This window comes from Myripristis murdjan, chromosome 24 (genome assembly GCF_902150065.1).
Source record: "Myripristis murdjan chromosome 24, fMyrMur1.1, whole genome shotgun sequence".
In the NCBI taxonomy this organism is placed as follows: domain Eukaryota; kingdom Metazoa; phylum Chordata; class Actinopteri; order Holocentriformes; family Holocentridae; genus Myripristis; species Myripristis murdjan.
This window is the reverse complement of record NC_044003.1, coordinates 12,730,182-13,018,539: the sequence shown is the minus strand read 5'-3', so window position 1 is coordinate 13,018,539 and position 288,358 is coordinate 12,730,182. Positions and strand designations below refer to the sequence as shown.

Sequence of the window (288,358 nt, the reverse complement as noted above, 5' to 3'; positions counted from 1 at the left end):
AACCCTCTGAAGAATTAAACTCTCAAGAGAAACCCCGGGGTAGGCTAGGCAGGATGGTGTTTGATACAAGGGTTACTAATGCCTCTCTTTCTCTCTCTTTCTCTCTCTCTCTCTCTCTCTCTCTCACACACACACACACACACACATACATATAAATGAAGACACTCGTGAGCAGCTGAAAGGATCAATACGCCAGTTACCCAGTAATATCTTATGATATCCTAAAAATAGCTATTGTAGATAACCATGTTGTTATTTCCAGATAAACCACAGATATATACAGAAATACTGTGCAGGCCATTGCTTGCATGCATTCCATGGAAATCATTTGCAAACATCCAGCGGCATGAAGCATGTGAAATGGAAATCTCAGTGCATGTACTCAGCAGTGGCTCAGTGGAGCATGGGGATGTTGAAATAAACCCTGCCGATTACTCCCTGTCATCCCTCTGATACCAGATACAGTGCAGCTAGAAGACACACACAAACACACACACGCATACACAACAAAGCTAAGACAAACCACCCTCTCCAATTAACTCCTTCCTCAAATCAACAGTCAGGGAAACATGAGCAATTACCATAAGACAGAGAAATCCTCGCATCGATTTCTAAGACAACTTTATACTGCACCAAAACAATCAATCGTTGCTGTCTTCTTTAAGTGTGTATTAATTGCGCAAGGTGGTGGAAATCACCAGATGTGTGAACATGGGGGTGCACAAGGATGGCTGTGGTGTGACTTATTGACCAGTTCATCCGCTTCCAAGTGCTGCCATTTTAGATTTCAGTGTAATTACAGCCTCGCCAGGCAATCTGTGCCATCGACCGGCTCTTTCCAAACAAACAACTCCCTCCAGGCTGGGGACTGGGGAATGGTGGTGTTGGATGCTGCGAGGAGAAAGGCTAGGGCATGAAACAGGCTCAAACTGTGAGAGACTGGAGACAAAGGCCTCTGCATCCACACACACACACACACACACACACACACACACACACACACACATATACTTAGGCAATCACACGTAGACACATGCATGCACTATACTCAAGAGGGAAAACACACTCTATAAGACTCTAGGCTCTAAGACTCGTATTTAGAGCAGATGCAAGAATGTGTTCTTGTATGTCCAGACTTGGATACAAGGATAAAATAAGAAAAAAAAAATTATCCAAGAAAAATGTTTGGCATCTGAGCTTGGAAAGTGCAGCGACATTTTGCTTCCTTCAAGTTCACTTCTCCAGTCCAATCTGTACCTCAATATTCCAGGTGTGCATTTGCTCTTTTCCCCAGGTTTTACAGTTACTATTAAAGTCTAGCTTTGTGCTGCGTAACGGGGCATTGAATATCCGGTTCTCTAAGGCTTGTGTGTTCAGATTTTTGCTTGACGTGAACGTGCAAGAATTCTCTTATAATGCACAAACCCACAATAAAATTCACATTCCCATGTTTACACTGTCAAAGAAGGCCAACTAATGTCCAAAAAATGTCCAAGCAGTGCATTTTAGAGGAGAGACAACTATGGTGTGAACTGCTTTGCTATTCAAGGCTGTAGTGCAGAATATGCTGTACAAGCTGTGCAGAGTAATTTTGTTGTCATTGTTTGCCCTTTTTTTTTTTGGACAAAGTGGTACCCACTGACTTCATTTGTTTTGGAGAGAGCTGCTGTGTAGCGGTGCTAGTTACCTCCCTGTGTGCTGTGCGGACAAAGACACCTCATCTGGGTTTCCACCGTCATGAGCATAAGCAGAGAAAATTCTCATTTGGGGTTTTAATCTGTTCCTTTAATGCACAACTAGCTTTCTTTTTACAATCCAAAATCTCAAATGTTTCTGATGAGATCTACACTGTAATGCTATATCTGAAAACAAATGTAAATGTAAAGAACAGGATGAAGCTTAATGAAAACCTGTCTTGCACAATATGTCGATTTAGGACCAGAAAATTTAATTACTGTATTGTTTGCTTGGGCTTTCTCCGTGATATAACAAATGAGCGGAACTATGACTTCAGTATTTTTTTTTTTTTTACATCTCATATCCTTGCACACGTTCAAATGTGTATGGAATGTGCAGTGCATGGAGTAAATAATGGCTTCTCTATGCTTAACATTAAATCCAGTGGGTAAACTGGAATTTTGTCATGTAAAATATATGCATTTGGAAACACAGTTGCATGTAGCTAAATCCACAACCTTTATATGTAAGGGACATACAGTATTTCCTACCATTAAACATGACACATACAAGACAAAATGACTTCACCACAGTAATAATACCTCAAGGACCTTACTGATAAATCGCCCCCACTTCAAAATGTGCTCATTAAGGGTGGAAAAGTGAGACCCCAGCTCAGTATGCAGTCTGGGAATAACTGATGGGACCCTGACTGGGGATTTTTACTGCTCAGTATTCCTCCGGTGAAACAAGGACTTCCTGCTTGTCTAGGTGGCTTGGTCAGGTCTTTCTCACTGTATTTTCCTCTCAGTGCACAGACACACAGATAGATCCCTCTTTCTCTCACAATTCAATTCTGCTGTCCTGTTTCCCTCATCTCTCCATCTCTCTCTGACAGTGTGTCTCCCTCACCCCTCTCCATTTCCTCTCCCCTCCATCCCTGTCCCTTACTGGGGCCTCCACTGATCTCTGGCTCGATCAATATTTCTGGGAGCGTGGCTTTCCAGGGCAGACAGGAGCAGAATACATCTACATGTAAAATGTCAGGAAGGTCGACTTAGAGCTATAGAGGTATGGGTTTTAATAGGAGCTAAGGGGCTCTGCGATGGCTAATGGGGCCGCTGCTCATTTATTCCTGCTGTCACCCAGGCTACGGCATGGATGACAGCACATATGTCAGCTATTCATTTGTACGAGGGTATGTGAGGTAGGTTGTGCCACTCAGTTTTGGTGGCGGAGGAATTGTGGCATGTGTGTTGCATGATTCAACAGGCTGAATCCAGACAGATAAATGAAGAATTAAACTACCAAAGAATGTTGACTGCACAAAATAATAAACAAATAATGGTACTTTTAATGGATTGTGAGAGACTGACATACAAGATGATCATACAGTTTGGATTCCCTACACGTTTTAGGGTAGGTATATTGAAGGCTATGCTTTGATGTGATGAGATACTTTTTTGATTCCCTCAGAAGAAATTGTCTTTTCTGCAAGCCAGCAAATATGTTGAAATCTCAACATTTCTTAACCCAAAATATGTTGCTTATCAACATTAAAACTTACAAATCTAGCCAGTGTGGTGGAGTCTGTGTCACTGTTTATGTGGCGGCAGAGGTCCTGCTGATTGTGCCGTCCTCCACCCCAACTACCTCCTAATGCAGCATTTTTTACTTGCTTTATACTACATCACAAAACCTGAAAATGTGACATTTCAGTGATCCTTGGTTTGCAGAAACGTAAAATGCAAACATTTTTTTCCCTTGTGACTGTGCTCTGGTCACAGCAGCAGCCCTGAAGCCAGTAGGGATTACAGGTTTTGCTCAAGGACTCTTCAACTTTATGGATACTTGCTAACACAGAGGCTTAAACCAGGTCCTCCAGCTGAACAATGCTGACACTATCCTGCTACACCCCACAAAACGGTGACTTTCTTCTAAAAATGGATATCTTTGTGAAGTGGATCAGTTATTATTTTCCATGTTTCACTATTTCTTTCTCTTTCTCTCTCTGACACACACATAAAACCACAATGCTCAAACTTTCTAGGTAGTTTCTGCCGAGTTTCCAGTCTGTTCCTTTCTCAGAGGGGATGAACATCTTACCTTGGCAGAGTGAGGCTGACAGGGCACCTCACAGAGCTATCCTAATGAGCTGAGCTCAGGGCTGTTTGGCTTCTCTCTCTCTGTCAGCAGGTACAACAGGAAAGAACAGACCTGACAGCACAAAGCCACACTGTAAATGTTTGATGTACCCGCTACTTTCAGACTATAGCATATGGCCTTGGCTGAGGTTTTGGTAAAATGCCCAACAAGGATGACTTGGGGCAACTTGGAGACAACTTATCACTCTTCATTTTGCTGTTAGACATAGTAATTCACTTGCATTTGCAAATTAACAAAATTATGTGGACCCCTCAAGAATAGAAGAGGCAAATAAAGGCTACTAAAATTTCCAACCCAGCATCTATTCAGAAGGAAACACTCCACATTGTGAAACACTCCACATTATCAAATTTGCAGTATATATGCCTGTATAGAATGTAACATTGAATTGGCACATTTTTTGTTCATTATATCCATTTAGTAAAATGATCGTTTCAGGTTCTACTGTAAAATTTATGACCCTCTTGAGTTTAAGAGTGAACTGGGCAGCAACTGGTTCAGTAGCTAAATTCCCAGTGGATTGCTTTTTTTATGATGTCGGGACCACAACTTATGTAGACCCTTATAAATACACCAGGCTGGGAGTAGCAGACAGAACATGTTCTTAAATAGACTGTCTCCATCTAATCAAACTGAATAGAGGGCCGCAACCCAAAATAGATGCACTCTAATAAAACCCACGGCGCATTTGTACCAGAGATGTTTAAACTACTTGAATGTGGATTGAATATTCTCTTTTAAAAAAAAAAGGCCAACATAACCTTGGCTGTCATCTATTATGTTTTAGTAAAAAGTGGAACACAATAAAAAAAAAAAAAAAAGAATTCATTTACTATTGAATCAGAGAATGAAAAAATCCTCGTGTGTCTTCTCCATTATACGCTATTGTTGTGCAATAAATGGATTTGACAAGATTTCCCAAAGCCTCTCTTTGTGCTCACCAGTGGAAACGCTCACATTATTGGGAGCTGTGATAACTGCCTCTGTCAGCACATTGCGGGCTGGGGGGGGGGAGAATAAGGATTTCCGAAAAAAGAAAAACTTGTTTCCGAGAAAATCGACAGCAGAGGATTTAGAAGAAAAAAGTCTCTGTGTGCTTTGTTGCGCTTCTCCAAGTCAAACGATCACTATCAGTATGCTGGGCTGGAAAAGTTGGATTTCCACACCTCGAGTAAATTGAATCTCTCTTCTGTTACAAATGGCTTTAAGAGGGAGAGAGAAGGTCTGGGGAGAACCACATAATAACACGGTGGCCTGCTTGTCAGAGGGATGCCCACGTCTGTCTGGACCACGATGATGATGTCACTGGTGAAATGCTCCCAAGAGCCTCTGCCGCACATCTGGGAAGCGTTACTGTGGCGAAAAGACAGGATATTAGGACTCCATACCTTGTCAGTGAGCCTCATCGTTTCCCTGCATCTGTACAGTGCGCATGTACATCATACTGGCACCAATTTAATGCTCATCATTACAGCATCAATGAACTTCATCACTCCCTTCTGAGACAAAGAGATATAACCTCATACATCCCATGTGGATGCATTGATATAGGCATAAAATGGATTATAAAATGGATTACTTAGCCTGTAAAATTACCTGCTCGCTCACAGCCACATATTCCGCAATAGGGTGGCTGTTTTATAATGGCCATTAACCAGACAAGGCAGCGAGGGGACAGAGGGGTTTGTGTGACAGCAGGGATCTGAGAGATGAGGATCTCTGGCTGGGAGAAACATGACTTCAAAGCAGTCAGGATCAATGATGCTGTTGCCTATCGATCCCCTTTACCTCTCCAGAGAGAGAGATCCATCAATAGAGCTCAGCTATGGCCTGGAGAGGGATTAAGCAGTCAGCTTTAATCTAAGTCTCCTTACTAAATTTAGTCTAAATCCCTCTTGTAATGAGATGTATAGTATTCGTTTAGGGGTTCTGTGGAATCCCTCTGCACATGGAAATTGTAAAGTCATGAACTAAAACAAAGGTTTACTGGGTTCCATTCATAAAAAAAAACAATATTGTTATATATGTGAGTCAAATGGAGAATAAAAAGCAAAAGCAAAAGGTCACTGTTACAAACTGCTACAAACTAACTATATAGAGGGAGTAAATAAGAACTATTAAGAACTGTGATTTTTTATTTTTATTTTTATTTTTTCTGTGCTGCATAAGCATGCCAACTCTAAATCTCTCAATGTAATGGGCTGAGTGACTGCCTGCCTGACTCCAGCTTGTTGAAAAAGGTGCGGTATGCAGTTTGACCACTGGATTGTGTCCTCAGTACAAACTCTGTAAACTCTGTAACCCTACTGAGCCAGTGTCAGTGTCAGCCATCAGATGAAATGCTGCATCACTGTGTCACTGACTCATAAGGCTTTTTGTTTGCTCGGGGCTTGGTCAAGTGATTTCAACATCGTTACAAACAGCTTATTTTGCTTACATGAATGACAAATTTAAAATCCGTTCATTAGTTCAATAATGTGGTTAGTTTGCTATGATAATGTTATTCCAGACTCAGAGAACAAGTCTGGGCCTTCAATAGCTTGAGATGTGTGTGTGTTTGTCTTCTAACACCAGACTCACTATCCCACAAAGCCAGTATCAGCCTGGCTATGTGTGTGCTGGGGAACAAGGGGAAGGGGATTTACCTCAAAACAAATCAAAGCAGCCGGATTGGCTTTTCTATGTTCAGAGCTCAAAATCTCAGCAGCCATGGCAGTAACAGCTGAGTAACTGTAACAACACTCATGAACCCAGGTGCTGTGTTAAGGTAATTTGCACATATGAACATGGAAGTTATTATATTTTGCACCTAGCCAGAAAAGCTTCTCATGCTGTACCACCCTACAACAAACAATATTAACAAAAGCACATGTAATTACTTAAAATATTTGCATAAAGAACATACACCCGTTTTTTTTTTCTTTTTTTCTCTACAAATTAACCTCTGAAGCGTCACAGGCTGTGACAGGCTGTGGGCAGAGCTAAAATTTGGGTTGGCAATGTGCACCTCCGCCCACTTCTAGATCCTGGCCCAGAAAATCTAATCTACTGGCTATAGCAGCTTAGTCCAGCCACAACTAAAAAAGGAGTAAAGCAAGTGGGATGAAGATGGACTGCGTTCCTAAAAATGTCCACTCATTCTGAACTTAGCAACAGCAAAGCAACAGCAAAATGCCAAGCAGAAATGTACCAAATTTGGGTCAAGATAGATTTAAAAAATCCATATAAATATTTTTAAGAGCAAAATCTCTACCTCGTGATTAAAAAAAGAAGGAAAGAAAGAAAGAGGAAAAAAACTACTGCTTCTTTTCCTCAGGCATGTATGAGTAGCTAAGCCCTTTATGTTAATTTAATCCCATTTCTAAGGTGTACAAAGAAGTCACTGCATCTCCCAGCTATGTATACACCAAGCCATTAAAAGGTCATATTCCTGCATATGAAGCTATCTGGCATACCATTTTATCCTTTGCCCCTGAGCATGAAAATCCTGGACATTTCTATGGCTGTTCTTGGGGTATAAAAATGATAAAAGCTAATTGCTGACCCCTTTTCACACAGACATCTTCTCCTCTGTCCTTGCTGAACTGTGCACAGATTATGTAACAGAGGTCAAAAGAAATGCCTGGCAAAGAAGCACCAGTCAGATACTTTATAGGGTAACACTTTATTGTGCTGTCAATTTACTGTTTTTTTTTTTTTTTGTTTTTTTTTTTGCTTTTTTTCTCATGAGGAAGCAGTTCCAGTTGGCACTCCATCTGTTAGCCAGTGGGTTTCAGTAAGCAAAGCTTCGTCTGTATATCAGTGTGCTGTATTGGCTTCAGCGACGAGGCATATGTTATAGATTACAATGGAAATGGCAGCTGTCACTACAGTGTGGATAACAGCAGTAGCAGGCATTCTAAATATTTTGTTCATTTCCCACAATTTGAGGCAAGAGACAAAGCCTCCACGCTTGCACAAAAACTGGTGGAAGACAACAATTTCAGCATTCATAGGAAAATTCCCCTGAACTGCAGTGATTGATTAAAATCAATTGTCCGACCTTGATCCCCTCTTGAGAAAAAACAAACAAACTTCAATTTAAGCCTCATAATCATGGCTCTATTAGTGGTCCATCAGTGGTATATGGGAGGAACAGACCACAGAGGAATAGTATGTGGATCTGGTGTTAGTGGCTAAGGGGACTCTAATAGCAGCTATCAGGGCCAGGCTGGACGGCAGCCTGCTGCCTCTGTCTCTCCTATTGATCAGACTTGGGGTCTGTGATTGCCGGGAATAGCAGTTGATTCCAGAAGTTATTAGCGATGCTGGCCTCCCACCGAATCAGGATGGAAACACCCCACTGTCTTCAGCGTAGAGGATGAAAGAGAAGGAATCACATGGGCAGGAGAGGAAGATAAAGAAGAAGGAAGGTTTAGAGCAACATAAAATAGAGTACTGATATATCAGTACTCTATTTTATGGTGGTGACCAATGGGCATGTAACGTATTACACTCCGTTATAACTTGTTTTAACATACAGTATATGTCTATCTGTATTGTTATGAACATTTTTCTGCTTAATTTCTTCTTTTCTTTTCTTTTTTTATCCACATTTTCTGGTGTGCATCCCCTACCCACCTGACATGTGCAGGTGGTTAGGAGACGATAATGTCAAGGCTGTACTTTTTTTTTTTTTTTTTTTAATGAAAGATTTCCTTTGAAATGCTGCTTGATTTACAGGACAGGTATTCATACACTAAAAAAGAATACACTGCTTGGCAAGCTGTCTGAAATGTTTTTTATCTTTATATAAAAATTACAGCTGTGTTCAGTCATCTCTGTGATTTATGTGATTTATGGGGCACATGTAGCGAACATACTGCACACTTGAACACGACTGCGCTCACACACAGGCATACAGGCGCACGCTCTACTACATGCATGTTCAAATGTACATTTATGAACAAATTTCAGCTAAATCACTTAATGGATTCCTCAAGTCAGAAGGACGCACGGAAAATGAGCTCTCAGGAACTGTTCCTGTATAGCAGCTGTGTGGAGGTGATAGGTGCATTTGCAGACATAGATAATTAAGTAAACACACACAGGGGTGGAATGACAGAGTATGCAGCTACATTTGACAAATGAATACACACCAAATCCCAGAGAACCAAACCAACCAACTCCCCCCCACCCCTGAGATTAACCATTTGACATTCAGTGGAAGCAGACACTAAATATAGCACACACCCATTACTTAGCACAAGTTTAATAGAAAGCATATTATATGCAGTGCTAAACCCTGAAAAATCCAGGATCAATCCAGAAATAACATTCAAAAACTGATGATCCCAGTGTGAATGAGGCACTGATAATGGAGCCCATTTCTCCTCAGGAAATTTAGTAGTGTTCACAAGGCCATTTTGCACACAACCACATCTCTCTCTTCTTTCAAACTGGCTGGCAAAATGAGTCCATATAAAATGTGTTTCAGGGCCCAGTGCCTCTTCTAGGCTTCCATGTCTTTATGGGCTTTCCAGCTGCCAGCCGCTGATAACAAAAGCCATTGGCTCCTGAAGAGCACTCTTCACTGCCACAGCCAATGGCTGTCATCCACCGCGTCATCTAATTACCATAAGAAAGGATGTTTATCTGCAAGATTTTCATCACATTACAAATAACTCTTTCTCTCTCCTGTCCTCTTCATCTAAAGAATGCCTCAAGGTCCTCTCGTATTTAATATTTACATTCCAACACCGGGGTACATCGTTTGATCATGAAAATTTTGTCAGTTTGGACAGGTGTGGGATATGCAAAATAGAAATGTTGTTATGGTGGTTTCCCTTAAGTCACATCAAATCCTGTTCTTCCCAAGATATTCCTTCAAAATGAATGGTTACCAGGTTATTTTTAGTGCTGCATAACAAGTAGCCCATCTCAAACCATATTATTTAGCGCTTGTGTATGAAAAATGGCACTCAATCTTTCCTGTGTCACTAGCAGTTGTAATGATAAGTTTAAGGGACTGCGGCACAACATTTATTAGTTATTATGACACGAGTTCCTCAACTGGACACTCATAACATTTAACACAGCAGGGTAACAATGAATCAATTGACTGTGGGCCTGTGGGGAAATCACAGTGCCAACCCAGCCTCACCACCACTGCAAAGATAAAAAAAAAAAAAGGATGCCAAACCATGATTGGGAAAACGTTGACGGATCGCACAGTCAATGGCTGCCGTGGTTTTCTGCCTTTCTGTCTCCCTGTATGAGGTTTGACTACATTCCCTGGTTAAAGGAAAAGCTGCCTAGACAGTCCTGTGTGCCAGAGCAAATCCAAGCCATCTGTGACTAAAGTGAGTGGCTGTGGTCTTAGCATGGGCCAGTGGATGTGGACATGTGCATCACATGCAGATAGAAACACAAGTGCGCACACACACACACACACACACACACACACACACAAACACACACACACACACACACACACGAGGGCAAACACCTGTGCCATTTCTAACGTAGAGGACACAGACACCAAAACTTTAGCAGGCAAGCTGCAAACCTTGGACCAGTAATAATATCCTCAGAATAAGTACCACAATAAGAAATTTCTATTGAATTAGGTCTGTGTATTAAAGTATAAAAAATTAAATCAATAAACAATGGGGACAAAGGGGAGGAATTAAAAATGGCTTTAACAATAAACTTTTGTTTTTATTTTTGCTGGTGTCGCTGGGATCTTTTTGCTCCCAGTTGCCTGACCAGTCCATGCATCTTCTAAAGAAGTGAATTTGTGCCAGACCACCTACTGTATCAGGATAAAGACTTACAGCAGTTGCTGATTTGCTTAATGCAAATTTTTTCAACGTATTTGATGTCATCGGCCAAGTCTAGTGAGGCCGGTGTTGTGTTAAGTTTCAAGTTTCTGAATGACACTGGCTACAGCCAGTGGAAACTTAGTTCAATGGGGAATTCAATGGACTTGGAGCAATAAATCTCATTGAAAAATGGAAGCATGACTTGATCATTAATACAATTACAAATTAAGTGAAGAAAGTAATACAAAATCCAACTTCAGAGTTATGAATGATGTCACTTCAAAATACATTTGTAATATCACTGTAGCTTCTGCAGTATTCCTATTTTGGAATTGCGTTTATAGTGAAACATTATGGACAAATGGGCAAACATTTTGGGATTTTTTTGAGGAAAAAAAAAAAAACTAAAGAAATGCTATGACGTATGTTTAGTTTGCTTGCTTTTGTTTTTATCTTGTGGCGATAATGCTTTACAGATCTTTTTATTTACCTTTACCATACCATCACACCTTGAGTCAAAGTCTGAGCAGCTTGGCAGCTTCACAACATCCAGACAGTCACACTGCAGAGCTCCAACAGCCTTGTCTGACAACCGCTCTCTCTTTACCTCTCTATCTCTCTCACCATGCAACCTCAGGTCACGTCTCGTATGCTTTTGACTCTGTGTCATCTCTCAAATACGTCCTTCTTGCCTTCATACAAAGTTATACCCCTTCAGCCTTTTTCATGTGTGTGGGTTTTTTTTTATGTCTCATGAACTTCTTTTATCACCTGTCTTTCCAGAGAGATCACAGCAAGCTTTGATGTCTCCCTCACTCAGGTAAACACTGTCGGGAAAAATGAGACTCTCCATGTTATATTTCCCCCCCTGTCTCTTTTAGAACCAACTGTATGTTTAAAATGAACCTATAGGGGCTTTAAGCTGCACAGCTGCTCAAGGAGAAGCTTGAGGGTTATTATTGCCTATTATTTCTCCTCAAATCTCCCGTGATGCTTTTTCTTCTTTCCATTATTCCCTCTTTCAGTCATTCCCGGCGCAGCTAGCTTTCTAAAACCTTCAATACATGCTCAACCCTTATGAGTGTGACATATCTTTAGAACAAGTGTCCTCCAACAAAACATGTTCCAAATCCAGCATTATCACTCTTGGATGATGAGTGATTTAATGTGACTGGAAGTCTAGAGGAGGGAGTGATTGTTTTGCAGTGTGTTGCAGGAGTCTTATGAAGGTTAGCGGAACAAAAATGCCTACGATGCATTGTGATGCTTTCTTAAAATACTCTGCATTGATGTAGAAAAGCTCAATAACTGAGTTTTAAGTTGCTGGGGGAAAAAGAGCAAACATTTGATGATTTGTAAGAATTTTTATGCCAAGATAGGCCCACGGCAAAAAAGATACGTGTTTACAATTTATTTTTGTGTATACATAGTGCTATGTTGAAGGACATTCATTTTATTTGAACAGGGACAGCTTTTTATTTAAAAGGTGCACAATGCATAAATTCGGGTTGATTAAAGTGGGGACCATTGAGACCGAATAGACGAAAAACATGGAATAAGCATGTACTGCATCAGTCATGAACAACAATAAGAACCATGTAGATTCACGTAACAAATTTCACACTTATTCCACATTTTTGTCAACTGAGTTTGAGTGATCCTCAAACTCAGTTGAGGATCAGATTGTTTAAATAAAAGGGAGAAACCATAGCAAGTACAATTAAGATGCACCAAGAATCATTTTGTAATTGAGATGCAGCCCTCTGAATCGCAATCAAATTAAATAATGAGGCAAGCGAAGATTCCCATTCTGAATGCTTACACAATGTCAACACAACACTCTTATGGTGTAGGGTTGACTTAAGAAGCTTACCAAACTGTCATGTCAGCTACAGGCCATCTGAACATGACACGCACTCTGACACACACTCCTCACCGCCGTGCTGTGAGATTTCAAGGGGTTTGCTGTCATTCATGCGAGCCTTGTCCTTAAATCCTGATAGGGTTTTCCTTCAAGACAGCTTTTGAGTGGTACACTCCAGCAATTTAAAACTGGAATTCCTCCCCAAATTGACACCAAATTTAATCAAAATGAGATGATGGAACTGTTTATAGGAACCTCTGAGTCAAGATAAAGGTATTAAACTTCATTGCTTAAAAAAAATACCTTTAACTGCTTTTGCACAGTAACAAAGAGATTTGGTGTATTGGTAAACAGGCCTAATAGGGTTAAGATTAACATTACAGGGGCTTGGAGAGACATCTGATACACTGCATGCATGTACACTATGTTTGAAGGAGAGTGTTTTCAGTTGGAATGCCAGTGACTCTGCAAGGTCTAATTTGGGACACATGGCCTCTCAGTAGTGTGTTTGTGTTCTGCACACTGAACTAACTGACTCGCAATCCTCCAGCCATGCCATGTATCATGTGTGAAAGTGTGTGTGTGTGTGCGTGTGTTTTACACCAAACAAGATTACTGAGAGGGGATCACTGACAAGTGATTAAAAATCTGGATTGGCTTCTCTTCTGGAACAAATTCTGCGAGAGGGAAACAGAGAGACACTGAGCGCTAATGTTGTGTGGATATTTCTGACTGGGGTTTTGGAGCACAGAAACTGATTATTAACTGTCCCAGATCTGGGTTTAACTTTGGATGATCTGTGCTACTTCTCGGTGATAACTTCGACATGCAGCATTTCGTGTGGTTTATTTATGAGTTATTCTGACAGCAAAAACAATGAGTCAAATGTATGCACACCCACAAGCCAAACATAATAATTAATAAGACAACTAGTTTACCTTCATTTTCATTCAATTAAAACTGTTGGTGTATAAGAGGATGCTACATTGCCAAATTGGACTAAAACAAGAATGGTGCAATTCCAACTCACGACATATGAGCTACTTTTCAATCTATGAAGCCGACTAAAATATGTAAATCACTTTGCATGAAGGTTAATTGTTTCCCGGAACATCTTGATATTTACAACACCTGTGTAAGTAGAAGACGAAATCAATTCAATAAGGTCAATCGCTAAAATGAAATGCCACTCACTGATGCTCCAACTGAAATGCTCTTTTTGTGCCACTGAATTAGCCCCACTCTCAAGTCAGAAAAGCAAGTTATTTCCCTGTAGCTGTTCTCCTGACCTTCATTAACAAACATCTGATATGCTGGAGATCATCAGTTCAAAACAGCATCATGCAAAATGTATGAATGCAGCTCCAACTTTTTGCTTTAATTTTTCTATAGACCATCAAGACTTGTTGGATAATTGATGACTGACGGCTCTTTGGGAGAACAGTCAAACAGTGGGAGATCAAACTCTAGCTGAAATATTCACTGATATCACCAGCATTCTCAATCTTGTGATGCACAAAGCTGTCCAATATTCAGTGCTCCTTTTGAAAATCAATCCTAAACTCATCAGAGAGTGTGTAGCTACAATGATTTGACCACTGGCCTTTCAGACATTCCATAACTCCACTTTTCATGCCCTCTATGCGTCTCGATTGCCTCTGTCAGGATGTGGTTTGAGATCATGAGCGACTCCATGATCCCACTGGTGTGGCCTGTCACCTCCTTGCATCTGCATGACTTGGCTGAAGACCAGAGATCAATACATGCACACTAAACAACATCCATTCCTTGTGGCAAACCAACCAAGACATATTCATGGTTAGCCACAAGAGATATTGAACTGGGAAAAAGAGCAAAAATAAAGTGCTGTAAAACCCCTTTCTTAGCATGATACAAGACATAATTAATTCCATATATCTCCAGTCCCCTGCTGTCCTTAATCAAATATGTATTGGAGCGTTTAGGTATAGCACATGTGTGTCTATGTGTGTGCTTGTGTGTGTTGTATAGAGGCCAGGCAAGGTGAGGTGGCTGGCTGAAACTAACAGATGCAAGGCCATGCACATGTGGAGACATGTCCACAATGTGACCTTTTCAAATTTTCAGACTGAGTGTGTTTTTCATTCTGCTCTCTCCTCATCTGCTCTACTTGTACCTTGGTTTTGCCGTTCTTTCTTTTTTCTTGTTATGTGCGGATGCTCTGAATAGCAAAGGAGTCCCTGGATAGCACAGGAAGCGTATTTCTATTGAATAAACACCACCTTTCACTTGGATCAAATTCCATTCATCTTACTACTATGGCTGACACTGAATGCCAAATCTGCTGCGTTTAATTTCAGTTAAATGGCAAGAGATGGCATATATATACACCACTCCAGATAGGTTCTGTGAAGAACACTGGTAAACTGTATCTATCCACCCCTAGTGAGTACACATTTTGAGGTGGGTAGATACAGTTTGCTTACAAAATAGTTCAACCCAAAATGTCCTTGGATTGTGTCCACATCATTGATTTTAGAAAGAGCTGTTGCTGGTGAGTTTTTTCATGAACAATTCTGACAATTTGATCTTCACAAAACAACACCCATCCAGCCTCACTGCACTGGGGTGCCATAAGATCAGGAAGATCGCAGCAGACTGGAAACCTTGCCAAATTACACCATCTGGGTGAACTGTCCCTTTAACCTGATGGGCTATGCTGTAAAGTGTGCTGTCTTCGTTTCAATATGTGGTTCATTCAAAGGTCTTTGGTGCATGGTAAGGTTGTACTCCTGTACATACACTGGTATAGTATTATACCAATTAGGCAGTGGGTCAGAATGTTCATATTAAGCCTTATGGGAAAAAAATCATCTGTTTTGTGGAAAAGGTAAATTCACATCCTGTATGGCTGAAACAGCTGTCATTTCCATGGAAGAAAAACTCCCCTTTTATTTCACTGCTAGATGTCATTATCCTCCACCATCCCATTACCTTAGCTGTCCCATTGCCCCTGTTACAGTTTTGGCACAGATACCCCTACAATCATTGCGAGAGGGACAAATCTAATCTGACAAAAGCTTACCGCACTGGCCACTCACTGAGACTGATCTAATGACTACCCACAATGCACCGTGAGATGGAAGGAGAACTGCTTTGCATAATCAAGGGGAAGAGGCCTTATTTGTATCATTTATGGCTTCATCTTGGTTGTCACGATGTCCGTTAAACAAAGACTTCCCAGTTACTTTGAGGTGTGCTTTCCCCCCTATGTCAATCACTGAATGGAGATGCTGACAGCAGAGTTACTTAGCTTTGTTCGGCCTCTCAGTTCAGGGTTTTAAGAGTGCTTTTAGTGGACAGAGGTTGATCCTAAGAGAGAAGGCTTAATAGCAAGAGAATGAGTAATGACAGACTTTTATGTGTATTGAGGGAGAGCAGTGTGAACACATTATTGAATATAAAATGTCCATTTTCATATTACTGTTATTTTATAATAAAGATACACCCCAAATGTCCCAATGAGGGTCTTTATAATGGTGTGGTTGCCCTTCAGTTCTAGGCTCATAAGTATAGTCAAAGTCTCCATTGCCTTCCTTCAAGCTATATAGACTATAGAATAACCTTTGACAGAATCATTTTTATGCAGCTCCTTCATTAGTGACAAATCATTGGAAAACTGACAACTATATGAACATTGATGGATGCTACTGACAAGCAGTATAATCCATTAGCTGCATATATTGCATTGATTTCAGGTAAAGTGAAGGCCCCTTAATCAATTCTATATATTTCACCTTTTCACCTAAACACTGTATACAGTATATGGTATGTATCGGGGCTAAAGTTATCCACCAGACGAGGCAAACTGAAAACAATCTATGGTCTATAGCAGCAGTCCATTCAGCATGTCGGGGTATAAGGAGGGAAGGGACCATGTTCTGAGTTGAAAAATGACTCTGTGTTCAAAATGATTCCACACTTACCACCCCACAGCCTCTCAGACCCCTCACGGCAAAACACATCCACTTACCTGCAAGAGAGGGAAGACAAGAAAATCAATGACTGCACACTCAATTATATCACAACTTGCCAAGCAAGTGCTCCTTTGTTTCCCCTCCCTGCATTTCCATGGCGGACAAGGAACACCACTTTATATCTTCTGAACTGCAGCTTGTTGAGATATGCACTCTTGAGACTTAAGCTACAAAAGCAGTACATTATAAAACTGAACAAAAGAAAAAAACCCGACATGGTTCATTACAATAGAGCAAGGCAAATTTGGGTTGAGGCTGAGTTTCCTCCATTTCATGCACTAGATATATATATCCGTCACTCGCTAATGAGTAGTTTCTGCTTCTGTTATACTATAAATGACAATGGTAATGTCATGGGTGCATATAACCTTGACTCTGGTCCTTCAATCCAGATGCCATATAACTAGATATGAATGTCGTATTGTTAAATGTACAGTGGCAGTATAACACGGGGAACAAAAGGCAGGAAAAAAAGGCACAGTACATTGGACGACCTTTAGTAGCATTGAATTCATCATGTCCCGTATCTTGTTATCTGTCTGCCCCACCAAGAATGGAGAGTTAATGAGCCAAGACCCTGACCTGGTCACACCATTAGCACCTGTATATGTGCACTTTCATGCAGCATCAAACATAAGAGAGGATACAGTTTGTGTCAAAGTTTCTACTGGCCGTCACAATCAAGAGTGATTTGCTTAATGGTGGACAAAAAAAGGTCACCGGGTGGATTTAATCTCAGGATGTTGCACAGCATGCACTTTAGCCAGCTGAGACACCAATACACTTCCAGATACATTTGATGTTGCATCATCTCATAAAAAACTGAGCTCTGAATAGCCTGGCTTTATTGGCATCTTGTTACTCCATGCTTCGGCCCATGGGAGAGCTGAACATTGACATAAAAAAGCCTTGATGGTGACAGGTATGGACAAAGCAATGTTTCCTCATATTCCACTGCTAAACATTTTAACAGGAAACATGTCCATTCCTGCACAATTCCAGGACGTAGGTAATTCCAGGGATTATTCACTAAACACCGGCATGGGACAGAATAGAAATCATAGTAATCGGAAAACAGCAACTATTGTCTGTTGATATATGGTTTACAGGTCCAGGAGGTCGACAATAGGGAGGGAAAAAAACTTCAAAGGAGAAGAGGAAAATTTCCTTTTCCTCTCTTGGATTTTCCATTTCCCACCCTTGCTGCCGCGCAGGTTGTGGAGTGGCTACCACAGTGTCAGCAAAAAAAAAAAAAAAAAAAGGAAGGGAGGCACCTTCCATAACAATTTTGACGTTAGCAGCCGTTAATGTGCTATTAAACAACATAGCCTCTGCACTGTAGCACTCCACTGAACTGCACTGTAGACAAGGAGACTCATTGGGAATGTTAAGTATACATTAACACTGGGACTCACACATACTGGTGTGAGAGTAAACATTGATTAACAGTTGACTGTAAGTATTGTCTGGGATCTTAAGCGTGTGTGTGTGTGTGTGTGTGTGCCTGTGTGTGTGCATGCGTGTGAGTGTGAGTGTGAGTGTGTGAGTGTGTGTATGTGTGCGCACATGTGTCAGTGCCCAGCAGGGCACTGCCTCAAAGCCCAGCATGAGGCCTTCCTTCGCTCTCTGAGTGACTTATCTGTGCATAGCTGATCAATAATTAAGCATGGGACAAGCTCTAATGAAGACAGTAATACCCTGCTACAAAGATAAGACCTCAGTGAGTGGTAGTGGGCCACTTCTCTTCATTTAGAGCCACTCATCACCCTATTAGTGTTTGTCACTTGGTTGATTAACATACTTCTCTGCCTCATTGAATTTAGTGGCTGTTGGTCTTCCTCCTCCATTCTTATTTGCCTCTCTCTGAAGATGAATTTCTGAATTTAAATCTCCCCCTCTCTCCTTTGAGATGTCACCTATCCACAGTAGTCTCTCTCCCTCCTCCTCTGCTCTATTCTCTTCTTTGTCTATCCTCTTGATGCAAGCTGCTGGATAGTGCGGGCAACCCTCCCCAGCAGCACATCAATACATCTCCAGATGCCGTATGACACGTGCGGTAAGGACCATTTCTGAGCCCATCCATCAGAGGTGGGATGAGCCATCGCCCATCCCCACTCCTTCTCTCCTCCTCCCCCAATCCACATCCAGCCGACAGGGTTTAATAGGGCCTATTAATCAGTGAACTCGTCTAGAGAAGGCCAGACTGTAATTCACCTAGGAGTGACTGATCCTTCAGGACGTCTACATCTCTGGCAATGAGAAAGAGCTGCATCAGCACAGCACACGTGCATCAGCACATAGTAACATGGAAAAATGTTGGATGGCACAAATTGTCATAGCACGCAGAACAATAAAGAGTATGACTGTAAAAAGTCTGGTCTTTTTGTGTTTCTGATAATGTGAACATTGATCATTTGGCTGACAGAGGCTCGTGATAAATGTATGTATGTTAATGATGGCTAGCAGAAGGTGCAAACTGATAACTGCCGTAGACTGGCCTGTCTGTTTATGTCTTCTTATGTCTTTCAATACGAACTCTCCAAGGGCCCATTAGAAGAGAGGACAAAGGAATCGCTCATTCAGAGCAGCTCCAGCTCTAACTAGATAGGCTATTGGGTTGTGTGGAGAGAACACGTAGTACACACACACATCCAGACATGCAAAAACACACAAACACACAGGTGCACAAGCATAAAAACACTCCATAAAGAGACACAGACACACACTGGAGTTTATCTTGAGTAAAAATAAGCTATCTCTGACTTGCAGTAAAGCCAGGACCTCTGTTTTCTGAAGATACCTCAGGCTTTTCCAGTGCCATCTGGTACACCCATACCTTCTCACAATGGAGCTTACTAAGGGCCAGTTGGCAAAGCATCTGAGTACAGCAAGACTCCCAAGATGAATAGCAAAAGAAAAACGCAGAAACTCGATAGCCAAGTTACAACTAACCTAAAATCTGCCAAAGTAAAGACTTTCTTTTTAAGGAAAACTGAGCTTAGACTTTTTTTTTTTCCCCTTGTCTGTGAATGCACACAGCTTGCTTCTCAAAAGATTGATTCTGCCAGACTGCGTGCGTTTTTCACCACGCTAAATACTCCGAGCGGCATCATTTTGCCTGTGTGACTGAGTACAGCACGATCGTCTCAAATACTTCTCCTTCCACCCAGATAATGCATATCACGTTATAATGGAGACAGAGCATCAGTCAGTAAACACGAAGGCACCGCTGATTGAAACGCAGAGGCTGATTCTCTTTTCATCGCTGTGACATTGTTCTGAGTCAGGAAACTGATTTAGTGGCCATCACCTCCAACCAAATATTATCATTTGGCTGAGTGGAGCGCTGCAAACCAATCCACATATGCACCCATATTGTACACAAACAACAACAATGGAATACATCTTCCAGGCAGCCCAATTCTCCGAGGAGTTGCTCATAAAGACAGCCGGTTAGGCCATCAATAATTAAAACAGATGTAATTCCCATTAGCCAGGGGAGTAGGCCCATAAATAGTTAATGTGTTCCTTGTGTCCCTCCCCCTTCTCCTCATATCTCCTCTCACTGCCTTTACTCTCTCCTCATGGCTCCTCTCCTCCTCTCATCTTTAATCTCTATCTTTCTCTTCTCCCCTTTCTCTCCCTCCCCGTGGTTTCTCTTCTTCAGGCCTCTGCCTTTAGCGGACAGCGTGGAGGCCATGGTCTCTGGGACAGCATGCCATCTTACTGATTATAATCGTCCCTGTGGGGAGGCTGGATGGGATGAGGAGGGATCAAGAGGCCAATGAGGGAGACCCGGAGAGATTTACAGCCCTGTATCACGGGACTGGTTAGCCTGAGTGGGGAGGCACGCATCTCTGCTTACACTTCAGCGTGACAACAATGAAAAACAGCTTACACTCATGCTTGCAACCAGTTGTTAACAGCCAAAACAAAAACTGCTTTTAACTGAAAATGTATGTTATTTACAACTAGGCTTGGGCAATATCCAAAATGTTATATTGCAAAATTTTGACACGGCAATATTGCAATATAATCATATATTGTTGGGAGAAGGTTGATTCACCCAACCCAACAGAAAAAAATCTATTTTATTTTATTTTATTTTTTGTAAATAAATTGCATATTATTCAATATTGTAATGTGCAATCAAAATTATGCACATTTTTACATTCGTTCATCTATTCGACTGTAATTTACATCAAATAGAAGTTAAACAAAACAATACTTCTAAAGCAAAAATTATTTAAAAACAGCACTTTTGTGTAAGACTGCAAAAATAACAGTTATCATATTATTATATTATAATGTGGGAATGGCAACCACAACTTCAAACATCTGTCATAAAGCCATCAAAATCACTCAATACTATAGCACTCAATGCTAAAGAGCTGTCTTGCATAATCAGTCTGCTTTGGTCTGGCCATGGTCCTGTGACTTCAAGCACAGGTTGATATTGCATATAGTCACAAATATCATGATATTAAGTATTATCAGATATCGGTCCAAGCCTATTTACAACATCATTCAACTGATGGAGGGTAAAAGGCCACATGGCGAGAAGAATGTATCCCTTGGCTGTTGTGGAGCTGAAGAGAAAAAACAAACATAAAAAAGAAGAGAGGCTTGTGTGGAGGAGTTGAAGAGTTTCTCCATTTCTCTCTGATGAATAACATGGCTGGGATGTAGAGTGGGAGGCTGAAATTGAAACAGCCCTCCACTGATGTTGCCCCATCAGTCACCAGACGCCCCTCATTAATCCAGACTCTCCTGCTTTACCCCCCTCCATCCAGCCTCCTTCCTGCTGGCGTCTCCCCCCTGTTGGAACAGTCGCCTGTGTGACTGCAGCGCTATTGGAGCGCCAGCCGCACAGCCACTGTCCATCCATCTCTAAGATGACATGGGGCCTAATGCACTGTTTCTACACCAGCCATACAGACAGGCCTCAGGCAACGAGGACTGGAGAGGGGGCAGAGGAGGTTTGGAGAGTAGAAAGAAAACTCTCTTACAAAGAAAAAATGAGACTATTGCCGCTGGCCGCATGCACAAATTGCACTGACAGCCATTACAAATCTCATCAAAGCCACTTTGTCTTCCAACAAGATCAGACTCTCCTCAATACGTCAAACAGCCTGATCAACAGTAGTCAGGCGCTTAAATTCCTCAGATGGTCATTTCTCAGTGCTTTTAATGCTTTATTCAGCAGCCACATTCACAGGTGGAGGATTATTCTATTAGTAACATCCCACGACGTGTTGACATGCCACATACTGTGAGAGCAGTGTACTGCCTCTTCCACATCAGAGCAAAAAAGTCAGCATTTAATTTGTCTTGACCAGGGCTCTTGTCTTAGGCGTGTGCTCAAGACAAGAGGTCCCGTGAGTCATAATCCCCAGTCCAATTGCTTTCTGGTTTTATGTGGTGTTTGTACAAGTACTGCATCGAAACATACGGAGAGGGAAAAGAAAATAAAGTGTACTTAGACTGAATGCTAAATTGGAAGCTAGGGTTGTAAAGTGGAGCTGCGGACGAGTATGACCACTGAGAGGCAAACAGAGGCAAGCAAGCCATTGCTGCCAGCAGTTGATGGATGAAGCTATACAAGAACAAATTGGACTAGCTTACTTTATCTTATTTATTTACACATAAAATACACAGAAAGGAGATAAAAGTAAAACACATAAGAAAAGCCATAAGATTTTACAGGTTAGGAACAAACAGGTTTGTAAGTTCATCTTGCTTCAAAAGAAACAAAAGAACTCTAGATTGCCAAAAACGAACAAAATGAAATATCTTGTAATGTTTGACACCTAAAGAAGAAGGAACACAAATCATTTCAGTCTCTGTGAATCCAGATGGTCTTCGCCTACTCATATTGGACTCGTCTCAATCTGCGTGTGTCCATCAGTCTCATACAGTAAGTGGGAACGATAACTTAAAATGCTCCCTAGTGTTTCCAGATGTAGGCTAACAAATGTAACTTGGAAAAACTTGAAGGATGTGATGACAACTCTATGCAACACCATGCGGAATAATAAGGCAGTGAATATGTGAGGCGCACCAGAAGGGGACCATTCGTTTTGTGCCATGAATTCTACAAAGTGATTTTCCAGTTTTGTGTTAAGATGAGGATTTCATAAGCTGATCAGCAGTGCAACCTGAACCATCTCCAAAGGCTGCTTGTACAGTTCCTCCAGTCTTCCGCTTTTCCCACCACAAGGCCTATTCTGGTCTCTGTGGCCAAAATGTATCCCGCTGGAAGGCAGTTGGCAACTCTCTAAACAACACAGAAGGCCATCCATCATTTCTCAAAGGAGCGAGCACTACATCAATCTGTCTGTCAGCAGCCCTCCAGACCAATACACCTCCGCCGGTCTCTGTGCATTCCACACCGGATCTCAGCACTCCATGGCTTCGACTCCCAGTCTACAGCTGCGCTCGTATCACCAAGCAGCTTTGAAATATAAACATCACAAGCTTTACCTGGGTTCTAGGGAACAGCAGTGAAGGTGAGTACGCATCCAGACTCAGCTGCCCCCTAGACGCAGCTCTTGTATTCAACTTGGGAGCCACTAATCATGTGTTTCTTAATATTTCTTGCCAAAATTTGCCGTGTTGCATTTTTTTTTACCACTTACACACTGATGGAGAAAAGGTTACTTTTTCATCTCTCTTTTTATAATTCTCTGATGTTCAATTTAGATAAAATGATAAAGTATACTCCGATAGACGGAGGGTGAAAAATGACTTCAAAGCAAAAACCTATAAGATATAGGCTGTAATAGAAATGCTGATCTTTGTTTTTTTGCTGGTTACTCCCCTGCAGGACAGTTAGTATCAAGGCTGCAGATTAGGGGTTCAATGAACCGGTGAAAGGGAAGAAAGGAACAGGAGTGGGGATTGGTAATCCCAGTGGTATTAGGTTTGTGTGAGAGTGAAAGGAGGTTTGGGGGGAAGGAGTGTCTACAGGGCCTCTACTTACTGAGTATCAGCAATTTGCCAACTCAGCATCCTCCTCTGATTAGGAGTCTAATGGGGTCTATATCCCTGCTCACACTCCCACACACATCCACACACACACACACAAACCATTTGGCTTGACGTATAGAGGCAGGCTGAAAATGCCCTATTGGCCAGGCTAGGATAGGAGGGAGAGAAAATCAGTGGACAGCTCCATTGTCAGAAAGACCTACTAGCTCACCTCCAGTCTGACTGACAGACACTGACAGCTGTCATCGACAAGCTGTCATGATGGGTAATGTCTTTTATCTACCTGATGCCACATATCTTACTCATAGTGAAAGAGGGCAATGTCACACTTCTAATCAAAAATTATTGTGCATATTCTGTGAGCAATCTTGGATCAAAGCATGATCTGTACACGAGGATAGTCACATCTCAAAGTCATATCATCCGAGACTATATTGCTCACCCACTTCACAATACTGATGCAAAACAGGGGTTCTTTCAGCAATACGATTACACTTCGCTGCATGTCCTCTGATAGTTTCAGGGTGTCATTTGTCACAAGTGCCATCAGACTTTGGAGCAAACACGCTGGTAGTGTAGCTACCTGACCCATCTTCTCAGTGTGGCTTCACAGTTAGGCTTGGGCCTAAATATTTAGAAATCCCAGAGGTATCATTTTCAATACTCTCAAAAATACAGACAGTGGTCTTTCTACTAAACAGATACAGAGATGCTGTGTTGAGGTGATGTTTTATAGTGCACAGCACACGCCATCAGAGACTCGGCTCTATTGGTGGAACAGGCAGCTGAGCTGAGAAAGATGGCGACTGCGAATGAAGGGGCATAAAATTACAGGACCCATAAAAAAGGAGGAGTTGGGGTTTTGTCCTGATGATTACTACATGCAACTTTACCCTGATATGACTTCTTCCAGATACAAAAGCAGTTTCTTAGCCACATGATTTTATTCAACTGCCAGTCTGCCACCACTGCCCGCATATCATCTCCAATCAACCCACTGATGCGTCATACTGCAAATGCTACAATGACCTCCATCATCAGCAGCTCAGCTTTTACTTTTTTCACACAAATACCATCATATACCATATAAGGTGTGAAGGTATGAAAAAACAGATACTGCCCAAACCTATTTGCAGAGAATGTTATCTACTCATGTTAAAACTCAATTCAGCACCCCCAAGGGTACTTTATGGGTTTCCAGGAGATCCTCAGCAAAATGAATGAGTCTAATTTCACGATAATTTATTGCTAGAAAACTGTTGTGATAGAAAAATGAATGAGTAATTATTTTATCATTATGTTTTTGTCATAATCAAGATCACTTCAAAGAAATCACTACAGTCACTTCAAATGGGTATCTGTGGCTTAATGAAAGTCAAGTTGTTGGTCTGAAACAGTCTAAAGGGGTCTAAATTTTTTGTAATTTGAATGAAATATTCCATGGATGATACAATGTGTACAATATTAATAGTGTATACAGTAATGTATGTACTGTTATGTAACATAATAGTGTGTGTAATAGTGCATACAGTAGGCTAATGCCAGTTTGATAAGAGGAAAACCCTATACACAACCCTGCCTCCCCGAGTGCAGTGTGTGTGTGGCCTCACAATGTTAAATCCCCTTGTTCCATCCACTCTGTGCAGCTGCAAAGGCATCAACTCTTACTTTCGTGCTGTAGCTGTGCACCAGCAATCAGATCAATTACAGCTTTGCATTTTAAAGGCAGCGAATTAAGGGGTGGGCAGCCACAGACCTCCACCCACCTCCCCATCTTTCACTTTCTCATTCCCCTGCTTCAACCGTCTGACAGAGTGCCACTGACAGCCCTAGCCCTCCAGCGACAGATGATTTGTGCAACGAGTTGATTCGGGCCCCTACTCCCCTCACCTCCTTTATAAAACCCTTGTCAGAGCGATGAGCGCTTTATGTTTTTGAGGCGGCGATAAGCCACAGGTTTATCACACGGGGTGCTCAGCACAAGGGAGCAGCCTAGAAAAGGACTTCTTTTGGTATCAGTGCCTTCTCCGTACATTCTGATACACCCATACAAAAGGAGGCAGAAACACACAAGTGGATACAAATACACAGACATGCATAATAGGGCTGAAAAATAAATCATAACAATATTTATCGCAATGTATTTTTCCTCAATATCACCACAAAAATGTTGAGTGTGTAGAGGGTTGATACATATCAACCTAATTATCTTCCATGATTGATGCACAAATAGCCAATCAAGTGGCAACTGGCAAGAATAGACAGTGTGCACACAAATTACACAAACAGCCAATCAATTGGCAGGAATAGAGAAATTTCCAGTTGCATGCCCAATTACAAGCAAGGAGACACAAATCCTACACAGAGGCTGCAGGCTGTGTTGTTAGGTAGTCTAAAGGACATTAGTGTAATGAGCCAGAACAGTCTGGTTTCGTGAGACGTTACTCAGAAGTAAAAAATGGCCTTTAAATGTGACATAATAATTACCTAATCTATTTAAGCTATATCACATGAGATAAAGTGCTGCTTTACTGTATATCAGCATCTCTGTTATTCCGCGGTGATAATAACAGCACCACCTTGAGTGTGATATTGCTTTCATATAACAGTTCTACAAACAATGCCATTTAATGGTAAAAAGCAACAACAGATTATGACTTATTTATATAAATAATTTTCTGGCTCCATCAGCACAAATAGTTCCATCAGAATTCAAGCAAATTAAATAAACATAGGTTTCCTGACTATAGGCTATCTTTACTGGAGGTTTGCACCACAGTATCTACTCATGGTACTTTTGTTGACCAGTAGGTTGATACTGACTGCTAAAATTTATCGTGATCACATTTTTGGCCCTATCCCCTAGCCCTAATGCATATACAGCACATGTGCACACAAGCCCTCACACACAGCAGATGTAAAAACAATGTTCTCGATGGAGAATCACCCTGCCACCCCTCACCTCATCTGTGTTCCTACTATGTACCCTCCTACTAACACCCATTCCTATTCCTAAGTTCATTTATTTCTCCATGATTAGTTGAGTTAATAGGCCATTAAAATACTACACCATCAAAGTAAGAGTTTTATTCCCTGCCCAGTCTGGCTTTTCATTTTACAGGAAAAGAATGTAGCTGTGAGAATATAACAGGGGGCTAATCCAATGAGATACTCCCAACAATAAAATACCTTACTAGCAAAGCCTGGCGGAATGACCCATTTTAATTGTGCGTGCTCTAATCTATTCCACAGCAAAAAGTGCTGTGGTTATATCCAACTCTCTTCCTCTGTGGCTCAGTGGTGTATTGTGTGGGTGTGTGAGGTCTAGAGGATCAGCAGTATTGTTTCTGTGGGGCCAGGAAGGGCTTACAGAGAGGTTTGTGCCCTATGGGCTGCACTAAATTTAATCCTGTATCAGTAACTGTGCATTGGGTGTTTATAGAAGGATTTGATTATTTTAATCCAAGATCCTTGCTCTTGGACTTTGACAGCACACACTAGAATGTAAAATACAAACACTGAAGAATCTGAACTCAAAAACAGTTTCAGACATGCTCAGTTGCAGGCTGATGGGTCTATGTTATTTTTGTCTAATCTCTGAAACTTGCTGGCCCGGTTTGATTAAATAGAGTGCCTTTTCCTACTCGCAGGTACCTGACTTAGCAAACCTGTTCTAACCTGGGTTAATGCAGGACAGCCATTAGCCTGTATGGATTCCTATAAACATCCTGTCAGGCAATAAAACAACAGCATCTCTAGGCAGTCGACATATTAATAACTTACTCCTGACATACACCTCTGTTTGAAAATACACCAAGTCCATAAAATATCAGGACTAGCTGTGCTCCCTGTGAAATAGACCTTTGAATCCAGGGGAACAGTATGATCTGTTATTGATTTCCCCTATTAAATGTTCTTCAGTCATGCAGGAAGGATTTAGTATGGATGAGAGGGGGCGGTGACAGGTTAATGGTGTATAAGCCTTGAGAGAATGAGACTTGCATTGATAGGGCACAAATCACTTTTAGGTAAGTGATCCTACAATTTTGCAGACTCACTATAGATGTTCACTGTATCACCCTTGAGTTTAGAATCTGTGCTGTCGTCCTGTAGACTGATAGTGTGGATTGTGCATGACATTTTGCAAAGGCTTAGGCTATACTAAACTCAATATATGTGTCACTGTCACAATGCAGAATAGTCTATATAACATACATGCATGCTGTGCATTCCCTTAGGTGAAATACATTAACAAATCAGCATCCATCCTGTTAAACAGGGTAAATAAGACCTTTGACCTATTTGTTAATAGAAATCTCACAGCCTATGCACAGTATTGCCACAGGCTGGTACTGACATTTGGCACCCCCCATTTATCTTGCTCCAACAAAAGGTCATGAATTGTAGCAGGTCCTATAATGAGTCATGCACAGAATGAATCAAAGTTCACACCAATACTTGAAAGGTCAACTGGCAGGGCATGTTGTCCTGCAGGGTGTTTGCTGCTGGTCAATCATCAATAAACAATGACAGAGCTATTGATGAGAGCTTTAGCACATCTACTTGGTGGTTGCTGAAAAATGATCGAACACACACTACAAGTATACACCTCTAGTTTTCGTCATTCTTTAGAGGTAGGAGGTCATCATGTAATGGGTGCGAATAACGCTAAGGACTGCAAGAGGCTATGAGTTTTCACATGCCAAAGGCGAGAGAAGGCACGATGGTGTTGTAACATGCAACCAAGTTCAGTGAGGCATACGTAAGGGTTTTGTTCATCCCCCTGGCAGGAAGGCTTTCTTCTGATTTTGTTTAAATGCTTGGCATGGTCTTCCTTCGCTGACACGTGCTAATCCTGCTTGTCATAACAAACACATTTGGCGGTCATCATTTGCCAAGCCCCTGGGGAGCTGACAGGGACACCCCATAGAGCTACTGTCAGAGTGTGCGAGGGAGATCTTTCTAAGTGGTATTCATGACACCAAATACATGATCATTCTAAGAGTAAGTGAAGGAATAGATGTAAAAACTGTACACAAAGGGTAAGTTACAGTAATTAAATGACAAAAATGGCACAGCAGGGCAATTAGGAGTCTGACTGACCTTATTCACTGCAACCCTGACTTTATCTTGACATTACCTGGAGGAGCTGCATGTGAGGTCACACATGTCCAAATCAGTTGGACCGGACATTAAACAGACTTTATCCTGCCAGCTTCCAAAGTTCATGTAATGTCCATGTAATTGAGGAATGGCAAAAGACATGTTTTTTGACCAAATTACAAACTGGTAATTTCCGCAGCATACTTTTTCCATCATGTCCTGCCTCCTGCATGCTCTACCCAGGTGCCACCCCTCGCCTAAATCTAAACAAACTATTTCCAGTAGCTGAGAATGTGTCTCACTTAGACAATCCCCTGTTGTGTGCTAGTTGTGTGAAAGGGCAACTCCAAACATTGTCTGGGATTTATTTGAGAAAAACCGCTTGAATGTTACAATCCCTTTCCAGATTGACAGCTATTATTGTAATAGCTGATACTCAGAGGACAATTCTGATTTTCAACCTTATTTTACTGGGTTTTGCCATTTGCCCTTGATTGTGTTCATAAATGCACTCCTCATTCCTCTCCAGTACATACTCAGAGGGCCAAAATTCAACATAATAGTACTCACACTGCAGCTGCACATGCTTGAGTAGCTGTGTTTGAAAAATCATTAAAATGTTTTCCATTGCATAAGTACTTTTCATACTTTGTAGTATTGCTGTGGGCAGGTCAATTTAGACACAGCTGAAGAACAGGTTTTTGTGTATTTATTTTTACATCATTTTGTATGTGTTTAGGCACTAGAATGCCCACATCAAAACATATATAGTAAAATAACTTCTGTGTCTGAATTTAAAATCAAGTATCAACAAACTATTATAGTAAGTATTTCTCACTTTCAGAAATGTGGTTGATTTATCTTAGCGTGAATATAAACGTTAACGGACTGGATTTTTAATACCTGGGACAGCTGACATCAGGGGATTCCTGGCTATGATTACATCTTGTTTTGACACACTAATGCAATCTGCAGGTGGAATCTAACACGGAGACCTCATAAACATCCCACATATCCTACTTGTAATTACCACTAGCGGGTTGATGTGAAACGAGTTTTTTTTTTTTTTTTTTTTTTCCCAGTCAGCAGTTCATACTCGCAGATCATCAAATATGACATAAATAGTGCAGAAGAGCACTTGTGCAATGTAAACATATATGTAGGCCTATGTATACTCATTTTTTTCCAATCAGGTTTTGTTGAGAATTGTCCCTTGCATGCACTGAGGGCTGGTGGAGCCATGCAGGCAGGCTAGGTTATGCATGACAGGTAGGCTGGCTATGTCCTGCTAGAACATGCTATTGTGTATTTTGTGCTTTGTTTCACTTCCTTGTGTTGGGCTTCATCATTCTGTTCAGTGACTGATTGCTGTTTTGTTAGATCAAGATATGGTTCACTTTTTTGTAAAGTCTTGCTTGTGATGAAGGACTATGCAAATTAATCAACTTGAACTTCATCCCCTTTTTGGATTTGAGGGTTAAAATTTGTTTTGGCATTAGCATTACTTTCAGTGAACTGGAGGTGTGTTGGAGGAAAGTGATGAAATATTGAGCATTGTCAAATGTCATGATGATAAAAACGAGGAAAATTACGCCCATGTTGCAATAACTGGTCCAACTGTCCAACTATCCTATCAGTTTCCCAGGGAACAAACTCACACACATATTACACACAAACCCACACACACACACACACACACACACCATCTAGTATTGTATAGCGTATTAATCTCTCTGCTATCTTTTCTGCAGAAAGCTGGCTAGCAAGTAATGTTTCTGATATCCTGCTTAGCTGCTGGTGAGCCAAGCAGTGTCTGGGTTGCTCTCCATCCACTGCTGGAGATAAGAGATAAAGGGCCATCCAGTTCAGTGCCACAGGTAGAGGCTGATAAGCGCCGCTAAAGACCTGGTAGACTGCCAGCAGATGATTGTCCACACCAGGCTACAACAAGAGATAAGCCATCATAACCTTGCAGGACCTTCGTGTGAAAAGACAGACAGGGCTAACAATAAAACAGAGTAGAGTACAGCAAAGTTTCCAAAGAACCGGCCCTGTTTTGACTTCTTGTCAACAGTCATGACACATCTTTTTGTCACAATTCTTTGGCTTAAGTGTGCACAGAATGTGATTTGGTAGCTTAGAAGTCAAGGCTAAACTTAGCCCAATTCACTCCCATTCATGTTAAAAACCGCTCTGTGAAACTTGAAAGTTGCTACACATAAGTAACTCCATCTTGTGAATACTTGTGCAAGTGCATTCACTAATATTAGACTATTTTACTCGAATCACATAAACCACTGAATATTCATGCATTAACAGAAAACGTGTGATGCATTCAAAGCTGAAGGAGGCCTTTGGGTCCACTTGTTAACTCCTGGGGGCTTGTTCAGGCATAAATGGCCTAGCTGGAGCTTGCTGCTTACTTAGGCATATGCCAGGCTGAATAACACACACCATCTCTGTTTGTAGTTTACATGTTGTTCTGTGGTGCAACTTTCAGCCAATCGTTGACCTCCACTATACTTGAGTTATGCCCTCCGAGCTGTCAGTCACAACCACTCAAGACACCCGTGTAGAAAAAAAGGTGCTTTTAAGTGTGAACGTTTTAATGGGTTTAAGGTATTTGAGTGAAAGTGCATGTCGGCAGCATATTCACTAGATGAAAGTACCTATGCATAGGAAATTTCATGTCTCAGAGACCAGTTTTTCACTTTTTTTTTTTACATAAATGGGGGTGAATTGGGGTAATTTAGCCTCACATGTTCTGTATACATTTATACAACTGATATTTGGGACGGATAGATACAAAAACAAATGTTGACAAGAAGTCCAAATTGGACAAGCATAGTCCTATATGATTCTATAAAAGTAGCTCACCCCTCGCATGTATTTAGTATCAGATCAGTGATGTGTTAGTGCAGTAAAAAAGCACTCTTCTGTCAAGCTGAAAAGCTCACAAAAAGAGATTTGTCAACAAGACGGGATATTGCTGCATAAGGGACATCTTCAAACCAGTGTTGTGCAGCACACTGTAGCCCAATCCTTGTAAAATACATATCACAGAGTTGTGTTCTGGTTCCTTCACTCTGCTGGTGTACCGCTCTGCATGAGTGTGGCTCACATACCTGTGTTATGTGTATTTAGTGTGAGTCCTTTTGGCAACTCCTTCCTGAAATTCTGTTGTGGGACTCTCTTACAGCAGTCAAACATCTGAGGTTCCTCTGACACCAAAGTCAAGTATTTCCTGTTTGAAACCTGTACACCCTCCTCTTGAGATTTGGCATATCGCCAGCTACAGACAAACCAGCCATGCAGCAAGACTACAGAGGGAGAGAGAGAACCTGTGAAAAAGAGAGCTCTGGCGAGTCATCCAGCAGGATTTTGACCACATCATTTTATATTTTTCTGTTCAGCGGAGAAACAGTTCTTTGCACTTATCAGCTCCTGTTTTGAAAACCATAATGTTCATAAGGTGGTGGATTTCAGAGTCTTTAAATCATACTGTAAATGGCTGACAAACCACAAGCTGCACTCATTACCCAGCCTGATTATATTCCCTTCATCAAAGTCCTGTGATTAAAACAAATCTAGCAGGAACTGAAGCCAATCTTTACCAAACCACAATCTATTTCCCAGCAGCAGTAGCAGCAGCTGTCCAGTGGTAAACCAATACACAGACCAATAATTGGGTGAATCTCATTGGAGGAGGGAAATTGGCTCATTGAGATTTAACAGCAGGCTATCAGATGAGGTGTGTTACTGCATCGCAGATAGACAGTAGTCAGAGTGATTGAGTGTGAGTGTGTATATCTATGTGTGTGTTGTCAGTGTAAATATTAGGACCGTAGTGTGAGAATGATATAAGACTATACAGCAGATGGCGCGTGGAGTCATTTTGGAGCTGAACTGAGGTAACACGGCATCAAATAATTGGAATTCTATTCAAATCTAGCGTGTGTAATGGCAGGCCCTCTTGTTCGGTAACAGCCTATTAGAGACAATTTACAGAAAATTGCTTGGAAATGCATGAAGAAGGTGCCAAACACACACACCCCAATGTTATCTACATTTAATATATAATTAAAGTGTTAGATATGATTATTACGTGTGATTTTCTGCATTCTTTGCTGCTCTTTGGTTACACCTTTTTATTCATGCCTTATTTCTTAGGGAGTGGCTGGTTTTGGGTTTGGCTATTATGTCTTTAAATAAACTTGTGTCTGTCAGCTTCCATCTCATATCAGCCACAGCTACAGCATGAATAACCTTTGGGGTAAACAGTCCACCATTAACTAATTCTCTTGTTATTCTCTGTGGGTTGGTGTTATTCCAGAGATATCCTCCGTTGTGCAGTAACTAATATTTAAAAACCATAGCGGTTAGTTGCCTGGTGGTGAATCCCCTGTTACAGCCTGACTAGATACATCAACCCCCCCTCGCTGCCCTCCATCTCTCCCTCTGTGCCTTTGCATCTGTTGCAGTCTTCGAGGCAGATGTTCCTATGAGGAGAGGCAGCAGGCAGATAGACCCCCTCCACTCTCCCTCCATTCCTCCCTCCCTCATCCATCCGATTACTCCTCTATCTATCCTGTCGTAACAATACCGCCCCACACCAGCCCCCTCTACCCCAGTCCTCCGTATCAGCTTCATCGACCCTCATCTCTGCACAATTAGGAAAGATAACAAGAGGTGGGGGGTCCACTTGCTTGCTCACATGACCCACTGATGGCAAACACAAAGAGAGCACTTGATTGTCTTGCAGGGGTGATGGAGCATACAAGTGTGTGGACTCAAGGGGCAACAGTCTACATCTGTTTCCATAGCGCCTTTTATAAAAATCACCCTGATGAATATCTGTTGGAGCTGTGATGTTGCACTCTTAGCAATTTATAATATGCATTAAACAAGCTCTCAAGTACCTTCTCGTTATGGGAGTGGGGCCAAGTTGCTGCTAGGCAATGAGCATTGCATATTTTACCTCAGTGGATTTTGGTGCCGGAGTTCTGGCCCACAGCCATATCTGACTGCTGTTAGGGAGAATAATGATGAATATCTGAGATGTCATTAATCTTGGTCAGGTATGTATAAGGCTGGCAGCGTGTGTCCTCTTTCACGCCACATTCCCCCTTGGAGCCAGGTGGTGACCAGACAGCACAAGGTCAGGAGGGAAGGTCAGAGAGCACCAACGGCCCCCCATTAGTGATGGAGTGACAATACAACACACATGCATACAGATGCATGTATAAGCATATTCATGTGCACACACAATCACACAATTATGAGGAGTATGAAAGTCCATTTTTCTTTCACATCAGCAATTATTCTGAAACACTGCCGCTCTTTTCAAATAGGGAATATTTCATTTGTAGTAAAACTCTAAATAGGAAAAAATTGCTTTCGATTCTACATCAGAAAATTGCAAAGACACCAGCAATATTAATAACTAGAAGATGACAAATCATATTTTGAGAAGGGTAAAATAGTGCCTGTGTAGAGACAGGCAGTACCTTGTGCAGTCTTACACAACAAGCTGGCATGGGCAGCCTGCAAAGATCCTGATCTGCCACTAATGACTGAAATTTTGGCTTCGGCTAGACTTGTCTAGTGCTCGGAGATAGAAAGATAGGGATGCACTGTGCCAGCAAGCCGAACCAGCAGCCTAATCCCAACCCTGTACAACCCCAGTGCAAAATGTGACAACAAACGCTACTTGGATAGGCCCTGTCATTTTGTATTGATCATAGTGAGGAATTGAAGTGGGAAAAAAAAGAACAGGCCTCCCTGCAAAAGCCGAAGATGTGCTGCTGTATTGATGTTGAATTCACAGCTGGAAGTGTCATGTATTGGGTGTCGCTGTGGGAAGCTCGACTTTCTCCCTGTGTCTGGTGCAAGCCCACAGGCATATGTAAGCATGCACACACACACACACACACACACACACACACACACACACACACACACACACACAAAAAGACACTGATACACACAGAACCACAAATATGCATGCACAAACACACACATGGCCTACACACACACACAAAGAGGCACATGCACCCAGGCTCACAAACATCTTGCCTTCTCAAAGATATCACGAGCAGCTTTGGTTCAGCTCAGTTCTTGTCTGATTAGCTGGGTAATTCGGGCATAGTGATCCTCACCAGCCATCCTGCTCTGTCTGCGTTTCACAGGATTCATAATTTTCTTTGTTAACACCCCAGCTCTGCCACAAGCCCTGCAGCGATTCCAGGCTAATCCTAAAATGAACTTTATATCACCTCCAATACAGCCACCGGGAACAAAGTAACACTAAGAAGTGCTGAGTTTTTCATGGTGAAGGCTGCCTCATGGGATTGGAGGAAGTGCCCATGGGCTTTAGCATACTGATACGCCCCCCATTTCAAGATATGCTATCGGCAACCAAGATGTCAACAACGTGTGCCAAAGCAAAATAATTGATAATGCACTGTGTAACAGAAGCTTACTGCTGTTGGAATAAAACTGTGTCTTCAAAAATAGGGATTTTGAAGTGCTCAGCCTGAATTTGACAACCATGCATACTTAAACCTAGATTATATGGGTTGCAGGGATGCTAAGGTCATGAAAAGTTCAGCAAATTTGTCATGACTGCCGAGCTGTGATGGGTTGTACTATTTAACGTTGTTATTCATGTCTCAGTGCAAGAAAGTACGTGAAGGTAGGCGTAGACAAACACAGATGTCTCCGCTTTTAAAGTGTCAAAACTGATTCTATTTCTAGCTTTGAGGATGTACGGCAGATTTAGCAACTAAAAGGAGTTGTACAAGCAGAAAGTGAGGCAGTGTCACTGATTTCTTCGTCATGACGCTCCAGATGGAATCTTAGCGAGGCTCAACTCCAATCTCACAGTTAACAAAAAGACAGCAAAAGAGAGAAAGAAAGGAAAGCATAAAGAGCAGAGAGAGAACTGAGCGAGCGAAGTTATGCGCAATTAGATAATGAAGAGGGGTTTTTAGCTGTCTCTCTCTCTCTCTCTCGACAGTACAATACCTGATAGTTGTTGCCTTTTTTCCTAAACCACACTCCCAGAGAGAAGAATTACAGCTCTGTGCCCCACAACCACCTGGTTCGATGCACTCTGCATGTTAACTATCCAGGAACGCCACAACTAGAATACACAATCTATGCAAACAGCAGGAACACTGGCATTACGTATTCCTGAAGCACAGGGGAGGATGAAGGGAGGGATGACAACAGGAATAGGGATGGCAAGATGAGGATTGAGCTGGGGCTTTCATCTGGAGGAGATGAGGATTTTCCCTCCTATCTTCTTGCCTGCGCCTCAGCCTTTCTATCATTTTGTCTCATTCTGAGCTATTTTGCAACTTGTATGCAACATATTCTCACTCTGATATTTTCCTTCTCCGGCTTTCTCTTTTCCTTTACACCCTTGCTCACTTCCGTTGGTCCATCTGGTGTATAATCTGGCCATAACATTTCCTCTGGATTACCTTCATTAATACACAGTCAGATTAGGCTTAGCTCTGACCTTTGGCCCGTCCACTTGATTGTAATGGATCGACTAATCCTATAGTACTTCAGCCACCACTACCATATGGGCTGATAAGTTCAAGGTGGCAAATTGAATGTGCTGTCAATCTCTAAAACAGATTTCTATTGTCTGTTTTTATTCTGTTTTGTCTCAGTCTTGACCGTGGAGGGCCGATGGGCAAAACCCATCTTGTAGTGCTTGTTGTCTTAAGTGCTTGAAGACACAATAACACCTGCAGAAGTGCTGCTTCGGTGTGTTTTTTATACTGTGTTAAGAGGTAATAAATGGCTGTGTTGACAAGTGTTTTCATAGGACAATATTTCCACAGACAATAGCAAGTTAATTCATTCAGTGCACAAAATTAGTTCATTCATTTACAAAAAAAAAAAAAAAAAAAAAACAAAAAAAAAAAAAAACACCTTGTTTTCAAACAATCACATACAGTTACATAACATTAAAAATCTTGGAATTTAAATGTCTTCCTTGACTTGTTCAGTTCTTGGTTTTGACTCAGATGTAATTTAAGTGGTTTTGAATGTAGCTCTACACACATGAACTGTAAATGTCCAAACAAACCTTCATTTAAAACAGTCATTCTTCTTGGAAGACTGATACCTTTTTACTGGAATGATTTAGAGGAGGCATGGTCATGCATTATTATTTTCCTTATGTTGGTCGTATTTGATTTGCTCAAAGGAAGGTACATGCAGATCTTAACATGCAGGCGCATGCCATTTCGACATAAACCCAAGGCTCAATTTGTATTTTATGGTTGGCTTGGTGGCAGCTGTTCTCAGACACTGCTGCAATCAAACCTGCCTCTGGAGAGGGGAAGAAGATGTAAATTGTCCCATAATGCCATCGTCCTCTCATGAACATTTGTTCACCGGTATTATGACAACATTCCTAATGCTGTAAATGAGGATTTATGCTTTCTTTTATTTGCAAAGGGGTATGAGTCATAATCAGAATATTTTGTTTTCTCTATTCAAATTTCAGTCCTGGCATCGTTGTGAATTCAGTGCTGTTTTTGCTGGACCAGAAGGCTCCTGAATGTTATTCCCTCGCTTTGGATTTCTCCCGTGAATCATGAAAGATATCATAGAGGATTTTTGTTGGCTGTTTTCAGATCTGAATAACATCTGGACTTGTTTCAGATCTAAGGTGATTCTAAAGGTGATTCTGTTTGTAGGACACTTTGTCACGCTGCAGTAAGGGCGCCCCTATTGTCAAGTGTCAGCCTGTTTCTGAAAGCCTGAGTCAGTGAATCCAACTCTCTCTCTCTCTCTCTGTCTCTCTCTCTGTATGTGTGTATGTGTGTTCCAGGTTTTGTTAATGTTGTGGGGATGTAAATCTGTTTACACAGTCATGTTGTGGACACTCGCCTCCCTTGTGGGAACAAAAAGCAAGTCCCCTTAACAAAAATCATTAAGGGTGAAGACGTAGGGTTAGGGTGAAGACTTGATTTAAAGGTAATCTAACTTTAAGGTTAGGTTAAGGTTAGGGTTAAGGTAAGGGTTAGGCAGGTAGTGGTTAGGGTTAAGGTTAGGATAAATGTCCAGGAAATGAATGTAAGTCAATGTAATGTTCTCTGAAGTGATGGAAACACGACTGTGGGTGTGTGTGTGTGTGTGTGTGTTTGAGTGTGTGTGTGTCTGAGCAGAGGGTATGGGGGGCCCATATGAAGGTATTGGACCAGGCAGCCACGGATTTGTCAGGAGGTGTGAAGTTTGACAGATGGGTGTGAGGAATTTGTCTCACTACAAGAAAGAGCAACAGAAAGAGGGATTCAAGTAGGGTAAGGAAAACAGAAAGTAAGAACAGAGAAAGAGTTAGTAGTGGTGTGAGAGCAAATTAGGGATGTGGAAAGATACATATGTGAGATAGGCCTAGTTACTAAACTTAAATAAAATGAAGGGCTCAAACTGGCCTGCTGGGAAGAGATTGATGCTTTGTGAGCAACCAGCCTGTGAAATTACCCCCTTAGGCAGAAAGAGCATGAAAAGTAAAAAAATAAATAAATAAATAAAGTCCCTTGTTCAAGCTGGATTGTTAAATTTGACTTTTAGCAGATCCCTTCTACAGAATACCTTTTTGCCAGTTGATTTAAACAGAAATCCACTACCACAAAGAATATTAGTGTTTGTTTGAGGTTAGTTTTTGTATTGCTTTGAAGTCTTAGCGTAACTTTGGAAATAAAGAAACACGTTCTATGTATCTATGTCCTAAGGAACTAAAATATTTATACATTTACATGCAGTAGTATGCTCAGGTCTTGTCACAGCATCCTAGAGCCTCAAAAACTAAAGATGCACTCAACTTACCACTGAATTTCTTGCTTATTCTGTGTTGTTTTGTCCTTTGATTCTAAACTGTCATTTTAATTGACCCTTGGCAATTTTGTACAGTGCACCTTTAAATCTGTCTATTTCAAACACTTATGAATCTGAACTGGATCTCTGATTTAAGTACAAAACATAACCATTCACTTAAAAGACCAGATCATCCCAGTTAGCTGTGGGTGCTCCTGCGCAGCCTACTGGCAACAGGATGGCAAATTGAGGGATGAGTTCCCATGAAGCCACCCCCCCTACAACAGTTACTCTCATTGAGCTCAAATATACTTTGTATCACACTGAACAGAAGCTGCCAGGCTGCAGTCAAAGCCCTGTGTGTGGAGGAGGGGTTTGCTGAATAAGACAGAAATAAATGAGTCTATAACCAGCTACTAGACTCTGTTGAAGGGAGCCCAACTTGCAGTACAGCCAGTGGAAGCAGGTTCAAGGCAGAAGTTAAGTGGCTCATCAATTGGCATCTATGGCCTCATCTATCAAATCTAGCTTCTCTATAAGCCAGATGTGTTGCGTGTGTGAGTATGTGATTGTGTGTGTGCGTGTGTGAGTGTGAGTGTGTGTGTGTGTGTGTGTGTGTGTGTGTGTGCGTGATTATGTCTGATCTGTGCACACATATTTCAGCAAGCCGGACAGTCTCACTTTACCCATTATTTTAACATCAACATCATTATTTCAACATAAACAGCGATTTAGCTGAACGGCTCCTGAATTTAAATTTTACATTAACAGTGCCAGCACTCACTCCGAGCAGCACTGCCTCTGCAGCTCATGTTACTGCCGAATGCAATCACATACCGCCTTGTCTAAACACATATGCGGAGGAAACTGATCGATTGGGATCAACATGTTAGCAATGCAGATGGCCATCACGTGTGAAAGATATCACGTGGGAATCAATTATGGCAGTGGCACTACAGCTTTGGAGATTCCACAGGGATAACTCTGCTCAAACCTGACAGGCTGGGATTTGGCACTCCAGAGCTTTGTCTGTCACAATATTGATTTAGAAATAATTACCCGGACTGCTTAGTGATTCCTCACATGTTCTCCTGTATCCTGCCTGTCTCGCTCTTGCATGCCACTGCTGCAAACCCACCCCTCATTTCACGTCCGATTAGAAATATACCAGGCATAATCTGCCAGGGAGCTGTCTGCTTTGCAACACCGCCAGAACATTCTCCCCCTCCTGCAGTGAAGGTTAAAGGAGAAGCAAGTAAGTAATTACCATCAAGCCTGGTCGGTTAGCATGCAGAGTATGATTGACAACTATAAGTCCTTTAACCTCTGATTGAACTCCCATCTTTACAGAGATACAAATTAATGAAAGGAATTCATACCAAGCCTGAACAAAAGCTCTCCAGTCAAGGGTTTTTGCAAGTTATTTCAAGTCACATATAATGACTGAGCAGGTAGGAGTCCAGTGTGTTGCTCGAGGTCACTTCAATGACACACATGCCTGTAGCTGGGATCAAACCTGAGACATTCCAGTTACAGGACAGCCTTTTTAAACACTATATTTCTCTGCCGCCCTTTCCTACAGGCTATACACAATGCCCTTCTTTGTCCTGACAGCCAGAAAGAGGTGGAGGTAAAAAGGCCCCTCTCAGTAAATAATTTCTGATTTTACTGAGCTTCACCTTGCCATGGCTGAAAGTTTTATGATGCCAAACAAGGACTGCGCTTACGGCAGTATCTGTAAGCGCAGCCCTGTGTCATTGAAGTCAGGGCAGCAGTAAAAATATCTTTTTCATGACTGAGAAATGAAGGATGCACGACACGACAAGACAAACATGAATAATGCATTTACACCATGGTGGTTTGTGGTGGATTGTTATTGGCACGTCTGTTATGTTCAGAGAATCTGATAGAGTGTCCATGCAACCCATCCAGTGTAATTGCTCAGCAGGGCTAAATGAGTGGGAGACATGCTGAGTTTAAGTGCTCTAATAGCCCTAGATCATATGACCCATCACTACGGCCCTGCTGTAATGGACTAATTATGGATCCATGCAATACAGAAGGTAGCAGCTGAGCACATTCTCTCTGCTGCAGCCACCCAATCCATTTCTCACGCTTTCTGCTGTGTTAGCGCTTCAATTAGAGATGGAGCACACTGTAATCCCCTTCAAACATCCCATAAACTAGGGACATGGGTACACGAAAGTGCCAATTTGAGATCTGTGTTGGCTGCCTGGCATCGAGGACTTCTGGAATGTAAGTAGAAATCAGGTGCCACTCAGATAACACCTCCAACTAATGGGACAGAATGTAACAAACGGATTAGTTGGTGTTCGTTTTCTTTTTGACACCAGCCTAAGTCTGACACATTACCATACAAATGGGTTCATAATCTCTCTTAATTCCACCAGTTGTCCTGAAAATGAATCCAAAACACTGTGTGATTATAGACAGACATTTGTTGCTAAACCAAGATTTCCCTGCAGATAACACTTAAGAAGAGCCATTTTCAAAGTTTATATTTGAAAGAGGTTGTTCAATTAAGCAATGAGGGGATTTTACTGGACAATTCAGATTATTATATTAACAAAGACTTACTAAATACTAAAGGATAATAAGCTTTGTTGGATTGCTTAGTTTAAAGTGTCCAAGGGCAATAGGGCAACACTCTATCCAACATAACACATATGCTCATAGACCATCTCACTCAACATCTTGCAGGTTACCTCACTATATAGCTCATTTCAAATGACCTTGTAATCAGAGAGAGCTCTTTCCATCAAATGCTCTACATTTTTTATTCACCACGCTCACTTCTAATAATCAGTGGTTGAAAGGGCCAAGGAATGTGTCCATGCTAGAAATAATTCAGACCATCAGAAAACTTTTTTTCTTCCACAGAAAGCCACAACTGAGACTGGTAAATACATAATAGTCAGTTATTTCATTAGTTATGCAAATGCATGGGTGGTAGTTTAATGGCATAATCTAATGCTTAAGTCAGAAAACACATACATTCTTGCCAAGTAATTTTGCATGCAAAATTGTTGCAATTGAGAACTGAAGCAGTGGGTCCTTCTTAACACAATAGAGTATTTATTCTTCTTTTAACCATTAAAGGATTGTAAGTTCCAGTTCCCCACAGGATCCTTCATTTATCTTGAAATTCTTATTATCCTTAATTACACCATATTTACCATAACTATCCAATAAAATGTGAGTGACTCTGTGTGAGTCAGCCAGCTTTGGCGAGAACAATAGCTGTGGTTCTTTAACCTCTGCCAACTTGTCTGGCTCAGCAGTTATAAGATCAAATCTACTTCTCACCAGTTTAGTTTGACTGAATCACCGGGCACCTGGAATGAGACCACCACTACTACTCTGTCCTCACAACACCTCTAGACTTAAAGCTATCAGAATGACAGAACCAGACTGAAGGCTATCAATCTGTCTTAACTAGCCTCACATTAGAGCAGCACCTCCACTGACCCCCTTACTCACACTTGCAGTGGTAATCCCCACAGCAGATTAAACAAACAGACACTGGATCACCACCCCAGAAGCTACAGGCTAATTCCCTTGACTCGATCCATCTATATTCACCATACTCTTTTTTTTCTGTGGTAATAAGACTTGGCTATGTTGGCTGGATGGTTGCCCATAATGACCTGGAGTAAACAGGAAACCTCAACCTTCCACTGTTCAGTGAGTAAATCAAGCTGGCCTTGAAAGTATAGACTCATGGTCCACTCAGCAGGGACTTACACTAAAACCCATCTATTACCCAGACAGGGAATTGATGCTAGAGTCTCCTTGAGTTTATACATGGAGAGTTATGGGTGCAACAGACAACAACACAGGGCCCAGCCAGTCAGGGGCCCCAGAAGCCAACAACCTTTCCTTGACCTAAATAATGGCAATCAATATTCAATTATTGGCTATCGAAAAGCATTTTGACATGTCATGGCCCTTGCTTGGCCCAGGGGAATACATGAGATGACCACCGTATGCCCTTGAGGATCATGCTTGCTCTTTAATCCCAAGGTGGTGGTTGTTTGTCTTTATGGTCTCTATAGACAAGCCCCTATTCACACTTGCTATTAAAATCTATGCCAGTGGACATCTGAGACAGATCACTAGTCACACTTGGTTTTATCTTGTGTCTTAAATGTGTCTTCAGTAAACACCAGTGATCAGACTTTATGACTACATACATGTATTCCAAGCTCCCCCACTGACCCCCATCCTATTTCCTAGCATTGGCCCTTTCACAAAGCAGTTGTGCCCAAACACTTTTTTGGATTACCCCAAAAAAGTCAAACTATTTCACTGCCAACAGGCCCCTCTATCTATCAAACATTCATTTATTCCATGACGCAACTCGGTGGTCCTTTGATGTTGTCAGGAATATATTGGGACCCATGAGTGTACACACTACAAATATTATGTTCCCCAATGCCTCCATGACCACTAACAAAGGTTTGTGATTGATTCACAACGCTTCTCCAAGATGCACTGAACGTTGTTCTCACCTCAGCATGTACTCCACCACCACCACCACATGCAATTTGATCACCCAACATGGATATTTAAACCAAGTATGAAAGGTGTCTATACTGTTATGATTTGGGAGGGACTCCTGCTATCAACCCACCTTAAGCAGCTCATAAAAGCTCACTGGTAAAGAACATGAGTGATTCATCAAATTCCTGACAGCTTCAGCAATTTTTCTTCTAAGATAGCATCAGCTCCTAAAGCTACCGGTCAATCTTTAACAGATCATAAAAGTGTATCTACTGACCCAGCCTAATCTGTTGAAACTATAACAGTATTTGGCTTATTTTAATATAACATTTTATATAAAATGGAAAAACTGAAGCACAAACACAGTGGATTTTAGATCACCAGCCTCTTTCTTGATCCACTGCTGCTCATCCATCATTATAGCAATTTCCTCTAATGATGGCCTGGCCTGATCGTTGCTGGACTGAAATAGATGGGGTATACAACAGCTAGCGAATGTATATGAGCATGTGGCTGATGCTGTCACTGAGGAAGCATTTGTGACTTTCCACAGAGAGGAGATGGGGCTAATGAAGAGCTCCGAGAGGAGTGTCTGGCTGTTTACACAAGATAATGATGATGGCATTTTAGTGCGTCTGGATATCATTACCTCTAAATGGGTGCAGCATCTGTATTAAGGAATTGTTCAAGGAAAATAAAATGAATGGACATGATCTACGTCTTTTACTAGCAATTTAATTATAATCATGTTTCTGATTTAACTTGTCACTGAGCCTGATATGAATCTCATGTTTTTTTACCAAAAGTCAAACACTGGATGGGATAGAATGACATTCACTATTGCAAAACATGCTATTATACAGGCTAAGTATCCGTTATCCTGGCATAATTTATTGTGCCAAGCCACACAAGTTAAAATGCTTCTGCAGCTTGCCACTCAATGGGCACATCAACATAGAGTAAAGAAGCTGTCCTGTGAGTTTTAGGATTAGGGTTGTCTGGTTTTTGCAATCAGTAAGTAAAAAAGGGGAGCAGACAGGAAGCAGACATTGAGCTGCAGTACTGCAGGGAATTTGCACAGTTCTACCATCACACCATGACTCATTTACTCTCAGTAGGGTCTTCAATTACCGATGATTAATACCTCCTTTGGTGGTCCATTTGAGAATGAGCAGAGACTGTCTTTATAAAGAGAATTAACTCCAACAGTATGGTGTATGGTTCTCGGTAAATGTAGAAGTTCTCTTTAAATGTAAAATTGAAATGCGTTAGGTAATATTGTGTTGGACAGCATACTGTGGATGTAGGAGCAGTAGAAAATGGCTACTGTGTTTCCAGGGCCACTGAGGCAGTATTAAGACCTTTCAGCATGACATTTCAGACACTTGGCTTATCTTGCAATATTAGATGTCAATATACAGTAGAAATGACCACATCAAAAATACAGAGAAAAAATAAAGGTATAGAAGCATGGAGTGTCGCTATACCTCAGTTTTGCCTAAATGTCTCACATTTGCATGAAAATCACTAGATGTGAATGTTTTTGAAAGTCTCAGTCAGTACAAAGTTATGACTATAGTTACCCTGACAACAAGCAATGCTAAAAAAGAGGAATTAACTGTACATATAGTTGAAGGCCCATTAAAGGGGCATTCATGCAAACCAGGTGACCCTGGGTTAGTGCTGCTCTCAGCAGCCTTGTAGATGAATAGAGACAGGAGTACAGTCGGAAATACAGCTACTCTATTAGACTGCATGACACAGCACTATTTTAACTGCCATCAAGATGAGGGGATACACACAAGTGCACATTTATGAGTGTAATCACACATCCAGACTCGCACATACTGTATGTGCACGCACGCATGCACACACACATATGCGCGCGCACACACACATGCGCGCACACACACACACACACACACACACACACACACACACACATACATACAGAAGCATCATTACTAAAGCTTGCATCCTAATATGACAGAATATTTGTCTCAGTCTTGTTTTCTCATCCCTTAGAGAAAACTGGCAAGGATGTAGCCATAGCCCGTAATTAAAATATTTAACGGCATCAAGCTCAGTAGTGCTGTGAGGATCTAATCTAATGATCTAAACTAATATCTAATACAACAAAGCCACAAAAACCCACAAAGGGCCGCAGTGAAATCCACAAAACTGATCTCCATCTTCACTGATTTAAATAAATCAACAGCAACTTTGAACAGCAGAGAGTTTTGTTTCTGTTCATTGACTATAAATGAGCAATGATGAATTAGGAATGGCAGCATGAGTAGCCTGATGGAATATCTTGCTGTCCTCGGAAATCCAACCCTATAAAGTTGACAAGCTCTCAAGTTATTGGTAAAGTTTGGTAAAGACACAACTGTGATTATCCTTCTATAAAACATTCACTTTCTTCTTGTAAGTAAATGTATTCGCTCATAAATCATTTCATAAGAAAAATCTGATACTCAGATCTTTGCTGTCACATGCTAATGTCTCCTCTTATGAATGTACTGAAATGCCCTCTTGCTGTCTGTTATTTAATATAGGATCTGTCTCATTTGCAAGGAAGCTTCCAAATACCTAAGGTTGCATTTTTAGGAAATAAGGCCGCTCAGAACCGTCTCATTGCAATAGCAAGCACAGGGCATATTGATCTTTAGGTTTCTTAATTTGGCCAAATTTTAAGGAAACATCAAGTGGTTCCTTTAGACTGGGTATTGAGTCGGAAACTTTGGTCATACCATAACATAATTCATCTAGCATTGCTGCTCATCATAACACCAGAAGAAACCGAACCCAGTGTTAACTTAGCTCGTACTGTAAGGCATCAAACATCACATTCACAGGATATTTTATTACCTTCTAGTTTTGCAAGAGGCTTGTTTACCAAGAAAATCAGTGACCCTGTGTTGTGTCGAATTCTATGTTTGAAATGTGGCCTTCCTTTGTTAGGTAGTCCAAATTTCTATAACGTTTTGGACAAATAGGGTCACAATAAGGAACATTCCTAACTTAGTACCATGGTGATAGGAAGCTTCCTTGCAAATGAAACATACCCAAAGTATAACTGATAACAAAGACAACTCTCCTTCTCTTTTTTCCCTACAACAGTATGAGACCAAGAATGTAAGACACAGGTAGTGAGACTGGCACTGCACAGATCTCGCTGGCCTCTCTTGCACCGTGGTTGTTTTTGTCATCTCTGTTGTCACCTCCTCCACCATGGACACTTTTGTGTACAGGTGCTCCATGCGAGCATTTACATTACTGCGCCTAACTGCAAACCGTGATAAATCAATGCTGTGATGTTCAGAGCCTCACCCCAAGAACTGCAGTAGTAATTCCACAAGCGACAACGCACCCTGTTGCTTTCCAAGCAGGGAATGTTGCTTCCACACTAATACCATATTCAATTCATCACGCTGCAAGCAAACAAATTAGACCAGACACTAGAGTGGCATTGCTCCTGTCAGAATTTTACGATGACTGATATGGAACAGAGAAAACCTGTCACGGTGCGATAGGGCTGTGCCGCGTAGCATTGCAAGCCTTGTTTACAGTGACCTGCAGCTGTGTGAGATAGATTCCTTCAGGTCCAATGAGATTAGTGGTGTTATTATGCATCAGGAGGTGGGGAGGATGATGGAGTTAAGGCTGGGGGGAGGTAGCGCTGAGCCACGTTAAAGCAAACTGCTGCTGGGAGTGAAGCCTCCACCATAACACAACCCTGACAAATCAAATATCTAAGTTTATTATATTATAACTTGTTTCAGGAAATCAAGGCACTGTTCATCAATGTACTGTTTAGTCTGATTCGCAAACATGAAGCATATGGATGTCACGATTGAGAAAGAGGCAGCTGTGCCAAGGGTATACTAATAGAAACCATGTGAACTTGCTTCACCTCTCTGCTCTCTCTGTACTCTCTGTTCTGCTCTGGCCATAATCTGGTTTGGGATGTAAATAATGTTTGTTTTCTATTTTGTTAAGGCTCCTGAGTGGACCGTGATAAAGCGGACAGATTTTGCGCTTGATTCACCCTGACAAAGCTGTTGACAGTGTCTGCCTAGTGGGGATCAAACCTGGTCCCACTCAACCATTCAGAAACAAATGGGACATTATGTGCAATTAACATTCATTGATTGCGGCAACACGCACAGTTTGCAGAGTGGAGGCACCTTGGAGACCAATATTTGGAAACACACAAAGAGATTTGATAAAACGGCATGCACGAGACACATCTGCAGCCTCTTCAGCCACAATAGTTGCCATGGTAAAGCTAAGTCTTGAACCAGGGATCTGACTCTCTCCCTCTTCCTCTTGATGGAAGATTGTAAAACCATGAAAGTATTATGTTCCTAGCTAGTCTCGAAATAAAATTATTGATTTCTTGTGATGGCAAAGTTTCTGTAGCAGGGGCTTATGCAATGTAGGAACAAAAAATCTATAGATTTGTAATGCCTGGTGGACTGTGGAATCCATGGTAAAGAAAATACCAATGTAGTCTATTCAGTGCACCTTAGAATAAACTTCACAGTTCTTCTTTGGAGCAGAGGAGTTTGCTGTTGCAGTGACATATCTCTTCACCACACTCATCAGATTAACTTTTCCAACTAACAAGATCGGCATTAAGTGATAGCAGGGTAAGCTGAAGTGCTTTTGTTCACAGCTTACTCACATTTGCCAATGAGGAGGGAGCAAGAAGACTGGATCTTTGTTGAAAAAAAAAAAAAAAGGAGGCTTAATAAGCATCTTTTCCACACAGCTCACATCTTTCCCAAAAGCCCAACACAGTGGCATTACTCATCTCTTCATTCTTAACCTCATTTTAGGGAAAATAACGATACCAGACGAGGTCCTGTCGTCAGTCTAGGCAGTCTGGTCTGAGACTCAGCTTCCACAGACAAGCTGTGCATTCATTCAAAGAAATGTGCTTGGGTCAGCCTGGGCTCCTTAACACAAACATCACAGAAGAGTGAAACTCAGTAACTAAGTAACCTCGGGTCAACTGAAAAACGGCCACCATCACAACGAGCTACAAATCAGCCGGTTACACTGCAGGGCCAGTCTCTTCCTAATCCCCATAGCCATAGCACATGAAAAGCATGCTCTGAGTGTGTTTCTAAAGTGTCAGGCTTGAGTAGAGGGTGTCAGGACTGTGAATGGGGTCACGAATGAGGTCACAAGTGGATTTAAACAGCACTATGTAAATGACCTTTCCTATAGGATTTCAATGAACACTAATCTGCCTGTATGACCTAGACTCATCTCTCTTTCCTCTATCTATTAACAAAGAGCCTCTGTCAGCGAGTTTTGACTGAGAGAAAGAAGGGAGAGTGAGTGAGTCAGAGAGAGAGAGGGAGAGAGAGAGAGAGGGAGAGAGAAAGAGCGCTTCCGCACAATAGATGAGGCAGCTCTGCCAGGAAATTGAGATAAATAAATAAGCCCAGTTTTCTCTGTTCCTACTTAGCTGTCCTGAAATTATAATGAAGAGACAGCCCTTCCTAAGTAAATGAATGGATGAATTAAAGACAAAAACAAAAAGCCCAGACGGGTATAATTGATGCAAATTATGCCTCAATTGCAAAGTAAAGTCTCTGAGGATGATACTAGACTGCATAAATTGACATTTAAAGAGGAATCCAGGGCGTTAAATATTGAGGTGTAATCTCTAAGTTATGACGCCATTTGATAGGATTTGAAATAGTCTATGTCCATTAAAAAATGTGTGTCTGTAATGGATGGCTTATGTGTTTCTCTGTGACCCACATTACATTTGGCTGCTAAAGCCAAACTCATCCTAAGGCTGAGGGGGTTATTTGTATATTCAGAGAGGAGGAGGAGGGATATCTGACTCAAAGCTGGCATCCCATCCCCAATATTGAGGCCATCTGAGTCTGGAACACTGGTTTCACTGGTGTACTTATTCAGTGTAAATCATGGGAGAGTGGGAGACAGGAAGGAGTACTGGCACCGTCGCCGATATGTCTGGTGAATGAAAGCTCTAGTCATGAAACGAACAAGTAGTGCCATGTCACCGAGAAGGAATGTCTCTTACCTTCGCGTGAAAATATGTTTCCCATCATGGTCCGCACCGAAAAGGGAAAAAAAGGATAAGCAAGATTAGTGTGTTTCCCAGAAGATGGCACGAAATGCAAACAAATGGCAACACATACACAAAAAAGCACAATGCATGGTTATCCTTAAGGGTTAATGCTATTTTCATACTAATCGCAATGCTGTCTTAAATATTTAGCTTTGTAGTATTGTCCTTATACTGTTGCAAATGTTAAAAATAATTTTGCAGGCTGTGCATGATAATTCAACAGGAAATGTTTGCACTTTGAGCTTTGATGTTGTGAATGCTCCTCCAAGCTTAGTGACAAATAATGAATCACACCCTCTCAGTGACCTCCCAGCTCTCCTGAACAAAAGATACAGGGGTAGGAAAAACATTTCTGCTTCACTCATACCCATTTCCCTCACATAAGCAATAGCTGTGTATTAATGATAACTTCCTGCATGTGTGGAAAAATGGGGCTTGGCATGATCTGGGTCCCTGGGCGGCTCTTGTCACACAGCACACGCCTCGCTTCCCCTTTGCTGCGGCCTTTTCCGCCTCTGTGAAGACCTGATGAACGATCCCTCTTGACCTCTGACCTTCAGCAGGGGGATACGTGACACACAGTTAGGAGCGCATTAGCAGCTGAGAGCCCTAAGGCATGCAAGGGATTGGCTGAGTCAGGATATTCCTAAAGGACATGCCTGAGTCCAGCCCCTCAGGATTGAATGACCAAGGGTCCTCATCTATAGTAATGCATTCCACCCACAGCTTGGTATTTACCAGAAAAGTGAGTAAAGACAAGGGTTACAGAAACTGTGATATAAACTCCACACTCACTCAATCACTCATTAACTTTCTCAATGTATGGCTAGTTTTTAGATGACATTACATCCTCTATGCAAACAGCAAATAGTGGCCAGGTAGACCCAGCAAATATTGGAGAGTGTAAATTAGATACCAAAGTGCCACTTTAGCATGGGCTAAAGTTGTTCAGAGACAGAAATCATAGACTCTATAGTGTTTTATGTTTTTAAACTCTTGTCTCTTCTTTTGCACAAATACAGCACTGTGTCCAAGACAAACTTCCCCATTGGGACAATGAAGAATATCGTATCGCATCATATTGTATCGTATTGTCTTTGACTCACCATAGCAATAAATAGTCCTTCAGCACCTTGATTCCCAAACCATCTATCCAGCAACACATCAAAAAGTTGGTCGGGTATTGTGTATAAGGCAAGGTTATCAAGATGATAGTTTGCTATGATAATTTCCTTAAAGAAATTGTACATTTTCATCAAGTATGGATCTCATACATTTGCTAAAATAATCTGATAAAGTTGTTTACCTCCATATCCTATGTCTGGTACTTCTTGACTACCATCTGGCTATGTCACATTCTGTATATGCTGTTCTTGGGAAACAGCATATAGAGGCCTACTGATTTGACCATACCTTAAATCCCTGTTTTTCAAATATGAAGTATGACATGTATGATGCCAAACAAATAAAGCAATGTGGGGAATTACACCACCTGGGCAAGCACGTGCTACAACCAGGCGCAACCGGGCCCAAAGCCATCCTCTTACAACCTGTCAATAAATGACATCCAGAGGGTCCTAAGTGAGAGAGAAGACCTGATGTCTGTCATTATGAGTACTCCTGTAGGCATGTCAGTGACGCCTGTCACAAGGCTCTTTGTGCATGGGATCACAGGGCAGCACGCCACCAAAAACCCTCTGCCGTGCTCCGACATGTTGCCTTGGTAACCCATTACAGTCGCACAACGCACTTCCAACGCTCTGAAAGGAGGACGGATGCCAGACTTGACATCCCATAATGAGCTGGCTGTGAATGGGGTGCAGTAGGGGGCTCCAGTGGGGGCTATGGCGACTGTCAACATAAATACCAGGGCTTCACGCTACTTTTCAACAAGGAGGCAATACCCAATAGAGCAGATGTCATTGGGGAACACAAAGCATCTCTTAGATGGGCGAATAGCAAGAAGCTTTACAGCATCAAACTATTGTATTCTTTTATGGGCTAAGTGTAGGGGCAGTGTCAGTGTAATGGATGTTCTGTGCAGATGAGTGTAGTTGTGATCACTGGTGACAGTGGGTGAAGGAGGGGATTCTGAGATGGCAGCAGAAATCACTGCTGAGCATTCTGAGGGTGATGAAGGTGAGCCTTCGGTTCTCAGCCACAGACAGGCTGAATAGCTCTCAGCACAGACAGTAACAGCTCTGACGGCTTCTCCACCTCGGCATTGTTTGGCACAAAATGGTTACAAACCATGCACAGCGTGATTTTCCTGGCAAGGTCAGGTAACCATTCTCAGTGCAGCAAAGCTAGTGGGATGGGTTTTTTGACATAGGCTTTCACTGATTGGTTTCACATCACTTTTGTGACTCCACACTGGCAGTAGCCACCCTTCCTTACTAATATCTTTGCTCATCCTTTTCTCAGTGATGTTCACATCCTGTGTAAGTGCAGCTGAAGGTCAAATTCTACAAGAACTTGCACACTCTTACACTACAGGCTGTATCTGACCAAACCTAAATGCAGACCAAGGCGGACAGATATGGTGAAACACAGAGGCTGATACACAGACTGGGAAGGTGAAGAAGGTGGCAAACTGGCTGAAGTGGCATGACTGACATGGCAAGGCTGGTTGGTATAGCTGAAGTCTTCATGGCAGAGCGGCAGTGATAAGGCAGGGACTGGTGGCTGGTGCAGGGTTTATGAGCAGGGTGGTGATGAGATGACTGTCAGGTGTGCAGGGAGACACATAGGGACACGCCCACATCACACACTGTGAGACAGAGGGAAACACTAGCAAACACTGGGCCAGACAGGGATCATTACAAGTACATGAAGCTTTAGATCCTCTGTTTTGTCAGAATGACACACGACAACAACTGTCGCATTTCATATATGGGATTCCACTGCTGACCAGCTGTGTCATTGCTGTCTTCACTGTAGTTTTTATTACCGACTCCTTAGTCCTAATTTAAGCAGCACGGCAGATGGGAAAAGAAATTTTGATCATTCACAAGTCCAAAATGGCTTGCAATGGCGCAATGCAGCCATGGTAACCATTCCTCTCAACCGTGGAAAAGAGGCTAAAGTAGCTCTGCGCACCCCACTTGCCTCTGACATGCAAGCCTTTTTACTATGTATGTAAGTGCTCATCCTAGCTCAATAGCACACTGGTTAGTTGTATCAGAAAGCTGGTATCAAGGCTGAATGGGACTACACTGAATGCTCTTCATTTTCAATTCTGTGATGTGAAGTGAATAGAAAAAAACAGCTCAAAAACTGAGGTGTCATTGTTTATCCTAACACCACCACCTCAGGTGAAATGTGACAGCTGTCCTACAGCCTTCGTCTGAACATTTCCTCTGCTCTCTCTCTCTCTCTCTCCCTCTCTCTCTCTCTCTCTCTCTCTCTCTCTCTCTCTCTCTCTCTCTCTCTCTCTCTCTCTCACACACACACACACACACACACACACACACACACACTCACCCACACAAGTACAAACCACATCTGCTCTGGGCCTCTATAAAAAGCTTTGTCACACTTCTGCCTGTGTTTAACATCCCAGGGCTGTTTCCATCTCTTGGGGGGGGGCAGATTGCTGACTCGATGGGAAATGTCCTTGGCAAGAGCCTGCATGGCATCTAATCAGCAGCTGGACTTCATAGGCAAGGAGAGGTCAAGCTGCTGAACATGGTCAGTATTTCACTGCTGGTTTTACAGGGAACGGTGGAGACAGGTATGTTGGACAAAACTGTGTGCTAATTTGGATTTACACCCTACTCATGCAAAATTACACGCAACAAATCCTGGAAACAAAATACACATCATTCCAAATTTGTCCAGTCAGATGCTTTCTGAAACCCCCTGGCCGTTGCGGATATTGGGAACATTATGAATCCACAGACCCCTGGGGCATAACAGGACACTAACTGGTACTGAGCTGCATGTCTGTATTATCACACAGCAGTCACAGTGATGTGCGGCTATAAAGTAAAGTCCTGTTCCACACTGCTAAGAGCAAGCATGATACAGAGGTGATGAGACAGCCATGACAGAGTGTTTGAATAGCAATGTGCTATATCCTCTGATAGGAGTCCGCAGAAGACAGGACATTTACTAAATAAGGTCTTGTAGAATCTTAAATATAATTAAAGCAATCTGCAACATGTTCAAATAAATGTCATGGAAATCTTTAGTTTGCTACTCTCAATTGCCAGCTGATACACTATAATAGTGATTCAACCTGAGCCCAGTTTATGAAAGGGGACCTACGCCTGTCCGACCTACCCAGCAGCCAACAATAAGTGTCTGGTAGGTCTTCTGGGAGCACAGGAAGTGATGCATTTTACATTTCCAAAAGTTCCAAACAACACTGGGGCCAAAATTTGACTTAAACCCTACAAAAAAAAAAAAAGGAAAAAAAAGTAGATTTGAAAATTTCACATGTGAAAATAATTACTTCCTGTGGAATAGTTAAAAGGCAGCAGAGGAATTGGAAAAGTGATATCAGTAGTTCACAGAGATTTACTTAAATTCATGTTATGATTTCATCTGTCAAAACTGCAATTAATATGTGCTAAAAAAAAAAACAAAAAAAAAACACATGAAATGAAATGATGTCCTTACATGGAAAAATAACACTTCACTGTGTCATCACATATGGAAATATGCCTAAATTCTTATGTAAACTCTAACCTGACATGTGGAATAACATCTTCCTGTGAAGAATAATGCATGTCAGTTTTAACATGTAAACTTTGAATGTCACACGTGAACTTTTTTTTTTTTTTCCTTGCATGGGGAAATATAATATACACAGTATATGTACTGTGTATCTCACAGGTGAAGCTTTGGAAGTAAAATTACACATACAGTGTAAGACATAAGTATTCCATTTTCACATAGTAAATGGAAATTATCTTGTTTACTCACTGTTGCACAAGGGCTCAGGAGTATTTAAAAAGATTGCAGAGGGATCTTTAGACCCACTGTCTTATTATGATGGAAAACAACACAAGTTTTCAGGCAAGGAGTTTATTGTTGAATGCATGCATGCGTGAAGGGCATGAAGCCACAGAGAGTGAGGCAGGAAGGGAAATCCTCTCAGTCCTCTCAGTTTGTGTAAGCAGCAGAGCTTCTGTGATTGGAATAAACACAACAGTCACCACTGAGTCTCAGCCTATGAGGACATAATGCCATTTCACAACAAAAGCCCTCTCAGCCTCTTCCCAAGTGAAGAGGGTTCATTATCAATATCCTGATTAGGATTACAGGAGGAGACTTGTGCTAATCAACAATAAGAACACTTGAGCTGCAAATGCATGCACTCTATTATGATTTTGCAGGATAATGATCACAGGATTGGGGAGAGGCTTTGATTTCTATCCAAATAAACATGTTTAAGAAATAAGCTGGTGCATCTGCCCTACATTTGTCTGGTGAAAAAGGAGGGTGCAGACTCCCCTGTTCAGCAAGCATATACTGTACAGCTGGTGAATTAATGAGAGAGGAATAGATGGTTTGCATATGTGTGTGTCCAGGTATATTGCACTCAAAGGAGGATTTAAAAAAAATGAGACAAGAGAAGAAATAAGACAACAACATATTTACAGCCAAATCTTCCTCTAACCTTTTCTATATCACATCCGCACAAAGCCCAAACCAGGAGCTTCATTCCAAGCAGATAGCAAAATATGAATGGCCACTTTACATAACAATACACATAAGCCTGGCTGTGGGATTCCTGCATGACAATGAGGATCGTCTTCACACATAATCGCTACCCTCAACTTCTACTGCTGCTTTGTACTGTACTTCCTAAACAAGCCTAAGTACTGCTGCCACTGCAGTCTAGTGTAAGCCTATTGACACCCTTAGGAAAATACTACCAAGGTAATGTGGGTTTCTGGCTGTGTTACTCAACTTGTTTCTTGTGGGGATCCTGAGATTGCAAGCTGCCTCTGGCATTTCAGGCCATCAACTGCACTTTTAGGACTTTGGCTTTGACTGGAGCGGGCGAGGAGGAGTTGGGAGTTGCTTGGTTTGGGGTTGGGTGGGCTGCAGTTGAGGAGGGGGCAGGTGGGCCTTCTTGCATGCAACTGTTCCATAAATGGAGCGGACAGGGATCAAGAGCTGCAGGGGCTGCTGGGAGGAGAGGCCTGAGCCTCACAGCCCATTGTTCTGGAATGACAGTGTGTTCTCATCTGGCGGAAAACAATTTCTCCTCCAGGCCACGGACAAGGCTAAGTGACCATAACAAAGACTCATATCACAATAAAGTCTGCCAGAGAGAGATTCAGTGCCAAGCTTTCCCATGCTGCTGTCCATGGCATTATCTCCTTATTGGTCACATTATCTGCCACATGGAGAATTACATGGATTGGAAGAAAGAATTGTGACTGAGCTTAATTGCTCTAGGTCGCATCCTCTTGTGTTCAGCACTTTTTATTCAGGCGAGATATCTTTAGTAGATGAAATCAAGTCAGCCATATAATTTTCATGCAATTTTATACGCACCGCAGATGAGCACTTCAGTCACAGTCACAACGTACAGTATATCCTCTATCCTCATGCAATCATTCTTACATGTTTTATGAATTGACCCATGATCTAATGGTCCTTAAATTATTCAACATTTAAATGCTTGGCAGCATATATCTATATATGAAAGTAATTGCCTCACATTCAAGGCGGCAAACATAACCTTGAATAGACAGATTAAAACAAAGCCATTAACAATATATCACGTGTAGGGAGCTGTAAGTGGTGTCTCCTTTAAGTGTGGCAACGGAGAGGAGATTTGCTAATGAAACTAAAACCTGTCTAAATATTCAGTTCATATATAGGCCTATTTCATCAATCAGTCACCACTGTGGTTGTTTCTGTCAGTATCTGGCTCTCTGTCTTTCAGTCAGTCAGGCCAACTGTCTGTCTTTATCTCTACCTGTCTTTCTCTGTATCTGCTGGTCTTCCTGTTCATCTATATCTATCTGTTTACCTGCCTGTCTGAACGACTGCCCATCTCTATCCCTCTCTCCGTTGGCCTGACACGTCTGCCAGTCTGTCTTTTTGTATTTCAGCCTGTCATCCCTGTCTGTTAGTAACCCAGAATGAGGTAAAACTGGGTGTGGATGTTTGGTGGAGCAGAGAGAGAATTCCTGATGCATGACCCCTCCACTCGGGCTGGACGGCAAGCTGTCAGTCTGCCAGATCATTGTTTTTCTGTTGTGTGTGTCAGCGGTGGATGACATCAGCTTTAATCTGTGTAGAGGCATAGTGAGGAGGTGATTTACTGGATTAATGACTCTTCCTGTGCCATCAAAGGCCGTGACAGTCGCACGTTATGGGCAGATTATCAGTCTGTTGTCACTTGACCGAGGGCACTCGCCCAAGAGTAAACAAATAATATTTGAAAGGGCAAGTATTGAGCGTCAGCGTGCTGAGCTGTGCTGAGTCGTATCGCGTGTATTAGATTTTCTCCCTGTTGGTTCAAAAAGTTTCCCATGAAATAATGGAGAAAATTCAAACTCAAATAATAAGCTTCTGTCGTTATAATATTTCCTTGAAAACCCTTGCATTGGTCTAAGCGTAATCCTCTTTAAACAAAGCAAAACAGTTTAAATCTGTCACTTGGATGGTTGCATAAAGGGGGCGGTTTCCAGTAGAAGTCATACAAGGTCAGTTGTAACAAAGACAAGCTTTCTGATGGCTGTGTTTACGAATGAGGCCAGGTTTAATTAAGGCAAGCTTTCTGATGACTTTATTCACACAGTCAACCAAGACTCTGAAAATGTGTAACTTGAAACCTGGGACTAAACTGAGGTTGGAACAATCGGAGACTCTTCGACTCGGTGCCAACCCCCACAGGCCAACCCCATCATGTAAAAAAAATGCACTGGGACCAGAGAAGTCACACTACTATGCATTTCCACATTAGGCTGAGAGAATTCCTCCCCTTCGCAAAGAAATCCCAAGGGCTATTATAATAAACAGGGGTTGGTTTGGCACAGCATCGCCTGTGAGATCTGCTGACATAAAAATTGTGGTTTTGTGGTTCACCCTCAGTAGATGAAGCTGCACCAAGAGTCCACATCTCAGGCATTAACACGGCCTGACCTCAGATGGCTACGCGACCATCCCTCATTTCTGAGCCAAGTCAACCATATATATGCCATGACATACTGGTTATTAACTAATCTAATGAGAAAAATGTGAAATGCAGTAACACAGTTAAACTGAGGCAAAAGCTTGATATAATTTGATTTATTTTGGTAAGTAAACATGCAACAGTACCCATAAACAAGAATAGCAATCCCTAGAGGATAAAGCACTGCAATATTAAAAACACTTGTTTGAATAGCTGGAGACTGGGAAAAATCCTTTTACTTTGTCATTTCCTCATAATTTTATCCCTGGAGCAAGACACCATTAAATACCAGGTCACAAATTAGTAAAAATAAAGTGCATCCATAAGTGTAATCACAGCGGAGTCCCTATTCATCGCTGTATGTCATAACACAAAGCACTGTGAGCGATTAACATTTAATGAATAGAACAATTAACTCACACATGTACAGAGGTCAAAAAGCGGCAATTAGCGCAGTGATCTCTCGCCTTTTACACTGAGCATGTCCAGACTGATCCGCTAATGAGGCTGACTAGCTGGTGGCAGCCCGTTTGGACAGAACTGCTCAAGTCTGCTTTAACCTTCTGTCATATAAACCTGGTAAACAGAAACGAAGAAAAAGCAGCCAATATCAAAATTACTTGCCCCTGTTTTTATTGTTGATTTCAGTGTTGTGTGTTTCCTATGTTGCTGATCTACTTGCAATGGCATGTTTGAAAAAAAGATGTAAATGTGTGAACCAAAAAGACAGATTAAAATATATTGCCACTTGTATACTATTGAAGTTTTCTTAGATAATGAAATTAGGAGTTTGACTGTGATGATTAGATGGTGATTTTATGATTTTATCTGATGGCTGGGTTCACTATGTGTTTATTTTATATGATTTATTCACACTTTGAATTTTGTGGTTTGTCTGCTGACCCATGGTATCCATCCATTGTGTGTTTTGGGTGTCAATCACTGTATATATAAATGCCATATGCTGCCATAGAGAAATTTCCATCATCATATTCTATTCTATTATACATATTCCATTACCTCTGAACAGGCTGTAATTGTCTGTTACTATACGTTGCAGTGAAATGCCTTCTCAGCATACGTCAAGCACCTGTTACCAGCACTTGTCTCACTTACTTTTAGCTCTGGAAGATAAATTCCTATACTGTGTGTGCACATGCAGGGAGGTATGCACAGTAAGTATATACACATACACACACACACACACACATTCACACCCTCCCACACAGATTGACATTTAGTGCTGGAATGTGGTGGAACCCATAAATGTTTCGTAAACGCTTAGATTATTAGAGGTGGCAAACCACACAAGACAAAAGCAGACCTATGAAATGCCTGTGGCGTATTTATAAAGCACCATGTGTAATACACTGTAAGTATGTGCGTGCATGTGTGTGTGTGTGTGTGTGTGTGTGTGTGTGTGTGTGTGCTTCTGGGTGTTTGTGTGGGTATGTTTGAAGAATGTACAAACTGCCAGGTAATTAGGGTTCAGATGCAGGTATGCAGAGCCGCAGGGAGGCCAGAGAGAGGCAGACAGACACTCAGTGGGTGTAGTATGGCTTAATCCCCTGCCAGACGCAGCCACTACAAAAGCACTCAGGTAGGGACATATCGACACTGGTGTGGTCTCCATGATCAAAGCTTTCAGCACAGCCCTGCCCTGATGCCTTGGAAATGGACCAATTAGGGATAAGGGGGGTTGAGAGGGGTGGTTGTGCTGCGTTCCATACACCTAGCTGGCAGCAGCTTCAGACAAGGTAATTATACACACTACCCCAGTCTGTCTCTCTAACACTCATACTCAGTGCCATCATGCCTCACTCATCTCTCTACACCCAACATTATATCCTTTAAACATAATTCAAGATACTATGGGTCACACAGTGAATGGGTTGTAGCATGAGCCAGACTGTCGCTGCATGTCGGACAATTATGTATTGTGGCAACTCGTGGTGGTTTCGCTCTCCCAAAGCTCCCTACTGTACCAAGAAATTGTCCACAAAGTTGCAGCCAACGCCATGCAAACCAGCATTCAGTTTTTGCCTCTACTTTCATCTGTCTGATTTATGGCGCTTGTCTCGGCCCCATGCACTCCAGGGAATAGAGTTACTGCTCCTTTTTAACAGCAGCTTCACAGGAAAGGGATTATTTCTTCCATTTGAGAAAGAGTGTGCGGAGCAGGACTTGACTGGAATGTGCTTTGTCAAGAGCAAACTTGTGGTGCACGGAAAGATCAATCTGGCATGAGGGACGAGTTCTGATTTTCTTGCGATTTGCTGAGAAATTTGAGTTATGAATCCACTTACTGAATGATAAAAGAGTGTTTCCAGTCACCCCCCACAAAACAAGTGCAGCGCCTTACGCAATACGAAATACATGTGTAGTTGCATCTAGCAGCTAGATGCAGCTGGCATTATTATTTCACACTTAACATTGTGGCACACATAGCAGACATTCAGTTTTTACATCGCAAGACAACAGATGCTCTTAGATATACAATGTTTTATACTTTTCTTAGATGGGAGTTCACAGAGCACACTCGCTCTACTCCACCATCTGCAGTTCACCCCCAGAGACCCACTGGCAGGGAAACTCCATTCAAGTCTGCAGCTATAATAGCACTCCGAGAGATGCTACACCCACACTGTTTGCATGTAATGTAATTTAAAGATTATGAAGGAAGGCAGCACACTCGGCAGTCATGTTTTACAAAGTGATTGTGTCTGACATGTATATTGTAATTATAGTGCAACTCTGTGAAAGGTTTTATAGCGCAAGTCTGTCATTTGTAGCCCATAGTCTGGTAGTAAAACAGATCAGTCTCCCGTCAAATGTGATAGCTCTCATCATGGATGTAAACTCAAAAAGATCAGAAGACCACTGTAGTTGAAAAAAAAAAAAAAAAAACACACAAGATATGAACGCAGTAGTCATTTCGTCTGACTAATTGGGTCACCTCTAATGTTTACAAGCCCATGAGAATCTGTCTCCATGGCTACAAAAATACGTTCATTATAGGGAGCGGGCATCATGTTGGAAGCACGAACAAAACAAACCAAAAAGAAAACAAAGCAAAGACACAATGTAATATACAATGACACAACAATCACTGGTCATCTACCACATAGAAGTCTAACAGGCTAAAACACATCAACGACGAAGTGTAAATTCAAACCTAAGATACAACAGTGTCATGGGACGTTGTCTTGACACAATAAGGTGGAGTCAGCCCTGTAATATCTTACCATGACAAGTTCAACAGACTCCGGCGACAATCTTTGCCCTGCTTTGGAAAAAAATAGTGTAGATCTAACTTAAACAAATAAAGGCAATTTGATTCTGAGCAGTCAAGGCGGCGAGATAATGACAAACAGACACAGAGACAGAGGCGAACACGTAACCGCTGCTTGCTCTTTGCACGGTGCAGGTGTAATGAAGGGGAAGACGAGCAGTCACGGCTAACCTTTTCATATCTGTGTGTAAGAGAGCCTTCTCCCCTGCTGAACATGCAGTCAGCTCACAGAGGCCACACAGACTTCCAGAGCAGCCTGGTATGCTGAGTTGGGAGAAGAACTGCAAGCGGTATCGTAATGGGAATACCCAATCCTTTTGACTTTAGTTTACAGTTCTCTTTTTGCAACTAATGAATGTGAACATGAGTACGTTAACAAGAGTTAGTGACACTCACACACTGTTTTACGGCACTTGAGGACAAAATAAATAACCGGCATTCTATTCTGAGTAAGCCATGGATCTTAACACCAATCAATCTTCAGTGCCAGCGACATGAATCAAGCATACCCACACTGGACCATTCTCCACAGAATTTACATAACCATTCCCATCAGCAGCACCAGTTACGAATGAGGTTTCAACCATCTGAGACTCATTACCAGCTGTTTGTGTTCGTGCATGGACGAGGCCAGACTGCCATCCAGCCCCACTTTTCTGTGTGCTGAACGGGACATGTAAACAGTGACAGAGTGATTGGCAGGTTTGTGATGTGTACAAAGTTTGGATTATTTTGCTCTGTGGAGGATGGGGGAAGACACAAATGGACCACACTAAACAGCAACAGGCTGAGCAGGGGGCAACATGTGGTGAGTGAAACATCCATAATTAGTCTTTATTAACTTAAATTTGGGTTATGAGGAAATCGGTCAGAATGTTAATCTAATCTGTTGTTTAACTCCATGCTTAGTACATCTCAGCACTTGTCTGTGGTTTGTAGACTGCCCTGCTATATGACACATTGTTTAAGTGGCAAAACAACAACTCACACTTTTTCTTCTTGGCTTTTAAATTTCTATTCTATTCTGATTCTACAGTAGCATACAGTATTTCATATAGATTGGGAAGTGGCCAGTGGTAATGATTGAAGGCTGGGCATGAATGGTAGGCAGAGGTTCTACTGAAAAATAATATCTCAAAGCGGCTCATTTAAAAGAAACAGGAGAAACGAATGTGAACTACTTCATTTTTGCGACTGTGTGAACTGAACTTTGAGCTAGTTTTTTTGTGAAATATGAACTTGCGCAACACTGTGCATGTGTGTGTGTCTGTGTGTGAGTGAGTGTGTGTGTATGATGCATATATGCATTTACCCCACATGTGTGATCACTAAAGTATCGCTGGACCTCCAAAAAATATTCCTCCTCACAGATGAGGACGATGTTTGAGCACGTTGTATGATCATTTTCACAGGTGAGATCTTATGAGAACGCTGCTTAACCTGAAAGGTGAATCACCATTTAAACTCTATGGAGCACACACAAACACACACAAACACAAACACACACAGACACACACACACACACTGCTCATAGAATTGCAGCGTTATGCAATCATCTCAACCTACAGCTCTGACACTACAGTCAGCAAAACCTTACCAGTCCAAAACCACAGGTCAAACATATGACTTCATCTTTAAATGTCTGTCTCCATGGCAACCTTTGCCAGCAACCCTTTAGCGTGTGACCTTCTCAACAGTAGATACGCAGGAGTAAGAACTAATCAGCCCACTTGGACAACACATCACCAGCAACATAAAACCAATCCAGATGAATGTAACTGCATGTATAAATATGTAGCTTGGTATGATCACAAACAAATCTGATATCTTATGTGGCAAACTTTCATGATCATCCCCAGAGTAATAACTGTGAGAGTGATAATGTGAGTATGTGAAAGAAAGAGAGAGAGAGAGAGAGAGAGAGAGAGAGAGAGAAAGCATGTGCTCAAGTGTTGACTTGCAAGTGTGTTTGCAATCTGGATCCTGACACAGACAGATGCTCAAGCCTGCTCTTTTGTCACTCTCCATCCTGTTGGGGCACTTGATTGCTTCATTTTCCTCCATCTCCACAGTTCAAAGAGGAAAACAGGTTCATTATTGCACAATCACACTAACTAGGGCGGAACAGTGTGATAAAAAAAAAAAAGGCTATGGCAATTCATTGCACAGATCTTGTGATTGTGACATGATTTTTTTTATTTTTTTTATTTCCAATTAAACAGCTATTAAAACGATGGTGGTGTGGTTTTTGCAGCGGTCTGTTTTCTTCCATCTGGAAAAAAAAACAATTTATAGGCCAGTGCACCTCTTAAGCATCATCAGTTTATTCTTATAACGATGTTTTGTCACACATGTTGCTTTTATCAAAAAATTGTCACTCCTGTGATTTGGATATTGCACTTGGCCACATTGTGATTTCAACAATATTTTGATTAATTGATTAGCCCTAACACAAACTATAGCAGTGGCCACTGTAGCTCACTAAACACTCAGTTATTGCATGAAGCATGGCCAGACGTGTATTGCATTTGACAACGCCACCACCGAGAAAGAGGTGGTGAAGAAATGTGCAAAAACAAATCTGCTTACGGTAGTGAAAGGATATCAGCCTTCTTCATTTGTTGTCGCGCTCAAGGAATCTGCCTCGTGTGCACTGAACCATAAAACACAGTCTGCAATTCAGAAGCTCTACCTCAAAAATGCTAAAACGGTAGGGGACCTTTTCTACCCCGCAAATATAACTTAGTATGGAAATAAAATGCCTGCCTGTCATTCTAACTGGATAATCCCTATTTATTTCTCTATGAAGCCCACTGAAAAAAATGATGCAGTGGTAGAAATTATGTGTTATGGCAAAACTTCTGTGACCTTTTCACTTTTTACTTGAAAACAGAGAGAATGGACTGTAATGTAATGGAAGTGACTTTATTAGGAGGGATGAATGTATGAGATAAGTAATTGTCCATTTAGTAAAACACTGGAAAACAAGTCACTTTGAATATACTTTGATATTGTTGATTCAGCCTATAGTGTCTATAGTCTTTCCCAATACTATGTGGTTATGTAGACAGGCTGTCTGGGAGCTGCTGAAACATTGGACCAAAATAGCTCTGATCATGTATCTGTCATGAATGTGTGTCATCAGGACCTCTTCCCGAGCACACTGTGGAAAATGAAATGGCCATGCTGACTGCCTAGCCTGCTTTATTTAAAGCCGTTACCATGACTGCATAACTGAAAGTGATACGCATATAGCTCACATATGTTGTTTAAATACAATATATCTCCAAAGGCTAGAGGTAGTGACATTTATAATACTGAGAGCAGAGATTCAATTTTTCAACATGAACTAAATGTCTAAATGTTGAGATTATTGTTGCTTGACAACTCATGCTAATGACTGGAAAGAACACTGAGCTCTGTGAAATGTCACCTTCTGCTAACAGAGGTTCACATGTCCACAGAATAAAAGCAGCTTAAAAGCCGGTTGATCATGTGAGAAACAGCAAAGTAGAGGTGAGCCCCTCTCACCCCTTGCCTCTGAAATGAGAAGCCCAGCTGCAAACGCTGTGTTAAATGCCGCTATCGTACATTTGCACATGCTCCCTGGAGAAGGGTGGTCAACTGTTTCTGCGGGAAGGGGACAAGCAGAAACTCCCACATTTACGGCGCACAGAGTGGAAAAGCATCCCGTAGAGGCATATCTTGTTGCAGTGATAACGCATCGATGGTCGTTTTCAAGGAAATATTCGACATGCCTCCTTTTGCAGACGTTGTTTTTGGATTAACAAGAGTGAGGATGTGCAATTTATCTCGTGAATTATTTTGCAGTCTCTCGGACAGCTGGGAAACAGCTCAAACTCCAAACTGAGCTCATGCACCGGAGGCAGTAGAATATCCAAAATGTAAATTTCACATCGTGATAGCATGGTCAGACACGCACTGAGACCCAGCGGGGTGTGCTGTCCATTTCCTTTTGTTGGTTGAGATCACTACCGCAGTCTTGTGTTTTAGTTTAGTGGGTCAAAGGCAGCTGGGTCAAAGGTCAGTGTGCTAGTAGTCAGACTTACCGCACCCATGTGTTCTCCAAAGACCTAAATACTGGTGCTTGAGCTCAACAACCATGGTTTAAAAAGGTCCTTACCCCAGGTCATTTACACAACAGCCAATGAAAGAGAGTGTCTGCAAAGTAATCTGCAAATTGTTCCGTCTGATGGGAATGTGCTCCATCCCTCTTCAGGGCTCTATACAACCATCTCTGCTTTATCTAAGATGTAAACAGCAACTTCACTTTGCTAATTCACTTTCCCTGGCCTCTCAGGACAATAACACTGGCCCTTGACTTCTTTATGACTTCCCCTTTACGGGTCCTCGGTTGATTATGCCTTTAAGGAGCCCCTAATAAGGACTAAGCAAACAGAGCTTTCAGCAGAAACCATGGAAAACTCCAAGACTGCTGTGAAAGGCTTCCTCTCTCTTTATGGCAAAATGCCAGCCCTATAGCTTGGGACAAGGAAAAAGAGGATATTGGTGGAAATATATAGTCTAAATGAAAAGCTTATGAAAAGCTTTTACTGAAGTATGCTGCCGAGGGGATGAAAAAGCTTCTCATTACTGAGAAATAGCCATGTGATGATCTGAAAAATGACTTGTGATGCACACATTTCTCATGTAGAAAAATATGCAGGTATATCATGCATGTACAATACAAAACAGAAATGTCTTATATATAGTGCAACAGATGGACACATTTGTTTCACTGCTATTTACAAAAAAAAAAAAAAAAATCCACCACTAGCCTGTGAATGTTTCCCTCTGCAGCACAGACTGGGGCAGTATTGCGGTGAGGAGACGAGACACTTCAGTGCCTTACATGACTTTGACTCTAATGTATGCATGTTTCTTCATTCAACAAATGAGGAACTGGTTGTCTTGTGGACAATGTATGTTTATCAGGAACCCTGGACCTTGAGTACCACTCAAGCCCCTTTTCACACCAAGTCTTGGCAGTTGTCCAGTTGAGTCTAAAGGGCCTCAGCAGCCGCACTGATTTTTTTTTTTTTTTTTGGGAGGGGGGGTAATCGTCTTGAGCTATATGCTATAGGCCAGCAAAGGGTCATCTTTAACAAAAAGCTCATTTCCTGCCAGGCGAGAGTACTGGGATATTAATCATGATTAGAGAACTAGAAAAGGAAGTGAGGTGAGTGTTTGGCATGTAAGGTGATGAACTTTTCCTTTTTCTGGAAAGGAAGCGAATAACTGTCAGTTAAAGCTGTCTTTTCTTCATTGTTTATCAAAATACCTCTGAACGTGCGCTGCATTTCTCACATATTCACAGGGTCAGTGAAGCCGGAGGCCTCTTGTAATTTGCCATCAGATTTGATCGGCTGTTCTGTGGGGTCAGAGAGAGGTCTTGAACACCGCAGCTCACTTGTCTCTCTGCCACTACCTGATCCCCTGTCCCTGAAACAGCCAAGCCCTGTTTCACCAGAAAAAAAAAAAAAAAAACAATGTGCCCATCTATTTACAACCCTTTCTCTCTCTGCATGACACCCGGGTTTTTATCACCCACCCATCAGCACAATGCTGGACACTTGCCTCCTCAGTCCGTTTCAATGGACGGAAATTGAGAATCCAAAACAGACCACCAGTGAAAGGACATGTGGCTCCATCAGCCTGCATACAAACAATGGAGAATCTCACAGTGTTTAACTTTTCCTTCCTCCTGACACACAGCACTAACAATGAGGCGCTATTATGACTGACAATATGTCTGCCTTTTGCAACACCCATCGCAAACATTTGTCTTCAAACTGACTGCACATCTTTACATAATTCGGGTACTAAATGGCTTTAAAGAGCAACTTTTCAAACCAAAACTTTTTTTTTTTTTTTTTTTTTTTCAGTGTTTGTGCTTATCATCATTCTAATTTAGTAATAGAGGGCTTCTCAGATAAGATGAAACTTTAATTATCACCCATGGGGAAATTAGGTCGTGGTAGCAGCAAAACTAATTGGATATGCAGGAATAGAAAAATAGCTTAAATTAAATTAATCTAACTAGAACCTATTGTCCTTTTCCCCTGCATCTTCTTCTGCGTTAACAACTACAAAACCCCTGTGAATATCAACAAAGCACAAATGTCTAGACCAGCTGAACTCTTTTGCTTCCCTTATGTAACTGTCTCTATCTAACCCAGTGTTTGTACTGTGGGCGACACAATCAAAATGTCAGAAGTCCATTTCTTTCCTACAGAACTGAGCAACCAAGAAAAGTCAGTCAATGTGTGGATGATGAACAAGCTTATCAGCTGAGAAAAAGTTGGCAACAGCTGCTTTATGCTGTTATCAGCTATAAAATGTCAGTCAGATTTGTGAGCTTCCTTGTTTCACCAGCAATGGGACTTTGTTTTATGAAATGAACGATAGCTCTGTCTGAGCCAAATCGGCCAAAAGTTAATTACAGCAATTCAAACTCCTTAGTTCTGCATCTCTTTTATTTGAAAGTCTACAAGAATTAATGTACATCTAAAAACGGTGCTGTGAGAAGAGTTTTGGTGTTGAGCTACTGTTTAGTTTTTGGGTGCTTTTTCTGTTCATTTTTGATTAGTGGTACCTATTAAGCTAGAGTTTCTTGCTTGATATCCAAACCCTAACATTATGAAAATGTAACATTATGAGAGACAATTCTGAAAAATACATGATTTGCATGTTTAAAACTTTGTACCTGCACCAGACCACTACATTAATGCAAGCAGAGGCTCATGCAGCACACACAAGTGGTCAGAATAGAGAGTAGAATAGAGCAACCCATCAGCCAAGTAGACCACAGTGTGAATGCAGAATAAGAGGAACACTCACTCCTCAAATGTCATCAGATAATAAACCGGAAAGATGGGATGATTGCATTTCACATTTTGGGATGACAAAAGTATGACCACAAGCCAGTGAAGGGACCATACAAATTGCTCCCAATCACTGTTTACACTACAGTGCCTCTCTGCTAAAGCAAAGCAGACATAATTAAAGGCCTGGAGGGCCACTGACAACTACTAACTAAAAGAAAATACCTGAATTCATTTTTTTTTTCTCTCAACAAGCTTTTCATTCTCATAATGTCAGCAATATGTAAGCCAGCATCAGAAATATTAAAGTATGAATATGACACTGGATCTATGGCATTTTACACAACAACAACCAAACAGACATCATCTTCTCTGGTTATATTGCTCCCCAATGAGAGATTCAGAAATGTGCAACCCGTAGCACAAGTGTTTGTTTACATCAGGAGAAATAATACTCTCTCTCAGACAAGGGGTCTCTATGGCCTAGATAAGGATCATCGGTATTTATTACACCCAGCAGAGTCCTTGCAGTGAAGCGTTGGATAATGGGTTGTCTCAGGAGAAGGAAGCATTCAAGAAAACACTACAGAGGATTTCTGAATCTTAGCACCGACGTTGCCTTCAGTTTTGCATAAGAAACCAACAATGGAGACAAAGCCGGTGACACAAAGCTGAACGCAGGGTTGTCAGATCGTGCCACATGAAAATCCCAGTGTGCTGAAAGAATACAGTGCAGTCTAGATTGGGGATGGAGAACGTGGCTGTGCTATACAAAGAGGATCCCCTGAGACTGACATTGTGTCTTCAGTCATTGCCCTGAGTCTGCCCTCTCTGGTCTCTGTGTCCGCTGGGGGTGAAATCTCGTCTCGCGGGCGGGGAGGAGAGAGAGAGGAGAGCGTCCTGTGGACCAATCAGAGGCCAGCGAGTCACAGCTCCATCATCTGGTCACAGCTCCATCTCTCACACCGCACTCACTCCTCCTGGAGAGAAAAGCACTGGGCTGGAGCCAATTCAAAACTACAGGGTTTCACCACACACACACACGCACATGCACACACAGACACACAGAAAAACCTTGACCTGCTCGTTCGCCTCCAAAGCCTCAATGCCAAAGCTTTGGCTCTAAATAAATACAGCCTTCAAAGGGGGAGATAGTTTAACCCTCTGGAACTAACACTTTGTTTCAGCCCTGGGTTGGCAGATAATCCCTCACAAATCCTAAATCTCTGTGGGATTCACATTTATGGAAACAACCAAAGTGGCAAAAATGCATAGACAGGCAATAAAGGTTGATAACACATAAAGCTAGAACTGAGGCTGCAATCAATTTGAAAAAATTTAAGTCAGAAGCAATGTGCCAATTTCATTCGGTAGGGGATGTCAAGGTTTTAATCTCACAAAATAGATGGTGTTAATATAGATAATCCTAGCTATAGGTCAATCATAGAAAGTACTGCTATCACTGTATTGAATTTTGATCTTTTTGGGAATGTTCTGTCAGAATGAAAAAAAAAAAAATCATGTGAGATTGCATGCAAACACAAGCGTGTGAGTGTGTATAGATGACCATATGCATACGCATACACAATCACCCCCTACCACACACACACAGACAAAACAAAAGCGGCCCTGTATGTAAACAGCAGGAGTCATTCAGTGGAAGCCCCTCTCAGATGGTAGGGCATATGATTCAGAGACACTTCTGAAGAAAGGTCACTATCAGCCCTGTGAAAACAAGAGGCCCTCTCAGTCTGGCCTCTCACAGGACGGCAACAGCCAACCCAGCTGGGCGCTCTTCATTTACAGCCCTTGCAATCGATAGCCCATTGGCCATTCATCACAGCAAACAGCCCGCGTTTATATGCTCGTGGGTCTGACTGATCCACCCACACTGAATGCTGAGGACTGAGTCAAGCACTGGACAGGTGAGGTCAGAGTAGATTAATAATCAGCGTGTAAATCTCCCCCCCTACAGGAAATCAGAGGCGGAGTAAACGCTCCTCAGGATCTCCTCTCCGCTTTCTGCCTATTGATTTACAGCAGTTTCATTCCCATCAGTCACCATGACAGCACCCAATCACACTTCCGCAGCAGGACTGGGAATGTCAAGGCCTCACACTGGCATTTACCTATGGCTCAGCTTCTTAATTTCTCTAGATGCTGAGCTCATCACTGCAGTGTGTCCGCTGCACAAAATGCACTCTATCTGAGCAACAGAGTGCTTTTATTTGTTGATGATGGATGACCTTGGGCAGATGACAGCTCCTTTGAGCCATTTAACCAACTTTCACTGCAAAAACACTAATCTTAACAAGTTGTTTTCAGTATTCAGTCAGATCTTAAGTGTTCTGAGAAGGAACGTGTGAAAGGGACAAAATAATTTATCTTGTTTTCAAAACACATGAGTGTTTTTTTTTTTTTTTTTTGGAGGAGCATTCCTTGGAGTATTGTAATTTGACTTAATTGTTTTATTAAAACGTACTTCCATAAAACCTTTGAAACAAGTGACACTGAAACAACTGCAATCATCTCACTTAAGTGGCAGAATTTTTCATTTTGATGAATAAAAATGACATTACAAAAGTAAATGAGTAACTTGTTACAGTGCATGACCAGTATGCTACGTATGCATATTGCACAAGATGCACTTTCATCCATTGCTTGTGATGGATGACTTTGGGCAGGTGACGGTCCCTTTCCCACCATGTGACCAGCTGCCATGAGCTGGCAATGTGTTGGGCATCATGTTCGTCTTACCTTATTAGAGTAGGGCGGCTTGGCGAGATTGATGCCATCTCTGATGAGTTTATCCCTGATCATGATCTTCAGCTTCAGCTTTGGGTAAATCACCAGCTCCCTCCGGTTGCCCAGCGTCAGGTTCCTCTGCGCGCCCATGTACCCACCGTTGCGCCCGACCCGGTCGCTGTTAGGCTCGGTCCAAGACTTGGATCCCCGCAGTTTGGACTCATACTGGTCCACCATGTGACTGGTGTAAACCTCGGACGCTGGGGGCATCGGCTCCAGGGTGAAGTACAGTCCACTGGCCGTCTCTTTATCTTCCTCTTTCAGCCTTCTAACCGCGTCGTGGATCCTCTGCCTGTGGTGCGGTATGTAGACGCCGATGGCATCCAGGTCCGGGTCGCCTATTTGTTTGCAAACCTCCAGATCGTCGTAGCCGTTGTCCACAAAAGACTCGACATACTGAGCAAGCTGGAGCGTCTTCAGCCACTCGTAGACGATGACAGGTCCGTTGCTTGTCATTTTGGCTACTCTTAGTATCGGCTCTTACTCGGAGGGAATAGGACACTTCAGTGGGGCTCACTTTCCCATTCAGCCTTTCAATCGCATTATAAGACACTTAATCACAAGTTGTGATTTCTTTGAGTAGTCGGAACAAGCGGACTATGCAATTTTTGGATCATCCATGATGAAAGGTTTGGTTACCATTCCTCACCTTGGTGTGAGTCCGAGATGGAGCAGCCGAAAGGATGTATCAACTGTGCCGAAAAAAGTCAATTAAAAGCTCAACCTAATGCAATCCGTTTGAGTGTGACACCTGTCAATATTTACAAATGAAGGAGATCACTTCAGTGTCACTTGAGGCAGCTTTAAAATCCCCAATGTCATGTGGGCATCAGTTTTACTCGCCCAGTGTTATTTACCATGCGCCGTCAGCTCCAACAATTACCTACAACAGAATGAAAAACAATTGCTTCAAACTAGTGTCATTCAGATAGCCACTGATGTGGATTTCGCCCGTTGCGCACAGCAGTCCTTGCGTACTTAAGCGCCTTTTGTCACGTTGTGCTCTTTTTGCAGAGTCTTCAGTATCATCAGACGTTAGCGAGTGGAATAAAACAATCCAGAGACTGTAAAATGGACTTGAAAATGAAACTAAGTCCTTTGGCAAAGACTGTATGGTTAGCGACCGCACAGTTCCTCCGCGTCCAGCAGCTCCGGCGTCTACGCGTTACACCAGTTCTCCAAACCGGCACATCACCACAGTGTGTTCACAGCCAGCATGCTCAGCGCTGCTCCTCCACCATCCACGCCCCCCAAATCCAAGTGTACCCTTTTAAAAATAGTGATGCAAGTCCCTTTTTTCTCTGCACAACTTGTCACGCAGCACAGTGGGTCACCAGGTTCCCGGCGACTTGTCCAAAGTTGGTTCTAAAGGAGAGCGCAAAAAACCTGCGGCGCACTTTAAATGAACAGCCTCGTTACTGGTTTGTTTCCCATTATTATTCCCTCTACTCCTAAACGGTGCGCTTTCGTCCACCGCGTCTCTCTCTCTCTCTCTCTCTCTCTCTCTCTCTCTCTCTCTCTCTCTCTCTCTCTCTCTCTCTCAGTCAAACACACTATCTCTCATTCAGCAGCATTTCCACGGGATCGTCTCTCAACACACAGCAGCTCCCTCTATGTGGTAACCGGGGTACTGAAAGACTGGCGGCACTGGAGCTGATGTAATAGGATAAATTGCGATGCTACACTATCTATCTATCTATCTATCTATCTATCTATCTATCTATCTTAACATTTTTCAACAAATAATTTTTATATCATATCCATATTGTCCCGTGATACATCTGTGAGAGGCAGAATAAGAGAGGCAAATACTATTCTGCATCATATTTGTATTTGTTTTGGAGAGATCAGGTATCTGAAACACCTCACCCACAAATGTATTTTGCAAACACAGGTTGTCTCATATTCTCTCAGTTCGTTCTGACTTTCAAGCTTTGCAGACCAAGTGGAGTTCTGCTGTCTGCATCAGCTTGTGGCACCACAGGATGCCATCATCATCAATAAAAGACAACCCTGAATCAAACAGGGAAACTGGCTGAGAAATCACACACACACACACACACACACACACACACACACACACACACACACACACACACACACTCACTCACTCACACAGAACTGAGGGAGTAACACTGCTTGAATAAGACCTGTCCGCTCTGTCCAAACGGATGCCAGGCTGGTCGTTGCTGATGCATGCTTTATCAAATGTGAGCTGACAGCTTGTTAGGGGTCAGTTTGATACAATCACCGTCTCAGCTCTAGCTGGAAGCGATTTGCCTTGGCCCATTATGACAAGAGGCAGGAGTAGAGAACTAACATACCAGTCAAGGAGGAGTGGGGAGGCACATCAAACAGCCTCCTTTTGGAAAGCAGCTTCAGAAACATGCCAGAAATGCACGTCAGGATGTGCGAGCAAGAGGTTTGTGCCAGCAAGGATCCTTCATCATATTCCTACAAAATAGCAAGCTCAAGTTAAGTGACACTTCCCATGATTTACCTGTCCGCTCCTGTCATTGCAACAACTTGGAAATGCTCTCCTGTGCCTTATCCTGTAAAAACTCTCATTTAAAGTGATGTGATGGACATGGGCAATATGAGTCAAACCTATGCAGAGCATGACATAGGACAAAGAGCACAAATGCTTACATTAGCACCTGGCTCTGAAATAATCCATCAACTGACTGCTGGTGATACAACACAACAAACCATACGTATCTCTGTTTACACAACTTCATGTTTGTTGGTACACTCGACATACTATGACCTTCAAGGAGAATCTTTTTATTTAGAGGCTATTACTCTATAGGTATACATTTCCCCTATTGATTTTTGCCATGAATACAGTATTTTACCTCTTCAGCCCTTTTGACTCCAACAGGCAGGTTTGTCACTGATGTACAGCAGAGCTTTCTTTAAATCCACAGAACTTTATTATAAATTCTAGCTGCGATCCCAAGGTTTCCAAAGATACCAAACATGTCCTTCACTGAATTAAACGGAAATTGTTAGACATGATGCACAAAGAATCTAGACATTTTCTATATAATGTAATATGGAAATGTAAGGAAAAAATTCAGGGGGTTATTTATATATTTATTAAAAAAAATCACATAACTTCTGTATTTATAAATACAGATTTTGTTTCAACTGCTGTCCTGGTTACCCTAGACACCTTAAATAGAATGACATGGATGTGACATTCAGTTTGGCAGGTGAAATGTTGTGTAGGGATTCATTCTTATAGGAGACTTCCATTTTTACCAGTGGGCGTCAGGTCAAAGAATGTAAACTGAGGGCATTGGACCATGTGCACTACTATGAAAAAAGTCAACTGAGGCACAATAACAGCTGAACAAAAACCTTTGGATTGGTTGAGGTGGTTTATTAAGAAATGTATCACTGTAATTATGTTGGTTTGGGACATACTGAACATAAAAATAAAGTCAAGATTGGGATTACCCTGCACATAGAGTTTGAGAATTTGAAAATGATGTTTTTCATATCCTTTTTACTGCTGTTCATTGAAGTTACCAATCAACTTCATGCTCCTGGCTACAGTTTTGGAGCCTTCCTTTCCCCATAAGGCATGCAATTAAAAACCTTTTTTTTTTTTTTTCCTCCCATCAGACATTCAGACATACTCGGGTTGATTATACATGATATTCAACAAAGATGGCTTTTGGTTGAAGTATTCCTTTAAGGCATGTTTACCTTGATGGGTGACCAAGCTCAGATGGTTTTCATGTCTTTGGGAGTTGTTTTTCATGCTGTACAAGAATGAATGGCAGCAAATGGGGTCTTGTAAACTTGGGAAAACTGATATCTCTATACTGACCAGCCATAATGTAAAGCAGAGGGTCAACCATGATGACACTGGTATTATCCTTTAACATTCATTCTGAATACCGACCTATTACACAGACTGTCCCTTCCCTGCCCACATGTATAGGATTAAAACTCACACTGCTATCGCTTCCCTTTTGTTCGAGAGCGAGACATGTCATTATATCTGTTACAGGAGCAGGGGATTATGGTAGGAGAGTGACAGATGGAACAGGAAGACTGGTGCGCTCTACAGCGTGTGGACTCACTGTGCCAGGAATGCCATGTTTCCACTCTGTTGCCCCGGCCTCTGTGAGCGATCACTGGGCACCAAGAGAGACAGGGGTGGTGGCCTCGAGCATCTTACTGGCTTTATAGAAGAACAGAGTACCGTTCATTTATAAGGTTCACCTGCAAGGCAATCATCTGAATCATATGCCGTCTGTCATCATAATTTGTATGTAACCTTTTTGCATGTATTTTAACTTATACTTCTTATTCAATTCACCATCATTGCTGTTAATGCCATTTAAATAAATATTGTTGAGCGGGAAGAATTGTGAAGCAATTTGAGCTCGATTCTGTGCAGTGCAGATATTATATACATAAAATCCAAGTTTAAGTACTACAGGCGCCCCTGCACATTGATAATAAATGACTTTTCATGCAAATGCACATATTCTGCAGGTTATTCTGTTTGAGAGCGTGTGATAAATATGAGGCACAAACTACAGCAAATATATGTAGCCTTCTCTTTTTACATGAATTCCAATAGCACAAATTACTTAACTTTATAATGTAAATGTTATTTCAGTATATGGCTTGATACTGCATACTATTGCTGAAGAGTTAGTGTTATTGCTTTGCAGTCACATAAACCAGATAGTCTATGCCCATTTCATGCAACGGTGCCATTTTTCAGAACACTAAGTGCAATTGTACTGCCCTAGGGGCCGGAGAGCTGTTTGCCACATCAGTAGCACCTCAATAACCGTCTCCATAATAAAATCAGAAACAGCAAGCCCAGAGCATTAGAGCTGGTAAATATGGATATGAGGTAGTGTGAGTCCATATAGTAGGACCAGAGCTGGTGAATATGTATAGGCTACTTTGACTGCGTTGATTGAGAAAGACAGTGACTGAGTCAGGTTGAGGGAAGAAAAGCTCCAGTAGACACAGCCAGAGGGGAGAGGAGATAGACACAGCCAGACAGACAATACCACCGCCACTGACAGCCAAGCCTTTTTATGCTAATACTCTTCTCCATGTGCCTCTTTTCTTATTGAAAAGGAAGAATTTGGTATTAGAAGGTAGGGTTTTTCGGGGTGAAATTTTAGGGTCTCTTTGGTTTCAGACCTGAAGGTTAAAACCTTCAAGACCTCAATTTTGAAACCCTTTGAAGCAGAGAATGGCTTCTGTCCGCCTAGATGCAGAGACACCATGAAGGTCATGGATGTTGGGCTCTGGGTCGAGGCTTTCACGTTTAGCTATCTGTCAGCCAGTGATAGATATGTAGGTGCTTCTGCTGGCGATACAAGCTGAGGTGAGTATAGAAAACGCAGCGCACAATTCATGGTTAGAATCAAACGAGGTAGGGACCGTAGGTATTTGAAAACATGCAAGTAACCGCCGAGCACCACCATTACAAATGCCCTGTTTCACTCTCTGTTCACTTTACTTCAACATACATAAATTTCATTGTTTTGAAGCACTTTTTTTCATGTTGCCAAAGCAAGACTGATAATTTTCCAAGCTAATTAAATAAGGAAAGGACATATAATCCCAACATTAGTGCATACAGCAACTTAAAGCAGTAACTAATGTTCATAATCTTCAAAACCGTGACTTTGAAAATGTATACTGGGCAGTCATAACAACTGCCTGGCCCTTATCCATTATAATTCCTTTTTTCTTTCTGTCTCTGTCGCTCTTTGAGTGTCTCATTCTCTTCCTCCTGTCTCCTTCCCATCACAGATTTTGGGCTTGGCTGGAGAAGAGTCTACAGGAAGAGCCCAGACCAGAGGAAACAATCCCAGAGTGAGCTGATGATTGTCTGTGATTACTGCATATCATATTTGGCTTCATCAGGGATGGCTGGCCATTTCCCAATGTTCTTGGCTAACATGGCTTTCTCAGAGAAAAAAGTACTCTTAAAACGAATCCTTAAGGCTGCATGCTAGAGCATACAAGCAAAAACAGATGGGAAAAGAGGAGATGCAAGAATCGAGGCAATTAATTTGGTGAAAATGCTCTAGTTTAATGGTGAAAGTGAATAAACTGGGTGCTAGATCCACATTTTTTATTGTCTAGGGATGCAATTAAGGGCAGAAAATGAACTATTTATTTTTGCAGAGTTAAAAAATGGAGGAGCTCTCCCCGGAGCTTGATGGTCCGGGGCATCTCGTGGATTCTTCCTCAGCCTTCAGGCATCTCAAATGGAGAGAGCAGGAAAGAGCTTGATCTGTCTTTATGTGCTTTTAATTACACACGGCTGGCTGGGCTTCATTCCCCAGGGAGCAGAGGTAAAGCACACGCATCAGGATCAACAGCCCCTCCACTGGCAGCTCAATATCAACCTAAACATCCCCCGAGGGAGAGGGAGGGTGGCAGCCTGGGGTTAATGCAAGGAGTGCATGTCTAAGCATATCAGCCGCAGACACCTGCCAATCTTGACAGAAGTTGTCAGCGAGGCAGCCTGTGGTGGTCAGTTGTCTGTGTTAGCATTCCCACTAGAATAATAAAAGTGATGCCATCAATCAAACTGCACAGAGATATTTCTTTGAGCTGCATTTTGACTTAAGTCCTGAACTTTTCCAGAAGATTGGTGGTTCAATCAGAGGCACGGGTTGTGATGGACAGATCTCCAATCAGACAGGAGTCGTAATTACCTTCAGCGGAACAGACAGGCTGATGGAGAGCAGACGTCTCTCCCAATCACCACCCATCGCCTGTAACTTGGACCACACCGTGTTTTCGGCTACCGATCAAGGCCAGCATACTGGAGCCATGAATACTTCAGGCACAGAAAATCAAAGAGCAGCATACAAGTGAGATTGCAGAACAGTGCCTCTCAGATCTCAGAATTTTCTTATTGACTGCACATACAATGTAAAGAAACATTCATCTTAACAAGTCATCATTTAGCCTCATTTTCAGACTTAGAATCTTGTTTTTTTCTTCAGACAAGTGAAAAAAAATCTGCCAGTGGGATGAGATAGTCCCTTGTTTCAACATGTTTATACTTGAAAAATTACTCAAACAAGTACAACTACATTGGAAACAAGACTAGCTGACTTGTTAAGTTGATTTTTTTTTTTTTTTTTTTTTTTTTTTTGTAGTGTGAAGCGGACTGTCTCTGGCATCCTGTTGTTTTTTTTTTTTTTTTTTTTCACAACCTGATTATACATGGTTAGCTGAGTGCCTCGCCAAAGGAACAGAACAGGACACACATTGTAAGAGGTGAGGTTTGGAAGTGTGGATACACAACAAAGTGAAGACATTGCTAATTTAAATTACTCACGATACACTTCAGCAGTTCAAATAAATAGTATTCATTGTACTGAGAACTATAAACTTGCAGGGCCGGATAATGAGCTGAAAACATTTATTAGGCAATACACAGAGGGAAACCGCTTTCATAACATTTTGTCTGTGAAAGTAACAAATGATTTTTCTTCAAATGGGTCAGAAGATCTTAAAACATTAAGTGTTTGTTTTTCTTTACAAAACTTGATGCGAACTCAGCTCATAGGAAACAGAATGGAAAAAAAATTCCACTACCCATCTATTAAAGAATCCAAGCTGCTGCTTTGTGGTTTCAAGCTGTTATCATTGAAACCAAGGCTTTATCCAAAGAGCGATGCGATCAGGCAATAGGGCCCCAGTTATTACCTTTGGCAGTGCTTTAATAAGACCCATCTGACCTGTGACCTGAGTTTGCAGCCGTGGAAGTAGAGTTGGAGTGATGTGGTGGCTCCCGAAGCATCGACATGCCCACAGGAACCTCCATTTAATTCCCAGTCAACACCGCTGATATGCCATCCCAGTGAACCTGTGTCCATGTAATTGGTATGGATGGGCATGCACAAGCCAAGCACATTAGCATAAGTGGATTATGTATATACTGTATATGCAAATCTGCAACACAATGGCTGCTGGCAATTGGGAACATACAACTGTAAGTAAGGATATGAAATAAATGTGTGATAGCCTGTATTCCTCTTTGCATTCGCGTATTTGTTTTGAACGTTTGGTAGCATGCCACAAAAATTAATCATTTTATGTGCCTATAAAAATACAGTGATGTATGCGTGCACAGGCATGACACTTTTTCTGACACATTTTCACTGTGAATGTTTACCACCGCTCCTCTCTCTCTCGTCATCTCTCACACACATACACACAAAGAGCAACCTTCACAAACACTACCCCCTTAGACACCTGTTGATCTAAGACTTGAGATAAAAACAGACCTGTAATTTGGTTGTCTGTCTGTAAGTCTGCTGGCTGATGAAATATGAATGCCTCCTCTCCCTTTTTCTCCCCCTTCCCTCTCCTCTCCATCCTCGGCTATCCTTGGCTGCCTTTAATTACAGATGCGGGGATAATCCAGAGGGGTCGGGGTCAGGCTAGAAGGCAGACTTAGGAGTCACTGACAGAAAATATGGAGCAAAAGCAATCCCAGCTAGCCACATCACCTTGTGATCTACGACCAACCTTAGAGCACAATGGCACCCAGCGGTATAAAGCTTAACCACGAGATCCAGCTGCAAGCTGAGGGATGAGCAACGAATGGAGTATTTAGAGAGAGAAACAATGAGAGGAATCATCATTTCATTGCTAAGGACGTAAGAATTGCAGCAGACTTGTATTCAAATCATGAGGCACTTTAGAAAAAGGTGATGGATAAAGGTGGGAAAATGTATACTAGCCCGAGACTTGTATGTGTGAACTCATTTCAGTTCAAAAGCCCCTTCTGTGTGTGTGTGTGTGTGTGTGTGTGTGTACAAATGCACGCGTGTGCGCTCCCACCCGTGTGTGCATGTCTCTTTATGTGCTAAAGGGAAGGTTTCCAGCTGATGATAAATGAACCGTCATGTGACTTCAGAGAACATTTTATAACAATCCCCTCAGCAAGCCAGTGGTGCAGAACGCCCAATTTATAAAGATTAGCTCTTTTTACAGACCTCATTTTCCTTCTTAATTAAAACAAGGTGATTGAAAAAAAAATGAATCATCATCCTGATATGTGAAGCTGTGTTTAGTCCAAAATGAGTTTATCCATGAAATAAATGACTCCTACTCCTAGAAAATGATTGATAACACATAATGAAAACAACTTATGTTACTTTTTAGAGAACAGTGGGTAATTTAAGCTCTTGGCTGATAGACTTGGTGCAAATTACACTCTATATCTTGGAGATATTAAATGTTAAACCTGAGGTGAGTGCATTTGGTGATCTTAGAAATAAGTAAAACTATACCACTCTCAGAGATTTGATTAGTATACAATAAAAATTAGACCGAATATAAACAGCCTCAACACAGGTTACTGCTGTCTAGCGCTAAGAAGAAATACTAAGCACAGAGAGGAGGATTTGTTACAAGCTCAGGCTGAGAGTCCACACTTTCCCGGTCTCTTTACCTCTGGAGGACTGAAGACAAAAGAGCAATTAGACACAGCCAGGCCACAGAGTCTCGCTGCAATAAATCTAGTCTCAAATGGAAGGGAAGATGATGGCTATGAGCCCAGATTTGTTAACATGTTATATTAATGAATAGGGCTCTAAGCATTTGACCCATCCTCCTGGAGTGTAGGGCCAATATAATAGTATGATGTCTCGTTTGGAAAAAAAAGAAAAAAAAGAAGAAGAAATAAAAGGAATCAGGGAAAAAATACACCGTACAGGACTGAGCTGTGAGCAGAAGATGACTATTGAATGAGGATAAATGTCAGATAATTTGTGCATTGTGCATCAGTGGCATTTCCTTTGCTGATTTCATGAAGTCACTCATCTCAGAACATTTCAAACGCACATCACTGTACAGATCCACGTCATGTGAACAGACAAGTAGTGTCAGTGAAATATGACAGACAGTAAATTGATTATCGAACACAAAGTTCAATGGCTATATTAATCTCTGAAGTATGACAGAAAAGACAGATGGAACCCATAAAGGCCCATTTTTCATTAGGGGTCGTTATGGGCGACAATGATGGGAGTGGATGAGTATTCCATCATAGCAAAAGCGATTTCCCAACAAGGGAATGACAAATCAATCAGAGACAAAGACTGACTGTGAGCATAGCCTTGAGGATCACCTGATCTTTTACGGCGCAGTGCCAGCCGTTTACTTCATCGTAAAGGCACAAAACAAATGATCTTTAAAAAAAAAATGAAAGAAAAGCTAAGAAAAGAGAAGAAAAGAAAAGATGTAATATTAGACAATCACTGCAGTCTTTTCAACGCAAACAAAAGTGAAATGTTCATTACCAAAAATGAGTGCATTGAGAATCCATTTCCATTCTTGCTTTCTCTCCTCACATATTTTTCTATTCTGTCAATCAAAGAGGTCACCATGATTACATAGGAAATCAATAGGTAGACAGAAATTTTCAATGTGTTGATTGACTTGTTCATTAAGATGATTTAAGAATGTTAATATTCTTCTATGCTGCAATGACTAATATTGATTAACGAACACAATCCAAGCACCCACCTGAAGGTATATTTGCATACATGCACTTGCATACATGATATCTCTGGATCTCTAACAGCTAACAGTTTCATTCACATGAAACTAACAGATGCGAAACTGCACATAAATATCAATTTAAATGTCCTTCACATCAATCATGCAAATTAATATCTGCTTCAAAAAGCCACTCACTCCAAGACAGAGTGACCAGATGAGAATGGGTGACTTTTGGGACGGGGGAATGTATTATTTTTGTTCATGAACATGTGAAGTCAGCCACCTGTCATTAGGGAAAAAAAACACCATTAATGTGTTGTATGTAGCCATGTGTATTACCTGTTACATACAATTCATTTTCATCAGTGCAGTGCCTGTCACATCTGTCTGTGCAACACACATGTCAGTCATAATTCATGTAGAATATGAACACAGTGTCTGTCTGTGGCCAACACCAAAATAATGCTTCACAGTTTATGTTTTATTAGGCTACAACTAATCAAAACTTGGTCTAATTTTCAGGGCAAACAGGATATTATTTAGGATTAGGGACAATTTCTCATATTTCAGGATCGTCCTGAATTTTTCAGTATGTCTGACACTCCAAAACCCCAAAATCCCAATGAAAAGCTTTATACTGCAGCACAATGTAAAAACAGAAAACACTCAGGCATGGCAGTCCCACATATTTTTTTTTTCTCTAGCTGTGACTTTGGCTCAGCATTTTTTCTGCTAAACGTAATACTAGAAAATAATGTTGCTTAAAAAGGGCCTTGCACAACATGTTCTTATGCTGGCCATCCTAAGACCATACGTTTTTGTTGCATAAGGAGCTCCTGGAGCCATCCAACAGTAGCTCTACCTATCAATCCATACTGAACTTACATCTGCAGACAGCACTCTGACATGACTGAGCCACTTCCCAACAAATCAAATCCTCTAATTGCCAACACAAGGGAAAGAAGCAGGCCTCTGTGCGGATGATTCCTCAGGTTTATTCTGCTGGAAGACCCACACTCTAATCTCACCTAATGCTTGTGCAGGCAGAGGATAATGATGTGCACACAATGAGAAACTTCATTGAAATAGATGGGATTCATCCTCCTGTACATCAGGTGACCTGAGACATTCTCGCTCTCACACCATCCGACATGGGACTTCATTGAAATTGTAAATGAGATGAGCTCATTCAGTATACATTACAGAGGAGAATGTCTGGCAGTGAAGGTGGGAGTTTGCATTAACGTCTCCGGCACTCAGAGCAAGGAGAAAATATTGAATTTTACGGGCAAGCGTATCCAAGAAATAGACCGCTGAAATGAAGCATAAATAAATATAAAGCCCACAGTGTGAAAGCAATATGAGATGTTATGATTAGGCATGAGGGATTTTGGTTAGATGTAATAGGACTCTTTTAAGCGGCAAGCATTCTAGTGAGCATTTTTATTAGATACATAGCAGGGGGGGAAAGTGGTGAAGACTGTGCGTGTGTGTGTTACACCCTATTCTTTAGCTGCTGGATGATTTAGAACATGTCAAGACTAAAACTGCCTTGGCCCATTGAAGATACTTTTACAACTTACAACCACCACTGTGCTGCCAACCCCCCTCTCTTCACAATAGATACTGCATGAGTCTGATGACTTAATGTTATTTATATCCAATTTTCTGCTCAAGTAAGCTCCTTCAAACATGCTTGCATGATTAAGCAAAGGAATGGTTCTACACTACACTTGACGTGCCGTGTGGAGCCTCAGGGACCCAAAAATCTTACCTCTGCAACACCTTCCTGCACACACACACACACACACACACACACACACACACACACACACATGCATACACAATCTGAATCCCTCTGTAGTTCTCACTGCTTACTTTCATGAAGAAGTTCATAGAAGTCTGGTTTTGGTGTCCCACTTTACTGATGCTGTTTGATCTCAGTCGAGCACAGCACTGCTGTACAGTTCATTTGAGAGCCATCTTTTGACCAGAAGCTGTGGATGACATATTTTTCTACTATAGTTTAAAGGAACACACCTACTTTTGAGAGAGCGGCATATACCTCATCTGTTTAGTGATGAAATGCATACACAAAAAAAATCCCAATTGTCTGTGGAAAATCATCCCTTTGGACCAGACACAATTGCGTAAGGCAGTTTCCCTTCATTCATTGTCTTTGAGAAGCAAGAAACCATATGATCATGATAAAACTTCATAGTGATATTGTAGCAGCGATGTGTCACTGTATGGAAGATGGAAGATGAATGTGCTGAGTTTTTCTAAATCCTTTGAGCCACCTCTTTCAACTCATGACAGGCCACAGATGATGGATAACATCAGCTAAAGTAGCTGCTATTTTCCCTCTTATATACAAAACAAGAGTGCTAACTTGAAAGACAATCACCCAAACAGTTGTAGCCATTTAGCTTACAGGCTTGCGAGTGTTAAATACAATTAAAGATTATTTTATATGGGTAAAATGAAAGCCATACACAGACATAATTGTGATAAACCTCTACCAGCATGTTGCTAAATTAACACACAGGATTAGAGTCCAGGATCTGTGGCAGGGCAAACACATATTTTAATAACTGACTAAACCTAAATGTGGCAGTTAGGCTCACTGAGTGTTATACAATGTCACATGACCATATTTTGGGGCCTGTCAAACCTGTCCAGTTACTGGCTGCTGATAAAAAAAAATAAATAAAAAATGAGTTTACCGAAAAAACATACTGTTAAATACTGTTATTGCCTGAGGCCAGAACCCCCCCAAGTGAAAGATCCACAAGAAAAGATAAAACAAAATGATGAAAAGCAAAGTGGTTTGCATGGACAGTACATTTTAGGAAGGGTTTTCAAACTCTTTCATGTTCTGGACCCATAAGTTGACTTTCATTAAGTCACACGCCATAATTTGAATAATTTGCACTTGGTACCCTGATATGAAAACGTATTTTATTTGATAGTAAAATTCAACTATATTGCTCATTTTGCTCAGGACCACTACTTTGGGGTCTACTTTTGAGAGATTACATGTAACTAGCATTAATCAAAGGAATTATACTCATCTTTAGGTCGTAAAAAGCTGTAGAGGTCTTCATTATATGGCTTGTTTCACAAATGTTATTAATGTTAAAATGTTACAACAAACTTATTTGTGCACAGTCTCCCTTCACCCATCATATTCATGCCCCATAGTCCTATGTCATGTCGCAATTTTACCAGTTCTCACAAAGTTACCATTCTTTATATTACTTAATAGCACAATGCTACACCACAACTTTCTTACTTTTGAGATAAGCAGCAATTGCCTTATCTAGGATTATTTTAATGTTCTAATGATTTAATGGGTAAGTTGATCAGCCAGAGAATCTCCTTAAAACTGTGTACATTACTTGAATTTTTTGTTGAGAAACCAGTAGTGCTTGGTATAGTCCTGACTAAACACTGAGTTTCATACAGACACAGCAAAAGCTTCCCATACAGAATAACACTAACCGGTCGTCTAGTAGCCCATATAAAATATACTTTTGCTCAGCAAGGTCATAAATGGCGGTTCCAGTTCGGCAGTTAGAAAAACTGCTCCACGATGTGTCTTCATCCCCTTAAAAACCCATCTAATTTAGAGGTCTGTTTCAATACCAACATAATGTGAAATCTCCTCTTCCTGACAGCTATAATGGTTTATCTGTATGAGTGCCTCCATGTAGGGAGGATTGATGGTGGAATCATCCAAAACTACCACTGAGAGTGAGTGGTGAGAGGTCAAATATTTGAGCTCATTTTCTCGACAGAGCCTTCAACACCCTCAAACCAATTACAGACTAATATTCAATGGCATTTGGAAGAGTTAACAGACTGGCAGAATATCAGAATCTATAAAGCGAACGTATCCATCATTATAATAATATTCCTATTTAAATGCATGAACAAATCCTTTGCTGCAGGGGTGTCACATGCATTTATATAAGAGTTTCGAGGTTACGTACTGATTGCTGTGCAGATATTGTCTTTGGTCACGGTCAAATCTAAACTATTGTGTGGTCCTTGGTAGAGACAAGATTGTTAAAATTTAAAGCGATGTTTAAGTTAACGCATCAACTAAAAACACAACTTCTCCTCTCACCGGGTGACGAAAAGTTAGAGGGTTCCCAGTTAATTCATTTAAAATCCATACACTGTGCTGAACATCTTTTTCATAAACAAGGTCACTTGCTGAAGGCAACATAATCCACGTGCCAGATAAGAAAACTCATTTTCTCGTCAAGAGTATTAGGAAATGTTTTCACACAAACAATTTCATACTTCTCTGCCTCACTGCCGCATTGTTGTGTTTTTCCCTTTGCATTAAAACTCAAAATGTTGGTTCCATTCCAGATGCTGAAACGTTGCCTGGGGCACCCACAAGTCTGTTTCATGTTTAAGCTTTCTACCTGCTGGGATTGCTTCTATTGCTTCTGCAGCTGTGTTTGTGAAATCGCTGGCTGTATTTGGTATCGAGCTGTGTAAATTTTGGGGGATGTGAACTGTGAGAAAAAGATTCTGTAACTGCTATTTTTTCCCCGCAAACACCACACATAACTACTGTAAGTCACATTAGAAAGAAGGTAATTACATTATAGTGGACATGCGGTGTGTGTGGCTGCATTTTATAGCTGGATAGTTAGCTACCCATTTTGTGTGGGACAGGGAAAAACAGAACGTGAATCATGAAATATCTGCCCAGTCAAATTATTTTAAGAGCTAAAGTGGTGAGTCATTTACAAGCGCCGGGTAGAAGTTGCACTTATGTCACCTCATGGCTGGTGATGCGAGCTAGCACTGATCCTGAGAACAATGTTTTCAACACGGCAGTGGCGCCAGATGTGCGGAGCATTGATAAAGCAACAGATTCCAACAGTTTTCCAGTTGGAGAACATACATGTGCAAATGATTACAATATAGCAAACGGCGTCACTGATGGCTTTTGTTGGAAGAGAAGAGGTTCTGATTGGTTGGGTGCTGGCAGACAACAGTGTCCCTCCTGAAATGCCTTGACTTGAGAGGGAGGCCAGGTGAAAATCTCACAGTGGTGACTCGCGAGGAGCAACAGAGTCAAGGAGTCATCGCAAAACTCCACGGGCTTATTGCTTATTTCATCCTACCATTTGTTCACAGGGCCTATGAAACTATGATCATTTTAAGCCATTCCTCAGCACTTCATTTTGGGTTTTTTTTTTTTTTGAAAGACTGCTGAGTAAAGACAGAGAAATGGTGCAGAGAATTTGAGTTCCCAAGCCCACACAGGAAACAGGAATGGGAGGTAGAACTGCAACTGGCTTTTCATCCACTTTTACTGTTAAAATCTATATTGAATTTGAAAACTGATTATGTAAAAACTTGTCAACATGTAATAAAAATTTCCCTTTGAATTAGTTTAAAATGTAATAGAAATTATTGATGAAAAACAATATGTATGCAAACAAACAAACAAAAACGGGTTGCATTGGCACACATTTACTTCCTACAATATGTATGAAGACATCACCATTTTTAATATGTAATGATACAATTCAAGTGACAGTGTTTAGCAGTGTATTGTTCTTTCCAGCACCTCTGCTGAGGTTACCTTCAGTGCTATTATCAAGCTGAGTATTTGAGAGCAAGGGAACATTTTGTGAGAGTGTGGATGGAATGAAAAGTGGACTCGTAGTCGACTGCAAAGTACAGCAGCCACCGTCGCTACTGTCACATGCCATGACAAACCATTCCCCGGGGAGATGCACAGCTATTTACAGCAAATCGCCGGCTTTATAGGGAGGTGGCTAAAATATGCAGAATCACACAGGAAGAAATCCCCTGTCTCTTGAGTCCAGATTAGATTAAAGAAATGGATATGTCCTGCAGATTTGGAGGAATGCGCTTAATACAAATACATGTTTTGTTATTCCAGCGATGCAAAAATTGGCTATGCAAACACTGGCAAATTAATGCAGAATACCTCATTTCAAAATACAGAGACCCTTATACATCTGAATCTAATACATATATTATGTTTTCTAACATTGCTGTATATGCAAGTCTCAGGCAATGATTGAAAACTGGAAGCAGGTCCCGCTGTGGTGTGAGTGTTGAAAGGACATGGTTTAATCATTTTGGGTCGGCATACTGGAAAGTGTGTTTGCCTTGTGGGTGTGTGTTGGATAGCAGCACACAAACTGAAGCTAAGCCAAGCTCTGCAGTGAAGTAAGTGATCGCATTTTGAACACAAACATTTGCTATGGCAAAAATAAGGCTTAGCATGCAGAGAGGGACTCGCACAGAGAAAAAATCAGGCACTACTTGACTTAATGAACATAATTGCAAAAAAGGTCTGCCATGATGGAATGATGTAAAAAATAACAAGACGATGTTGAAAATAACAAGAATTATCATTGAAATTTAGAACAGACATGATGGTGACAGGTCTTGGATATCTGCCAATATTTAGGTTTTATTAAGAAGTTTATTGAAGGCATATCCCAGTTATAATGAACACAGCTTTCGTTTAGATGACTCTCCATATGATCACATTTATATATATTTTGCAGACACAACTTAAATCTGTGGCATTTCTATAAGTCAGTAGCTCTTAACTGGTGGATCGCGGTCCAAAAGTGGGACACATGTTGATTCTGAGTGGACCACAGTCATGTGGGTGCACTTCATCAAAAACTTTTGAGGCACATATATGCAGTACAGTGCTTTCATTTTGGACTACCGTTTCCCAGTGCCCAGCCCTTTATCTAAAACCATTCATGAAAAAACTTAAATGTATGAAAAAACAAAATTTAAAGATACCTTCTCAGAGTACAAAGTAAGAAAAGTAAAAGAGATTAATAAAACATTTTCAAACTATGTGGGAAAAAATGTGTAATGTAAAAGGTCTTTTTTTCTGAAGAAATGAAGGGAATTTCATTTATCTTTCAGAGGGTTAACGGTGCATGAAAGCATTTTGGATTACTGCACTTCTCCTTTTGTAAAATCAAATTGAATGGCTCTTAAGTTTACCTATGTGTGGGCCGTGACTGAACGGCTAAAGACGAGTGTGGACCCTGCAGCAACACCCACTGAGAACCACTGCTATAAATTATATATCTTCGGGTGGCAACATTTCCTCCCTGGTTGCACATTTTGAGAGCCAAACTCACACTTACTGACTGTCATTGTTGCTGAGTGTAGATTCCCAACACTGTATGCCCAGTACTGTATGTTGTGATGATGTTACTGGATGATGTAAACTTGCTTCGTGTACAGTATAGCTATTTTTGATAGCCTGGTAGACGTCATACATTTACCCCTTGTTTGACTTATTTTGCATCATGTACATGTTGACTTCTTCTTGTCAAATCTTTGCTATTTCTATACAGAGAAGGAAAGAGGTGGGTGGATATCCCCCCACCTTTGAAGAAAAAGAGAGTCACTGATACTGCATAAGTCCAGATGGGCATTAAATTAAACTGCCAGTGATCTTATGCCCTTCAAGACCATAATTGCAACTGAATAGGTCCAACTCCTAATATTCCATTTAAAGGCATGACCACTCTACCAGTAAAGGCCAGTGTTTAATAGACAAAAATAAACAGCCTATCAATTGGGCCCAAAGAGACGTAGGCTTATATACAAACAAAATACAAAATTCAGTGCTGGGGTAAAGCCTAAAACTGACCTTGGTATTAAAAAAGCAATTTACATGCAAATGATACTGCTGGCATCTGCTGTAATTGTCATCCGTACTGCTCATTTGAAATGACCCACATGCTACAATGGCAACACCTTCAAACTGCATCGAGGAACATGGAGAAAAATTGACAATGGCATAAAAAATTTTTTTACGATGTTGTGGATTCAATACACTGGCCCCATTTCCAGTGTCAAATCCTGTTATTCAGCCTGGCAGTTTAGCCTTTTCTAGATTACTATATTATGCTTGTTTATCTTTAAGACTTGTACAATAATGATTCAAACACATGAAGTAAATAGCGTCCCATTATTTGAGCTATTTCGAGGGCGGATTTCATGTAGCAGCTGCACAGACTGAAAAGACAGCAAGATCTTGTGCCGGCACAGCCAAACTCATTTGAATCCAAATCATGCTGATCACAGGCTAGCCCAAAAGCACACTATTTGACACACCAAAAATAACATAATTATACTCAGTGCATACATCATAATTGTAGTGAGATGAAAGGTTTTGATATGTTTTTGGGGAGAAGCAATACAGTGTGCTTTACTTTCATCTTTCTGGAGAGAGAGAAAAAAAGATACAATAAACACATAACCAACACACACACACACACACACACACACACACACACACACACACACACACACGCACACACACACATGCACGCACAGACATGCTAGAGCAAGAGGGGATCATCACACTGCCTTGGCCAGTAATTTATGAAAATACATGCTAAGATAAAGTAGGCACCAAGCATTACTTTCGAAATAATTATTAATTATTCAACCCTAAGCTTATGCAGCTACTCATAGTTACTGTAATCTGTGTGTAGGGAAAAAGAGAGCTAGACTAGGGTTCATATGTGCTATTTTCTAACTTAAAGATTACAGTGTTTCAGCTCATGAAAATAGTAGTTGCTGGTAATTCCTCCCCATATAACAGACAAACATGGTTTACCATCTCAGGAGAATTAGTTTCAGGTGTCAGGTGAGATACCATTGAGAAAAATGCATATTTACCTGGTTTTCAAATACTATTTGGTATGGCATTTTCTTTTTCTTCTTCTTATTTTTTTTTGTCCATGGTAGCACATTCCTCCCATCTGGTACCTGAGAGGGTTAAAACAAATCAGAAAAGTTGTTCAGAAACATTATTTGAGCCAGGTCCTTGTTGCCTTTTTGGTGTGTTTGTGTTTTTAAAAAGAGTGATGTGCATGCAGAGGAATTTACAAAATGAAGACCTGTTGATGCTCTGAATATGCAATTGACTGCAGATGATCACACGGTGCATCTTAGACACACTAAACTCATCACCTGGTGCACGTTTGAATCGCAAACAGCATGCAGACGGAGCATTATTGATGACATTCCAGTTCTACAAACCAAGATTAAGTGAACAACAAAATTAAACCATGAGCTCTCTGGCTGTTTGATATTAGCTCACCTGTGTTGCTGCAAAGGCCATAACGTATGGCTGTGCGATATTGATTTCTAAATCGATTTAGCTGAGACATTGCTCAACTTTCTCATTATTTTCGGAGCCCGCTGTTTTCTGTATGGTCGGTGCTGTTGTGATCAGCCTTCGCTTCCTCTCTCTCGCTGTCCCTGGTGGGATGGTTAGCTGAGGGTTGTTCTGCCCGGCTGTGGGTAGGAGTGCTGTAACACCAGTGGGAAGAGAGGCCACTTCTAATGAGCGGGTATAAGGGATTATTCACCGGTGAAGATGAAACAGCAACAACAGATATTCTGCAGTGTACTGTATTTAAGGCCTAGGAGAAGGTTACTGTGTGCAATACATTGTGTATATGTGTGTATATGTGCAAGGTAATACTTGGAGCAGAGAGGAAGTTTTAAGTCCCATCACAATGATTTGTGTTTTCTCTGTCAGTGTGCATGACATACTAGTTTAAGTTAAAACATTGTATCTATCCAATAAGCCGTAAACACAGAGAAAGAATTTGTATATTTCAAGCGAACAGTGAGAAATAGCTTCCATCCATTACCTATTGATCGAACTTTCTCGTAAATTTACTCTGCAGCCCTACAGCACCCATTAACTGTGTTCTGCTTGTGTTTTCCATCAGTTCTTTGTCACTGCAGATCTTATGGAGAAGAAAATTTGCAGTGAGTAGAGTGGGCTTTTTTCTTTTTAAATGCACACTTAATTTTACCAAAATTAGCTTTGCAAACCACATTGTGCTGTCTGAAACAGTCTGACATGCATACAACACATCACTAAGTTGTACGAGAAAGGTGCAAGACGCCGCAGTAAACCAAAAGGATGCCTGCATTTTGAAGGTGTGCAACGACATACCTTTCTTCCTTCATTTCCATAACAAAGTAGAGGCTCCGAAGACGTAACCGAACAACTGACAGATGGAAGGAGCTGCTCCATGTTCCTTTACATCTCCGGGTTCCCACTCAGGTCCCACAGCGGCTTCTCTTTGAATTGAGGAGTTTGGCACAGGCGGAATGTCTTATGAGCCGTATGAATAATACATCTGTTTAGACCACTTTGTTTGCTTAGTTTGGCTTTTTGCTCCACGAGAACTTGTCAGTGACAAAGTTAGTTTTTACTCAAACAGTTTTGGAGGCAACAGGGGATGCATGCCAAATGCCCACACTGCTTAACATTGTTCTCTCTGAAAAGAAAACAAACAACTTTTAACTGGCAAAATTCCTTAATATATTCAAGAAAGTTAACTTATTATGACTTTTAACACCTTGGGATTGTGCTCAAGTAATAGTTGTTAATATCCAAATTCAAGCAAAATCTGAGGCAATCCAGCAGAGAGAGAAGGCAAAGTGATTGAGAGAAACGTACGTAGTGCAAACTTGAAAAGTGATGTAACCTAGATAATGTTATGTATATGAGAGTTGACAGAAGAAAGGAGTGAAATGACATGAAGAGAAGAAGCAAGGCCCTCCGGTGGGAAAAGCATCACAGTCATAGAGAGACAAGCTGATTTGTCTCATCAACTGTTGTTCCCTTAGATCAACCTGATCTCACAGAAATCCGTGACATGAGCACGACCTCTTAACAACGCATTGCGTGCTCCTGGCACATAACCTGTTATAATTACGTCTGGCCACCACAGAAACAGCGTCCACTGAAAGTCAATTAGGATCCGTGTCGTATGGCCACCACGCAAACGCTGTCCACTGAAAGTCAATTTCACGTGGGTGGTAGTTCATAGATCCCGGAAGTGCAAATTTAATCAAAATAAAATAATAAAATAAAAAATAAAAAATCGCCAGTTTTCTAGACTAGGCCTACCATATTGACCCGCATAAAAGACGACCCTGATTTTAAGATGACCCCTCTTTTTCAAGACCATTTTTTGGAAAATAGGCTACTTTTTATATGGACAAAATCTTGTTTGAATAAAAAAGCCACCGGCCTGCATCAGGCGGGTCGGCCGCGGCACCGACTGGTACCGCGCCCACCCGGTCAGGTCTGCGGGATCTGACAGGTGAGTGGTCAGTGCCGCGGTCGGCCCGCCTGGTGCCATGGCCGGTAGGAGTAGTATCTAACATGGAAGGGCGCAAGCCAGTAATTTCGCCTAGGGCGGCACATAGGCAGAACCGCCACTGTATAGTTTATAATGTCATCATTTTCATATTTTTCTAGTCCACAAAAATCACATTTTAAGCCATTTTGAAATCAATGAACGAAATTTTATTTTAATCTGAAAAACACCGGCGTTACCAAGGCAACGCGCTTCATGCTACCTGGTGACTCCCGGCTTCTCGGCTTCAAAGACGTCACGCCGTGGGTGGTGGTTCATAGATCCCGGAAGTGCAAATTTAATCGGTATTCTGAAAAAAAGGTCTGATTATTAGCCATAACGTTGTAACCACCCAAGGCAGACTTACCACGAGCTATGAGGATGTGTAACGATGGCATGTGTCCACAAGTCCCGTATAATATCAACTTTATTTTAAGAAAACACGTTTTATTTGCGATATCATATCACGGAGAAGCACTACATTACCCATAATCCTAGTGTTTATCAGCGACGTGTCTGAATCGACAGCTTTCATCAATAAAGTCAATAAAATCTAATAAAGTGCATGAAAGTTGATAATGTGCTGATATGTTACGCCATTGAACACAACCCTTTCAGTCAGCGAAACAGAGCGGGTGGACAAACCGTCGGAACACGTCAAAAATAGTACTAAAGATTTATATAGTCTATATATATATTTTTTTTCATAACACATCTTTACTCGTGGTATAAACATAGGCTACATGTTAAGGTTATGCTTTTGCTGTTGAAAAACTACCGTATGTATGGTTTTTAAACCTAAATTCACAATGTTTATCCTAACCCGGAAGAGGGGTACCAGAACTACAATTCGTGCAGAGTTGCAACACACAGAGCTGTCCTGCGCCATAGCTTTTGTAGTTCTAACATGTTATGTCTATTATATGAAGTGGTGATCACTAATTTTGCAATCTTAATCAAAGTTTTTGGGTGTGGGAAGAACGCCTGAATGGTCAGATTTAATTTTTTTTTTTCTTAAGATAGTGAAATCATGTTTTTTCCATGTTTTGACACTAGTCGGTGGCGCCCCCTATTGGTTTGCCATCGGACATGATAGTAGAGGTCAAGAGCTTTCCAGAAATGTTGACCCCATGTCTGTGCCATTTTTTGTTGCTGCACTGTAAGCCTTTAAAAGTGTCTCAGGTGCAAGGTTCTAAGGGCACTTGTGGGGAGCAGGAACTGCCCACTGGTCTCACACTGAGATATGTTACTCCATAGGTCAAGACCTTTCAAACGATGTCTTCATTGTTGTTCTGTGACAAAGTTTGATTTTCATCATGCTCCAAGTCAAGGCTGTCTCAGGTATACATCTGCAGACCTCTTTTAGGGCCAAGCTTGATAAAATCAGTCAAACTTCTTTAAGGGGGTATGTAATGGCCAAATTTATTTAGAATATTGATGTTAGTCATATACACAGTCATACTTTTCAATTTGGACCATTTCAAAGCTTTTTTTCCCCATAAAATACTCAATGTTTCATATTTCAGATTTTCCCATTAACTTAATATGGCCACCTGAGACACTTTTAAAGGCTTACAGTGCAGCAACAAAAAATGGCACAGACATGGGGTCAACATTTTTGGAAAGCTCTTGACCTCTACTATCATGTCCGATGGCAAACCAATAGGGGGCGCCACCGACTAGTGTCAAAACATGGAAAAAACATGATTTCACTATCTTAAGAAAAAAAAAATTTAAATCTGACCATTCAGGCGTTCTTCCCACACCCAAAAACTTTGATTAAGATTGCAAAATTAGTGATCACCACTTCATATAATAGACATAACATGTTAGAACTACAAAAGCTATGGCGCAGGACAGCTCTGTGTGTTGCAACTCTGCACGAATTGTAGTTCTGGTACCCCTCTTCCGGGTTAGGATAAACATTGTGAATTTAGGTTTAAAAACCATACATACGGTAGTTTTTCAACAGCAAAAGCATAACCTTAACATGTAGCCTATGTTTATACCACGAGTAAAGATGTGTTATGAAAAAAAAATATATATATATAGACTATATAAATCTTTAGTACTATTTTTGACGTGTTCCGACGGTTTGTCCACCCGCTCTGTTTCGCTGACTGAAAGGGTTGTGTTCAATGGCGTAACATATCAGCACATTATCAACTTTCATGCACTTTATTAGATTTTATTGACTTTATTGATGAAAGCTGTCGATTCAGACACGTCGCTGATAAACACTAGGATTATGGGTAATGTAGTGCTTCTCCGTGATATGATATCGCAAATAAAACGTGTTTTCTTAAAATAAAGTTGATATTATACGGGACTTGTGGACACATGCCATCGTTACACATCCTCATAGCTCGTGGTAAGTCTGCCTTGGGTGGTTACAACGTTATGGCTAATAATCAGACCTTTTTTTCAGAATACCGATTAAATTTGCACTTCCGGGATCTATGAACCACCACCCACGGCGTGACGTCTTTGAAGCCGAGAAGCCGGGAGTCACCAGGTAGCATGAAGCGCGTTGCCTTGGTAACGCCGGTGTTTTTCAGATTAAAATAAAATTTCGTTCATTGATTTCAAAATGGCTTAAAATGTGATTTTTGTGGACTAGAAAAATATGAAAATGATGACATTATAAACTATACAGTGGCGGTTCTGCCTATGTGCCGCCCTAGGCGAAATTACTGGCTTGCGCCCTTCCATGTTAGATACTACTCAGGCTACCGGCCATGGCACCAGGCGGGCCGACCGCGGCACTGACCGCTCATCTGTCAGATCCCGCAGACCTGACCGGGTGGGCGCGGTACCAGCCGGTGCCGCGACCGACCCGCCTGATGCAGGCCGGTGGCTTTTTTATTCAAACAAGATTTTGTCCATATAAAAAGTAGCCTATTTTCCAAAAAATGGTCTTGAAAAAGAGGGGTCATCTTAAAATCAGGGTCGTCTTTTATGCGGGTCAATATGGTAGGCCTAGTCTAGAAAACTGGCGATTTTTTATTTTTTATATTATTATTTTATTTTGATTAAATTTGCACTTCCGGGATCTATGAACTACCACCCACGTGAAATTGACTTTCAGTGGACAGCGTTTGCGTGGTGGCCATACGACACGGATCCTAATTGACTTTCAGTGGACGCTGTTTCTGTGGTGGCCAGACGTAATTATAACAGGTTATGTGCCAGGAGCACGCAATGCGTTGTTAAGAGGTCGTGCTCATTTCACGGATTTCTGTGAGATCAGGTTGCTTAGATCCATATCCTCTATACACAACAGAATTTGCCTCAGCACTTCAAAGGAACAATGCCACAGAGACATTTACTTGTTATTGATCGTCAGTGACAGTGAGATGAAACCCTCTATCCAGTCTAACGGATGTTATCACAACGCATTTTTACTTTTGGAGTTGTACCTGTATGAATACTATGAAGTCTGCATTCAGATTGACACAAGAAACTGGCAATCGTACACATACATGCAAAAACTCAAAATCTTACCAAGAATATTTGTCTTATTTCTAGTCAAAATATCCCATTACACTTAAAATAAGACATGATCACCTCAGAAGTAACTTGTTTTTAGACAATTTTCACTTGTTTCAAGTGAATTTTCACTTGAAAATTTGCTTGTTTCATTGGCAAAATTTGCCAGTGGAAAAAGTGAAAATTCACTTGAAACAAGTGAAAATTGTCTAAAAACAAGCTATTTCTTAGGTGATCATGTCTTATTTTAAGTGTAATGAGATATTTTGACTAGAAATAAGACAAATATTCTTGGTATGATTTTGAGTTTTTGCAGTGTAGCAAAAATTGACCTACAATTCAGTGTAGTGGTGGGTCTGAAAACAACATATTATTATATTATATTATATTTGATAGAATTCAGTGGCTCTTTACTGACTTCTTTTTCAATCAATTTACAATGATGTATGTATCTGGAGGAAAAAATATAACATCTATCCACCAGTGACACAGAAACCCTATATTCATCAGAGCTACATGTGAGGTATCACATTCAGCAATCTGACCTTTTGCTTTAATACAAACAATATGACATGAAAATGACTGGAATCCATTACAAAAGAGACATCAGCACATTCTTTATGCTGTGTATTAAACTGTAATCCATCACTGACCAATAGCGCATCTGGTGCAAACACTGTATTGTGTATCACTTGCTGGATCATGTAGACTTCTAACGGCTGAGTGGTGCTTTATGTAAGTGTCTGTGCTCTCATTAGAAAAGGTCAACTGCTCTACTGTGTCTGATCAGCAGTGCTACTTTCTCATTTCTTTTGCTGTTCGTCTTACTGTAGCAAGGCTTTGAAAAAAAAAATGTATTAACAACAAGCTTATGTTGTGACACAGCCTGTGCACACAGATGCACACAGGCAATGTGGGTGCTAGAATAACAGTTAAAGGCAGAATGAGTAGGATTTGTTGTTGTGGTTTGTGAACACAACATTCAAAGCCATCCTCCCTGCCACCCACCTGTCCAACAGAGAGCATGATTTTCATAGCTTCCTATTGGATGTCGTGCTGTCGATTTTGCTCCGCTGTGATTGGCTGGGAGAAACACAACCACTGCCCAAAGGCTGACACCCAGAAGAATCAGCAAAACAACAAAATCCAGGCTGAGTGCAGGGTTTCTGCAGATGCACACACTGCTACACACTTCTAGTGGCTCATAGGTCATAACTAAGAGGGATTATTTTGTAATGGAATTTTTTTTTTTTTTTTTTTTTTTTTTTGGAAAATCCCACTCATTCTGCCTTTAAAACACCAGGGCTACTATCAGCGCATCTTAATCCCCATTAGCATTACATATTTGCAAATGCCCTCCATTTCTCACTCTGTCAACTGCAGATGCATATCAAAAAGTTGGCAAGACTGGAATAAATGCAGCGCCAAACACAAAATAGAAGATTAGAGATGATATACGGTAATGTAATGTTCTCCAATGTTCTGACAATATTTTAAAAATGGATTAGATTCTCTAATGTTTGTCTTTGTATTTCTATATTTATCTCTGCACAATGTGCTGCCTCACATTAATAGCAAAGGTGGCACAAGGATGTCCTCCAGTATTAACAAATGACTAGGGAAATGTATAGACGTACCCTCCACCATTAGAGGGTAAGTGGAGTGATAATGCGAGGTGCTATCTTGCTAAGGGGGTGTCACCACCCTCGTTACAGCATGTCCTATAGTTCATTATTGATTAGCTTTGTAGAGATAAGTCAGTCAGCGAGTGAGGAGAGGCTTCATGCTGAGCTGGCTCTGCTTGCCACCTCATTGAGTCTCTTCAGTTCCACACTGATCTTCCCATAATTTGATCGTTAAAGAAAATGAAGCATGTCGTATGTAGAAAGAGCTCTCTGTCTGTTTTAATGTTATCTTTTTGCATAGCTGCAAGGAATCCAATTCTGATTCTTGATTTAAGCCTTTTGCTTTGATAGTTAATATGGAGTCTTTTGAGACAGCTGCAACATCTGAGTATTGTAAACACCACACTTTTTAGTGCCCATGTTATGAGAAAAAGAACTAAGATGTTGTGGCCCCATAGCTGAACTTTCATGCCGAGTTTAATCAGGGTAATTTTGTAGGGTCAAAGTTACCCTAACAGTCACAATTGAAGTGTGAAAACATAGTGACCTTTTAGGTCAATAGAAGCTATGGAAGGTTGGTTTTATCCTCCAACAGGCTGCCATCACCAAGGGTTAGAGAGCATAGCAGCAGGCTGAGGTTGGCAGTGTCAGCTGTCAGAGCCAGGCAGCAAGCTATAGTGCACAAAGTTGATTTTTAAAGGCTTTTTATTGTCCTCACAAGTGCTAACCTTACTGACCAGGAGCCAACACACATGACTAGAAATAAAAATTTGCTTTAAAACACCTATTTCAACACTTTGACCACCATTACTATTGTACAGTACATTTTGCTATTGCCATGTGGAAACCCTGTAAGTCCACATTTGATGATTGTTATGTTTTCACTTACAGTGAAGGATTGCATGCTCCTCTATGGGAAAATTCTATGACTTCATGGTCTTGTGAAACCCTTTTAAAAGCCACAGGATATTATGGCATTCATTGTCAAGAATGCATTGTCATCAAGCCAAAAAGGCAGCTTTTCTCAGTTCTTGAAAATCTGACATTTTGGGGATGCAAGGTTTTTACCCGACGGCAATGATGTTCTACACACATACTCCAGAAATAAATGTGTTCCTGCCATGCGACTGTAGATATAAGCCACATAAAGAATTCACGCCATCTGAAAACCTACGACTAAAAGCATCAAAGTGCAAAGGCCGCTGTCACTTGTCACAAGGCAAAGGGGACAACAAATGCAAAGGCGTGTAGTGATGCATGCAACACAATGCAGCACTATACTGCGGCTCCTCGCCTCCCTGTGACAGTTCATATCTGAGCAACACAAAATGTTTAAACACTAGCTTTGACGCTGAACTCCTATGACATGTGTAAGCTAGTCTGTCAAAACAAACATAATTTGGCATATCGCGGTGAAGTGGTGAGACACCACAGGAAACAGGGCTGTGATTTTTGTAACAGGGACAAACATTTGCTGTATTCTGTAGATGTTCTCAGACATTCAGCTGAAATGGTATTGGAGTAGTAAAGTGTCTGAATTAAAAATCTGATAGAGAACATGTTAAAATGTGAGAAAACTCCTCAGGCTACATAATTACTAATGCCGTATGGGAATTTATTAAAGCATTGGCCTGTACATTTATACTGTTTCACAGCATAAAGCCATAGAAAGTCGCTCATCCATCTCAGTTGTTTCTCTGCTCGCATTTTGAATTTGTGCGCTTTCTGTTTCAGTCATTTCCCCATTCACGTCAATGCGTTTCACAAACTGAGGGTCAAAAACAACATATGAGCAACTGAAACACACTTTAAAACATTATCTGAAAAGACATTTCAGTTTGTGTTTGTTTGAACATTTATCTCATTTAAGCCCTAATTTGAATATAAAAGCCCACTGATGAGTTCTGTGCAGGCAGTGTAGTCATTTGCCAGTAAGACAAGATCCTATTTCTCCAGATCATGCTGTGCTAAGAATATAAATAAAACAAACCACATAGCTTGCTATAACCTAGCCTCATTCTATTACACTGAGAATATAGACACAAAACAGATACAAACCTGCAACATATTTTTAATAACCCTTTAAAAGTGCATTTCAGCCTTACTCATGTTTTACTTGGAGCTTTGTCTCTAAGCCCTGGCTTGTGAAAATGGGGAGATGACTGAAACTTAAACTACCAGCATTCAAAATTCGAATGAGTGACTTTCTATGGATTTATAGTGTGAAAATAAACAAGCACAGGCCAATGTTTTTGCAAACTTCCATATTTCTTTGAGATGAACACCCACACAATCATATTTCTGGACTACAGCAAACAAAATCTGCACTATTATGTAAAAAAAAAAAAAAAAAAAAACACTCGTAACATACTGTAGTGCTTGTGTTAAGCACAGTATTGAGCACACTCATGGCTGTGCTGCAAGCCACTGAAGCACGGTGAGCTTTCACTCAACAGGCCTCCCACAGGGCAATATACCGCACAGTACACAGTACATGGCTGTCTCACCCCATTCCTCCTCCTCTTCCTCTCCCATGGCCCATTGTGTCTGGATCGACCACTGTTCAGACAGGCCTCTGGGTGGGCTGTCTCTCCAGAGCGTGGTTCAACAGTCAAATATCTCAACACAGATCCTCTGACACCAAAGTCAAATGTCTTCTGTTGGAATCTGCCCGTGGCTCTCTGGAGAGCCGGCCTGCCTGTCCCACTCCCACACACTCAATAGACTGAAGACAAGCACAGCCAAGCTGAACAAGGCGGAGGATGAAAGAAGGGAAGATAAAGCAAAGCACAGCGAGACGGGGGCTGTTAGGCAGAGAGGGGAGAGAAGCAGGATATGGAGGAAGAGGTGAGGAAGAGGAGGAGGAGGAGGAGGAGGCTGACACAGAAAGAGAGGATGCGGCGCTATCTGCAGTGCTTGAACCATGTAAGTCAGACTCGCCAAATAGAAAGCTGTTGTTTATCTTTGTGAAGTTTAACTCTGCTATGTTCATCTTTCTGTTTTCGACCCAGCTCTTGCACAGTACTGCAAGAGACTGGGAATAAAAACGAGAACAGAAATATCACACTGGGATTGGCCAATGGGTTGAAAGCCTCGCTGATAACCTTGTGTGTGATAAGTCATTTGGAAATGTCACTGTCTTTTTCATTTGACTACCAGAGCCTAGAATAGGCTTAGTCTCTCAAGCCCTTGAAATCTTTGGATTACCCCAATCGTTCTAATTTAGACGTAGCCTCAAGCACGGTATAGGCTAATTTCCTGGTGTGTCAAAATTAATGAAAAAGTTAATTTGCTACAATGGGAGAAAACGCACATTCTATCACATATGCACCTACGCTTGCACGACACACACACACACACACACACACACACACACACACACAGACACACACACACACACACACACGCTATCCTTTAACTGAACCCCAAATGGGGCCAGAGAGTGAAGAGAGCTCATTGCAGCTGAAACTGAAACTAGGTTAGATACATGGTGTGTATGTGAGGGAGGAAACATGTGGGATTTGAGACTCTTTACAAAAGGCACTGGATTTCAGCGTTCAAAAAGAGATCATAATCAGCTCATGGGAATTTAAGCAAATCAAGACATACAACTTGGCATCACAGTAAACAGTGTGTTCCTTTTTTGTCGGTCATCTATTTATATATTCAAATCGTTTTACTTCTTATCTAAGTTGCAGTGATATTGCATAATACTTGATAACACGATGTGGCAGTGTAACGCCTGCTGGATCGTGTAATAAATGTAAAACATGTCTATCCAGATACGCTGAAAATGTAATAAAACCTTTCAGTGTAATAAATTAATGGAAATTATAATAACTCCATATTCTTACATTAAATGTGCAGTATATAAAATTGACAAGGGATGATTTAAGTGAGGATCCTTCAGTTGACAAAAAAGAGGTTAATGAGATAATTTGTCATTATAACAATTTACGTTTACATTCACATCTACATTTGTGGGTTTACCTTACATTTAAACTAAGCTAGTACATTAGTAGAACTACTTTAAGAGGAGAATCCAAGGCGTCTCCCGTAAGCCAACTCATTTGTTATATAACCTTTAACATTTTACTTTGTATTCCCTGACCAATCACAACAAATCAAGTAGGCAGAGGATCTATACGCTAAGCAGCCACGATGTATTATCCGCTAGAAGCCTTTGGGGGGATAAACAAACAGACACACGATAATTAAAAGCATCTCTTACTGGTCAACAGGCCTTGGACTGTTCCAATTTAAACTGGTCATTAAAGGAGCTTCTTGTGTAGAGGAAGCATACAACAGTAAGTGTCTGAGTTATAGTGCACGGGATTGGAAATGGACCACTGAAATGGGTGCACTGACACACCCATCCACAAATATAGCACACACACACACACACACACACACTCACACACACACACACATATATATGTTGTGTAAAAAATGTGTTGAAACATGAAATCACAGCTAAATAATACAGATAACAGCTTAATTCATCAGGAAAATAGGAGTTGAGAAGAGACCTGGAGAGCCGTCAGACCTCCTCTCCCCCTCTGTGAATCTGCATCTGTTGCAGTCTGAGAGACAGCTGTTCCTATGGGGAGAGGCAGCAGGCAGACAGAGCTCCTGCACTCTCCCTCCATGCTTTTCTACACGCTCTGTTTTTCGATCCATCCACCATCACACCCCCTGGCATTCCCCCCTCCAGCATCACCTCCTTCCCCTTCAGTAATACTTGATACCACACCCGCGCTCTCAACAACCTTTTTTTTTTTACACCTCATTACTTCCTATTTACAATGTGAATAGATTCTGATAAGAGTGGGTTTCCTTTTGTTAGACTTTGAGCGAGGGTGGCAATGCGTGGTGGTGTAAGCAATACACGAGAGGTTCAGCTGCCTGTCAGTGGGAAACATGGAGACTGAGAAAGGGATGATTGTATTTACTAAGCGTACAGCACATCCGAATGTGCAAAATATTTATTTGCCTTGCTCTCTCCAAGCGTTGGAGTGACCCGATGAATCCATGTGAAAAGTCTGATCCCTTACTGATTTCTTTAACCCCTTGAACTCATATTTTTCCTCCTATTTCCCCTTAAGTAGATTCATAGTTAGAAAAGCCATTTTTCCCCATATTGCACGACAAAGCTGCATAAATATTCTGCTGGTTGCAACACTTCACTGAGGTTACATCATTCAAACTCAAAGACGCCATTGTTTTATGGCTGCACCATTACATCAAACAGAAAATATCTACATGTCTCGTGCATCATTTTATGCACATTTCCCTGCAATTCAGCTGGACATATTTAGTATCTTTGGAAACCTGGAGATCTCCACTGGGATTTTAAATAAGGTTCTGTGGGTTTGAACAAAGTGTGCAGCATACGTTTGTAATGATGAACTCACTGATGGCTCCAGCAGAGTTGAAGTTAACTGATCCTCCAGTTGTGGAAAAGGGGAGGAAATAAGGAGTAAATAAAGGGGAAGACACAGGGCAAGAGGAGATTAGTCGAGCCTTGGAAAGACTGAGACATGGACACGGTAAATAGGGATGCAAATTTTTGTTACCATAAATAAACAGAATGCTTTCAAATTTAGCATATTGAGCTGAATATGGTTCTAAATAAAGCGTGACAAAGCATCATCTGCTGTCTGGGAGTGCCTCGAACACGGCCGATGACACAGACAGGGCAGTCGGATGCAAGGTCAGATGATGTCGCTGGTGGTCAATGTGGTTTACATGCATCATTGAGCAAAGCCAAAGCAAACTGTGTTTAGGCTTTTGGCCATCTGGAAATGACCTCTAGCAAATAGGAAGGTACCTCTGCTGCATAAGATGTAACAGTCTTTATGGTCTCTCAATAATGCGTCAATGTGTTAGCTGAATGCAGCATCGAGGGATTATTTCCTTCCTGTTGACAGCCACACACACTGTATTACTATACTGTTGACAAATCACTGAAAACCAGCAACAAATGCACTCTCCCCCATCTCACTTCTTCCTTTCCTTATCTCTCGTCCGCATGAAGCATTTGAGGTGGGCGTAAGATGATGACATAAAGAGCGGATTTTCCTCAGTCACCAGCTGATTATCAGGTTAAATTGGTCAGGGTCACGATCATCCGGGCTGTCTGCACGGGGAATCACCTTCATAATTCTGTCTTTGTTAACAATCCAGGTCTGCCTTCAGCCCTGCAGTTATCTCAGGCGGAGGATGTAATCCTAAAATGAACTCTATATCACCTCCACCGCTGCTAGAGGGAAGCGCGAGGAGCCAGGAAGAGGTTAACTGCACTGGGAATTAGACACATATGCATATTTACAAGCATTTCGGTGTGCAAAACACATTCCCATACGCACGCACTCAACTTACCATTCTCTTTGGGACGGCTCTGTAGAGGCCAGAGAGAAAGAGATTGAGAGAGAGAGAGAAAGAGAGAGAGAGAGAGATCAAGTGGGTGAAACATGGAAAAGTGGATGAGAAAGAAAGACGAAGACAAAAAGAGACTGAGAGTCAGAGAGAGATAGTACAGTATGACACAGTTAATATACTGAACTGAAAGACACACAGAATTTGCTGGACTGTACAAAGCCTAAAGGAATAGTTCAAACAAATTCACAGAACAGATAGTTTCCACTTACCCCTAGTATGATTGATCCATCTGTGTGATATTTTTTGTACAAGCACCCTAATACAGCAGCACTTGACAGATTTGTGTTTTGTGGAGCTAAAACATCTCTTTCCAAAACCAATGACACAGATACCCAACATAATGCATCACCCTTGGGAATGAAGAGATTTGCTGGGAACTATTACCTGTCAAACAAATTGACAATCTATCTAATTAGTACTCATACCCCATTGTATTTGCTGTGCTGGGAGACAGGGAAGACCATAGGAAACTGGAAACCTTGCCAAATCACACAGAAACTCTCAAGAGTTGCATTTTCAGTGATCTGTTCCTTTAATATGAACCATTTGTCAAATTATGTGGAAATCCCTTTTTGGTGTGTTTAGACTTAAATCAGTGATTATCTGGTCTTTGAATAATGTAAATGCTGATGAGTTATTTTCTGACCATACATGCCTGTGGTAGGAATCAGATTAATTGCAAATGTCAACACTGCACAGTGTGAAAGGTGGGAATCATGTAGGAATCAATCACAGAAGCACCAGAGAAAAGAGATTCCACCAGAATAAATCTTCTGAAATCAAACAGGCTGGGATTTGGCACGCCAGAGCGTTGCCCATTGCAATATTGATTAAGATGTAATTATCCATTCCTCACATGTTCTCCTGTTTACTACCCTTTGTAACGGCCTGGCGCTAATGCCCATTAGGAGTCACACAGGAGTGTCTCTCTCATTCTTTCCTTATTTCTCTCTCTCTCTTTGCCAAACAGATAGATTTGTCCACCTCTAATTTGCATTTGTTTGGGGTAGATAGACACAGTTTATCAGAAACAGTTACAAAGTGACAATCATGCCAGCCTGTAAAACTCACCAAATCGCACAGAAACAATTCACATAGATAGATTGCAGTACAAGTAAGTGCAAAAAAAAATATTTTTTTCAACTTTGGGTGAACTATTCCTTTAAAGGTGAAAAGGAAAACAGCACAGTGCCGGCTGTGAATGAGGCACACTGCTCAATGTTTGTTTTAGCTTAGGTTGTGAAAGGGATGAAGTTGGAAAGGACAAGCACCAGAAAGGAGGAACAGGTTCACACTGTACCTTCTGCATTCAAAGACGGAGTGAGACAAGCGAGGCTGACATCCAGCACAGGTGAACTGACTGTGCGATTTGCATATATTTGCTTTGGCGGTACGTGCAATGCAATACATGGTGCATAAATTCCATATATTTTATGAGACAGCTAGTTAGCCAAGATGAACATAGGATCTCATGCATGTGCGGTGGGAGAGGCAGGTAATAAGGCAAGTATTTATGAGGTGCGGCGGTGTCATTGACATCTGCATAACCTATTCATGAGAACTATGATGGAATCTCAGTTATCATCCACTCCAATCTTACAGGTGACAAAAGAGGAGAGTGGAGGTGAGTGGAGGGGAATGATAATGGAGAAGGAAATGGAGAAAGGAAGCTGGAAAGGAAGGTAAGAGAGAGGTAGAGACAAAGTAGATGAAGAAAGATGGGGGAATTGGGGGAGTAATAAAGGACATAAATAGCAGCAGACAGACAAGGGGAAGGAAGAAGAACAAGCACTGAGATGAAGAGAGAAATTGAGAGACACATAGGGAGAGAGAGAGAGAGAGAGAGGCAAGAGAGAACAGGAGGAGAGGTAGAGCGAGCAAGAGCAATTACCGGGCGAAAGAGGAGAGTATTTCAATAAACCTGTACGTGTCGATTCTGCTCTGCACATACGCTACCTCTAAACCTTGCGCTCTGCATACCAATCATCCAGACGCACCGTAGCTGGAATACACAATGTCTGCAGACGGCAAGGGCAACAATATAAGATATTCCTCCACAGCACAGGGGAGAGTGGAGGGAAGGAGTCAGGAGGAGACGAGCTACATGTGGTCCTGCGTAGAAATGAGGGGCACGGGAGAAAGAAAGAAACCGCCTCACACCAAAGAACTTTTTCCTTTCCTTTTTTTTTTGTTGTCTCTTGATTCACCGAGAGAAAGCCTGAAAAGGGAGCGGAGAGGAAGAACCACTAAGAAATTTATATGCATCTGTCAAAGTCCATTCATCTCCCTCTGTCCATTTCCTTCCATCTATCTTAGCTTGTATGCCACTACAATCACGTGTTGCCCTTGTCACTGGATTAGTGTAAGAACAGCTTTTGCCACATTTATTCCTGCTCTACCAAAACACTTCAAGTGCTCTTAAGGTGCTTAGGGGGCCATTTGTCATCCTGTCAGCCAGATCACACTATAAATAGGCCACCTGTTGATACCTTACCCACTCACTCTTGCTTTACTGCTGTTTCCTGAAAGTAGAGGCAGGACACATGTACTGGACCACAGGAGTGTTTCCTGTCTCCAGTGCAGTAACAGATGGCATCCCTCCCTGCCTGGGCATGACGTCAGGATGACACAGGGAGGGCCGCAAAAACGCAGAGGACACATATAAGGACCATTTACTTGAGGTTTGCCACAGAGTATGGCCATAAGCAGTGACTATCTTGGGATGTGAGTCCCGCTGTGGTCCCGAGTAGTAGCTCCAGATCTTGGAAGCCAAAATCCCATCCCCACTTACAGGTTAGCCTCAAGAAATGCGTAAAATTAGGAAAGTATATATTGTGCCTTTTCTCCTTCGTGACCTCTTAGAAATTAGTCACGAGAGTAGATATTTTTGGAACAGTTGACAAAGTGGTGAGTGGGTTTGCAGTGATGGAAAGAGTACAGCAAATTGCTACTCAAATAGAAGTACTGTTTCTTGATTTTAGAAGTACTGCTGCAAAAATCTACTTAGTAAAAGTAAAATGGAGCTTATTCAATGTATTCTGAGTAAACGTGACTGAGTTACTTTTTCAAATTGTAGACTCAGCTGAGAAATGGAGACTACATACAGTACATAATATTATGAGTCTACATGGTTCTCATCATCAGGCCAACTTACTGATATTATGACATATTTTAACAGTTAAGTCAAAATTATGCTCACTTTCATCAACCATCTGCAAGTTTTCATAGCAAATTTGGAAATGACAACAAAGTGCAACAACATAGCAGAAGCAGATTCCTCTTCTCATCTTTGCTGACTGAGCTTTTATTGTGAAAGGTTCCACAATCTGTCACTGATCATTTGTACTCTTTACTGCAAAGGATGTGTTTTAAAATGTAGTGAAGTACAATACTCAAACAAAAACATACTTAAATTACTTTAAATTACATAAATTACTGACTCAAAAATGTACAAGTACACAGTAAATCTATTACAGTAATGTGAGTAAATGTAATTATTTCCACCGCTGTGGGTTTGCCATTCCTCTATTTACAAGGTGGGAGAACAGGTTACTCTTTTCAGGAATCGGAATCACTGCTAATGTGTTATATTGTTAACTAGCTTACATTTGACATAACATTTTTTTAAAAATAATTTTGGAAGTGGCTAATGTTAACACTGTGTTTTTATCATTAGCCACATCTGGGCTTTATACCAGGCTATAGGTACACAGCTGCTGGACATCCTGATGTTTTGAGAGCAATAACAAAGGCAGCTAAAGTGCACTGGAAAAAAAAAGGGTATCCCATTGACTTCAGTTGTAGTTACTTAGGTCCCTATGCATTGTATGTGTTCTTACTTCAGGGGGGAAAACATGTGATAGTTCTGGTTTCACTTCAGCTCCCTCTGGCAATAGAGGTTTTATATATGGAGGAGACAGAGAGCAGCCACCTGCCAGGGACTGACCTTTATTTACAGGGACAGTGCAGCAGTCATCCAAACACACCCTGTCCCTCTATCAGCATCCCAGAACATTCGAGGTCAATTTTAAATTTGCAGGAAAGAAAATCTACTAATCACACTATAATAAACATGGGTAGTAAGTGCTTTTTTAAGGTCAGGGTTACAAAAAGGACTGTATATCCCCTTTTATCAAGGTAGTGTTTTTCTTTTCTATGTCAGGAGGACATTCCACTGAGCTTGAGGTTAACAGGGGATACTTCCCTGTGCAATTTCTTGCAGCACTCAGCACTATTTCCCCCTGATGCTTTGGAGCTCCAGCGTGAGGCCCTGTCGCTCTGTTACCTGGTTTTAGCCAGAGGGGCTATAATAAGTGCATTAATGCTAATAATGGATTATTGATCATAATGAATCAGCTGGATTTACACTAATGCCAGTGCCTGTCCTGCTGAGCAAGAAGGTTGGATGGAAAAAGTCCCCATAATTCCACAGCGCAGCAGATGCAAGAAGGGCCTAGGGCATTAGTTTGTGTCTGGATGATGAATGGCTGCTAAAGAGAAGGGGGCAGGGACCTCAGAGGTTGGTTAGCATAGTAACGATAGGCGAAGGCCACCGTGCTACCTGGCTGTGATTAAAGTGAGCCATGTGGGGTTAAGCAGATAGGTGAGCCCTACAGTGAAAGTCCAGCTAAGTAGAATTAACGAGTGAATGTGATTACCAGGCAAGGTGTGCTTTCCTTTCCCTTACTAACCTTCCTGGAAAAGTTCAGAGTTCACTGCTGGGGCAGTGGAAAACAGGGACAGGGTGACCAGGCAATGTCAGACAAAAAACAACAACTACAACAACATCAGAGCATCAAAAGTCCCAGTGATTCATCACATGGACTAGTGTTGAAAAGAAGGTCACTGGTTCAAAAGTCCAGGCCTGTCAAACTGCATGTTTGACAGGCCTGAATAAAAGAGGCTTCAAATTTGCACCAAAAACATGCTGATTCTAAAATACATCAAAAGAGTGTTCTTTTTTTTCTGAACCTGACAAAAAAAGGTTAGCAAAGCATAAAGCTAGAATGATTGACAGTCTTGTCAGTTTCTCAGCCAGTCACATCTCTTCACTCCTGTTCCCTCCTCACATTCATTGTGCATTCATGCACTGTTGGCAAGGTCTTTGAGTTGTTATTTTGTCAGAAAATCAAACCCACAAGGGAGACTATACACTTGGGCGCCATGAAAAGGATTTAACAAACTTTAAAGGTTATCATCATAACTTATCAGAACTTTGATTCCAAAAGTTTCTCAAACTTTCTGTCATCAGCCATCTATAAATGAGATCCATTTAAAGGTGAAGTAAAACGATGAAGTAAAAACAAAATGAAGCAAAACTTAGATGGTACGGCCTATGTTCCATGGAGTGCATATCTCTTAGTCTGACGATTAATTGACTCATTGTTCTAATTTGAATCTTTGTTATATTGATAATATTGCCAGTTTAAGTTGTGCTGCTATAATTTTTTAATTAACGTCTAAAGTTTGGGTTACATTAAGCAATTTATTTAAAATTATTGAAGTCAATAATGCAGAAAACAGACAAATGCTGGAAGCTAAAATAAAAGACAGATACTACAATACATGTTTCCACTCCATGCATTTCTGGGTGATATGAAATGTCTGCCATTCCTCCACAACACCCATGAATGTATCTTTAAGTCCAGTTATTATTGGTTGTTATACTGGGCAGCTCCAAAGTGTCACTGTGTGGAGCAGACATAGCAGAAAAGGAGCATGTGTACAATGAAAACTTATAAAATATGAAGATTGAAAAACATCAAAGCAGCCTGTGGTGATGAAGGGAAAGAAACAGGAAAATTAAACTGTCCTGGTCTATTTTCACCTAAGATCAAGAACACAATGACAGGACAGGAAATTGACAATGTAATAGCATATTTTGGGCAATTTGTCATTTTTTGACAGCATCCTCTGTCCCTCTGAATTGCAGTACTCTTGATACAAAAAGCGCTGAATTGAACTGACAAGAATGAATGTTGCTTGTCCAAGCTGGAACACAAAAGGCGGGGAAAGTAGCCTGAAATGTTTTCATTTGGGAGTGTAGTGCAACTGAAATAGAAGTATTTCCCCTTTAACTCAGACAGGAAGGGAAAATAATGGTCCAATTAGCTGAATTATACACAAACCCAGTGCTTCTATAACATGCATGCGATTCCACCCATTTCCATGTGTGCCGTATGCAGAGGTGTGGCATGGTTAACAATGGTGTAGTGGCTGGGGGGGAAAGTTTGATGGATGAACTTTTAACAATGACATGTCATGAGCACTCCCCAAATAAAGACGCAAAGACTTGGATTTTGCATCCCACAGATATTCCTTTATAAATATTGCACATAAAATCAGCTCTGAACACCCAAAAACACAGTTAACACAGTGAGACCTCCATTCTCTATTGCAGCTTTTTTTTTTTTTTTTTTTAAGGTAACTGATCTTTTCCCTGCTGTTCTCTACTGTTCTCTACTGAACATGGATTAAATTTCTATTGTGGCTTGGCCATTGACAGGAGCCTGGCTGGGACTGAATTCTAACACCACATCTGCTTTAGTCAGCAATGCCTCCAGAGCAGTTTTCCCAGTCACGCACCAACAACCCCTCACTGAAATGACTGGTAAATAAATAGGCACTGCCTGTTGTCTTGTCTCCCCCTGCTAAACATGGAAATACACAAACCTCTGATTGCACAAGAGGGAGAAAATAGTAGAGGGCCAATCAAAAAAAAAAAAAAAAAAAGAAAGAAAGAAAGACAACAACAAAAAACTCTACAAGTTGTTTTTTGCCAAGCCGGTGGTAGAGTCATTTTGCTTGCCTGGACACATTCCTTGGGCGTCCCACCCTATTATTATTAGAAGTGTTTGTACGTGCATGCGTGTGTGTGTGTGTCTGTGTGTGTGGTGTATAAAGCATGCTGGGTATGTGGAGGGCCTCTGAGCCATGATAACCCACTGTACTTAACTCCTGCCCTTCAGCTGTCATGCTTGACCAGGTACATTGGATGATAGATCATTAGACATATGGTGATGATTTGGAGAAGAGCAGTAATTCAACAAAATGGTGAAATGATGAGAGCTTGGCTGGCCAAAATCTTGCCCCAAGTACAGCTTGCCAAAGTAACAAAGATGCATTGCTACTGGAATGAAACCCCTTAGATGACAGACATGCAGTATATACTTATACTGCATATACTGGGTGTTATGATTAAAAAAAAAAAAAAAAAAAAAAAAAACTATCAAGCCTTTTTAGAGTCAATGTGGAACTGCACTGTTTTCTTGATCACTGTACTTGATCCACAAACCAGTCTAGTGATCATTCATGTCGTAAATATTATCATGGTGTTATCGTGGTTTTCATGGACCCCAGGATTGTTAAAACCGGGCCCACTATTTAGATATAAGAGTTTGGCAGAGAGCATGTGCTCAGCTGTGTCAGAGAAAATACTCATGTTTACCACGGCAAGCTATGGCCACGTAGAAATGGCTACAGCCAGAAATCAATTTCACCCCCTCAGAATGTGCACTCCTGTAATTCTGGGTAATATTGACTAGGCTCAAGGTATTTGAATTAATTTTAATAGAAGCAGTGTGACCTTGGATTCAAATGAAGTGCATTATTCAACAGAGAGAATTAGAAAGTGAGAATGTGTGTGCAAGAGTGAATGTGCGCCACACACACATACACACACACACACACACACACAGGCACAAACAAACACACCCCATCCAAACACACCTCCCACCTCCCACGCAGAGAAAGAGGCCACACACCTAGCCATGCTATCACTCCTCTGTCTGCGCTGTGTGTTTGCCATTCAGAGACAAATGGTCTCCTGGCACCGTGGCACTTTAATAAGCCTTAGGGGGTCTGTAGGAAACACATTTATCAGCACAGCTTTATTTCAATACCCCCATCCCTCATCGTCCCTCAAAAATAAACAACAGAGGGGCAGAAAACACACTTTCTGAATTCCTAATGGAATATCCCATTATGAGCCAGGTCAATCTGCACAGTTTACAAGCAGCATACATACAAAAGAATTATGGAGAGCTAAAATCATCACATTTGGTTCAAGTGAAGTTTAGTGTAAAAGGAGAAGAAAGGCATCATTGGCATGCTGATAAATGTCTAAAAGTAAGATGAGTGTAGTTGAGAAGAGGCCAGGAAATGATAGGTACAGCCTGGATTATGTATTGCCAGTGAGATTCTCCTGTATTTCCCTGTATTTTGCAATATTCTGTACTGTCCCATGCTAGAGAAGAAAAATTCTGTCAAACAGCCATCAGAAGACAGCTGAGCATTACTATGCACGCTGATATACATTATGCTCAGCGAGAGTCCCGTCATGAGAAGTTGTGAGGCACTTGACAAAATCACTTGACATGATTTCCATACTATTCCACGTTGTAGGTTTGAATATTAATATGACAGCTATTTCTGTTTTTTTTTCTTTTTTCTTTTTTCTTTTTTTTTTGACTGGCAGCTTTGTTAAACATAAATCTGCCATTTCTTAAACGAAATGCGTTAGATGGGGGGAGGTGTTGGGGTGAGGGTGTGTACTGGGGATGCTCCCGGTGTGTCTCCCTGTGTGCGCTGGAGCCAGGCCATTACAAAAGGTAGTAAACAGGAGAACATGCGAGGAATGGATAATTATGTCTTAATCAATATTATAATGGGGAAAGGTCTGCGGTGCCAAATCGTGATTAATCTTGGTGGAATGCCATTCCTCTGGTACAAAATTCCCACCTTTCGCATTTCAACCACACTGCTTTCCTGCTTACCCCTTCCATGAAAAAACTGTTTCTGTGTGATGTGGAGGGGGTCTAGTTTGCTGTGATCTCTCTGTCTCCAAGCTACTTGTCCCTATGAACAGGGTAGGCGATGGACAAGTTTTTGGTATTGGCAACTCTCTGGTTTCTACTTCCGCTTCTGTTGTAGTTGCCGTTTGCAGTCTGAGTGGTTTACTTCACTCCTCTCAGTCCATGTGGGGAGTGAAAGAAGCAGAATGCATTGGCAGAAATGTCGCCTGGACCTAAAACGCCTACAAAAGTACCAATGTTTGTGTATTGTGTGGAGTAAAATTAAATGGAAACAGAAGCGGTTTCCGAGTTTTCCAGCTACACCCGAAAAGTTGGCCCTCGTCCCCAAAGGCTTAAACAGCTTCCTCAGACGATGTGTCCTGAGATTGCCCAGCACCCAATTCAATGGGGCATTAAGTCCAAATTAGAGGCAGAGAGTGACAGTTTGTCGATGTTCTTTGGCAGGAAATACTCGCAGATGAAACTCTTCTCCTCCAAGGGCTGTGGATTATCGTGGGTATCCATGTCATTGTTTTTTGTTTTTTTAGAGCTGTTCAGTTTTTCACATGTAAATTCTTGAAGGTTTAAGTTTCACCTAGCCCAATCATACCGTAATTCTGTGAGTGTGAATGTGCGCCAGAAAGAATGTGTGGTGTGTGTGTCTGTGTGTGTGTGTGTGTTAATTGCATGATGCCTTAGTTAAAGCTACTGTCCAGAGTTGACAGATGAGGCCACAGCTGCCTATTAACGAGCCATTTAACTTCCCCTCTGATTAATCTATCCCATCAGCCACGATCCCTACATTTAGGCCAACAGGGCCTGTGGCCAGTGACTCATACGCATGTGTGCATAGACACACACACACACATACACGCACTCACAAACAAAAACAACTCATCAGATCAATTAATTACTCCTCTACCACTCATTTATCTCATTTATCTTCTCATTCAGGTATCATTTCCTGCCTCATGGTGTAAGCACATATGTCATCCTATGATGTGTGTATGGCCTCGGTCTTTGGCACAGATATTTCATCAGCCAGATCAATTAGTCTTACATTTGTCCCCATTTGCCACAGGAGGGGAATACCGACACAAATGGAGAGGAAATGAGGATGCCGGGCGTCTGAAATCTCCTCAATGCTGGTTGACAGCTCTAACGTGAACATATGGCATCTTGCTCTCTTTCAAGATAATGCTGTTAGTTTGAACTGAAAGACTGGCAGACTGTGCATGACAAAACAACAAGATTACCTGTGAAGTAATTAAGATCCCAACGGCACTGCTTTATTTTCATTCAGATGACCTGTCTTGTGTAATTTCTCACAGTCAGAGGTTTGGCCCAAAGATGGCCACTGGCTCGCCTTCTATTATCTAATCACACTAATCAGTTTAGCACCAGGGATGTCTCTACATTGTGTAAGCCAGCTCCGACGTAATTTATTTCCTTTCTAGCTAATGTAACTGTCAGTGCCATACCATGTTAAAGGCCACATAATGGCTCCTCCACTCACCTTAGTCATGGTTATTTCATTGCATTACATTGTTTCCCTTCATTTTCAAGTTATTGATAACAGGATAAAATGTTCACATCATGAGTTTTGATTAGGTTTGAGATTATATATACTTTGAAAATGAAAGAAATTTGCTTCTACTGTATTTGTACTGTTGCAGAGGGATTAGATCAGATTTGATAATATAGGGTGAAAGTAATGATTCTGGGGAAACTGGGTCATCCTAGCAGCAAATTGTTCCAGGATGCAGCAGAGAAACAATAGAATATGAAACAGAGGAATAACTTAAGAAACAGAAAAATGGAATATAAATAACATTATGCATTTCTACAGCACTTTTCTAGTCTACCAACCAGTCAAACAGCTTTACAATGTCTGCCTCACATTCACCCACTCACAAACTAATGGCAGATGTTACCATGCAAGGTGCCAAGCTGCCCATCAGGAGTAGTTAGGGGTTTAGTGTCATGCTCAAGGACACTTCAACACTCTGTCTGGAGGAGCCGGGATCTAATCAGGAACCTTCTGATTACCAGATAACTGCTCTAACTCGTGAGCCAAGACACCCTCAGTATTAGTGATGTATGGGTCAACCCACCCACAGGTTGACCCGTGGGTTGGGCAAGTTCGGGCAAGCTTACGAGAAAATATCACGTGCCGGGCAGGCGGGATAAAAAGTGAGAAAGTAGCGTTCCGAGAAAGTTATAAATAACTCACACAAACACTGTGTGCAGCAGGATACTAGTCCACTTTCTCTTCCCCTCTCACTCTCTCTCTCAAACACACACACACACACACACACACACACAAATGCAAGCAGGTTTATCATCAATTTATGAGTTTGTGATTGTGGTTTTGGTCAGTGCATGTGTTTTAATTAAGAATGTTCAAGCTTCATCTATGTGTTTTTTTTTGTTTATTTGTTTTTTGTTTTCCCTAAGTGATGTCCATAGCTTTTGTTTACACCGCTAAAACTCTTTTTAGGCCACCATGGACGATATGGCAGACTTCATCAGCAAAAAGTTAAAAATAAGCAATGCCAAGGTTGCATGCAAAGACAGACAAAAAACTAAGGTGTGTGAGATTCAGGCAGGTTGTACTGTCCAATGACGCCATTACAGACAACATCATCCGCTTGAGTTGGGAAACACTGTACAAACATGATGGCAACAAGACTTGTACATCAAATCTGCTAAAATTGCAGTCCACCTTGGCTCTCATAACTGGTCGGGTTGGTGCCGATATTAAAAATGTATGCAACTGACAATTTCAGCATATCCATGTCTAACTGAAAGAAAACTCTGCACATTCACAACTGTTATATAAGGGTGCTTAATACAATCCACAAATTCTATAGTTTATGGATAATTATTTTAGTTACCCATGCTTTTTTTTTTTTTTTTTTTTTTTAGAGCTGCTCCTTATCATAGAAAAAAACACAAAGGGATGCCTTGAATGCCTGAATCTCTGTACAGAGATGTTTGCGAAAGGAAACTGTCAGACTAGGATATAATTGCTGTCTGTTTGGATGCCTTCTTGATCTGCATTCCTTCAGTGCGTAGGTGTGAGAATACTCTTGTTTCACTTGCCTTTGTAATTGCCTCTTTGTGAGAAAGCAACCGATGTAAAACCTCCTCCCCGCCACAATAAGATGTATTGATTGACTTCTGTAAGACATTACTGCTTTCAACATGATCAAAGAGAACAGCTGACCTTCCCGTTAAGTATCACTTCCTTTCCTCTGGGTGAGAAATAAAACTGAGTGGTGAGGTGGAAATGGAGCAAATGGGACATTTCCAGTCTGGGCTCAATCCCACACTTTTTTTTTTTTTTTAGAGCTGCTCCCCTAAAGTATCTCAGTTCATTGTTAAAGTTGTACTCTGACAGATTCTTGTTATTTTGAATTTGACTCCATGTTTTGGTGCTATTTTTCTCTCAGATGACTTGACTCTATATGATGTCTTGGTGAAGCTGACTTCCTGCAGATTTTTTGCTTTTCTTTGTCTGTTCACCTATACTTATACTAACTACCCAGTTCTTCTATTTATTCCAGTTTTTCTATTTATTACTATGGAAACATAAAACACACCACTTCCTGTGTGCCAGAAGGATTTCTCCCAGGAAGATGCATCCGGCCCTGGAGTTTTGAACAACAAATGAGCAGGATATAGGTTGAAATAATGATATCATATTGTGTTGTATCTATTGGTGACTGAGTGCTGTAGCCTCAAAAGAGTCGTGAAAATGTGACAGATAATTATTTTAAGCAGAAATTACCCCAGGGTTGAACTATTAGGTAAGATTATTTCGAGAAAATGACTTATTAGAAGTTATTTTCAACACACAGACCCTACATGTCGCCCCTCATCCCACACAGTGAGTGGCACAGACCTTACTGTTTACGACAATACTTCCACACAGGTGCGTCGAAGTGACACACTGCGTTACTGCGTATTCTCACCACTTGTGGTTAATGAACTCATGGTTTGGCAGCAGTTCCCTGGCACGGCGGGCTAAGCTGCAGCCAAACAGCCAGGCTGCCTTTGGAGAGTGTTAACTGTTGACCGCCAGCTGGATTAGGGGGTTAACCAATTAGCAGTAAGAGGATGGGTCGGAGTACCGAGTCAATCCAAATCTGCAGCGGAGCCGGCTGAGAGGCTGCTAATCCACTACCAGGTCACAACCTCCAACGCTGCAGGGGTCACTGGAAATGGAGGGAAAAAAAGGGAGAGATGGTTAATGCACTTCTGTTTTTGCATTTTTTTAATGCATTTTAACAAACCAACCATGCAAAATTAAAATGACCTAAAATTAATGTTAACAATGAGTAGTGAGGGGACTGCAACTATACAGTGCAACAGACAAAGAAGATACAGAATGATGAGGAAGAACACAAAGAAATGACTGGAAAATTATGTGAGATATGCTAAGAGTAGAAATGGATGGCCTCCTTTTTTTTTTTTTATTTATCTGCTCACATTTCACCACACAGAACTTCCACAAAAGAAAGGACAGAGTAGATATCATCCATTTCTTATAATGTACACATTATGTAAAAGATGCATTATGCATGTGCATATTTCTAATTTTAATATCTCTGAAAATGCTGTTTTCCTCTTTAGAGACAAGGAAAATTAGGCGTCATAGAAAGAGTGAAAAAGACCTCTAACTGAGCAAATGGGAAATGTAACACATCAGATGAATGGAGAAAGCTATCAGCATTTGTTTTTTTATCTCCATGCTCTCCAGTGACAATGATAGAGTTGTTACCACACTTCAAACACAAGCGGTTAGCACTATATGGTTTGCGCACACACATTTTCACACATGCATTGTGCTGGAGAAACACAGGGCATGTATGTACACAAGTGCATGCTGGCACAGATACACACACCCACACATACACACACACGACAGATGCGATTTGCACAGACAAAAGCACAAGCCTTTTTAAACACAACAGGGATTAGTGAAAGCCGTGCCACAGTCTCCTCAGACGTCCTGGTTCCTTTTCCCCACTAATAAAAGACGCAGGCACAGTGCAGCACAATTATACACAAGGTCAAGTAATTTGCTGTATGCTGTAGCTCATTATGGTTTACTGCTAATGCTACACTATGGGAAACATACAGACGGGTTTCTGCATATTAGGAGAACCACTGTAGTGTGTCAGTGCAGTACTTTAGGTTTAGTTCTGAGGAAAATCCATGCAGCCAGACAGGAAGTTAACAGCAGGGTGCAACACTTTGATGTGGTGGCTGCTTAAGCTCTTTCTATTATAAGCTTGCTATATCCATATGAGCAAAGACAAGTTTGGTTACTCTTGCTTCTGTGTGCACCCAGTTTTTGTTTTGTTTTGTTTTTTTTTCCTCCATCGTCCTTAGATTTTTAAATGCCTGCTGCTGCTATGCAAGCCACAACAATCCCTTCCAAATACAAACAAAACAAATCAAATGTTACATTATCTTTGACTGAATATCTTGATGACAGTATAGCGATGATATTGTAGGGATGATTATTGGTGCTTTTTTAAGTTCAGAAAATTGCAGCCCTTCACTGTAATGCAGCTTTTAAAACCAGGAAAAGACCAAAATCCCAGACAGTATCTGGTCTCATGTCACAATATGGATATAATGTCAATATAGCCCTATTCCCAGGTTCAAGAAACAAACTCCTGTGCCTGAGCAGCTCATTGGCTAATCCAATTCACCATTACACATCCATTATTTTATTCTTTTTGGTAATTATAGCCTACCATGATTACCAACCAAATGAAAAGATTAGGGGTTGCACTCTAAATTATATGTCTATTTGTGTGCTGATTGTTGATCTACCACTCTCAGACTTGGCCCTACATTTTTGCCTGCAGCCCCTGTTAACCTCCTTGTTCAAGGTCTTGTTTTGAATCTTTGAAGTGGCAGTGTGGTCAGAGAACGATGAAGATGACCGTTTTTGGTAGTAAAAGGCTTTCAGGCCAGCGCAGGCAGTCATGTAGAAGGTGCAGTGACACTTGAACACCTCCTCCTGCTGGAGGACACATACAATTTGCTTGCATGCACATGCTCCAGTGTACACACACACACACACACACACACACACACACACACACACACACACACACACACACACACTCACACACACACAGCTAAATAATGCTGCCACATTGCAATGTCCACTTAAGCCCTGCAGCAAAGCCAACTTAATGGCTTGAATCATTTGAATGAATTAGTCATGGTTGTCCTTAAATTAAAATGTGGTGGACTATGACTGTCGTTTATTGGTTGCACGTCAGACTAGTGTGTATTTCTGGTAAACCCTCCTTCTGTATACATTTCATCTACCATCCCACCAAGATGTATTTGATTTTGTATTTGTATGAGACATTGCTTTTGTATTTGTTTATACAACCCTATTCCCAGATATGCCAGTTTCATCTTTACAATGACCTTTTCAAAATGCACTAAAAATGCAATAGGCATTGCTTGGAATCTTTCTCTCTTATCTTTTAATTCATGCTTTCCCCCTATCTCTTGCTCCTCCTTTCTTTTCCAATCATATGCCTTGGCCAGCTGACTCCGGCACGGTGCCCTGAGCATTTGAGAAGAGAAATATAAATTCAGGGCTTATCAGTCAAATGGGATGTAAGCCAGGAGAGTTTCACCTGAGACCATGCATACAAAAGAGAGTGATACAGCACAAACTCAGAAAGATGCATTGTATTCAATAAAAACAAACATTTTCTCGGGGGTGAAAGACAGAAGCAAGAGGAGGATCACGATCATATTAGATAAGCTGAACCATGAGTCAAATTGTCTGTTCTCAGAATGATAATAAAAATGCTGTCAAAGTGAGAGGCAGAGAGAGGATTGCTTTGGAGTCTGACCAGCTAAATGTTTCTGTTGGATGTGGCCGGAGTTGCACAGCTGGAACTCCAAAGCATTAACCCACAAGCTCATTCAAAACAGGTTTACAGTAATATGAGCTAAAGACGCCCCAGAGGATATACACAACTTAGATATGGGATGACTCTACAGAAGCAAAGCTGCAGACACTTCTTTAAGTCCTGTTTCTATCTGCTTTGTGTTAAATGTGCCATCGAAATGCCTAAGCTCCCAGTGCTAATGGTACGCACTCAGCTGTCAGATTAAGGCTCATTTACTCCCAGCAGGGTCTTCAATTACCAATGATTAAACCCCCCTTTGGTGCTCTGTTTTTAAGAGAAGCAGGATCAGTCTAGATTAAGAGGAGTCCAAAGAAAAACCATCGACTCAAGATTTGCGAAGACCCGAGTGGATATGTCAGTGTATTTATTTTCAGGAACAAGACTGTTACAAGGTCTGTGTGCAAATAAATGACACGGGTCACACTGTAATTCTGAATTATGCTCAGCAGTTGCTGTAAGTATGGATGAGTATACTGCGTCAGAACAATGCAGATAGTATTAGGTACGTTTTTAGTCTTTAGCCTCATAAACCCCACCAATTTGCTTCAAAAAACAACACAAACATTATTTTCAAACACTATTTGACCCGGGCCAGTTCAACCTAAGTCTCCAAAATGTGTCGTCTGTCTTGGGTGTCAACATTTCAGACTAATGCAGAGTTTAAAGCGTAATAGGAATTCATATTATCTATTTATATGATCGCTGTTGAGTGAAGGCACTGCTAACATTTGAGTGTGTTTGAGTGGTTTCATTTAAAGACACTGCGTCTCCAAAATCCAGACAGTTTTGGATTAACTGATCAGTGCAACATATCACAGCTAGGCATGATCTTGATTGGCTCCCTTCATTAAACAATTACTAAAATCTTTCCAATCAGGCAAATTTCCAGGCTTTGAACTGACATCCTCTGGAAAGGCTCCTCTCATTTGCAGTAAATTAGAGGAACTGGTTTTGTCAGCCAATCAGTATTGTAACTGTTTTTTGTTTTTTTGTTTTTTCTATGAGGGTTCACTGTGGAACATTTTTATCGTCCTGAGCTAGAATATATTTGAAATGAACTCAATAATATGGGATTTTAAATATCAAGCAGCTCCATCTGGATTATCTCAAGTCATAGCTACTACAAAGATCAAATCATTACAGGCAGCCAAACACAGGCAGATAGTACAGAGGTAAATAGATAAAACAGGACAAAGCCACTCTATTAGGGCAGAGGACACTGCTCTGGTTTGATTTGTCATCCAGAGAAAACACAGAGCCACCCATCATCCCAGGAGTCTGTTTCTGTGCAAACGTGTTTGTATTTGTCAGTCTCTCTTTCTATCTTAGACTGTGTCTGTCTCCATTATTTAAGGTTACACACACTGAAAGACACACACAGTAAGTCTAATGCTATTACATTTACAGGGTGCAGGGGAAAATAAAAAACAGCTTATTCTTTTTCTGTCATATTTAAATTGGTGAAACATTTGACTGCTAACCCTTTTACCTGCGGATTCGCTCCATTTTATCCTATTGCATATCTAAGTAAATGATTCATTCTTAAAAGAGATACTCATCAGTGGAAGGAGATGATGCTTGAAGCTCCACTAGGCAACTTTGCATGTTGGCAGCTCCAAATGACAGCAAGAGGAATCTGTCTTCAAAAGCCAGATATTTTTGCAAAAATGACATCAGCATGTTCATGTTTGGCAACCCAGCAAGCCTGTGATTGCTTTGCAGTACTTGAGGCTGATAAAATGTGTGTGTTTTTGTGTGAAAATGTTGCATATTGCAGCTTTAATCTTTGTGATTACTGGCATGAAGGACAAAAAGCCCTACTGAGTATCACTGGCGTTGCTTGCTATCAAGCTCTCTTTAGGAAGATGGAGCATATTACCCTCAAGGATCTATAGTATAATACTCCTGAATAAGTGCACTAGCACTCTCTAGGAGCTAGGGTAGAGCGGCAGCACACTATTGTTGCAACTAAGGGCCTTTTTCCACTGGACAAGAAAGAAGATCTTGCCTAAATAGGAGCAAATAGGCACTGGTGCTAGATCCGGATATAGTTATAATTAGAAAACGGTGCTCACTTAAATCCTCCCCTACAGTGTCACACACAGAGAAACAGTAAGCTGAGGCTACATCTCTGCGTTTGTATGCTGGTGTGTGGCTGTGTGTGTATGTGCATGCGTGTGCAAAAACCTGTACGTGTGTTTGTGCATTATTTGTGAACCATATGTGTTGCCTGACTACCTGTCTTCCCTTCGAGCTTCAAAGCTTGGAGCCGAGGTCGACTGGTGAGGAAAACACAACGTGATACAACACGACAAAACTAACACCAAAATATTTCTACTTCAGCGTGAATTTAAACCTTGTGACTATCAGCTCTCACTGTTAGTCATTTCAGTGATGCACAAGTGTGTAACCAGTCTGATAAACAGTGCAGTCGGGGTTTTTCCCAGGATTCTGTTGAGTCCCACATATCAAGCATGGACCAAAAAAATAATCAATCAACTGGAACTGGATGGAATGGAAAATCCAGGGTTCCTGTTTCTTAGTGCAAAAAGAAGTGCCAAAAAGTTTGGTACTGCTGCAGTGGATCGGGAATCTCTTGCCACCATGGTCACTATCTCTCCCAAAATGTACTGCCCCATTAAGATTTCTCCCACTAAAGGTCAATGAGGCTTACAGTGACAAAACTACAGCAAATTTCACTTGTCCTATCCCTAATTCCTAATTTGTCATACTTTCACCATGGTGAAACACAAGCACAAATAAACCATTAAAATTTAATAAAGACATGTATACCTGCATTCTCCATTGTAATGAAATATAATGAGAATGAGGGATACCACACTGTCTGGTGTAAAAATGCATAGTGTATTTCCCTTATGCAGGGCTCTGCACCACGTAAATGGTGCATACTCTGATGGCGCCAACCAGTGCATGTAACAAAAACGATTACATATGAACACTCGCAGATTCCAGCTCTTATCGAGGTGCTCCTCCCAAAGCTGAACAATGAACTTGAGGGTTTTGTTTTGTTTTCCTATGCCATATGGATTCATAGCATTTTTGGATAAAATCATCCATGATTCATCTCTTTATCCTATTTGTTCATACACCCTATCACTCTCATCTCTCCTACTTAGATTGTTGTCCATGAGTAGCCAAAGAGAGCAGGACCTGTTTTACCCCCACCCACCAGCCCAGCCCCGTCCATCACCCCATGGAAGAAAAACCTGGAGAGACAGTTGGACGGAGACATGGCTGTGGAAAAAGTCAGGCCTCTCTGGTTTTTCCTTGATCTCTCAGACACCTTGACACCTCGGTTGTCACCTTCCTCCACTGCAGACTCCGCTGTGTACAGGGACCACCAGCGTGCATTTGCATCTACACACAATGCCTTACCTTTCATGTCACCCATATACGGAAGGCGAAGGTTTCCTTGAGTCCCTTTCATGTAAACATACATATTTTTATTCACACGGACATATTTGAAAGGCCTTCTTCTCCACCGGTTGGGCGGTAGTTTGTCATGTTGTGTTTTCCTCACCAGTAAACCTCGGCTCCAAGCTTTGAAGCTCGGAGGGAAGACAGGTAGTCAGGCAGCACATATGGTCCGCAAATAATGCACAAACGCACGCACAGATTTTTGCACACATACACACATACAAACACACATGTGCATATACACACAGCCACACACCAGCATACAAACACAGAGATGTTGCCTCAGCTTACTGTTTATCTGTGTGTGACACTGTAGGGGAGGATTTAAGTGGGCATGAATTATCATGTCCATAGGAGCACTGAAGAGAAAAATGGAACGGGTGAGAGTGTGAACACACGCACACACACACACACACACACACCTCTTTCACCCAAGTCATCTCCTATGAAATAGGCCTACCAAGCTTGGCTGGCTGAGTTAAGCTCCCTTTTACTCTGTGCTGTAACTCTTACTCACCTCACAGTAGGCCAGTTACCCCAGAGCTACAGCGCCCCCTGCTGGTATGGATGTAAAGCCTGCTCTCCTTTCTTCCCCACACCTAGGGGACTAAGCAGACTGTGATGTTGCAGGATGTGGAGGTGTTAAGACCCCAAGTATCGCCATACACATAATCTGTATTTGACTTGTAAATAAGATGTCTCTCCTTTTTAAATGAAGATAAATGATGCAAGGCACTAAAGCAAAATCTGTATCATAAATCAACGTTAACAAGTGTTTACTGTTTGTCGTCTCTGTGTCTCAGTGTTTGTGTGTGTCTGAGTACGTTGCAAGTCGCTGTGTTGCAGCGTGCGTGTTTGTGCCAGGGGTTACACACCCACCCAACCCTCAACCATCATGGCATGTGATGTTTTTCTAATTACTCTGAAAAATGACGGAGCGCGTCTCCATTCAAGTGTGTCGCCAACTATGCCACTACCAGCTGCGGAGACATACATCACTCTAATTGGCTCAAATGGCTCTAATATATGCCACCATGTTGCCTTCATGGATCAGCAACGTCGCCTTTTGAAAATCAATACAGGAACAGCACGCTGAGACAGAAGAGAGCTATGTTCAATAAGCAGTCCAACGACTTTGGTATTTTTGAGGTAATCTTTTTGATATCCAGCAGTGGTGAGGAGTAATTGCCGGTAATTGAAGGAACATTAAGGCCTGAGATATAGGAAGGGAGGGGTCAGGATGGGTCAGGATGCACAGGATATTGTGAGTTGCAAAGGGTGCGTGTGCATGCTGAAATGTCTTTGTAATTATAGATAGCCTGACACCAAACTGGAGCTTGGAAATATTAAAAAACAGAGGATCATGCTAGAGGGCAGTGATGCTTATCCATTAGCATATAGTTCAATTTTCCAATGTGTGGGTGCTTCGAATGAGAGGTTTTGTTTGTGGTTAATTGGCAGTTGCGTGTTGCAGAAGGTGGAGTTCATGCAACAGAATAATGAAGCCTATATATGATTCACTATATATTACAAAGATGATTCTGACACCCAAAACACATTTCATAGCCATGCATATAAAATACAAAAGTATAAGGATATAAATTGCCAAATAGAATGCACAGATATCTTTTCATTTACTATTTGGGTGTGGTAGCCATTATAAAGACTAAGATCAAAAATTATTGCTCGAAACTTAACACCTGCACCCAGAATACAGTCTATTTTCAGTATGAGTAATGAGAGTTTGACACAAATGAAACACATTTGTTGATTTCAAAGTAAACTCCACTGGATTAGTTTGAACTTTTTGACTATGAATAGTGTGTTTTTAGGTTTAATTATACTGTATATGGGAATTAGTCAGTTAATTATTAGATGCAAAATAATCAGATAAAAGTCCGCATGATAGCGTTATAATACAGACAAAGGATTCCAAATAACATTTATAGCATCACTGCCAAGTACGATACAACGTTTTATGTGTCAAAATAGACTCACTCTTTTGAACCTTCAACAGACCTGCAGGTGTTTCATCTGCATCTGAATGGTGCCTTTAAAGTAACAACAAAGTCGTATTTGCATGTGCAGCTCTGGAAGGCTGCAGAAAAAAACATAAATAAGTTAAAATTACAGCTATGCTGCTTAATTGGAGTCTAGTTGGCTTATCTTATCTAGTCTTTTTTTATTGAATTAATACTGAGCACCAGTAGCTTTTTAGTATTCACTTTACATGTTTTATGCAAACATCATAATATATCATGGATCAACAGTTCTGAAACTAAATGCAATACTGTAAATCATTTCCATAGAACCACTGAATTTGAGATTTTTCTATTCAATAGGCACAATTCATAGGAATGCATATTAAAATTTAAAGGCACACTATGCAAAATTAAGGGTTGATTCAAGTGAGGACCATTTAGATAGCCTGGAAGCCATAGGAGTCTGCGAGCTCATGTTATTTGCTGTAGTAGATTGGTCTGTCCCCCTCCGTTCACATAGATTACAAGCCAGCCTGGCACAGGTCAGGCCAATCACAGCCGCTTATCCAATATATGGCCGGTTTGATACGATGACTGACATTGTTGAGGTTCAGCGGTCACCTAGCACTACGTCACATGTTGCTCTGATTGGTTGTGAGTCTATGCAATTGAGTCTAGAGGCATTTCAGTCTGCTAGTATTGATCACGCCTATTGACTGTCAATAATAATGCCCTTCATGCCAGGCTATATGCCAGGCTACCGTTCAGAGTCAGCTGACAAAAAATGTGGACTACACACATAATTTTTCAATGAGGCAAGCTGAGGATGAGAACCATGTAGACTAAACCATCAAATTTTCTGCATTCCACGTTTTTTGATCGCTTGAGGCTAAATGGTCCTCGTCGTTTCTCCAATGATGAATACAGTTTGGACTCAATTATAAAATTTCATGCTTATTTCATGTTTTCATCAGTTAACTCTAAGAGTTCTCATTTCAATATTTCAGTTTTTACATAATTACCTTTAAAATCAATTATGCCTGATTTAGCCTACGGGATATATTTGTCTGTACTCCCTTATCAGGTTGATTTTAAGACACACACAAGACACAAATTAGAAAGTTTCACGCAAAGGAAGAAACACAAATGCTGAAAGATATTCAGTAATAAAATATGCTCACATTATACAAACAGTGCATTCACTGTCTAACAACATGTAACAACAAGCACGGACATCATGACCATTGGCTTTTGTTAAGCTGTGAAAACAGTCTTGATTATCCAAAACCTATGGGTTTTTTTTTTGTTCATTTATTTTATTATTTACAGTCACCATCAGCTGTTTTGGGTGGGGTATATTTTTTGGACATGTGGAGGCTTCTCACATATAAATCATTTTTAATAAATTGGAAGTGTAATGAATCTGTCCTTTAAACCTACTCTCTAAATTTGCTGCGTGGAATCCAGTGTGACCCAGTGAGCAGTGATATGCTGAATCTCCAGCAGAGTGTCCTTGATAAAGCACTGCAAGGGGGGTTTCTCATCATTTCCTGGACTGATGTGTTTTCTATCTATGTAGTCTATCTGAGATTAAAGGACAGAGGGAGAAAAACAAACTATATTGCCCACCGGGACACATAGATCACTGTCGCTGTGGTGGAAATAGGAAGTGGCCTCGCACTGGAGAGATTTTGCCAGGAAATAGTCTCACTCCATCTCTCTCTCTATCTCTATTTTTCTCACTATCTGACTTTTTCTCCCGTCCTCGCTCCACCCCGCTCGTCCGTCCAGATGCCCTTTGATAACGCAGCTGTACGGGAGATCTCAGCTTGTGTCATTGGTCTTCATTTGGGCTGTAAAATGGTTAAGGGAAGGCTAAACACAGCCTCTCAGTGACCATGTACCCTTGTGTTACAAAAATCCCTGCTGCACTGGGATTCTGACCGTGCCTAAAAAATAAACCCCAGCCTTGGGTTTTTGTTACCTTATCACACCAATACAGCTGTTGGTGCTCAAAAGGCTCAGCTGCTGCTACTCTCTCTCTCTCTCTCTCTCTCTCTCTCTCTCTCTCTCTCTCTCTCTCTCTCTCTCTCTCTCTCTCTCACTCTGTATGTGTGTGTGTGTGTGTGTGTGTGTGTGTGTGTGTGCGTGGTAAGGGGGGGGTTAAGCATGTCACAGAGTAAGAAATGGAAAAAGGGAGAGTGAGAGACTCTGTGAGAGAGAGAGAGAGAAAGAGAGAGAGAGAGAGAGAGACAGAAACAGTTATTCTGCATGCATCCATACCTCTGAGCATGCTAAGTCAGTGGTTGCCGTGACGTCCTAGTTTGCTTGTTAAAGGAAAATTCCAGCCTAAATGGATATCCACAGCAAGTCTGAATTTTGGCACAAAATAAACATAACAAGACTTTAAAACCTAACAGTGCATGAAATCCTTCACATCCTGTACAAAATGTTGCATTGTGAGGAGCTGAAAGAAAAATCACCAACCAATCAGATGAGCTTTTGGGCCGTGTGACCCCAGCCAGCAATCAAGATGGAAATCAAGACGATAAAGAGCTATACTGTATGGTAAAAGTCATAACAACTACATATAAGTGGAATAAAAAGAAGTAATATGGCAATCAGTTACTATCCATGATGATGAATTTCTACTGAAAACTGTCGGCTTCGTTTACCGTGTAGTTTCTGCTGCATTACTAATGATGACAGCATTGCAGGATTTGACTTGGAGTGGACATACTGCATCTTCCCTTTCATTTAGGAATCCAATTTTTTTCTGAGAATGATGAAAATTCGATGTCAGGCTCGGTGTGAACAGTTTTGGTGTAAACATTTGACTCTTTTTGTGATGTTTATTCACATCAGCTTCAGTGTGAATAGGCCAAACACATCAGCACTACTTGAACCTTAAGACTGATGATGTAGAATACATTACATTGCATCATTTTCAGGTGTCATGTTGTCGTTTGTTATCATGTTTTATTTCCTCTGCAGCTAATTAGCCAAAAGTTCATCTTCTGATGTCACGGGTAGATATTCTCAGCACAGCTACAATGATGTGGCAAGAGAGGAAAAAAATCAGTAATCCATATCAGAAGTATTAGGTGTCAGGTTTCAGTGTCAACGCCTAATAATAAATCCTCAAGCAAATTCTTTATAGACTGAGTGATTTGCAGTTAATGGTAAACAAACATGCAAAGAGAAATCCAGCACAGAAGAGGGAGAACACGTTTCTTTCTCCCATTAAGCTCCAATGTAGCTGCAGTTGTCCTCTCGGTTCATTTTTTGTTTTGCACTGTTGAGTTGACCAAACTTGACCAAATTAAATGACCAAATTAAAAACAAAATTACACCCTAAAACAACAAAACAGCACCAGGAACACAATGCAAGTCCCTAATCCCTGTTTTTAAACAGTGTTCATGTGTTTTAGGGTGGAATTTTGCTTTTACGATTTTTTCATCCAAATCACTGGTCTGACTCACTCATAAATCACATGCTTATTTTATCATAATTTTTTTGTCAATATAATCTAAACAAACATGATTTCAATCAACATTTAATTTTGCACAGAGGAAAAAGATTACTGAGAGAAATCCATCGCTTGGAACACATCCTCCATGACTACACTGTGCTTTTGAGGACACCGATGCTATTATGAAGGGAAGGCAGAGTCACCGTGAGGACAGCATGTGGCTCAGTGAGGGAGGGGGGGCATCCCAGGTGGCGGAGGGGGATCATGCAGCCTGTCCCAGCTCTGTAGCCCGGCCATGCTGCCTGTTTGGCTGCTCTGTCCCCTGCCTTCAGCCCTTCTCTATTCCTGGATTGTAGCATAAACAGAGCTGTGTGTGGGACTTAGACTGGGACACGGGCTGTAAACAGAGGGGATGGGAGTACACGGAGTGATCCATGAACTGCTCCAGCCCAGGGACACGGCGCCAGGACAATGCCCAAATATGAGCCTGCATTCCTGGGGAGGGAGCCCATTACAAAGAGGAGTGTGTGTGTCTCATGTCCGGCCTCTGCTACACTGAGTGAGCATGCAGTGTGTAAGTGCGGGTTCCTGCATGCTGGAATGTATGTCTTTGTTTAAGGAGATCATTATCAGCCACTTCCCCTGTATTTACGACCAGATTATTTAAAGATTCTGTACCTTCAAACTGCAAGGCTCTGCAGAAAATGAATAAACCACCTCTAAATGCAAACCATAAACACACGGTCCATAAAAACTCTGGGATCCATATGGGACGTTGCCCCAGCCACCAACAGTCTATGTGAGCTGGAGATTTAATAGCTTTAGTCAGGACCAGCACAGAGCTGATGGCTGTTCACTGGTGTGTGGGACACACAGCGAGGCACAGTTAATAGAATCCCTGTTATGGCAGCCATGTTACATTGGGGCCCGGGAGTAAATAAACCAGGACCCAGGGGAGGACAAATGGCAAGAAACATTTCAGCACGCACATGTACACAGGCAGGGATGGATTAGGATATGCTTAACACACACACACACACAAACACACACACAAACACACACAGTGTTTTGCTCATGCACTATTTATGCATGATTTGGTATATTAAAATCAAGCATGCATGCGTGAGCACATATTACATAACAGAACAATACTAATGAGGCAACTGCTGCTTCAACGACTGCTACCACCATCGTTGCTCCAACTACTACAAATAACAATACGTATATTAATAGCAATGCAATGGTTTTATTAGAGAGAGGCAAAAGAACAAAGCAATTAGTAACCGCATCTAGCTGAACCGGATTCTTGAGGACAGACTCAGCAGGCTACTGTCTCTGTGTCTACCGTCTGCTTCACTGAAATGGCCATTGTGTTGCCCTCAGTAAATAAGTGCTGAGTGAACCTTGGCGTGCTATCAAGTCTGGTATAGCCGTCATAAATACTTGGCCATGCCAGAAACAAGGAGGATAGGCAGAGGTCAGGCAGCGCCCACTAATAGATGCATTAATACAGTAATCACAGTCATTTATTAAGCCCTGGCCTCCCACACTCAATTTATCTAAACCATTTTGTACTGATAATGCAACTCATACATAAACTTGCTGGGCATCAAGTGTAAAAATGAATTTTCATCATGCACGTAAATGTTGCTATTCCTTTGATTAATGGAGAAAGTCAGTGCTTATTTTGATATAAGGGACATATTTTTATACATCATAACTTCTTGGATTTGGGGCAAAAAGAAAAAAATGTGCAGACAAGAGGGCTGCACATAATGTCCCATATGTATTAAGTGTGTGTGCATGTGTGTATGTGTGTGTGTATGATGCATGATATTCTTAATCAGCATATATTGGTCTACCACATTTGTATATTTAAAGGAGCAATAAGTATGAATTTCATCCTGTTACACAATATGATCATAATATATGGCGGATTAATGGAGGTGTTGATATCAATGATTCGGTGATTGCTTTGCCATATGCAAAGATTTTTTTTGGCTTTCACTTTCTGGCCCTCACTCACTTTTTGGGGAAAAAAAATCTCCCCTTCCTCTCCTTCCTTCTACCCCATTCCTAGTGGATGTAAGCTTTTTTTGGAAGCATTCAAGTGTGCATGTGTGTGCATATACAGCCATGTCCTCTGCACAGTAAATATGGTGATGAGAAATCAGAAACAAAACATCAGCGAGATCTTTGTCTGCATGGCTGGGAATGTCCAAACACACAAACAAGTAAACAAATAGAGACCAACGGGCATGCAAGAAAGGGCAAGAAGGGGGAACAAACCCTGCAGGAAGCTCAATGGGCTGCGGGTAATGAGTTGGCAGATGATGCCAAAGCTTCTGCAACGGGCCTGGAGGACTAATAGAGAAAGTACCTATATGCACTGACCCAGAGTACACCATCTGAACGGCAGCCAGCAAAAACAAGGTCACCCTTTTTGTCACGCAAAGTTCCAAAATGATCTTGCTGTGTTTACTTAGCCGCCAGATAAGAATGCAGAGAGCTCTTAACAGGGCCACACACTGTTTTATTTCCAAAAAAGACAATCAAACCATTCATGGCTTAAAAAGCTGCAATCCACAGCATGAAACAAAACAACAGCTCAGTCATACAAACCTGAGGTTAATTGAGGGCACAGATATTCCCTCAGTCTGCAAGTCCTTGTAGATCAACAGTAAGTCGTAACCAAAACACTGGAATAGCCATTTGATGTACTTACATATTACAGCATGAGAGGACAGCAAAATAGCTTGCTGATGTTGAAATGATGTAAAAAACCTGATACACACATGTAACAAATGAATAAGCTAAGTAAGTGCAGTTAAGAATGAATGTGTTCAATTATTCCTTTGATAACACTGACTTTAAAACCGACCAACTAAATTAAAATCACAAGCAGATATGACCGTGCAGACGCTGGAATCAGGAGCACAGCCTCTGACTTCAACTGCTTTCCGATCCCACAATGAATCACGCTGGAATGTAAATCCACTGCCTGGCTCACCTCTAAACACAGAGTAGAGAAGCAAAGAGAAACAACCCATAGTGACAACAATGAAATACTTGATGGCTTGTGGTCAAGTTTTTACTGACTTCAAACACAATAAGAGCCGTGGAGGCGCTTACTGAAAACAGCCTTTTCATAAACACAGAATCCCTGCTGTATGTTATCTATCAGCGCTACCAGATTGTCTCGTGTCGGGACAATATCATCAGCCCATTTTGGCAATGTTAAACTCCATTGTTAAATGCAGAGCGGCTATAAGCATCTTCCCTGGTTATTGTTCGGCTTGTCCCCAGACTGCAGGATAATGCCGTGGCCTAGATTTCTTGACTGCATAGCGGTGATAGCTACATCTTTAAATATATTTTGGCTGAACTTTTGAACTTTGAACTTCTGTCTTGTGGTCAAATGAGCATGCAAGCCATGTACTCTAATGTTTACGAGTTTGCGGGCCAGCTAAAGGCTTTGGACAAGAAGAGGTCATCCGGGTGACGTTTGTGGGATGTGAGTGGAGGCACTGACAGACACAACCCTGACCCCAAACATCTCTACTACAGCAAAACAAGCAAACAGCCCGGACACATCATTCTGAGTCTTTGCAGAGTCCATCCGAGTTCAAAGTTCTCCTGTGAATTTCAGCTTCCAAAAAAAAAAAAAAAAAAAGAAAAAAAGAAAAAATTTATCGAGATTGCCAAAAAATGAAAACCCAAATTTTCACATGAATACCTCATGAAAACACTTGAAAATAACCCTAAGGAAAGGCAGTCATAAATATGACAGCACACAAAAATGCAGGGGGGAGGAGAGAAAGACTGACTGACACAGATAACGGGAAACTGAACTTTGGGGTGCCAGGAAACAAAAATGGCACCTCAGACCAAAGCAAAGGCTTGATCCAATCCAACCAACCACAGACACACACAGCACACAGCACACACTTTACACTTTATTCATTTTCAAAAAAAAAAAAAAAAAAAACATATTGAAAAATTGCTACTACTGTAGGCCTATGAAGATGCCATTTTTTTGTTGTTGCTTGAAAGTGCAGAAGCTCATCTAAAGAGTAATAATAAATAAATATATATATAGATATCCAAAATGTAATTAAAATAATCATTACATTATGTAAGTAAGAAAAAGTATGTGAAAGTATGTAAAATACATATAAATGAGATTTACATGAAATATTAGGCTATTTTACAAAAATCACCATGAGAATATGTGCCTCCAGACTATAAATAAATACATAAAATAAAAAATAGAGCATCCTCATAGGCCATAAATAGTGGTTTTAAGTATTTTTGAATGAAATAATAAGAATTCCATTTAGTTTTCAGAGGATTAGTGTCACCCTATTATCACTGATCTCATTTCATCCAAATTGCATTAATACACTTTTCCCAAAGCAAGACAGTCTAGAGGGCAAAACCACTGATTCAAGAGCATCTTAGACATCCTTGTCAGAGTTACAAACTAATTTGCACCGCCTGCACAAAGTATGAGGCACATCTTCCCTTTTGAAAGCCGTATATCTCGAGTTGTCTCCTTCTTGTTTTAAACATCTGCTTGTGTTTGGTTTAGGTTTAATAAGGGAAATCTGGAAATACAATTCAGCAGAGAAATGTGCTGATATTATAAATGGCATATCACATAACCACTGGCCTGGGTTCAGCTGAATTCAAAATACCAGAGTCACGCTTGTACTGTCAACAGATGTTAGATTCAGACATGTCAAGCTGTTGTAATGCATCACAACATACCCTGGCTGCATGGTCGAGGCAAGGACGTTTGTTGACTAAACAGAGCTCCTTTTGGCCACAGAAAAACAGGCCATTCTCAAAGAACGAAATCATATAAATCCCAGAGGAACCTCATAACTCCAATTTATGCTATGTTTGTTTCCATTTAAACTGTAGATTTACCTGTTTTATGACCCTAAGGGCCTAAGGGATCCATTCAAAAGCTGTTTGCAAAAATGCATGGCTGTCAGTCTGAATTTTTGTCTTTCTTAATGTCACTAAAGAAAGATGCTTTCGTCCAATAACATCATCTGACAGCAGTTAAAGCAAACAGAGGGTGATTAGAAATTATCTGCTTAAAGAACTCCAGGACTCAGGAAGTATTAATTTGGGCAAATTGCTTCTTTCCTCCAGAAGCCCCAGTTATACAAACCAACATGTTCAGGGCCCAGCTCTAAGTATCTGTCTGCGTTATGAGAGAGAGAGAGAGAGAGAGAGAGAGAGAGAGAGAGAGAGAGAGAGAGAGAGAGAGAGAGAGAGAGAGACTAACTAATGGTGGCTAACCTCATCCTAGGTCTGTTCTATTCTAATTAAAACCTGCAATCCATTCATTTGCTCCCATAATGGCTCCACTTATGGCAACAGATGGAGGTCTGATTCAAATGAATGGAGGAATTAAACAGGGAAACAAAAGGAGGAGCTCGGTTAAGAGTGACATCACCAAAGTAAACAGGCTCCTCAGATGAAAGCACATCCTGAAATGCACACAATGGATTCAGTGAAGAGCAAGGGGAAGTCAATGTGATTATAGCACAATAGGTCAATATAAGGCAACCGTGGCTTGTTAGTAATTACTAGCGGGGGTGAATGGGAGAGGTGGGAGTGATTGTGACTTGCTCATGCTACATTACCGAGCGAGAGCACTTGAAGCAGTAGCATCATTGTGTTCTGCTTATTTGACCTTAAGAGTGGCTGGCAGCTGCACTGTCCTCAGGCTACGACAACTGGTGCTCTGACTGTCTGCACTTGTTACATTAAGACTAAATCTGGCATATCCACTGTACCCAAATCTAGAGCATGAGCACATAATGTACCAGGCTTTCTGCTGTTTGTAATGAGTGATGAATGGACACAGCTAAACATGACTCATGGAGATGTGGCGCTTACAGATGCCTCTTTACTCACCTGTGTATTCTGCTGCTTTACTGTTGCTTAGTAAGAGAAATAATAATAAACTACTGCAGTGATCCCTGTGTGGATAGTGTTTCATTGCAATAGTATTAGTAGTCATAGGAGAAGTAGTCATAGTCATACAGAAAAAGAAAATCAAAGATACAGTTCAATCAATGATGGAAAAGGGTAAATGTATAAATTAGTGTTTTCAAAGAAATGTACAAAAATATGGATTACAGCATTACCAGGGTCAAGGGTCACAAGTGAAATGAGTGCAGAAAATGAAGGATAATACATATTACAATACATACAGGATATAAAATAGCCCCAAATATGAAATGTCTGCAGCAGGAAATAAATGAATTAAAAGCATATATGATTGTGGAAGTTTGTTTGCACATGTTGTTTATACATGATACAGCACAGGATGTGTCATTATGTTCAGTACAGTGCAGTCAGTTTACAGGTGGAGATAAGCTTTATGTACAGATCATGCTGATTTGGGCATTGCTAGCTGTCACCTTATCAGATCCTCCAGGTGCATGAACCAAATACACTGAAAAAGAAAAAATGACATAAGCCGGTCATGCACATTTCTGCAAGCTGACAAATATATCGATACGCCAACATTTCTGAACCAAAAATACGTTGCATATAAACATTTGCTCTTATAGCCAAAGTGGTGGATCCTGCATCAACGTCACGTGACTGTTAATGTTCGCATATGTGTGAATGCAAGATACTGTGTGTGTGTTAGCTCTTTAGTGGCTACAGCCATTTTTGTTTGCTTTGTTAGCTTCGTTAGCCACCAAAACTGCTTTAGGTTAGGAAAAGGTTTGTCATCAAGGTTAAGGTTAGGAAAAGGTCATGGTTAATATTATGAAATATTACGTAACGTTGGCTAAAGCAAGACTTGAGCTCCGGTCTGCAGAAGCAAAGTCCTGTTGATTATGGCACAATCAATCTGCCACCTGATCGAGCTCCTAATATGATTTAATATGTTTTTTGCTCATTTTATACAACATCACGAAATTTGAGAACGTGACATTTCAACGTATCCTTGGTATGCAGAAATGTCAAATGCCAACATTTGTTCCTGGTCACAAGGCTGCAAGATCATGTGCATTATTATCTGTTCACAACTGTTATCACGGCTGTTGATGATGTTGTTGTTAATAGCAGGAGATAACATAATCTTCAGAATGTGTGTCCTCCTGAGATATGTGCTGAGTCATGCAGAGAATGAACAGAAATATGTACAGTTCAGAAATGCCAGCAAATGTACCGTATATATCTGGAAGAGCATAGCCTCATATTTGGATGCTGATAAGGCCACCTGAGCATGAAGAATTGTGCATGGCTCTTGGCACATAAAAATGCCAAAAACCTGGGGAAGGGAAGGAGTTGAGGCTGAGGATGCTCCATATCTATATAAGCTCTGTGAAAAGGGTTTGGGATATCCTCGCCTCTGCTGCCACTAACATGTTTACTGGCTGTGCAGCTCTGCTTCGAGCATTCACATGGGGTTGCACGGTGCAAACAGCACAGCTTTAGCCCCAGAACATCACCAACAGTGTTAGTGAACTTCATATCACCAATTGTGACCTTGCCCTGTCAGGTTCAAGTAAAGTTTCCACACAATCAAAGACTATATCTACTCTTCTATGAAAAAAAAAACACATTTACCGCTAGTGCACTGGTTAACTGTAAACCTTACTGCAACAACTCGAGTTTGATAGGCTCGGCTAATAATGGCTGAGCCTTGATCAAATGGGTCTCAAAGTCACATTTTGGGTCACTTATCTGAGAAAGATGCATACAATTTGACCTTATAGCCCTATGTTCGCTATTTATGTGACACATACATACAAATTGTATGCACGCGCACACACACACACATACACTCACACCCACACACACACACTCAACCCTCACTGTCACCAAACTGTGTTGAGGTGTGAGACAGAGCCCTCCTGCTGAGCAAAGCACCCACTGAGACATAATTTACACCTCTGGGGAAGGGCGAGACAGACTGAGGCCTCATTTCGCTACTTGGATCTAATGTGTCATGTGATCTCAAGACCAGTTTTCAGGTTATGCTCACACCTGATTAAAAGAAAATCTGACACTGAATAAAGCTGCATATGCATTTTTAAAGCTGCATTGTTTAAATCTCAGTTGAGCTTCATTTTGAACGCACATGAATCGCACACACACATGAAAGCGCTATGCAATTAGTTCGCTTGGAGGAAGCAGCTAGACAGTCATTGCCCTAAAAATAAAGCCAGTGCATAACTGAATAACATCTGTTTGCAGCAGAGTATTTATGCAGTTTATTACCCTGCCTTTAATATTAGACTCCATGGGGTTGATAATGAATCTTGTATTCCTCACACCTCAGTTTCTGCAACAATAATTGGCCTCTTAGTATGAAGTTGTGAATATTTAAAACTCAATCACAAGTCAAGCAGTTTTCTATTTAAGATTTAACTCATTTTAGAGACTAATATCCTGTACTTACGCAGTGCATACACAGCCCAGCCTTATGAGTTCATGCACAGCTTCTAAGCCTGCAGCTGAGACCGTTTCCATATCAAGTTGAGGCTTTATCTGTAACGGTCTTACCGTCAAATATGACTGCAAGACCTTTTTTTAAAAAAAATAAATAAATAAATAAAGCCCCCAGGGTGAAAACGTCACTGCCCACCAACAAACATCTCCACCTGTCAATGGTTGATGGAAAAGCCCCAGGAGGCATCATCAAAAATGGAAGATAGAGTGAAAGTTGCATGAGAAACAGCAAATCTCGGAATAGAGAGAGAGGGAGAGACAGAGAGAGAGAGAGAGAGAGAGAGAGAGAGAGAGAGAGAGAGAGAGAGGTGTGTGTGTGTGGCTTTGGCAAGATTTCCAGTTGCAGGTTGTTGTGGCCTGGGTTTACTGGCGCCATGACAGACATTCAAAACAACAACACGTCAGTGCACTTACCACAGATACTGCAAATACACACACACACACACACACACACACACACACAGGAAACAATGGACGTGATCTCACAGAAAGTATGAAAGCCCTTGAGGTGACAGCCGGGACATTCATGACTAGGATGGCTCTTTGAGACGTTGTGGGATAAAATGATGAAATCAGCCTCTCCATAGGGAGTTATATGTTTAGAATATGGAAAAGAAATTCAAGAAACTTGTCTCATCCTCTTCTGTCACATCCTCATCCTCTAACAACTGTACCTTTTCTTTGATGCTCTTATCTCTTTTCCTGGCACTTGACAATATAAGATCATTAAAAAAAAAAAAAGGAATATTATTGCATTCATTTATGTTGGCTATTTGTAATGGAATCTACACTGTATTGGCTTTGATAACAGAAATAAAGAAAAGAAAAATTATGATGACACTGGACTCAATCAAAGAGACAGGAAAGGACACAAAGACTGACAAAACATAAAAGACCATGCTGTCAATAAGCCTTGTGTTATATTCAGGTGACAAGGCGATGGCCATGAAGCTACAAATGCCTGATGTATTAAGGCTTGAATGGCCACCAAAAAAAAAAAAAAAAAAAAAAACTACAGTGATACAAACATCAAGCAATTTCCCCCCTCTCCAAAGTTCATTCACAGTGTGCAAGGCCTTGATGATGACTTTAATTACTTTGACTGACACCTGCTAACAACGTTGCCCCTCACACTTGTCTGTTTTGTAGCTTTGTTTTTGCCATTGTGTGAATGTAGCAGGTTTTACGGTGTCAGCACTGACTTTTTCTGTTTCTAAAGCATTGGACTGTCATGACATGCTTTTTGTCATGACATGCTTTTAAATGGAATTGTTGAATAACGTCAGTCAATCAATCAATTAGCCAGTCATTTGTCATAAATTATTGTGTCTTTAATTTCTGTAACTGTATTGTAGTAGATTCCATTCCTCTTTCAGTGTGGTTGCTTAAACAGAATACAAAGACTCATGTCTGACCCACGTTCATGTATCTATGTGTGTGTGAGTGTGTGTGTGTGTGTGTGTGTGTGTGTCAGGCATGTCAGGTACAGTACAAAGCACGCATCTCCAAGGCCATAATTACAGTAGCTGGTTCAGACATCTGCTGCTGCTCTCCATCGTAGCCTCCACCTCAATAAGCCTTTCACCCAAAACATCAGACACATGCACATAAACACACACACGCACACACACAGACAATCTCTGGATTGCTGGCCTGTGCTGCTATGGCAACCCTTTCTGACCAGAATTGTGAAGGCACCTTCAAAAAACACTGGGCTGACACCCCGTAATGAGCAGCTTTGTGTTCCTGTGTGTCTATTCTTTTCTTTTATTTCACCTTTATTTAACCAGGTGTCTGCACATGCCGGTCTGATTGATATTGCATTTGAAAACCAGAAGAAACATCATTTATCCTGAGTATCAACCCAGAATATCCAATCATGCTTGTTTTAGCAGGCAGAAGATAACAAGCGAAAAACTACAGAGGATAAAGAGGGATGGAAAAAAAAGAGATACAGAAGCTAAAACATAAAGAATGACTGTTTGGGATGTGTCTTTGATCCTCTTTCAAATAGGCTCGATAAATAATGTTTGTCAAGCTCAACACTACCTGAAAGCCTTTTTCCTCTGCTAGACACTGGTGACAGTTACTCACTGACGCCTGTCTTTTTCCCTTTATTGATATGGTGGTGAATTATTTTCTATACCCGGTTATTCTAGTCAGGGTTGCGAGTGAGCTGGAGGCTATCCCTGCATGCACTGGGTGGAAGGCTATAACATTATTCACAAATTGTTTTCTGTGGCAATTGACACTGAATATAAAGCTGCACCAGACAACTATGCGATTTCTTATTCCCAAGTGGGCGCAGGAAATAACTGTTTGATACGGGATCATCACCCAGAAGCGTGACATTAGTAAACTTCTCCTGAGACTTAAATGACTTCTGCACGGCATGGCAGAGGTGGTGAAAAAAAACCTTTTCGATGGTTCAGCCATATTGTTGGTGAGCCCACTGTTCCCTGCATGAACCACTCATTTTGAATTTCCGTATTAAATTTTGATAGTCCTGTGCACTGAGACGATTTCTATACCTGACACCTGACATTTATTTAGTTCGGGTGAATCTATAGGGCCTCAGATTCTCTGCAATCCAGTTTGTAATTTAGCCTGATGAGAATAGTGTATCTCGCTAGATAAAAACTAGATAGATAAAGAATATGGAGTATAACACTGAAGAGGGTAATGTGTTTAGTAGATGTGTTGAGAATTATTTTTTTTAGATTTTTTTTTTCAGCATTTCTGCTTTATTAAACAGCAGGATGACATGCAGTGACCCCACACCACTGTAGCTTAGCCTCAGTATTACCTGGTGCACGCTTCACATGGTGAGCCACCGGGTCGCCTCAAGAATCGTATTCAAAGTAAATCTTTTCTATAGTCTTTGAAAGCAAAACAAATCATGCTAATAGAAACCACAAAGCCTCACATGTTGAATGGATTCAGCCTTGACTAAAAGCACACAGTTTAACCATGTAATAGTGCCAAAATATTGGCGCTATTGAGCAAAGCTACAACAGCTTGATAAGAGACCAAACTCTTCAGCTCGTGTGTTGTTTGCCTATGCTCAGAATAGCAGTGTAAGCATAGAAATGGAGTTTGTTGCGAGTTTGTACAGTACAACTCTCTCAAGTTCATGCCATGCAAAACACTGATGCATGAGGCTTGGGTGAACATTAGCGTGCACTGTTTTACCATTGAAGGCTACAGTGAAGATTTGTGCTAAATAGTCGTGTAAATACAGGGCTTTTCCACTCAGAATGTGATCATTCAGCTTTGGAAAACTCGGATATTGCTGCGTGGATTTGGACCTGTTTACATTTGCTGCCGCTTTTTGAACTCTCTAAAGAGACTTCAGTTGTTTTGGAGAAGGCTGCTATAAAGTTGAACCAGTTGTGTGTCGTACAGGCTGACATTTCACCTGTGTTTCAACCAGCACGGGCATGAGTAAGTAATTTTTAGATGAAATCGCCCTTTAAGATGAAGAGAAAGGGGGAAAATATAATGAGAACTGTTGATAGGACATTTTTGCACACTTTATGCTCTTTCTGTGATAAATGTCTGTCCTTCAGATGAATGACTAGTTCGAGGGCATGTCATGGTGGCAGTGGGACACAGGTGTTGTTGAGAGATTGAGAGTAGAGACAGAAAAAAAGAAGAGAGGAGAGGAGAGGAGGGGGTTGTCAATGCTCAGCTGTCTCTTTGTCTCTGATGCACTGTATGGATGGTTGAGCATTTTGGCTCAAGAGCCGCTTAGCGCCACCTGATACCGTTCCCAAAGTGGACAGGGCTGCCTACATGGGTGTAAAATAGCTTTGCTGGGGATATGTGGTAGATTTCAGCTGTGTGGACTGAAATATGCAGTGAAACGCGGCGTGCATGTGAACGGACTGTAACGTTACCTGTTTGTTTTTTGACATCTAGAAAATAGGTACGCATTTGTAGATTGAAAAACATCCGAGAAAACAGAATGCAGCAGTGTGTGTGTGTGCAAGCGACATGTAGTTGTAGGTCTGAGTGTATTTATGTAGCTGTTTGGATACATGTGTTCCTAACACCATGTGATGAAGCTCAGGAATGGCTATGTAACAGAAGAAGCAAGGGTCATTGAATCCTCCATCTATACTCCATCATAGACCAGGATTTGTCCTTCATTGTTGCTTCAGTCTCAGCGTTAAACATTTTTTGACATGGGTGTGTTCGGGCTATACTATGAGTCATACTCTTATTTTATGTAAGTGGCAATTTGCTGGTTTCAGCACAGAGTGTTACAAAATCTTTCAGTTCTTTGCTGTGGTATGTGTGTGTGTGTGTGTGTGTGTGTGTGTGTGTGTGTGTGTGTGTGTGGCTTTGGAGAATTTATGCCTGTGCCTTGTGTAGCTGACTTGCATGTAGTAACTGCTGGCCATTCAGATTTGCATCACAGTCCATTTCAAAAGCACTTCACTGGAGTAGAAATGTGAGACTTGGACTTCTGTATTCTATCCTAATCCCCAGTTGCTAATCCATCCTATTCATTAGACATTCATCTCCACATTACTTTCTAGCGCCAGATTCTATTGTACTCTGTTCTATAAACCGAGTGCTTCTTTTTTGTATTTGTTCATGTTACATCTCCAGATTCCACCCTGTTGGATATTTCTGAGGAGCTTCTCAGAGTTAGGGTTAGTAACTTCACCAGTCCAGGGTGGTCTGGCGGGACTGCTTCACAGGATCATCAGCGAGGTGTCACTGTTTGCTCTGACACAGTCTATCCTCTAAAGGTGGCATGTGACAGCTGTCCTATCACAGCTCATCCTGTCACCTCGCTCCCTAAGAGCTCCCTGGGCTGAGTCCCCCCTCCCCCTGGGCGTAACACGACAAAATGCTTGGGGAAAAAACCTCCATGTGCCCTCTCAGCCACACACTGTCCTATTTTCTCTCGCTCCTCCAATCTCTCAGCATCCAAAATGGCCCTTTCGCTTGCCTCTGCTATCTCATCTGTCTCACTGTCCCCTTTTTTCCTCTCCTAACACCCTTCTCTTAAGCATCCCCATCTTATTCTCTTCCTTGATCTCTTTATCCCTCTCATCCTACCTGTCATTATTCTTCCCGGTGTCCTTGATTCCCCAATCCAGGGAAATGTTCATCTTGAGAGCATAAGTGCTGACTGGAGGGGATCTTAATGGCAACATATCTGGTGCCAACTAACAGCTAGGTGCAAGGATGACAGAGATGCAGAGGTGTGTCTAAGCTCAGCACTTCAGAGGAAAGCACAATGACTTCGAGTTTGGGCAAACAATGCATGTACTAAGGTCATTTTGAATCAGCATCGACTGAATCAGCACTGCTGATGCACTTTTTCCCCCCTTTACTAGCTCTCATTCATTCTTGAGAAAGCTAAATTTATGATTGAGGCTAGCAGTATCATGGCATTTTTATTAGCATTTAGCCACACAGAAACAAAATCCACAGTGTCTGGCTGAACTCATGATATAATGGACCTGCATAAATGTTTATCCATCTCTCACCATGCGACTCTGAATGACACGGGTGGAGTTCAAAAATGGAGAGTCTGTCATAACTGCAGGCACGGCACGATCTCTTTTTCCTTCATCGCATTCATCCAACAATCTATAAAAAAAAAAAAATTGTGCCATCACTGAGTCTGACATGAGCGAGGAAAAAGCTTTGACCTGTATTCCATCCTCTGTTAAGACATGAACTCTTGTCAAATGTGATTTCCAGCTTTTTTATGAAAAACAAGGGAGACACTTGCACAGTATTCTAATTCTGTATCTGAAAACACTTTATGCACAACAGCCTAAAAAAAAGAAATAAATAACTCCACCAATGCTATCTTAAATTAAGCCTAAACAGAAGCTTAATTTAATTAAACTAATGCATGAGTTCATTTACTGAATTTAATTGATCTATCTTTGCAGCAGTAGTTTTCCCAGAATAGTTTTCTTCCTCACAAACTGGAACCTTATTGAGGTTTGCATTAACATCCCAGATCCTGTGATGATGGCATACAGTAGGCAACACATTTCCTCAGAACTTACACCCATTGCACTGAAAAAAGGCGTGTGAGAAAAAAAAAAAAAAAAAAAAAAGCAGCATTAACACTGGTTATATAACTGTGCAGAGTGTGAGGCTTCAGTTCTATTATTGCATCCAATGTGCAAAAACCATCACATTAGGAAGTCCTCCTCTTCACACATCAGCTCAGACGTGACAAGATGGGTGTGTATGGGTGCATCACACAGCTTTACTTAAGATTTAATCAAGCACTTTTTCAGGAGTTTTTAAGATTTTATTCATGTATCTGAGAGATTGCAGTGTGGGCCAAAATTAGCTGTGTGATCAGATTACATCACCGAGTTAAAGTAATAAACTGGTTTATGTTGCCAATTAGAGTTCTAACAAGCAGTTTATTCCCCGCTGCCACTTTTGCTGCAATTGTATTGTCCCCCAACTAGTTAGCGCTATTCATTATGAATGAAGATACTGGGATGCAACAGGACTTGACAGTCCAGCTGGCTCACTGATTACTCTAGATACTGCATATAAGACAGAGGGTCTAATTGGATTAGAAAAATAGCCATTAAGTGACTCATGCTTTTGATAAGTCGTGCATACTCATTTTCAGATCCCATTCACAAAAATAACTGTGCATATATGAATAAAATAGTGTATTCGAAAAGCTGCCACAGAGATGGAACTTGCACAGAGAGCAAAAACCGACAGTAAATGGGATCGTGGTTCATCTCTGATATCATATTTGGGATTCTCATTGATGGAATATGAGCTTATGCCATCCATTGTGTGGTGGGTGTGGCGTTCACAGGAACCAAATCTTGGACAGAACGTGTGAGTATCACAAATGACATTGTCAAATAAATTTGGATCCAAATACATAGAATTTTGGCTCATGATTCATGCTGATGGCAACAAGGCATTCCTAATAATACAGTGTATAATTTCGCTATGAAATTTGGTCCATCTACCCATAAGGCATAATTCTATGCTGTGTGTTTCATAAGCTTTTGACAAAGGGTCTAATAAATCAGAACAGTGAGAACAGCAAATTGGGGGGATTAGACTGTAGGAATATCTTGTTGGAATCTTTTCCTTATCCCCATTGTCCAGAAGGGATTATTGCAATATGTTTCTTTTGACAACATGGGAAGCCCTAAAACAAAAACAAACATAGCAACATAATTGAGGCTTAGTCAAACTCAACCCAATTATTGGCTTCCAATCGAGCATCCCCACAGGGTTAAAAACTGTGCAGCGGTGTGCTGTTATTATCATTTTTACATTTCGTGGACCAACACGGTGCAGCCTTGAGTATCGGGCCGTATAATAGCACAATTAAAATAACATTAAATATTTGCAAACAAATAAAAACGTCAAAACAAGTCAAACCATTCCACTTATATTTTGCACATCCAGTCTTTTGGTCTGTGTGAGGACAGAATTAACCAGAAAGCTCATGCACTCAGTGCTCCACGCGGCGGCCAAAATTCAATCAAAAGCAGATTTAGAGAAGATTTTTAGGCTGGGAGTTTATTCCAGGACAAATCAATGTCAAGTCTAACTTCCTGGTCTAAGTAAGAAGATCCTAAAGACTAAACTCCCTCCGGTTGGGTCTCTCACCGCAGAGAGATGCCAAGCCAGGAACATCAACATTCCCACCAATTCTCAACCACACTTGAGGGGTGCAATTTTGGTGGAGTGCTAAGGTATCAGACACAAGCCCAGCTTCATGGACAGATCCAAACACTATTGAAAAGAAAAAAAAAAATAACAGTGGTTTTGGCAATGTGGCACAAGCAAGATCTGCTGACATCAGAAATGTTGGTTTTGTGGTTGCACCCTTCCAGATGAAGTTGTACAAAGACTCCAGAGTCCACATCTCAATCTCTGTCATTAACATGGGGTGACTGAATTGGCCAGGGGAAACGTGACCATCACTCAACCCTGGCTGAGTTCATTATCGAGACCGAATGGATCGAGCCACAAAAAAGTAAGAGGGTCTGAAAATATGAAGGCAGAGGAACATAACAAAAACAAAGACATAAAGATGTTTGGAAATGAAGAGAGACAAGGAGATAAGTGTTTAAAAAGAGCAAATTAGATCAACTGAGTGGTTTGGGGAGAAAAATGAAAAGCACGGATCAATTTAGGGCGACAGAAGCATGGTTCATGCGTCTCCTACTACCCAAAAATGTTCAGAATGTTTTTATTTTTTTTCCTGCACATGGCAAGCTATCCGCCCTATCAACTGTGACCCCTTTAAAGACAAGGCTTGAAGGGAAACAGTGTTGTGGACATAGTTAGCGGTGTAAAACTTCATCAAAACGTAAGGAAGAGACGAGAGTTGAGAGGGAGAACGGAAGTGATTGTTGTGGCTGCCAAAATGTGGGCCCTCTCCGTCGGAAGAGAGTTAAATATACATCAGTGTGTGACTGCTGCCCTCGGGCTACCTGGCAGCGCTCTACTTTAAACAAAGTTAGCAGAAGCTTTTACCCAACTCTTGAGCAGACGTTTCCTGGTCCATTAATCCGATTAAAGAGATTTATTTGGACAAAGCAAATATTTAAACAATGGGATAGGATATGTAGTATATACACCAAGAGACCGTCGGGGACGAAGACCAGCTCATTGTGAGGTCTGTCGTCCTTCCCTTGAAGGTTAAACGCTGTTTTTTTATGATAATTGTTATTGTTACGGCTAATATATCCTGTAATACAAACATCATGCAACCCATTTTCTGTCGTTTTGGCTTCATTTTGAGCATCTTGCAAGACACCCATCATGCAACTCCTGAACACTGAAACAGATAAAAAAATGTCATGATTTGTCTCTTAGTATTGATTGCTTGACCGGTCCGTGATCACAGAGCGTTCTGCCAAGGAGAAGCAAACCAACCTGTAGCTGAGTTGATGTTGGCTTGCTTGTGACCACACCGGTAGATGAGGATTGGATGAACTTAGCTGCACTGTCTATACTGAATGCAGACCATGTGAACTGGGGCATCAGCTTCTGGGCTGAGATAGCCGAAGCGGTCAATATCGTTCCACTGGACAAATCGCACCTCAGATATCACATGCGTCCATGCTGGTATAGATACACACCATAACACCGGTGCATTGAGTATAACAGCCCAGGGCTATCAGATATCACATAACATTGTCAAATGACATCTGAAATATTTATACTTCATAAGTCTAATGTCTGATGTATAAAATTTAAATAGTATATACAGTGACCAATAGGGAGCAATCTCTGGCACAGATTAATAAAGTTCTGTCTTACCTAATTATGACCATCAACATGATAATACAACCATTAGCACTGCCATCGTCATCATTATCATCATCATCATCACCATCATCATTACAGGAGTATCTTTATCTGCCTAAGGCTCTTCTCAGTGACCATGTCTTACTTTATCAGGATCCTATTGAAAACATACAGCAGTTATGGACTGAGTAGAAAACAAAGCTTTTCTACAGTTTCCTGGATGATCTCGGATAAAACTTTGGATGACCTGACCAGAGCACTTAGGGTGTTATCAACCACGAAAGCATGCACAGACTACTCTGCTCGAAGGTGAGCGTTTACATCCTCACATGCATGCGCGATTGTAAAAAGTGGTAAAAAGCTAATAATATAACTCCTAATAATATTGTCTTATTTATGCAAGGCAAAGTTAATTCACTTGCAAAACTCCACGCCGCCTGTTATAAAACGGCATGGTTCAAATTACATTTTCCCTTCTTTCACTTAATTATTTAAATCCTCATTGGTTCACACTGAGAATCCATCTGCACAAATTATGTCAGGTATAAACAAGCGGCAAGAAGAAAAATCCTCCTCTATCTATCTATCTATCCCACATGCCTCCTCATTACTGACAACACCCATTTCCCATTCTCATAAATGTTTCCTAAATGGTCATGCAAATCAGGCTATGAATTAGCAGGAGGGATCATGATGATGTGCTATCCATCTGTGGCATTCCACGTCCCTGATACCACATCTCTAATTGACGATCACTGTCATTGTGCCTCATTTCAAAATGAGGTACAATGTTGGCCCCAGCAGCATAAATTAAGAAGCGTGCTGTTACCTAATTGCCTTGATTAGCATGAGCTCTGTGGCAAAAGCAAAGATGGCAATCAGAGCAGGAAATCTGTGCTTACTGAACTCACCCAGATGAGTGTCAGCGGTGAAATATATAAACAGTGGGAGATCAACTGAGAAAGGAGTAGCTGGGTTTTGCCAGGAGAGGATTTGTGTGTGTGTGTATGTGTATGTGTGTGTGTGTGTGTTTACCCTTTACTTGAAAAATGAATATGTGTGCAAGCTCTACTCTAATAACAACGTATTTGTGTAGGAATAACAGAGAAGCATATACACACAGATCCTCATTTGGATAACGATGTGACATGTAAGGTCTGTCCATATGTACTATATGTGACAGGGGTATATTTGTGTTTATGAAATGGGTAATAATAGGCAGTGGGCCTCAGTAATGTATTGGCCTTAGGAGGCTCCCCACATTGCTTCAGTGGTTATTAGTGGTAATTAGATAGTTCACCAGGCAACAAAGCTACAATAAAGGTGCCAACAAATCAACAGTGTCAATGAGGGAGATCAAAGCTCTCAGCCAGAGCTGCCCTGGTGTCTGGGAAATGGACCAATTAGATATAGAGAGGTTGGAAATGTTTCGGTCATAGTGCTGTAAGCTGTGTTACTGCTTACCTAGGGCTAGTAACAGGCTGCATAATGTCTCCCTCGCTGTTGCTGAGATGTGAAATATTGCTGTTAGAATTAACACGTTAACGCATGTGATTAAGTTGAGGACCTTAACTCATTATTACAAGATTAACACAAATACAATGTTGACCTGTGATCCACTGAATGACAGGTTTTATTTCAAGAAGTGTCCCGATGGATCTCTGGACACAAATAAAGTCATATGGACACAGTACAAAATTAAAATGCTGTTCAAACTTTTTTTCCCCTAACTTAGTGCTTCCAACAGTTGTACTAGTAAGCTACTACTTGCAGCAATGGTGCAAGTAGTGTACAGCAATGGTGTAAAACCACACTTGTGGAGTGTGTAAAGGCAAATTTGTCAACATAACAGAACAGAGCGATGCAGCTGTTAAATGGATTTCCATGGACTGTCGGCCCATCCGCGATGTTTGAAGACAGTGAGCTGGAAAATATCAGATTATGTCAGGGAATCCATCATATAAACCTCTTGAAGAGTGCAGTTATTTCCAAAATACACCAAATAACAGCACAAAGGTAAGCAAGCAAGTAATGCTATTCATTTAAAAAATAATAATAATAATCATGATTAATCCATGACTATTGTGTGACTAATTTAATTTTAAAAAATATCACTCAAATAGTCGTGGTAAAAACATAGGCTTCAATCACATCTCAGTGGGTTTTGTCATGCAGCTGGCAATAGTGTCCTACAAAAGCTAAAGAAAAACAGAAAAGGTTGTTATTGAAGCAATTTTTTTCAGATGAGATAAAATACCACTCACCCAATGGTTATAATATTTTCAGATATTCTCCCTCAATACCACATATGGCTCTTAAAATCTTGATTATGGTGTATCCATTTGTAGTTTATGAAGCATTAATGGTTACTGGAGAATTAGTCTGGGCACTGAGAGGGAAAAACCAAATCAGCAAGGCACAGTCCTCGTTTACCACAGAGGTCCATTAGCATCATGTATTGAGGGTATGGCTCATGCTGGTCAAACCACAACCAGCCACCTCAGTAACTCTGGCTTTTGATTGGCAGGATGGAGACAAGATGCTGAGAGTTGTGATTTGCCTGGGGAATGGCAGATGGTTGCATCGGCTTTTTCAATGGCCATGTCTTCAGAAGAGATCTGTCAGCAAAACCACTCCCTTGTGCCAACATGCCTTTCATGCCACCCCCTTTCAACCCACCCGTGCTTGTGATCCCCAGAAGTATACCAGTCCGTGGGGCTTTGAGCCAAGAGTTACACAGAGCTGGACGAGTAAGCAGATGTTAAGGGTGAGACAAGTTGAGGGTGAGATAAGTGTATAGGCTTTAAATCACCACAATTATTGATAAATCCATTGATTATACCATCTCAGCCATCATCTTAAGAGACAACAACCATCAGCAAGAAGTAATACCACTGCATAGCCATTCTGTCTAATCCTGTGCCTCAAAGCTGGCCATTCCATGCTGAGACACATGAGTGATGTACTGTGCCAGTGCAAATGAACACAGACAGCTGAGGGTGGCAATTATGGCTTATAGGGTTGGAGAAGCTGGAGGAGGCAGAATCAGAAATGGTGGGTGAGAGGAAAGGGGGCCAGCAGAGGGGCAAATGTTGGAGGAGTAACAAATTGCATGAATATGGGATTAAATGTATCCCAGAATGAAGATGTAGCAACGCACATTACTGTGCATGTATGTTAAAATGATAAAATGATGATGAATAAATTCATGTTAGGTTGTAAATGTTATTTAAATTGCTATGTGTGGGTTAAAATGGAATGGAAGTCAATTGTTTCCTCTTTTTGCGATCAATTTTGAAGGTTAAATAATCCTAAAATGGCTGAAAGTTATCGCTTTGTGTTACTGTGCTGGAGTACTCTAGTGGATATTGTTACTGAGTACAGCTTGAGGCACTAAAATCATCGGGTTTTGATCACATTTTGAAAGGAACCTAGATAAAACAGAATAGTGACTAAAGACGAGAAGGAAAGAAGAGCTGGGAATAAGCTGAAAAAGAAATATACTGATGCTCAGGATCTGGTTTTATGAAAGTTCCTTTATTATGTTCCATGTGCGCTAACCCAAACAGACTCTGAGCTATGTTCAAATACAACCTGACTGCAATAATTCAAAATATTCAGAAAATGGTTGTAGAAAAGCTTTGACATAATAGAGACCAACCTCTACCCATGTATACATTGATCTGACAGCTTTTATATACTACATGCACTTTTGAAGGAAAGATGTACAGCACAGACCTAATAGCCCATTGTGTCTTGAAGGCAACTTAGTATAACTGTGAATAATGGACCAGGGAAAACCACACACAGCAATATCATGGGTGGCCTGCATGTCTATCTGTATCCGAGTCTTCATTAATACATGGGTGTGCTCATGGTGTGAATTCATGCGTGTCTTCAGTAATTGATTCAGCGTCTCTCCTTTGATGCAGAATACAGGCATCAGCAAGTGCTGATAAGACACTAAAACAAGCAACCATGTGCATCTTGGGAGGGAAATGTGGAGAAAGGAGGGAAGGTCTCCATGTTTAAGGCCTCACATTGACGGATTGCCAGTTTAACCACTTTCAACCACTTAGGCAGACTGGGGGTTGAAGGGGGCTGCCAAGCATAGTAGCCTAATTAAGTACAGAAAGCAGATTAAGTGGCGGTGGGTGGTGAAAGTGCTGATGCGGTGAGATGGGAGGCGGGAGGGAGCTAAGGAAGAGAGGAGGTGACTGACAGGCAAGTCAAAATCGCGTCCTTAGGTCACGCACAGGTCAGGTGCGGTGAGTAGCGACTCAGTTTGTCAAGCAAGGCAGGCAGGTGTTGAAGTCAGGTTTTAAATCTCTGGAGGCCGCATGAAGGGAAAACACCAACAGAGAAAATCAGCCTGGAATAACAGGCACAACAACAAAGTGAACTGTTGAACCTGCTAGCAGATCAACATCGTGTCCCAGGATATCTGCATCGGTTAATGCCAGCTAATCCTAAACCTTATCGCATGGTTGGATTTTAACAGATTATCCATGATATGTAATGAAAATCTGTTTCAGTGGCCAAATCAGGGATAGTGAATCAAACGGATTTGGCCATTTCAGGACTTAAGAGTAGACATGGTTCTTGTTAATTATTTAAAGGCAGCTTCAGATTCATTCTCAATTTTGAAAGCGCCAATGTATAATGCATGTTTGGATCAAAACATAAAATCTAAAATACCACCGAATTATGTGGTAATCTGAGCATCCTATGAGCCATTCAACTTGTAATCAAGCATTCCCCAGACTACTGTACATGTAGGACAAACACTGGGCCTAATCTGTAAATGCCCTAATCTGTTACCATGGTAACTAACCACTGCATGGCATCAATAGTGTGATTACCAAGGGTAAATAAGAATTTGGCCTGTCCTTTGGATATCAAGCAAACATATGCCAAGGACAATATTGCAGTTTTGGAAAAATTATCTGATTTGTTCATAATAGGATCATTATGATACATTGCAATGTGACAATAATAACAGCTGGTGAAACATTTGTGCATCAAATCCACCATGAATGATTCCATTACACCGTACGGTGTTATCAATGAGGAACATGTTCTAGCTTCCTCTATCGCAGCAAGACACAAAACCGGCTTTTTGCTCAGTTGAGGACAAGCACCGATCAACACCCTAACCCATTGTATCCTGCCAGTCCCAGAATGTGTGTGTCGGTGTGTGTGTGTGTGTGTGTGTGTGTGTGTGTGCGTGTGCATGTTATTCACTCTTGATTAAATCCACCCAGAGCCGTGACAGACTGGCAGAATCCAATGGCTGCAAACATCAGCAGCAGGGCCAAACAGCACGTTCTGCTGACAGCGGGAAAGAGCCAACAAAAGGCCACTGCTCTGTTTATACACACAAGACACACACCGAGATCGGATGTGATAAGACAACTGAAAGATAGGAAGAAGACGACTGACAGCACTTCTCCCTTAAACAACCTCCTCCCAAAGAGAGAATTTCTGTTTCACTGTGTAGTGTTATGTTGTCTATTGTTTCCTTATTGGGCTTAGTGTGACTAATACTCCTTTTCCAATGGAGGAACTGTCCCCACAACAGGAACACTTCTGAGGAACCAGGAACCTTCACCCCTGTTTCTACCAGAGGAACCAGTCCCTCTATTTGTCCTGGGCATTGGGTTCCTATGCTCTGAAGGCAAAGTAGTGCTATCTGACATCCACGGAGCTGTCGGGATGGAGGTTTATGTTACATTAACGTGTACTTGGAAGTCAGAAAAATAATTCCTTACTCCAGTAGAATGGCCATTTAAATTTGAATTCCCAGTTGGAAGCTTTTTGTATGATTTTATACTTTATGAAACTAGTAGGTATGTAATTATGTGTTTCGAAAGGAGGCTGAGGTCCTTCAACATCTGTCGGACAATGCTGAGGATGTTTTGTGGGTGTGTGGTGGCCAGCGCTCTCCTGTCACAGTTGATTATTGTAAAAAAAAAAAAAAAAAATCAGTGAATCTTTATTAGTGAGTAGAGAGGACCTAGGATCAAGCCCCATTGTTGGTAAGCATCTGTTAAGTTGAAGTGTCCTTGAGCAAGACACTGAATCCTTCCCATCTGAAAGGGTGCTGCTCTGTAGCACTGCCAGCACTGAGGCCTTGCGGGAGAGCTGCAGAAGAAGAGAGAATTTGATCCCCATGGTAATCAACAAAGTTTCACTGACTGGCAGTATTTAAGTGAAGATGAAAACCTCTCTGAAAATGCCAGAACACTCACAAGGAAAGACAAGAATCTGTGCATTTCCTTTTGTTTGTGTCCAAGGCGCTTCAATCTGACGGCGCATCACAATCAGGTTTGAGATCGGGCTTTCTTGCTAAGCTAGTAATCACACAATGTGTTCAACTTTGCATTTGCATGGTGGGTCTGAGAGCAAGGCCTGTGATGTGTGTGTATGTATTTGTTTGAGATAGATAGATAGAGAGAGAGAGAGAGAGAGAGAGAGAGAGAGCTTGTGTGCATGAATATTTGCAGCACACATTGGCAAGTATCAACAACATGTGATTTTCTTTGGGCTTCATCTTCTGCTTCCGTTTAAAGAAAAAAAAAACAAAAACAATCAATCAGTGATTTTTGAAAATGTCTCTTTACACACAAGAATGTGAAAACACACCAGTCCCTGCAGTATGAGCATGCACAAAGAAGCTGTGCAGTGACTGGAGCAGTTTGTTGACATCACTGAGTCACAAATGCAAGTATAAATATAATCAAAAATGTCCTAATATTGTCTCAGATAGTGAGATGTTTATATGTTCAGATGATGAGCTAGATAAAAAGTTGGTGCAAATTGTTGAAAATAATGGAAGAAAAAAAAAAGTTGTGGCCATTTCCTCTATGCGCATGTACATAGACTCAAAACTGTGATGGTGATCTCACTTATGTTTTTAATAATGAAATAAATTGAGATTCTGAGACTAGTAATACTAAAACTTAAAGTTTAATGCTGAATCAAATCTCATAATCTAATATAACTCAACAGGATGAATTAATTATATGTCTCATTCATTTTGAGATTTTTGTTATTTGCCGATGTGACGTCAACACATACCAAAAAAGCATTGGAAGGCAATGCAAAGGCTTTGACTTTCCAGCCACATTAATAAGCCCGACCCAGTGAATCAGAGGAGGATCAACAGTAAGCAGGATATTAAACATGCACTGCCTCCAGTAATTACTTGTTAGATGGCAAATCGAGATAAACTTTATTGCAGCTCCAGTTTTTCAAGCCACAAAACTGCTGTTCATCTGCTGCGTCCTGTTAAATATCAGCGTGCCTTTTTTTGCGAAGGCCTGCTAGTGTTATGTGGCAAACTGCTCACTTCAGACAAGCTGGGCATATTTTTCCAAGTTGGAGTGATTTTCTCTTAAAGGACTTTCAGTAGCTGCCTGATCCGTCACTGTGCTTCTCCCTGGAGAGAAGCCTGACACACAGGCTGTCAGATGTTCAATACATAAATGACAGCCCACCCCTTACCTCAGAGATGGTATGCGCGTGTTTTGTGTGAGTGTGTGTGTGTGTGTGTGTGTTTGCATGTTTCAGAGTGTGTACTGTGCGTGTATTTTTTCAGAGGACACTTTTCTGTTCTTTGCCAGTGACTTGTACCAAAGAGATTCAGATATTGTGTTGGCAGCAGAAGCTGGCACACACCGCCAGCCCCATCAAACAACCTCAGAGTGCTATGACTAGATCTCGGCCAAAACGGCACTCCTGCCATCGATGGAGAAACACGGCCATGTTTCATTTAAGTAAGTGATAGTATATGCCCTTACATCAATATTGACGCATGTCTTAGACCAAGCTTAGATCAAAATGCATGGAGTGTATGTTCTAAGGATGACTATGACTCAAATGACAGGACAATAAAAGCTTTTATGATGTTTACATGACCATATTAAATTTATCACATATCACTGACAGCAGGTGGCCTTAGCCACTTGAACTCTGCTTAAAATGACATCATCACTTTGAGATACCAGATATTTCGGGTGGGGGTCCACATGAGGATAAGTAGGGATCGCGTGTTTGCTTTTTTATGTGCGCTTATATTGGTAACGTTAGAAGCATATTTATGATCTGAATTGGGATATTGGATAGCAAAAAGGGGGAAAAAAATAAATGTGTAAATATGTCAGAGTCAAACATCAGACATCATAAAACTCTCCATGTGTCTGTTTTATCACATTTTTTAGAATAAAACTGTCCCTCATTAGAAATGCAAAATGAACCCCTCAATTAAAAGATGAATAATATCCTGTCAGGGGCTCTGTTATCTCACCGCAATTAAAGCATGATTATGCTTGTCAAACAGTGAAAAACACATATTAACAAGGCAATATATACAACCCTGAAACTTGAAATGCAGGAATAAAAAAATAGACAAAACTGATATCAGATGACATTTACATTAAACCCCCATTTCTCACAGTCACATATTGCAAATTAACTTTTTTTTTCACCCTCAGGCTCTCTGTTTTTTTTTTTTTTCCACACATCTATTTTACCTCATGAATAGGCAAACTGTTGTAAGACCTCCTGGCAGTGTAGACAATAAGCAAATGGGATCATCAGCGAGCAGGAGCTGCTAAAACACAGCCATGAAGACAGCAGGATTGATTAGGAGGCCTGTGCTCCAAAAGCAGAGCCTGGAAACAGCTCCAGCCAGACCACTCACATGTGCATTAGTCTGCTCCGAGCACCGCTTGGCTGATGTGTGTCAGTGGAGCACACACTCGGCACACACAGTCAAACAGACTGAACATAGTGTGATAGAGGCAGGACGTTGGGTTGCAGCAACCAGTTACAGCCGGAGTTCTTAAAGGTTTTCAAGGCTATGGATTTCCTCATATGGTAGATTTTAGATTTGATCTTTTGATTTTTTTTTTTGACTATCATGGACAGTAACAGCGAGAGAATGAGATCAATGTTCAAAATAAACTACCCAGCACATGTTATAACAATCACAAAATGAAACACTTTCTCCATTGCCCCACAATTAACTGAAAACAGGAAAAAAAAAATGTAAGTAATGTGGTGTTGTGTTTTATTACCTCCACCAAGGAGGTGAAACCTCCGACAGGATTTTATATGATCACCCCATCTACATTTCCAGCTGCCTGTCCATCTTTCAGCAGGATAACTTAAAAAAATATTGAAAGAATTGACACCAAACTTGGTGTGTAGGTTGGTCATGGGCCAGCAAAGAAGTGATTAACTGTGGGGGTGAATCAGCCTCAAGGGGGCGCAACAATGGGTAGACCTAACATAAACAGGCTTAGTTTCCAAACGGCTCTGCATAGCATCACAAAACCAAGGTGGCAGGTTGATCACAGGTCAAAGCAGCACTGAGCAGCTGTCCCTGCTGATTGGCCGAAAGGGTCGTGTCCTATGACAACAGCATTGCCTAAAGGAGGCGGAGCTTAGCCCAACCAGGGACGAGACACTCAGCTGCGCTCTTGGAAGTCTGCACTCAAATAAGTGCCTTCTAATTTCAAACCTATTTTTTATTCAGCGATTAATATTACATCAAGATAAAGTCTAACTCCTGAGAGCAGCCAGTCTATTTCCCCTGAAAGTGAACTGAACAATTTTGGATGCATTAGTCAGAGATGAGTAGCATTTTAATTAAATATAATACATCTATTTTAATTCCAACTGAATACGAAAATAAGATCAAATATGCACTTTAATTATATACTTAAAGCTTGGGCAAATAAAATATTACTTTGGAAGTGTAATTTATATGTATTTGAAGCTTCTAATTACTCATCTAATCTAAATAAATACATTTCTAGACAACACAACAGTGTGATTCGATGAGCCTGATAGATTATGGCTCAAATCCTGCTGAAAGATGCTTTAGAAAGTTTATTTTAAATCACGACACACAAGGCCAGCCTGATTTTACTCCACTAGCAGCAAGTTAAGTTTACTTTCTACAGCTTTGCTGACACTGTTCATACTTTGATTATTCAAAGTTTTATCACTCTATTATTCAACACTTTTAGTTGATGAAAAAAGGCTCCACACGGCTAACAAGCCTCATGTGAACATTTTTTTTTTTTTTTTGTTTACACTTGAATGATTTTTCCTTGAGGTACAGACAGCTTCACAGCTCCGACAAGGCTACAAGTTTCATCTTGCTGTGATGAAATACTTTTCTCTAGAATACTGTGTTTGACTTCACCTGCAGGTCACAGCATTTCCCCCGAGGCTGAGAAATTACATTGGGGTTATTAGCGTTGATCAGTTTCCATCAGATCATATTTGTGGGCTCACCAACCACCAATAAAACAAGGGATGAGGTGCCGCTACCAAATGACTGTTGCCACATCAAGCAACCCATCGCATTCCAGTCCTCCCACATGGCTTCTGTGTTCAAACAGGCTCACAGAACATGGATGATGTGCCAGAATACCATTTTAATACAGAGCTAATCTTTTCACCATCTCCTCTAAATAAAATTATCTAAGGTATGAGAGCTCTTATTAGTTTCTGCCTCTATCTTGTCCTGCTATCTAGCCCTGTCCCTCGGAATAGGAACGCTTTTAATTTAAGGAGACAACAGTGATGTGTAGAGGAGACATTACTGTGTCCTATTTCAGGCCTAAATTGAATAGCCAGCTGCAATCACAGAGTGGAGCGTGCTCTCCTGTGTCTGAGTCTCACTCCCCGGAGAGAACCGGTCATGTTAGCATGTGTAGGACAAGGATTTCATGTTCTCGCTCATGTTTCACAGGCGTGCGTACGCGTGCGTGTCTGCATATGTGAGCAAATGTATGTGCACGCATGTGTGCCCCCAAAGTGTACCCATGTGCCAATGAAATCTATACTGGGAATCAGTGCACACACAAATGCACACACACGCCTCATTGCCCAAAAATCAAATTTCCTAAAGTAGTCCCCAAAGGTGACAGTGGTTTTAAAAGCATTCTGGCCAATTACACAGATGAAATCCTCTGCTTGTGACCCCGGTCACACCTAACTCCCTCTAAATCTTTTTTCAGGATCCATGCTTCACTTATTAACTACAGATTTTTACTCACACATACACACGCAAAACACTCACAATTTTTCACCAGTGCAGCAGCATTTTAGAAACGACAGTGACTTCCTCAGTTGACAAGGGATTTATCTCTAGAATAAAGGAGATAAATAAGCATTTCCATAGTCACAAATACAGCAGAATTCATTTAAAACCCATGCCTCATAAATATCTGATTAATGGGAATTATTTGTGGTGATGCATTAATCGTTTAATTCATGTTAAATTTTTTAATTTGGGTCTAAGAAAGGCTCTAAATTGTGACATTTTAATTGCTTTCATTTTATCAGTACCGCGTTAATATGAGTATCAATCTCAGTCAAGATACATTAGGCATTAATAAAGCCTAAAAGGAATAGTGGCTGTCAGGCTGGATACTAAAGGATGACAATGTTTTCATAATGTACCAAAAGAAAAATCAGTGGTGATTTTCCCAACTGGACTAGTTTCTCATCCATCTATTCCCTTTGCCCAGTCTCAGAATACAAGACAAACTCATTTCAGTGCTGATGATGACCACTACAGATTTAACATTGTCTTGCTTCTGTTCATTTGCGCAGGCCATCACTGAAATGTGGAGCAAGGCCATACTTCATAAAGCCACACGTGTTTGTGAACCAGCGCACAAAGACATGTGTAATTTGCATCACTTAATTAGACAGACAGAAGAATACACTCAACACAGCCTTCTAATTACCGATGTTTTGTATCAGGCTTTGCACAAAAAGCCGGGGACATGCAGTTTTCAAGAGTCCACACTTGTGTGTTTACAGAGAAAGAAGCGGAAAGGCTGAGCACTGAGGTGGAAAGTATGCACTGTACAAGTAGTAAATGTAGTAAAAGTAGTATTAACGTCAGTGAAATGTTTAGCAATATAACCTCGGTAATATCTCAGAGATTTGCTCCCATTTTAACTTTTACACTTGAACCATCATTCTGAACTTTTCCTCTCATTACTGATACCACAGCTGCTTGTAGGAGCTAAAAGGGAACCATCCTAAACCTTGGACTCACAATGACCAATCAAACTAAGTGCAAGAGCAACCACAGAATGGGTAATTCATTGTGTGAAGATTATGGAACATGCATAATGTTGTAATTTTGAGCGAAATTAAGTGGGTGCTTGAATATTTTAAGCGGGTGATACTCTTACTTTGCAGGGTAATTTCTTTTAACCGAGTTAATTTTTAGATTTGAGTCAAATATAAACTTCCATCTGTGGGTGAGTGTGTGTGGATGAGAGGGAGAGAGAGAGAGAGAGAGAGCAGGTGGGGCATGAGGAAAATGGCAAAGAAAAAAACAAACAATGTAACGTACAAAGAAGTGGTGAAAGCTTTTTTTGTATTGTAGGTATTTAAGTCTCACTGAAGTCTTTAGGCATAGATGATGTTGCACATTTACACTGGTGCTCAGAGTTCGAGTCTCTTACCTCCCTAATGGCTTCAGCTTGACTGAATGCTACTTTGCCCGGGGTAAAAGAAGTGTTTAAGGTCTTTGACAGTAATTCAGAGATGTGATAAGGGCTTGTGTGAGTGTGAAAGGATTTCTTTGTTCACTACAAGGCCAAGAGCCTCAGTACAATCATCCTTTTTGTTAATGTGTTTTTTGAGCCGACCATGAAATGCATCTCTGCTTACAGAGGGGCTCGAACCTGGGTCTGCTGGTTCAACGAAAGTCTGCGCGTTCACTCGGTTACATCAAAGAGGCTCTAAATTTGCCTCTCGAGAGCTTTCAAACCATCTGCATTCAGCATAAAATCATGACCTCAGAAAGCCACCAAGACATCTTGAAAAGGCCTCATGACATCGTGAAGGCACATTTGGATGATTTCACCCTATCTGGGAGGGATTTAATAGATGCATCTCATTGTTTTTTCATACCAAACTTTAAACTGCAGCTGCAAGACAAATTTTGGTCAAAGCTGTGTATACAGTATCTTGCTAAGTGGGTCAATTCATGGGCTTCTGTTAGTGAAAGGGAGATGAGAGGAGCTATTGTAGAAAAGACTAGAGATGCTATGTGCTGCTAGAAATTTAATGCTCCTCTTTCCATGAATAGAAGCACTTTGGATCCACGGTGTATCTCGTCCCTGCTCTCCTGCTGGGTTTGTGCTGCTGTAAGCAGACGGGCTCTTTACTGCTCCGTATCCACTGGGGAGGAAGTTTTAGTCTGTGTGAAGAGCTCACACTGGTGGGACACACGCATACACACACACACACGCAGACACAAACCCCTCATTCATAACAACCATTTCTCTGGGGATGCTATTTAGTGTAACAGATAGGCATTCATTAGCAAAATCATTGGTGCATTTGGGATTTGGGTGTGTGTGTGCCTGTGTGAAACTGCTGTACGTGTGTATGCCAAAGCCCTGGCAGGTTGTGTGGTTGTGTTCCCTGCCCTCGCAGTCACTCTTCCTCTGTGCAAACGCTTTGTCCCGATCAGTGAAAGAACTCCCCTGCGGGACCCGAGTCTGGTCAGCCTCTCTCCTCACGCTGCCTTGACTGAAAATAGCATTTCAGCGACAACAGAAGAGAACAGCCCCGGCGTGACAGGTACTAGATTGCCATGACGACCAAGTGATATGACAACTTCAATTACCTTCCAACTCAACATGAACAAGTATCATCTATCCATCTATTTCCCTCTGTCACTTTCTGGACACAAATAAAAGATGCAGTAAAAGTTTTTTTTTTCAGTCACTGTTTGGCTTGAGAATAATAATAGTAATAATTCCAGAGCGCTATACAGACAATTAAAGACATTTAAGCAAACAGATTATTAATGATAAAATACACTGAAAAATAATAGTAATAAAAGTAAACTGCTAATGTTTAACAAAAGGAAGTTGTATTAGTAATTGTCAGGATGCATAATTTTGGATGCAATCACTTTAAACTGTAATCAACAACAACAATATTTTTTAGTGAATACAGATGATTTTGAAGTCGGTGTGAGTCAGATTGTAAGAATAGCATCCAAAAACAACTTGGATTTTTTTTTTTAATAGATTTTACCTGTCCGATTCATGTCCTATGCAGAGGGCGGCTTTGATTGGTACAGGACAAAGAGGCATATGAGCTGTATGATATTAACAGTAAAGTCTGGGATCACACAGTCTCTACCAACCCAATCAGCCAATCACTTCCATGGCGTATTGATTTTACACTTCCCTCTCTGTACGGTTTGCTCATCTGATAACGCTTTACACAAACTGTCCAACGCTGCCACAGCCATCCCAAATCTGTAAACATCCGTGCCATTTGGAACATCCATGAGCAGATTTCCCTCTGTGCCAGTGTGAAAATGCCCTTGTAGTGAATTTGTAGGGCATCGGCTTAGAACACCCTATGAGATATGGCACGTACATCAAATATTCATAACATAACAGGAACACCGAGAATGTGTCGTAAGTGACATTTTCGCAGATCAATGTCATTATGACTGTTAGAACCTGTCTGAACCTGCGGTGCCTGCTGAATTCAAAGTCAGTGAACTTCTATTCCAGTCATTTACTCTATCATTTCAAGGCTTTTTTCCCACCTGGATATATACACCAGTATATCAGTAGATGGTGTAGTAGATAGTGTATCGGTAGATCTACTAATTACATGAAAACCTCATAAACAGCCAGCCGCAAATGATAAACAACACATCAGCTTGACAGTTATCAGTCACTTGTTGTTTACGGTTCATAAATCTGTTTATTAGCCTCGATCTCATTTGTCTATTTAATTTTGCACTGCATATTCAATAGAACATGGGCCACTAATAACCAGCATAAGGCTTCAGGCAACATAAGCCTTGTATAGACAACATGATATTGTAATTGTCATTTCTTGAAAGCAAATTTTTGAAGTTATAATAAGTTCTGTCAGCAAAAGACAAAGGGGCTTTGGGATTATGATAACACTAATTGTGACCGTGGTGAAGGCAGTGTTAATTAACCGAGATGACATGTGTAAAGAAGTGCTGCGAAATTGCCATATATGTCCATTTAATGTAAAGCATCGCCACTCTTTGTGTACTGGTGCATGCTTTGCTGCAGTTGCTTAATAAGCGTGGTGTTTAATAAGAAACAGAGATCAAAAAGCAAAAAAAAAAAAAATGTGTGATGACATCTGCCAGTGTCAGCCTGCAGACATTGGAGAAGTTCCCTATATTTAACTCCCTCCGCATACCGCCACACATTTTTCACACATGAGCAGAAATACCCCTGGACATCATCGACTACTACTCTTAATGGAATACAGACAAGTCAAGCAAAATGCAAATTAATATGCCTCACTTGGGAGAAGATTTAATAGAAGCTTATGACTGACCCACATTTAACGTTAACTCTCACATGGTAAAATATATCCCTGTGGCAGCGCTCAGTTTTCCTCACTGACAGCCACCATTCAAATCCCCTCTCCCAATCACGCAGTTGCCTTGGAAACACCAGCAGTTGCCAACGGTCGTTTAAAAATTCCAAAATGAAACGCCTGGATCTCGGGTGGAAATTCCAGAGGGGGAATATCCTCTGCCAAAGACACGTGCTCCAAAACGCAGGACAAAACACACACGCACGTAAACATGAACACGCCACCACGCACTCCTAATTTGTTTTCCATAACACCTTGCTTTGTGAAACGCTACATTAAGCAATTATCTTGCGTGATCTGGAATGACACAAAGGAAAATTGAATGAGGAAGCAGAGCTAAGCCGTGTACTTAGTGGTTTGTGTTTTATGGAGCGCTCTCATGCTCCAGACCTTCTTCCCTGTTTACTCTCCTGTCGGTGCAGGCGTGATGCTGAGCAGCTGAGTTTGTTCATTCTGTGTTTTTATCACCGAGCCCAGACTGCTGTTGCGGGAGACCAGGGCAATTTACTGGCCAGACATGTTAATTAGACCCTGCGTGCTATTCAACCAGATAGAAGTATAAAGTCCCACTGTGTGCAAACACCTTTTTTATGACTTCTTCATATCAAGGAGCAACAGCCTCTTTGATTGTTGAAGAAATGAATTTGGGTTATTGTGTATGGGAAGGCAGCAGCTGGTGCTAGGAGTAGGCCGCTTTTTTAAATATACCTCACAACTGGCTTTCAGAAGGCCAACTCATTTGTCTCCAGTGAATTTTGATGTGAGAACAAGCATAAAGAGAACAAAAGGACAACATTTGGCCTTAATTGGTCGTCTTTGTTAAAGAAAAGCCAAACGTTGAAAAGCCAGCATTTATTATTAATGTATTCTTCTTATTGTTAGTGTTATTGTTATTTTCCTATTTCAGGTTCTGCACGGAGGAAACTATCACCATAAGAAACCCTACTTGATAGTGCTTTCACAAATAATTGTAATTAACCAAATTAACCAAAAAAAAAAAAAAAAAAAAAAAAAAAAAGTGCACCAGGACTTTGGCATGCTCTGCTTAGTTGGCATTTATATATGTATATGTGCAAAAAGTGTTATTCTAGGACCTGTTTTGTCACTCTTTGGAAACAAATGGAGAAACACACACATCATTCTGGATCACCGTCCGAGCACTGAGCCAGCGCTGACGATATTTCTCCATCGTGTGGACTCATGTAACACCGAGGCAACTAAAGCCAAAATCCTTACCTTTCTGAATTCAGTGATGAGGGAGAATGTACAGCAAAGTGAATATGACTCTCCACTGAGCAGGTAAGGCAGTTACAAATATATTACTTTAAGAAGTGCTGAAGTTTGAAAGTAATTATATGGATATGTTGATGTGATGGAAAGTTCACAGCAGTGACTTGCACTCAGCAGGCCCACGTCTAAACACTGTTTTTCCATATTTCTGAGCAGACTTATTGAGCACTATCAACCAGGACAAGTGCAACCTGACACGTCGACTGATTGTCGAACATTTCTCCTGCAGAGCATGGCCATGGCTAATTTGCCTGAGTTTTACCATACCTCGTCATAAACATCGATATCATTATGGCATTAATTATTTCAGTTTCATAGCAGTCCTCATAAGAGAGAGAGAGAGAGAGAGTAAAAGACAGGATGTAACAGAGCAGCATGTAAGCTAAACCCATTTACCCAAATTAGCTAAACCACCTACATTAGGTGCAGCAAAGCCATAGTAAACCTCCATTAACATGCGAGCTCCAACAACCTCTTAGTACAATACTTTGGACACATCATCCTCTCCCAGCCTATGCTTCAGCCACCCAGGCCCATTATCAAGGTTTAGTTTGCGAAACACACAAGCCAACCCCCCCCCAGAGCATCCGCACCTACAGTCCTGCCCTGTCACAGCCTCACATTACTCAGACTACATCCTGTCCTGAAGGCCAGTAAATGGCTTCAGATGACTCCCCTAAATTTTTTTGAAATAAAAGCAGAGGGTCAGTGCCAAATCACAGAGTGCTTCTCCCACAAAGTAGCATCGTGCAGAGCCTGAAACTTTAATGAATGCCCAAATTCAGTCCATCACAGAGGGATACAGCAGGGGTGCTTACTGTCCCTTGACAGCTTTTATGACTGTAGAGGAGAATATAACCGTGAAAAAAACCCAATGTAAAACCACTAAAACATCAATATAAAGCAATTTAAGGAATGCTTGATTTATGGTAATTGTTTTTATGCCTCCTGTCTATTTGGCAACATTTGTTTATAAGTTGCAGTCCAAGGAGAAACGTAATGGTCATTGTGTCAAACAACAGTTCGACATCTCCTTTGTAACTTTCTCGGCTAAGAAATAAAACACGGCCTGAATTCCACAAGTCCGCGTCATCCAGTTTGCAGAGGGCACTGCAAAGGCAACTCCCTCCTTGTCTTGCTCTCCCCTCCAAACCACCTTGCTTTGGAAAGACAGGGGTGTCGCCACAACACAGAGAGGGGACAAGTCATGCTGCTCTTGAATCACTGTTTACACTGCTCTTCCAAAGAAAAGCAACGTCTGCTCTAATTGCAGCTCTTCCTGACCTCAAAGACCGCAGGTCGCCCAAACACAAAGTTACCATCCAGATTTGGAACAGCCCGTCCTTGAGCAGACAGATGAGGAAGATGAATGGGTTCCCTCCCTGCCGCTGATTGGCTTTATAGCATTTTGATAAAAGGGCACCTCAGACGGAACAGGTCAGTATCTATTTTTAACAGTCTCATATTATGTGGTAATTATCTGGGAGCATTTTTGACATGCCAGGGACACCTAACGTCAATTAACCCTATTTGAATTACCCTCCTTATTTCACACAAATTGGTCTGCAAAGGTTGTTGATATGCCACATAGTGAATGGAAACTGAGCGTAAACAACCGCGGGGACGTTGAAGGATTCAATCATCACTAATAGTGTGTATTGCTTTAGCCTGCATACGGCGAATGAGGCTCTTAAACTCTCTATTGTTCCCTGTTGGGAGATAACATGCATTTTCAGTCAGGACAGATGAGTGTGTTTACATCCAGGAGAAATGATAACCTCTCTCTCTCTCTCTCAGATGAGTGGTGTCTGTGGCCTAGATAAGGATCATGGGTATTTATTGCTCCCAGAAGAGCCTTTGAACTAAAGCTTTGGATCATGGGCCCCCTGAGAAAATTCAGGAAGTGCCTAAGAGGGGACGTGGACTATTTGTGACTCTAGACGCAACAGCAAATAAGAATCATGCAGAGTTTTTTTTTTTTTTTTTTTTTTTTGCAATATTTCGGATGGTAGGACAGACTGTACATCGATAAAATACCCAGTCAAACATTAACCTCAGTTATATATACGCAGTTTATTGTTAGCGTGCAGCAGTAGCAATATAAACAGACACCTTGCTAGGATGGTTTATTATTGAATGAGAGCAAGCATTACTGTGGATTAGATCTCCTGGCATTATCCAATACCCATTATGGCAGGCAGAGTAGATGCTTGATGAATTTGTTATGGTAACCAGGGCACATGAAAGTGCTAGCCAGCTGTTCGACTTGGCTGGGATGGCGCCTCTGAGTCTGTTTCACCTGAGTGCCCATCAGAGAGAGAAAGAGAATGAGAGAGAGAGGGGGGAAATTATTATCAAGACAAAGCTATGGTGGATTTTCTGTGTTCAAACAAAAGGAAGTCAGCAGTACCTTGTGCTCTGAAGGACGCATGCTTCCTCATATCAACCCATATTAAATCAAAACAATAAAGCAATAATTAAATCATAATATTAACGCAATAATTAAAAGACAGCCGTAAAAATTAATTAGAGACATGATTAAAAGCGAGAGAAACTTTGCAAAGTCTGAATGGAGTTACGGGTTAATGATGGTGCAGCGTGCTGGAACTATCTCGTGCACAAGGGCTGTTTTAAAAACCACCCATTAAAGTTTCATTCCTTTTATGCTAAAACAAGACATGCCTCGCATATTCAAGCAGTTCCCCTCCGAGAAAAGCCAAGCCACTCTTTTCTAAACAGCATTAAATATTTTGACAAGCGAGATGCTCAAGGTTTTTTTTTTTTTTTTTCTTTTCTTTTTACGAACACAACAAATCAAATCCATCCACAAATGGGAAACATGTCTTTTTAAAGTGCCCTCTCTCCATTTTCAGGGAACATAATTCATTTTTGCCATCAGGGAGGCTGTTTGCGTCCAATAGGACAAATGCATCAAAACCACTCATTTTCATGTGATGGCAAAATACATCTAGATTCAGCTGGACATAAAAGGTAGAGAGGTAGCAAACAGCAAGTAGTCCTCAATTGGAAGAAAAAAAATGCAGCTTTCAATTGATGTGGAGAGTGAAGCTTCAAACAAATATATCAAAATGATCATGGGGGACGTAGTTTAATAAAGAATGCAGTGGGATTGCATGTGGAATATTTCCACATCTAACCAACATGACAGTGGTGGTTTTCCCTGGTTCTCTCTCTCTCTCTCTCTCTCTCTCTCTCCCTCTCTCTCTCTCTCTGCGTACAGGTCTTCCTTTTCTTTGTCATGGCTCGCAGAACCAGACTGATTAAACTCCACTTCAGCGCCTGTTCTAATTATACACACAAGACCTCAATTTGTGTTTATTACTGCTGTGGTATTTCAAAACCACATATTATGGCAAATTGAAATCGGTCGCTCAGGCTGAGGGTTTGGATGGCGGCCATTTTGTTTTGGTCTGCATGCCACCAAGTTGTTGCATCTTGCATGTGCGTTCTTTCATCCTCTGCACAAGGTCTAAAACAGAAGGAGAAAAACTCTGCATCTGAACAAAACTTTTAGTCTAATATTTGGTATTAAAATGTTGTTTTTCTTAGAAACAACTGGAAAAATCTGCTAGTTGGAGATGATCTCTCTTGTTTCCAATGCAGCTTCACTGGTGTCATGATTTTTTTTTAAATTAATTAATTTATTTTATCTTTTTTTTTTTTTTTTTATAGGTATAAATAGGCTGACACAAGGCAGAATATGGCAGCCCAGTAGTATCAAGATTTTTTTTTTTTTTTTTTTTTTTTTTAAATCTGGAAACAAGTTGATTAGCATTTGAAAACGGAGATTATCTCATCCCATTGGCTGATTTTTTTCATGTGTTTTAAGAAAAAAAAAACAACACTTTAAAAATCAATATGAGAATAAATGACTTGCTAAGACAGGGATTTAATCAGTGTGTGTGTGTGTGTGTGTTTGGTTCCTTTTAGTTTCCATGTTGTTGGGTTTTTCAATTAAGCAGCCCTCCAGATCTGTGAGGGAAAAGTGGACAGCAGGGGCAACATTTATGGAGGAGAGGTCTCGACGCACCATCAGGGCAATATCTTGTCTCAAGGGCAGAGAGGAGAGCCTGTGGCCGGCCAATCAGAGGACAGCGGGTCACAGCTCCATCACTGAGCTCGAACACTCTCGCTCTCCAAGCACCGAGTTGGGGCCATTTCAAAATTAGAAGGTCAGGCTTTCAACCACACCCATTTCTGTTTTACACACCCCTCGCCTCCCACTCCCACATACACACACAGACATAAACACACACTCAAGCACACACACTCACACACAGTACCGGCATACAGATGATCTCCCAGTCATTTAAAAACACAGATGTTTCCCAGCTTGACAGATTGGACCAAATGATCCTTTTTAACACATTTCCCTGACTTGTGCGGATGGGATGTTAATTTGGTACAGTTAAAGCCACACAGAAACATGCACTTCAATGAGCCTTGACTAAAAGATGAAGTTCTACCTCTTTATTAGCATATTAGAGCGAGCGATGTGATCCTCTGCAGCAACAACAAAATTAGTGCAAATCAAAGAGACACACAGGAACACCTGCATTCAGTCCTGTGTGCTGTGTGCCTCCTGACTCAGGAGTTTTAAAGGCAAAATATGACTTTTCATCTTTACTGATATAGGATTTTATACTTTACTATTCCTCATGCACATTTTCTAACACAGCAAGTGATGATACAGCTTTCAAAGGCAGCCACTGCGATGGTTCACTTTGTTTCCCCTCTGCTTGCAGGATTGGGGTAAAACCAGCATGAGTTCATTCTTATGGCCTCACTCTACAGTAAGTCATGTCACCAGAGGCACGTCATGTCCCCAAACTAGATCCTCCCTACAGCCTCTTACACTGAAGGTTATGAGGTCATGAATATCTGTAAATTGATCATCTGTGATTTTATCTATTCCAAAGTAATATTAATGCTACATATTGATTTTCCAGTGTCTGGGACGCCTGCGCTGGGTAGTGTGAGCCGTGCTAGTGTAGAGGGTTGGAAAATGGCCTCTATTAAAGGAAGGGAAAAAAACTGACACCCCCTTATTTTTTTCAAAACATATTAGCTTCATTTAACTTAATATTTGGCGTAAATGTTGTTGTTCATTTTTGTGACAGTAGGTGTCACTGTAACACTAGGGAACAGTGGGGGGCGCCCAACTCAAGCCGTGTCGGTCTAGAAGAAGAAAAATAAACATGGCACTTGAGTTGGCCAGACGATTTAAACAGTGTCTGTTCCTCCCTGCTCCACAGGTATGTACAACTTGGTGTAGACATCTAAGATTGAGTTGTTATGTTGCATAAGCACTCACTAAGCATTTTCCGACATATATGTGCGATCTAAGTAGTTAAAAAAAGCGAGCTTGGATGTAGTTTTGTGTATCGTGTATTTTGTTAGCTAGCACCTCGTGTAGCACGGCTAAATGGTACAATGACAAAACCGACATTTTGTGAGAAGTATTTACCATTTGTTAATTATTTGTTAATCTAATATGTACTGCCACGTACACGGGATTATCATTTCCTTCTGTTGTGCATTGGTGTTGTGAACGATGACTGGCGGTGGTAAGCTGGGGGACATTTGTGTTTTGTTGTCATCCAGATATGTTGTGGTTGGGAGGGATGTTGAGTTTCAGTGATGTTTTTGAACTGCTTTGTGTTATGAAAAAATAAACATGGCACTTGAGTTGGCCAGACGATTTAAACAGTGTCTGTTCCTCCCTGCTCCACAGTTTTCCAGGGCTGTGCAGCAAGTTTGCTACCGGCCCAGGTACCCCTAGGCTTGAGGTCGGTAACACTAGATTTCGAACAATAGCCCCGACGTGTTTAAAACAGCTTGAAGTCAAGGTTGGAAAATAGAAATGGTGCTGCTCTTATCATTTGACAATCGCAGTAATAGGTCATATTCAGTGGCAGTCAGCATGTGCCCCTTCAACTAAAGGACCTTTGAGAAATGGACTCACCATTGTTTCAAAGCTGCACGCAGAACATAATGTCACACACTTTGTAGCTGTCAACTCACCAGATGCACAAAGGGGACTTTCTTTGGAGTTTAAAAACTGGAAACTTACCCATAGTGCACTCTATCCATACAGACAAATCACCGTTTCCACAGTTTGATCCCCAATTCATGCTCCTTGGTAATAGATAAAGACTGATGCTGGTTTTTAGTAGGAAATGGTTCCCAACAAAACTGTTTGCCCTCATGAGCTATGGATTATGCTGGGTATCTGTGTCATTGTTTTGCAGAAAAAAAAAGAAAAAGAAAACTGTTGCGGTTTTCACATATGAAATTTGGCCGGTTAAAGCTCAGAATGAAACCCATCCAGCCTCATTGTGTTGGGGTGCCAGGAGGCTGGAAACTCTGCCAAATCACACATTAACTATCTGAGGGAGCAGAGTGATCACAGGGCAAGTGGGAAAATATCTATCTTTTGTATTTGTATATTGGATGAAGTATTTCTTTAAAAAGCACAAGCAGATACCTGTCTCAATAGATTAAATTTAATTAACGTGCTATCTGTAGCCTATTATGTGAAATATTTGAATTGCTGTAGGTGAACTGAACCCCTCTCTACAGTCTTGCCAGTGGAGTGGATAATATCTATAATACATTGTGAATTTTGATCTTATACAGTGACAAAATCCATACAAAACAGGGAGTGGGAGCAGCAAATGAAATAATACAGTAATTTGACATTAAACTCCTATAAATCGCAACTGCCGACAGGCTCAGATGGCCACGCGCTGTAAATCAGGAGAGGCGCCACTACCACCTTCATTTTGTCTTATGGTATGTTGATAACTGGGCGGGAACGGTGCAGAAAGAATAACCATTAAGCCATTAAAGAGATGCATCAAACGTAGTACTGAACAGATGGTCCTCCCATTTTTATTTTTGATTTGTTGCATAAAGCTGAGTAGACCGCTCCATTTATCCTTGAGTCAATACTCTGTTTTAGTTAAAATACTGAGATGGCATTCGATACCAAACAGAGGAGGAGAGTCAGGCCTGAAATTCAGCGTTTTAATGGGAAATGAAATTGGATAGCTGTCAAGTGATGAATGTGACACCTACCGCAACAAAACTACTGCTGAGGGGTTTTTGTTTGTTTGTTTTTTTGCAGAGGATATAGCCATGTTTTAGTTGACATAAACAGTTGTAGCTCTGAAATATTGAACAATAAAGATCACGATTTTTCCCTCAGTGTGTTTTCACTGAATGTGTGAGGGTGTTTTTTTTTTTTTAAATGTGTGCCTTGGGAAATGTTACACCCTGATACACTGAAGTAGTTACAGAGAATCAACCTGGAGTGATGCTTTAAACAGAGATAAACAACAGAGGCCCATCTGAAGACATGGCCGACTCCGTCTCCCTCCTGTCTCCCCTGGGTGTCACACTGATTCCCACAGAGCAGACATCACTCAGGTCATTCATGTTTCTGGTCGCCAAGGCAACCAGTCACACTGATGTATCACTTGCAGAGCAGCCCAGCTCTGGTTGGTCTGAGCGTGTCGTGTCGTGTGTGTGTGTGTGTGTGTGTGCGTGCGCTAACAAGGTCAGCAGTTCATATAGTACGCATCAACAAACATCTTTCCCCTGTGACCTTCTCTTCATGGCTGCAGTCAAATTGAACAAATCAACATGATGTTATTCTTATCATCTCATCCTTCTCTCTCTCTCTCTCTCTCTCTCTCTGTGCCCTCCAAACTCTAGCAGCCTCTGGCATAATTTTCTACTCTTATTGGTGATGAAAAACACATACTCCACCTAATTAAATTATGACACCGATTTCTCTGATGGTTTTGTTGCGTAAACAAGGGGAGATGCCCCAAAAGGCCATAACCTCTGCCCATTATATGGGGCTGTCACGTGTATACAGAGAGAGAGAGAGAAACAGAGAGAGGATCTTAACCATCTCATGTAAAAAGCCCCTGTAGCAGTCCCCTCAATCACCTTTTTCACCTCTCACCTTGGATTTCCATATCATTTCTAATGTTTCTGTCATTTTTTTTTTTTTAATTCAGCATAAACAGCAAGAAAAAGACATTTAAATTTGTTCAGAGAAGAGGGGGAAACACTGCTACTTTTCCCTTTGCTGGTATTTCAGAGAATCTGAAGAGTGTTTCCTTTAAAAGGGCTGTGTTTGCTATCCAGGTATGTAATGTTGCAGATTTGGTTGGAGAATTGCGCAGCCCTACAGGGACATTCAGCTTATGGCACTGCAATATATCTGCTTTTAGTTAGATTGATCATAAAACAGCAAGACAGGGGGAATTCAATCACGGTCTGCTCTACCCCTGCAGCCAGCAATCAATAGTTTTATTTCCAATGGGCGTCGTGTATTGGTTACAGATCATTCAGTTGGAAACACCAGGGATCCCAATTAGGGCACAGGATGACATAAATACCCTGTTTTGAAAGCTTTATACTTTGAATTTATTACGTTGGTTATCTAGATGATCCTAACTGATGATTTCAGCCCAGGCATGTGTCACGCATGAGGTCAGGAAGCATAAACTGACAATGCGCAGTTCCACTGTGTAAATCTTTCTTCCTGCAGGAAATCGTAAGCCGAGCTGCAAGCGTCTCCTCTTTCTGCTGAAATTGATCCACACCATGTAAGTCACTGCAAAACCAGCCCATGACACAAGCACTGGATGAACTCGCTGACCCCCAGCAGTGCTGGCAATGATGATGGACAAACCGATTGTGGTAAAGACAAATCTATCTTCTGACCCAGGAGGTGTATTGGTCTGTTTCTCACTGTGTTGGTCTATTATATAATGAAGTGGAAAAACACTAAAAGAAAACCTCCAAATATAGGATTACAACTATATTTCTCCTAGTAGACACAAAAATGACAAACAGTGCAAAAGTCCAAAAGATGTTTCTGCCAAGCTCTGTGTGTTTATCAAGTTGCAGTGATACTTTTGGTCAGTAATTTTACTTTACCATGTAATTCAAGTATGAAAAAAAGCTTTGAACAGCAGCAGCCAGTAAAAATATCTTATTTCCAGAAAAAAGTGACCTCCACTGACCACTTCGTCACCTGCATAATGGCTTTAAAGAAATCTGAGAGCACTTAGCTGTGATCAATACAGGATTATGTTGCGCAGACGGTTAAGACAAAGGACAGTTTAAGTGCACAACAGACCACAAGGTAAAAAAGTAAGCCATTACTGTGAATTTCTAAAAGTGGACCAAAACCCTGACACTGGAAATTGAATAGGTTTGCATTTGGCTTTGCTGTTGAAGTCTATTGCAACTGATACGTGTTTCCATAAGCCTATATCTTTATTCAGTGTTCAAAATTACATAACGCCGTAATTCCTGGTCCAGTGGCTTTGTCTTGCTTGTAGCTGGGTTATGAGTGGTCCTTTTTTCTCCTGTTCTAAATGCATGCAATCTTTAGGGTTTGATACATAGACTTTGAAAACACAGGGTTGACACATATCCAGGCATGCATGTGTGTTTGCTGCCACCTAGTGTACAGACGCAGGTGTAGCAATCTAAGTCAATTTTAGCACTTACAGTAAGTGGTTAGGGGGTTGGTCTAACCTTTCTGGGACAATCATCAACAATTACAACTTATAAATAAAATAAAATAAAATAAAATAAATAGTGGTCATAGCAGCAGCAGCAGCAGCAGTAGTACCCTTAGTACTAGTAGTAATAATGATGATAATGTTGCTGTTGTTGTTAACGTGATGCATGATACATGTATATAAGTCGCTGTTCAAGTAAGATTATAGAATGAGAAAGTTCAGTATATTTCAGCTGTCATGCAAAAATCAGTAATAGATTACCTTTGCCATCTGAGTCTCAACAGATGTTTTTGCATCTTTGATTCTTCATCTCATTACAAGACTCGGGATGGAGACATATGACAAGACATTACATTTTCCACTTTTATTTTCCATTGCACAGTAATTTCTATCTACAGAGTTTCTAAATTTTTTGTGGCAGCAGATAAAGTCATAAACATCCATGTGAAATTTGCATAAAACTGTACAAGAAAATTGGCTACAATGAGAAAAATACTGCAACCCACTGATAACTGTTGAATCCAGGACAGAAGATGGCATATGGCAGATAAGACAGGACTCCCTCTTGTTGTCAATGATTGTGTGGATCATAGTAGGTCAGAATACTGCATACCATAGTGTATGGACGAGAAACAAGTCACTCGGACAAAAAAAAAGAAAAGAAAGAAAAGTCTATAACATGGGAAAAAAAAACAACAACTAAGAACTGGAGACACAGACAGATAGAGATTGAACAGGTTATTGGGGATGACCTCTAGCAAAAGAAACTAGCTTTTTAGTTTTCCTGACATGTTTTTTTTTTTTTTTTTTTTTTTGTCTTTTCTTCACCTTGGGAGAAAAGCAGAGCTACCTACCAACATCCACACAACAATGCATACTAAACACAGAGAAGACCAGATCTGTAGCTGTATAAACCAATGGAGTAACTGGAAGAGTCAGAGAGCGAGAGAGAGAGAGAGAGGCAAAGAGAGAAGAAGAATGAGGGAGAGTTGAAGCATGTGTGCAAACACTGAACATGCGAAATTTACCACAATTCAGAGGTCATCCACTAATGCTTATTATCCTATTATTATTTTCATCTTTTCATCGTTTTTGGTGGCATTTGTTAGCGTATAGACCATCAATGGAGCACAGACTGGCGACTGGTGAAACAAGGACATCGACATCACTTATTAAAAGAGACAAAACATAATATAAAGAACATAAAGACTTAAATTACATGGACACACCCTACCACAGACAAACACATACAAACAGACGCATACACACACACATACACACACACACACACACACACACACACCAATAGATGGATTCCATAAATACTGTTGTGGCTGAGCTGTAATGAAATGGTTCAGGTTGGAAACAGCCTTACCAACAGTTAGGCCGCTTACAGTTCAAGTTCAAACCTTACATTTTATGAAGACCTGTCTACAGTAATGTGAGCGAGTAGTACAATAAATGGCTGAGTTCCATTTCAAAACTTGCCCACTCCACTCAAACCAGGAAAGCTGATGAGGATGCGAGAGTATTTCGAGATGGATCCTTTCCGAACTGCTCTCCTCGGGTGAAGCCGCGTCACACTACGTCGTGTTGTCTGGTGTTGAGACTCATGGAGTGACAAGCCAACTAATAATACAATGGAAAAAAAAGCTAAAGTAATTCTTTGGCGTCAGAAAAAATATGGCCACTTTCCTCTTTATGTCGCTTGAGCAACCTCGACATTTACTTTCCAATTGGTCTTAGATTGTCAAACTATTTACCTATGTACAGAAACAAAAGCCTGGTAAAAGCCTGGTTGACACAGAGATAACACCACATCTGAGCCTCACTACTGATATGGAAATGGAAACAAGATAATGACAAATGCTTCTGAAGTTTCTGACACCAAACTCAAAGTGTCTCTTGCACCGCAATAAATAAACTTCAACAGACCGATCACGCAATTTTCCTCATACAGACAGCTGGCAGCGAAAAACAACAACAAAAAAAATATATGCTTCAAAAAAATGTCTGCCTTGTAGGACTACACATCCATGTACATATAATCCTGCATATATGGACACACATAAATAGGTTTTCTACTCATGTGTATATAATCTCCTTACTGATGTGCGCTCCAGGATCATAAGTCCATTGGAAACTCCTGAAAACCCAACAAATCTGGCTAGACTATTAGTGTATTTAACACTGATCTCATCAGTATTTATACAGACACACTTGCAGACCAAGCCAAACTGTGGAAGCTTATGGCATTAGAGGGTGAGGGAGGCAGTTTACATCACATTACATAAGTCAATAAATAAAATCCTCAGGTATACAACGAACCATGTGCGGCTCATATGGTCTTGCCCTAAGATTTTGGAGTAACGAAATCTGATGTTGCCATGTCACTGAGTACTAAATGATATATGCCTTTTATATCCTTGCCCTCCTTTAGATTCCAGCCCTTTTCATAAGGAGAAATTAATATAAAGTTTTAGACAAAAGCCACAAACATATTTTTCAACAAATCAAATATCATCCACTTTCACAACAATAGAAAAATAAGAGATTTTCCGATAATACAGACAGAGCAAAAAACCAAACAATTAACAAATAGAGGAATGGCGGTAAAAGAGAAATCAAACACACATACTGTCGGTAATGACATGAAAGTCTGTAAGATACAGAGGAGAGTCTAGAGGTTGAGCGAGAAGACGAGATATCCAATGTACATCAGAATGAGTTGCTTTTAATCCCATGTGACACTCTGCACAGACGAGGCGTCACTTGTCACAGCACTTCCTGTGGCGCTCAAGTGGTGCTTCCTTTGGCCTTCCCACTCCGCGTCTCCTTTCTGCGTTGTCCCTCCCTTTTCTGCTTGTCAGTCGGAGGTGGATATAGTGTTGCGCATTTAAATAGATTTATGTATATATAATAATGTATTTCGATTATTTTTTCCTTCTTTTTACATTTTGAGAATTTTTTTTTTTTTGTAGTCTCTTCTTTGTAGTTTCTTCATCAGTTATTTCTCTTTTTTCAGCTGTGTTCGTCTGTTTGGATGCTGGCCCCAACGTGGTTGGAGCGGAGACAACATTTTGGTGAATGGAAATGAAGGATCTCGACGTGCGCTAGCCAACTGGCAAGCTCGGAGGAGAGGAGAGGCTGAACGAAAAGACAAACCGACAATCAAACGAGAACATAAAAAAAGACACCATTTGTTTGCTCCCTCTGAGTTGGTCCTTCTCCGCTGTCCACTCCTCAGTTCCATCCAAAGACTGAGGTAAGAACAGTAGTCATCATTGTGCTAGGGAAGAAAATCCCAAGAGTCCCAGTGAAGAAGGGTTGGAGGGACAGATGAGAGGATGGACAGATAGAGGGGGGGCACGGTGAGTCCAAATGAGATGATGGAAGGTGACTTTTGTGTCCGTGGAGCTGAACTCCTCCCCCGCCGCCGATCAGAACTGGTACCATTTTTTGTCTTTGCACTTCAGCATCATCTGCCAGCACAGACCAAAATGTGGGAGTGAGAGGAGAGACAGACAACGCAGAATGTGCAAAATACAGGAAATACAATCCCAATATTGACTTACACAATTCATAATCCTCATTACCGCTAACTGTCTCTATCTGCAGCACTGCTGTATGAGCCTATCATTGGTGCTCTCAAACCTCACAGGGATATACTTCCACCTAGTGGTTCAACATTGTACCTGAATAAAATTTCCACAGCAACGCACCATGGAAATGAGGAGAACGAGCTCCCATTACATATTCTGTTCCTTAATGCGCGATGCCAAATGAGTCCGATGATCTTTTATAGCGTGTGTGGGGAGGAATGACTGTCCTCACAAGGTGTATTACCACATTATGGCTCTTAATTTATTCAGTAATGGGGCAACTGAGCTGAAGTGTTTTCTCTGTTGTGCTTTTCCCTCTATCAGTGCAACAACCGGGTTTGCACACATTTGCACTTGTAGTATGCTATTAAGGATTTTTTCAGGGGTTTTTTTAAGTCTTTTTTCTTTTTTTCATTTAATTTCCTCTCTCTAAGACAAAAGTTTTGACAAAAGCTACTTTCTCCATGGGCTGGTAGGCTTAACGAGTCCAAGATTTTAAGAATATTTACTTTTAGAACCAAATCAAAACAATGCAATGCAGTCATTAGCTATGGATTATTATGTATTATTGGGTAAATTATTGCTCATTCAGATTTTTAAACCCATCACTCTTACCACTAAGTGGCAGCAATGATCAGGTTCAGCTCTACAGTCACAAACATCAAAATTAGCCACTGATGTCCATATTTTGAGACCGCGTGGGGTCTCTAGGTTTTTAAACTCTTTGAAGTTACCCTTTACCTCGTGGGCGTGTTTGGAGAAGGAATCTGCACTGGCCATCATGGCGGCTGTCCTCTCCTCCAGCTCACCCAGTTTCTGGCCTCTCTCATCCAAGGCTATTCGGGCACGTGCCAAGTCCCCGACCACACCAGAGGCTGCCCCCTTCATGCCCTCAATGCCACCCGGGCCTGGGATGTGCTGTGCCAGGCTTCGGGACGCCTTACCAGCAGCTAACTCACCAACTGGGTGAGCAGAGGAGGGGAGAGGGGTGAACCAAGGGAAGAGATAAGCAAATGAGAAGTTTCATGAAGAAACAACTGAAACACAGTGGTTGTGCATCTCAGCATGTGTGTGAGTGAATGCTTGTGTGTGCGTTTGACTCACAAAGTTCCTCTCTGTCCAGAGACTGTGCTCCTCCTCCAAAGAGACCTTTGAAGAACCCTCTGTTCGGTGCCTCTGGTGTCTCCACTGGGGTAAATAGTTCCCCCAACATCTCCTGAAACATGCAGCACACACACACACACATTAACTTGCAGAAAACAGCTGAAGTGTCCATGCATGGATGCCTGAGTGTATTCTTGCCTTCTACACAACAATGTGGTTATGACCCCATCAGTGAGAGGGTTTGAGAAATACTTTGTATGCATGTTCCCAAAATTATCTCCTGAAGTTACCTTACTCTCTCTTTTCTGATGCATAATTTGCAGTCTCCATATAGTATAAATAACAGTACACAAGATCTGATGTAATTATTCTATATGCCATAACCTAAGGTGAGTGTCCACCTTGAAATTTTGCAGGTGTAGACATGAAGTAAACTACTGGGGTTATAAAATGTGATTTTTTTTTAAGGAGGTGTATTTCCCTAAGGAGGTTATGATTATGATTATGGTAATGATTAGGTCCATGACACCTTCAGGAGGCTCATCACTAAGCTGCTCACCGTCCTAATCTTCACGTAAACACTGGTATATATTCAGGCTACTGATCAGCCAAACTGTATTTTGCTCATTTTTCATGTAAGCACCTTTTCCTATTCACTAGCCACAATATTCTCAGGTTGATTCTATCCTTTATGTCCGATTCATGATTGACAACCCTTTATTACCACTACCAAATATATATTAATGCAACTAATACAATTTGGTCTTTCATTTCTTCCATTTCATGTGTCAAACCTGTATTGTGTAACTGTCTTGTAATGTGTCAGTCCTGACTGATTTCTCCGTAAAGTGATTGTTCGCCTGCGTATTAACAGACCTGTAGGTTTTCACAGGTGTCCTGGCTATAGGTGATCCTCTGGATCTCGGTGGGGGAAGTGAGGTACATTGCTTGGCCCAGGTTGGTGAAGCAGAAGGTCCTGGCTATCCGCATGTCTGTCAAAGGCAGGTAGTTTACATCCAGCAGCGGTCTCAGTCCTGGCAAACTGGACAAGGGGCACAAATGATTAACAAATGAGCCATTTTAGATTTTAAATTACTGTAAGCCTGCCACTAAATGCCTGATGTTGCATTTTTGTAGCATAGGTCGTGGTGTAGCACCTCAACACCTGTCTCTAATAAAAACCTGGCCACTCTGGATGTTTGGATGGTGTTTATTTCTGCTACTATTATCAGTTTTATGGTATTCTGTAAAAATCAATATGCCATTTTTACTTTCCATTCCAACTACTGGTATTCAAATGTCATTTTTTTGCTGGTTAAAGATCGAGAACAGGTACAGAGAGACACGCCTAAGCAGACAGGAAGATGAGCAGACAGCAGGGTGTCCTTGGCCTGTCAGACACCCAGATGGAGGACTGTTCTGTCCCTGTTTCTCGTCTGGGTAGGTGGAGATGAATGAGTTTGAGCGGCAGACTAACATACCCCTCCTTACTTACAATGTACTCCTCTACACACTCCACCATCACCTATCTTTAAGAGCTTAAGTCTAGGATTATGTTTAGACTTGTGGAAGTGAAGATGCCATACACTGACGAGATGGAAAACTGTCAAGACACACTATCAGCTGCTACTTATTGTAATGCTGTGCATGTCTCATACCACATCATTAACACACTTGCATTTGACAACTAAAGTGCCTTGAATTAGATTAAAAGCATTTTCTAGGTTTGTTGTACTGAGGATTAAGATTAGTCATTTAGTGGTGAGGATTAATGTTAGAGAGTAAATGCAGGGATGGTCAGTGGAAGGACTGAAGCACAGGGATGTTTGTTTATTGTAGGTGTGCATCAAGACAGTCTGCATCTGACTTTGCTGAGAGACTGAAGGAAAAGTAGACGTCTGTCTGAGGATATGATGCAATTGTCCCCCCCCCAAAGTCTGACTTTCGAATAAATCACTCCTGCCTCATTGACACTGATAAGGCCTCAGCAGAACAAATAAGGCTAGTGATATGGATATGAAGGCACACATTTTATTAAAATGTTTTCTGACTGATTTAACAGCCACCTGATCTCTGACACAAACTGAAATGGTCCTCACCTGAGGGTCATGATGTGCCCGTTGGCACAGAAACACGCCACACAGACACCAGCACTCATGTGTACCACGTCTGCCCGTAGGATGAAAGAGGTCTCTGTGATACTGTGTTTATAGATGCCGGTCTGAGAGGGCAGAGAAATGACTTTGGCCTGTTTCTCTGAACAAACCACAGCGTATTGGCACTCATTGAGGTCCTGGGAACTGGAGGGTGACACTGAGACAGGACGGCGCTTACGGACTTTGTCTCGCTCTTCGCCATTGGCTGAAATGTTGGGCTCATACCAGGGCTCATAAGCAGGGGGCAGGAGAGAACCTGTGGAGTCCAGGAAAGCCATCCGCAAGATGCTGCCCTTCAGCCGTACCAACATGCCTACCAGGTGACAGGAAAGGCATGTTATTGCAACTTGTCGTTAAACTCAGTGCCTGTACCAGTATCATACTGCTGCTGTCATGTAAAAGCCTCATATTTTGACGTATTTTTTCACCTCAGTGGAAGGTTTACTTGCTGCTCTGTGAGTATCTACAGTATCTATTACTAATCCCTCCCTTGCTGTATCCCTGGATCCCTGCACCTACCAGTAGGGGAGACGATGACTGGCTGCAGTTGCCGTTGCTCTCCAGCAGGTGGTAAGGTGAGCGCCACCGCCAGCACTGTGCCCAGGGAGGTGCCCACATACAGGCAGGGTGTCAGAGAGTTGTCCCCCTTACGGGCAAAGGTCTCGCAGAAGTGGAAGGAGGTGATGGCCTCCCGGGCTTCCTTGTCAATGCTGGTGACGCTGGAGGAGCGTGAGCGGCTGAATGAGTTGTCCCGGTGGTCTAAAGGGTTGGCACCCCGCGGCGGGCATACAGACAGGAGGACAGTAAGGAGAAGACAGAGAGAGGTAAAGCACCCGCAAAGCACTCACAATACAGGACAGACAAGGCACAGAGTACATAGTAAGCCTACAAAAACAACACCTCAATTAGATAAATATAGAAATTAAAGGCACAAACTGAAATAAAATGGACAATTAAAAGCATATTTCACACACTCTTTGCAGGTGATATACTTTGGCTGCTAAGCAGCAATGTGCTTACAATTTTATGGCACACTTGAAGGAACAGAAACAATCAATGAACAATTTCATACTTCTTACAAGTTTAATGTGTCATTTGAAACTCTAAAGTTACCAGCTGTGAAATAGTCGTATTGGTTTATGACCATTTTAAATACCTTTTTAAGGTATTTAAAATAAAATACTTTTTTGCAGGCATGCACTATTGGCAGAGTAATCCAAAAGAGTTTGTGATTTTCAAGGTTAAGGGTAAGTGTATAAATGGCCAGTTTGTTTTTATCTGTGGGACAGATGGAGCTCATGATATTAACTGTCATTTGGCAAACAGACAGAAAGACTTGGCAAACACAGCAGCACAGACCAGACACCTGGGAAGCCTGTTTGACTTTGACTTTACAACCTTACAGTTGTCCTGTGTTGCATCGGCGCAAACAAAACATGTACAATGCAATACTGGCATTGTTTGTGCTGATATAATATTTGTACAGACTGACCAACACTTTAAAACAGTGACATAATATCTAATTATCCACTGACCTAAGTTCTATTTTTCATGAAATATGCAGCTTTCAGGCATTTAAGTTGCATGCACATAATGCCTTAACTCCTAAACATGTCAATAAAAAAAAGTGTTATTTTTGGCACTTGCACAATTTTTAAATTGACCCCTCAAAAAACCTTCCCTCTGCTGTAGGTTCTCGGTAGGATGCAATGGAAAATTAAACGTGATATTGTTAGAACACAGATGAGAAGAAAAGAAATCTTTGTGTGTTTGTCGCCTACAGAAGAACAAAATCACAGTTTTCAAATTTCACAATTTTTTAAAAGAAACCAATGAACCAGAGAAAGTAAAGGCATGGAAAAACATGGAAGAAAGAGCGAGAAAGCTGCAGAAGCTATGAAGAGCTTTATGAGATGGAGTGCGCGTTAGTTTAGCTTAGCACCATTGACCTACGTTAGAACATCTTGCCATGGTAAACATTTTTTTTAGAATGAATTCAATTCAGATAAATTTGATGTAATTCAATTAAACGAATTTGAGTTCCAATCAGATGAATTCAAAGTATTTCAAAATAACTGCTTCCTGTTCCCAGCCATTGGTCTTCATTGTGACTTGCTACCTTTGATGTGAAATCTTCAGGATGTCTGATAAATTCATTTAGACATAAATAAAGTATGCGTTAATTTGATTTCATGGGAATGTACAAGGAGCTTGCCAATTTTGATGTTACTGGCAACCAGAAATTATTGGACTGATGGGATGTGGTGGAGTCCAGTTGGAGTGAGAAAAATATTTCATACAAGTTTCTTTGTAAACACGAAGTCAAGGCTTACCCAAGTCTGGCTTTAGCTCAGTAGGCAAGCTTAATTTCCGTGACATCTTTGCTGGAAAAAAGAGAACATCCCTCTTTACAAACACACGTCTAAGCTAACACACGATGCCATGCAAAGCTAGATAACTAGCATTTGGGTAGGACTGTGCACGCTAAAATACATGGAAACGACAAAAGGCTTTGGAGTAATTGGCTGGGGGATTGCTTCATTTGACTACAGAGAAGCCAAAATGCTTTACACAGGAGGAAGGCACTGTGTAAGGACTCAGAGACAACCCTGTAAATCACTGAGGCATGCTGTGACAGACAAAACAAAGGAGGTAAGCTCTGGTCACATAATGCCCTGGAAGAGAGGAGTGGTGAGACACATCAGAACTGCACAGCCATTCAGGACCCTCATGCCAGAGGAGCATGCACCAACAACAAGGAGGTAACAAGAAACAGGAGGTAGGAAACAGGAAGTGGGCAAGATGGAAGTAGACAGTGAAGAAGATGATCAAAAGGTACTGAGGTACTGCTAGCTATTTTAACATTTAACTTTAGTATCATAACTGACTACCAATCAAAATCAAAGCACCATCCTCTCAACAACTGTTTCAATATGTACAAAATATATATTTTGATCTTCGCAAAAGACCGGCAACGTGTCCAGATTTTTGCTTTGAATGGAAAATATTAATCTGATTTTCAGCACCTGTTTACCCATAATTACATCTTTTACGCAAGTGAAGTCAGATCAGCAGATACGCCACTGGACGAAGCTATTACATATTTGACTGAATTAATTTATACACTAAGGGTTTAAATAAAGAAAGAAAACAAAAAAACTGCTATCCAAAAATAATATGGTGAGGGATGCTGGAATTTTAAATTATATTGTGTTGTGGCTAGCAAAACTGATCGAAATCCATCTCAACAAATAAATAAATCCTTATTAGTGGAGCTAATCTTAAGTAAAATAGTACAATGGGCAGTGTCCAGAATCTCTTATTAGGGCATAAAAATGTTGTTACTCTTGAATGGTTTATGTGTTTTAAATGTGACTAGAGAAGCTGTTTTAAGCTTTATCCTCAAGAAAAGGTAGAGTCTGACAAACGAGCGGCTCTCTGCTGTGGTGTGTCATCAAACTGTACCAAGGACAGACAGCCATAGGCGTAGTGAGGACAGGGCAACTGTTGCAGGAGGTCAGAACAAACGTTACACTCAGGCACATTTACAAAGTGACACTCGTGCTACATACATGTAGCATGCAATGTGAGTCTAAGTCAGTTAAGGTGTATTGTGCATCCTCTAGACTATGCCTTCCCATTTCGGTGACTGTGAAACAGAGGACAAACAGTTTTTCTACAACAAAAACAAAAACAAAACAAAACAAACAAACAAAAAAAAAAAACAAGGGGGGGACAAATCTGGACCATATTTGTCCTGCCTAAACAGCCTCTGACGAAAGCCTTTGGCCAATCTTACCTCCTCTACCACCTCCATTGTAGAAATGCTGGAGATTGCTGTTTGACGTCAACACTTTTGAAGGGGGGGGAAGTAAAGTAGATGTGCAGTTAGAAACACCCTCAGGCTTTACTATACACTAGCAAGCCATCACTGTACCACGATGAGTCCAGCACGCAAAATTATTTTGTCCGCTGTATTACAGCAAATGTTCTTTCAATCCCAGTAAAGCTGTTTCAAAATGGACATGAGTGTGGCTCAAGTATTCTGTTTCAGGAGGTTGAGTCTACATGCTTTTGAGACTAAAATGTTATCATACTGTGCAGCTTTTCAAGGACAGCATGACTCATTATTCACCATCATGGTGTCTAAAATGAGAATACCTGATATTAGAGTCTCCTGTTCTGTTCAGTGAAGTGAACTGACCAGGTAAATCAGATGGAAGCTCTGATCCCTTGTTGATTTTACCTATTCAATCCACACTGGTCATGAGCGGTCAGTGGATATCAAAGTCCACATGCCTTTACATTTTCTCATTTTTACTGCCTTGAGGCCTGAAATGAAAACCCATTAAATCAGACTTTTCCACTTTATTTTGGATATTGTAACCAACAACATTCTTTTTTCTTTCTTTTTCTTTTTCTTTTTTTTTTTTTAAATAGGGGTCTAATACACCTTGGCTATGTGAGTGTGCACACCCACAAGATGTGGATTATTCAAAAGGAGGGTCTGTTCATTGTCTGCAAATGAGGTGAGAAAATTTCACTTGTTTCCATGCAGTTAACACATTTCAAGAATTGAAATTGTGAGTCAATCATGGATGCCAAGACCGATAACCCATGGCATTAATCGCTTTTAAACTTATCTTGAATTCAAAGTTTGGATATCACATGTCCACAAAAAAAAAGATTAAAATCCTCTTATATTTTGCATTATGATGGAGATAAACATGATGCATGTGGAAGTTAAATTTGTTGAAAATTAACTGACATTCATTTTTTGTACCACATCATAACACAGTGATGTGCCTTCCCCTTCCAAATTATAGTTGCCTATAATACGGGATACGGAAACTTTTTTAAACTCTCCAAAGAGGTGAAACTGCTTTGAAAACAAGTGAAATGATTGCCCTCCATTCGCAGACCTTGTAACTTGTTTTAAAGATAAACAAATTAAGACTCAATACTAGACTAAATGTCTTGCAGAGACGGATATTTTTTTGAAGTGTGGGTGGTTACATATCTCTCCTTCCGTTATGAATAATGAAGACCAGGCAGATGTAGCAGACCACAGGCTGACGGCATCAAACGTGTGGGCCGAGGCTGCCGTCATACCTGGAAATGGCAGCGGAACTCCACACTTTGAGATTTGTTTTCTGGCTGACCTTTTAAAAAAAGCTTCTTATTTTCAGTGATTCTGTGCTAAGGCCTCCCTAATGAGATGGATCTGGGCTGTTCTCTCATCATGCGCCTTCGGCTGAAATACTAAGGATGCAGATTAACAAGGAGGCGAGTAAATGCACATGAAACCACCTTAATGCTGGAATACAAAATGACTTTCTAAGAATCACCGAAATGTCAAATATTTGGAATGAGGATCCGAAGCATAATTTGGCAAGTGATGAAAACTTGATACTGAAAATAAAATAGCTCTGGTTTGTGATTTGCCATAAGTTTCACTGGTATGAAAACCCCTTAATATGATCATGAACTTTAAAGGTCTGGTATAGCAACCAATTGAAAATTGAGGTCTTAAGATCTCTGCCCGTAATTCTAGACAGAAACTAATTCACATCATGGCAAATCATGCAATTATACTGGTGAAATACATTTCACAATTATGTGATTACTGAGGATGCTTTAAAATCCCCAAGGCTCCTCAAATTGAACTTTTTCTTGTTCACTAATACTCTGTTTAATGTGAATTAATGAGTTTCCCTCCCAGACTGCAGAGTTTTTGTTTAACAATTCAATTCAATTTATAATTCTAAGCCTGTCACATTAATTCAGCATCACAGAGATTGGATGCATTTACAGCCAATAACCCAGTTTTCCAGGATGCTGAAAGAGATTAAAACAAATTTATTCTTGCCTATTGAACTCTCCCCGAAGTATGGAAGGAGTGCATTGTTGCATGTTTCACAAATGGGACCCGCTGAAAATACCCATCAAAACCCATTTACTGTTACAGTATTAAATTTCAACCAGTGCATTACTAAAAGACTGAGGCATACCGCGATTGACAGCTGGACAATTATATGCTTCAACAAAAAGCCTATATTTCCCTGTAATGTGGTAGAAACATTTTCAGCAAAACAGCATAAGCAAGTAGGGGCTCTTTTGAATCATACATCGCCTTTTTTAAGCAAAGCTCCTCTTGCATTAGAATACAGAGTATTATAAAGATATGTATCATTTGGACTGAATCACTGTCAGGGCTTTCCCTTTAGATAACGTCAAATCTTCAAAGCCTGTTTATTGCCAAAGTTCTCCCTTGTTTTCTGTCTAAGGCTCTGAAGGACATGTTACCTGAGGTTGGAGACTTGCAGCGGTCCTCCGATGTGGCCGACCCCTCATTGATGTCACACAGACCTGCAGCAGAGATCGCGCAATTAATTCAAATCTATCGCTCCAAAACAAGGCTGAAATCAAGTAAAAAAACATAATGGCTGAGGTTGTTTCTGTTATGCGGGTGTAATCATGCATTGCCGAGGATTTTGCTTCCTTAATTTGATGCGTTTCCTGCTGAAACATGATACTGGGGGAGAAAATAACAAAGTGGGACCATAAACTAATGAGATACAGTATCAGCTAGAAAAAAGGGGCAGTACTCGGGCATGGCTTTTGATATACAAAATATAAAGGAAAAAATGGAAATTTTTTGGCTTTTATTGAGAAAAAGGCATAGGGTATATTACAGCATTAGCTATATAGGGTAAATAAATTACCGATGGTGAAAAAGTCATCTCCTTACATTGCGCTTGGGTGACTGTGGACCAACAGTCAACATAAACAACAAAATCAGCCAGTTTATTTATGCAATTATTCCGATAAGAGTGATTCTTAGCTATTCACTGTTTCACCTATCCATCCACATTCACTTCATTTTAGACAACAGCAGTAAAAATATTGTATAATATAAAACTGTAGCCTATAACCTTTACAAATTTCCTATACAATCTTCCACTATTAGCGTTACAGCCTTTAGAATAAGCTTACCATTTAGCTTGCAATTACTCAATATGTTAGGGGCAGCAGATGGAGCAGCAGATCTACCAGGGACACATGGCTGATTTTAGTGTATGCTTCTCACATGTGAGGTGAGTTTACCAAGAGGCCAACATCCCCACAGCTTGGTGCAGCATCCTCCATACAGTAAGATTCATCTTTTAAATGCCAGGCGGACTTAGCATATAATTACACATTTCTATAAGTAGTCTTGCTGCTAATTCCTCCCATTAGAAACACGCGCGTTTGTGTATGTGTGTCCGCGTGTTTGTGGCATTGTCCTGTGAGGCAGAAAGCCGAGCAGACAGCAGTCCCTGTTGGCAGAGAAGCACAGCTGGACGCCTGATTACTGCTTACACTCGCCAAGCTCTGACAGGTGCCAGCCCACTGCTTACCAGTCAATGACACCAGATGCTCTTTGTGTCAGTGTGTGTGTGTGTGTGTGTATCAGCGAGAGTGCACGTGCATGTATGTATGCATGTGCGGGTGTATGTGTGCGTACCTGCGTGCCATGCAAAACAACCGTAAAATAAACAAAACCCTGAAACACACACGTCTTCCTAATTCATCCATCAAACCGTTCCTCAAGTGTGGGCGGTACACAGTCATGACACTGCGGCAGCATCCACTTGGCTGCAGTGCCGTCGCCTAACACAGGGTGGCAGTGTGTCCATACTGAGCACTTCTTCTTATCAGTCAATATTACCATGATGCTGCAGTGGCAAGGTGTGTAAAAGGGATGGGCATGCAAGCCTGTGTGTGTGCCCCAGTGTGAGAGAGAGAGACAGAGACAACAACACTGAAAGAGCACAAAAATCCCCGGCACCTAGTGGCAGCAGGAGGATTTATGCTGTCAAATTGCTGTTTTCTATTTAACTTAAAAAAAAGAAAAAAAAAATTAAAAACTCCTTAGAAATTCAAGAAAACTGACTATGGGCTTTCATGATCACTGCAGCAACTCGGTTTTTCAGTATGAGGATTGTTTCTTCTCAGTCCTGCTCTTAAAAAGCTCTCTAAAAAGCGTATGTAAATCGTATTAATATGACAGTTGCTGCTGTTGTTGTTGTGTTGCGTTGGGGTGTACTATCTTTCCCCCAACCTGCCTCGTGTAGTTGCACTGTGATAATCAGCAGAGGATGTGTAGGTGGAGAGAGCAATAGCAGCGGTGAAAGGCAACATGTCTTGTGGCTGCGTTGCATTCTCTGAGACTAATCTTGATGGATAAATGGTTGGTGTGACTGCTGAAAGTCGGTGCAAATACTGAGTCTAGAGAGAAGCCCTTGCTTTAATGAGGGACAGACACCAATATCTGTCATTTTAGATGAAATGTTTGGCTCCAAGGCGGCACTTTCTAACCCTAACCAAAAACTAAAGCTCAAATTCTGTTCAACATCACATCACATTGAATGAGTTTGCCCAGCTGTACATGAGTAATAAGAGAAAACGCAAAACCAAACAACACAATGGGCCACCGAAGGCGAGATACATTAATGTTTTTGCAGTCTTTAGGTGTTTTGAAAACCCTATGATAAACTTTAAGTGATGACAAAAACCACTGACATCGCAAAACTGCTACTATGCAGCTTGGTCAGAAAGAAAAAAACTCTTTGCTTGCTGTGGTCGCAAGATATTAGAGAGTGTACAGTCTTATCTTTGTGTTCTCCGTCTCGTTCCCCGTCATTACCTCCAGAGGGCTGCCGTGTCTTCCGTGGCGAGCGGGGCTGTCTCTGGTAAGGGTCGTTGGAGCCATAAAGCTCAACCGTCCCCAGGTTCAGCAGCACTGTCTTCTGGATGTAGTCCACCACCGCCAGACCGCTGCTGTTGCCAAAAACCACACTGCGGTAACGGAGTAAATGAAAGTGGCAGCAACGGTCAAAGTCAGACGAGGCAGAGAGAAAGAGAGAGATGGGTCAGAAAAGTAAAACAGGGAAAAAGGGAAGGTTATGAGATTGGGTTTGACTCTGGAGATTAAATGTAGTTAGAGTAGAAAGCAGCCGAAGTCTCCAAAATTTCCTGGCAGTCATAAACTAAGTTGACAAGGCTGGCTGTCACTCGAGCCCTGAGCAGAGTTACAAGAAAAATCGTATCAAAGGGACTCAGATCCCCGTTTGGGTACTTGAACTCATAAGTTGTTTACTCAGTACGAACCAAAACTCTTCACAAAGTTTACTGCTGCTCTGCCTGTCCGTTTTGCACAGTTTTTAACACTCGATTTACTACCTTCAGTGTTTCTGTATTTGCGCAATAAGAAAAGTGAATGATGAACAAGAGGGAAAGAAAAACTCACACCAAGCTTTTATGGATAACATCACTTAGTTGTCTGTCCTTGTCTACGTGTTAATGAAAGACAAGGAACAGAAGGTATGCATAAATGACTTAAGGCTGCGATGATCAAAATTGCCAAGTCTCAATTTAAAGGAGGGTCGTTTGGACTCAAATGGCCAAAAATGGGGAGCAAGCACATTATTTCTCACTCACTGTTGTCTGTTCATTTCAATTATTACAGCTTTAAGGTGTTTATTAAAATGAGTTAGGAGGGACTTTCAAAAAAAAAAAAAAAAAAAACACTTACAGGCCATAGGAGGAATTGAGCGCCAGACTCGTGATGGGCTGAGGAGGCTCTCCATTCACCCACACTAACTGGACTACCAAGTCTACCTGGTAACCTGGAGACTGCTTCAGCGGAGTACTGCGCACTCTGGAGAGAGCAAGATAGAAAGAGAGAGAGAGAGAGAGAGCGATGCAGACAGGGAAGGGAGAAAAAAGAGAAAAGAGAGAAAAAGCGTTTTAGAGGGAGAATGACAAGTGATGCGGCTGCAGTCTCGAGGCGAGTCATCTTTGTGTGTGGGTTGAGAGTTTGGCAAGAGTGGCTGCACGGGGAGGATGGGACGGGGAGGCTGTGGCTGAGAACGCTCGAGGCGCTGACTAAGTCTGTGCAAGTGTGCTTGAGGCAAAAGGCAAGACTCTTGTGTGTACGAGTGCATGTGCGGAAGCGCCTCTGGTGCTTAGGAGAGTTTGTGTGAGTGTGTTCTTCCATGTGTCTGTGTGTGTGTGTGTGTGTGTGTGTGTGTTTCCTACTTGAGGCAGGCCATGCTGCCTCCATCAGAATTGTTGCTGCTGGTGGAGGGGTGAGAGGGCGGACCGCTCGTCTGAGGGGAGGCACCGGGGGTGGGAAGCGCTGGTGTCTGGTCTCCCCCTCCACCTTCTGGAGACTCCGTGTCGTTCAGCTCGTACTGCATACGCACCTCTAGTAACTACGGGACACACAACACACACACAGATGCACACAACATACACAAATTCATATGCATTACACATACTCAAAGAAGAGGAGTTATAGCCTACCACAAGAGGGAAACAAGTGGATTTTTTTTTTTTACTTACACAACAAAAACAATTCATTGCAAATTAAACCGCAAGTTAAGTTGTAAATTAAAAGGTGACCTGTTTTCACCTTTGCTGCTCTGAGTTGAAGCCGATATTTACTCGGGACTGATGCGGGGTTCAAAACATGAGACAAAAATGTCAGGTTGACACGTTCACACCGTACACTGAGCAGTAGGATTTTAGTTTGGTGTCAAACGCACATAAATATCAAAATTTCTCAACTTTTATTCGAGAAAAGATTGCAGAACTGTCAGTCCACAGTACGATTATGTAATATGGTGTTAAAACAGCTCTTTAAGTAGCATATTTCCGAGGCAAAAAAAAACAACTTTTCATGAATTCTTTAAAGGATAGGAAGAGACATTTGACCCTCGGTGACATTCACATTCACTGACAGAATCACATGGGGATTTGTTTGACAAGTATGTATGCGTGTGATTGCGTGTGTGTGTGTTTGTGTGTGTGTATGTGTGTGTGTGCGCAGTTGTGTGTGTAGGCAGACTGAGGGTCACAGAGGTCCTTACATACTGAAATTTTCCAGATATTCTGTTCGTTCTGAGCCCTCCTTCAAACTACTTGACTGCTACCTCCGCCTTCACACAGACACACAGACACACAGACACACACTCAGACACACTGGCATAGACACAAAATGCTCATAAGCTCTTGTCTTTTGGATTCTGGCAGTCTCATTAGCCCTGGTGACATGTGGCGGAGAAGAGTGATAGGTGCCCTCCCTCCATCTCTCATCCTCACCTATCTCCATCTTCCTCTCCCTTCATTTCGCCAAGGTTATATATAGGTCCTTGGCCTTGTGCGATGAAATGCGGCTCCCGCAGTCACAGCTCACAAATGCTGTACGTCTAACCCTGATCAACATCCCAGAGCACAGAAATATAGCGCCTGACATCCCTCTGACACATGCACCAACATTCACGCTCACGCACATTCACTGGGGGCGACAGCAGCCTACGGGAACCAGCTTGTGAGTGCGAGGTCGCTGGTTCAAACCTCCAGAGAAGTTGGGGGAAAAGTTTCCCTCAACAGCTACTGCCAAGGTGCTGCTGAGCAAGACACATGAAATAATAATTATGTGACATTTTCATATTGAACTGAGATCCATATTTTATGAAAAATAATAAATCATCCTTGTGCATGGTTCAGTGTAGTTGAACTCTAAAACGGGCACATCTGCCACGCTGGTGAGAAATGTCAGAAATATCAGTCGGCTTGTCAGTCTTGGTTGTCAGTGAAGTTTGTTCAAAGCAGAGCTGTTACACAATGAACCAGGTTAGTCATCCTATACATACTTAATGAAATCTTTTGATTTTGCTGCTTTAAATCTCTGATGTCTGGTAGCTCTTTCTCAATAAAAGTGTCTGGCAAAGGCAATGATCCATATTATTTTGTTACTGCAAGCAGTTTGTATTGGAAACTGATAGCATGAAACAGTCCCAATGGCTGAACAGTCAAACAAACTTAACTCTGACAAACAACAAAACGAGCACCACAACTTCATCAACATAAAATCCGAGAAAAAAGACGCCACAGTCCAGCCCACGCTGTTAACGGACGAGTGATCTGCAGAGAGTATAGTGCAAAGACCACAGGAATGAGTGCTTGGAACCAAAGATGTCACCCAAAAAAAAGAAAAAAAAAAAGAACAAGGATCTTGAAAACTACCACTTTACCAGTCAAATGCCCCAGTGGAGCTGCTTAGTGGCCAACAGTAGACACATATGCACACATACACATACTTGTCCTCTTGTAATGAGCACAAACTCTCACGCACAAATGACAACACACACACACACACACATATGCACACACACAATGCTCTTTAAGTCATTAAACAGACTCCCATCACACCCCCATAACCACTTATCATCGCTATCAAGGCAGATTATAATAACAGCCTGGCTTACCTTGTTTACTGCTCTGTCTGTTGGCATGGCAACCATACTGTCTTTGACTAGGCACATTTATATAATCCTGTGCATGTGCGAGTGTGTGCGTGCACTGAGAGGCTTGTGGCCAAGAAGAAGAAGAAGAGGCTGGTGGCAATTTATGACACAAACACAGAATCTGTAAGTTCTCAATCCAGGGCTACAGAGTTATAATGCGTCTATAATATGTGTGCGTATGTGTGTATGTGTGTGTTCGTGTGTGTGTGTGTATGAGAATAGAGTGTGTCAGTTATAGGGCATGGGAAATAAATTGGTTTCCCCTGAACTGTTTTGTATTGAGAAAATTGTATTTGCAAGCACTTATACTGAGTGTACTCTGTTACCCACCTGCACTACCTCAGTGGTTACTTCCAGCTTGCTGAAACGGTAGATGATAACATTAGCTGACACCCCGGCCACACACAGCATCCGGCTCTCGGGGCACCAAGCCATAATCTGAATGGCAAACGGGTCTTCATCCGACACCTCCGTGCTGCCCTTCTCCTCCTTGGGCCGGCCTCTCTCAAACACCTTGGCTGTTTTGAGCTTATACAGCACCTGGAGCATTACTGGAAAGAGGGAGACGGGATCGGTTGCAGCGGGGCAGAGTGGCGGCGCCTGACAAATTGAATGTGACGCGCTGAATATTGTGCAATCACAGGTAATATCGCGGTCCAGGCTTACAAGAACTGCTGGTCACTCACGACAACACTTATTGAAAACAACACTTATAACAACTGGAACATCAACAAAAACTGACGGCTCAGTGGGCATACTTGCAGAGGCATCCCAGAACTTCACAGTTCCATCAGCATGCCTGGAAATTCAAGAGAAAAAATAAAGAAAGAAAGAAAGAAAAATGAAGACAAGTAAAGAAAGAGAGAATAATTTGAATACAGTTTATACATGTATTCTGCATTCTGATTCACATCCAGAGATTCAATTTCTGACTCTGTATTACACTCTAATCAAGAGATAATCATTGTGGCATTTGTAGAATTAAAGGACCTGTGGTATATTTATGTAAAATGCTGTTTCATTGCATATACAGTACAAAAATCTGCACACTAGTGTGTGCACAAAATAAATAAATAAACGCATTTTTCAGTCTTTATTTACCCAGGTGATTGTTTACTGCCAGACTAACCTAAACCTCTCCTTCGCAGGGATTTCACCAGAAATGTTGTCACAGTCTTGTCATTTCTGTTTGAGTTTGCTGGATTTTGGTATTGTTCTGTGTGACCCTCCTGTGTTCCTGCAAGCCAGACTTGTTTCCCCCTCCCACACACACCTGGCCTATGTTGTCTTGTTAGCCCTGCCCTTGTGTTACTTGTTCATTTGCCCTCTGCCAGCCAATCAGCTCCCTGTCTGTTTCCTTGTCAGCCCACCTGTCTCTGATTCCTGGATTAGCTCAGTTTGTGCTGAAGTTCAGCTTTCACTTTCTTCTTTGCCAGTTCCTTGTTGTCTGTGGTTTTGACTCCAGCCTGTTGTTTGTTCCTGTTTCCTGATGATTACCTGTACTGCTGCCGACCTCTGCTGCTCTCCAAGTAAAAACTTCAAATCTCAGCCTTGCCTCTGAGTCTGCATTGGCGTTGACTTGCCTGCTCGCCCCATGACACATTTCCACAATTTCTTATCTAGCAAGATTCTTTCATCAAAAGTGATCAGTAGGTAGACTGTGTAAGAGACAAAATGTCCAAATGTGCCTGCCAGTGCAAATGATTGCCTAAAAATGACTATTCACATAATTACAATGAAACAGCAGTTGAAAATCACAATGTTGTGCCCATTTGTTGCCACTGAAAAAGCCTGAAAAAATATACTTTTGTTGTCATTTTTTTCTTCTCATTTTTTTTTTTTTTGGCTATTTAAGTTGAGTGAGCTGGGAGACAGTGGGGGAGAAATATTTTGCAGACTGTGGCAGTATCTCACAGAAAGAAACATGAACAGAATAGTAATTCAGCGCGGAGAGAGGGAGTAAAGAGCGAGACGCGACCCTCCCACTGCCAAACAGGTACCTCAATGTCACTTTCACAGTGCATGTAAAAACCCTTCCTCTCCTTGTCTTTTCCCTGTTGACAGCTTAGCACAGGATAATAAACATCAAAATGGATGGAAAGTCTACATGATTGGAATACATTAGGACCTACAGTAAATATTTCTGGAAGGGCTCAATCTCAATCTGTTGTGACCTGGTGTTGCAGGGAAGGTGACGGTAATAGAGTTGTACCAAGACAGTGACAATGGGTAATGAAATCAACATCGCCCTACCCGGTGATGATGATCTCTGGGTAGCTCTGTGTGCCTTGACCCCAGTTTCCACCGCTAATAGGCCACTCCTGGATAGACACAGCAAACACACACACTGGATTAGAGAGACTGCAAGAAATTGACAGAAATGTGCAAGTGCGATTAAAATAGATTCAATCCTTGATTCTACAAATAGATGACTAACACTTGGATCTGTACATGGGAGAAACGGCAAGAATCTGTCTGTACGCCTGTCTTTTTTTTTGCATACATACGTTTTGCACATCCATGAGAGCGCCTGTGTCTGAGAGCGTGCTCATGTGTGGTAGTGGTGGCAGCGGGGTGGTTGGCTTTTAAACACGTTGACACATACAAAGGTCATCGGGATGACTCAACAGTGATCTTTATGTGAGAATGCCCTCCCACAGCTCGGCCAGGCCCTTGCTTAACAAAAACGGCAGCTAAGCAGCCAGTCTGGGTCAGTACACGCTGACATTTCCAGCTGTAAGCTAGAACAAGGCGTCAGGGAAAAGAACATAGGCATACATAATGGCTAAGAGAGCAGGGGGTCTGTCACGGATGACACACAGGCAAAAGAAGCGAGTAAGAGTAGAGATGAGGTGGGCAGAGGAGGATCATTAAGTGATGTGATATTGTGTATAGTCCATTTAGTTTCACAGCAACACCAAAAGAGCATCACTGAAGCACATTAATGCCCTATTGTATGGTGCTGCAAAGACATGCAGTGTGATGCGAGTATGTGTCCTTTGTATTTTTCTGCTGTAACCTTGCAGGTCCTGGGTTATGCATGATGGTAAAAGGGTATAGAATGGTAGATCTACATTTCTAATGTAGGGGTTTAGCATTTAGGAAATTTCACTACATAATAGCCCTGAGAGTGTAGTGTTCTCTTGGATTATGACACCAAAGATTCATGTTTACTGTTGATCTTTTAAATAGCTGAACATTTTTCTTCTGTTATGTAAAGGAACTCTCGACTCAAATACAAAAAAGATATTTTCCCACTTATGCCTCATGCAGTCTATCCATCTACATAGTTTCTATGTGATTTGTTGAGTTTTAACGTGTAAATTTGTGATGTTTGAGCTCCACAAATGAGTACTGATTCAGCCCCATTGCACTGGTGTCCTGGAACGAGACAGGGCAGACTGTGTAAGACTGGAAACTTCACCAAATCACACAAAACTCTCTCGATTGCACTAGGGGTAAGTGGAAAAATGCCTTTGTTGTATTTTGGGTGACTTGTTACTTTGAAAGTCATTGCAGTAGCACTGCAAATATCGAGACATGACATGACATTGTCTACATTTGGCTGGTTACTCATGGGAATTGAAATAAAATACACTGCCAAACAACACAGTGGGACCAGCAAGAACACGCAAACTACATCATGGGGAATTTTCCTATTGGGCTGCATCTTCAAATACAGAAAAAAAGATTGTGTGGTAAAAAAGAAAGAAAAAAAAGCTATCAGTCAATGCTTTTTCTCATAATAAATGCTGGAAAAGCAGCTACACCTGTGGGTTCCTCAAAATAGTGTAGCATGAATTTAGCAGATAACTCTAGAGGCTGATAAACATGTGAACAAGCAAAGGGACAATGTTGCCTGGCCAAATTTCTAATCTTTCTAGAAGGCGCAGTGTTGGAGAATAAAGCCCGCTCTTACAGTACCTTTTTGCTGTAGCCCTGTCGTTTCTGCCGCGAGCCAACAGAGTAAAGTGCAGGTATGAGGTCCACAGAGCAGTCAGCAAAGTACTCGCAGCAGGTCACAGGAGACTCGTGGATAGTCAGAGGATAGGGGTTCTCGAATATGGGGTAACTGAAAACAGGAGAATGCAGACTGGATCAGATGTTTCCAAACTTTTTCAGGTTAAGGACCGCCAACATACACCAGACAACGGATCCCCATTCGACTCCCATTTTGTCTTAATCCCCTCTGGGCATTTTTTTATTATTATTTTTAAATTTGGAGATAACAAAAGTCAGTATTGCCAAACTATTATCAAACAAGGATTCCAATAAATGGCCATCATTACCCTTAGCCTACATGTCTAGGGTGTTATAACTTCAAGAAAATACTATACAAGTTGATTAAATTAATCTATCTCTCCTTTTACTGGGGACTCTCTGCAGCGCTATCAAGCTCCCCTGTTGGATCCCAGTATGAAAACTACTGGACCGGGTCACTCATCATTATATCTGTTGATTAAAAAGTTTGAAAAGTGCATCTAGATAGTACACAACTTGATACACAAGATGATGGTCCCATCAACATCCAATACATACTGAACACCAGAGATTGGCATTAATGCAAACCCACTACAAGACGATATACAGTCATTGCAGAGCTAGAAATGATAAGGAGCAATAATAATATGTCATCTGTGGTATTTTAGCCCAGGCATAAGAGGAAAAGGGAGTCAAGATGAAGACTGATTTGACAACAGAGTCAGACCTACCCATTTTGTGCAAGGTCGATCACCACTAAATCCTTTTCTAGAAGGACCACTACGGCGTAAGGTTCCTGAAAATCTGCACAGTGAGACAAATCAAGATAAGTCATTCATCACACTAGACTCCTTTTCATGTAATTCCCTGAGAGAGCACACTCCTGATAACTGCAAACCACAAGGGAGGAATTCATAAGGCCTCACATGGCATATCTTATTATCATATCTGCACCCTGAAGACGTGAGGGTAAGAGAGCTTAATCTGTAACACTTATTAATCTATGTGATTTATATCTGTCGGGGCTATTGCTCTGGTTAAACATTTGTGCCAGTGTGATTTGGGATTACCATATCGTATTTAACCTTAAGATGATTCTCACTTATAGTGGATTTCAATAGCTATTAAAGCTTTGAGAAAAGGACAATGTATAAGCAAATGCTCTGGTGCACGCCTATATAACAATGTAACAGCTCATTGATCCCTGTAGGGAAATTCGCTCTCCATCAAGTCAAATGTTACAGCTACAGAGCTGCAACCCTGGAGCTGAGATTTACTCTCTTTTTCAAGCATGCTGACATGGCGCAGATACTTGCAAACAGAGGGGCTCCCTACTTATAATGCCACCCTGCTATCAAATCCATTAAACTCATACGCTCCCCCTTTACATACAGAACTATAATCTATAAAGTACGAGGATCTAAATAGGCTCAAGCATAAACAAATCATAAAAACAAATCATGTGCTTTATTAACAGCATCTGTTTTCATATTAAAGGTAAGGCATGGTGTTCATTTTCATTCTGAGGGCTGCCCAGGTACAACCATTGTCTCCCACTGTCAGCTGCTAAGGGTACTCAACCACTCCACAAATTTGTCAAAACTGGTTAGAGATGGTTGAGTTTAGGTGGCTGAATGGGGTGGATACATTTCTCAGCAGGGAGGCAAAACTCAGCATACCACTGCTAAAGAGTGAAAGCACAGGCTTTTGCTTTGTGGCTTGACAACAGCTACAGTTCTTCTTTTCTTTGAGATCTGCTTTGGAAATAACATTACAGTGCGCCACCACATCATGCCTTTGAATATACTTGTGCGTGTGTGTGTGCGCGCACGTCTGCGTGCATTCATGGTGCAGTACACACTAGTGTTGACAATCATTGTCGCTGCATCTCTCCCCCTCAGTCCGTCTGCTTTCACTCTTGTCAGGATGGTCTGCAAGTGGTTCACAGTCTTTTGTGTGTTACGTAACGTCTCTTTGTTCTCGATCTGTCCATCATCCTGTTTTTTCTGTGTCTAGGTATTGGCACTGGCAAGCGGGAACTGAAATGGGAACGAGGACCGCTTTCACTGCTCATTTACCTTAGTTATGAAGCAAACTAACCAATAGTCAAGAAATAGTAAGACATCAGAGGCATATGCAGTTAGTGTACGGCTCTATAATTTTAAATGCCAAACAGTACATTTATGTAAGTTGTAGGTAATGACATGAACAGTGTATCAGCAATGGCATGTAACAAGCAACATAAGTTTAATGAATGGAAAATAATGTGAGTGGCCCAGCTGTATTTCTGCTGATGAGGCGGGGAACTGAGCATTTTACTCTGGCATTTCTGCATGCAGGTAAAATTTCAGGTGACTAATGTTTCTGTTTAAGAGCTGCACATCGCCCATCAGCTGAATGTCCAGTCATATTTACATTTTTCCTCATTCTTCATCTGTATACCTCCCTGCTAGTTTGTCTGCCTGCACATTATGTATCTTGCCTGCCTCAATGCAACTTGCTTGTACATTCAAATACATTGAAGTACACATTGTTCCTTACAAGCACCACATCATCTGCAGTGACATCATTGTGGATTATCAGCTTTCTATAAAAATAAATGCTGGTTTGAGCTTACTCACGCACACACACACACACACACACACACACACACACACACACACACACACACACACACACACACACACACACACACACACACACACACACACACACACACACACACACACACACACACACACACACACACACACACACACACACACACACACACCATCCAAACCAGTATTGTGTAATCTGGCCTCTCAACAGACCTAGTAACGTCCATTACCAGATGAAATCGGGTGGTGATATCCAGTTGCCAGTGACCTGATGCAGAGCCGCCGATGCTGTTACGTAACTACTGTACGCACTAATCCTTTTCCTGGAGTTCTATATGTGCCGGATAACACTGCACTAGATTTAACATGCAAGATTTCATTCCAAACCAGCAGCTCCACTGAAAGTTATTTTAGCGGTCGACTGTTCAATATAGGAAGTATGGTAATAATGTAATCAAATTGGATGACTATTGTGTGCAAAGAGATGAAGAGAAAACACAATATTCACTGCGCTGGATAATGAAGCTAGGATCTGTCCAGCTGGGAAATTACATATTTATTACAACAACACACAAACACAGGGAAAAGTACACAGACGTAATAATGATAAAAAAAAAGAAAAGAAAACAGAGACAGTTTTCTTTGTGTGTGTGGGTGTATGTTCATGATAGAGAGACAGAGAGAGAAAAGGAGGCAGAGAGAGAATATAAAACTCTCAGAAAGGAGAGCAACATAAAAACTGTCACTCAAACACATGCTCAGACATGCGTATACCCACTCACCAATAGACACAAACATGTACTGTAGACACACACACACACATACACACAGGGCAGCATACCATTAGGGTACGGTGTCTCACAGAGAGTGAGGAAATCTACTATGGGGTAGTCCATCTCCAGCACAGCGGTGCTCTTCCCATGCATCACCGTCAGACAAGGCCGCCGGCCCACAGTGTCGTAGGAGAGACCGCCAGACAGGATTATGAAGGGCTCCCTTGAATTCAAACACACACACACACACACACACAACAACAACAACAACAACAGGTTTAAAGATTTTATAGACGTCGTACTGTAAATGTGTATCAAGTGGTAACCTCTGACTTGACTTAGGCATGGACTGACATACCAATATCAGCATATGTAAGCTTTAACAAGCAATATTGGTAATGATCCAAGATTAATTTTTATTGCTGATATATGGCTAATTGTGAAAATTCATACTTGTGTGAGCTCTTCTCTTTTCCTAGTAGTGTGTTCACTTCATACAACAAGAGCAAAACAGAGTATATAGTGTTTTGCTTAAAATACACTTTATACATATATGTGTGTGTGCATGTGTGTGTGTGTGTGTGTGTGTGTGTGCAATGAAGTCGGCCAGTGAGCTAGTTCAGCCATTCCACTTTGATATCCACGACTAACGCTCCATCCCAATAAGGTGGTCTATTTATTATTGATTATTATCCACACTCTGCTCCTCCCTGCTGCTGCTTGTGGCTAACCTGCCTCAATCTGTACTCCCACCTCCACCGCTGCATCCACCTGCAGGCTCGGATTAATTTGACACATGTTTGAAATTTGAACAGACTCAACTGGGCAGCTCCCAGTTGTAAATGCATACATGGAAGCCTCATCCTTGCGTAACAACAGTAATCCCTGGGAAATGAGAATGTGCTTCTAGTTAACTTGTGCAGTTCGGTCAGGGATTTGTCTTACACATGTATATTGACAGATTAACTGCTTTTACTCTGAAACACAGTGTGTCATTTGTCATATGTGCATGAGTCACTAAACATATTCATACGTTGTGTGTGTGTGTCTGTGCACTGTGCCTGTGTGTGTATGAAAGAGAGAGAGAGAGAGAGAGAGAGAGAGAGCCTACCCAGCTCTAGTGGTCTTGTATTCCACTTTGAGAATGGGTTTACAAGGCTCCGGCTTCTTCCCATCCTTGGGCTGTTTTCCTAAAATAGAACAGACAAACAGAAGTTACTTTACTTTGCCAGTTCACTCCCTCTCCTCCTCATTCCTTTCCTCGGTCTCTTTCCGCATCTCCTGTCTCTTTTTTTTTTTTCCAGGAATTGCACTTAAAATGCCACTCAAAAGCAAAGGCGTTGACAGGGAAATGCAAACAAGGAAGCAAAGATCATGGATGACTTGAAGAATCCATCTATCTAAATTTACACCTATGTCATATGTATGCCTGCCTACACATTATTTCCGATGCAAAATTCATATTATCTGACTGAAAACGATCTAAACTATTACAGAAGAGCCACATGAGCTCTCAAAGCAGGAATACACTTTATAGCAAAAAACTACTTTAAACAACTACATCTTAATACCACACATCTAAAAGACAATTAAATGGAGACTTATAAGCCTTACTTAAACCTGTCAAAGGCATTCGCATAATTGCCCATTTAATACTAAACTAATTATGCATGCAGCAGTGGGAGAAACAAGTAATTAAAAAGCCTGTGTTGGAAACTTTTCTTCATTCCCCTATACACAAAACCAGCTGGAGAAACAGGTTTCCTTTAAGTGTTTCCTTTAATTCAATTCCTCTCTCTTTGTGCTTTCGTCTGTCTCTCTGTCTCTTTCTCTCCGTCTGTCCATTTGTCTCTCTCACATCCTCTTTCGTCCTCTGGTCTTTCATCAAGTTGCACTGTGACACTGCTCTGTGAGGGCAGTTATTAAGTTGTAGCCGCTAAAAGTCACTCTTTGTTATACAGGATATATCAGGTGGCAGATCAGTTGGCTTTTGTTTATCACAGATTAGATTTATTTGACCATATTATAAGAACTCCCAAATATGCAAACGCATGCAAACCTATGATAGATACATCATCCATGATCTCCCAACTCTCTTTACTGGTCTGTTTTTGCCGTCGATTTTCTTTCTGCTTGCCGTTTCTGTTGGTCCTCATTCCTCCAAGTTCTTGTTGGTGGTAAAAGTTAGTTCAGCGCTAGGGCTTCGGTTTTGTGCTAAAGTCTGGATTAGGATTAGTTTGGTGTGATCAGTACTGTTAGTTATGTACTGATGTGGTTAAAGGAACAGTTCAAGCACATTGTGAGCACCATAAGAGCTCTCCAGAGTTCAGCATCCAGCAAAAGTATAGCCAACACTTTAGCCATTTTCTAAATATTGGTATTGGGGAACAGAGCTACAACAGCCTGGTAACAAATCAAACTCATTCAGTTTAAGTGTTATTAGCCTATATGAGGCATAGTGGTGTAAACAGAGAAATAAAAGAGAGTTTACATTCTGCAGCAATATTCTGCTGTTCTCACTGAGCAGAATGTGGATACATGATGGTTGGATGCACATTCGGGTGAACATTTTGTAAAATGTAAATAAAAGCCTGGGATCTTGCTCCCTTTTTTGAAACTTTAAAATGACCCACTGATTATCTGACTGACTAACCCTAATCCATATTCCAACATGGCCTCCCTCTTTCATTCATTCAACCACCCCAGTAATGTGATGCATATCCAAAAACCCGCAGATATCCATGTCTTACATAATCTTTCTTTAAAAGTAGGTGTGTGTCTCCTTCTGACCAGAAATATGGGCTTTTCTTTTGCAAATGCACCTCTAACCCCAGCCTTGCAAACTGTTGGCAGGCTGGTTTGTTTACAATGCTTGGAACTGATCATAAATAGGCAGCTGTGTGTGGCAAACTGAGGTAAAAACCGGACGCATAGTCCAAATAGTCATAGTCATGACCAAAGAATGCTCCTAAAACCCGAATAATATTGTCATATGCCTCAAGTATTAATCAGAAAATGCTACATTCATAAAAAGGCCTTATTAGGAATACCCAAACGGAACATGTTGTTTACATGACCCACATCAAATTCGGAATATTGTCATTTTAGGAATAATCATGGAAAATTAGAGTGCACTTAAATGTACTGACTGATAACACAATATTTGCTTATTCCATATTTTTGACCAGTGAGTCTAAAGAGTCTGCACTTCAATCGAGCCTCTGAAATTTTGCATGGTGTACCTTTAAGGTTTGGGTTAGGGAATGCATTTAGGGGACAAGCACGATGGGAGGTCCACGCACAATCAGGCAAGCCATTTGTGTGTGTGTGTGTGTGTTTCCACCTCCTTACCATGCGGGGTGATTGTCTGTATGGGCTTGCCCTGGCCTTTGACGTTCCATATGGTCAGAGTTCCATCTGAGTGACTGCAGATGAACTGTTTGCCCTCGTGGTGCCAGGCAACCGAATGGATTGCCTAGGAAACAAAAGGCAGGAAGTGTGTGTGGGGAGGAGGAGGGGGGGTGACAGTGGTTCAGCAGGGTGAAACACCATGACACCATGTGATGTGCCACCATCTTATGGCACAAGCATGTCACATTTACACAGCCATATGGTACATTACATTTATAGGTGGGTTAAATGCCTGCACCTTAGGATTATATACTGTTGAGCAGATGGTGATAGTGAGATAAAAGCGGCAGAACCCTTGAGCAGAGACGAGAGCTGTTGTGATTTAACATTGAACGATTCTAATTCAAAAAGATATATTTCACATAGGAAAAAAATAATTATCTAAAGTTCCACCTTCAGTATGGCTCATATATACGGTGGCATATTTGGCCTGTAAGAGTGTTATGACTTTGCAATCATGAATAAAAAATTCCTACAGCTGTGTTTTATTTTAAATGATGTTGAGTTCTTTTGCAGTAAAATGGTAAAGTAAAGGTAAATTATCAACCTGATAATTTACCTTAATGAACACAAAGAAAGTCAAGAGCATTTAATAGGGATGTAGATGAAAGCAGAGAGGAAGAGAGGGCGAGGGAGAACAGCATCAAGAGTAAAACAGTGTTTTAGGCAGAATGTAAATAGGACAGGAATTTTTGCAATTTGACAAGTCAGGGAGTTAAAGGACCACCGAAAACTATATATTTTGTATGATTTACTCACTCACTGCATGACGGATATGAGAATTTGAGACAAGTCGTTTTCATATGCATTTCACTGCTGTTTGTCAAAGCTGCCTGTCAGCTCCATTCTAACAAATGGCTACAGCTTTTGCAACCTTTGTTGTCCCTGAGGGCACAAAACTTTTCATTTTTATCAGGAATTCATGACATCCTGGAGTGCATAAATGTCACAAAGATAGTTTATATTTATATAGTATGTAGTGTATAAATTGTTTAGCCTAAATATAGTGCAAAGTTTTTTGAATAAATATTCCACTAAATACAGAGTGATTTTTTCCCACTTTCTTAACAAACAATTACGATAAAACAATATTTGCAGTAAATCTGTAAAATCAGTTGATGCATAAAAGGCCAAGGTAAGAGGTTGGGATAGAAATGAGCTGAGCCGATGTGAGCTTTGAGTCAGGCCTTGGAAATTGGAACAAGAGGTAAAAGGTTAAAAAATGAAGAGCCAAATGGGGAGATAGATACAGAGACAAGCTCAGAGTTATGGAGTGAGAGAAAGACAGGTGAGAAAGGTGGAGCAGCTGTAAGGGTGCAGTCTGACATGGAAGCCTCACTTATTGAATCATTTGATGTGCCCTGTCTGCCCTCTCGGCTTCCTCGTGATCTCACCAGCCTTGTTGCTACTGTAAGCCTGGTAGGAGGTTATTTAGCGTCCAACAACCAATCGATGAAAACCAAGATGTATCATCGACAAAGTAAAGGGCACGCTTGCTTACTGATGCCCTTTTCATAGCTGATAATTAAAGCCCCAAAGAACATTTTTTACGTTGGATGTACGACAGCCTGTACAAACGCTGAAGATGAAAATTTAAATGACGTCCGTTAACATCTGCAGCTGCTACTGACACCGTTTTCTCAAACTGGAAGCTGAAAGTATTTTTGGGATCAGTTTCCAAAGCCGTTATGTATTATTTTTACTGTGCATAATATCATATTGTGAAAATTATGTGCTTGTTTGGGTAGACGCTGAACTTGGTAACCTCCTTCACATTGTTGGGGGAAATTATGGATGCGCTCCTGCATGCACGCACACGCACTCTGGCACACAGACTGATCTCATTAGACTGATTATAACTCCCGTTTTGTCTTTCTTGCACAAAGACACACACAAATCAAAAGTCATTTAACTGCAAAAACTGTACTCTGATAATGAAGAGCCTGTATTCACCCATTCAGAGATGCCTTGACAGTGTCAGACTGAGCTATAGAAATCTATCAGTGCCTTGTTCACTGTGACAGTCCCAGTGGGGAACAATGTGGTGTGCTTAATTGGAAAATGAGTGGGGTAATTGAAACACATGGTACTCATCATATCAAACAATACCAATTAAAAAGACTAATTTCATGATTTATTACATTAGGATAGTTTTCACAGATTGGTCTTTTGGGGGATGAGACAATTCAGTCAACACTTATTTAATTCACACACATATGCATGCATGTGCACACACACACACACACACACACACACACACACTAACACTAATTCAAGCAGAGAGGGGATAGAAAAAACATAAATCGTGACTGGTGAAGGCTAACACACACATAAACACACATATCACAGCCCTAATTAGAATAGTTTTTTCCAGAATTAGGTCTCAGTGGGACACAAAGACAGCTCAACCCTGAAGTGCCGTGTACACACACACGTATACACTAAATGGGCAAAAGTATTAGGACACCTATTCATTACACCTACAGGAGCTTACATGACATCCCATTCTAAATCCATAGGCAATGATATGGAGTTAGTCCCCCCTTTGCACTAATAACAGCTTCCACTCTTCTGGGAAGGTTTTCTACAAGATTTTGGAGTGTGTCTGTGGGAATCTTTGCCCGTTCATCCAGAAGAGCACATGTGAGGTCAGACACTGATGTTGGACCAGAGGGCCCGGCTTGTAATCTCCGTTGTAGTTCATCCCAAAGGTGTTGGATGGGGTTGAGGTGAAGGCTCTGTGCGGGTCAGTCAAGTGCTTCCACACCAAACTCAGCCAGCCATGCCTTTATGGACTTTGCTTTGTGCACAAGGGGTACAGTCATGCTGCATTTAGTGAGCTCATAACTGTAAAGGCAGACTACATGGCTATGTGCTTGATTTTATACACCTGTGGTAATGGGACAGAATGAAACACCTGAATTCATGATTAAAAGGTGTGGCCCAATATTTTTGTCCATATAGTGTACATCAGCTTCCAGGCTCTTACAACAACAGTAATTCACCTTGAGTAGAGCGACACTCAAGCAAAAAGAAGAGCTCAATTTCGAAAAACAAGCAGTTCGAGGCAAAAATGTCAACAGCGATTTCCACAGAGCAACTCCCTTTTTGTTTTGGTAAGTGAAATCTAGTCTAACTACAGCCATGGCTCTGTTGTGGTTATTACTGTATGTAAGCTCTGAAAGGAAGCATACAAGAGGTCAAGCCCTGCAAGTCTGTCTCTACCAATTAAGATGATTTTTTTTCTACCATTAACAAGATACTGCACCATCATCTACAACTACAACTGAATGCAGGAAAGAGGCTGAAATCCTAATAAGAGAGAGAGGGTGGGTTCAGTCCTTCCCTTCCACAGAACTACACTGTGTGAGTCCATTTGAGTGTCTATGTGATTGGGTGTGAACATACAGTGACACAGAGAAAGAGAGCAAGATATGGCCGTAGAATTGCGCATAGCCAATATAAGGTAGAGGGACGTTTGATGCCTTTTGACACCACACACACATTTTAACAACTCACAAGCAGAGCCCATGAAATTACTCTGACACTAAGCTCACCTTGAAAAGGACAGCGTTCCTTGGGCTTAAATTGGGCTTCCATTCATGCTGTGTTAACCAACTGTTGCCTAAACTCATGCCAAAAAATGATCCTCTCCAAACAGAAAAAATATTTAAAAACTGATGACAAGAAAACTTTTTTTTTTTTTTTTTTTTTGTCTGTATTTAAAGTAGGAAATGGGTCTGTGGTTAATATTTTCTGTAAAAATGAGGATCACTTCCAGCTTCAAAGATATATGGCTAAAACACACACACAAAAAAACCCCTCTTTTTCCAACCTCTTACTATTGCCATGAACATAGCAGCAGTATCGATCCTATAGGACAAGGCTGTTGGAGGATGATTTAAGTTGGGAGTGCTATAGTGGGAGATAAATCAAATCTAAGGGGACAGTGCCAGCTTTTTCTGTTATGAAGCCTAGCATGCCTCTTGGCTTTTTGTATTACTTGCAATATCACATATCCAAACACACACATTTTAACATGTCCAAAAGCCAAAAGCACATAAGAAAATTTCACCTACGCACAATATTTTAACAGGTCCACTGCTGCCACTGTAACTGCCCTGTCTCACTTTGCTTCTCATGGGAAAGCTTCTCTTCAGCCCTGCTGACACCAAACCAACAGCAGCATAAAACTCATCTCGCCAAGTCACTGCTGCCGTGACACTGCCTGTGGTTCTGTTGTTGCTCGAATGCGAGCTGGGGTTCTGCGTACTCTTGCGGTGGTGTCTGGCATTTTCAGGTCCATTTACGGCACATGCGTTTCAACCTTGTGGACCATCTCCTCCACTATTTCATCGTCACTTAGTGCCGCTGTGTGTTTGTTTGTGTTCATTTGCCCATTCAAGCACACCGAGGGCGGTTGCTTTGGAGCTCTGCAGGCTCCAGGCCACTGCGTCGCAGGGCATCATCTCACCAACAGGGGGTGCTGCATCACCCACAGCACCCTTGGCCTTGCAATAGGGAATAAAAGACAACTCATCCTGATGGATAGAGCTGAATGGAGTATGACCATCATACAGAGAATCATATTTCATCTTCTAATGGATATTATCCCAGACATGCCAACTGGCAAGGAAGCCCATCAGCTAGGAATAGTTGAGTTGTCCTTCTATCTTTTCAACAGATTATAGCGGCAAAGAAAATATCTCTTAATGAAGCCAGATTTCAAATAGTATCTGAAAATAATTAGTTTTAATTTTGCTGCATATACTGAGGGAGAGTTCAAATGGAGTTAGACAAGCTGCCCATCATCGAGAATACTTCAAAAACTTTCTGGTAAGTTTAAATTTCTGCCAGTCATTGCATTCCCCTAAATAGTAAACCCCACTCATCTGGTAGACCAAGTAAGTTAAAACAAGCAGCAAGAATCATTTGCTTGCAATTATTTGTCTAAAAGTCTGACTGAACTGTAGCCACCATTTAAAATGCTTGTAATGGAGTCAGGTATTTGACTACAGTATAGAAACTGTGGTGTTAAAGTATATTAATGACAAAAACTCCTCCTCAGCCAAAGCAGTCAAATCAGCTTGTGGATTTCCTGGAAATTATGTAATTAATGCTCTGTGGTTATGGGAGTTCGCTCATATTTTTTAACGGTGTTATTTGTTGGCATTCAATAATAGCTCTGAGAATTGTGTCTGGCTTCTGGGCAAATAATAAGTAAAAGGTTTCATCCCATCATGTATGTTTTCGTGCAGCTGCTCTGTTGGAGTATACACTGTGTAATGAGGTGTATGTGTATGTGAATTGTGTATGTGTGTGTCTACATATGTGTGCGTTCAAAAACACTTGTTTGTTTGCTTATTCACACATACATGGATTCCTGGTTGTCGCAGGTGTGATTTTTCCACTTGTGCTGCTTTTGAGATTTTTATGTGCGTGTGTTTGTGAAGGTTGGGTGGGTGGGGTGGCTGATTTAAGTTTTTCCATCAAACCATCCGTTCATCTCACGGCAGCACAGCCCTACTGACCAAAGGGATAACCAAAAAATTCTGGCCATCTCACTGAGCTACTGCAGGAGAAACGACTTGTCCCTCCCATCTGAACCTTGAACCTTAAGGAGTGGTGGATTCAAAACAGTATAAAGCGAAAAAGAGTTGGGTAAAGACAAATACACAAGAATGAACAAGCAAAAGAGACAGAAATGGACAGCAGGGTGAGGAGGGACACAGAAACCCAAATCTGGCTGTGAAACCAGCCATTTATCAGGGCCGGACACAGACCAAGGTGTTGAGTCAGACGGAGCAGAGAGCAGAGAGGAGCTGGGTCTGGGTGACGGATGCTCTCTGGCTGGCACGTACTGGAAACCCATAGTGCTGAGCCACAGCTAAGAATAGACATCCATTGAAAGACACTGAGGGGGAGGGATGCTCTCTCAGCTCTTTCATGGCTGGTAAAAAAAAAAAAAAAAAAAGTTCTACGCCATCTCTGCTGTTTTTTCAACTCCAACTTTGGCACAGTGAAACTTTGTTGTCTGGGAGCCAGGTTCAATTCCCTGATTCGCTGGCATCTCTACAGTGTGGCAGTGTCTGTAACAAAGATAGACTGACTTAATTTGAGTCATAACAATTACACTATTTTCCATATGGGCCCTCTATATGCTGATGCAGCTTGACAGTCTTTGCAAGAATCGCTAAAAATATCTCAAGGATACAGGAACCAACTTTATTCGCAATGCATAAAAACACTTTTCTCTATCATTTCAGACTCATCCATAACTGCGGATCACTAGACCATGGACTGCCTTCCACTGGACCAAGATCCAATTCAGTTTGATTTTCCATCAAAACTAAAATACACACTTTGAGACATTCTTATTCCAAAGCCTGAGCCCATCACTGAACGCTCTGCCGGGTTACTTTGGTGCTTGAGAAAAAAAAAAAAAAAAAAAGCTTCCTTGTTCGTTTCAGGCTACAACTTTGATTCTTGGTGGCAAGCTTCCAGGCAACTACTGTTCGAATGAAAGTGCACGGCAGGAAAAAGTACAGCCTGCAATGGATTTGATAGCTGTAAAAAGCCATTTCACAGGTATTGTTTGCAAAAGCCATATAACCGTGGAATCTGCAAACACGCAGCTAAGCCCAATTAAACATCCCCCCCTCTTCTTATCATAAATGTTACCATAAATATGAAATATAAGTATAATTGCAGAAAAGAGCCAAGTAGTGGAAATTCTGAAATTAGACGCAGGCATCCATAGCAATCAAGCTGGTCGCATCAATCCTCACTGTCTTTGTCACCTTGCCCAGTCAACACAACAAAAGCCATTGCGATGCCCTTCACCCTTCCTTTTAAAAACTTGCCAAGCCATCACAAAACTCTGGGGTATTTATCTCCCCAAGAAGTCTCTCCTTAGCATTTTTGTACATTTCATAATGTGCTGGCCATAGCCTCGTCCAAAACAGCAATATTAGACAAGACGTGGTGCAACCACAGCCAAATTTCCCCAGTGAGGCAGCACAGCAGGATGCGCACAAGGATGCTCTTCTGCGCCCTTGAAGGCTGGTCAAGGGCCAAATTAAACTTTTAGTGTACTTGATCTTGAAAACCATTTGGACGTACTTGCCAAAGGGATAAACCAAAGACATTCTGAAACATAACGGCATGGCTGTGCATTGCAGGCTTGCTCCCCTCCTCGGTGTAAATTACTGTGAGCAAATGAGAAACAGTCTAAGTCCCCAAGTTCCTCCCGACCCCCCCGGTCTCTGGAGACGTGTAACTGAAGGGGCTTGGAGAGAGGAGATGAGCTCTCCTTAGAGAAATTACTCGTGTCCCTTAGGAGATTCAATACTAGAGATTGTAATGCCCTAGGAGCAGCGGGAGGATATTAGCTTATCGGAGACGGAGCAAAAGCAAATGCATGAGACAGAGAGACAGAAAGAGAGTGAGAGAGAGAGAGAGAGACAGAAAGAGAGAGAGAGAGAGAGAGAGAGAGAGAGAGAGAGACAGAAAGAGAGAGAGAGAGAGAGAGAGAGAGAGAGAGAGAGAGAGAGAGAGAGAGAGGAGAGAGAGATTTGTACACACTATATACAAAATCCACTCTCCTTTGTGTGTGTGTGTGTGTGTGTGTATCCATGTAGTCCTGGGTGACTCTTGTTATCGCAGCGTGCTTACAGCACCACAGCACTGCCAATGAGGTGAGCACCAGCATGGGTGTTAGGATAATCTCATTATCTTAAACAGGCTGTTTGGCTCTGCGTCTGTGTCTAAGTATTACGTACACCCCTGTATGTCCATGCACACGTTAATTGTGTGTTGCCTGTGTGTGCATGTACCCAAAGCCATTCACTTCGCTTTAACCTCAATTACGAATTGATGAATGGAATCTCCCATGTACATTCAGGACGTTCCCATTCAGACTCTAAGACCCTCGGCTGTGGGTGATCAGACTGTGTTCATAGAGCAGTAACAAATAAAATCTAGCTGTCAATGTACCTGAGGCAGACTGAAAATCCGATCATACATGTTTTGAGCCCAGACCTCATTAAAACGCTGTCTTACATCATTTAGAATTGGACAGAGCACAACATCCTCGATCCCATAAATACTGAGCAAATTGCCAGTGTGATGCATCTTCTCTCTGGGCTTCAGTACAGTCTAACGGGGGCAATCGTTTAAGCCTTTTAAAAACTATGATATATCTCCTTTCTGAAAACCCAAGGCTCACAATAGTCGCAGCCAGCTTGCTAGCACGACTTCCTAGGTAAACCAACATGCCAGATTAAACCTGTAGGAGTGCAATTTACGGCATAGAAGTAGCCAAAAGAATGGATTTGTGCAAGCGAAAAACAGAGGCATTACAATCTGTTAGAGAGAATGGTCTGCATCCATTTTTTCAGCCTGATTTCTGCCTGTTTTTCGAAAGGTGATACATCACGGTTCTCAAGTTTTAAACGACTGCCCTGTTGGACTGTGCTGACGTCCGGCGAAAGGATGCAACACAGCAGTAAGTTACACAGTGATGAAGTGACAAAATGCATTCTGTGCCATTCTAAATAATTCCATACATTTTACGCACATAAACAAACGTATCGCTTAAAAATGAGGCAAAAAAGAAATGCCTCTCCATTCCCAATACAGCAACTACATAAGCAGAAATAAGCCTCCGTGTGCAGACGCACCAAACAAATCAAATCACAAATCAAACAGTTGGCAGGCAGCTCAGATAGTAACGTAATTGTTGGTTTGCTTTAAATTGAAATGACTGTAACTGTGGCAAGAGGAAATGGCATAGGCAGAAATCTGTGTTTTGTAAAAGAAAACCATTAGATTTCAGTGTGTGTTCTGCAATACAGCAAAATTATCAAGCCCGTTCTAGATACCACAAATATGCCAATTCTGAAGGGGGGCCTAAGGAGCCGTGACACTGCTTCTATTTTATTGTTCTGTCTGCTTTTATTTATAGACATATTGCCGTAGGGGGAGCAAATAATGCCACATGACTCACTGCTTTAAAAAGGTAGACCTTTTAGAAAACGAAGCTGTCCTTTTCAAACCATAATATGCAAGCAAAGCCTACAGTATACAAGCTGCTTCTTGTAATTTCACTCTGGGGACACCGATGTCTCTCATCCTACTGTATAAATCATGAAATCATTAAAACTGCATTTCCCAAATTCATCCTGGAAAGACATTTTCACGGCGAAACCATTTTTTATTTAGTTGTCATGACTCTGGGGAGCAAACCAAATATTTTTCTGGTTGGTTTGAGTTGCTTGTTGCACACTGAGGATGTCTTTAGAAGTGGCACATTTAATATACACGATGCTTGGTATGGAAGCGGCAATCATAAAAGAATAGCTTTGATGCATTTTTTCATGTAGCAGGATGGCAAGATACAATCCAGTTAGAGTCGTTTCGGTGTCAAACTCTCACTGCAGGTAAGCCGAGACCTCAGATTCGTCTTCATTAAACAATGCAGGTTTGAAATGCCATTTCCTACAAAGACAACGCTGTCATCTTCCACTACCCCATCGAGATTAAACAGGAGGTGCTCCTATTCAGTTTCGTACCAGTCAGCACTCTCCATTTGTACAGTCAGCTTTAAATCACTGATGAGCAATGAGATGAATGCTCTGAGAAGTCTGTTTGTGTGTGTATGTGTGTGTGTGATATGCATATCAGAGCACAGGCTTAATTCATGATCCTGATAAACTCAAATGAGCGGCCTCCTACTCTGGAGCTCCCCCACCTCTTCAACATCATCTCGGACAAAGAACACCTCATGAAGGCGAATACACTCCATGACACACACACATAAAACCACACATCCATGTGTATTTACCGCTTGTCCTTCATGAATATGTGATACAATGTCATTTCATTTTTTCGGTATTATTAAGTATTCTTCAGATCACACGAGGAGGGAATAACGGAAAGCTGTTATGAAGAGAGAAAACAGAGGAGATTTGCCTACCTCGTCATAAGTGTAGCGATAGTCGGCCTTCTTTGATTTCAGATCCCACAGGACCACGATCCCAGACTCAAATCCAATTATAAGCTGGAGAAGAAGAGCGACAGGCAGTCAGTGAGATAGGTGGGAGAACTGACAGAGGGGAAATAGAATAGACCCCTACAATGGAGGGAAAAAAATGAGCAATACATTTGACATTCACACACAGCATGAAAGGAAGTCAGGTGTAAACAGACTACAGCAGCCGAGGCGACAAGCCTCCCACCTTGATTCACAGAGGATGATAATTGAACTGGCATTTTAACATGAGAAATGTCAGACTTGGGTTCTGAAATGTGTGAATTTTTGGAGACTCATTTTTAGAGCTCATACAAACCGCTGGCAAGACTGGAAAAAGTATAATCAGACTGTAATCAAAGTCCAAAGTCCGGAATCGCCTTTTCATGAATTAGCTTCCCTTTAGCATTCAGCAAGAAATCCTGAATGCTACGGTTGAATAATGCTCCAAGGAACATGTACTGATGGAGGCTGACAGCTACCAAAGTCACGCCAGATACGCGTGTTGAAAAATAGAAACACTGTAAAGGTGAAATGGGACAAATAATATTTTATTCTGACGTTGCACCTTCAGAGTCAAACAACTAAAGCACCAGTGAGTCGTGCCTCCTCTTGAAAGATTGATAGACATTTCAAGTATGCTGTTCAAAGGTAATTCATACTCCATGTCACAGGAAATTGCTTTGGATTATAACACGAGATAAAAAAGAATAATGAGACCAGGCTTCTCTAAAAGCTAATCCTTTGAAGGATAAAGGAGCCTGTTGTTAAAAAAAAAAAAAAAAAAAAAAATGTATTGTTATGTGATGTCTTGAAGACGTGTGACACTTGGGATGGTTTGGAACCCAATCTGAGGGCAATTAATGTGAAAAATGGGTTAGAAATGCTATGGCTGTGTGTAATGGATATCAACAACCATCAGTGTTAAATTAGATTAGTCTATGGCCCGCACTCATAAAACTCAGCAATGACAGCGCAAAATCTGCCGTACGGTAACTTGAGGTGATTACCCTGCCCCTGATCATTCATGTCCATGCGCAAGGACAATGGGCTGCAAACTAAATACGTCAGAAAAACTAAGACAGGCAAAGTTATAAATCCATTAAGGCAAGAGGTTGTATCACACAATGTGCTTCAGCTATGATTACCACAAAGTGAATTAGCTGGAGACCGGCCCTTAAAGGACCGTACGGGTCTTCTGTTGACTTAATGTCAACAGTCTTAATTGTATTCACAAGACAGAAATGCCTACGTGTAGCGACATCCAAGTTTCACAGAGCGGTTTCTTTCACACTGAAATTCAGAGTGAATTGAAAGTCTAAGCTAAAAACATATTCTGTACAGACTTTCATAACTGATATGGTCACAGGAGAAGTTGAAATCAGACCTTTATATACCCAAAAGGATCATTAATATTGATTTAAGTGGTAATTGCCAGATTTATTATTAACTGCCAACTGTTTCTCAGGACAGCACTTAAACACACAGCTTTTAGTGATATTTTGATGAAATGATTTTAAAAGTAGATAATCATAAGTTGGAACTACACCACAATGCCAGAGCAAATGTTTTTTTTTTGTTTGTTTGTTTGTTTGTTTTTTGCAGTGCCTTTATGAATCACTCTTTTTTTCACCATTATTTATCCAGGGCAGGTTTGCTGAGCACATAAGCTCCTTTTCAGCATTGCCCTGTTTCACACTAACACAGTTCCACACAAACCACCCGGGAGCTGCCCACTTCAACCACAGGCTGACACTTCTGGCCACTGAGCAGCTCCACTTGAGCAATTGGGGGTCCAGTGCCTTGCTCAAGGGAATTTGAATTGTGGGCAGTAAGAGAGGGCAAATGCACTCCCCCCACCTGTTTTTTTCTCCTAATAGCCTGAGGGATTCAATTCGCATTCTTGCGGTCCCAAGTCAAATTATGCCCATACATTTTGAAATCTATTACAGGACATGCAAATGATCAAAATGTGGTTGTGTCAAAATAGCGCTAGCAGTGACACAGTGAGTGTTATAGGTATGTGTGTTTGAGAATTTCTGCATGTTTGTGAGAAGAAATTAGCTGTTTCTTACCTTTCCCTCATCCATGGGGTTGTCACTTATGTGGACAACTGGTCCAGGGTGGGCCTTAGAAGACCTTATGTGCGGCGACAGGGAGAACACACAGGGTGAGAGAGAGAGAGAGAGAGAGAGAGAGAGAGAGAGAGAGAGAGAGAGAGAGAGAGAGAGAGAGAGAATAAAAATGTCAGAATTCATGACAGAAGCAATGAAAACCTAACATTTATCATTTGATAAACTGTATGGATGCTGTACAGATGCATCCATTTTTGTGACTGATTCTCCAGTTTCATTTGTGTCGTCACTAACTTTTAATTTGCATTCGTCTTGTACACTGCATATACTTTGGCAGTAAGTATGTTTGCGTTTCATGCCAATAAAGCCCTTTTGAATTGAACTGAACTGAGCTGAATTGAGAGCACGAGAGAGAGAGAGAGAGAGAGGGAGAGAGAGAGACAGACAGAGAGTTTTTTTTTTTTATCAAAGAATTTTCTCTTCAAACCACAATACAGCTCTTGGAAACCAAAACAAGGCCACAGAAGTATACAAGTATCACATGAGGGTTCAGTCACATCACATAGATACGCATGGCCTAGAATGTATAAGAAGGTTAACATAAAGCTCTGTGGGAAGCGTCTTTGAACATGTGGAAGAGGTCCAGTGGGGAGGACAGAGCTGCCAACCACTTCGAGGCTCTAAAAGGCTGTTCAAAGACATAAGCTCACTGAAGGATGTGATGGATGGCTCTGTCAGCCATGCAGTCCCCCAACGGCTGTGTGTATATGCGTGCGTGTGTGTTGTGTGGGTGTGTGCATTGGTATGTCTGCAGCAAAGACGAGCACAAAAATCTTGCTCGCCTCTTCCTCCCCCCCATGTCGACTCTCCCCTCCAGACTGCCGGATGTCAAATCTCCGCTCCCCTGGCCAAGTGGAAACAGTATTTACCTAAGGTCCTACCCTCTACCCTGGCTTCAAGAGTATGATGTGGGCTAAAGAAAGCCAGGGAAAGTTATAGCCAAAGACAGTGGCCGTTGGACCCTAAAACTTAACCGCTATGCCAGTCAAAGACAAGCATGTAAAGGAAATGATGACGGACAAGAAGAGACAGGCCAAGTGTAGTCTACGAGGAGGCAAAGAGAAGAATCTGACCTTGCATTGGAACATGTCTTTAAGGAAAACTCCAGCGTGAAACACACTTTTTAAAAGCTTGCATGAGTGATTTACATTCTGTTTCTGCTGCCCTTTTGTTGGTGTTTGGTGTTTTTTGTGTCTTTTTTTTTTTTTTATTCTGCCACTAACTAGCCAAATGTGAGTCCAAGTGAATGATGTCAGTGGTAAAAATCCTCAGCACAGCTACAAGAAGTGTTACAGAAGTGTTGGCTGTGGAGTTTCCATGTCAAACCCTAAAAATAAATCAGCAAAGGCTTCCTTGTAGACTTGTGATTTGCAGTGATGTTAAACAAACATACAGGGAGAAATCCAGCACAGAAAAGGGAGAGCACACTTCTTTCCCCGGTTAAGCTGCAGCTGCTCTCTATGTGCACTGTATTGGGTGAGTTTACAAAGGGGAAAACTGAGATTATATCCTAAATCAGCAAACAGTGGCACCAACAGTGTTAACAACCAGCCCCTGTTTAAACAGTGCTTATGTGTTTTAATTCAGAGTTTTCCATTAAACTTAAGGCAGAGCAAAATGGACAAAATATACAGGGTGAATGTATGGATCGGTTTACTATCAGGCTGCTCTTTGACTGGAATGCAGTCCAACAACATGCAGGTTTAATCGAGTAAACACAAAAACATGCATCTCAACATGGATCTTCCAATTGGCAGACTCATTGTTATTGCTGCAGGACACTTAGGAGCAAGCTAAAATATCAACATCAGGACTCACAATTTGGTTCTACATGACCAACTTGTGTGTCCGATTGCTGTACTAATATCATGCCATGCCACGCTAGTTCTGTTTCTACCTTTGCTCGTGGGCAGGTTGGTGTTTACGTAACTCTGAAGCTGTGAAATTAGTTTGTTTTTCATTTCTTCTCACAGTCTCTGAAAGGTTAGTGAAGAATTGGATGGATAATTACAGTATGCCGCTCCGACAGCTTCAACTTTTGGCATGCAGAAATACGGACGGACACCCACCGAGAGGACTTTGCTTAAATACATTTTTGACAGAAGCAAAATGTGTCAAAATGTTTGGTCGCCCCCATAGCAGCACATTGCCACTCATCCTTAGCATCCTAGAGTTCGAAGATAGCTGGGACAGACAATTATGTAAAAGTCGACGTGGCCACCATCATGTCAGGGCAAATGAAATTACAAAAACCTTCACGTTTCATTCTGAAAACATTGTTCGGGTGGGAACCTTTAAGCTTGGGATGTTTGTGCCCTGCATGTATATCTATCTGTTTTTTTCATTGTCGATTCAGTTTGGTTTTGCATGAATCGATGACTGTGTATTAGCAAAGGCAGAAAGAAGAGAAGGGAGGCATCTACAGCAATGTGTGTATATTAGACGGTAGCAGTTAGTGGGCAGGCAGGCAGTCAGTCAGTTGTCTCTATATTTAGCCTGTTAGTGCTGGAGCCTTATTACCTAAGCTCTGCTGCAGCTGGAGCTGTTGATTTATCTAATCCCTCCTCACTGGCTGTCTCTCAGCTCACAGCAATCCACAGTATCACACACATACAAACGCATTTGCATGTAAGCACAATTAAGAGACATCTTCAATACCTAACCCAGGTGAAATGCACACACATGAGGATCACTTATTCTCTTAAAGAATTACTAAGTGCAGCCAATGTACACACAAAAGCCTTATCCTTGCATATTAAATCATCATACGCGCTTTGCTTTCTCTGTGAAACATCGTAAGAAACCTGTTTTATTACACTGTAAATATATTTGACATGAAAAAAATTCACAAACTACACACATACACGCTCAGGTTTGGAGAAAGGGATCACCATGGCAACAGAGGCAGGATGGGCAGAGCACTGACAGCCTCCCAAAATCATCCATACTCTCTCTGCCACAAACACACGAACACACCCACACACACACACACACACACACACACACACACACACACACACACACACACGTACACACAAACAACGTCTGCTTAACTTGTTAAACACGCTCCTATAACCACACTTTTTTTTTTTTGCCTGTGTGTTGCTAATGACTCATTTGCAGAGGACATAAAGAGGGGCCCTGGGTACAAGAACATTTGGGCGTGTATGTATGCACGTGTGTGTATGTGCACAACAACGCATGTGATGTTTGGATACCAGATTCACGTCTTCATATTGAAATATAGACACACAATCTACCAAACCTGAGACCAAATGCCACATAACAAGGTTCACACTTTTTCCATACATCATAAACTCTTGAGAATCCAGGCCCATTTGCAACTTCAGTTCAAACAATGGCCTGTTATAAACTTCTATCGCATCACAACCCTCTTTATAGATCAAATATTCCTCCCTTCCAACAATGCACACTTTCCAAAGACCCATTGTTACACACACACACACACACACACACACACACACACACACTCACACTCACACACACACACACACACACAACATAAAGCCAATGCCCCAGGGTATGTACTCCACACAGGGAGTATCTATAAGCTGTGGGAATGGTAACACTTCATTGAACTTGACAACATATCCGTGCAGGGCAAACCCAACTGGCTGGTGAGCCTTCACCTTGGCCAAGGAGAGGCACACACACACACACACACACACACACACACACAACAGCACAAGCATCCACACCTCTCCACATGTGCACTATATACCTACAAGTGAGGTTAAATCTAAGGACTGATACACTCACTGACATATTCAGTGACACTAACACATTCACTCACAAAGACACACACACACACACACACACAGTGGAGCTCAGAACAGCTGGTGTCACCATGGGTGACACACTCTGAGGCAGCGGAGACGCAGTCACCATGACAATGTCACCCCGGCAACACAGCATTAACACCCCCCCAGCAACATGCCAGTACAGTATGTGGCCTCATGTGACCTCGGCAGAGTGTGCACGTGTTTCCACCCGTATAATTATTCCAGCATGAATAATTATACTCCAGAAGCAGCTTCGGGCCCAGCTGTACCACACCTCCAGACTCAGTGAGTGCATCTTGGTGGTGTTAGATGATTGTATCCCCAGGACAGGCCACTGCACTGGACCAGCACCTCGAGCCTGGGGCCCTGGAAGGCTCATGGAGGGCCGTGAGGTTTGGACTGTTGGTGACTGAGATGGCTCCCCTGGTGTACTGTGACACCGGCTGAGAAGCCTCTCTGTCTCTGTTCTGTTTAATGCAGACACACACACTCAAACACACATACACATGCAGAAAAATACACACACACTCAGACATATAAACAGAAAAATCACACATAAACACATATACACAGAATGCAGGCTCATAAAACACAAACACACACACACACACACACACACACACACACACACACACACACACACACACACACACATATGTACAGAAACAAGAACTCAACATGGGCTGAAGCATAAAAAAATCCCAACAAGTATTCATAATAGCTCCAGGGTACTGAGTAGGAGAACAGGGGAAAATGAATGAAGGAGGGAACAAGAGAGGCCTCGGGCCAACATGTTCAAGTGAACTATGTGTCATCGTGAGCCGTTAACATTTCGCCACTCCTGCCCCACTTCTGCCTGGCTCTCTGTACCCAGTGATCATCTGGCTGAACCAATGAGACAACCACACACACACAGGCAGACGTACACACAGGCTCGCACATACAGTGCACACATGCAGGCACATTATCCATCATGTGAACAATACGTGGATCCACACATGGCCAGGCCTTGGTGCCTGCAGCACTGACTGAACTGTAGTGCCATGCATCAGGTTATGTAGGTTATGTATGTGTCTGTTGGTCTTTCCAGTACAGTAGCTCGGGAACAGCGGTCTGAGTCACACTAATACACAGAGCACCGGGCCAGGCCAGGCCTCAGGCCACTGGCACAGCGACTGTAGCTTGTCTCCAAATAGCAGGGCCCCAGGGATTTTGACCCCAGTGCATACAACCTAGCCTCAACACAGGAAGCACAGTAGAATAGACGAGAAGAGAATAGAAAACACAGCCCATGAATTTGTTTGAGTACCATACAGGTGGAATTTACCTCACCGGGACAATTCAGGCATGCTGTCAAATGACCTTATCAATCAGGGGAAAACAAACATTTCCCCCGTGATTGCCCTAACTATCTGACATTCATTGTATGGGACAAACTGCCTAAAAATACCGTTTGACTGATTTTCTAAGCATTACAGAATAGAACAGAAGAGCAAGGATTAGCTTAAATTTGTAAACTGTAGTATTAAAAGATGAGATTTTATGTGTCATCACAAATGTAAGTAACAAAGAAAGACCTCTGCAGACCTCTGCCAAAATAACGCCGGGAAGTTACAACACTGTTTGTGCTAAGTCCCGCCCCCATTAAGCAATGCTTGTGTCATAGGACACGTCCATTTCAGCCAATCAGCAGGAACAGGTCATCAGTGCTGTTTTGGCCCATGACCAAGCTCAATGCCGAGCTTTGTGATGTTGCATGGATGCAACTGGAAACTACAGCCCTGTTTCAGCTGCGCCCACTGACACGTTTCCTTGAGGAAGATTGGCCTAAAAAGTAATTCACTTCTTCACTGGCCTATGACTAACCTTTCCACCAAATTAGATGCAAATCCATTCGGTACTTTTTGAGCAATCCTGCTGACAGACAGACAGACTGATGGGACAGATGGACGGGACAATAACCCAATAATGGAGGTTTCACCTGCATGGTGGAGGTAATTACTTACGTATAGTAACTTTCAAGTTTCACAGAGCAGTTTTTCACTTTTTTTCAACTTGATCATGAGTGAATTGGGGTAAGTTAGCCTTGACTTTGCAGATATCAAAGCATATTCTGAACACACTTATGCAGCCAATCTTTGTGGAGAGATGTGAAATGGGTTCACGACTATTGCCAAGAAGTCACAATAGGCCTGGTATGATCCTATAATAATGGGAAGTCTGTGTGCATGTCCACCCACATTTGTGCATATGTCTGGAATGCTGTGAAATACTGAGTCCTATTGTTCACTTTCTCTGAGCCACCCAATCCACTGTCAGCATCAAAAGAGGACAACAGGCAATAGGGAGGCTATCTGTAGAGCATCCCTCCCTTCTTCACAGCTGGCAGAGAGACGAGAGATAGTACAAGAGAATAAGAGACCTCACGCCTCTCTGATCTGCATCAAAGAAAACCACAGATACACACACACACACACACACACACACACACACACACACACACACACGGATATACAAACTCAAATCTGTAACAAATTCGAGAATCGATTCTTGGCACAGGTGCCACCTTAAAGACATAATCTTAACACTTACTGAACAATGACTGTGCGACTGTTTAGATGGCAGCCTAAACCAATAAATGCGGAAACCTAATTTCCCCAAGACTAATCCAGCAGATCTGCAATATGGAGAGGGATGGACACCACACCATATCAAAGCATGTTTGCAGCATAACACAGCTGTTAAGGGAGGAAGAGCACCATGAGCGAAAGAAGTATGACAAGTCAAGTAGAGTATCTTTGGGTGCGTAGAGGAACTGATGAGGAAAGAAGGAAATAAGAGAGGGAAGACTGACCTTGTTGAATATTGTTGAGGAGAGAGTTAAGGTTCCTACACATTTTGCTACTCAGTTTTAATGGCTTTCCCATGAATACTTCAGTAATACATTCATAGCAAAAGACTGGCGATGAACATTTATCATTGCAAATGAAAAGTTCTACCATTCACACTGGTGAACTACTACTACAAGAATACTCTACATTGCCAAAACGTGTCTGTATGTTACCCCTGTGATGGACTAGAAACATGTCTAGGGTGTTTTCCTGCCTTCTACCCAATGAATGCTGGGACAGGCTCAGCCTACCATGATCCTGATTATGAATAAACGGGTATGGTAAATGGATGCATAAGGATGAATATTAATCTAGCTCCATCCTGAAGTTGGAGGTAGAAGCTTTAATAACCAAACCCAGATTCACTTTGCAGAATTATAGTCTTCTATCTCTGTTTAGGACACTTAAAGAAATCCAATTTAAAACAAGGTTTTTACCCTGTTAGTCACTTTAATTGACTCTCAGCTGCATATCTCAAAAAATTGTGAATGGATTTTCATGAAATTTAGTGGACAGATAGGCCTTGGGCCAAGGAACAAGTGATTAGGTTTTGGTGGTGATCCAGATATGGGATTTATGCCATTAGACGATAATCCTGGCAATAAATATGAAGCTACATGAAGCACGTGATTCCAAATCCTAAGGGGTAAAAAAAAAAAATCAATTAAATTTGAAAATGAAGTGATAGAAATGATATCTTTGGGTATAACAGCAACAGGCATCTGTTCTGCATTGGCGGAGGTTTGTATGCTCATGTCTTACAGCGTAGTTGTCCTAGAATTTTAATGATTTGCTTTCAAGGTATCATGGGCATGCAGTCCATTCAAGCTATAAAGATAAACTTTACGACATCCAGATCTACTTGCCACCAAGGTGACTTTCAAGTTATTTTCAATTCAATCAAACATCTCTGTGGCTTTCAAAATGATGCAGAGCTGTTTCATCCTGAATATCTTAAAAAGCACAACTTTTCCATGTTGTCCATGACTATAGCAAACTTTGGTAATGGAGGCAAGAAAAGACTGAAATAATGAGTGGAAGGAGCTATTTATAATTTAAAGTGAGGTTGTGCAAATGAGAAGTAAAAAAGTTGAAGGTAAAGTGGAAATGATTCAATGTCCTTTGGTCAAGAAACACCCCAGTTATCTCCCTTTCTATCTCATCATCTACATTTACCTATCCTCCTCCATCTAATCATGATAAGTCATTACTTCTCTTGACCTTTTTCTTTAATTGGAAACCTTTTCCATCTACCTCTGCGTCCTCCTTTCTCTGCATGACTCCTTTCCTGTAGAACATCTTTGCCTTGCCCTCTGTTACCTGCATTTACTCCCTCCACCACTCCATTCCTCTCCTTCATCACTTCTCCTCTATGCATGTCCTTTTCCTCAGGCAGAAGCCCGGTCTCATCCATTCCACTCCCATCTCCTCTGTCATCCTCACATTCATTCTCTCCTTCCCCTCCCTCCCTCTGTCTCTCTCCACTCTTCAAGCTTCTCCCTCCTCTCTCTCGCTCCCCTTTTCTTCCCTGCAGCCCTGTCGAGACGAGACGTCTGTGTGTACCGTACACTGATCTCGGCAGACACCTGTTCCACCCCCTCCCTCTCTTTCTTTCGCCGCACACACATATGCACAGGAGGGGAAGAGGGGAAAGCGTGCAGCAAAACGCTCCAGTGAATAATTTAAGTCTCTACAGCAGGGAACCAAAATGGAGCCCATCAAACTGACAGATCCATTGAAACCGTAAAGAGACAGGCCCCTCGCTACCTGGAGTCCGATACTGTGCCTCAAAATAAAAGACTGCCTAATGACTCTTTCTTATCTCATTACATTTAAACCACAATAACCTTTTGAAAGGTAAAATGCTGATTATGCAGCATCCCTCTTCTCATTTAAATGCTGCAAGGTGAGTCAATAGACCTTGTGTGTTGCAATACTAAGGTTATGAGTTTGATTCACACAGGGCTAGCGAGAGTTCAAGTATTGATCTAAGAATAAGTGACTTGCTTTGGGTAAGTGGGACCTTGTCCATACAGGCACAGCTAATAAATCATGCAGTATCTGAAGAACAAGTTAACAAATGCAAAGCACTCCGAGGGCAATTAGAGTGGGAGTGAACATTGGAGGGTGACAGGCGGGCGGCGGCACTCACAGTTCGATGGCTTTGTTCCACATGATGACGTAGCCTGAGAGCGTAAAGGACTCCACGTTGACAATGTGGATGTTCCCTCGTTCTGTGCCGATGTACAACCACTTACTCTGGAAGGGCAGGTGGCAGAAGGTTATTCTGGAGAGAGAAGGGGAGAAGTGTCAGACAGTGAAGAAGAGCAAGAGTTAAGGTGAGAGAGGCAGGATGTAGACACAATTTAGATACAGGAGAGGCTTCACCAAAGTCACTTTTGCCTTCCCGTTACAATGACACAAATGAGAAACTTTGAGATGATTATTTAACCACTCCATCACCTCAAAGCAATTGACATGAGAGTGGCAAACCAAAGAGATGTTTCAATCACTCAAGCGGTCTCTCTCTCCAGACCTATGCTTAAAGGAGGGCGAGGGGCCTCCCATAATTCTCCTGTTTTCATCATCCATCCATTTACTCTTTACTCTTCCTTCCTTTCATCCATCCATCAGACCGATTCTTAATGAGAGGTTATAAACCTTTCCTTCCTTAGCTGTGTCTATCCATTCATCATCTCATCCTTTTTTCATCATTTTGTTCTTTCATCCATCCTCCAGTCCATCCTCAGATTCATCTGTGGAATGATAATGTACAACCTTGGTAATCGGCCTTGTTAGTATTTCAAGGTCGCCTCGCTCCTCTTGTGATCCTTTTAAATAAGAAAAGTGGTTAGAACTTCCCCTGTGGACTTTAAGAGACCGGGGCCCACGCAGTATCTAAAAAAAAAAAACAGAATCCCTGTTTCATCGACTGGGATACCACACCCACACAAACGGGAGGACAGAGGGGATGGACCACTTTGTAAAGGGTGAGGGTTAAATAAGGCTACATACGCTTATTGACAGTATTGTCTTTTATTATTCTCATCATCATAATCATCATCATCATCATCATCATTATTAGTGTTAATGGAAACGAGTAGGAGATTAGCATATAGTTACTGCTGAGATTGCGCAGAGCTAAAAGTTAAGTGTTTCAACTTTTGCTAAAAGAGCTGTAACACAATTTGGCAATGTCAAAGAAACGAGAGAGACCTCACAGGTATATGGCAAGGACTTTCTGAATTGAGAGATTTTCCCTTCAGAAACAGATTATAAAGTATTGTACTCAGACAGAAATGAACTGAGAGGGTATAACAGGATAAGACCAAGCTGTATATGTAGTAAACATCCCAGAAATACATACAACAATTATTTTACATATATTCCATTCATATCAAAATAACCAGTGGAGTTTTTGGCCACCAGTGGTACTAATGACGAAATGAGGTCCTCACACAACAGAAAAAAAATATATATATATCTGATATGAAGCGTGTGATGATTTAGTTTGTGCGTATGTATGTACAAGCACACCACAAATATGAAGATGTAGTGCACAACAATGTGTGGAGGGATTAGACCCATGCACTGTTCCAGGCTGTTTCTCCTCTCTCTTCACTCAAAAACCAACAAACACACAACTGAGTCTAATAGAGCGAAGGAACAAAAATCTCACTGTAATATGGAGTGGAGAAAGCCATCTCCTCGCCTGTAAAATTGCGAGTTTAAACAAATCTGTGTTGTGTACACAGAAGTCTTGCTCATCTACTTTAAGAACCTTTTTTCTGAGGTAAATAACATTAACTGAGGCTGTTTCAATTGCGTACATACACTGTACAGACACACTTAATACACAAGGAGGATCTAAGTCCTGTGCAAACATATTCTTGCAGTCACTTTCAGAATATTTCCTGGCTCTCCTCATGTTCAGAGAGCCTATCACCTTCCTTCACTCCAAGACTCCATTCTGAAAACTAATCTCACACACACACACACACACACACACACACACACACACACACACACACACACACACACACACACGCACACACACCCTAAATTTCTGTTTCTGTGTGTATCTCTCTCTCTCTCTCTCTCTCTCTGTGAGTCTATCTCACACTCTTGCTGCAGGGCAGTATTAAGAATAGACACACTCACACCCACAAACACACACACAAACACACACACACACACACATACACACACACATTTTCCATCCCTGCCCAAATGCTCTGCAGTACTACATGAATATGTCCATAGGTTTGAGGAGAGGCGTCAGGCTACTTGACATGAATCTCATCTACGTAGTTAAATGCACACACAGGTGCACAAACACACACACACACACACACACACACACAAACAAGCATAGGGGAAACACTTGAACACCTGCACGCATTAATATGCATAGGTACATGAACTAGCTTTCGCACACATGAGTGAGTTCAACTATACAGACACAAACAAAATATTTAGACCTCATTTAACAAAGAAAACTAAAAAAAAAATATGACTTGATGATGTGTTTAGTGGCAAAGTTGTATCTAGTACGTGTAATGTGATAGATATGAGAGCTCCACCTGCATGTGCCTTGTCTATGCATAGCCTATGCGTTTTTAGGGATTCAATGCGCATGAGGTGGTGGCCAAGCAGATAATGTTGTATATTGCTGTTGTCCGGTGAAAAGCTTTTCAGGAATTATGCTCGACCACCTTGCTTTTTTGAGTTTGTTCAGTGCATTTTAAAAGGCATAGAATTTCTTTTTACCTAAAGAGGACATTGTGACCTTTCAGGTGAAGTAAAACATCAAAACACTAGCCATTCTGGTCTTGCGCGTAACCATAATGCCCTGCGTTTGAATGACGCCTGCAGCCTTTGTCATGGTTGGAGGTTTTTAACCAAGCAGCAACAATATGCAAACACATTGTGCATGTGCATGTTTGTTTCTGCTTGCAGATGTGCGTCTCAGTGTGTGTCTGTGCATGTGCGTTTTTGTTTGTGTACGCTGATGAGGAATCAACATGTATGTAATTACATATGCATGTAAATATATGTTGTATGTAAATATGTTTTATCTGTGTGTGTGTTTGCATGTGCAGATACAAACTAACTGAGGCGCTCTCAGAGGCTGTGAGAGGGCCAACTAGAGAGCCAGTGTCAGGAGCATAATTACACAAATTTGTTCGCAGTTTACAAGTGCGCGCGTGTGTGTGTGCGTGTGCGAGTGTGTGTTTCACTGATTGCACTTCTGCGCGTGTCTGTGCGCATGCATATATGAACTAAACTGTTTGTGCAAGCATATTTGTGTGTGTGTTTGCCTGTGTGTCATTGTGTTCACACTTGGCTTGCATGCATGTGTCTCCCAGTGAAGTCTCCAGCTTCAAGTGGTCACGACACACGGAGGCAGCTGCCAGCTTGCAGGCTCACGGCCAAACACATTGCCTCTGCTATGACAGTCCCCCCCCCCCTCGCACAACTCAGGGTAACCGCACTGTAGGCTAGGGATATGAGACCATGGCTCATTTGAAACAAATGGGAGAGAGGGAATACTTTAGGAAATCATCATTTGTCATGCATCTGCAGGTTTGCTCACTGGCAAATGTAATATAATCAGAGTCTAATTTGTTTGTATATTATTTTAAAAGGATGTTGGTCTGAGGCCGTGTTATCATCTAAGAGGATCATCAACCCAAATAGAGCGGTCATTGCCTGAGGGTCAGAGAAATTAGCTGGAAGATCTTCAGTTTGAATCCCTTGATCTGATCTGTCAGGGAAAATCTGGTTGGGGGAAGAGATGTTTTCCCTACCCTCATCAACTTCCGTCAAAACACCCTTGAGCAAGGCACTGACCTCTTACTGTCCCAATTGAGCTGCTCAGTGGTCAACATGGACAAGATTCTGGTGAGAGACTTGGTCATTGCACCCATGAAAGAATACCTTCACAAGCATACAGCAAATCATGGGTATAACACAATTGTCGATCTCAAGACTTTGAGAATATGTGAAGAAAAATATATGAATATTAAGGCCAAGCAGTTATAGTTCTATCAAAACAGCAGTATGCCCAAGTGCAAAATCCAAATCGCAGGAGCTGCGGTTGTTTTGACAGTAAGTAAAATGTGTGATACCATTATAAACGAAGCACTGTGGTGTTACAGAGATGTCTTAACCTATGAATCATAGTGCCATGCCATAAGAAAACATGTTTGTTTGGTAAAGATGCCAGCAAAAATCATATCATCATGTTAACAGTTTTTTTTTTCTTCAGTAAAAAAGAACATTATGATACAAAAATGATCATTCCAACTAAAATTATGAATCATGCTGTAGTATGTGTCAAAATAACTGCAATATTATTGTTTTTTAAGCTTAGCATTCAGCACTAATGAATTTGAAAAAGAGGGTGAGCCTGTGCAAAACAACAAAATAAACAACCAGCACACAGAAGTATAATGATACACTATATTCAATATCGCATGATATGCTATCATCAGCCCTCATATCATGATATAATAAGAGGACTGATCATTTCTTGAAGCAGCATGTTTGTTATAATGTACCAATCGAATATGTTCATTGTATACTTGATGCGACATCTCCGCATCTGGTATCAATATTGTGTTCTACAAGGTCCATGGCACATAGGACATTTATGTTAATGCAATGGAGTTTATAGATTTTTTTTTTTTTTTTTATAAATGAAAGCTGGAACAATGTCACTGCAGATAACTTTAGGGGCATTAAGCAACAAAAGAGTTATGAAGTGTTGGTTATAGATGTTAGGCAAACTGTTCATTGCTGTTGCCTCAAACTATTTTCATTCATCACGACATTAACAGATGACAATAAAAACGAAGCGGGGAGAAAAAAGGAACAGACTAATTTAATTGCAGTCAATGACATATGCATTTGGAAAGACTCCGCAGTGGAGAGAGAGAGACAGAGTGAGTCTGTGCTAATCAGATAGGTCAGACATCCCCATCTACCTACAGGGTCTAAATTAAGAGGAATATAAACTGATTGTAGACTGACTGTATGAACACAGTCACCCTTGACATGCACACGCACATACGCGTGCATATACAAACACACGCGTGTATTCTCACTCCAAAATATATCTCTGGGGTTTTCACACTCTCTCCCTCTGTCTGGGCTTTGATCATTATTTAATCAATGCAGGCCAACAACATCAACTCATGCTTACTGTGTTTTTAATTTAGTTTCACAGTTACAAAGCTGAAGGCTAAACAAGGAAGGGAAATCAAATGCAGAACATTTATTTATTTATTTATTTTTAAGTTATCATTTAGTCATTTAACTATGCAGTAGGGGTGTAAAGATTAACTCAAGTCAATTATGAATTCTGTTCTTTCACCTGCATCAATTTGTTAAAAGAAATAAATAGATAAAAAACCAATCACTTCAGCTTGAACTAATACCGTTCTGAAAAGGTTGTGAAATGTTTTGGATCAAATCCGCCACGATTCTTAAAAACAAAATGCCCCCAAATCCTCTGGAGAATGAGTAAAATACTACGAACTGTATTTTTTTTAACACATTCTCATTCCAATGTGACTGATGCCAAAGGCACTGTTTGGCATCAAGATGAGACACATCACGCTTTTTCGCTTATATCGTGTCAGTTTTTAACGTGATTAGGTTCAGGCAACAAAACAGAAATTGGACACGAAATGTCTCGCTGTAAAGGGAAATCGAACTTGGGTCTCTAGCTTACACACCTACCATCCACCCCGACCACTTTCCTTTGCAGACTTTCCTGCTCTTTATGCTACGTTACCATCACCCGCATCTCATAGTGTCGTCAAAGGGTGCCTGTGGCTTCTAACAAGTGCCTTTTGCGTTGGTATCAGATCCAGAAGGGCATGACCAAGCTGCAGTATCTGACACCCGTTGAATGAGAATGGGCTGTTTCTTTAAAGATATACAATGTTGGTTAATCAAATCTGAATCAAAGAGTAAACTCAAATTATGGTTTACAAACTCAAATCGGATTGAATTGCTCCAGAACAGAAAAAAAAGTGTTCTAAAATCAGCCTGCCGAGAAGTGAATGGCCAATCAAATCAAATCTCTGCTAAGCCAAAGATTCGCACCGCTTTCTACCCACAGTGGCAAAGTAATGAGCAGACGCTGTAGGGGTTCAGTGTTTTTGCTCAAGGTGACTTCAACAAGACGTGACTGCTGATCAAACCTGAGATCACGGCTATTAAAATACCGGTGCCCCAACGCTGAGTGGCGTATCTGATGTGCTTTCACCAGGATCCTGCGAGGGGAATCTAGTGAGCGGAGCTGCTGAAACCCAAACACATCCAGAAAACAACCAGTGGGCGGGTACATGCTTTCCTGCTCTGATAAAAAATCTTCAGGAAAATATCACCAGTGAGCAAGAACAAGGGGAGAGAAGGTCTTCCTGTTTGTCTGTGAGTGTGTGGGCGAGTGTGTATGCGTGTGTGTGGTGCCTCGGCCCCCCCACTCTCATTATCTCCCATCATATCACCCTGTATTGACGGTAAAAAACACCTCTGCAGTGCCTTCCTCTGTGGCTAGGAGGCGAGCAGAGCTTCCTACGCCAGAATGACTAGGCAGGATTTCTCTTCCACTCCCTCTGTCCCTTCAATCCAACCCACAGACTGACTCACTGCTCTCTGGCTGAAGCCCAGTCTGTCTCAACTCCTCCTCTGCTCCCTCCTCTCCTCTCCCCCAGTACCAATGATCTGATGTGAATGGATGCTGAAGCTGGAGGGCTTTCTGCAACACTGCTTTCACCCATCAAATCCCATTCTGGTCAGTGGAAAGAAGGACAGGAGACAAGGGGGGATCTGTTTGGACTGTTGGAATGTGGCCCACATACAGTCCCGAAAGTCCCACTGCCTATATAGGGCGAAGTGAAAATGCACCATGTCGAGAATGTGTAAATAAATAAACGCTTTTGGAGAACACGCCTGTTCCTCGCTCCCAAGACGCCATCGCTTGGTATTAAACCACTGTCCACAAATCTATACTCGCAATATCATGTTTTCACAATGATGCGCATGACAGACTGCGGTTAAAGCTCCTGTCAAGTATGTTTCGACACATTTTTATCACAGGTGGTGAAATTCCTATTATATACCAACAGGTTATCATTAAGTAAGTGAAATGTGTGAAAACATTTTCTGTTTCTTAATTGTTAACGACGCCTTACACAGCCAAACAAGCAAAAACGAAGGATGGATAAAGAGGAATGAATGCTATTAAAAGGGGGACAAAACTTGACTAAACACTGGAGGTGATTTTCAGTGATGGCAAGAGCTGCAGAAGGCTTCAAGGATTTTTTACTGGCCAGGTTAAACCTTCACCTTTATCTCTACCTTTGCGGTGTGATAACTTACTGTGCAGTTGAGAGCATTGCTCCTCTTGTGTTTGTCTTTCTTATGGTTGCCAGCATTTGCGTTGCTTGTGTGTGTGTGTGTGCATGTGGGTGGAAGGAGGGAGGCGAGGGGGGTGCGGGTGGGGGGGTTAGCTGTTGCCATTCAAATGTTCATCAAAATTCTTCCCTTCACCGCCTACAGCAGCTTGTAAAGCCCTAATATGCATGATCACCGTTGAGAGCAGGTCCCTTGTGGCTGAGTGAATAAATAAATAATTAAATAAATAAATAAATAAACAAGAACACAGTTGTTTTGGTCTGCTGTTTGATCTGATTTTTCTCCTGAAAGCACTTTATTTTGCTTTGTCTCCAAGTTGAGTTTAACAACAGCAGGTTTTTTTTTTTTTTTTGGTTTCTAGAGAGGATGTCAGGACTGGTAACTAACTGTTGTCATTGTGATAATCGCACTATGCCATGATTCACTATGACTCACTTATAAGGGCTTCCTCCTTACTCATCATAGACATGATTTATTAAAACTTCTCTCAGCAATGTTAGATCAATTAAAATTGTTAAATTAACAAACATAGGCCTATAGTTACTGTTTGTCATTTCTAATATGCTGTTGCCAGTGTTTGGTGAATCTCCCTTGACCCCATGTGTTGTATATAATAGAAATGTACAATATTAAGTATGCTATTCTGTGATAATGTATTCCATGTTGGAGTTATGCTCTGTTTCCACTCTGCACCAAAAACAAGTGATACCAATTACGGAAGCTGTGAAATTTTATGATGTGATATTGACACAGAAACAAATCACCCTATTAAAAAAAAAAATCTCTTGGTTTTCTGATGTTTTTATGGCATAGTTGAAATGTGAAGGTTTGATTCGGCTTGTCCCTGGCTGGTGTGTTTTTGTTTAGTCTACTGTGGTCCGTTAGGGTGCTGTTGTGACAGTTCTTGTTGGATGATGGTCCCTTTTGTTGACAGAGGAAATGGCTGCCTTCTCCTCACCAGCCTGACAAGTTGAAGCCACGCTTTAAAAAACAGTCAGAGAGGGAAAAAGGAACAATGGTAGATGGAAAGAAGGAGGAGGGACGGAGCGTGGCAGTGGGTGACCGAAGACTTTTATAGATGTTACAGATCTGTCTGTTTCAATCCTGCGATGTGTCTGTCCTAAAAAGCCCTCTACTCCGTTTCTTCCCCTCAGTAACCTTTTGCAACTTCAGAGATCAACACTTTGAATCACGGGCCGCTAGTAACCACCTTGACATCCACACCCTGTCATGTTGTTTCACATTTGCTCACTATATCGCAAAGCCACGATACAGATAACAACAAAGTATCTGCATTTTATTCAACTAAATAGGAACAAGATGAGAGGAAATTGTTTGTTTGTTCCTTATGAGCCGGAGGATATTTTAGGAGCCGAGGAGACAGCAGAACAGAAGAAATAAGATGGGCACAGCAAAAACCCTGTTGGCCTTATAAGCTTTGGAAACTGGACTTGAGGGCAGCTATGATAATGCCAGCTGTGGAGTACGGCAGTGTTACCCCTTGTTCAAAAAGGACAGGGAATGAACTGCACGGCATTGACTACAAAACATGGCCTGCTTCCTCTTGGTGGCCGTATTAATAGCTTGGAGAGAACACACAGGCTGTGGAGCAGAGCTGAGCTCTCCACTCCTGGACCTACATCAATAGTTTTGCCGTTGAATCTATTATCTCCGCGCTGCACAGATTTCACAGAGATACAAAGCAAAAACACACAGGCGCTGGTCATTCTTGCATCATATTACCACAGACGATCAGCCGACAACTGTTAACCATGTTTGCTGTTGAGGTTGATGTTGCTATTGATTAATACATGTGCACTCATGTAATTTTTAAAAGCTAGAGAGCCACTGCGGGATGATAAACATCTGCTTTCGAAAAATGAACATGGGGCCTGCTATTGAATTTCCACTACAATAATTAAAATTCAATGTTAATATCTGGGCTACAGAAAGAGAGAGAGGGAGAGAGACAGCTAGATAGATAGAAAAATATAGGGAGCTACATGACCATCAGCTTTGTTTTTAAAGAAAGATAAGCGCATGAGTATAATGTAAGTGCAGTCTATTTAAAGGAACATTTCACCTCCTTGTACACATATGCTATAATGCACTGTACATTGCTCAAGCGGGGCAGATGAATGGTGTGTTCACTGGTTGGACCATCCCAGCTGTGACTCATGCGTGTAACTCCCGCTGTCTCCTGCTGTCCTGCTTGGCCTTGGCCTCGCTGTATCCGTGCAAAAGCGATGAAAATGCCAACCCCGTTCTTCACACACTTGAACATCTCGGCACATAGCATTTATTTAAAGTTTATTGTCTTAATGTATTTACTTTTTGATATTCTGCGGAGTGAGTTCCAGCTGGCATGTGCATACACACAGCGGAGCGAATTGTATTATGCAAGACAGCAAAGCCCTCAGGTAAAACTGTTGTAAGGGGCAAGGCAGTCAGACTGATGTCTAATGCGAGATTGGTTAGTGAGGCTGTCTGGCTCATGAGGCTTAAGTATTTGCATTTTCTTATTATGTATGGATGAGGACTGAAACCTTGCATTCTCCTCTACATTCCTCAGTGAGCTTTGAGAAGGGAGTGAGGAGTGGGAGGCGTCCTCTTTATTCCACTTCTCAAGCTGCCCCCTCGTTACCTGTTCCTTTTTCTCCTTCCCTTTTCACCTTCTTCCTTCTCATCCTCAAATTCCTCACTCTTCTTCCTCATCAGCCTTGATCTCCACTTGCTCCCACGGCTCTCATTTCACGTTCTCGTCCTTCTCCCCTCCCAATGGCTTCAGTGACTTTGCGGCATCTCCTCTGCATCTTGGTGTTTCTTGAGATGCAGCGGCTCCGCTCCTCTCCGCTGCCATGTCTTGAGGAAGTTGCAGTGGATGGCAGCGCTTGCTAAATGTCACAGGCGGTCAACCGCCTTTGCAAGAACACATCCCGCCCTAAAAACTGCTGCTGGCCACCTGTCCATCACATCAGACATCAGTGATGTTTCAAATCATCGGCTCTGACGGTTAACCCCTTCCCACTTTCCACAGTGATAGATCACCAGCTGACAATGGATAATCCCTCTGTCCATGATTGGAGGACACAGTGGACACCACCCTCCTTGCGATGAGGTGATAATGCATTATGGGCAACTAGATACATTTAATTTACTAATGGCACAAAAAGTGTGATTTCTCTGATATTGAGCAAAACAATAGGATATTTTAAAATAGCTGGCGTCATTCACCAATACACCATCTGTCTCGACTTCTCTGGATTTCAGCCTCATTGTTGACGACACGTTATTTTACGATGGAGGAGTGAATTTGTGGCTCTTTTAATACTGAATCAAGTTTAAATTTCACACGCCATCCTCCATCTCAAAGTGAGTTTATGTGAGAGTGTATGTGTTAAGTGTGTTTGCATTTGGCTGTCTGTGTTTGTGTTGTGTATGTCACAGCTTGCTGGCGTGTGACACTCAGGTGTTTGGGTAGTTTCACACCTGTGCCCCAGTGATGACACTGCACCAAAGAGGGTTAAGTGAACCAAATAATGTGTTTTGGGTTAGAGTCCAAGAAAGAGGGAAAGAGAGGGGGGATGATGCATGGGAGGAAAGAACCGAGATAGGAGAAGGGCTGAGAGAATCCAGGCTATCTGTCACCTCTTTTGCCCTGCGTGCAGTCTTGCAGGCACACACACACACACACACACACATACACATTTGCCAAATGAAATGTTGTCTGTTTGCATGCGGAACGGCAGTCAGCGAAAACTAACACTTCACCCAGCCAGCAAACTGTAATATTGCTACTGCACATGAGACCACAGTTCATGTTGCACCATTATGAGTGTGTGTGCGTGTGTGTGTGTGTGTTTGTGTGTAGTGGTGGTGGTGAAGAGGAGGGGGAGGGGGGTTGTGGGAGTGCTCACAGCGACAGGCAGATTCAACTCAGCTGATGGTCGACGGCTTGTGTGTGCCACTTACCTCTCTCTGCTGAACTTGAGGGAGTGGAGGATGGCTGGTCTCTTTTGCCTCAGGTTCCACAGGTGGACACTGTCATCAGCCAGAGCGCTCACCAGCGCTCCCTGTCACACAACAGGGCACATTACAGTTTACATTCAAGGGTTAAAGGGACAGTTCCCGTTTATTGAAAAAAGACGGTATGACTTACTTGCCAATTGTGATACTCTATCAGTAACATGGATGATATGACACCCATGACCTCTTGGAAGAAAGTCACTTTTTCTGGAGCTTAAAGGAATAGTTTGGATTTATTGAGACAGTGCAGTGATACTGAATATTATCCCCAGAGCCGATTTTTTGAAACTCGATGTTACTGTATAAAATGACCTCTTGTGACCTCAAGGATAATCACATGAAACCTTACAAACACCGACAAGAGACCAAGGACATTTAGAGGATGTATGGTTTTCTCGGTATACTAAAAATGAAGGAGGGCTTCTTTCCATAACATAACGCTCAAAGTCCATTCACAGATTCTCATGGAAATATCCAGATGACAAAAGTTTTGAACAACAAAACATGAATTTTTCTGTGGTGTTCCTCAAGGTCTTGGTGTCCTAATGTGGAATTTGGAGTGATTCTTGAGCATTTTTATTAATTCTCTAGTGGTCGAAAATGACTACATTTTGCACCAAATCTGTGTCACAAATGTTATTAACCAAACAGTTTATGACACATGTGGCTATGGGAATAGCTATCATACACTTCCATCATAATGTTTCCATAGACTCAGCAGTAAATAGAAAATACTAATAATAAATCTGCTTCATATATCATGATGGGGATTAGACAGGATTAGGTGCAATAGACTTCAGTGTTAAAATTCCACTATAAAAATTATTTCAAGACTTAATCACAGTCACAGCTGGAAATCATCTCAGCAGCTGCAATGAAATGTTTCCTATGGCTGAGTTATGTTTTCTTAACATCGTTTTATTGCTTTAGAGTGAATGCAAAACAATCCACAGAGCAGCCATTCACCTACATTCATTTTATATCATGAAAACTGCAACAGTTAAACGTATTGAAAGTCTTTCAATAAGGGCTTTTAAATTATCACTGTCTTTTCATTCACTCCCCTTGAAATAGTCTTTTTATAGCAGAGTTTTAACACTGAATTCAATCACCTAATCACCTTCACGACAAAATATGGCATCAAGGTGAATATGGCGAATAGGCACTGGAATACATTATTGTTGTTGTATCTCTTGATGGTTAAAGACCTATGTCAGAGAGAGGTACAGAAAAAAGTGATTTTCTTCTAACTGAACATGGTCACTGAAATACAAAGATGCATCTGTGCGCGCACACACACACACACAAACACACACACACATATCTACAGACTGTCGATATTCTGTATGAACATAAGATACACACACCATACAGGGCTGAATTCACTGGAACCTGAGGCTGATTTCAAAGCAGGCAGCTCTCTCCCAGGTAGCAATGATGATTCATAAGATATGGGCGTGTGTGTGTGTGTGTGTGTGTGTGTGTGTGTGTGTGTGCATGTAGGAGGCGGTAAAAATCTTTTCCATCTCCCTAAGGATTTGTTTGAGCTACTGAGTCACATTCACAGACACACATACACACACACATACACAGACAGACAGATAGAGAGACACATACACACACACGCACGCACACACACACACACACAAGGCTAGGCATGCTGCTTTTTGCATACTGTGACGCAGATTACATTCAATTATTAGATATTATTAGTCATTTCCATAAAGGAGAGGATATGAAGGAGATGTTTTGGATTCTGCAGAGGCAGATTCTCCCGTCGAGAAATCAACACCAGCCAGATGAACGCTTTTAAATCTTCACTGTGGCTGGTAAATTTGTCCGTGCTGCCTGTTTGTTTGGACAGTGTTTAATTGTTCTAAAATACAATTTGGCATGTAAATTAGTCGGTGGCATTGGACTTCAAATCAACCAGCCACAGCCAGCTACAAGTCAGTTTACTGCCCTACTTAGCATGACTGCATTCAGACAGGCCTGCCTATTCTAGATGAGCAATAGCTCACTGAGGCTCAGCTTAGTTGTTGCTTGTCACATCTGTGACTTTCGCCAGAGGGGCGTAAACAATTGTAAGCTGTACGATGAGGCTCCCATGCAACGTGTTGTTACAGTGTTTTCTGAGGTGGACGGCCTGAAATCTCTCTGCTGAGTGTCAGCTCATAAATGAGTCTCTCCTTAGTAAGGATGTGTAAAGGTCATGCATTTAAGTTCTGCATTTAAAATAGTTTGCAGCATGGGTAGGACTAAGAATGAATAAGTTTCTTAGCATTTTAATAATAATAATAATAATAATAAAAAATTAACCACCTTCTACTTAAATTAGGAGAAATGTCTTTCTTTAAAATAGCTTTATGCACCTTGAAACATTGGTGGGATTAGGTATCATCACAAACAATAAGACAGTACAGATTATATGAATGTCAGAGGGAAAAAAAAACAAGTCTACTCAAATACCCAGTCGTTGACTAAATAGCCTACAATTCAACTATTCTGGTCCTTGCTTAACACCAAAGTTTAGAAGATGCTATGTGTAAAACTGTCAGTAACTATTTTTTGTGTGTTTTAAGGGTCAAATGCCAAGAACAGGGTTTAGCGTTCATGTAGTACCAGCCACAATGATACCACTAAGTGTTATTAAATAATATATAGCCCAATTTGTACCCACAGAGGATAATCAATATCATTTTCTTAGTTTCAATACTCGGGTACAGGTTTAGGTTTGTAGGCCAGTGCTGGTCTTGGTAAATATAAAGACCTTGCTGGAGTATTTAAGCAGCGTACTCACTGTTTTATCCACTCTTCATGTTATGCATAACCTACCTCGTTGATGAGGAACTGAAGCTGGATGACGGCCGCTCCACTCTCATGCTGACAGTAACACTCCACACCTGGGCGACCAAACCTGATAGGCTCTCTGTCAAGGAACGTACTGCCGAGGAAATGCATCACTAAATCAAGACAGTATCCAACCTTAATTGTGTGTGTATGTACGAGCGTGTGTTTGCGTGTCCAGGTGTGTACGCATATGTCTGAGGCATATGCACATATTTTTTGTTGTGATTCTCCGTCAGCCCAGTAGAAGAGCCTCAGGGTGTGAAGGTAATTTGCTCCTCACCACACCAAAGGTCATGACATCAGCCCCCTGGTCGCAGGGAAAACGGACTCTCCACGGTGACCTTTCTCTGGTCTACCGGCAAAGCTTGAATTCATTGCCTACAGCCACTAAAGTCCTCATTTTGCATGCCTCCACCCTTTTACACTCGCTCCAGACCTCACAAATATATTCCTCCCTTAAAAATAAGAAACATATATTAATTCACCACCTCAGGATGCGTCCAACACTTACATACCACAATGGTCAACGGTGAGGCCGGAGGCGCCCACTGCATGCTCCAAAACTGCAAAAATTAACAGCACCTAAGAAAATATTAAGCACCATTAAGCATGACCTGTCAAGTCATACATGCGCTCCTTATTTAATTTGCTAATGAGCACGATAAAGGAGCATATGCTTCCTAGGAAGAGGCACTTCGTAACCCTGTACCAAACAAAAGCAACGCTGGATAGATGCATGTTCCAGGAATTTGGAAACAGTGGACCCAAGTTGTCGAGGTGATTTCGGCTATGCAGAAAAGGTGACGAGGTGGAGAGAAAGGAAATGTGTCCTGACAGCAGATAGAGGAACAATTCTGAGCCGTTTGAGATGAATAAATATACAGTGTCAATACAAACAAAAACAGTTGAACATCGGCAATGCTGCAGAGAAGGAATAAAATGATAACAGGCCGGGGGCTGAGAAGGAGACAGGGAAAGAAAGAGAGAGAGAGAGGGAGAGGGAGAGAGAGAGAGAGAGAGAGAGAGATTCACATACATAGAAAATGAATCAGCAGAGTAGAGGTGATATTATGAAAGCAGAGGGGAAAATAACAGCAGGAAGCGCGGAAAAAGAGAGAGAATGCAGTTAGAGATAGACAACTCCGATAAAATATGCAGAAAATAGAGAAAACGGGCAGAGAGGGGCGGAAGAACGAGAGGCTGAAAAAGAGAGAAAAATGGAGTGGGCAAGAGACAGACAGAGAATAACGAGCATCCCTTTCCTAGGGAGTTTGAATGGGTGAGCTTACTGATTATATCCATTCATTTTAGCCATGATTCTCATGACGGGGGTAGGGGGTGGCAGTTTTTCATAGGAACACACATAAAGGTGTAACACCCTTGGGACGGCACTATCACTCATCATTTGTGCACGTGTGTGCGAGTGTGTGTTTTCGCGCACATGGCCACCAAAATAGCCTGCAGAGCTATCGAGCTAAATCACAGCTTGAGCAGCTACAGCTACATACAAAATGATGCAGAATGCTTCAGAAGCTCCAGGGCTTCGCAAAGATCATTCATACACCTACACACACACACACACACACACACGGGGGGATGGTGCAACAGACAGAGACATTCAGAGTGCAAAAAGGAGAGAAAGCCCCGCTGTGCAGTGTTATGCAGGATGGTTTGGTCCAGGGACAGTGCAGCACATGTAACTCTGAGTGACTTAATTGAAAACTCTTCCCTAAGGTTGCCTGGCAACCAAATCTTCCAGGGCCTGAGAAAGAAAGAGGAAAGGATTTAAGGTTGTGCTTTTTAAACTGCTCGCTTTGGCTTCTCTGTAAAGAGGCAGCCATCCCAAAAGCACATTATCATAAAGCACACATGCAAGTACACGTAGACGGCATCATTAAGAAAAAAAAGGGGGTTCCTGCAAAATAAATTCAAACCATCAAAGTGGAAAACACTGGTTATTGCACACGTCCTTTTAGCGACTATTGCCTAAACAATTATCATAAAAATGCAGCTGCTTGTATTGTTTAAACAACAGGAGAAGACTGAGTTGAAAAGCAAAAAGTGCTTTGCAAACGCCGTGGACTGAATTCCACCAGAACTAACTTGGTTTTAAGTCTGCCTCATTGTACATACAGCAACTCCTTGGAGTACGCCTCAGAAAAATGGACTTCCACGTCAAAAGTAATAATATGTGACATTTTCTCATACATATATGTCTGTTCTGCAATTCTCTTTCAATGAGTGAAACAATCAGCTACAGACACACAGCCCAAGTAATTCAACCTGTGCCCAGTGCAGGAAAGCTTTTACATTTGCTGTTGGACGCACCTGACATCAGGTCGATGTGCTAAAATATGTTTCCCCAGAAATATCTTTCCCTTGTCGGTATGTCTTTATCTCAATTTCATGCCAGTGAAGACAATAACCAAGTCATTAAAGTTTTTGTAGACTGGTTTCATATGGCTTGCTTTTGAAAGGATAAAGCAACATTTAAAAAAAAAAAAAAAAAGACAAGATTAAAGAAAGTGGCCTAAAAAAAGTAACTGGCCTAGTTGCCTCATAATGAACGAGATCACATGTAGGATCTTATTAACTCAAACCAGAAGCATCCACTGATCCCACAAGAAATTGTCAGACGAGTATAAATGTCAACTATTAAACACATTGCACCACAATTATTTGATTACTGGATACAAATTTTGACACAACAATGAAGAAAAAATCCTGTGGTGCGCAGATCATGATGGCCTTCACATTTCTGACAGAAGTAGCAACAGTTTGATCTGGGTAGTTAGCGTGAACTGTGATAGCCACTGCGGTTGAACAGACAAAGAAAAAACCCACAACCCCCGTAACTCATATTATCGACAGAGACTGCAAGAAAAAGACATCACAGAACTGTCCACACGCGGTCTGCTTGCCAAGTGATTCATGGGAGGTGCAGAAACACCACAGCAATGATCGATTAACACCAGAGATGACACTGCAGTGATAATTAAAAGAACAAGATTCTCGCATATAACCACCTGGGGGGGAAAAAAAGGATGGCCATTCCTAACAACACAGATAAAATGGATATCCAAAAAATCAAATGTTCCTAGACATTTCAGTTGCTGTCTTTTGCAGTATTTTATCAACCATAACCCAAAGTGTTTCAACCCCCCGATCCACTTGGGATGGACTCAGTAGGATATGTGTCACAACTGCTGACGAGAGCATTCCTCCTCATCTTATTTTAACCAAGCGAGCTCTGATTTCACAGAGCTTTCTCGGCGCCACACTGAAAGTGGACTGACTGACCACAGGCTGAGATACAGTGGGAGCGAGACAGGGAGAAGGGAGGAGAGGGAAAGACAGAAAGAGGGAGCAGAAAGTGGGTCATCCTCACGTCTTGTCAAGTCCAATAAAACTTTCCCGAGCTATTTCGGGACTCAAAGTTGACTGATATTCGTTTTAATACTGTGTCTGATATATTTGTTTTTTTCCACAGGCGCCACAGGCAACAGTTATGACAAACAAAGGTGAGTCACTGGACAGCAGGCAAAGTTGTCAGAGGGGCCTTGCCTTGGTACACTGGGATGTTATCCAGGAATAGCACTGGTCTTTGTCAGTGTAATTGAACAGGGGCATGATGAACCAGTATTTCACATGAGGGAATGGTCGGCTTGCTGCTTGTCAGCCTGCCTCACAGTCACGCATCCGTGTGCGCGTGTGACTGTGTGACTGTGTGTGTGCGTGTGTGTGTGTGTGTGTGTGTGTGAAAAACACGGTGAATATAAAGGAAAAAGGACAGTGAAAGAGAGCAGATCTTGAGAAAAACTAAAAGCCCCAGAAACAGACCGAGACAGAGAGAGGAACAGAGACGAGAGGCTAAAATGAGCTTACAAGAACCTAATAACAAAAACCGGGGAGATGAGAAATGATAGACAAGAAACAGAAAATGAAGGGGGGTGGGCAGTGAAACGTAGGACTGAGGCATAGATATCATTGAGGACGAGCGAGACACTGAAAGTAAAAGAGGAAGACAGAGAGAGAGATGATTAATGGAGGATAAAGAACCGGAGGAATAAGGGAGCTGCATTGAGAGAAAGCACCAGAAAGAGCGAGCCTGCAAGCATTGAGTTGCTATGACGTTGGGCCTGGAGTGACGTCAAACATAGCCAGTCATACATCACCCTGCCAGGGAGGGGGCGGGGCCAGGGGACGCAGTCTGCTCTGCACTGGACCCAGAGACAGCGATGGAGGGAGGAAACTGGGGAGACAGAACCAGGGGGAAGGAGGGAGAGGGCGTGCCAGATAATAAGGGGAGGGGGGGGGGCGACGACAGTTGAGCACGGTGAAAATACTAGCGAAAAGACTAAGAGATAACGAGGGTGGGGACAGAGAGGAAAAAAAGAGGACAGACCAGAGAGGGATGAACCGTGATATGAGAAAGCCAGAGGGAGAGATGAAGAAGATATTGAGGAGGGAGCGGAGAAAGGGGTTTGACCAAAAATGAGAAAAGACAGAAATGACTGCAAGTAAAACAGGCCTTTTCACTGCCTGCCATGACAATGCCTTCACAGCAATAAACCAAGCCAACAACATCCAGTACTCGATAAGCCTGGACAAACAACAATCATAGAAGGACCGTGCCCACATCCACAACCAAATCAGAATTTGTCTCGCTAGGGATTCCAAGTGTTAGTGAGTTGGAGATGTTACTCTACACTACGGTACGTATCTAAAATGCTGTAGCCCACCTCAGTCTCGAGCTTGTGCTCCATGGCACTCTCTTCCTTTGTGTCAAATGGAAAAGAAATGTTCACCTAAAAGACAAGAAAAAGATATTTTCCCACATTCCCCTCGTGTAATCTATCCCTCCAGATAGTTTCTGTGTGATTTGGCAACCTTCCCTCTCTCCAGGAGCCACAATACAGTGGGGCTGGATGGGTATTATATGTGGAAAAACTCAACACTAAAATCAATGGTAACCTCATGGTTAACGTTACGGAATATTGATGCTATGTAACGAAACGACAAATGTTACAAAATGTTAACCCTGCGTAATGTAACGGGAAACAAACAAAGGACTCAGGAATCGCATCCAATGTCCTATGGGAAAGTCGTGCTGATTGACCGATCCGCCACCCCAACTTCCTCCTAACCCGGACTTTCTCACTCTTTGTATTACCTCACGGCACATGGTGCAAAGACAAAGCAAACTTCTAATTGAAATCCATTACTTTGAAAGTCGTGCCGTCCCCCAAAAAAGGACAATTTCTGTCCAGCACCACAAATCTTGTTGATTAAGTTCTATGACTGTTGCACAAAATCCCGTGTGACTGGACTGATCGATCAGCCCCCAACGAATATGAATTAGAGGCAGATGGATACAGTTTGCCTGTGTTCTTCAGTAGGAAACAGTTCCTATAAATATGAAACCAAAAAGCCTGCAAAACTAGCGGCATCCCTGTTAATTTCAAGCTGTGGTCAAGCCATGCCCTGTAGCCAGCTATTACCAAGCACTTCCTTCAGCCTCCTTGAGTCAGGCCGCTCAGCGCTCTACCTGGATTCTCATCTCCTTGGTCCCCAATGGAGGAATGACCTTCCCGTTATAACCTGAAATCCCATTTCCTCAAGAAAAACTTTCAAAAATCACACAGCACTTCTCAACCTGCACAGCTCCTGTTTTGTTACAAAAAATAATAATAATAATAAAATAAAAGATGGGCCCAAAAAAGAATAGCTGTTACATGGGTAACAACCGATGGAGATCCAAAGAAACTAATAAACCACTTTTTCCTTGGTTCTCATTTCTTCTTTCTTCTTCTTCTTCTTTCTTTATCATAAAGTTTTAAACAAAGGGCCCTTTTTAAGGGATAGTTCACAATTTTTGACAGAAGCTGGAATGAGTTACTATAGGGCAACTATAATGCACATATTTTTCTTTTTTTTATTTCTTATAATTTAATTCTTCTGTTGAGAATTTGAGCAACTGCAACTTTGCAACTACAATTTCCCCTTGAGGACCAATAAAGTATTTCTAATTCTGACCTATAAGTTCAAAATGTAAATGTAAAAATGTATGATATAATCTGTATGATTGAATAGGCAGAGTGTGCCTCCTCCAGGCATGGTAGCACAAGCCTCCATGTCCACCAGGGACCTCTCTTTACAATGCTGACATTGTTTTCTTGTTTGAGATGGAAGAGAGGGCAGAAGGTTTGTTTTTTTTTTTTTTTTTTTTTTTTGCTGAACAGCACACTGGTCAGTAAAATGTGAAAGCTCCTCAACTTTAGCAAAAAAAAAAAAAAAGTGCTTTAAACTGGTTTCCAGCTGTCACATAGCAACAACAGGAACAAAGACCTCCAAGGAGCTGTTACACACTGCTTGCTAAAAAGCAAGGTGCTCTCTGGACAATGGTTCTCACCCTTTGATCTTTACAGATCTACACAGTAGCTCCATGGGAGCAATGAGTTATTTATGTTAATTTGTTTTTCTTTCCACACCACCCGCCTGAGCATTCAGGCAGCACCAAATATATCATGGAGAAGGAGTGGAGGCAGGGGGGTAAGGCTACGAGACACATAGTCCCTCATGAATATCAAAGTCACACATGCAAAACAGACACAGGTATATTGCCATGCAATTTCACAGAGATGCGAGCAAATCTGTAAACACACACATATAATCCACAAACCCCCATACGCAAATGCACACACCAGGCAAAACCTAGAGTACAGCAAACTGGTGATTCATTTGTTTAACACAGTCCTTGTATAAATAATCTCCCTTGACACATTTGATTTATTATGCAGGCAAACAATTAAACTGCGATGGGACCGCTGAATATTTGTCGCTGCCTCAGCTCCCGCGCTCTCATCTTGGAAGGCATTACGATAAACATACAGACTCATACACACATATACATACTAGAGCGCCTACATCTATTATAGCCCGTGGCCCTGAGATCCATCTAGGTGACACTCTTGACAGTGGCCATTTGCTGAGGTGCACAGTTCAACATTGCGGTAATCCACATTCACCTGAAAAATGACGTGTGCTGCAAGAGGTTTTTCTAGCGGGAGGTGAGTGCAGCGATACTGTGAAATGATGATGGTTCTTACGGCATCCATGAGTACAGAGTATGTGATGACTACTGAAGATATACAGGCTGTCTCAAATGCAAGGAAGCCGCCTATACAGATGGCACTTCTGGGTTGTAAGTAAACAGAGGTTTAGGATCAGCTTCCTTTAAGATACCTGTTTTTGGCAACTTCAACTGAGGTAGAAGAATTTGATGATGGTTCTGAAAATTAAGATACTTGATATTTTCAATGCATTTTATGTCATCAAATCGTTTTAGTCCATTCAGCTGTTTCTGGAATAGAGCTACTAATTGTCACTTTACAAGAGGGTTAATTACCAAGGCACTCTGCACAAGTCACGTAGCATCTCCTAGTTAGTTAACCTATATTCATGTAAACATTTGGACAAACTAGATAACTAACTAAATGCTGTACCGAGATGACAAAGAACTTCCTTGCAACACAGCTACATATTTGAAATAACAGGTCTTGATCTTACTGACACTGTGCAGTGAGAGACAAGAGCAGTTAAACCACAGATACTTGGAAGTGTACACTGCAGAAAAACAAAAGATTTCATGCAAAACTAAACCAGTCCCTGTAATGATCTTGATATTGTGGCTTTTTTCAGTCCCCCTCATTGATCAGCGAAAACAACTGAACCAAAATACAGAGGCACAAAACGTTACACTGCCAATTACTGTAGAATCCAAACCCCTAGTAAGAGACGAGGTGCATGGATTGGTCTGGGTGTGAGCCAGCACAGGAGGGGCAGGCATCATGGTGATGCGCAGTAAAAATTGTAGCCCCTCTGCTGCAGGGGAAAATGTGGGTTGGTGGTTCCTGGAGCACGGCCAGATATGCCCAGTAGTAGAGTGTTAATAACCCCAGCCATCAGCTAATTTTAGCAGGTCTACTCCGCACTCAGCTACTGTACAGCCACTCTGAGGCAAATAACTGAAAAGAAATGAGAGAGCATGGAGGGAGGGAGGGAGAGGGAACAAAAGAAAAGGAGGGAAAGCACTGAAAGAGGGAAGGAGTGATAGAAGGACAGAGGGTGGGAGAAGGGAAGGAGGCGGGGAGGGATAGAAGCAAAGAGGAAGGCAGGCAGCGGGTAAACTATTGGGGGGAAAAAAGGCGAATCAGCAAAACAGCTCGTGGCCAAAGCCCTTCAGAAAAAGCGTGCAGAGCATAGGAAGAAGATGGACGCGTATGAGAGGATATGAGAGATGGAGGAGGCTGAAAGAGGGGTAGAAAAGAGGAGAAGAAAGAGGCAGAGCGAGGGAAGAAAAAGGGAACGAGACAGCGGAGAAGAGGGGAACGAGTGAACACTCCAGGGATAGAGAGGGAGAGTAACTGTTTAATGTAGAAATGAGAAAGACAATAAAATGCAGTCTATGCACAAGACAATACTTCACCTAGATATTTCTAAGCACATTTTGAAATCACCCATCAACACAGGAAACGTAATCTGCTATGGTGATGTACCAGTCAGCCTCCATCAAAAGTCTAATGTATGTGTTCGTGAAGGAAACATATCAGAGAATTCATGAATGCTGTTAATTACAATTAAATATCAACTGAAGCTTTTTATATCTACAGTACAGGCCAAAAGTTTGGACACACCTTCTCATTCAATGTGTTTTCTTTATTTTCATGACTATTTACATTGTAGATTCTCACTGAAGGCATCAAAACTATGAATGAACACATGTGGAGTTATGTACTTAACAAAAAAAGGTGAAATAACTGAAAACATGTTTTATATTCTAGTTTCTTCAAAATAGCCACCCTTTGCTCTGATTACTGCTTTGCACACTCTTGGCATTCTCTCGATGAGCTTGAAGAGGTAGTCACCTGAAATGGTTTTCACTTCACAGGTGTGCCTTATCAGGGTTAATTAGTGGAATTTCTTGCTTTATCAATGGGGTTGGGACCATCAGTTGTGTTGTGCAGAAGTCAGGTTACTACACAGCCGACAGCCCTATTGGACAACTGTTAAAATTCATATTATGGCAAGAACTAATCAACTAACTAAAGAAAAACGAGTGGCCATCATTACTTTAAGAAATGAAGGTCAGTCAGTCTGGAAAATTGCAAAAACTTTAAATGTGTCCCCAAGTGGAGTCGCAAAAACCATCAAGCGCTACAACGAAACTGGCACACATGAGGACCGACCCAGGAAAGGAAGACCAAGAGTCACCTCTGCTTCTGAGGACAAGTTCATCCGAGTCACCAGCCTCAGAAATCGCAAGTTTACAGCAGCTCAGATCAGAGACCAGATAAATGCCACACAGAGTTCTAGCAGCAGACCCATCTCTAGAACAGCTGTTAAGAGGAGACTGCGCCAATCAGGCCTTCATGGTCAAATAGCTGCTAGGAAACCACTGCTAAGGAGAGGTAACAAGCAGAAGAGATTTGTTTGGGCCAAGAAACACAAGGAATGGACATTAAACCAGTGGAAATCTGTGCTTTGGTCTGATGAGTCCAAATTTGAGATCTTTGGTTCCAACCGCCGTGTCTTTGTGAGACGCAGAAAAGGTGAACGGATGGATTCCACATGCCTGGTTCCCACTGTGAAGCATGGAGGAGGAGGTGTGATGGTGTGGGGGTGTTTTGCTGGTGACACTGTTGGGGATTTATTCGAAATTGAAGGCGCACTGAACCAGCATGGCTACCACAGCATCCTGCAGCGACATGCCATCCCATCCGGTTTGCGTTTAGTTGGACGATCATTTATTTTTCAATAGGACAATGAGCCCAAACACACCTCCAGGCTGTGTAAGGGCTATTTGACCAAGAAGGAGAGTGATGGAGTGCTGCGGCAGATGACCTGGCCTCCACAGTCACCGGACCTGAACCCAATCCAGATGGTTTGGGGTGAGCTGGACCGCAGAGTGAAGGCAAAGGGGCCAACAAATGCTAAACACCTCTGGGAACTCCTTCAAGACTGTTGGAAAACCATTTCAGGTGACTACCTCTTGAAGCTCATCGAGAGAATGCCAAGAGTGTGCAAAGCAGTAATCAGAGCAAAGGATGGCTATTTTGAAGAAACTAGAATATAAAACATGTTTTCAGTTATTTCACCATTCATAGTTCTGATTCCTTCAGTGAGAATCTACAATGTAAATAGTCATGAAAATAAAGAAAACGCATTGAATGAGAGGGTGTGTCCAAACTTTTGGCCTGTACTGTATATATATCTATATATCTATATCTATATCTCTATATATCTATATCTATATCTATATCTATATCTATATCTATATCTATATATCTATCTATATATAGATATAGATATAGATATATAGAGATATAGATATAGATATATAGATATATATATAAACCAGATCACAGCAACAAAGTTTCTAACTGTCTCTGTAAGTATTTCGTGGCCAATTCTGAACTATTTCTGAAGCCATGAATTAATCATTGAGAGAAGGTTTTCGCAGCCGTGCCTTTCACTGTGTCAATGTATGCATCAAGTCTAATCCAATCTCATTTGCACGTATATCTAACAGACAGACTGATATTGGTAATTGGGGTAAGTGAAAATTACTGTAACTCCTCCTTTGAGGTTTAGGCAAAGGTCATAATTTGCCGAATTAACCCAGTTTAGTGTATCTTGTTTAATACTAAATGCCCATCATGCGAAGCAAAGAATCACCTGAGGATAAAGTGAGTGTGTATTAAGCAGCTGGGTCTCGGCCTGTGGCAGAGTACAAGGGCAGTAGCTCAGTTCAGTAGTACAGCAGTAGTCTGAACCCCACTTGGCCAATTACAGCATGAACTCTGAAACAAGCTCAACCTCAGGGCTCACTCTGCACACTACATCAAATCTGCCCTTAGTTATTTCCAACTTTGCCAGAGTTTCAAGCTTGGGCTAAAATACTCGATGACTTGTACAATGTTCCAGACTGCAGTAAGGATGTTACTGTGTGTGTGTGTGTGTGTGTGTGTGTGTCTTAAGTAATATTGTAGCTGGTGCGTCAAGCTGCTGTGCAAAACTGAGGACAGAACTGCACTACACTGTCAACACAATCAGACACCCTCGCATGGTGTTACAAGGCATCATTGATTACTTGGCCAGGGATTTCAGGGTGATTAAGTCTCATGTGTTCCCCCTGCTGGACTTGGATCGATCCCCAGCCAAACTTTCTTGCCTGTTTGTTGCCCTGCTTTGTCCGTCTCTACTTCCCAACTTTCACCATCTATCATCGATAACGAGTAAGAGCTGGGAAGTCATGGAAAAGTCAGCCAGTATCATCAGTGAATATCCAGGATGGGATGTAAATATCCCTTGTTATATTTCCATTGCAAGGTACACTCAATATAGGGTGTGCTTATGAGTGTTAAGGTTAAAAACAGAGTCTACATTGTGCGTCTGGTGCCATTTTGTTGTTCTAGGGTGAGATTTTGTTTCTTGGTTGCCAAAATCACAAAACGCGAGTACAGTTATAATGGAGTTTAATGGGAAAAAGAAATGTGTTCTCACTTTTCAATGCTAGGTTTCTCCCTGTATGTTTGTTTAATGTTGCTGCAAATTGACAAGCCTACAAAGAAGCCCTTGCTGAAATATTTTTAGGGGATGACACTGAAATATGACAGCTAACACCTCTGTTTGAGATTCCTGAACTTTTTTTTTCCCATTAAACATTATTGTAGCGTTACTGAAAACATCTCAATCAACAAAGCAGCAAAAGAGACACAATGTAAATCCCTGACCCAAGGTTTTAAATAATGTTAATGGTAATGTAATGCTGGATTTTGTGCTTTGTATCTGTTGTCTTTTGTCAGTTTTTAACATGCTTTATCTTTAATTGTCCATTGTCTGTTTTTTATAGAGAATACTAAGGATGATATTGCTGGTTACGAGCAATCAGCTAATCAGGACTGGGTAGTGACTCACACAATACCAACAACACTGTGCTCCATACTCAACAATACACTACTCTAGTACAAACTATGCTGCGCAAGGCTACTAGACTATGCTATCATATCAGCATCCGTAACAGCAACAAAACCCCCAGCATGTTCCTCATTACTAAATCATCAGCATCTATGTGTCTCTGAACACTGCAGGCAGCACTGGGCTCCATTATGTGTCCAAGCGTTTCAGCCTGGACTCTGTCATATAGTATAAATGAGGACATGTCATGTTGAATAAGCATAAGCCTTGCTATGTAGACTGCAGACGTTACTTTCAAGGGTTTTTGAGTTTGTTCTTAGGGAAGATTCTGCATCCATCCATACATGCTGTGTGCAGTGGACGTGAACCATATACGTTTAAACAAACTTTGCCACTGGGACCTCATAGGTACCCACAGTAATTCCTGTGCACACATCGCTCAATCCTCTCTCTCTCTCTCGCCTCATGAATTCACTCCACTGTTGTCATTGGACCGCACATATTGGATGTGTTCACTCTGGAAAAAAAAGGAAAATCGCGATCAATCCATAAACAGGCTATCAGATAATCCAAACAGTGGGGTATCCCATGCCAAGATAGTCAGAGAGGGAAGCACGTAGAAAACCCTGCTTGACATCAGATCAATTTTGCTATATAAACATAATGTTCTCCAGTGATACATGCTGGTTATTAGATAGTGCTGGAGAGGGAAAAGGGAAAGATGGTAAGATGGAGAGCACGAGGGGAAGGAGGGAGCTCTTTAATGGACACATCCAGATTAAACGCTTGCAGCATTCATATAAAATATACATGTCGTAATTCTCTTTGACTAACTAGGCTCTCATTCTCCACCCAATTACAATCCATTTCTGTGTTATGTGACTGAGAGATTTAAGGACGGAAAGAAAAAAAAGACAGAGCAAGGAGGGAGGGAAAGAAAACAAATGTAGCACTTTCAAAGACAAAACCCAAGTGGACATTTAAAATGACAAGGGGGAGCATATTTAAGGAGAGACAAAGTTTGGCAATATACAGAGAAAGGAGTGGGAGAGACAAAGAGAGGGAGACAAAGACACAAGCGACTGCGGGACTAAAAGTCTGTGACTGGATTTCTTCCTGTCTATGAATAATGGATGTGGTGAATGGGAGCCAGCATATGCATTTAGATTGGTTTATGTATTACCGTCTCAAAGTGAGAGAGAGGAAAATGTTTTATTAGAATGTGAGTTAATGCCAAATTAACCTTTAACACATTCCTACTGTGAATACATGTGCCTTTGTTTTAATTCAGGCATCGGAGGCAAGGGGAAGGCATCCTCCCTGAGGAGCTTTGTATCACCAAAACGTCTGCTAATCTTCTTAAAATGGTGCACCATAATAACATCAACATGAACTCATTTACTACAGTGGAAAAGTTTTGTAGGAACATCATGACATGCACAACTGGTTTAGCCAGGAACGAACATTTTATCAAAGGCATAGTAAACTAAAATATATAATTCTTCATTAAAATAGTTATTATATATGTTATTTTATTTATTTTTTCATTTTAATCATCAGAACTGGGTGTAAAAAACAATCATAAACTGCAAAAATATGAAGTCCTTTCTATACAAAGAGAGGTGTTGGTTGATTTCTCCTGAGTCGAATGATCAGTTTTGCAAGGGAGGGATTAGAACTCACTTTCACACGAGGGTGGCAGTGATCCAATCACAACAATCAGTTTTTATTCCTCCCGCCCCCTTTTGATTGACTCTGCAGCTGCAGTGTCATCCTCCACTAGCCTCAACAAACCACAGTGATTAACAGTAGCTGTTGGCTTGTTAGCACATCAATTTTGTGCTGTTCCTGGATATAAATGGACCATTTTACTGAGGATTATTTTACCTATTTAATGTTACATCAGAGGAGGCACAGCACCCTGATGTGAAGCTTTAGTAAGCGATGGCGTCAGACCCTCACATCAGCTCTACTTCTACAAGCTTACAGAGTTTTTAGCAAGTGAACATAACACTGCACTAGAAAGACACAGCTATTTCAGTTCCAACATACAGGATATTTTCACTTTGGTGAACAGTTGGCTGGTCTCACCAGGGTCCAGACAATCTTGTTATCCTACAAGGGGAACTATAGGCCACCCAGTCCTGCTGGACTCTACTTCAACAGAAAACGGAGAGACTAAAACTCCATTGTATTTCAGTTATTGACTTTTAGGAGGGATGAGGAGGATAGTACTCAAGACTAAATGAGAAAAGCCCTGTTTGTAACTGGGTTTACCATGCCTGTAACATGCAAGTTCAATTCCCTATGTAACTCTGAGCTTCTCTCTGTCAGTTTCCAGGACACACAAACACACACACGCACACACACAAACTAATCCCCTTCACTATCTCAAAATGATCAAACTGTGCTGTATGTGTTTGCGTGTGTGCAGTGAGCTGAAAGCAGTGCTCTGCCCTCATGTTCCCTCCTCCCTTCTGTTTTCCAGCATAAATGCACACACACACACACACACACACACACACACACACACACACAAACACACATACACACATGCACACCCTCTGGCCCTGATATCAAACAAATCTTTTCAAAGGTAGCACCATGGGAGATTAGCAACTGTTGGACCATAATCTGCTTCAATGTGCCAACCAATGCTGTGCCAGACCCAGGTTTCAAGGACAGGTACCTGGAAGGTGCCAGCACAGCAGGAGTCAGTTTACTGCCAGCCACGCAGTAACACTTCACTGACTCTAGACTGCTACCTCCAACGCGCCTGTGTGTGTGTGTTTATCTGTAAAAAAAAAAAATAAATAAATAAATAAAAATGCTGTAGAAGAAATGGAGAAATGGGGAGCTTTTCTCTGTCTCTCTAGAACTAGGCAGGTCACAGTTCATCTCAATACATGCTGTTCACATCACTCACAAACACACTGAGTCGGATGAATCATGCATATCGTCAGAAAGGTCAAATGAAAGGTGTAGTGAGATAGAGCAACCTTAAGGAGAAAACAGATACCGTTTACTAAGCGCACCAGATTAATTATTTACAAACATATGCAAGGACTCAGCTGGGAGATATGACCCAGTTTGTGCTAAGCCACAACCCCTTTCAGCAATTGTTTTGTCATAGAAAACACCGCTTTTGGCCATTTCAGGTCAAAAGTTGGTCAGTTCTGCCTTGACTCATGACCAACCACCCTACCAGGTTTGGTGATGGTTTGTGGTTGTGTTTGGAAACTATGGCTCTGTTTGTACTACGCTCCACCCATTGCCACGCCCGCTAGAGGCTGATTCGGCCTGAAAATTTAAACACTTTCTTGTTGGCCCAGGACCAACCAGAGGTTCAACTTAGTGCTGAAGTCTAATGACAAAGAATAAGTTATTGCATTCAGTGCCATTTTGGATGACTGTACAGTACCTACTGCACTGTTATCTGAAGATGTGCTCAAACTGATGGATGGAGTTATCTATACAGCACTCCCTGTTGGCATGAATTCTGTTGTGTCTGCTTTTGTGCTAATTTGACTCACCATTAGTACACTGTATGGTTGTCACTTTGCCAACAGCACACTGATGAAGGGCATGTTGCCAGAAACGTCATGCAGTATACAAAATATTAACAGGAGTGGTGCCCTGTGATCTTTGATTAATGTGAGACAGAAGGCCACGCATCCCTAACACTGAACATGAGTTTGCCAATGAATTAGTCCACTGTCTCTCTCACACACATGCACACACACACACACACACACACACACACACAGTCTAAGACTGCTGTGTGTTGCACTTTTGTGAAGCATCTGCAGCTCTCCTCTACGCTAATATCTGACACGCACAAAATGACAAACACACTGAAGGCAGCAAGGTGGCATAGTGAGTAGGGACAGTGTCCTTCACCCAGGCATGCGTCCCTGTGTCTGCCAGCATCCGCCCTGCTTTAAACACTGAATTCTTACCAGCTCCAGGGATGCTGTTATATAGCTGAGCGTGTGCTCTGACCTCAGGCTATTTTCAAGAAGAAAAAAAAAAGCGGAACTGTTTTAAAGCATTTTTAATTCCACTGGGTATTGAATTTAAAGTTGATTTTAAACCAAAATAAGGACACAAAATGGCAAGACCACACTATTTCCTATTGTGCATAGCTGAAGAAAATTAAAAAACTATAAAGCAGGGCGCCAGATGAAAATCTTTAGGGAGCTATTGGCTCACGGACTCAAAATAGTTAGGAGCTCTGTGCAGCCCTGTACACTTCAGTCAGTGTAGACAGAGCAGGGAAGCACAAGAGTGCATGAGATAGGGTGGCAAGGCAGACGGACGCAGGAAATCAAAGTGTATAGCATGCCGCTGTGAATGTCTTTACAATTTTTTTTTTTGCTTGTAGGGCAAGGTCGCCACTGGCCATTTGAACCCCAGTAAAGTAAAAAGGTGTCAGAATATTTATTGTTAGAGGGCATGACGTGCATTTTTGTTTAGTTAAAAAGACACCATGAAAAACATGCCATATTGCATATTGCATTACATATTGTATTCATGTTGTGTGTTAATCTAACAGCAGACGAGCAGCACAATGAAACCTTAGAGTAGGTTTAGAAGACTTTTTCAGACTTGTAAAGGTCATTAACCTCCTTAGGGTTGAGGGGGTGAAGTGAGAAACAATTAAGTATCTTATTATTAGTTCAATCAGGTACAGACAAATGACAATAATTTATATTGCAAGATAGAGATTACTGAGGAGTCTGTAAGTTACAAAAGGTTTTAGAAATTAGACGCTATCATTATCTTCACAGGTTGGTGACCCTGTAAAAACTACTTAGATACATTTCCCCCTGTCGAGATTAGACGCTGGCGGTGGTGAGAGGGCTGCAAAGGTGAACCTCCTGAAGGTCAGCAATGGAAACTCATTTCTGTGTTTGGACCTCCCTCTGAAGATGAATTTGATCCTGATCCCCTCCGGCAGCAGGATGACGATTGATTCACAAAATGTGCAGAAACATCTGATTGGTTAAATGCGAGTAGCTGAAGCAGCAAATGCCAACAGGCAGAGTGGAAATTTGACAGCATGGGAAATCTATATTTAAAACCAGACAGAGCATGTATATGAAAAGTGGTCTTCCAAATTGAACTTTGGCTGTAGCTTCATTAGTATTACATACTGTACAGCCACTCATGCTGTAGTATTTACTCGTCTGCAGGGCTGGGAATATCAACCTAAAAGTCTGAAGATTTATTATGCACTGTGTAGTAATGATGGAAATTACTTGACTGGATCATTGGTGAAGCACACACAAACATACACACACACACACACAAGAAAAAAAAACAAAACAAAACAGAGTACAGGCGCCGGATGCCAGAGAAATAAAGTCACTATGGATTAATGCAGGTGATGCATTAGATTGGATTAAGTAATTCAGGGCCCCACCAGAGAAAGACATTCTCTCTGAATGACGGGATTAATAAAAAAGAACATACACTCACACAGACAAACACACCATGCGCTAAATTAAACAACGACATTTTGATGACTTACATGTCCATCTGGGTGATGAGAGTGTGTCCGTGACCTGTGTGTGTTCAGTTTAGCTAGTTTCTTTACCAAGGTCTTTACCATCTGTATGACAGTCAGGTAAAGGACACGAGAGAGAGAGAGAGAGAGAGAGAGAAAGACAGAGGGAGAGAGAGAGAGAGAGAGTCCACCATTCACACTGAAATGCCCCAAAATGTTTTAAGTCCCGCATCGTGCACGTGCAAGCCTGTACACATGGCCTGGGACTTCGATCACATAAAAAGCCTGCACCAGGACCCTCAGTATTCACCAAATAACATCACTATAACATCAGACCTGTGTTTTCTGTTTAAACCCTTGGGAAACCGTTTATGAAAAGCCTTGTTTTCATGAGCGGCAAACGCCGGCTTAGTGTGGACCGAAGGCGAAAAAGGAGAAAAAAAAGATGCATTTTCAAATTCACCCAATTTAATGTGGATATAGCCACACGTACACACACATGAAACGCATCACACACCATAAACGAGGCCTTCGGGGGGTGGGGTCTTGAGTGTATACTGTAGTGCATCAAAGGAGGTTATGTAAGTCAAGAGGAGTGCTCCTATTTGAGCATGTGTATGTACGCATGTGTGTGTGTGTATCGATGTGCGTCATGCCATGTGGAGGGCTTGTGAGCTAAGACTTATTCCATCCCACCGCTGTCCGTCAAGCAAAGTGCCTGTAGTGCCTCGACAAGAGAGAGAGAGAGCGAGAGAGAGAAAGGAGAAGTGAGTGACAAGGAGAAAGAAAGAAAGAAAGGCAAGAAAGAGAAACAGCACCTTGCTCGCTCCGTTACTAATCCCCTTCTCTCTGTCTTCCATTTCTCTCGCTCGCATCAGCTCTGTCATTTTAATCTCTCTATCCCTTCTGTATTTTCCACTGTCTGTCTCCTTTCTTGCCTCCTCTGTCTTCTCTCTCCGTCACTCCATCACAACACTGCATGCTAGGTAACACCACCATGACCACCAATACATGGCACAAACATTCACACATAAACAAACACAACATCATCCCAGTTTTTGAGGTGTTAGCCTTGTGTCAGTGTTACTGCATAGCTGACGATAAACTGAGTCCTTCTGTGCTTGTTGCTCACTGGTGCCGTTTTTTGAAACCAGGGCCTGACATTGCATTGGCTGCTTGGCGACAAATTATGACTATTTGTGTGAGTGTGTGTGTGTGTGTGTGTGTGTGTGTGCGTGTACGTACACATTTATCTGCCAATCTATCTGTCTCCTCCTCTCTCTCCAGACAATGTCAATCCCAGAATGCTCCATTAGTCTTTTAGACATTTCCACGGTACCAATTCTATTTGTCTATCTCTGCATTAAGAGCAAGGGCCACAGGGAGCACAAGCCAAGTCAAGTCAAATTTATTTATAGCGCACATTTAAACACAACTGGACTTGCTCAAAGTCCTGCACAAGCCAATAAATAACCTCCAGCTCTTCTTTGTGTATGATTGCTGTACCTTTTCTGGGCAATATCACTGTCAACTATATGATGTTAAAAAATATTTCTTCACTACAAATACCGCAAAAATGTGAAATGACAGTGGGCCTACAATCACGCAAAATGTTCAACCACGTGTATCACAACAGAACAAACTTTTTTTGCACAATTCCCAAGCCTTTCGCAGATGCTCAAATTAATTTTCCTCATTAATCCAGATCTTCCTGATCTGCACAGGAATTATGTGAGTAGTAACAATGAGAGCTCTGGGAAGCTGAACCCCACAGGTCTTACTCAACATGATTCAGGGAGAGAGTCTAAAACCCAAAGCCTTCACATCACATTAGTGTCTAAACCACAGTAGCAAACAAAACAGTCTACACTACAAATGTGCACACACACACACACATACACGGGCACACACACACACACTCACATAAACAAATTTAGACGTACAGTTATACATACACACACACACACACACAGGGACACACACAACACTACATCTTACAAAAAAAGTCTGAAGCCCCACTTTGTGTTGTGTGCACGTTCAAATCCTTGTGTATTTCTAAATCAAGATTTTTGGTATTTTGTATTTTGTAACCTTGAATCCCATAAATAAAACAAAGGCAGCAAAAGCAGCTGCAGGTGTACTGTTTAATTGGTTAAAAACAACCAACATCCAATGCCCATTAAAAGTTAAAATAAGTAAGGAAAATTTAATATCTCATATCATATGTGACACTAAAAACCTGACTCAGCCTAGTAAAAACAAATGTAATTCCTGCCCTGTCCAATCCTCACCTAACAGGAGCACTCGGTCTTGCTGGGTTTGGGTAGGCATGTCAAGCTCCTCCTCGGTTGTTACATTCACAATCTCACAAAAATGTCTTCAGCTGAATGCTATAAACATAAATAAAGCCAGCAGTTATGTCCAGACTGGGATACATGATCAGCTAAGTGGGTGACAGGTCTGTTTACCACCTTTCTGATGCCACCTCCAGTTAGCCCTGTGCTGAGCATCAGTAAAGCTGTCATACCCAGACACACCGAGGGAAAAACCTCATCAGTTGATGGCTGTTTCTCACATGTATGTGTTTCAATGTGGTCAACAAACCGTACACACACACACAAAGCAAATACACACATTGTAGTGCATGTAAGAATGCATGTGTCGAAACGCCCATGCAAAAAAAAAAATCTCTATGAATCCCTATGATAACATCGTTGGTGCAATTTTACTTGATAGGTTTTATAACTGGGTTGACATTCCTAGTCCAGGTTTTAATTGGTTTCATTCTTATTTGACTAATAGATACTTTAATGTTTGTATCAACAATCCCGTATCCTCCTCCGTTTCCCTGCCATGTGGAGTCCCTCAGGGGTCGATCCTTGGGCCAATCCTCTTTCTTATACATGCTTCCTCTGGGTCATTTGTTCAGCCACTTTCAAGACATACTGTATCACTGTTATGCCGATGATACACAGATCTACTTCTTCTATTAGGTAAAACCTAATAACCTGAATCAGCTGTCCTCCGTCCATGGTTGCTTTGCTGTTTCAAAAGACTGGATGTCTCAAAATTTCCTCCACATAAATCCTGAAAAAAAAACAGAGGTTCTTTCAATTGAACCTGATAACTTTGCCACTGAAGTTAATCAGTTTATTTGTCCATTTCATTCAAATATGAAGTCTACTGTTGATAATCTTAGTGTGATTTTTGAGTAGCACTTTTGACCTTCATGTTACTAAGTTCAATTAGTCCTGTTTCCCCTATTTTCTCCCACCTAGACTATTGTAACTTCCTCTGCACATGCCTCAGTCTAGCTGCTCCGATCCGTTTGCAGTTGGTTAAAAATGCAGCTGCCAGGCAATTAACTAGTACTACCGTAGGTCCCACATCACCCCCATTCTTGCATCCCTCAATTGGCTTCCTGTAAAATTCAGAATAAATTACACGATTCTGTTGATTGCATATGGGGCTTCTGCATGATCTTGCCCCAAGCTACATTCATGATCTACTTGTTCCTTATTCCACTTCTCGATTCACTCAGCTTCTCAGATCTCTTTTTAATCCATCTCCCGCTCCAACTGTAAAACAAAAGGTGACCGTGCTTTTGCAGTTGTAGCCCAACCCTCTGCAATCACCCTCCCCAATACATCACATTTACAGAATCTTTAGAGTCTTTTACAGTAGGAGGCTTTTAAAAACTCATCTTTATATGCAATCCTGTTCATACATCTTTGTACTTGATTTATGTTTTCATGTGTTTCTGTTTGAACTGTTTGTTTTGCTTTGTCTTTGTTCCTTGTTTTATATTGTATTGTATTGCATTTATTTATTGTAGTGTGATGTGTGTGTGAAGCACTTTGTAACTGTCTTTTAAAAAGTGCTATATAAATAAGGCTCTACTTATTACTTTCTCTCTCACTCTCTCTCTCTCACACACACACACACACACACACACACATATACACACATACAGAGAGAGAGAGAGAGAGAGAGAGAGAGAGAGAGAGAGAGAGAGAGAGAGAGAGAGAGAGAGAGAACACAGCCTGCTACAATGGCATTAGCCATTAAAAATGCATGGCACTGCAGCAACAGTTTCTAAAAATGAGCACCAGGGTCCAGCTGCTGATCGTTACACTGAGGACTGCCTACTGAGAGCGAGGGGGGAAGGTGCAATTGTTTCCGCAGTTTCATTTCAGCTAGACAGTGTGTAGACAATGTCAAAAATATTATTCCTAGAAAACACATCACCCATTACTTCAAAGCAAAATACTATAAGCACAGCTCTCAACAAAGCACCGACCGAGAATCCTTTTTATTCTGTCATCTGTCAGTGAAAGGGTTAAGAGCATGTGTTATCTCTCTGGATGCGAACATCGTCAGGTCTGCGGCAGTGCCAGCGAGGGTTAATGCAGTCGCTGTTGTCCGCTCTCCGCGTGTTATCAGCAATCATCAACACCCGCGTCTAATGTGAAAGCAAAAGCGTTGCCAAGCACCAGACAGGAAGAGAAATCGGGCCAATAGACCCCAATCGAGGCTTAATGGGGGCCTGGTGGTGCGGCTCGCTGAGACCTCTCGCTCTGCCTGTTCATCATTCACTCCTGCTGGTGTCTGGGGGATGGCAGGGGCTCCTGGCTTATCAAACAAATTAGCTGCTTCATCACTGAAATGAAAGCAGCAATACACAATCTGCAAGGTTATCGTTTCCTTCACAGAGTCTATGACCTGTCCTTGTTTTCAAAAGAGTGAATTTAAGTGCTGATATGAGGGGAGGCTGCCGTGTGTGCAGTGTTGTGGTGGAGACAGGGGGGTCTGGGAGCTTGTCCACTCCACTGCAGTGCACTGTGAGCTGGGTAGGAGATGGTGGGTGTCTCCTGCCTCCTAGGGGTCTGACACTCCATCCTGCACATACAGTGGGCAAAGACCCAGAGTGTGGCAGCTTCTGTTTGGACAGCAGTCTGACTACAGTTGGGTCAGGAGCCAATCGTTACCTTTCCAATCTCTGAAAACCCCACCCACACAACACCAGGGCTGTGAGTCAGAGTGTCTGGCTGTGACCACTCTGGCTCCACTCCATATTCAGACACTCCTACACTCTCTTCCTCCTCTTCACTCTTCTAAACTTAGATGGAACTTCTTCAGGCTGCCGTGATTTCATCCTTCCATGCCTTCCTGTTGCTTCTCCTCCTGTCTCCTATCTCTGCAGGGATTCAGGCCCGGTCACATTGCACTGAATGACAAGCCAAGGACACATCCGCAGAACTTTTGAATACGTGTGCCTTTGCAGCTTTGCACCATTTGTTGACGCTATTCTAGAAGTCTCCGCTGATGTAAAAGAAAATTCACAGCATGCGTCCCTCCTGCCGAGTTTGCCGACTCCCACACACGAGATGATACTAAGGCAAAAAGACACAGTGTTCTGTAGCGCCTTGCATGTAGACAAACACAAATGCAGCTCGTTCTCCTCCCCCCTCTTTTATTTCTCCCACCCTCCCTTGCGCCTCCTCTCTACACATCCCCTCAAGTCCTGAGCTGTCTGTCTCATCCTTCCGCCCCTCCCCCCGTTCCCACGTTTGACATCACAACATAATCCACATTCTGCTTCAATCAGACGGAAAAGCACAAACAGCCCCGTGGCCAGTCACGTTCCACACACACAAAAATGCATACACACTTACAAATACTGGCGTATGTCACACATAGTTGTCCACACCAATGGGCCATGAGCTGAAAGGGAGCGGGGGGTTTGCATGACAGCCATGTGGCAGGGCATTAAAGCCTGAGTCATCGCGTCATACCACACATGTGTCTTCCCTGCAGACTCCCAGCGTGACGCCATACAAGGGCTGCCTACAGAAAAGCAACAGAGGGATTTATATCATCACAGCGACCAGCAGGGCTCAGCAAGGCAAACATCAAGATGTGCGCGCCTTCTATTTGATTAGCAAAGCCTGAGCCAAATCCTGGGAAGAATCACAAGCTCAGTCAAGATAAAGCTGGTCCGGGACACTTGCCTGACTCCTGCAAAGTTCATTGTTAAATGCCATCTATTTAGGCTGACAGCGACACGGCGTGTTATTATTCTCAATGTGATATTTGAGCATGGAAATTTCCAAACACTGAAGGCAGCAAACTAAAAAAAAAAAAAAATACCTTATTTCTTTATAGCTTTATAGCTTTTCAAAGAGGAGAATTCTTTTCTACAACCTCAAGATTATTATCCTCATCAACTGAGCTTTATTTGCACTTTCTATCAGGATTTTCTAACATGCTTTTGTGATGCCAGCAACGGTAAGACACGGCACTACAGGAGCACAGCAAATCCATGATGGGCTGTCAGTCGAGCAAGACAACATTATTGACAGATCGTGCACTGAGGCTGTGATCAAACTGAGTGCGGCTGTAATTGCAGTAAAAAATATCTGCCAAGAATTCAGGACAGTAGACAGGCACTTTGTCGTTAACATGCACTATAGTGAAGAGGGTTTTTTTTGCCTCGAGCATCAAGAGATGCAGCAGCTTGTTTGCGGATACATCAAAGTTTTCTCCTAAAAACCTGATGTTAAAAACACTTCAACAATGTTTCCCCTACAGCTGAAGAGGCGATGTGAGTCCTACCTGACAAGTCATTACCAAATTTTTTTTAAATTTCACTTTCATAGGTGTTTCTGGACCACTAACAAATATTTCTGTGAGGGGAAATACGGCCATGAACTGAGCAGATAACCGTGTCAAATATTATCTTAAGGTAAATGTCAAGGCTTTGTTAGGCCAGCATACAAGTGTAAACAATAGCCAGTGTTGATTGCACAGCAGCGAGCAGGTTCTGCAGGAAGATCCTGCTAGTCTCTGCTTTTAGATATGCACTGTAGTTATGGTACTGTAGCATCAAGTCAAATAGCTTACTGTAGTGCATGAGCAGGAAACTATAAAATGCCTGTAAGCAACATTACCCACATAGTTCCATCGGCAGTCCAGGCTTGTTATCTACTGCTGACATAAAAAAAAAAAAAAAAAAAACGCTAATATTCACCAACTGGAGTTAGTTTAGTAGAGTATGTAGAAATTAGCCTTTAGCAAAGAAGGTAAAAAAGCATGAAATAGTAGTGAGATGCACATTGTGAAAAATTCTATGACTAGGAGTAAAGCTCCTTCACATTTGAACTGATTAGACAAACTATTCAAATATTTTTTTTTCTGTCTGTCTGTCAAGTAAAAACCTGGATCAACAGTTTCCTGGGTATTAAGGCCTTGTTGAGCCAGAAGCACAAAAAAGGACATGCGCATACACTGGCTGCACAATTTAAAATCACATAACGCTGCTGTCCGACCAAAACCTTTTATCTCCATAATATCAACTTTTCAGAAACTAAGGAAAACAGTCTTGTCTCTAGGTTGACAACTGTGCATTTTTCAGTTTATGTAATTAGTTTTGTCAAAGTTTCATAACTCCCAAGGGTTGTAGAACTTCGAGAACCCCTAGAGGAGCATGCAAATTCTCAAATTAAGTTAAAACATTAAAAAAAAAAAAATACCCAAATTGGAGATACAAGGTTTCCACTGGAGAGCGATGATACGCAGCTCTGTCGCTGTCTGTGCCAGCCTTGACACACACACAACAACTCACAGCAGACACACACACACACACACACACACACACACACACACACATACATAAACATACAGTGACAGGCCATTCCTCAAGGTCTGGCACATTGGGAATCTCTCCGTCTTTCCATCTCGTCTGTGTGTGCGACAGTGTGTCATTGCGTTTTGCGCCGTCCCTCTCTCTCTCCCTCTCTCTCTCTGTATGTGTGTGTGTGTGTGTATGTGCATGTGCAGACAGAGACGGAGCATCCAGGTTTTCAGAAGGTCATAACCAATGATTTACAAAGCCTGTGGCCATCAGGTGCCTACAGTTTGTTGCCTGTTTGCCTACCAACCACAACTGTCCTTGTCCATTAAGTCACCTGCTACAGCATAAATATAAAGGCCTGAACACGGGTGTCACAACAGCGCCGTTTTAACACCAATTAACATATTATCAAGTAGCATTAACACTATCACACCAAAAAATACTGACAACCACATGTTGAGACACACAAACTAACAAGCTCTTTACAAATCTGTCCATTTATTATTAGCTGAAAAAAAATCAGGGATGCATCATTTCTATATAATGTTGAGAGCACAAGAATGTGGATTTAGATACTTGCAATAGTTAAAATACAACAGAGTCTTTGGCATCACAAGTATTGTTGGATATCACAACCATAACTCATGAAGCTCCTGTGACTTTTAAAACCTAAACATCCAACTCACCATTAGCTTTTTTATATAGTTGGACAGCTGCACATTGTAGTTATCTATAAGGCATAAGAAGCTGTTGTCATAATGTTAAAACAGTGAGTTGTGTCCGGATGACATTCCCAACAATCATTACTGCAGGACAAATAAACACTAAATCTTGTTTATGCCCTACTACCTCAATACAAGGTATATTAGAACCTATACTGTCATGGCGGTGTGTGTGTGTGTGTGTGTGTGTGTGTGTGTGTGTGTGTGTGTGTAGTGTTCGTGGGTGGGGGTGGAGCGGATGAGGGTGTAGTGATTCCACCTTCCTAGCTGCATCAGTCACAGCAGTTATTCAGGAACAGCAGGCAGGCTTGGTTTAGCGTGGGCAGAGAGCAGGCACCACACATGTGCACGCAAACACACCTGCCACAGATTCACACACACACAGATAACATTGTATTACTACATGCAACCAGCCGACACATGAAAACATAAAAATAACCATAAACTTGGGCAGCGCAACCCTCCACATCTTTGGCTTGAGGCTTGAAGGAAGAGAGGGAAACAACAGCAAATAATAACAACATATATGAGACATTCAAATGGGAGGGAACAGAGCCAAGTGCCAGAGTGGTGGAAGATTTCCCAGCTAGACAAAAAAACTACAAGGTGCAGGGAATCAGCAGTGTGGGCAGGAACACAAAAGTAAAATCAGGAAAAAAAAATCCTCCTATTAAAACTGAACAGAGCAGTCAGTATGTCACAAAAATCCTGAAACAACTGAAAAAACTGCATCCCCGAGAACACGAGTGAGTTAGGAGAGATGTAAAATCAGCATGCGGTGCCGTCGGAAATGAAGCAAGATCGAGACTAAGGAAGGGGCTGATGCTGTGCAGTTATTTCTGCAGCGCGAGACCCTGTGGAGACCTGGAGGTTACATGAAGGGCAACGGGAAAATTGAGACGACAAAACCTCTGCACTTGACAACATTCTGTCGGCCAGTCCTCTTTACAAGCACCACGGGGACCGCACCAACCTGACAGCATCACTTAAATTCAACTGTGTCACAATTCCACATCTCAACACCAACGTCAGGCCGAGCCACTAATGTTAGCCACAGATATCAATGTTACATTCAAACAACAATGGTAGCTAAAGAAGACTTTTTTTTTTTTTTTAAAGGATGATGAAATGCAGATGCATTCCTCTAGCCAGAGAAGTCCCTCTGAGCAGGTTAGGTCACCTTGACAATACATGGAAACTGAAAGTCACTCTTTGTGAATTCTACACCGATATGAATCATTTATGGTGGTTTCTCACGTGCAAACCAAAGAATTTATTCCTTTTTATTCTGGATCCAGACAGAGGGAAAGAAGAGAGGAAGACAGAGCAGAGGAGACAGAGGAAAGTAAAAACAGCTCTGACGGCATTCAGTCCTAAACGTGTGGTGGTTACAGAGCAGACGTTAGCACTCAACTATCTTTGGGCACATATAGGCCATTTTTTGCCAAATTGAAAGGCATCACATTCTATAAACGCTAAATTGTCCTTAAATTGATGTCATAAGGTTAGAGAGCTGACACTGTCATTTATAATTTGATACATGGCAGTGACATTACACTGAGACACTAGATCCACAGCATGTATGGCCAAGTGATATTTATATCAAAGGAAGAGCAAGCAATATCACCAAAGGACACAATCTACCAAAGCACAATTTTCACGTTGCAATCTGCCTGAAATGCACCTATTTCTAGGGATTAAGGAGCCCAGGTGACGTGCTTTAGAGGGTTCCTGGTTTTGAAAGCTGTGAAGAAGCGGTCTTCTTACTTTAATTCGCTCTGACAACAACTAATATAGCATTTCATCAGCTGGAGAAGAGCAAGTGTCACAATAGCAAAAGCATCAGACTTACAAATGAACCACAATTTGAAATCAATAAGAGGTATAGTGTTACTGCATGCCTTTATACATATAGGCCCTGAATCAGATCGCACAATCGACAAATCCCATTGAGTATATGAACTCATTTACTTTGGAAACCTGATGCAAGGGGACCTCTGTGGCATGGGGGCTGGACGGTGGTTAAACCCTTGGTCATGAGAGCCCTGTTACAGTACAGAGGCCCATATTGGCCAGAGACTAATATGAGTGCAAATCAATAGGTACATGGTCCAGGCTACGCGTCCCAGCTATGCTGAGAAAGCAGTTGTGGGAGGCAAATCCTGTCATAAATCACAATAGGTTGGCAGGCCTGGATGTCCCTGTCTGCGAGGCGGGGCTGCAACAAGACTGTTTCAAGGCATATTACATACAAAATTACTATTCTGAGGGTTTCTGGCAATTATGTGCACGAATCAAGGTTTGTGTAGAGTCATCATCATTCATCGTTATCCTCATCGGTACAATCTCCATCATCTTTCTTTTAATAGTTAATACCACTGGTTTTCAAAGTGGGGAATAGTTTAATGAGGAAGAGTTTCATTTCACTTGTTTCACTTGTTTGTTGTGCGCTAATGTTAACAAACTATCTACACAGAAAGAAGGTGGTTCAGAAGCTGTCTCGACACCCACTGCAAACATGGGAAATTTAAATCTGTAGAAATTATTATTATACAATGAAAAATATGAGTGATTATTTTCAGTCTATGTTTTAATCTATGTGTCAGTATTCATCTGTAACATCTAAAAAAATGTGTGTTCATATCAGGATCCCTGGGGCAAAATCATTTCAAGCGTAGGTCTGTGGCTTAATGAAAGTCCTCTGCTTTAGATAGCAGGTACACGGAATTGGTCGAGTTCAGCACCGGCCAAAACAATTACAATTTTAAAAAAAGAAGGTCCAGTCGCTCTGTTCTCCAAGTCAGAGTCCCCTAACTCTTTCCACACACTGAGTGTATCCTGTTGGGATGGGATGGCATGAGCTGGAGCTGTGTGTCAGTTCGATGGCGACAGCTTTTGGTGGGCTGGACATGACCAACAGAATAAACAAAATATAGGTAGCTAAATCTGCTGGTTTGTGTCTATGTGCGCAGTTGTCTCTAACTGCATGTTTAAACTGCGAGCAACACGCTCAACAAGTCATCATTACAGAGCCGAGCAACCAAAGAAACCCCAATCTAGAAAAGTTGGGCCATGCTAAACTTTTTTATTGTCAACAGACAGTCAGATGTGTATGCTTCCTTGTTTCCCTACCAAAGTGTTTTCATTCTGTGAACAATAAGCTCCGCCTGGCAAGTGCAAAATGGACAAGAGGTTGATTACAGGGTTTCAAAGCTTCCCAGTTATTGACAACTTTTATTTGAAACACCACAGGAATGAACATCTGAAAACAATGCTTGGAATGCTGCTTCATCCATCTTTTTGAGTCAATACTAAGCTTTCAGTTAATTTTATTTTTTTTCTGTTTGTTTGTTTTATTTATTTTTCTCACTTAGCACATGCCAACTAGTAATGTTAAGCCTTTAAAACCAAGTCAGACCAGAATCATAATCAGAAATACCTCATTGATCCCCGAGGGGAAACTGGGTAACATTATGAAAGGCAAAAAATACATAATTTGGCTGTTCAAAAGTGTGTACCCACCAGAGACCCTTACATCAATGCCACCAGAGTCTCCTCCACCACCCACAATGGATCATAGACCAGTCATCAGGGTGCATACACCGTGTGAGTGTGTGTGCGAACAAATCTGTGCCCGTCTACTCTACTCTCTCTCCGGGCCACATGACACTGTGTATTTACGATGAGCCAGTCAAGCGTTGCCTGCCGTCTGTTGGGAATAATTAGTGCACAGGTAGGTGACCTCCTATGCATCAGGTAGAACTGCACAGCGCCTTCCTGTTGCACACTTACTGCTCTATATGCTGCACACACACACATACACACACTTGATCTTGCTGAGTAAAGTGTAAGTTATGAGAAATTAAAATATTAGGAGAGTACAGTATTTACACTAGACCACCCAAGTAGGGCCAGCAAGAGGACTCAGTGTCCCATAATGAATCTGTTCATCCATCACTCGCCCCTATTGTTGAAACACTCAACAGTGAAAATACAGATAATGAAATTGGAAATTTCTGAGTTTAGCACCACAAATTTGCTCTCAAACAGGCGAGGGAGTCTTGAACAGGAGTGGTAAACTATGCCCAAGTTTACAAGTTGTCACCAATCACCTTGGCACATGTATTTCAGGTCAAAGGTAAATAATTACATATAGCTTGCCTTTTTTTTTATCTTTATTTATTTTTTTTTTTTCTTTATTTTAATATTATGAAATGATTGTCACCGGTCAGATCAGAAAGCAAGCAACCGCGACGGAAAAAATTCATTCTTGGCATTCATTGTTTATATGTTTCCGGAAACAATGTCACTGGTTCAAACTCCATGGCATCCCAGTGAACATACAAAAAGGACCGGAACATAAAAACTGGTCATGTGATATCTTTATGTGGCTACCTAACTGAACACACAAAAGGTAATTTCATCTGTTTTATCATTTGGTATGCATGACTGCTTGTATGGATGGATGTTTCTGACGCTATTCGAGGGACATCAGAGGCCTGGTAGAGAAAAAATCCTGGTTAAAAATATTTTTTCTCCAGTCCTAACTGTAAAGCTTCTATAAAATTCCAGTCTGTGAAGTCAGGAGAATTAAACAGGTTGTGCTGGACAGAAGGTATTCCTACACACATGAAACAGCAGCGTAGACAATGGTAGTGGTAGCTGGTCTCTGGCTCAACTTGACTTCCCTTGTCTTATTTTTGTGAGTATTGAGTCTAACTGCTGGGCCTTTTATCAAGTTTGGAGCCACCATCTCCATCTTAAAACCTTTTCACGCCTGTGCGGGACAAATATGCGGAAAACCCAGATGTGAAATTTCAGCATGCAAAAGAATCACATCTGGTTTGGTCTTGTTTTCCATTTCGCACTTAGATAAAAAAAATAAAACACACCGTATAGACAGAGGGTTGATTCAACAGCAAGCAGCAGCAGCAGGCCTATGAAAACCAGTCTCATATAGCCTACTGGAGTGCATAATGAGCAAACCAGTTTATTACTAAGATGATCAAGTGCACATGCATTCATTCAGTGTTTAATAATGTTTTGCTGATACGCTATTAGTCAATACACACTGATACACATAATGGCATGAGGCAGGGGTGCTGATGCTGCAGCTCCCCCTATTGCTGATGATTTAATATTTTATTCTGGGGGAAATTATAGCACTCACAAAAAATGTCTTGAGACAAAGTCATCTTGTTAAAAGTGAGATGTTATATGGACTCTGAGCTGCAGCAGTGACGTTTGTGCGTAATGATTTGGTTACACTGCTGAGGTCACTGTGTGTGCAGCTGTGCTTGGTACAGTTGAGTTTTGGGTTGCTTGGTTTTATCTGTTCCTTCGGTCCTTTTCTTTTGCGGTCCTACAGTGTGCAGGCTCTGTGTGCTCTGTGGATGGGGAACCCATTCACCATGCAGTGTGCCAACTCAGTGCGCTGGTGCGTAATGGCAGGATTATGGCTGAATGCATTAGAAGATTATCTGTGTGCATGATTCAGTTTCACCTAGTGGTTCATTGCAGATCTTTTACTTCATTATAGTGGGGTTGCAGTCAGAGAGAGCTGCACACCTTGCTCTTCTGTGTCAGAAGTCTTGGTGTGACATTTTGGATATTTGCAGTTTGCAGTATGTGGAGGGTGTGATGCTTTTTTTTGGTTTTGTTTAGCCTCTGTTCCTGCTCAAGTAACTTTATTTGGTATCATTTTGAATACGCCTGTATTCCTTGATATGAACTGGCATACAGAGTGCGCTTTTGTGTTTTTTTTTCAACTTCCCTAAGTTTAATAATTTATGGTGACTGATGGGTGTCACCAACCTGTACTGTCCTTTGAACGCCCATGTATATTAAATGTCAGGTGTTGTTGTAAGAGACAGTGTGATGTAGTCTGCATGGAAATACATGCCTGAAGCAGTTTTAGTGTCTTTTAGTGTCATATTCATATTCATAGTCTAAAAAATGTTGGTTTTCTTTAAAAAAAAAAAAAAAAAAAAAAAAGTGGGAAAGTCTGCCAGTGGGATGAAATAACCCTGCTTGTTTTCAATGCAGTTTTGTCTGATGATTTTTATTTATTTATTTATTTTTTATAACAAATATGCTGAAACAAGACAGAATAAGGCAGATCAACCAACCAGTATAAAGAAAACTCTGGAAATACATTGATTTTGGAAATAAATGAGATTATCTCATCTGGTTGGTAGATTTTTTTTTCACTTGTTTTAAAGCTGGGGCAGGCCATTTTCTGGAGAAAGACAAAAACAAACAAACAAACAAACAAAAGCCAGACCTCCTGCCACTGCTTTCCCCCCTCCCATCTCTGTCCTAAGATTTAGCAGTTTGTTTTGTTTTTTATTTCCAGGAAAATTAGGGGATTTCTAATTGACTTACATCCATTCCACACAGTCCTTCTGTAATGTTAGCCCTAACCAATTTATGCCTAATCCTAATTTTAACCAATCAGGCGAAATGACCACCCAAAATGCATAAAATCCCCAACAATGATGGGACAAAAAATTCTGCACACATCAAAGCAAGACTTGTAAAACTTGTACTGTAGTTGATCATCTATCCATGTTAAAAAAAAAAAAAAAAAAAAATCTATTTTTTCAATGAATCTCTTAGTTACACTACTACTGTTTGTGTGAAGCAGCCATTTCAAGATGCTCTTGTTGAGTTTTTGACAAGCGTACGGGACAGACATGAACTCAGAATGCAGTCCTGTTATTGGCTAAAGTCTCCAGTGATGGGCTAGCTTTTCTAAAGGCTGAATACAGAGCCAAGAGGAGGTGCAGTAGTCTAGTTTTCTTTCAGACCACTTGAATTACAATATCCTGAAGGGCCGTTATGGAGTTTTTGCAGTTAAACTTAGTCAGCCTTCCTAAGCCGAGCCTTCTCTATTAGCCTTCCCTCAGGTCATCAAGACTTCATGTCCTCAAATAGCATTTCTTTCCAGTGAACAGAGATGTCGCGTGACCTCCTAAATTGTGATGACTCACTAGTAGGAGGCAGACCGTGTATGTGTGTGCATCTTTGTGTGTGTGTGCATGTGTGTGTGTGTGCGTGAGAGCGCGCACTATTTCTGCATGTGCACGCTTTTCTTTCAGACTGAAGACAACACTGCCTCTCTCATCTAAACTTATGCATTAGTGAAGTGGTGAATCATACATGCCCCTCAGAGTCATACGTCTAACACGGACACACAGACAAGCGCACACACACACACACACACTATCATTTCTTGCGAGACAGGAGCCAGCAGAGATAAGGGACAGGGAGCAAGAGGACTAAAAGCTGGAGGTAAATGTACAGTAAATAATTGAAGAGGAGCTACATGGCAGACCAATTTTAATCATCCTAAACCCAGATCCCATTTGGCGCTTGTCAAGGCTAAGGGACTTAAGCAGGACACACTGTCAGGATATTGGACGGAGAAGGAGAGCAGTTACATTGTTGTAGTGCTCATGCACACAAAATTCGATTTCCACTGGTGAGAACAGAGGGAAGGGAAGACGCTGAGTGCTTTTGGAGGACATAAAAGTTGAAACCTGGAACAAAACAAGTCTTTGATTAAAGGATAATTACAGTTATTTTCTACTTGGGCCTTATCTTTACAGTTTTTGCCATCACGACGATGACTGATGACCATATGTTTAAAATATAGAGCAGTATATCTATTATTATATTGTGTTGGTATCCGACTTGAACTACCTGAATGAACGCAGCATCAACAGCCAACTTGTCGGAGAGCTCACGCTTGTTGAAATAAGAGATAATACAGCGATATACACAAGTTTCAGGCAACTGATATTCGCACACTGGATGTGGATGCAGTTTGAGAGTGACTGTACCGAAAGGAGGTGTTTAAATTGCTTTTGGCTTCATCTGTTGCAGATTACTCACTGACCTTGTGTGTGTGTGTGTGTGTGTGTGTGTGTGTGTGTGTGTGCTGTATGTACTGGACAGCAGCGCTCCCAGCCACATGGAGGTATGAAGCTCTACTGTAGAGTAAATGATGTCATTTTTTTTTTTTTTTTTTAAATCAGCTGTCATGATGGGAAAAAACTTGGAAAATAAGATCCAGGTTGGATGACCCCTTCAGTACAGACCCCTTTTGTACCAGGTTTCATGTTAAGCCCTACCAAGGCACGCAGTATTATCCTTTAATAGGCGTACACTGGGTCGCACAAGCGCACACACAAACAAACACAGGCAGGCACACTAACCGCGTTCTAGTGATGGAGTCAAGTTGATGCGCTCTCGACTGACATGAAAGCTCGATCTCGGCCGCTCTCCGGTGACCTCACCACAGACCCGGCTTCTGGCCTCTTAAAAATGCCATCTGGCAGACACAAGCTGACTCCTACAACCCTACCAGCAGCCATTCCTACACATACACACACACACACATATAGACACATGGACACAAATACACAAGCAAACTCTTTCAATAGATGCAACAGGAAGTTTTTTCCATTTCAATCCAACCCCTCCTCCTCCTTCGCTTCCCCAATCCTTGTCCCACTTGTGCAAGGAGTGAAATTAGGTCAACTGGGATGAGATACTAATCCCTCTTGATTTTGTGTGCTTCCCCTTCCCCTTTCCAAATCCTTCATCCCCCATTTGCTATTGCTAGTAAATCCGCTAACCCGCGACATAGAGAAAAAATAAAATAATGCAGTAATGCATTTTCCTATATGTATAGAGATACATATCACTACAGGAGTACAGGCATATCAGTTTGGTTACATATGGGGAAAGGAGAGAGACACATGTTAATCACACATGTTCATGCACTTTGCTGTCACTTAGTCACTCACTCACACATACACACACACACACACACACACACACACAGTGGCAGCAGCAGAAGCTGAACTCCTTTGATGAGACTGTTGCTGTCTCTTTTAGCCTCATCGTTGCTGAGCCGAGCTCCGGCGCATTGCGTAACTAAATGCACACTCAAACACACACAGCAAACACACAACCGCAGGCCTGGTCTGTACTATGGAACGTCAACTAAAATGGCTAGCATGAGACTAACAATGCCAATAAAGGGAGGGTATGAAGATGGAAGGGAATAAAGACGGGAAAAAAAACAGATAGATAAAGAATGAATAAACAAATGATCTGTGACCTGAAAAGCAGCTCTCTCACTGCACTGGAAAGCAGCAATCTTCTTTTTTTTTTTTTTTTTTTTAACAGCTACGGTTCCCCTTTCTCTGTGTGAAACTAGGCCTATTAAACTGCAGACACAACGCAGAGAGAGAAAAGGCAGCTGAAGAGAGCCATTCTAATAATGCCCATTACAATCACAATCAAGTACAATCATCATGGACATATATCATAAATCATACACAATCAGTGTGCTGTTGGATGCTCCAACGATAAATTACTCCTTGATTCAAGAGTTTATATTGCAAGCTAATGTTTCCTTATGGGCTGGCACTGTGATGGGCTTCTCAAAAACTTAAAAACAACATGCCTTTAGTGGCATGCACGAAATAAGTGAGGAAAATGCAACGATTGCTCGTACATTACAGGTCATATTTTAACACCATCTGTGCATCCAGTAGGCCAGTCAGAAAACTCATATCTGGGTCTTCTATGTATATGCACAAAGCTAAGGGAGCAATGCAGTTAGTAACTACAGAGGAAGATGAATTATAAAGATATGAACCACATATCGATCATGAGCGACTGCAAAGCCCAGGGCAAAGAGTGTGTGAATGTGTGTGTGCACAAACAACATCATTGCAAACATGTATGTACCATGTACCAGGGAATATGAGTCTGGGTGTTCCTGTCTTTTCAGAAATAATAATCGCGTATGTGTTTGTGTGCTTGTTCTTGTGCATGCACATCCACTCCCATTTGTATGTGTGAGCCCTCTGATGCCCAGCGCCCGCCGATGAGATAATCTGGCAGAGCATGGAGTGACAATTTGATCCATTGATCTGTGTCTTGCCGGCTCGCGGGGAGTCTTTGAGTTATAGCGCTGCCATCTCCTCTGGCCACCACCAGTAAAGAGCCGTCTCTCTAGAGAGGTGAGCCGCCTCTGTGGTAGACACAGCCGCAGACCACCCAGCAAACACACACACATACACACACGCCCACACACTTGCACACATGCACACACTCATGTAGAAACTCTTACATGGAGTTTGAGTACATAAAGCAAAAAGCAAAAGCAGTGTCATGAATTGTGTCGTATTTGGTAAGAAAACATGCAAAGGAAAGAAGGAACGAAAGGAAGGAACATTTAGTCAAATTTAGTCCTGCCTTGTGAAAGAATGAGTAAGATACAAGGAAAGAAAGGAAGGAGGGGGGATAAAAAGAAAGGAATGACCAAAGAAAGGAAGGTAAGAAAGAACAAATTAACAAATGAAGGAATGAAAGGACAGAAGGATGGAAGGAAGGAACCATCAAAGATGCTTATTTTTCTAGTTTTTCCTACTTTTTGCAGTCCTGCCTTAAATCACCAACACATAACATCAACCTCCTCAAAACCAATGAGCTTTATTCTTTAATTTTATTATTTTATTTTTTTTTGTTCAGCATTTTGTATCCTAGCAATTCTGCTTATTTGTGAAATGACATTGCTAATCCAACAGATATTTAATATGCATGAACTGCTTGCGCAGCGGAACCTCTTTCAAATGCTCACGACTTCTTTTGAGAAAGCCATTTTCGCTGCGGAGATATCGTGCGGAAAACAATTGAGAGCAGTGTGTGTGCAGTTAGGCATATCTGTCTCAGCGCATTACCACACACAGATCAATAAGGATTCTATTCTTGGCCATTAGATGTTGAAGCAGGGTATGGCCTGCCTCTCTCTCTCTCTTTTTCTTTCTCTCCCTCTCTCTCTGCATTCCTTACTCTCCCCTCTATTCCCTTTCTGTCTGCTTCCCACTCTATTGGCTTCTCCTATCTACCCTCTCTCTCCCCCTCCTCAAGTATTTCTCTCTCTATCTCACTTGCCCTGTTTCCCTCCTCCAGACAACACCAAAGGGATGTTGCCATCTTCCCAGCTGGCCAGCGGAGGCAGAGGCAGGCATCAAACACAGGACGCTTTTGGGGGGATCACAGAAGTGATTGGCTTTATGGCTGGAGGGATCAGCCGTCTGCTCAGAGGATATATATACACACACACACATACACACACTCGCACACTCATATATATACACATACACACACCTCCTGTTCCTGCTGTAATTCTCAACATTCTGCCATGCTGCCAGGCTGAGGCCCTTGATCTGCCTCTTCCTGTAATCCTCCATGGGAGAAGGGTGCAGCCAAATGTCTGGCCAGGCCAGGCAGGGAGGCAAACAAACACACATACACACATGCAAACAGACACTGACAGCTGTAAGTAACCACTAGCTGCACAAACAATACCTTCGGGACACAGATCTATATGGGTTCAAGCGTCCTGTTGTTCACACAAATTAGATAAGATATCTCATATAAGCTGTGAAGCTGTTAATCGTAAAGGCATTGTCAGGAACCAAACACGGCCCTCATGCTAGCCTAAACATAGGGAAATTCAAAAGAGCTCGAAAGAAGTAAAAGTGTCTGTATCATTATGTTTTTTTAATAAAACACACAAACACAATGGTTGTAAACAGCTGCAGGTTGTGTTACATTAATATTAGCAAGGTGTCAAGAGTCATTCTTCATCTCAGATTCTCACATTGTTGGTGCCACAGTTTGAAGCAGAAACACTTCAAAAACTAACCAAATTGCAAACACAACAACTATAATAAATCTTCTATTCAAAGCCAAAAGTCACAGCACGGCAATATGAAAATGTGAATAATGAATACTCCATTCTGCCTCCCTCATCGGTACCAAGCTGGTATCACAGTCATCAGATAAGGAGACAAGGCAAATGACAGGGGAAAGAGAACCATCACCGAACAGATGGATGATTCCCAATTCACCTTCTCGTGGCTCTGATAAGAACCTATCTGATCCACATCAGTCAAACAGAACAGAGAATCTCCTGCTCATTCAGGTTCAAAGTGACCAGTTTGTGCCGTGACGAGCCGCCTGACGAGGATAATTCCATCTGAACTCAAAACAGACAGAGGAAGACGGTGCACTGAACTCTAGGCTGGTCTATGTCTTATGGACCCTAAATTACAGGCAAACAATTGCCTCTTCTGTTTAATGAATCTGGAGCTCACAAGCCAACAGTGTGAATTAGCACAGATATGGTATTTCTCCTTACAAGGGATTTCGACAGACCTTCTCCTCTCTCTCTCTACAGAGTTTATTCTGCGATGGATGCAAAATGGTCTTGCAGAAATGTAGATGTGTTACAAGTAACTTCAGAAAAATTTGGTCAGTCAAGTGGTTATGTCTGCCCAACAGAGTATATCACCTCCCTCTCTATTTCTCTCTCTCTCTCTTTCACTGCTCATTGCCTGAATGAGCAGTGGGTTGTCATTTACTGAAGGCAAATGACAACCCACTGAGTTCCACTTCAGTTTTTGGTAAAAATGGGCACCCTGGCTCTTCTGTCTGTCAGTGGCTCCGTTTTTAGCCTCACCTTTCCATGCAGGTGAATCCAACTATGAGTCACAGCCATAGCTGCCAGCAGGTGGGAAGGAGGGACAGCCAAGTGGGCAGCTCTTCATCACACCATAATGAGCTGGCAAAGGTTGTAGGACAGGCAGGAGAACACATGGAGGACCTGTAAAAGCAGCCTGACACAGGCAAGCTAGCGGGCGTTCTCTGAAGCTATACGACTCCCCGTGGTGCCATTCCATCGCAAGCTGTTGTCCCTGTTTGTGTAAAACAGCTTGCTACTGCAAGGAAGTCGATGGAAGCTCTCCTGCTACATGTAATCGCACAGCTCGTTGCAGGTGTTGGTTGAATGTTGACTTCACCAACTTTACTTGTGCTTTGAAATAAGCGAGTACAGCAGTGATTCCAGGAAAAAAAACAAAAAAAAACAAGATAAAACAAAGAATTCAGTGGATGCTGAGATACATAGGTCTTCACTGATATGACTTAAGTTTTGCGGACAGTATGATGTGGGATGTTTCCGGGGAGTTTCTTCTTGCCTGCTATGAAGTAAGGGAGTGTCGTCAAATTTGCTGTAGAGCTGTGGGCATGTAAAGCCCTTTGAGACTGCAAACCGTGATATTGGGCTTTAAATAAACTTGAATTTGAGGTTGTTATAACCCTTGGAACACTACACATGGGCACTAGGGGGTAGAACACATGGCATGATTGAGTTGCTTTGAATTAAAAAGACTGAATCCTGCTTCGTATCTGCTTATTTGTAGCTCACAAACATACAAACATCAGGACAAGGGCAATTCTTGTATGCTTTTTATGCATTCCAACAATCTGAACATACACTGTTACCCCACCGATGACAGTTTTGACATCTGTCCACTTACCTGCTACGGAGATCAGCAGGATCTCCCTCTCAGGGGTGCAGGGCCCCAAGGAAGCCCTCATGGGTCACAGAAACCTATATAAGCTCAATGGCAAATGAAAGGATACAATCTGAGAGCCCCACTCTGGGTCCCAATCGCCAGGATCTTCTGCACTGGGTCGAAAGCCATGGACGACGGCTGGTAGGGGAAGCCATGACGGACAGTCTGGGCCAGCCGATGCAATGACAGAGAGACGGAAAAAGAGAATGTGTTGAAGAGGATTTTAATTTGCAACAACAGGAGTGTTGCTTTGTTGAGGAAATTCACAGATGGGCATGGACAGTAGCCTATTACGAAACAGAAATGCAGATCCTAAAGTTGCAGATACATGACAAAACTGGGGAGAACAAATGCTCTTTCTATGCTTGGCTACTCCGTTCCTCATGATATTTGGCTGATATTTGGCTTGGTTATTTAGAGTCTTTTTATAATTGTGGGCCTATTTTCAGAATTTCTCTCTCTCTTTCCACTCTTATTATCTTTCCTTTTTCTGCACGCTCCCTCCCACATGAAGTCGTGATTTTATTTGAGCTGTGAAAATAATAAATACCAATGAAGAGCGTTGCTTTGGGGTGTTACAGGTCCACCAATACGTACATGGCTGTGGCATTATGACATCACTCAGCCGGTGGTGGGTTGTTGGATTTGTTTGCTTAGAGGCAGAGCAAAGGGTTAAACCACATTATATAAGAAGCGCTCGGCGTTGCGGAGAGAAACACCTGCCTTCCTCACACCGAAACATCACAGTTGCAGTTTGTTTCTGTCCAGACTTACGGTGAGTGTGCAGGGAGGGGGGCTGCTGTGTAAGGACCCTTCAGGAAACATGGCTGATGGGAATTCAACCTGCAATCACTCTGGTCAGGGACAATCTTTCCATCCGCTAGAGCCCCCTGACCACCTTCAGCAGCATCTTAACTACAGCCCGTCATCCTTTATTTATTTATTTTGCCATGCATCTAAAGATATGTAGCTGAATGAAGCACCATGGGGCCAAGTAATGCACCTCCCTGCCAAATGACTGTCCCTAATGTGTTATGGTCAGAACACTGTAGTTTATTAAATATTTCATGTTATGCTATAGGCTTTTTTCTATATATTTATGAGGAAACAGAAGTAGCCAGCAGCTTTCAGACACTGTTCCTGCTGACAAAGGGTTCTTATGCTTTACTGAACAGTTTAAGGGCACCTTAAATTAACTTTATTTGACTGATCTGGGCCTCCCTTTTGCCAGAAACAGTTTTTATGCTTGAAGGAAATACAAATTAAAGTGTAGGATCACAGTTGAGTCAAATTAAAAGTTTGCGGATCAAAATGGGACTTGGGCTATTAAGAGATACTGAGTAAGCCCACATTTTCAGCCGCAACCTACCTTCTAAAGTATGATGTGGATCAGATTAATGTGACCACGAATATGAAGGGGGGTAACTTTCAGCAGGCTGTTCTTTTAAGCCGGCCCCACCCCCTGAACAGCACCCACAATATCCTTACCCTGGAATTATGTCTATACATCCAGCCACTTCCAGAAAATAACGGTTTAAAAAAAAAAAAAACGTTTTCTTTACTTTATCTTACTCTGGTTGGTTTTAAAGGACATTTTCATGAAGCATTGGAATAGAAGCCTACCAAGACTATCCTGCGCAACAACTTACATCCCAACCGCGAGCGGGTGCCCGACGGGACGACCAACGTCTCATAAGCATAACATGCACTGCAAATATCACATGTCAGCAAAACATGAAATCCCTAGAAATGTTATCATCCTAGGAGATGAAAAAACAGGCGTATATGCAATATGGCCACTATGAACTCTATGCATTATTGAATAGATAGCACATAACTCTACAAGCCACAGAAAAAAACAAATACTGTACAGTTATTACTAAATTATTGTTAGGTGGATAATCCCACAGAAACAAAACAAAACGGACAAGAAAGTCAGTAACAATCATCCCCAAATAAGGCGCGTTAGGTGGGCTGGGAGGAGAAATGGAAATCAATTGCGAGCACACAGCGGTGTCTATAAAAAGGCCAAGCCAAACCATTAGGGCACACTTGGGGATATCCTGCGTTTATAATGTGGTGGGCTAAGCAGCAGTATGCATGGCATATACTGTGTGAGTGTTTATTAACCCATCCATTTTTTTTTTTTTTTTTTTTTTTTTTTCCAACACAGAGGGCAGCGGGCCTCTGGCTTTCATTTTTAAACCAGACCCCGCAGTCTCCTGCCACTGGATCAATGATGTGTAGGTAAAGTGTGTGTGCGTGTGTGAGAGAGTGCGTGCATGCAGAGAGAGGGAGAGAGAAAGAGAGAGAGGGAGAGAGATGAAGAAGGGGATGGAGATGTACAATACGGACCAGGCGGATGGGCGAGAACAGACACGCATCAACCATAAACGGCTGATTTGGTTAATCCAAGCCCAGCAGATTATGCAAGAAGGGATCTGTTTGGCCCAGCCCCTCGATATGACAGCTCATGCCAAACGCACATGAACGATGGTCGCAGCACACTATTTCCACACCGGGGAATACCATGTATAATCACACGAGCGATAACTAGATGGTAGGAATGAACACGAGCAAAATTAAAAGGCCGTAACACTGAGATACAAGATAACTAATGTTTATTGTCCTTTCGCCAGAGCGCACTCGTCATTTGCGCATTGTGGGTTCTACTGGCGACCAAGCCTTGGGCAGGCACAGAGCGCTTTGGGTTGTGGTTATTCTCTTCCTGAGCGGCATGCCTACCAAATGGATGGAAAACCAGCTGATGGACATACCGTTATAGCTGAGCATGATGATGCAGAATAACACACAGCTGTTAGGCTTTGTGCGTCAACTAATTAATTGTTGGGAGCGCACTAACACCTGCTGTGTCTTGAGATGGGGTAAGTGGTACAGGGCGATCTGTGAATAACAATAAAGGTAAAGACGGACACGTATGGGGAGGGGGGGACGTCTTGAACACAGCTACAGAATGAAATTTCATAATAAAATCTCGCCCACCTTGCAGAGCTGAAAATGCTCGGACTGAAGGGTCTCCTGGATCAGATGGTTCTCTTGTGGTCCCACTTGGACAGACGGGGCGGAAGAGGAGACCTCTTTCAAGCCGTCCAGCACCTTCCTGATGTTGAACTTCTTCATTTTCAAGACTGCGGACCACAAAATTGAGATCACCCGCAAAAGATGAATGGGGAAGCCACTCTATCTCTCTCTCTCTCACACACACACACACACTCTCTCACACACACGTTCTCTATGTCTCTCTCTCTCTCTCTTCTGCTTTCCTCTGTAAAGCTCACATTTTAGTGCTTGTTTTTTAGCGCAGTCTCCATGCTGGAAGGCTCTGCCGCGCACCGCTCGGGTCGGGCTCCTGAGGCGTGATTTTGGAGACTATCGCGCTTTTTGAAAAATGTTGCTAGATGGCTGTGGTGCGTCGGTGTGATATTCTCAGAGTCAGTGTTGTGTCCCACTGCGTCTCGGTGGCTCCGCTCTTCCTCTCCGCTTCCCTCCCCTCCCCTCTTCGCCGTGTGCGCCGCTCAGCCAAGGCGGAAACGCAGCGCAGCGGCGGTGCTGCTGCTGCTCTTGCGCATGTCTGACAGAGCAGAGGCTTCAGCACAAAGATCCCGCCACCTTTCCACCCCTCTCCTCCGTCCTCCTTTCATCCACCCCGGCAACAGAAGCCACGGACTACTCTCTCTCTCTCTCTCTCTCTCTCTCTCTCTCTCTCTCTCTCTCTCTCTCTCTCTCTCACTCACTCACACAGTGGGTGTTGCTCCACTGCACCTGGTGATATTGGGATGCAGCAGCAGTGTGTGTGTGTGTGTATGGAGGCAGACGGGGTGTGTCTGCCAGCTAGGTGACTTTGCCCCCCTGATAACACCTTGTTTCACATCAATATTCCAAGGAAACACCTCAGAGTTCAACACTGACAACCATAATGACTTTATCTAAAAACCTCACTTGGCTGAGGGCCCGCAGCGCTTCTGACAATTAGCATTGTAGATGTTCCCTCAGTATAACTGCCTACATTTGTAATTTTTTTTTTTTTTTTTTTTTTTTTTTTTATCAAACTACAGTTCTTTTTATTTTGTGAAAGTCATGATGTGGTTAACCAGGCAGATATGAATGCTTAACAGAGGTTGCAGGCTGGTCAGTGTTGCAGGGGAGTAAATGATGACTCTACTTTGCTTAAAATGACTACAGAGATTCACACTATTAAAAATCATTTACAGGCAGAGGCCCCAAAGTGCTCCTGGCACTGGAGGGCCATCATGGTATAGCACTCCCGGTGGCTTTGAGGATTTTTTTTTTCGAGCAGTGGAGCAGCTGCTATAGAGATGTGCCACTGAGACAACTTTATCAGTGGTTATGTTTCCCCCGCAGGCCTAAGTAACTTAAGTTCAGACCCACAGCTGTGTGCATGTGTGTATAAGGTCACAGATGAAAGTACCAGCCTCGACAAGCTCAGCTGAGGCTACCCATGCCTGACTGACACTGACATGGCCACCTGTATTTGGGTTGTTTGCTAACACGCTCATCCTCGACAGGTGCCCACCGGCAGCAGGGACACGGGTGCAGCGGCGGAAGTAATGTCTGTGTTTGCGCTCTTGCCACACCTGATGCCCAACTCTGCCCTAAACTGGAGAAAGTCCAAAACAGCAGGCCGTTTCATTGTGCACCCCAAACTCCACGTTGCAGTCAGGTCAAATGCTGTAAGACCCTCAGAATTCGACGCTGATTATAGGAGCTTCTCAGTATGTTTCCATGAAAGCTATCTGTGTCGATGCATGGCTGATGTAAAGGATGCGTCAAGGAAATGAAGATGCTATTGAACAAAAGGGCACAAAAAGATATGAAGACGGCCGGGGAGCAAATTATTAATTCAGTAATCGTATCAGGGTGGTGCGAGAACAATTGTTGCAATACTGATTTCCATAATGAACTGAAATTGACCATACGCACCTTCCAACCCCAACTAATGATAACGCCTGATCCAGAATACATTACACAGCCAAACAAAAAGCTCCTTATTAGTCAATCCTTGCATGCAAGTGTGCATGTGTATGTATGTGTGCGTGTGAGTGTTTGAGTGAGTGATGTGGGAGGGGAGGGATCCTAGCGTCTCTGACATCAGTGATTTAATTTAGCACCATTGTGTTGCGGCCAGGCCATTTATCTGGCTGCACAGAGTGTGTGCGTGCGTGCGTGTGTGTGTCTGTGTGTATTGTATTTAGAGTCTGCTGTTTGTGCTCCTTGATAAGGGTTTCCATTGAGGCTGTGCTGTATTGTATTGTTTTTTGTTTTTTTTTGTTTTTTCCTTTTTTTTAGAGAGGGCCAAAGTGCAAAGGGAGTGAGGCAGAAAGACAAAGGAGGAGACGGGAGAGGACACACAGAGGTGTAAACCTCATGTATGGGCAAGGTGATGAGGTTACATTTCAAGCTTTTATCAGTTGTGTCCTCATATATAAGCCATGGTGCATTTATTATATTGTGTTGGTAAGTACACACATCCTTTTTTTAGAGCATATTTTATCATCAATTACAGCCCCTCTGATTATATTCTGAATATGAAGATATAATCTCCCATTCCCTTATGTATTAAAATGATGGAGCCAGAACCAGAATACTGATGCTATTGATAGTGGAACCAAAACAATAGATATATATATTCAAGCAATGAGAGTGAATGTGAAGTGTTGAAATTATAGCCTGCTGGTCACCTGTTATGCTCTGTCAATATGTCATTGATATGGTTTTGTTTCCTCAGGGTTGGTGGGTCCATGAAAATGGTTTCGACCTGCACTTTAATCTCCAGCAGTTGCAACAATGATCCGTGGTGTTATTGTTTATTTCTGTTATTCTCTATTTAATGTTTATTTGTGCAGCATTTGGTGCTAACAGAGCTTCCCCTTGACAAATCATGGTCCTACGCAAATGTTGAGCCCCTCCCCCCATGTGCGCTCCCACCCTCCAAGTGTACACTAGGTACAAAATCAGTGCATAACAAAATGCCATTTAACGTAACAAACTTTATAAATAAAAACAAACATCTGAAATAAAAAATAATTTAGGTCATCGATTAATAATGACATAAAAATATTTGAACAACAAAAAAACTTCAATTTGAAATAGAAAAAAACTAGCAGTCAGATCCTTGTATCTTCAAACAAAAGTAACTTTAACCTGCCCAGCTCTGAGCAGTGATTGGTCAGATGTGTGCGGTAGAGGATATCATGATATACGATGAGATACTATTTGGAATTTATGATACTTTAATACTGTGATCTGAGCTCTAAGTGGTGTTGTTTCTTGTTTAAAAGGCTGCATTACAGTAAAGGGATACAGTTTTCTTAACCTCTTACACCATTGCAGCTGTTCTACTTTTTGCTTCTACCTGCTTGGTCATTATATCCACATTTAGTTTATCAAAAATATCTTATATGTAAATATCTTGTGAAAGCACAGACTCATCTCTACAATTTTGTCATAATATCAATATCGAGGAGTCATGTCAAAGTGACAATCAGTGCTCATGCAGTTCTTCTTGTGTCTATTTCAAACAAACTGCTGTTGCCACTCTCATTAAGGAAAAGCAGATCATCTCCTGTGCACCGGAGGATTTTTCCCAGGACAGATGTACCAGGACATAGGTCATATCACAATTTTGTATTTTAATGGCACATGTGATGTATTTTTTGTATTTTTAGTTAAGGTTTTGATGTTAATTAATTTCAAGCTGTCTGCAAAGATTATCTTTTTATTGCCTCTTCATCTGTTACAAAATTGAATTAAATTCTGCCAGCGGCTGCATCTCATAGGGTTTATGCACTCATGTAGCTGCTCACATGTACTGACATGTGAATGACACACATGATTAGGTGTGACATCACAAGAGGTTTGGTAACGCTTAACAATTTTTCATAAATAAAAGTTATTCATCACTTGACGGTGCAATTGTTTGAACCGATAGCACAGCATCCTGCCCCTGGAGCACTTCCATAATCTATATATTGTCATTCAATGCATCAACCCTAGGAAATATGCAAATTGAGCATACACAGACCTATTAGTTGTTCTACACACGAGTGGAGAACTAATCCAGTGCTAATCCAGGGCCATGGGTGAGGGCGAAGAGCCAGGAGCATCTACAGTATGACTACTCATGAAGGATTGTATCAAGTAGCTAGTGCATTACAGTTATGCTCAGTGACTTGGCCTAATGACTTCATGGGCTTACATCACCAGTGGCAGAGTAAGCTTGTTATAGGCAATGCTGAGCAAACCCAACAGCATGGAATCAAAACACACTGCATTCAAATCAACATACATTTAATGCATTGTTTTATGTGCACTTTATAATAAATCGGATGCTCGGTATAGCCCAGGGTGAAGTATACTGTTGGCCTGCACGCTGCAGAGGGCACTGAATGCACCCACACATGCAAATTTGCATATATTACACAGACTTTTGCATAAACACTATGAATATGTATTTGCATAAACATGTGATGCTCAAACAATACACCCACATATGAACCAAGAATGCAAACACAAACACTAGTTTCCCCAAGCACATGTAGGCTACACACCTCTGGTGGATATTTAGCTGTGAACCACACATGATTTGGCAACCTAAAATTATACAGATGATCTAACAGCTTTAGACTCCACGACACAAACTTACACACACACACACAAGCGCATGCACAAAGCTGCTACACACCCACAGTCTTGGTTTCACTGCTAGCAGAATCAAGGCTGGCATCAAGCCGTTCTGCCCCGGGCACGGCGTTGCAGTCAGCCCTGATTGACCCCCATAGAAGCAGAGTCCCTGGGCTGTCTGGTGAAAGTGACAAACCCGGGGGGACACAGGGGACAGTGGCAGGTCACAGAGAGTCAGGGCGTCTGTCTGTCATGTGGAGGGACCAGAGGGACGAGGACCTTCTGCCCTCACTGACAGTTGTAGTTAATCAAGCGAATCATAGCACACCTGAGTAAAGGGCTTGCAACCCCAGCCTCCCAGCAGCGTTTAACCACAGTGTCCTCACGCAACAATGCAGTGTAACATTGGCTAATGAGGGAAAGGACATTTTACTCACACACACATCCACACAAACTCTTTCTTACAGACATGCACTCACATACACCTGTGGGCACAAGTAGTACGTACGGTCATGGATATTCAGACCTTGCAGTCCTGTATGCAGCACTGTCACAAACACACTCACAAAATAGTCAGTGAGCAAAAAATAAATACACATACACACCAGTCCTAGAGGGATTGGAAGTTAATAAGCATCTGTCTTTGAGGGAACACTTGATTGTCTCTGCCTCTGTGAGGATGTTTTCAATGTCAACCATTGCCCAGCAAACACACATGTTGATATGAGTGGAGTACAGTGAGCAACATCACCTAGAGATATGTCTGTCACTGAGCCCCCTCCACCCCCACCCCCCACCCCACCCCATCCCAGCCCTTACCACCCCTTATGGTTATGGAGGGGCTTATGAATATTGATGGAAGGATAAAAGACAAGAGGAAATGGGGGCGGACAAATTGAAGACATCAAAGCCTCATTACAGCCAAAGCACTCCTAATGAAAAACTCAACAGATCATACAAGCACAACTGTATGATGCCTCAAACCTCATTTTTGACAGATGGGGGTTAGAGAAGGGGGAGGGAAGCTGTGGTGGGAGAGGAGAGGAGAGGAGAGGAGAGGGGAGGAGAGGAGAGGAGAGGAGAGAACAGAAGAGAAAAGGACAGTCATTTCATGTTGTCTGATTATATTTCAAGGTCATGAGCAATATAGCATAAGAAAAGCCAGAAATTACAGAGATTATGGTGTGTGTGTGTGTGTGTGTGTGTGAGAGAGAGAGAGAGAGAGAGAGAGAGAGAGAGTGCGGGCGTGTGTGTGTCCATGCATACGGCTGAGCAGCGGATGCTCAGGGGATGGACGTGACGCGACGTCGGTTAGTCTGCACTTGGGGCGGCACAGCTGGTATCAGTTCCAATAATCAGCCAAGGCGATAAGCCAACCATCAGCACACACATACACATACACACTTTGGAGCAGATGGATGGCGTTATTAAAGGAAAGGGCATTGGCAATGTCACCGATGCAGTGACACGGGACCTCCAGGAAGACAGATTCTTAGAAAGACGCTGCAGTCGGCATGCAGTCAGAATGGAGTTTACTTCGACCCGTCATCCCAAAATCAAGGAGAGAAGCATGTGAAGTGAAGGCCGTTTGTCCTCAGTTCAATGTCAGCAACTCAATGAGCCGAGACCAGTGCCACTGTCAATCCGCGTTGTTTTAAGGACCCAGCGTGAAATTCGATACATTGACTGAAAGCAAAGCAAGACGTTTCCTTGTATTAAGTGGAACCGGGACCCAATTCATTCAACTGAACTGGAAACTCAGCATGTATAACCCCCTCCCCCTACACGCACACAGACAAACAAAGGGGAGATGAGGTAGGAAGGGATGTGTGTATGTGTTTGTGAAACAGAGCAAGTGAGATAGAGAGAGAGAGAGAGAGAGAGAGATCCCCCGTCCTGCTATCTAAGATACCGATAATCAATGCTCACCACATGACAGTTTGACTAAGGACAACTCCCCTGAGAAACACACACAGCCACCCCCCTTCCAATCAATCCACACTTTATCAATCAACACTTCACCATGACCATGCCTATATCACTGCACTGGTGTACAAGCACATGTCGCATGAAGCAGCCTTTTCTGACAAACATTTTAGGGGCAAAAGCCTGTAAAAAAAAAAAAAAAAAAAATCATAGTAATTACTGACCTAATATTATGCTGACATGACAAGAAAAGTAATACAAACAAGGGGGTTGCTGCAATATCCATTTGATGAGCAGTGAAAGTGGATACTAAAGAAAGTTAAATTCCTTTTCCCTTAGGACTGGAGTGGTGTGATGCTGAGCTGTCTTATGAGACGCTAGTCTGTGTCCTCAAAGCCTCTGATGGTAATTTAAGCTGCGTAATTATCCCCTGTGATTGGCAAAGGTTATTACACCATCCAACAAAGTGGGATGAAACTTACAATCCTGTTTTATTGGCAACGCAATGCCTCTCAGCTTTGCTGCATAAACTAAGCCTGCACCGCTGATCTAATGCAATCACCTCAAACAAGAGGCAATTAGGTTGTGAGTCAAGCAGTCACTGTGATATTATTTAAGGAAATTGTGTGTATCCTCCCATCTACCCCATCTATCTACTAGATTACGCTCTCTTCCACATGTCTATTAGGGCAAAGCATTGAAGGGATGAGCCAGACAAAACAGGCCACCAAACCCACAAACATATACTTGAAACCAAAATGGCACTTTATTCATCCATACATGTATGCACACACAAACAAACAAACAAACAGATAAACAACTGCACATAAGTGTAGTACTGACAGCAAGTGTTATTGAGAGATCATTTAAGATAAACGCTTTGGACAGATTGTGCCACAGCAGGAAGTTACATTACTACAGCTGCACCCTGACACCCAGGATGACTCCCCTATAATCAGCGCAGACATCTGTGACTTTCAAACACAAAAGAGAGGGGTGGGCATGGATAGAAGTTCGCAAAATATCAATATTAGTTACCATATCTGTCAAGGAATATAGTTTGGTTTCAAATATCCCGGGAGGCAGTTTGGACATACCACCTAGCCTTTTGAACTTTACAGACACCCACACGCAGTGGTGCAACCACACATGGAGACAATCCCTTCATCCCTGCTTCTTGAAAGTTGTGTGGTGATGTACTGAGTGAAGGACAGCTGTCAAGCCAAGCCTGTGCTTCGAATAGCAACTTGGCTATCTCTGCTGTCACTGTCGGAGATTGGAGTGCGCAGAGAGTTGGACCACAGACGGTTTATCCAGATCTACCTCGACATTTGGTTCCTTTGCCCTGGTTATATATTGACTCAGATTGTTTGACCTTCAAGTAAGAATAGACTAATCTTCCCTATGACTCCAGGGAGGATCTTGTAGACATTGATAAGGGAGGACCATGTGGGGGGAAAAAAAATGAGATTCAATTATACTTCTCCTTGTATCAAGAAAGCTAGTCTGTATAGAACACAATGGAGCACATTCACATATGGAGTTTCTCAGGCTTCAGGTCTCCTGTCACCTAATTTTGTTGACGCATACCGCTTTTCTCTAGTGATGATGACCTTGTGTTTTGTGCTTAATTCCCCATGGACCCGCAAATATGAAATGTTGCCATTTTTTATCGGCCACTCCTGACTCATTATTTGATTTTCAAAGCCCCTGATGTCTGCAGAGCTGTGCTTTGTTGGCTGAGGAAAGAGGTGGTGATGCTGGAGGGTGGGGTGAAGAAGAGGAGTGTGAGGCCAACGCAGGGTGAGATGGAGGGAAAGAAATAGTTGGGTTACAAGGATGAGGCTGCAGCCAGGTCAGCATTTCTGTGTCTGCAAGTCTGGGGTGCCGTCCAGCTTCCCTCACTTGGCGACAGTCTGTGACTGTGTGTGTGTGTGTGAGAGAGAGAGAGAAGAGACAGAGAGTGTTTGTGTGTGTGTGTGACAGAGGGTTTTGGATTACTGCAGTAAAGCCTAGGCGTCAATCTGTGAGCCCTCACCTTATCCCCTCCAGTGCCATCATTCTGTCAACATTAAGGCTTTGGCCCTTTGCCCTCTTGTCATCGGGGCTGAGTCTTAGCCACAACAGAA

The 288,358-nt window shown here is 41.7% G+C and overlaps 2 protein-coding genes across 3 annotated transcripts; both read right to left on the bottom strand.

Moving 5' to 3' along the window:
- Positions 1-70,123: 70,123 nt before the first annotated feature.
- On the bottom strand, positions 70,124-71,651 carry LOC115356627 (sterile alpha motif domain-containing protein 5-like). The gene has a single exon (XM_030047843.1). It carries the CDS (start codon positions 70,640-70,642, stop codon positions 70,124-70,126), a length of 519 nt encoding a protein of 172 aa, XP_029903703.1. The 5' UTR covers positions 70,643-71,651.
- Positions 71,652-172,555: 100,904 nt separating this feature from the next.
- Positions 172,556-280,145, bottom strand: stxbp5a (syntaxin binding protein 5a (tomosyn)). 2 transcript variants are annotated; one of them, XM_030047313.1, is made up of 28 exons: positions 279,941-280,145; positions 279,645-279,790; positions 276,709-276,806; positions 237,339-237,420; positions 234,450-234,550; positions 223,201-223,335; positions 214,295-214,358; positions 212,166-212,249; positions 202,130-202,253; positions 199,890-199,968; positions 198,847-199,001; positions 196,137-196,209; positions 195,349-195,496; positions 193,678-193,745; positions 192,183-192,223; positions 191,755-191,975; positions 189,152-189,327; positions 188,646-188,771; positions 187,758-187,909; positions 185,375-185,437; positions 182,868-182,921; positions 181,402-181,452; positions 179,588-179,869; positions 179,012-179,381; positions 177,789-177,954; positions 176,913-177,024; positions 176,550-176,770; positions 172,556-175,688 (listed from the first exon to the last, which is right to left on the bottom strand). In XM_030047313.1, exons 2-28 carry the CDS (start codon positions 279,780-279,782, stop codon positions 175,647-175,649), a joined length of 3,426 nt encoding a protein of 1,141 aa, XP_029903173.1. In that variant the 5' UTR covers positions 279,783-279,790; positions 279,941-280,145; the 3' UTR covers positions 172,556-175,646. The 2 variants fall into 2 exon arrangements, with proteins under 2 accessions (XP_029903173.1, XP_029903174.1); XM_030047314.1 differs by lacking the exons at positions 181,402-181,452; positions 182,868-182,921 and having other exon boundaries at positions 179,588-179,827; positions 279,645-280,145.
- Positions 280,146-288,358: the final 8,213 nt, after the last annotated feature.

Excerpts from the sequence above, each read along its gene's own strand:
- stxbp5a (XM_030047313.1), bottom strand. The coding sequence starts at position 279,782 with ATGAAGAAGTTCAACATCAGGAAGGTGCTGGACGGCTTGAAAGAGGTC. Across the intron at positions 189,328-191,754 it reads TAACCACTGAGGTAGTGCAG|TTACTAGAGGTGCGTATGCA; the intron begins GTGGGTAACAGA and ends TGTGTCCCGTAG. Across the intron at positions 177,955-179,011 it reads GGGCACATCATGACCCTCAG|TTTGCCAGGACTGAGACCGC; the intron begins GTGAGGACCATT and ends CCCCTTGTCCAG.
- LOC115356627 (XM_030047843.1), bottom strand. The coding sequence starts at position 70,642 with ATGACAAGCAACGGACCTGTCATCGTCTACGAGTGGCTGAAGACGCTC.